This window comes from Manis javanica, chromosome 5 (assembly GCF_040802235.1).
Source record: "Manis javanica isolate MJ-LG chromosome 5, MJ_LKY, whole genome shotgun sequence".
Classification (NCBI taxonomy): domain Eukaryota; kingdom Metazoa; phylum Chordata; class Mammalia; order Pholidota; family Manidae; genus Manis; species Manis javanica.
The window spans coordinates 9,133,444-9,421,801 of record NC_133160.1 but is presented as its reverse complement, the minus strand read 5'-3'; the positions used below and the strand labels follow the sequence as shown (position 1 = coordinate 9,421,801).

The 288,358-nt window shown below is 48.2% G+C and overlaps 1 protein-coding gene and 2 long non-coding RNA genes across 9 annotated transcripts; 2 read left to right on the top strand and 1 right to left on the bottom strand.

Annotated features, from left to right (window-relative positions):
* The first annotated feature begins 37,912 nt into the window (after nucleotides 1-37,912).
* LOC140849747 (uncharacterized) lies at nucleotides 37,913-40,758 on the top strand. The gene is made up of 3 exons (XR_012131926.1): nucleotides 37,913-38,212; nucleotides 38,630-38,757; nucleotides 40,575-40,758. It is a non-coding gene; the product is annotated as an uncharacterized lncRNA (long non-coding RNA).
* A 75,166-nt stretch (nucleotides 40,759-115,924) lies between these two features.
* On the bottom strand, nucleotides 115,925-264,316 carry NFATC2 (nuclear factor of activated T cells 2). 7 transcript variants are annotated; one of them, XM_073236436.1, is made up of 11 exons: nucleotides 248,087-248,441; nucleotides 230,018-231,029; nucleotides 225,585-225,756; nucleotides 190,402-190,604; nucleotides 189,255-189,427; nucleotides 176,447-176,587; nucleotides 159,353-159,408; nucleotides 158,846-158,972; nucleotides 156,878-157,567; nucleotides 127,514-127,601; nucleotides 115,925-120,457 (listed from the first exon to the last, which is right to left on the bottom strand). In XM_073236436.1, exons 1-10 carry the CDS (start codon nucleotides 248,214-248,216, stop codon nucleotides 127,558-127,560), a joined length of 2,748 nt encoding a protein of 915 aa, XP_073092537.1. In that variant the 5' UTR covers nucleotides 248,217-248,441; the 3' UTR covers nucleotides 115,925-120,457; nucleotides 127,514-127,557. The 7 variants fall into 7 exon arrangements, with proteins under 7 accessions (XP_073092537.1, XP_073092538.1, XP_073092540.1 ...); XM_073236437.1 differs by having other exon boundaries at nucleotides 115,925-119,983; XM_073236438.1 differs by lacking the exon at nucleotides 115,925-120,457 and adding an exon at nucleotides 120,466-122,609.
* A 5,347-nt stretch (nucleotides 264,317-269,663) lies between these two features.
* Nucleotides 269,664-273,875, top strand: LOC108399989 (uncharacterized). Its single transcript, XR_001853787.3, has 3 exons — nucleotides 269,664-269,932; nucleotides 271,066-271,244; nucleotides 271,347-273,875. It is a non-coding gene; the product is annotated as an uncharacterized lncRNA (long non-coding RNA).
* The last annotated feature ends 14,483 nt before the right edge of the window (nucleotides 273,876-288,358 follow it).

Sequence of the window (288,358 nt, the reverse complement as noted above, 5' to 3'; positions counted from 1 at the left end):
GTTTTTGAGATTTATGTTTTCTAAGGTAAGACTTAATCCCATCTCGTTAATATACTAATCCCTTTTCCAGATAATCCAGAACAATAGGTGTATTAGTTGTGTTGTACATTCTTGTGTGGTTCTGATTCTTTAAACATCTGCCTTAAATTCCCTTTCCTCTGATAGTCCATCCCTGACTCCCCCAGCAGTGCAGGCCAGGTTGATGACAACGCTGATCATAACTGTCATTTAATAAACCTTTTCCATGCTTTTAAGTATTTGCTTTACAAAGGTTATCATGTTATCACAGCCCTGATCTGAGTTAGGTACTGTCCCTGTTTTAAAGAAAGAAAACTCAAGCTCAGAGAGGTTGGGCAACAGCTACCATCACACAGCCAACTAGTAGCAGAGTTTGATCCAGGACTGTGACCCCAAGGACCGTGCTCATGACCACTCTCCTATAGAGCTGAACAGGCGGACAGTTTTCTTCATCTACTCCCAACTTACTTGCAGTTTCACTTTCCACAGTTTCAGTTACCTGTGGCCAGATGCAGTCTGGGAACAGATGACCCTCCTGACATATCATCAGAAGGTCAGGAGTAGCCCAGCGCTGTGTCACAGTGCCTGCGTCATTCACCTCTCTTCATCTCATGTAGGTGTTTTATCATCTCATATCATCACAAGGAGAGAGACCCCATTCACATCATAACTTCTTTTATAGCCTGTTGTTATAATTGTTTTATCAATAGTTATTGTCAATTTCTCATAGTGCTGTATTTATCAGTTAAGCTTTATTGTAGGTATGTGTGTATGCATAGGAGGAATCATAGTATAGATAGGGTTTGGCACTATCTGTGGTTTAGGGCATTCACCCAGCGTCTTGGAACATATCCCCCATTGGATGATCCCACAGCTGTACGTCCTGATATACTAAGAGCTTCACAGGGTCTACCCCGTTCACCTGCATGTCACCCTTAAAGGGACCATACTTTTTGTGGCTGAGAGCGCAGACCCTGTATACCCTGATTCCCCTATAAACAGCCCCTACTGCACTGTTTTGTGTTTAACTGTTTTACTATCTTTTCCCCATTATCAGCCTGAGTTCTTAGTTGCAGATGATAGAATCCACTCTAGACATTTAAATAGAAAGAAACTTTATTTTAAAAGATAAGGTAGTTCACAGAATCTCAAGGAGGACCAGAGTCAGTGGAGGCTATGAAGCCAGAAATAAAGCTAAAATTTCACTGAATATCACAGCCCCTGCCTGCCCTCGTCTCAAAGCCAGACACCCTGTCCACAATGAGACTCTGGGAATCTGTGTCTTCAGTTACTCACTTATGACTTGACGTATCTCACAATGCTGTCTGATTGGTGGAGGCTGTGCCTCATGCCTATGCGTGGGTGCAAGGGATGCTGGGAGAATAAGTCTCTGGCTTCTGCAAAGGAAAGGCTGAAATTCCCCCAAACATGGGAAGGATATTAAGAGGAGCTGCACAGCCAGAAAGCATGGCAAGTCCTCCTAGACCATGACTTCCTCCAAGTAGGGAAGGTGTCTGATTTATTTCTGTATCCCCACCACTTAGAACAATGGCAGGCATAGCATAATTAGCAAGGAAATATGTGTATGTATATATATATATATATAGTGAATGAATGAACAAGGGGATGGATGATGAAATGGATTTGACCTAAGGAAGACCCCCAGCATAGGGAAGACCTCAAGACATCCTACAGGTGGATGTGTTGAGTCATTTTGAGAAATGGTCTCCTGGCTTCATACTTCAGTCATTCCTTCAAGAGCTGAGGGTGACTCAACCCTAGGGGCATTTCTGGGTCCTTAGGCCCAGGGACATGATGCCCCTTCTCTGAATGAGGCAGCTTCTGGGACTGATCTAGGCATGAATGGGGAAAGCCATGACTATTTATCCAAACAAGGTGTCAGGGTTGGCTGGAAGCAGAGTGTCAGCCATAAGCAGAGAGACAGTCTGCTGTGTGCCTAGCCTGGTGACAGGTGTTAGCAGTGAGCAGAAGATGAGACTAACATTACTGAACACCTGCTATACTTGCACTCTACGTTCTCTAACTTAGGTCTCACATTAACTCTTTAAGGTAACAACTAATATTCCCATTTTATAGATAAGGAAACTGAGTCTCAGAGAGACTAAGTAATTTGCATGAGACCATCTGGCTGCTGTGTTTTAGAATTCTATCTGTGTTGCTGGATTTTTTAATTGAAATCTGGCTTTACCACATACTAACCATGTGCTTCCAGGCAAGTTACTTAGTCTCAGTGTGTAAATCTGAGCATTGGAAATACTAATAATTCTGACTTCACAGTGTTTATACAGATAGAATATGACGATGCATGGAAAATACTTAACATGGTGCCTAACACAGAGTGCTCAGTATGGATGTCCAACTGTTCCAGCAAAATTGTGGAAAAGACTATTCTCTCTGTTGGATTGCCTTTGCATCTGTCAAAAATTGGTTGACTGTATTTGTGTGGTTTTGGTATTAGGGTAGTATCAGCCTCATAAAATGAGTTGGGAAATATTCCTTCTGTTTTCTGGAGGAGATTGTGTAGAATTGGTATTGTATCTTCTTTTTTTATTGAAGTATTGTTGATATACAATCTTACATTGGTTTCAAGTATACAACACAGCGGTGCAACAGTTACCCACATTATTTAATCCTCACCCCCACTAGTGTGGTTACTATCTGTCAACATAGGAAAATGTTACAGAATCATTGGCTATGTCCTCGATACTGTACTACCATCCCTGTGACCAACTTATATTATGATTGAGAAATTTTGTGCCTTTTTGTCTCCCTCACTCTCCTCACCCACCCACCCCAATCCTTCTCCCATGGTTGCCACCAGTCACTTCTCAGTGTCTGTGAGTCTACTGCTATGTTGTTCATTTTATTTTGTTCTGTTTTTAAATTCTACAGCTTTGTTCTTTTATTTCTTCTTTAAATCTTTGGGAGAATTTGCAAGTAAAACCATCTGGGTATGGATTTCTTTTCTTTCTTCCTTTTCTTTTTCTTGGAGGGTTTTTAACTACACATTCAATTTCTTTAATGGATATAGAACAACTTAGGTTATCTATTTCTTTTGGAATGAGTTTTGATAGTTTTTATCTTTCAAAGGAATTGTTTCATTTAATTGAAGCTCTTGAATTTATGGACATGGAGTTGTTCATAATATTCCCTTACTATCTAGTGTTTGTGGCTCTGGTAGTGATATCCTCTCTTTCATTTCATGTCCTTAAAGCTATGAATTTTCCATTTAAACACTGCTTTAGCTGCATGCCACAAATCTTGGTATGTTTTATTTTTATTTTCATTCAGTCCAAATATTTGTAAATTTCCTTTGTGATTTCTTTTTGAGCTTCAATGAGTTATTTAAAAGTGTATTTCCTCCTGGGTCAGTTTTGGAACACTGTGTTTTTCTAGGAATTTGTCCATTTCTTCTAGGTTGTCCAATTTATTGGCATATAATTTTTCATAGAATTCTCTTACAATTCTTTGAATTTCTGGGGTGTCAGCTTTAACTTCTCCTGTTTCATTTCTGATTTTGTGTTCCCTCTTTATTTATTTATTTTTTTGCTAAGTCTGACTTACCAATAAGTTGATTTTTCTCTATTGTTTTTTCTTTTTTTTATTAAGGCATCATTGATATACAATCTTATGAAGGTTTCACATGAGCAACATTGTGGTTATTACATTCACCCATATTATCAAGCCCCCCCCCCACCCATTGCAATCACTGTCCATCAGTGTAGTAAGATGGTATAGAGTCACTCCTTGTCTTCTCTGTGCTGTACTGTCTTCCCCATGGCCCCCCTACATTATGTGTGCCAATCTTAATGCCCCATAATCCCCTTCTCCCTCCCTCCCCCATCCATCCTCCCCACCCCCTTCCCTTTGATAACTGCTAGTGTCTTCTTGGAGTCTGTGACACTGCTGCTGTTTCGTTCCTTCAGTTTTTCTTTGTAGTTACACTCCACAGATGAGTGAAATCATTTGGTACTTGTCTTTTTCTGCCTGGCTTATTTCACTGAGCATAATGCCCTCTAGCTCCATCCATGTTGTTACAAATGGTAGGATTTGTTTTTTTTCTTATGGCTGAATAACATTCCATTGTGAATATGGACCACATTTTCTTTATCCATTCACATACTGATGGGCACTTAGGCTGCTTCCATATCTTGGCTATTGTAAATAGTGTTGTGATAAACTCTACTGTTTCCTTATTCCCTATTTTATTTATTTCTGCTCTGATCTTTATTGTGTCCCTCCTTCTACTAACTCTGAGCTTTGTTCTTCTTTTCCTAGGTCCGTTAGTTGTGAGGTTAGATTGTTTATTTGGATTTGCTCTTGTTTCTTGAGGTAGGCCTGTGTTGCTGTGTACTTCCCACTTAGAACTGCTCTTGCTACATTCCACATATTTTGAACCACTGTGTTTCTGTTTCATTTGTCTCCATGTATTGTTTTCTCTTCAATTTGTTCATTGAGCCATTGACTATTTAGAAGCATGTTGTTTAGCCCCCATGTGTTGTGTTTTTCTAGTTTCTTCATGTAATTAATTTATAGTTTCATACTATTGTGGTCTGAAAAGACACTTGATACAATTTCAATCTTCTTAAATTTATTGAGTCTTTTTTAAATTTCATAATATGTGATCTATTCCGGAGAACATTCCATGTGCACTTGAGAAGAATGAGTATTCTGCTGCTTTTGGGTAGAATGTTCTGTATGTATCTGCTAAGTCCATCTGTTCCAGTGTGTCATTCAATGCCATTGTTTCCTTACTTATTTTCTGTCTGGATAGCCTTGATGTAAGTGGGGTGCTAAAGTCCCCTAGTATTATTGTGCTGCTACTTCTCCCTTTAGGTCTGTTAATGTTTGCTTTAGATATTTAGGTGGTACTGTGTTGGGTGCATAGGTATTTATAATTGTTATGTCCTCCTGTTAGACTGATTCCATTATCATAATGTAATGTCCTTCTTTGTCTCTTGTTTTTTTGTGTGTGTTCTGAAGTCTATTTTATCAGTTATATAAGTATTGTTACTCCTGCTTTTTTCTCTCTTATTTGCATGAAATATCCTTTTCCATTGCTTCACTTTCAGTCTTTGTATGTCTTTAGGTCTGAAATGAGTCTCTTGTAGGCACCATATAGATGGGTCTTTCTTTATCCATTCACTCACACTATATCTTTTTATTCGTGCATTTAGTCCATTTACACTGGAAGTAATTATTGATAGGTATGTACTTATGCCATTTTATTGAGTGTTTTCTGGTTGTTTTTGTAGTTTCTCTCTGTTCTTTTCTTCCTCTCTTATACACTACTTTTATTATTTTGTTTAATTTTCAAATATTTTGGGACTTTTCCAGATCTCTCTCTGTGGTTTCTCATTTTTTTATTATCTAGAAACATGATTTGTATGATTGCTATTCTTTTACATGTGTAAAGCTTGTTTTATGGACCAGGTTACTGTGTATCTTCCTGAATGTTCCAATGCACACTTCAGATGAATGTGCATTCTTGTGTAGTTGGATAGTGTGTTCTGTAAATGTCAATCACATCCATTTGGTCGGTAGTATTGTTTAGGTCTTCTGTGTCCATACTGACTTTCTGCCTACTTGTTCAAGCAATTACTGAGAAAGGAGTGTTGAAGCATCCAGCTACATTTGTGGATTGGTCTGTTTCTCCTTTCAGTTCTATTGCTTTTTGTCTCATACATTTTGTTGCTCTGTTGTTAGGTACATGCACATTTAGGATTGTTATGTGTTCTTGGAGAATGTGCACCTTTGTCATTATGTAATGCCTCTCTTGATCCCTGAATCAGTCTTTGTTCTAAATTCAACTTTGCCTGGAATTCACATAGCTACTCTGGCTTCCTTTTGGTTGGTGTTTGTGTTCCTGGTGCTCCTGACATGCCCCTCGAGGGGTCCAGAAAGGAGCAAGGGGGGAAAAAATCTCCTTTTCTAAACATTAAGTAGTTGTCATATTTGCACAGAACTGTGCTCAGCACAAGACGGGACTCTGTAATGGGAGCCCAGTGAATCCCAGAACTGTGGCTACAACAGGCACCGGCACCAGATCCATGGTCACCTGCAAACTGTATGGTCTGCGGTTAGATTTCTCAGGGAGAAACAGGTGTGGGGGGAGGCCACCATCGCTCAGGAGGCCCCTCTATCTTGCGAGGGGTTTAATCATTCCACATTTCCATCCTCTCTTCACCATCAGGAGCCCTTGGCAATCCCAGGAACTCACCTTTTAAAATGACTCTTTGTTCTGTGCACCGGAAGAACGGTAGAGGGATTATCTGTAGGTGAAATTTATTTTAAAGAGAAGCTCTTTCATAAATTCTACTGCTGTATGGTTGCAAAGGTTACAATGTTGAAGCATTCCAAGGATCAACAGGAAACGCACAAAAGACTAACTCAACAATGGGGACCAAGGTCACCCTTGGAAGTGTAAGGGTAAATGCTGTACTTGGCTTCTGGCCAAATCCTAATTATTAGTATTTTCTTGGAGTTTTAGCCTCAACAAGGGCAAGGGCTTAGCAGAGAGAGAGAGGGGATGTTACTATGGTTCTCATGAATATTCAGTCACTAAGACTAGCCTTCCCATTGTAACTGAATGAGATTGGAGATAGAGTCAGGCTGACTGACTGGAAGGTAGCAGAACCACGGGTTGGGTAGCAGGAGAGGGCAGGGGGTGGGAGGGTGGCGAAAAAGGCCCGGTGTGCTCAGGCTCCTCTCTGCCCTTGACTGTGGTGGCAGTGCGACCAGGGTCAGACAGGCCTGACTTCAAATCCTACCTGCCAGCTGGGCGAATTAGCTGTTCTCTGTCTGTGTCCTTATCTATAAGTAAGGATAATAACACATATTTCGAGCATGGTTGTAAGGATAAAGTAAGACAATCCAGGTGAGTTATTTCTCTTAGGTGCTTGCTTTCCCATGTGTGGTACAAGCCAAGCAGGGCCTCCTCTGGGAGCCTGTAGGACACGCAGGGTCTCGGGCTCCATGTTGCATCTGCATTTTAACACAATTGCAGGTGATTCTAGGGCATGTTGAAGCTTGAAACAAACTGCTTTTATGCCACCTTCCTCCTTCCGCATTGAACCCATTCCATTTTTGAGGACATTGGGTTTTCTGTGGTTCCTATTCTCTAGAAAGTTCCCTCCACGCATGTGAAGCAACACTTGAAACACAGAGCACCTGAGACAGCAGTTTCCTCTGCCACTGGGAAGCCCTGGCTTCTCTCCAGAGTATTAAGGCCAGAATCCATCCTTCCATCTGCCCTGCTTCCTGCCCCCAAACCAGTAAGTCCCCATTACTTTGCGCATCTATTAACATTTATTCACATTTGTGAAGACATAGCCTTTGGGCAACACAGATCCCATTTTTTAAAATGTACCTAAGGGAGCCTGCCATTTAAAGAAACCCTACAGTGAACACTTCTGCAAAAGCAAATAATTGCCAACTCATTCATTCATTTTACAAAGCCTGGTTTTTGAATATCATGATTTCAGAACAAAGCAGGTTGAGCTGTTGGACGCTTTAGTTCTTAATTAGCAATATTCAGGATAAAAAGGGCTTTTTCCCTTCTATTCCTAATCTCAGCAGGGCAATAGAATAACCTGTGGAGCTTTATATTTTTATATTTCTCAAGTACATAAATCTTCGGTGTAGGCTTCATATTTACATATGGATACACATGTGGCTAAGATAGGAAAGAAACACTTTAGCACCCCTGATTAATTTTTCCTGTTTGAACTCATATAGTGGAATTATACAAGAAATATTCTTTCATATCTAGTCAGAAACTTGGTTTTAATCAAGCAAAAAACAGAAAGTTGCACAAAGCTGCATTTCCCCTTGACCAGTGGTTCTCAAATTTTGGCGTCCATCAGATTCCCCTTGTTAAAACACAGGCCTAGTTAAAATATAGCTTGCTGGGTCCCCCTCCCTGCAGGGTTTTTGATTCCGTAGGTCTGGGGTGGGGACCTAATAATTTGCCTTTCTAACAAGTTCCTGGGTGATGCCAAGGCTGGTATTCCAGAGACTGCATTTTGAAAACCTCTGCCCAGAGTAATAGCCAATCCTTGGGCAGAGCTCTCTGCTATGATTTTGAAAGTAGGCAGTAATCCTTTGCCTTGTATCTAAGTTGTGGATAATTTTTCAATATACCTTCCCTCCAAGATGCAACTCATCCTCTCACTGTTGTGCTTGCTTGGGGTAAGATGGGGGCCATTGGGATGAGCATTTCTGAGCAATCCCAGTGTCCCAATTTCTTTGACAGCCTTGGATAAGGGGGTAATTAATGGAGACATCTGTTTTCGGTGTATTTTTAATGAAACAAAACAGCTTCTTTCTGCAGATAGTGGTCCTGAGGCAAAAGAAAAACTACAATTTTTAAGCCTCCAAATGGGTTTTTCTATTAAACTGCCTCCCTAACCGCAGGCTCCCCGCATACCCCAGACCCCCGTGGAGGTCATCTCCAGATTACCCTGACGCCGTGATGAGACCCAAGAAGTTAGGTTGGCTTCTCTGTTGCCGTTTCCGAGTCCAAGAGAAGGGGGCAGCGGGGAGGCCTCAAGCACACCTATCGGCTGTGTCTTGGGGGCACAGAAACCCCGTGAAGAGCACCTGGGATTGTTAAATCCCCTTCAAAGATAAGGGTGAAAAACCAAGTCGGCTGACTTTGAAGAAAGTTTTTCTTTCTAGTTTTCTGAACAAAAATCCTTTCAATGTCTGAAGATTTTTAAGGCTTTTCCTATCTCCTTATTTTTAAACCCTCTGGCTGAAAGCTACTTTTTAATTTTCCACCATGGGTATTTCATCTCATAACTCAGGAGTCCACCTTCCTCCCTGTATCTATTTCCAGAGATACCTCCTCTAAATTAATGGCTTCCCATCACAGCAGACCCACTGATTCCTTTTAGAACATGTTTTGTAATATATCTGTTATCAGGATGAAATGAAATTAATATTAATACAACCTGTCTATGCAATTTCAAGTAAGTGTGTATGTGTGTGTGTGTGTTGCCCTAAATGTGATGTACAAGAGAAATAAAATGAAATTAAGTTCTAGTAAATTATTACATTCGTCTATTAACAAATGCACCTGTGTCACTGCTGGAAGATAACAAGAAGTATTCATGTGCTGACACCTATCCATAGCACTAAAAAAAAAATCAGACAACAGCTGCAAATGAGAATGATCCAGATGTATCTATTGGCCAAATAGCATGATTGGCATTTCTATAGGGGATATGATTTTCCAGAATTGTGAATAACTCTTTTGAAGAGATGAAAACAAAGAGAAGTATAGTCCTCTCTCAATTCATATTTACATGGTAGTTGCATTCTTGCAAAATCCAGGATTTGTTGAAGTCTTGCAGAATAGTTTTTAATATGTAAACAGGAGTCGAATTCTAGAAATCAATTTTCAACAAATTTTTCTCCTATGCAAACATCAGGGGGGACATTCTAAAATTGTGTAGAATTTTGGACACTTCTTTTTATGGGAATGGCCTGCATATTGCAAGTCACCTTGCGTCCCTACCAGTGCCCCCATCACCACCAGAGCTCCCCTTCACTGTGCCAACCAATATCTTCTCAGATTTACAGAGGGCTCATTTGTCTATGGCTGGTGGTGCTGCTGGGCAGCCGGGTCTGGGGAGGTCTCTCCCTGCCCACTAGGTGAAACCTCAGCCTGGAGAGGGGAGGGCTCTGGACTCTGATCAGGAAAGAATTTAAGATCAGGTCAAACAAATGCCTGCAGGAATGGAATTCATTGAGACTAGTAGTGAGCATCAGCGGCCGTGCAGGCAGCAGAGAGCAAGGAAGAACAGAGAGAGAAAAGGGAAATCCAGTGAACTGCTCGGCACACGGCAAATCCTTTCCTAACGCTTCCAGCCAGGGCCCACCTATCTGCATGGCGTGGGAATTAGATCCCTACCACCCCAGAACCTGGAGAAGCTTCAGAGCACTGAATGGAGTGAGATTATATTTTGAGAACTGGTGATTCCCCAGGGGCCTAAAACAAAACAGGGAGAGAGAGAACGGCTTGTGGTTAAGACTTGAAGGTGAAGGAAATAGTGAAGTGACAAAGACACTTACCACTGGAGGTGGAGGTCGGTGAGTTCTTTATCATGAAAAGCAGTTCAGAGACAAAGTGTAACAGGCTTATGCAGCCAGAAAGTCTATTCGATAGGACAGTACACACTCAGCTAGGAGTGCAGAAAACCTCAGAAAGGAGGCATGCTTGGGGATTTTAGGTTTGGGGTTTTATGGGGTCTTTTGGGTAGAGGTTGGTATAAGGCATGATGTATATAGGTTGTTAATAATTCCCTTGAAGTTTTGTCTTAAGAATAAAGTTATTCAGGTGACTGTGTTGATCCAGATCTTGGCATTCTTTATCCGCATAGGTTCATTTCATTTGCACTTCAGAGGTCTGTCTCTCATCCTGATTAACCAATTAAGGGATGGAAGAAGAGGAAGAATAGCATAAAAATTAAGTTAAAGAATAAGTTGCACCTATTTCACAGGCTGAATAGATTTTATAATGGCGTGACCCTTGTCCCATATCCCTGCCCTGCCTCAGTGATGGTGTAGAAGTGAGAAGACCTTGGAGATGGCTGTTGTGGTCAACAAGGTGAGATGTCACGATGGCCTCAACTAGGATGGTGACCGTGGAGACAGAAGTGGATGGCCTGGAACTAGCATCCAGAGGGCTTTGATAAGATGTGGGAGATAAAGGTGAAGGAAGGGAGATGCCAGGGATAACTTTCAGGTTTCTGCTAGAGCAACTGGGTGGTCCCACTTATCGCTATGGAATAGAAAAGAGAATATTGGGGATGGGTGAAAGATCAGCAAATGCATTTGGACATACTAAGTTTGAGAGCTCAAAGTGGACATGGCCAATAGGAACTTGACTTGTGAGTGTGGGTTTAGGAACTAGAGACAGGCATAGAGAGCCAATTTGAAGCCTTAGGAATCGATGAGATCTCCTGGAAAAAGGGTACAAAGGACCAGGAGAAGAAGGCAGGGCCTGGGCCCCAATGAACACTGATATCTTGAGATTTGGTGTTGGGAGAGAATCCCAAGGCCCTTCCTTTGCCATCTGTGTAAGTCAGATCTCCCCTGCTCAGTGCTGGAGTCTTTGGGGGCAGGTCTATGATTAAGACCGCACTGTGCCATCTTCTCCCTGAAGATGACATGGGCCCCTCGTGTGTTGGTTGATTGGCTGTTGACAGGTGCATTTTGACCACAGTTAGCATTTTCATATTGTTCTGAAAACAAGATGAGGCCGATCTGTGTGTGCCATTTGTTTTCCTGACTCCGATGACATTCAGAGACCCGGAGTGAGCTGATTTATGGGGGACAAAGTCGGTGGCTTTCCAACCTGCAGTGCTGCAGGGAACAGCAGCCAGGGGTCCTGGGTGCTGATGGTGAGAAAGGCCTGCAATTAACCTGTTTCACTTCATACCTCACAGAGAGGAAATGCTGTGCATTTAAATTTCATGAGCCTGCAATATTGTGAGGTCTCAAAAAGGAAATCTCTTGCTTAGGGGTCCTGAAGGTCCAGGCCACCAACTCAGTGGGATATTTTGAGATTCTACAACAGCAAATATATCAGTCAACTAATGTCACAACCCTACCATGTAATAAACCATCCTAAAATTGTGTGGCTTCAGCAGAGAAGTCAAGTAATGATTCTATATCATCTTACTATGTTGATGGACAGTGACTGTAATGGGGTATGTGAGGGGGACTTGATAATAGGAGGAGTCTAGTAACCATAATGTTGTTCAAGTAACTGTACATAAACAATATCAAAAAAAAATTCTGTGGCTTCTATGAACGACCATTCCTTCTTGCTCATACGTTTGTGAGTTGCCTGATCAAAGCTGCGGTCTGTGGGCCTTGGGCTCCAAGGCATATTCTTTTTGGACCAGCAGCTACCTGGAGCATGGACTTCTCATGGCAATGGCAAAAGGACAGGAGCAAAAGCCTTCCTGCACAGGCCTGTGCTTGTGTCACATCTGCCAAAGTCCCACTAACTAACAAATGATATGGCTGAGCCCAAGGACACTCCTCCTTTAATGAGGGAAACGGCCAAGTCTCATGAACAGAGGGAGTGTACAAATCGGCAGCCAAAATGCAATCTCTAAGAGAAGGGGTTTCACATTCCCATACCTACAGGGCTGAGCATGGAGTCATAAACTAGTGAAGGTGCTAGGAAATATTACAGGCATATTTTGAGTCAATAAAGATAATAGGCATGTTCATCATATCCAAGAACTTATACGATGGTGTCTCACATTTACTGAAACCATTTGGCCTTGATCCTAACATTTCCCCATTTCTGATAGAGACATGATACAGAGAATAACTTTTCCACTTCAGTATGAAGAACATTGAAAATGGAAGGTGTTAGAGGGGCAATAAGGAACAGTAGTGTCTGTGGCAAAGTGGAGAACGTATGCCTTGTCACTTGATGCAGTGACAAGGGTGCAGATGTCAGTTGATTTCAGCCCATTGTTGCCAGATGAGAACAGGACAGCATGGCGTGGTCTCTGAGATGTTGTGAGAAGCTGAAAATCCAGATTTGTATGTGCAATTTCCAGATTTTAAATGTTCAATAAATGAAATCCCTTGAAAGGCAGAAAATGGACTATAGGCCACAGTCTTGTCACTTCTGTCCTCTCATTGGTAAGAGCTGGGCCTGGGCTTTCTTTTGTTATTTTCCTGTTCCACCTAAAGGGTGTGGTTTCTGGACACATCTGGGCGTATTGCAGGTGTAAGTCATTTGGGGCAGGGAGCCAGGCGCTTCCTGGGCTGGTGCCCCACCATTCCTGGGCGGTGTCTTCATCTGTGTAGACCAGCTTCTCACCGTTACTAGGCAGTTTCCTATTGGGAGTGAGATTAGTGAGCTCAAAGATGCTAACACTCTTTCTTCTAATTCTCCTGTTCCCATAAAAATTTAATTCCATTTAAACTGCAAAACATAGTGAGTCCTAATTACTACATTTATAAAAATTATATATAATTAGAGCAGGATTTCAGGAACCAGGCTGATTTGCCCCCAGAATGTACATTGAAAAGCACACTTAAAAAGGACAAAAGGAGCTTTTGGGCAGAGCTGTAATGTGACATCTCCTGGGGTCATTTTGGCCATTGGTTTTCAGGAGCAAAACACAGGTTCTTCCTGGGCTCTCTGCTCTAGCTTGAGCAAACCGCTCTATGAACACCAGAATTGCTTTTTGAAGATTACATTATAGTGGTTGTATTTTCTGAGCCTTAAGTCAGGGCAGGTGGTTGGCTGAAGATATGCATGCACCTTGCACATTTGAAAGGTAGTGTGAGGTCAGACACCGAAAAAGGTGGATTTGGAAATCAGAGGGAGACAGAAGTGCTACTTGGTGGCAGGATGGCCACACGACCCTGAAGTCCCCGGATCCTCCTCTGATATAGGACAAAGCCCCATTAATGGAGGGGTGAGGTGGTTTGGCATCTGGTCCTTCTCTGGTAACAGAAGCTGGCCCAGGTGAGATTGTGCCAAACATTTTTGACTTCCCGCCTAAACCTCAGGGGTTACTAGTTTTCCATGCAAGACAGAGTCCACGGCACTTTCACCCGGACAGAAAAGCCGCAGCCAGGAAGAACACTTTCCCGTGCAGCTGAGCATGCGCGGGGCTCCGAGAGGCCTGCTCCACCCACCCGGGTCTTACCTCTCCCCACACCAGCCTGGCAGTCCAGCACGCCGGGCCACTTGCTGTTTTCTGAGCTTGCCGTGGCCTCTCATCCTGGTAGGCCTCTGCCTGGTTGTGTTCTCTGCTGGGGCCACCGTCACCTTCTTTGCCCCTTTGTCAAGCCCCAGCACGTGTTCTTACAGGGGACCCTTCCCTGATGCCACCCTCGTAGACCGCAGCACCCTCTCCTCTGAGCCTGCCCCTCACGGGATGCTACAGTGCACGCCGGAGGTCAGTCTGCTGTCTCAGAGGCCCACCCAGGCATGTTCATGTCCAACGCTTGCAGTCACAGTATTGCAGGTACAAGGAGTTTGGGGCCGGTGCGTGCTGCTGGGTGCAGGCAGCCAGGCGCTTCCTGGGCTACTGCCCCACCATTCCTGGGGGGCGTCTTCCTCTCCATAGACCAGCTTCTCACCATTTACTAGGTCGCAGCTCCAGCCAGTGGGAGGGGAAGGAGGGAGGACAGGGCATGCCCCTTCTCTTAAGGGCACAATTGGAAGCCGCGCTCATTCACTCACTTACCATGTGTTTATTGGGTCTTTTTAACATACTAGAAAGTGTTTTAGATACTGGGGATTCAGCAGTGAGCAAGACTGAAATGCCCTGCCACTGTGAGGGTGGGTCCTGTTGGTGGGGGAGAGAGAGAAATAGAATGAAGCATCACATATATGCTGGGTGGTAAGAAAACTTTCAGGAAAGAGGAGATCTGCTTCTTAGGGAGCTTCCAGGACAAGGGGGCGGGGGCAGAATTGGGCTGCAGGGGGGTTTGTTTGCATTTAATAAAAGACGGATGGCTAGTTGTGGATTGGTGATTCCTAGGGGTCGCCATGCCAGAAGCACGGGGCTTCCTCCTGCAGGGGGCGCCCCTGAGCCCGTCACAGGCTACCTGTCTCCCGGAAGGTGCCGCACCTGCTGCCTCCAGGGGACCTGTTCGGGCCCTGAAAGCCCATTCTCTGCTCTCCCTGGAGTCCTCTTGGCGGCCTGGGCCGCCTCTCATATCTTATCCAGGGCCTGGATCATTCTAGGACACGAGGCATTTTAACAACAATGGAAGATCATTTTCTCCAAAGTCCTGTTTCATTCATTTTTCAGGAGCAGAGGCTCATTTCTTGCTTGGATTTAAGCGACCTCTGGTCACTTCTTTTTCATTTCTTCAGTTGAAATAGCAAGCAGCTCCAGCTTTACTTTTCTTTTTGATCTCAGATTTGACAGAGAGTTCTCTGGCTGCATCACAAAGTTCACCTAGATCCCCCTGACTGCGCTCAGCCCTCAGCCCCACAGCCCCCTTGCAAGCTACTCTCAACTAAAAAAATGGCAACAGTGTTGCCTACCACATGACAATGAAATGAACTATTAGCAAGGTTGCCAGATTCAGCAAGTAAAAATGCAGGGCACCTGGGCCTAGTGTGTTGGTACGTACTTTTTTCCAAGTGTATGTCCAAAATACTGCATGGGATATACTTACACTAAAAAGAAATTATGACTCTGAGTATGAAATTCAAATTTGTCTGGGTACCCTGTATTTCCTGCAGCAATTCCGATCCAAGGAGCTGAATGGAGGGCCCGGCAGGTAGTCAGGGTAAGTGGTGATGACCATGCTGGAGGTGATGGTGACTTTGGTGTATTCTGATAGGTGCCTATCCCAGTTTGGATGCGGAGGTGGGTATTCACAAGAAGGATTTCCTAGAGCAATTGAGCTTTTGCATGTGCCAGATCCTGTCCTAGGTGCGCGGGACATGGCTGTGAGCAAAACAGATAACAAGTGACTGTGTCTGTGAGCTTGAAGTGTTAGTTGGGGACACAGTCAGAGAAGGCAAGTAAAATATATTAGCAGGTTGGAGACATGCTAAGGGAAAATATGAGGGTGAAAAAAAGGTGTTGGGAGGAAATGAAGTGCTGAGAGGAGAAGTTGTTTGGAAGGGGTGGGAAGGAAGATCTTGCTGAGAAGTCAACTTCAGTAAAGATGTGATGGAAACGAGGGAATGAGCCCTTCAGAGATGGAGGGGATGGTCACTCTAGGAAAGGGAACAGCAAGTGCATAGGTCCTGAGGTGGCCTGTGTCAGATCCGCCCAGGATGCAGCCAAGGGGCCAGTGCCGGGGGGCAGCAGGAGCGAGGGAGGGAGGCACTGCGGGTCACATCGTGCAGGATCTTAGGGTCCCTTGGCTCTTTCTCTGAGTGAGACGGGCGACCCAAAGGCTTTGAATGACACAATGTAACCTACATGCAATTAGATCCCCCATCGCTTATGGAAGATAAACTGGGGGGCAGAAATGGGAAGACCAGCAAGGAGGCGAAGGGTTTTCCAACAGATCCCTCTGCCCAAACCAATATTACGCGTCACCCAGAAATGACCCACATGGGCTTCAGCCTCTGCTGGTGACGTTTCAGCTCATTTTTTTCAAAGTATCTTCTGAACGTTCATCTCCTCCCCCTGCCTCCCCTGCCTTCCCAAACAGATGCCCCCATCCGGGCTCAGAGGGGGAGGCATTCTGTTCCTGTATTAATCCCCTGGGTGGACATGGTGGCCAAGGGAACAGGCAATCACAGTGTTAGTGATCGAGCTGAGACAGATGCCATGGACAGGACTCTCAATGGTGACACGACCAGCAAGCTGCCCTGCTTTCTGGGGGAAGAGGGGCTCCTCAGAGAAACTTTGCCAGCATCTCGTTTCATGCATGGTAATATGTGTAAATGCCTTTTGGAAAATATCAAGTGATAGCAACACTATTTAAGGGTAATCCTCAGTGCGGGTTCATCTTATTAGTGTCCCATCTATAAGAAAAGTCACTAATTGCTGTATGCATAGGAGACTGCAGTGATGGGGGAATTATTACCTGAGGGCTTCTCCCAACCGCCTTCTTTCTAATGATGTTTATCAGCTTATAGAGCTGTGTTTTTGTAATGGTTGTATGGTATTCTACATTGTGGCAAGAGCATATTTTATCTAATTGGTATTGAGGTACATTTAGCCTTTATAACAGAGAGACAATTAGGGCTGTCAGCTGAAAGCCTCAAATCCGAGCTCCAGCACATGCTAGCTGTGTGATCTTGGACAAGTCACTCAACCTCTCTTGCTTCTGGTCCCCCAGCTGTAGAGTAGGGATAGTCTTCACATCCATGTCACAGGAGATTAGAAGAGGCAATGCATGCAAAGAATATAGAACAGCATCTGAGACGTAGTTCATGCTCAGTGAGTATTAGGTAGACACATATTGGCATTGTGAATTTTTTACTGTTAAATTCATACCGCAGGGATTTAATGATTTGTGCCTGCTTCCTTGTCTTAATGAGTAGCATTTGAAAGCAGGTTTTAAGAAACTAGTTAACTAGTAAAATTAGCTAATATTTGTTAGTAATAGAAATTTTAGAAATAGAAGAGAAAGGTTACTGCTGTAATTAATGTTATTATCTTTGACTATTTCTTTCCTGTTCTTTTTTGTTTGAGTGTTGCTAATATTTTTTGAGGTTAAGTGTTGTCAGCCTTTATTTCTGTGCATTTGTAATGAGGATCACACTAAGCTGAGTTTGTACTGATTTTTTTCTTTACGTCTTTTCCCAGCTTTATTGAGGTATGATTGAAAAGTAGACATTGCATATATTTAAGTTGTACAATGGGCTGTTAGGTATCCATATATACTGTGAAATGATTACCACATCAAGCTAATTACCTCCATTACCTCCCTGGGTTACCATTTGTGTAGGGGTGACTTGCGTGTCACTCTCAGTGAATTTCAAATGTACAACACAGTATATATAACATAGTTATTATGTTCTACATTCAGTTTCCAGAATGTACGCACCTTACAACCGAAAGTTTGTCCCTTTGCCCCGCATCTCTTCTGTTTTATTCCCCCTCTTTTAGGAGGTTAAAGCAGAGGCGAGTGTGAATGAACACACCCAGCATGGAACAGAAATCTCAGTGTTTCAATCCACTGGAAAAGGAATTCCTTGTCTTAAGGTTTAGATCACCCTCATTCTCTTCTAGGTTAGAATGTCTGTAACTCGAGGGGCCCTGCGATGTTGGGGGTTACCATACCACAAATACTGTGTGTGTGTGCTTGTGCATTTTACATTTCAAACACTTGTCCCCCGAGAACTTGGTTCAACAGGCCCCTTCCGAGAGCCCCGCCGGGAAGCTCTGCGTGTTCAGAGGTGGGCTTTGATTTCTGAGAATGCATGAAAGAGCTGTTTTTGATAGAAAAGTGATTCTCAGCTGCTGAATAAGAAACAGTCCTCATCCATAATGCATGGTCCGTTAGAAAAAAGAGAGAAAAGGAAGTCTAAATGTAGCAGAGGCTGGAAAAAGATGAGGAGTGATTGAGAATAGCATTCAGAGCAGGCTGGGTGCTTTTCTCAGCTAATTCATGCTTCCCTCCGACTTAGGAGAAAGCCCCCAAGTGGGGGCTCGCCTGGGGAGGGTATCAGTGTCAGGAAGCCCTGCTGTGAAGGGAAGACCGCAGTGGTAAAGAAGAGGTAACAAGAGACAGAGACCAAGAGCTGATACAGGGTGTTTTCCAACTCAAAGATAACTGTCCTCAAATCTCCAGATCCTTGCGAGGGTCTATTTTGGTATCTTCGTTTTGGCTGTAGCACAACTACAGAAACCGGGGGAGGGGAGCATATGGGTTTGGGGGCCTCAGCTGAATGACATTCCCCCACCCCCCGGCCTAAATATACCACCCAGGCACAGGAAGCTGCCTGTGTAATGAACGTCCCAAGTGACATTTTTAGAGCCTGCAGCCATCCATTCATTGTTGCAATGGTCGGGGACTTCCCCGGACCCTGCGCTGATCGATAAGGTTCATTTTGGAAACTGGGGGAAAATGATTTTACAGTGGATTCGATGATGTCCCCCTCAAGTCCTAACCCCCAGTATCTGTCAGTGTGACCTTAATGGAAACGGTCTTTGCAGACGTCAGCAAGTGAAGGCCCCAGATCGTGTTTTCCTGGATGACGTCCTTCGGGATTGACTCTAAATCCAATGTGCTTACAAGAAGAGAAGGGACGCAGAGGGGAGATGGCCATGTGAAGACAGAAGCAGAGAGTGGGTGATGTGACCACAGGCCAAGGACTTCTAGGACCTCCCAGGAACCGGAGGAGGCAGGAAGGACTCTCTCCTGAAGCCTTCGGAGGGAGCGGGCCATGCCAGCACCTTGATTGCAGAGCCCTGGCCCCCGGAGCTGTGAGGGAGTACATTTCTGTTGCTTTAGGACACCCAGGTTGTGGTGGTAGTTACTGCAGCCACAGGACAGTCATTCCACGTTCCCGGCCTCATGCTGGAATGTTCCAGTCACACTGCCTTTCTCGCAGTTTCCAGTTCTTTCCCATTTCCTCCTCCCCGCCAACAGAGCCTTCCTGCACGAGGTCCCCCTGGTTAATTGCTTCTAATACTGACAGCTCCCCTTTCACCTTTCAGAGTTGAGCTTGCCTCATCAGAAAAGCCTTTCCCAGTGCCATCCTCACCCCGGAGTATGCTGTGTCCCCCAAATTGTATTACAGACTTACCAGTATTGGGAAGGATAATCCTGTGGACCTGCCTCTCCCACCAGGCAATAGGGTTCATTCTTTCAATCAATATTTATTGAACCCCTCCCAACTGCTGGCACTAGTCTAGGTGTGGTTGATAGAGAAATGGACTTTGTATGAGAGATTTTATTATTATAAAAAAATACTGGTGTTCTAATTTATATTAACAGCCTATAACTGATATGGTGACCTTACGAATTAGTTGGAAAACAGGTGCAAAACTTAGAGCAGTGCCTGGTCCTCAGTTGGTACTCAGTAGATTCTAGTTGATGTTACAGTTCCTGTTATTAAGAAGTGACTGCTGGAAAAAATAGCATGTAGCCCAAACGGAACGTGACGCATGTGACGCTGAGCCAAATCCGGCCCGTAGTCCCACTCATTCCGTAAGTCTAGAGAAGGAAAGAAATGTGTCTGTGTGGGAAAATACACGTTGCTCTGGGCCGCTGTGTCTGGATTTCTGGCTGTGGGTCTGTGTGTCACTCTCTATCACACACACACACACACATACACACACACACACACACACACACACACACACACACACACACACACACCCCTACACACATCTCTGCAGCCCCCTGTTGGCCATGTCACCCCACATAACTGGCAGAGGCTGCAGGGAAAGTTCTCAGAGTCCACTTTCTTCCAGGTGGAGCTGGCGGAGCAGCAGGCAGACCACCCGGCGCTTCTGCAACACATCAGCACCGACTCTGTGGCTTAAAACAACACAACACAGGTTCACTGGCTGTGGTCTGGAGGTCAGAAGGCTGACGTGGGTCATCAGACGTGCATTCCTTCTGGAAGCTCCAGGGGAGAATCCACTTCCTTGCCTTTTCCGGCTTCCAGAGGCTGTCTGCATCCCTGGCTCCTGGCCCTGTATCTCTGCAGCCTCTGCTTCTGTTTCCACATCTCCTCCTTGGACTGCCGTCTCTCTCTTACAAGGACCCTTGGGGTGATATTGGGCGGGTCCAGATAATCCAGGATCATCCTCCCATCTAAAAGGTCTTTAATACCACCTACAAAGTCCTTTTTGCCTTGTCAGGGGCATAGTCACAGGTGTGGGGGCTTAGGAGATGGACCTCTGTGGTGGGGGGCATTACTCTGCCCCTGACACCCCACACAGTGGGCAGTGGCAGCCGGCTTTCCCGTGGACCTGGGGCGGCAGGGAGAGTGCTCAGCATCTGCCTCCTCCCTGGTGCAGCTGCCAGGAGCAGCAGGCAGGGCAGGTCTGTCTCTGGCCAGGTGTTCTGCCTGCAGACCTACAGGGTGCTTTTAAATCCCGGCTGGTCTGCTCACTGGACCCGGTTCCTGTTCATCTCTGGCGGATCAACTGCTGGGGAGAAACCGAAGGGCCCCTGTTATCTCCATCTTCCTAATCAGTGTGAGGCAGGAAGGAGGTTCTCTTCGATTCCCTTTCCACTGCTCCCTCCTTTCCCCATGACTTGCAGGCCTTTCTCTTGTAAGGATGCCCGTGATTGCGGTTATGGTCCACGCAGATAATCCAAGACACGCGCCTCTCCTCGAGATCTTTGGTTTAATCACCTTTTGACGTATAATGTCATGTTCACTCTTGTACATACACATGGCAATATTCACAGGTTTTAGGGATTAGGGCACGGGCATATCTTTTGGGGGCCACCATTCAGCCTGCTGAAGGGGCAAAGGGCAAGACTTCTGGGTACGATCGGGCATGGAGTCAAATCCAGGTTCTGATGATTTCAGGTAGTTTCTTTACCCTTTTAAATCTGTCTCCATGTCATTAAAATGGGATTAAGAATTCAGTTCATAAACGATTCAACCAGCTGATGTACGGAAGGCACAGAGCACAGGGCCGGGCACCCCGTAAGCACTGGGCGTGTGCTAACAACACAAACAGTGTGCAGACGTCAACTGCTGCACATTCTCTTACAAGATCTGTGATGCCTCTAAAGTGAAATAAATTGAGGGTGTTGACTGCCTTCTGAGGATGTGTTTGTTTTCTACTTTCTGGGAAAGTGTTGAGAGCAAGCAGGGACATAAACATGTATGTTTCTCCTCCCTGACGTTCTCATGGTTGCTCCTCAGCTGTGCTCCTTGGTTTTATTACTGCTTTGGCTTTTCACAGCTGATCAGCCAGTTTGGCTGCACACATTTTCTGGGCCCAGAGGTGGAGGCGGGGGCAGGTGGCTGGCCCCATCTCACCCAGCCAATTAGTGGGGAAACCAGTAAGAAACTCCCCCACCCCCTCCATCTCTGGGCCCTGAACCCAGTGGGGTGTTTGCACTCAGCATGCAGTGTGAGAAAATTACTTCCATCTTCTCCTGTTGCTTTACAAGCAATTTGGGGAGAGTGAACTGAGTCTAAAACTTTGCCCACCTCCTGACTGTAATGAAACCGGTTGGAGAGAGGCTCATGTTGTTTGGGGTCCCCTGGGCACATTAAACCCTGTTCTTGCTAATAGAAATCAGCACCCCATTGAAACGCCAATGGAACATTTACTCCCCTGACTGCACCTGAGCAATTCTGGAAGGTGGGGGCTGCCCCTGCTGGCACCTGGTCGCTGGCGTCCTAATAAGCCTCAAGGTGCTTTAGGGATGTCATTTCCCTAATTCTCCCAACATGGGGGAGGGAGGAGGGTGTGTTGGCCAAAGAATGCCGGGGAAATCATCATGGGACCTTCTATGTGCTTCTCCCTAAGACCGACATATTTCTGAATAGGGGAAATGAGATTTGACTTATCAAACAAGATCCTTGGACTATAAGCAGCAGAAAGTGACTATGCATAGGGAGGTGCTTGGAGAATGGAAGGGAAGACTGGAAAAGGAGGTTTGGAAAAAAATAGTCCTGCAGGTCCAGGGAGGTCTTCGTACCAAGACTGATCTGATGGTCTAGCCAGCGATCAGGCACTGAAACGAGCTGCTCCTCTCTTCCATGCGCGGCCTTTGGGGATGACACCCTCGGTGTTGCATACTTCCTTACTTTCTGCACAGTAAGCTTTTTCAGGCTCACCTTGGACTTTTCCTTCCTGGGCCCTGGATTCAGCTGTTCAAGGAGCCCTGATTGCTTTTAGTGGGGAATAGTATTTAGAACTAGAGATGGAGTTTAAGGTACACTCATTGCTACCGGATGTCACTGCTTTTTGGCCTCTCAGTGGACAGAGAGCATATGTGCATATCTGGCATGTATGTGTGTGTACATGCATGTCTCGTCTAATCTAATAGGAGTGCATCCTGACACCTTTAAGTCCAGCCTGATACCACAGGGTCCCTCCCGGCCTGTCGGCAGTCCAGATTGGTATCTCCCCTCTCCCACGGGGGAACCTGGGTTTTCAGCACAACCAAAATATTTACTCATTTGTTTAATCCCTCAACACCCACAGAATAATTTCAGAACTGTTTTAGCCAAGCCACTGTGACAACATGTTTGCTGACTGGAGTTCAAGATGCATTTCTGGAACTCTTTTGTCATCAAACTGAGGGCTGATAACCCACATACTTGGTTTGGAAGTTCCTTGGGTCAGCAACCTCCATGTGGTTGTATAATTCACATGAAATAGAGCGAAGTCCCTCTGCTTGTGTTTTTATTCAAGTTCAGGGGTTTTCCCTATTCTTGTCGAGAACATTTTATTTTTTGAAAATGAAATTATTTAATCTTATTAGCGATGAACAAGAATCCATAATATTCAACTATGTGAAACAGTCCCCTTAGTAAAGCTCCATCCCTCCTCTGTCCCCTCGCCTGTCTTCTCCCCCTGCCTGCCCCCCCTGCTATAGGTGACTAGTTTCATTAGTTCCTGGGAATCAGACCTATGCTTCTTCCATCAAAAATAAGAAAATACATATAAAACAATAACAGGGGTCATTTAGGACGAGGGTAGAAACTTCGATTGTTCTATAATTTTAAAGGAGCATGGATTTAATGCAGCAGGTAATTAAATGGTAATTTTTAAAAGAGGGTGGAGAGCAAGTGGGAGTGGGCTTGATGCTCCCCATGTTCCCCCGCCGGCTCTGAGACCTTCCCTGAAGCGGGGCAGGCAGCCCTCGGGTGGTCCAGGCTTTGCGGGCCCTCATCCCACCCCCAGCCCGTGGAAGTCTGGTGAATCCACAGACACCTGCCTGTATTTCTCCGCCTCCTCCCCCTAGTGATCACAGCTCCTCTGACCAGCCCGTTCCTCCAGCTCACCTCCTTTCCACCCCTCAAAATCTTTTTCTGGTCCCCAGGACAGGTGTTGTTAAAAATACCTGCGTGTGTCCTCATTCACAGATCCCAGTTCCCAGGGGCCCTGGGGCCTCTGCTGCGGTGACTCACCAGCTGATCGGGAAGCGGGATGCATTTGGCTTACAGCAGGGTTGATCATTCTGAATGAAAGGCGCTATAAATGGATTCCAGGATGCAGACCTCCTCAAGGCATCCTGGAGATTGTTCTGTAGATGAGGACTTACATCAGGTGACGCCTAGGACATCATAATGGGCCCGGGGAGCTGAGCTGGCCGTTCTGCAACCGTGCTGTGGCCTGACCCATCTCCCCACCTTCACCTGCCCCCTGCCCCCGACGCCTCCTCCCTCACGTGGGCCAGCTGCGCTGTGGCATCTGCCTGGTCCGCCCTCAGGTCTCTGTGCTGTTTTCTGCACCTCAAATAATCTTCCCAGGTATTTCCACAAAACTGGTCATTCTCGTCAACTCCAACGTCTCCTCCTCGGAAAGGGCTTTCCCGCCTGTGTCAGCCTAGACACCATGACAAAGTCCCACAGACTGGATGGCTTACACCACAGAAATTGATTTTCTCACAGATCTGGAGGCTGGAAGTCCAAGTTCGAGGTGTGGGTAGGGTTGGTTTCACCTTGGCCGTCAGCTGGCCATCTTCTCCCCGTGTCTCCATTTGGCCCCTCTGTGTTTCTGTGTCCTGATCTCTTTTCATAAGGACACCACTACTGGAATAGGGCCCACTCTAGTGACCTCATTAACTTTAATTAACTCTTTAACGACACTAAATGCAGTTATATTCTGAGCTACTGTAGGTTAGGACTTCAACACATGAATCTTGGGGGACGCAGTTCAGCCGGGACAGTGACTATGCTATTTAAAGTGCCCTTATCCTGCCACGTCACTCTTTATCCCAAATCCCATTTTATCTTCCTCAGAGAATCTATCACTTTCTGAAATTAACCAATATTTGATTACTTATTTATTATTTATCAGCTACCCCAGATCAGTTCTGCCCCATGGAAATATAATACAAGTGCAAATGTCCCCATATATATAATCTTAAATTTCCTAGTAGTCACCTTGAACAAGAGTAAAAACCAAATGGGTGGAATTCATCTTAATAATATATTTTATTACTTCAGTATACAAAAAATATAATTTCAAAATATAATTGACATAAACATTCTTCATGAGATATGAGGGGTTTTTTTGTACTAAGTCCTCAAATTTTGGTATGTGTTTTACACTTAATAGCACATCTCACTTAGGCTTAGCCACATGGTCAATGCTCAAGAGCCACATATGATTTGTGGTTCCATATTGGGCAATACAGCTTCAGAATATAAATTCCAGGAGAGCAGATTTTTGTTTGTTTGTTTGTTTGGTACTGTCTCTGTCCTCCGTGCCTAACACAGAGTAGGTATTCACTGTTTGCCGAGTGAATGAATGGACAGATAATGTTATGCATGATGCATGATTTGTTTTTCTTCTCAAAACCAAGGGAGACTTTGCTAATCAGAGTGGTCTTCCCTGAGAGCTGGGAGAAAGCTACTGACACTTTGCAATAGATACTCCCCAAAGATTGCAGTTGTCATGCAAGTTGACCCTAGTTGTAGTCTCTGGTCTGATCTATTGCTCGCCCTTGTTTAGCGCTAATTATGTACTAATTTGTTTGTTGTAATTTGATTTGTTGCTTTGTTGCTTGCCTGGGGCATGTGCATTTCTGGCGTGAAATTGAGACCCAGCTCATCATGTCCCAAGAAGCCCCCTGGCCAGGGGGCCGGCACTGCAGTGATTTGCTCCAGGGGAAGGTAGGGAAAGAGGAGCCCCTGGGCCTCCACAGCTCATTCTGTCAGACTGGTAGAAAGCATGACTTTGGGTGACTTTCTTGCTTCCTAAACATAAATCCGTCTGGGGTAAGAAACAATTGCAAATTTATTTATTTACCTTGGAGAGCCCAGCACACTTTGTCTTGCTTGATTTCTTATTCCTCCCATTGTGGCGTCTCTGCATTCTATGTTGTTTGTGAATTATGATTCAGCTCCTCACCATGCTTCTAAAATCCTATTCCCAGCCTAGTACAAGCAGACGCAAACTGACACATTATTTCTAAGCCTCATTTAGCTCATTGGTAGTGAGCGTTTTGTGCTGAAGTCTGCAAGCCAGGATGGCTTTGATCTTGTTTGAAGCTGCTAGCGTGCAGCATTGTTCCTGTGTCTGACTGCCCAGAGAATGAAATGCCCCGTGCTTTAGCAGTCTGTGCAGGTGCTGTCCCAAAGGACCTATCTGTGGATTCCGTGCAGGCCCTTGGGAGGCAGTAGGGCCAGTCCCTGCAGGTCCTGGCAAGGAGCTGGGTTTTACTCTAAGTGTGCTGGGAAGTCATTGAAGGGCTCTGGGTAGAGGAGGCATGTGAGCTGACTCCGGTTCCAGAGGGCCACTCTGGCTGTGAGAAAATGGGAACAGGGGGGCCAGGGAAGGAGGAGGTTCCTGCAATGGTCCCAGCGGGAGCAGGTGGTGGCCTGGCCACAGTGCAAGCCCAGGGGTTTCTCTTTCTTCACCTTCCCCTGGAGCTCATCCCTGCAGGGCTATGATCTTTGGGGGATTGCAGGAGTTGGGGGGACTCTGAATGATCTACCTGCCAAGTGTTTTCTGGAACACGCATAAGAGGGATGAATGAGATGCCTGCTTGGAAGTGGGGAATGTCTTTTGGAAGAAGATTCCTTTCTGCTTTTCTGAAATTTGTGACGAGTATTAAATTATCTGAATCTGAAAAGAAGTCTAAGGATTGTGCCAATCCTCCAAAGGGGTGTGAGGTCAGTTAGCCTGGAGGAGTGGAGGAATATTCCAGAATCCTTTGAGCTCCCAAGTCAGCATCCCCCTGCTGCCTGAAATGTCACCATTAGACCCCTGGGCCAAGCACTGCCCTCACCCTGCCCCTCGGCCTCCCTCCCAGCCCTCCCTGGCTTTTCAGTGCAGACCCTGCCAGGTGTGTGATCACATCTCTATCGTCTTCCCGCCGTAGCGAAGGCACAGAGCAGGGGGATCCCTGAGCGAGAAGGTCAGGGAAGAGGAAAGGATAGTCTGGGGAGTCTTAAAAGTTGCCCTGGGGCGGTGTGTTGGTGGTCATCATGAGGGGGAGGGCTGGGCACTGGTTCTGAGGGAAAGGAATCAGTGGAACCCACCACTGCCCTAACTCCTAACGGCTCTCTTATCTGGGAGCTATTCCCATGAGGCAGGGTCTTAAGTGCCCTCACTGTAAGCGTGGTGCTCAAGCCTGGGTTGCTGTGGAAATGGATTTTTTCCTAAACAGCGCCTCGGAGCCTGCCTGGAAGAACAAGCTGCGTCCACTGTACTGGGGGAGGGGGTGCTGCAGGCAGTGCTCAGCTGAGCCATCTTCCTGTAAAATTCCTGGGCTTGGTCTCCTGTCACCAGAACACCAGGCAGGGAACAGAGGCTGGTCTGGACACTGGTTGGCGTCCAGGAGCGAGGTGGGAATTCCAAATGCGGACTTGGAGATCCTGACTCAGAAGCCCAGCCCAGTTACTTGGGAGGCGTGTGAGCTCCAGCAAGCTAGGAGACCTTGCTGCGGATGACTCTCCGTACCTCGGAGAATTACAAGAGGTAAACAATCCAGGGAACTGATTTAGCAGATAAGGCACAGAGAGGGCAAGTCACTAGCCCAAGGCCACATGCACAGCTGGGGTTTGAACCCAGGCAGTGTGAGCCTAGAAGCCGCACACTGAACACCATCTCTGAAGAGGAGCTGGAGAAGCATGGCTGCGTGTGAGTGGCCTGTGGCGGGAGTCCACTGGATTGGGAATCAGTTCAGAATCCTATACTCACAATGTTATGATCACTAATGGCCTGTGGGGCCCTGAAGTGGTGGAGCTCCCTGGAAGGGCCTCAGCACATTTATCTACAAAACCCTGCTCTCCTGAGGACGTCCTGGGGCACTCAGCCATCCTTGGGCATCCCCCCCAGAGCCGGACAACAGTGCCTGGTCGGTGAATACCAGTTCCCTTTTCACCTGTTACAATCTTTGGAACCGCACAGGACTTACAGAAAGAATCCTTTTGCTGTTGTTGGGAGTCTCTGAGAAACTTGAATTGGCGGCACCCCTCTTCTCCATGTGAAAATAACCTCACTTTTAGGCATGACCACCTACCAAGGTGCTCAGGCCAAAATTCTCTCCCTCATTCTCAGGTCCTATAAATCCTGCTTCTGAAATGTATCTCAAGTTCACCCCTTCTCTCCTCTGCCACGCTCTTGGAAGCTGTTATCTCTGTGTAGACAGTTGCGGTAGCTTCAGAATGTTCTGTCTGTTTCCATTCTTCCCTTGGTCTACCTCGAGTTAGCGTTTTAGAGTATAAGTCTGCTCATGGAACTCTGTTGCTCAAAACCATCCAGAACCTTCTCAGAGCACTTAGAATCCACCCCAAACTGCTTACCATGGCCCACATGACCACACATGATCTGCCTCCACAGCCTCCTGCCATCCTCCTCCTGTCTGCCTCTGGTCTCGCTGCCCCATGTCTGTTCCCACCTCAGGGCCTTTTCCTTGCTGTTCCCTCTGCTTAGAACACTGTTCCCTCATCTCTCCATGTGTCAGGCTCCTCCTCTTCTTTTCAAGTTTTCATTCAAATGCTGTTTTTTCAGAAGCCAAATGGGCCAGAACCTTGATCTCAGATTTCCAGCCTTCAGAACTATAAGAAACGAATTTCTGTTTAAGCTACTCAGGATATGTTTGTTATAGCAGCCAAAACCGACTAAGGCACATACATGTCTTACTTTATACCAAACAGTTTATGTTCACTGTCTCTAACTTTGCCTAATCCTAAACTAGGCCAGAGGGAGCTCATTTCACAGATGAGGCACGTGGACGCTTGGCAGATAAATCCCTTAGCTCATGTCAGAGAGGCTGTTGTCCTGTTGGAGAGGGGTGACAGCTGGTGGCCCGTGAGCTGTGTCCTGCTGGCTTTCTTTTCCCAATTAAAAAATTTAAAAAGTTTCCAACAGTTAAAAATGGAGAGATTTCATGTGAAAATAGAAATGTTGGGCTTCTTTAGAGTTTGCACTCCCCTGGACAAGAGATAAGTGCTGGCCTGGGGACCTTGCTGAAAATGGCAGGAAGTGGACCAGTCAGTCCGTCCCTGCTGTGACCCCTATCTCTCCACCGTACTGAGTGGTGATAGGATTGTTAGGAGAGTGAGTGAGTTAATCAACACAAGTAAGGCTTAGCACAGTGCCTGGCTGCAAGGGCAGCCGCTAGCCTGCCGCTCCCCGCCCCGGCGCTTGGGCCCTGCTGCGGTCTTCGGGTGAGGCCCGACTCTCAGACTCACCCAAGGACCCGCGGGAGGAGAGGGAATCAGGGCTCACACCCAGGATGTTTCCTACCCACGTGGCCTCCCTCTTTGGAAAACAGAGGGCATTGGAGTGGGAGAGGGAGGATCTCTCCAGCTCTGGCAGGCTATTCAGGGCACGGGATTCTGCAGGAAGGCTTTGCTGCCCAGAGCGATCAGCTTTCCCACTGTCCGTCGCCCTTGTGCCATGACAACTCCCTGGAGAGCTGCTGGGTGACAAAAAACTGTCCCCTGGTGACTGAGGGCTCTCGCTGTTCTTGCAGGACAGGAGGTGATGGCGATTCTGTCCCACCTGTCTGGGCACACGTGGAGCTGGGCAGACCCCCACGTGAGTGGTGGCCAGTCAGTGTGGCTCCTGCTGGTGGGCCGCCCACCCCCATAGCCAGAACTGTGGGCAAAGGCCTCTGAGACAGAGCAGCTCACACCTGCAATTACAAATGCAGCAGCCTTTTGCATTTCAATTATCTGCCTCCCTAGAAGTTGTTTTTATCATTTCAGGTCACTTTGAGAGCCCTTAGCAATGACTGCTCCTTTCTGAGGTGGTGTTTTCTCCTGGGAATTACTTTTGCCACCTCTGGGCTCTGTGACCCTGGGTAATGAGAAGAACCCTCACATCTGAGAAGTGTTTTCACAGCTGCCAGTGCCTGCCCCATGTCATCCTGAGGAGAAGCCAGGGTGGCGTGTTTGATTTGCCCATGTTATAGATGATGAAGCTGAGGTTGGGGGAGAAGGTTGCAGAGGACCGTAGCTGGCTGAGTCGTTTGTGCAGGGGTGATGTTCAGTATTTAACAGCCAGCTGCAGAGTTAGGATGGGGCCCAGAGGCCCCAGCTGTCCAGGCATGGGCCATTTAGCTTCAGGATTATGGGAAGGTCCAGGTGCACCAGGGGCAGGTCTGGGGTGGCAGGAGGACATTCACGTCTCAGGACAGAGGCTCCTTACCAACTGGTGCAGGTCATTTACAACTGATACCAGTATGTAGCATCCAGGATTCTTGGGTTGCAAGCAACAGAAACTCCCCCAGGCTGATTTAAGCAGTAATGGACTCTCTTAGCTGGGACTGCTAAAACAATAGCTACAGAGTGTGTGGCTTAGACGACAAACACATTTCTCACGGTTCTGGAGGCTGGAAGTCTGAGATCAGTGCCAGGTGGTGAGGTTCTGGGGAGGGCGGTCTTCCGGGTTGCAGACGGCCGACTTCTCCTTGTGCCCTCCTCACATGGCAGAAGGAGAGGGAGCTCTCAGGCCTCTGCCTCTAAGGGCACCAATCCCATTCGTTATGTTGTTGAATACTGAACATCATCTCTCCACCCTGATGACCTCATCACTTCCCAAAGGCCCTGCCTCTTAAAACCCTCATTTTGGGGGTTAGGGTTTCAACATATGAATTTGGTGGTGGGGGGACACAAACACAGAGACCATTGCAGGGACGTTCCTACAGGGCACGGGGGTGACTCACAGAGTGGATGGGAAGATGAGCAGCCAGGCCCAGGAAAGGGTGAGTGGAGAGCTCCTGCAGGCCCTGTAGCAGAAAGGCTCAGGCAGGCTCTCTGGAGCACTGCTCTGGGGATGAACCAGCTCTGCCACTTGGTCATTGCTTCATCCAGGAGAGAAGCTGGCTGGTCCAGCGTGGATCTGCCTGCTTTGCTTGGCCAAGGGAGGGCAGGGTGCTTTGACGGACAGCTCACCAGGACTGTGTATGTGGGGGACAAATGGTTCTCCAAAGAAATACTGAGGAGCTGTCACCAGAACAAGGGGTAACAGAAGGTGAAAAGATGACAGCAACAGATGTGTGCTGCAAGGGGGCTGAGAGCAGATCAGAGTGTGCCGTGCTGAGCAAGCCCCTCATGGAGCAAATGGGAGGCTGCAGGCCCAGAGGGGTGCAGAGACCTACCTGTGATCACGCAGCTGGGTATTATCACCAGAACTATCTTGTGCCAATCAGTGGGTGATCTTTTCTTCCCCATACATTGACTTTCTAAGGAAACTTCACTCCAATGACAGGCACTGCAGATGTTGGCTAATCTCTTTGTTTTCACCATATACACACTGTGTACCAATCACTATGTGGTTACTTTGGACTCATTTCTTAAATCATCCCCATAGTAGTCCTCTTCAATTAGGTCCTGTTATTACTGTCCCATTTTGCAGATGAGTAAATAGAGGCTCAGAAAGATGATGCAACTTGCCCAGGTACCAGGGCAAGGATTTTTAAAATACACTTTCTATGAAAAAAATAAGAAAAATGTACACGTCTTAACTCTTCAGTTTCATGAATTTACACCCAGTGCCAGTTAACTAGCCCCCATCTCAAGGAACAGAGCATCACCTGTGTCTTTGAAGTCCCCTTTGAAGTCTTATGTCCCCTCCACCTCACTCTCCTGACCTCTAACACCAGGGATTCATTTTGCCTGTTTTGAGCTTTATATGAATGGAGTCATACATGCACACTCTTCTGTGTCTCACTTCTTTTTGCTCAATGTGTTTGAATTTATCCATGTAGTCTGTGTAGTCATGGCTCATACCTTCTCACATGGTACAGTAGGACTTCTCAACCTCAGCACCGCTGACATTTTGGAGGAACCATTCTTTGTTGTGGGGGGCCTGTCCTGTGCATCGGAGGCTGTTTAGCGGCATCCGTCGACCGGCACCCACTAGATGCTAGTAGCACCTTCTGATTGTAACAACCAAAAATGTCTCCAAACATTGCCAAATGTCCCTGGTGGGGCAAATTGCCCCCCCGGTTGAGAACACTGCATTAGAGAACTGCATTGTGTGGGCATGCCACAATTCGTTGCCTGCACTGCTGTCGATGGTGATGGGGTCCTTCCCAGTGTGGAGTCACTATGAACAATGGGGCTCTGACCATCCTTGCCTGTATCTCTTGGGGAGATAACTACACATTTCTACCGTGTAGGCATCTAGGAGTGATTTCCCAAGATACGTGTGTTTGGCTTTATTCGATTCTGCAACATTACTTTTTCAAAGTGGTTATTCCACTTCTCACTCCACAGCTGTGGACAAGGATTTCAGTTTGCTCTACATGCTCATGAGGCTTGAATTGGAACTGTGGGTTTTGAAGGCTGGGGCATGACTCACTCTTTTCGTGTTCCCAGTGCCTGAAATAGTAAAACACACACAGAAGACACCAGCTGCTGAACAAATAAAGGCATGAATTCCGGCCTTGTGCCTTAAGGCCCTATAATCCTGATGTCGTTGTGCTCTGCTCTGGCCACTGGGGGACAGTTGCCCCTCAGAGGCTGGTCCTCCCTGTGCTGGTGCCACGGTCTCCGTCTCTACCAACCGCAGCAGCTCATGAACTCTGGAACGAGACCACGTTTTCACTTCCTTGATGAGTTTCACATCTTGATACAGCTGTCAAAGCCAAATGTCAAAACTGGGATCTCAAAGGTTTATGGCATCGTTTTCAAGCTCTGTCGTTCAAACACAACTCGTCAATCAAACTGAACCTGCTTTTTCTTTCATGCTGTGGTTATACTTTTACTCTTTTTTTTAAAATGACTATGTTGGACTGTTCCAGCTCTTACTGCTTAATATCAAACCTCTTGAAGGCAGACACTATATCCTCCTGTCTTTTAGGCAGACATCCCTATCACGGCATTATCAATATCATCAACACAATGCTTATCTAGGAAGCTTTATATTTTCAGTCTTCTCACACATATTAGATCATTTGATCCCCACAATAAAGCTTGAAGCACAAGCAGAGCAGTGAACATCCCCCTGTAAGTGGTAAGGAGATGGGGGGCGGTGGGAGGTGGACGCCCGGCCGCAGGACAACACTGGTTACTGGCAGTCATGTAGCTCATCTACCAACATTAATGGGGATGCTTCTGTAGAGACTCTGATTTTTCAAACAAATTCAGACATGCAAAAACAGATCCTTTTCTCCTGTAGTTGAACTTGACCTCTCCTTCTGCCCAATGGTGAAAGTTTTAATCAAGTCAAAGGAACCATTTCTGGGGGTTTTCCTCTGGCCATTTCAGCTCTAAACTCAGCTGTTTAGGCTTCCCTCACGCCCACCCCCGGGTGACACCTGTAATTGGAGGGGCTTATGCTGGGTCAAGAGGAGAGGGAAGGAGTTCTTTGCTGCCCTCAGATTCCTTCCAGGCTGGCTCGGCTGGTACCTGAGTTCTCATTGGTTTCTGACGGACCACCACCGACCTTGTCCCACCATGAGCCCTTTTCTGTCCACTAACCCCCTTTTTACTCATCCCTTGCTTTCCTCTAGGGCCTGAGAAACTTCCCCTGAGCCCTCTGGGGCCACAGGAGATGGGGCTCCCAGGTTCTCTCATACCGCCACGCTGATGGGGAGAGAAATCTGCAGGGGCTCGCTGGTCAATTTCAGTCATGTTTATGAACTTATTAAGGGGTGTTGCTCTCTCCCCAGCCAGCAGGTCCTGACTGAGAGAAGGAAGGGCCCCTTTAAGTGACAGACTTGTTCTCTCTGAAGTCCCCCACCCTTGTCCTGTGGAATCAAGTCATTTTAACATACTCAGCTCTATTGCATGTGTCTTAGAAGGTTTCTTTACCTCTATTGCAATCTCCTACCTCTTAAATCATCACTAATTCTTCCTAAAGACTCATTTGTCCTATATTTATATGTTATATTTGGGACATATTGTTTAGGATAAAACAATAAAACATTGCCTTTTGTTCTCTCCCTTGACCTATATCTCAGCTGGAACTCTAAAACCTGCATTTTGAGCCTCCATCTGAGAGTGTCTCCCCTGAACTTTGGATATTATTGCTGGGGCCTCTGCCACTAGAGGCGTAACTACAGTTTCTGCCCCACACGCAGGGAAGGGTCATGTCTCCAGGCAAAAGTGACCTATTGGAAAGGATGAATCAGACATTAGTAGCAATACATCACCTGCCTACAGTAATAATGTTGAATAAAGCTTAACGAGCATTTAACCTACTGTGAAATAAAACATGATTCCAAAGAAGGCTGTCCCTTTAGGTTAATTTCAGGAGAGTTGTATGAGCTTTAAGAAGTCCCCCATTCTGTCTCATGTGGAACATAATAATAGAAGGGTTTTCCCCCTTTAGTGCAATATTACCTCTTAATCATCATTAATTCTTCCTAAAGATTCACTCTTCCAGCAAATGAAATAATCGCCATATTACTATCCCCATGTCTGTGCTAAATGCTTTTATAACCTCATGATCTTGTGAAGATGCATAACTGTCATTACACCTGTTTTGCGGGTGAATTGAAGAGACTTGATCCAGGTCCCACAGAGAGGAAGTAGCTGAGCTGAGATTCAGCCCTAGTGTTGTACCCACCCTGGTCCCTGCTTCCAATTTGGGGCTGTCCTCCTTGCAGTTTAAGATGCATGGAGCCCCGGACCCTTTCCAGTTCTCTCTCTGTCACTAAGGGGTAAGCATTTTTTATTCCCTTTTACAGTAACTGCTTAAAGTGTCACATTTCCAAAATGAAAATGCCATCCAAGGGCGGTATGGTTTTAGCACCGCTTTTTTCTTAATTAATCTCAAAAAGGTAAGGTGAGGTGTGCCAGAGGGCTTACCTCCAGTAGCAGCCTCCCTGTCCTCCCTCCCAGGGGCTGTCTCTGCTGAGGGGTGTGAGGAAGGACTTGGAAAATGGGAGAAAAGGAACCAGCGGTATAGTGTGTATCATGTTTGCAGGACTTCAAGAGGTTCTTGATATCAGTGGGCATCAGTGCCACCCAGAAAGCTGGTGGAAAATGCCTGTTCTGGGGCCTCACCCCACAGCTCTCAGGTCTGTAGCGGGGGGTGAGGAGGTGGCTGAGAACTTAGGTTTTTCACGTGCCCCCCACTGGCATTTCAGGGCAGGAGGTCTGCAGCCTCTGCTTCGTGGAATTCTGCACTGAACCTCCCACCCCTGCCAGGAACAGCTCCCGGGCTGAGTTTGAGGGGGAACTCTGGATTTTGAGGTAGCTTCATAGCAGTTGGTATAGTGGAACTCAGGAGAACTGGGGTCAAGTTCAAGCCTCATCCTGAGCAAGTTCAGGCAGCTTCTCTGAGCCTCAGTTTTACCACTCGGAAAACAGGGACTCCGCCACTCCTCCACACAATTAGCCCCTTGGAGCCCACCTGTGCCAGGTTTTATGTTGGCTCTGGAAATTCAGCCGTGGGTGACACATAGAACCTGCCTCCTCCGCATCCTCCCCACCACTGATGGGGGCAGGAGAAAGGGAACAGATGAGTGGGGAAGGGGGAGCTGCGAGAGCCCCGAGGAAACTGCAAAATCAGGGAAGGGTCCCTGAAGACCTCGAGCTGGAGTTGAAGCCTGAAAGCCCTCCCAGTGAGCCAAGCAGGAGAGCCAGCGTGCTGGGCAGAGGGGCAGCCGATGTGAACCCCAGGCTGAACGAATGCACAAGAGAAGTTGCATCTAGGTCACTGTGGCTGGGACAGAGGGGGGAGAGGTTAGGCTTCAGGTGTCAGCTTCCAGAAGTTTGGACTTTGGCAATGGGGAGCTTGAGGATATTTGGAGCATGGAATTATGGGAGTGGAGACAAGGCAGGTCAAGATGGTTATGCAAGAGAGTAAACAAGAATGAATGGTGGCCTGACCTGAAGTAGCACCACAGTTGGAAAGAAGCAGGCTGGACAGGTGATGCAGAGAGGATGAAGCCAAGGTGTCGGGAACTGATCCCAGTGGGACAGGGCTGTAGGAACAGTCTGGGAACCCCTCTGTGCTTAATATTCAAATCAGTGCCTGGAATGTGGTAGGCACTCAAATGTAATTGATGGATGAGTGAACAACTAAGTGAATTACTTTAGTTCTAGACCTTGTCTAGTTATGAAGAATAGATGAGATATTCATATAAAAGCACTGGAAACTTGTATAAATTCAGAAAGTGGTTCAGCTACTGAAATAAGAGTCCCAAAATAGCAACGGCTACAACATAATAGATTATCTTTCTCTCTAATGCAGCAGTCTTAGGAAGCGTATGGGGCTAGTAGGGAAGCTTCACAATCATCTGAAAGCCAGGCTCCTTCTCTCTTGTTGTTCTTCCATCTTCCAAATGTAGTTTCCATCTCATGGCCCAGAACAGCTGCTCTAGCTCCTACCACCACATCTGCATTCCAACCATCTCCATTTTATCTGAGTGCCAGGCAATGGTAAAGGAAAAAGGGCATGCACTTCCTTTAAGAACACGACCCAAAAGTTGTACACATCACTTTTAGTCATATATTATTGCCGATACTCAGTTATATGCCCATACTCAGCTGCAAGAGAGGCTGGGAACTAGTCTTATTCCAGCAGTCATATTTCCAGCATGAGCATGAGGGTTCTATTTCTAAAGGGAAGAGGAGAACCAATATTGGAAGACAAGTAGTCTGTCACAGGACTCATTACTGGAAGCTCATCTAGCACATTTTAACACCTGTTAAATCTAGCTGGTGTATCCATGGGTGTTGATTTGATTATTCTCTGCACTTACTGTTTGAAACATTTCATAATGATAAAAAGTGCTACATAGAAGTGGGCACTCTCACCACCTATCTCCATTTTCTCTGTCTCTGCCAATTTCTCATTGTAATGCTGAGGATCAGTTTCTTCCCCCGTATCATGGGTTTGTGGTGAGAATTAAATGGGTGCAAACCAGCGCCAGTCCATGTGGGGATTTGTGCACTTGGACTAAAATGGGGATATCAAAATATTGGGGGATGCAAATAACAAAATATCTGGTTAAGAGTAACTTAAGTAAGAAGAGTTTGCTGTGTTATTTAACAAGAAGTCTGAAGACTGGTGCCTCCTTCCTTACACAGCAGCTCATTGGTGTCAGGACACTCACTGACTCTGTGATTCTTTAGACTTTTCCTCGTGGTCCCCAAATCGTTGCCACAGATGTCATCTAGTCATACAGTCGCATCCAGAACAGTTTTTTCAACCTCAAGAATTATGGACATTTGGACATTTCGGTCAGGTCATTCTCTGGGTGGCGTCCTGGGCACCGTAGGGTGTTGAACAGCATCCCTGTCCTCCACCCACCAGATGCCAGTAGCACCTCCTGCCACGCTGTGGCAGCCAGAATGTCTCCAGACGTGGCCAGATGTCACCGGTGCAACACAGCCACCCCGGGTGAGAAGCACTGGTCCAGAGGAGGAGGGAAGGGAAGTCAGGTGTTTTCTTGGTGCAGCTTACTCCCCCTTCAGGGAGGAAAACATTTCCCGGGAGCCCCAGAAGCTCCCCCAGGTTTCTGTTGACCAGGGTGGATACATGCTCACGCTTTACTGCAAGAGACCCTGGGGGGACTCCCTGGGATTTTCTGCTTTTCTAGGAGGTGGCTTTGCCATTGGCGAAGGAGGGGGGAGATGACTGTGCGCACTCCCAACAGTGTCTGCCTGACGGGCCTTCACAGGAGGGTCCAGGTATCTTCCCAGAGGTGTCAGCACATCGTAAGAATCGTCTACGGGACAGCCTGGCTTGTAGGAAGCCACATGCTGACATTTGTTGGGAGTTGGCCGTTTCTCAGACACTGTATCAAGTGCTTTACACACATCAACGTGATGAATTGTCGCCTCACCTCTGCGGAGAGAGACTATTTTTGTCCCTCTTTAGAGATGAAGAAACTGGCTGAGAAAGATTAAACCACTTGCCAGAGCCCTACCGCCCTGAAGCAGGGAGCCAGGTGCTATTTGCATCTGACTCCCAAGCCCGTGCGTGTTGCTCAGAGTCCTTTATACCAGTTGGAGGCACAGAGAGAATTAATATGAAGGATTGTTAACTAAGTATTAAAGAACTGAAGACGTAACAAGAGAACATGAAGCCATCATCACAGATGAGGCTGCTTCTGGGAGCTTCTGCCATTCTGAGGCCGGGGGGATCCAGGCAAGGCGTGAAGGAGGGCCGGCCACCACGGGGCTTGGCTGCAGGCCTCTGAGGCTGCTGCTTGTGACCCGGAGACTGTTCTGGGACTGTCAGAAAAACTACAAAAGGGAACAGACTGCCCTGCTGGGGTGCCACACCGGGCAGATGCTGACAGTGACAGGAAGCCTGGTGCAGGACCCGGAAGCAGACAGGAGAGGGTGTGCTTCCTGCATCCTGGAGCCCCGACCAGCGGGCAGAGAGGGAAAGTGGGTGTCAGTGTCCAAGCCCAGTATCCCTGGGTGGAGCACAGAGGGCAGGGTGGGGGTCAGGGAAGGTCCTTAAAAATCAGCACATGTGTCAGCCTTCTCTCCCTGTCCCTGATGCTGGGAACCAGGAGGGCTTCATGCAGAGGTCAGATGACTGATCATCTGTTAGGTGGAGAGATGGGCCAGACGCTCTCAGGATCCTTCAGTGAAGGCCTCTTGCTTCCAAGATCTTGGCTTCTCCGGTGTGCTCTTGAAGCTAGCAGTTCCTGCAGAAGCTCTGTGACTGCTTTCCTGACCGAGGTAAATGCACTAGCTTCCTTGATGTATTTTTCCTGAGACCCAGTCAGAGACTGTACCTTATGAACTTCAGTGGTTTTTGCAGTTCTGACCACTTTGATGGTGCCTGTAATCTTTACAATATTGAGAAGAGAAAACTGAGGCCCATAGTAGTTCAGCTCAAGGTCACACTACCTAGTCAGTATCAGCGTCAAGACCACAGTATGAAGCCAGGTCTTCTGTCTGTCCCTAACTCTGTCCCTTCCTACCTAACCCCCGGGGAGTGTGACATTTAATTTGGAGTCAGAGTGTGATCTAAAGCCACGTTTGAGTTGCAAATCACAAAATGTGTTCCACTTTTGGGCTGAATTAATCTGAGCCTTGATTTTTGTTTGTTTCAATTGTATGATTAAAAAAATAACATAATGATTCTCCTATCAGGTCAAGTGGCTGTGACTGACAGGGCCCTACACACACTCAGTAGCTGCATGGTGGTTGCAGGCCTGTGCTCCTGGACCCTCATCGCCTGGCCTGGACAAAGTGGTGTAGAGGGATTCATCATTTACCAGGTACTCGTTAAGAGCCAGGGGCTTGGCGCCAGCATCATACACGTGATCTTTGCCATGTCCCTATGCCGTGGGGATGGCCCCACCCTTGTATAGATCAGGAAACTTCATTCAGTAAGGGCACAGTTATCAAGTAGTTGCATGGTGTGGCTGTATTTCTGACCTTCTCAGCCTCCCATTTCCTCCCCCACTGGTAACAGCATCCCTGTTTCCCTCTGCAGGGCCTGTCCCTCCCCCCACCAGGGGTCCGCATGTGACCCAAATGAGGCCAGGGAGACTTGGTTCTTGAATTGTTGGGAAAGAGAAACTGGTTCTGTTGGACTTAAAGCTGGAAGCATGTTGTGCTAGGGTCACCACCAGAGGACAGCCTGTCAGAGGTGCAACCCCCGCCCCAGGTTTCTTAGTCTTTCAAGACGATGAATTCCTCACTTTGCCTGAGTCAATCAGAGCCAGCCTCATGTTACTTGAACTTCACCATTCTCTGACTGCCACACAGATCTTTTTTCCAGGTATGTCCCACGTTCTTTCCACCAAACCAAGCTGAACTTCTCCAGGATTGCCAACCTGGCCTCTTGTGTGATTCAGCCATCCACAGTTCTTTTATTTCTCCAAATGAACTTGAGATTGGCTTCAGATGCCACCTACCAAATTGCCCAGAATCCGGTGTCACTCTCCAGGGGGGTTCTCCCTCTCTCTGCTTCCCTGGATTGTCAGTGAGCCCTGGAATATGGTGGGAAGGCTTCCTGGAAGAGGGGACAGCTGAACTGAGTTTTGAAATTGGCCTATCGAAGTGAGCAGAAGTGATTTCTGAGGGAACCATCAACCTGTGTGAAGGCAGATACACGTGAGAGGGCAGGGTGAATGGCCTGGAGGTTTCTGGTGGAGCGCAGGGAGAGCCGAGAAAGTTTTTGAAGGTTGTTCCACTGAAGTCACATACATAGAGAGAAGTGTGCGTGTAAGCGCACAGCCTGATACACTTCCACCCAGACAACCCATTCATGTCACCTGCATGTGAATTCAGAAGCAGAGTACACTCAGTATCTGTGAAGTGTCCTGTCCTTTCCTGCCCCTATGCCTCCCAGGGGCAAGGTCTATCCTGACCTCTCACATCCACACTGTGGGTTAGTTTTGCCTGCTTTCAACTTTACGAAGATGGCATCGAATTTGTCCTCTCTTGCCACAGCCTTCTTTCACTAGACAGGGCACAGTACGTCCTTAGTATAGTTTGTAGTTATATGTTGCTTCCTCTCAGTGCTGTAGGGCAGAGCTCAGCGAACTTTTCTGTGAGGGCCAGATAGCAAAGATACAAGTCTTCTCAGTCATCTGACCTCTCTCACAACTACTCAACTCTGCTGGCATTGTACGAAAGCAGCCATAGACAGTACTCAAACCAATGGACAGGGCTGTGTGCTAATAAAACTTTATTTACACATCAGGCATCCTGGATTACAAACACATGGCCATAGTTTTCCGACCCCTGCTGTAGAATATTCCATTGTGTGACTATCCCACCATTTATTGTCTATTCTGTTGATGAGCTATTGGGTCGGTTTTAGTTTGAGACTATGAAGAGTGCTGCTATGAACATTCTTGTATGTGTGTTTGGTGAACCTATGTTTGTATCTGTGTTAGGTATGTTCGAACAAGTGGAAGTGCTGGGTCAAAAGTTCCTCATATGTCCAGCTTTAGAGGATCCTGCGATGGTTTTGCAAAGTGATGGTACCAATTCATTCTATCCCACCTACAGCCAGCAGCACCTGGGCATTCCAGCTGCTTCCCTTCCTTGCCAACACTCGTGGAAATTAACATGAAATTGTCAGTTTCCCCTTTCAGGTGGGAGTCTACTGGCATGGCTTTATGATCGCAGCGTGCATTTCCCTGATCGGGAGTGGAGCTCAGCACCTTCTCATGTTTGTGACCACTTCGGATATCTTCTCTGTGAAGCGCCTGCTCCAATAACACTTTACACTGTTTATTTCCCTAAATTGTATTTTGCCTTGACAATAAAGCTGGCAGCCTCCCTTGGAGAGTTTGGCTTCCCTTCTCTAAGCTCACTGGTCTCTAGGGTCCGTGTTATATGCATATGTTACTAACTTATCTTTAATTCCAGAAGCGATTATGAGGTATTTGCCCTCTAGGTGTCTATGTCAGGTTCTGTTCCCTTAAGAAATTTGGATCTTGTGTTTTCTGTGTGTAACTATGTGTTTTGAAATTCAGAAACCTAAAAGGCTGAAATTGTCAGAAACTGGGGCCTAGCAGAATTTAAACAGTGGGAGCCATTCTAAGCCTCCGGCGGTAGGGCTGTGATGGTGTCATGCTGCGGCCCATCACTGAACCCACCCAGGGACCTGAGCCTAGGCTGACGGCTCCCTGGGTCCTCTGTCCACCCCATCTTCTTGCTCAGGACCCTGAAGATCCCCACAAGTAACTGTGAATTGTTTTAGTCCGAGGGGAGATCGTTTAAATGGGGCAAGTAAGAAATAAACTGGCTGAGCAGGGGAGATGAGTGCTAGTAAATATCATGTGGCAGATTCTAAATTAGGCCACCGTGTGTGGGGGGGTGGGGTGGGAGGGGAGAGAGAGAGGGTGGTGGGGAGAGAATCTGACTGATGGCTGTGGTGGAACTATGGCTTCTGTCACTCATATAAAGCCATGTTGCCCTGAAGTCCACCCTGGCAAGCAGTCAATGTGGAAACAAATAGTTTAGCAACCTCAGACTTATAAAGACTAATTTGAATCTTTATTAGAGTCTTTTGAGTAGCAGCATAGTCTTTTGAAGGGACCCACTGATAATACACATCAAAACCCCTATTAAAAGTTCTTTCCAAATTCTTCCTTCTTCCACGTGCAGTAGCTGCCATGAAGTTGTTTTCTCCTCTTTAGCTCCCACACTGAAACAAAAAGCCATCTGCAATGCAATCCTCACGGGCTCTTAGATTTTGATCCCTCTCCCTCTTTCCCACATCTAACCTTCTCTCCACCTAGTAGCTCTCTTCTTCCCACCGGAAGCCCTACTAGCCCCTCATCATCTTATCTCTTACTGATAATTGCGACCCAATTAAGAAACAGCCCAGTAGCCAATCCGCTAAGATCCCTTCCTGGAGGATAGAGGAAGAGAGCAAAGATCAAGTGGATAGAAGTTCCTTTAGGATTTAAGATGAAAGAAGCTATGAATGTTCTCATGACTTCATATCTGTGTTCTTGCCACCCACAGGTTCTGGGTCCATGCAAATAAATATCTTTTTGAACTTTTTAAAAGAGTGAAAACAAGTTACTTATAGAGGAAGGGGTCTGTCTTATTGGATTCTTGCAAGTGAGGACATTGGGCCTATGATCACTATGGGAACTTATATTTCACTTCCTGAGGACCAGCCACGGGGCAGGTACTATGTGTGTCCAGGGTCCCTAAGACCACCCCTGGGCTTGATGACTTGCTAAGAGGACCCAGCAGTTAGCTGTACTCATGGCTGTGCCTCCTCACAGCAAAGGCCACAGAGGAAAAACGCACCTTTGGCAAAGTCCAGAGTGAACCAGGCCCAAGTGTGCAGAGCCCTCGTCCATTTGATGAGGATGGGCCTCGTTTCTCCAGCAGTGAGTCATGACCACACGTGTGAAATGTTACCCGCCAGGAGAGGCTCGTCCAGAGTCACTGCCCAGGGTCTTTGTTGGAGTTGGTCACACAGGCACCCTCTGCCTGGCATGTACCCCATTTCCCAGAAGGGAAGCTAGTGTTCAGCAGAAACCACATTATCTGTGCCACCAGTTTAGGCATAGCAAGCTACTCTTGTCAGGGAACGGGGTGATGCTCCTGTAATCCACTTTCCCAAAGGCCAGCCAAGGGCCGATGTAAGCAAGCCTTTCAAAGGACAGCAGCCAGGCCAGCTATGGTGACTGGTTTTCGCAGAGCAAGGCGTTTAAAATTAATGAACCCTCCCAGCGGCTCTGTGAAGCTATACGATCATTATCCCCCATTGCAGGAGAAGGAACTAAGGCTCAGGCAGGGTGGAGACCTTTTCTGCTAAGAGCTAATAAGCGGTAAAACCTGGACGTGGACCGTGTGCAATTATAGACCATGTTGTTTTCATGATGCTCCACTGCCTCTCAATTACTTATTCTAATATCGTACTACTTAATAAGCAGTATTTGCCGAGTCTTTTCTACAAGCCAGGCACTATGTTAAGTGTTTGTCCTACAACAGCTCATTGAAGACTTTTGAGCTCTTATGTTATTGTTATCCCCATTTTATAGATGAGGAAACTGAGGCACAGAACTATTGAAGATTGAACATCAGGCTGTAATAATCGTGGCTGTCTGTTGGGTGTTTATCAGATCCAGACCCTATAGTAGGCATTTTACATCCTCATTAAACCATCATCATACCTTTGTAAGCTAGATCTGCGGCAGCTCCAGGATTTGGGGTTGGGGGCAGTTAGGGATGGCACTCTGGCGACCTAAGATTGAGGAAACCCAGTGTGGCAGACGAAAGGGGAAGGCGCCTCCAGGGGCAAAGGTACCACTTTTGTTCCCATATCGTGAATGAGGCCCAGGAGCGTTAAGTAACCTGCTTAAAGTGAAACAGCGTTGGTAAGATGTGAGACAAGCTGTGCCTAAGTCCCTGTGCCAGTCCCACAGGCAATCAGCATCGTCATCCATAACCCTTCTCCTTGAAGTGACCTCACAATGCTGTTGTGAATGAACAGGGCAAGCAGCAGATGACGAACCACAGGGAGGAGGGGAGGTGTTTTTCTGTAAAGGGTAAGGTGGAATTGTTCTTCTCAGTAGGTGACATGCCCCAAAGAAGGTGTCCATTGGAACAGTTTTGGTTCAAATGGAACAGAAAAGTGGTTGCACAATAGCTTAAGCAAAATGAGAAAACTTATTGGTTTATATGAAAGAAAAATCCAGTGGTAGATGGATCTTAGGGACACAAATGTGAGCAGAATCAGCTTCTCTCCATCACTCAGATCTACCTTCTTCTGTGTTGGCTTCACCTCTGGCTTTGCCTGGGAGCAAGATGGCGGCAGCAGCTGCCACCAGTACATCCTTGTGGGTTCACAGGAAGTGGGAAGGAGCGGGGTCTCCTCCTACCTCACTGGCCCAAGCGCCTGTCCCAGAACTAGAGGCAGGGGCCGGGGAGTGTAATGCCTTGACCGGGCTTCGGTCACATGCTTCCCTCTTTGCTGGAGCACCTCTGTAGTTCCTGTGACACTAGGGCACTGTGGCCAGAAAAGTCAGGGTGCTGGGGGCAAAAGCGAGAGTTGTCTACTGAACACGGCGAAGGACGGGAAAACTGGAAACAAAGAGATGCATCCATTCTCACAGGACGTGCTGTGGAAGGTCTGCCACTTGTCAGACCCTGTGCTGGGACTTTGGGGACGAATGAGAGCCAGAGCCTGGCTCCGGAGCTCCCAGCCAGAGGAGAGGTAAGACCTTTATTCCTGTGTGGCTTAGGATATGAACGAGGCACAGAGCTGGTACAGGCGCCCTGGCCCCTTACCCCTTATCTTACCCCTCAGTGTCACATCCTCAGGTCCCATCAAGGATGTGGAGGGGACCCAGGGCTTGCCTAGAGAGCTCTGGAGGGACCCAAGGGGACAGAGCCGCTGTTGCCCGGAGTGGGAAACATGGATTCAAGGACAGGGAGGAATTTAGATTAACTAAGGGAAAATAGTTTCTCTGGGTGATGCCTTTTTTAAAGGTACAACTTGCTTCTTATTCCTCTGGGCAGGCCTGGAGCCTGCATGAGGCTTGGCACATAGTAGGCCGGCAGTCAGGGTGAACAAGAAATTTCTTGTCGCTTTTCTTCCATATCCTTATTCTTCTAAGACTTGGCCCCAGGGACTGATCTTGCCTTATGATTTATTGTAAGCACTCTGCAGTGTGCAGCCCAGAGCCTGGCACATAATAGGTGCTCGGCTGTCGGGTTTCCTGGCACCTCCGTGACTGCATCATGCAGTGTCAGGCCTCCAGGAAGGGAGGGTCTCTATCCTTACAGCTTTATTGCTATACAGTCAGGGCTGACCGCTTCTTACATGTGCAGAAAGGGGGAGCAATGGCAATGAGATTGATGATAGTGGTCACTCCCTGGGTGCATACGGTGTGCCAGATTCTATGCTGGACACTTGACAAGTTTTTTCAAATCCTCCACCAGCCCTTCAATGTGGGTATTTTTATCTCCATTTTCTAGAGGAAGCAACTGAGATGTGGAGATGGCAAGTAATTAGCTCATTCCTTTAGAGCAAAGATCGGGAAACTATAGCCCATGGGTCAAAATCTGGCCCACCACCTGCTTCTGTGAATAAAGTTTTATTGGCACACAGCCTCAGCCATTAATTTACTTAATGCCTTCAGCTGCCTTCGCACTACCACGGCAGACTCAAGTAGTTGCAACAGAGACCATATGGCCCCTGAAGCCTAAAATATTTACTATCTGGCCTGTTACTGAAAAAGTTTGCCTAGTTTAGGGGAAACATTTGAATACTTTCTTTTTTTCTGGCTGGAAATCCAATCAGAAAAGGCTTTGTAGCCATGATAAGGAAATGAGACTTGGGCTGGCAAAGGACTCGCCCCTGCAGGAGCTTGAGCAGCACAGGGGCCAGACTGGATTTCTGTTTCAGGACAACCAGTCTGGCTGCTGAGTGGAGAACTGTTAGCAGCAAGCAAGAGTTCAGGCAGAGAAACCTGTCAGGAGTCTGTTGAAATAACCCAGGCAATAGAAGGCTGGGCTGGGAAGCCCCAGCTGCATGAGAGATTTAGGAGGGAGAGGCCACAGGTGTCAGCAACAGATACCCAAGGATCAGGAGGGGGAGCGAGCAATCAGGGAAATACCTGAATCTGCAGGGGCCTGGAGGTGTCATTCACTGAGCTAGGAAACCGGAGGATCGGGTGCAGGAAGCTTAGTCTGGGAGGCGTTGAGTTTGAGGTTTGGATCAGAGGTCTCAGCTGACACGTCCAGGTGGAAGGCTGGCCTTACCGAGGTCAGAAGGGAGGGACGCGTATGCAAAGGAAGGTGGAGATTTAGGAGGTTCTGGCATAGAGATGCCCATGGTGTGAAGAATGAGCAGAACACTAGGGTGAGACTGAGACCCAAGGCTGAGTTCTTGAAAATCCATATTCTTGCAGCTCATGTCTTCCTGAGACCACCCCTCGAATCTCCTTGAAGGTGCAGCAAGGGGAGCCCAGCCCAGCCCCCCAAACACCAGGTGCCACTCCAGGCCTCAGGAGCAGGGAGGGAACTGCCTGTCTACCTAGAGTCAGAGGCCCCAGGAGAGCTAGAGGCTGTCACTCTTCCTGAGAACTTGACACCTGTCATGCTGACAAGGCCTTCTGGTCCCTTGCACCCCCAGCTGTGTCTCTGCTCCAAAGTGTGGGTCTGGGAAGCTGGGCTGCACCCTCAGAGGGTCGTTTTTCCGGAGTTGTTTCCTTCTGTGGCCTCAGGTGAGTATATGTGTGTTGGAGAGAGCTGCAGCAGGCCCCAGCTGGCCCCTGGGCACCCTTTTGAGCATGCACAGCACCCAGGAGGCATGCTTGGCATGGGCCTGAGAATGGATGACAAGCGAGAGCATCCTGCGTGCTAGAAATGCTCTCTGCACCATAAAGAAGGCCAAGGAAATATTTTTCCTCCAAAGATATGACTAGTACCTCAGCTTTATTTTTTCTCTTGGAAGATTTCAAGGCTGCCTGAAACCCCAAGGGGTGAGGAGAAGCAGGGCCCTCAAAGCAGGCTGGTACTGCAGCAGAGAGCAGCTCAGAGGGCCCTCTGTCTTGGAAGGTGCTGGTTTTCCTGGTCAAATCCCTGGTTGGCTTCTTGTCTACTCTGCCCTGGAGTTTTGTCTGCCTTTTCTCCTTTCAAGTGGAGACTGTTGCCCTATACCCGCCATGAAACAGTGTGGGAAAGGAAGGCAGTGGGACTGGCGCAGACTCTGAGCTCGGCAGTTTGCACAGCTGGGGACAGGAGCCCTCCTCTCTCTGACTAGCACTCTCCACTCCTGCTGTGCCCCCCGCTGCCTCTCCACAGGTCTCCACTGCCTATCTACTGGCTCATGCTGGCTCTGTGAGTCAGAACAATTTTAGGAGCAAATGACAAAATCAAGTCCAGCTAACTTAAGCACAAAAGCGAATTTGTTGGCTGGGATCACTGAAAATTTCAGGAGTGGTGTCTGCTTCAGGTAAAGCTGGATGCAGGTGTTCAAATGATATCATCAGAAATCTGTCTCTGTCTCTGGATTCTGCTGCCCTCTGTGCTGGCTTTTCTCTCAGGCTGTATCCATGCTGTGGGAAGATGGCTGTCAGCTTCAGGCTTACATCTTCCTAGCTCGACATTCTCAACAGAAAAACAGTGACTTGGTTAACTAACCTGCAGTAAAAATCTTGGAACCATCAGTGGCCCCAGGCCAATCTCTGTGGCCAGGAAAATGCTGTGTTCTCATTGGCCAGGCCTGGACCACAAGTCCAGTCCTGAAGCTGGGACCGGGGTGGTTTTCATCTGGGCTACAGGAACTGATCATGGGGGAGGGGTGGTTCTCCAAAGGCAACATTGGAGAGGGGACAAATCTCCAAGTTCTTCTGTCCCCCTTTCCCTCCTTTCTTCCTTTCTTTTTACTCCTTCCTTCCCTTCTCAAATATTGAGTGCCCATTCTATGCCAGGTGTGCCATTCAGCACTAGGAACACAGAAATGAACAAGATGGAAAGATTCTCTGCCTGTTAGTGCTTATATTCTCCTGGGACAGAGAGATAATAAACATATAAACAAATCAACAAGATCATTTTTGAGAGTGAGCTAGAAAAGTGCCTGAAGTGTGGGCATACATTTTTACTAGGGTGGTCAGGGAGGGCTGCTTGGAGGAGATGGCATTTGGGCAGAGACCAAAGAATGAGAAGGAGCTGGCCCTGGGAAGATTAGGGCAGGAGACCGAGGGGGAAGAGAGAGAGGGGCATGGAGCCTTCCTGAGGTAGCAAAGAGCCCTGGGCATTCAAGAAACTAGCAGGCACCCATGTGGCCGGAGCCTGGGGAAGGAGCATGTGCTAGAGGCCAAAGCAGGGCTGGCCAGGAGCAGAGGGGGCCGGCCTGGAAATCCCGGCGGGGAGCTTGGGTTCCAGGGCCACTGCGTGGGATTGAACATCGCTGCGTCCTGCTCTCGATGCAGGGCAGCCATGATGACCGGGGCCTCGCCGCAGCTCGGCCCCAAGCTTACGGCAGGAGGAGGGGAAGGAAGTAGGATCAGTACCCGTGTGCACCAGCTCTGTACCAGCTGCCATGTGTCTGCGCCCCGTAGCCCTCGGATAGACTCTGAAAGGTATGGTCCCCATTTCACAGACGAGGAGACCAAGGCTCAGAGAGGCGAGTGGCCAAGGCCTCTCGCTGCAATGTGTGAGCTGTGATTTGAACTCGCGTCTTTTCAGCTCCCAAATTCTTCCCCCAACGAGGACCCGCCTCTCCCCACGCGGCGGGAGGCAGCAGTCCAAAGTGATTCATTGCTTTTCTTTCCTTCCCGCGTCCCGCGTTTCCTTTCTTAATTCCCAGCTTGATTCCGAGCTGAAACGGGCTGGCATTTAAATTTGCCAGGCGCAGAGTAGCAGATGGGGTGGGGGTGGGGCAGCACTGGCCCTTCAGAGCCCAAAGGTTGGGAGGCTGAACCCCACCTGGCTGCAGAGACCGGCAGGATGCTCCCACCCCCAGGCCAGATGCTCCCCGCCCTGAAGGACGGTGGGGGAGGCGCAAGCCAACATCCCCCCTTCCCCAGCTCCTGAAATGGTTTTGGAGGATGAGAGGAGATGTGCTTCTCCTAGCACATAAATGTCACTTTACTTCATACCTTCCTTTTTTATCAGCGCAATTGGAAAGTGGCTGCTCTCTCCAAAGGAACCGTTTCCTCTGCCAAATGCCACCACAGTCGATACCAGCGCAGGGCTTAATAGCAGATTCTTTTTACAGCTTACACTCTCCCCCATCTTTGAATCTTGATACCATCTTAGCCAGACACAGGAGAGAGTGAGTGGAAGATTTCCATCACAGACAACGCATATGTCCTGCATTGTGGGGGCTTGTAGGGCCCCTTCATAGGAATCCCAAGTCCTGTGATTGGATCCAGGGTTCCTGACATGGGCTCAGGCTTGAGAAACTTCCTGCAGAAGAGTTCCTATTTCACCTAGACATTTTGTGGTGGAGGCCTGTTGGTTTTTCCTGCCCAGTCACTTCTGAAAATAGGACCTCAGTCCCCTTGGGGCATAGCCGCTGCCTCTACCCTGGGTTCATGCATTTTGGGTGGGGATGAAAAGCCACCCCTAATCCGCCCCCCTCCACCATTTCTAGGAGTGGTCAAATTACCCAGGCCTGGCCGGTGGACATACTCTCTCCTCCATCCACCTTGATGACTTGGACATGAACAGGAAACCCTAGCCAGGTTGGCAAGATTCAGTTTGGGGACTTACATGGGAATTATTAGAAAAGAGAACTTATCCTACTAGGACCTGGCAGGATGGGTAAGATGGAAACCAGGAGCAGTGGTGGCCGTAATTCTAGGGGAGAGTCTCCTTGAGAATGAGGCCAACGCAGAGAGGGAAGCAGAGCAAAAACTTCCGGGAGAGGGAAGGAAAGAGAGAGTTCTGATGACACCGCCTGAACACCTAGGTCCAGCCATTCCTGAAGCTAATGCATTTTGGACTTGATAGTTATATGAGTTCATAAATTCCATTTGATGGCAAGAGCACTAACTAATACCTACTGGCGTGATCCTGGCTGCATAAAGCAACCTTGTCCTCAAGTTCCTCTGCCTTCAGATGTTGTTGCAAAGGTCCAGCCCATAGCAAAAAGGAAGGGTGGGAGGAAGGCAGAGACTCCACTCCTTCCCGCCCACGCAGACCCCATGGGGGCTGTCTCTTGGAAGCCCAGCTTCTCTGTGGGGATCCCTGAGAAGGATGCTCACAGTACAAAGGGCAGGGCTACCTGCTGGGACAAAGTTGGCAGTTGGTGGGGAAAGGCAGGGTCACAGAGTAAGAGGCTTCCTGTGGCCCTGACATGAACAGAGGGGCCTCCGGGCTTCCAGGCTGCACTGAGCAGGGGGCTCTTACAGGGACTTTCACTGGGCTTTCCACTCCCAGAGCTGCCCTTTGACTCAGCCCTTGCTGAGTGGGGACCACACCGGGCACTGGGCGTTCATGGACCGCTTTCCTCCATCTTTGTCCCTTAGTGACCATGCAGTGTTGAACAGGGTCCCTAACCTCTTAGAGCTTCCAAGTCCTTATCAATTAGGGAGTTTATTGGCACTGTTTATAGTTTTCGGCAACTTTGTAAAATGTGGGATAAGGTTTACAAGTGTCTGTCAGAGCTCCCTTATATGTGTGGAGAATTTTATTTCTGTGTTACGGGTCTTTGTTTTCTGTGCTGATACATAGGGATTAAATGAAATGTAAGCAGATTTTTAAAGTGCAGGGAGGCGCCTCCTTTGCTGGGGTAATACTCAAGGCAGTGTGGTTGAGGTAGTAACTGGCACTTGGCATCCATTTCACTTCCTGCCTTTATTGCCTGGATGCAGAGGCAAGAAGGCCACCAGCTGTATTTCCCAGAGTCCCTTGCAGCTGGCGTTCTAGATGTGATTTAGGTTGTGTCAGCGAGATACCATCTCATTTAATTTAGCCCTGTGGGTACTGGCACCCTGTTTGACAGATGAGTTCACGGGGCCTCAGAAAGACCAAGCAGTTGGCTCAAGGTCACCCAGACCTGTAAGTATCAGAACCAGGACTGGGACCCAAACCTTCTGACTGCAAGCCCCTGCCAGGAGTGCGTTGCCCTGAGTGCAGAGTGTAAGGGCACCAAGAAGCTCAGGAATCAAGATAAATAATATTTAAGGGCAGTATTTCAAAAATCAAAATCAATGTGAAGAATCCATGGCAAATATCCACAAGGCAAAAATACCAAAACTTGAAACAACACCTGGATCAGTCTGACTGCATGTATGTTCCTTTTGCTCACACTCCAGCACAGCGCTGCCGGCTGACCCTGCGCTGGCTGCAGGCTCCCCTTGCTGGTGGCCCAGTGGCCCCAGCGGCCCCAGGCGTGCATTCTCCTCCATGAAATGCCAGCAGAAGCTGTGGGCCAGATTGTTACCAATCAGATGTGCAGGGCTGAGCCTCCTGCTCGCCTCCAGAACTGGGGGTGAACCAGCCGCACCCAAACACATGCAGCTGACAGTTGGGAAGGGATGACACCCCCAAAAGTGTTGGGGTGCTGTTTCAATTCTAAAAGGAGGATTGGGTGTTAAACATGCAGAAAGGACAGATTCTGCTGCAAGAGGGCAGTGTCTGATCCAAGGGACTGTTGTTCCAAAGGTGGGTGATCAGGCTTGGGACAGGGCAGACTTTGGCCAGAGTTCCTTCTCGATGTCCCCAGGTTGGCACAGGGCTTGGACGCCGCTGGCCCTTGGGCCCTCTTCCAGCCCGATTACCCAGAGTTGCATGCTTCTTCCCACAGCTGTTGAATCTGTGGTTATAATTTACTCTTGCCTCCTCCTCCTCCTCCTCCTACAAAGTAATCTTGCCGGATTTGCAGGCTAATTAGTTAAAACTCAAATCTCCTTGATCAAGCCTGTCTATTTTTGCGCTAACAATGAATGGGTTTGTGCCTCACTCTCTCCCCCCAGTAAAGGTTCTGGGGGAGGAAAGCAGCACAATGAACAAATCCCTGTTTCCTGGGGAAGGAGCCTTAGAAAGGTATAATGAGGGCGCAGGGCAGCCAGCCAGCCATGTCGGGAAGGCCTCTGGAAATGCAGCAGGAACAGTGGAGAGTTTCTCTAGAATGTTTAGGAGGGCAGGTCGGTGCTGGGGGGACAAGGCCCGGCCTGCTAGGATGGCAAGAGTCACAGAAGACGCTGCAGGCCTGTTAGTATTGTGCAGGAGCTGAAGAGCAGCTGTCCCAGCCCTGCTGTCCCATTTGCCACAGTCCCCACCACTCCCTATTGTTTTATATCTTGTCCTCTTTCCCTGTTTATATGACCTGTCTTGCTATTGCAGAATTAATGTTTTCATCTTCTCCCCTTCTGAGACTAAGCATTTTGCATCCTAGTTTCAGAGTATCTGAAAACAAGACAGAGGAGAGGATCCATTAGCTCCTCCAGATCAGCCTTTAGATTTTTGTTCAGCAAATGACCACTTTCTTTCTATACCCCAAGCTTCTGTTGAAGGTGTGTGTTCTCTGTCCCACTGATATTGGGCTTGACCTTGCAATTTGCTGTGGTCAATGGAACGTGGGTAAAAGTAAGTGAGCCAGCTCTGAGCCTGGACCTTCAGAAGAACCCCACATTGCCACCTGCCCTCTGGCAGCTCCTGGTTTTACTCATGAAAATAACAAACTCCTGAGTGGCTGCTGCCCTTTTTCTCTGGACCCCAGAATCAACACACGTGGAGAAAAGCCATCTCAGCTTTTCTGCATTCCTTTGAGTGTAAGAATAAATGTTTACTGTATGCTGCTGTGTTCTGGGGTGGTTTGTTAGGCACAAAAGCTGACAGAAACAGAGCTTAGGACTTTTTGAGGTTCAAGAAAATTGTGGTAACAACCAGCATCAGTGGTACTGACTTGAGGCCAGATCAGCATCATTTTGACACCTTGTGAGCTTAGGCATATTCCCTAACCTCTGTGTGTCTGGGTGTCCTCGTGTGATAAATGGATACTGTCATGAGAATTCCCAGAGATTATATCTAAAGCATATGAGATGTAGTAGGTCCTCAACCTTAGTTTCTTTTTCTTTTTCTTTGCAAGTATTGCCAAGCTGTTAAGCTTTGAGAATGGCTTTGTGAATCACTGTGTCACCAGAAGCCACCTGATAATTAGCTTTAGATTTAAAGACAGCAGGCTCTGAAGTGAGGCCGTCTTGCTCCAATTCCAGTGGCACCGTGTACCAGCTGGGTGACACTGGGCATGCATCTTACCCCCCTGCACCTTCCATCCTCAGCAGTAAATGGGGGCAGGGGTGTTTCCTAGCTCAGGGCTGCTGGAGTTGGAAGGTTGCCTGAGACAGGACAGTCCCAGGGAGGCAGGCAAGTGGCACCCCTTAGCAGTGACCTACAGCCATGGCCACTGTTGTTAGCCATGCAGGACTTTAGCATTTCCTGTCCCACCTACCCACCCTCCTTCCAGCCAGTGCTTCTCTAGGTAGGAACCATGGACCACCTGCCACAAAGCTACTTGGATAGGGGAAGGTGGTGTCTTAGAATTCAGACTCCTGGACCCTGTGTCTGACCCAGAGAATCAGGTTCCTAGAAGATGGGCCCTGGAGCCTGCGTTTTAGTGTCTCCTGGGGATTCTTCTGCACACTGGCCTCAGCTGTCCAGTGCCCTCGTCCTAGCCCTGACCCAGGCTTCCTGAGGGGAGATGTTGTGACTCTGGCTGCGAGGCTTAGAATCGATTCAAGACTGAAGTTGGAGGCTTTGTCTTCCAGCCAAACCAGAGTCAATTTCTATTGCACTGTGGTTTATTTTTTGTCAGCAGAAAATACCTAGTTGCCTTTCTCCACATACGTCTGTGGTTCTGGCAGTGTTTCCCAGAGAGTACCTCAGGGCTTAGAGCAGTAGGCAGGTCTCTGGGATGGTCCACCCCAGGACTCAGCCGTCCACAGTCCATGGCCAAATCCCCTGCTGCTTTTGTTTGCCCCAAAAGCCAAAAATGGTTTTTACATTTGTACGTGGTTGGAAAAAAATCAGACATTTGCGGCTGATTTCAGTGATAGGAAACACTACCTCTGAACCCCAATTAAGTGAAACATTATCCTTCCCCATGTTCCATTTTTCTCATTAGGAAACTTATATTACTTTGAAAATGGCATCCAGTTGTGATACTTAGAATTTCATCAACAAATGTGTGGAAATTTTTTAAATATTGTACTACGAATACATAATATCTTCAATTTTGCCTCTTGGCCTATGGAGCCTAAAATATTGAATCTCTGGCCCTTTCTAGGAAAAGCTTAGCAACTGCTGGTCCACCCTCCGGGGAGAGGCATCCCGGATTCCTCGGCTCCCGCCCCTGCTCCAAAGTCTCCTAACTGGCCCAGAGGTCAGGATCGGATTTACCTTCCGGCCCAAGAGCATTCTCTGATTCTGTTTCAGGTTTTTCCTTAATATTGTAGCAATTTTAAACACACCTGTCAATGGAAAAGAGGAATTAAAAGGACTAAACGAGAAGCCCTGTTTCGAAAGTAAGCCATCAAAAACTTGGCATCCTAGGGAGATGGCCCAATCCCGGGACCTGCCCATTGCCTCCTTTCCAAATCTGCCCGCCCTGCAGGAAGCCAGCACTGTGTATCCTCGCTGAGGAAGGCTTGTGTTGTGGGACGGAGCTTTTCTTCTTTCCCACTCGCCTCTACTGCTTCCTGGAATCTGGAGTTTCCCAAGGGAAAAAAAAGTAGCAGGGAGGAGGGTTATTTTTGCTGTAGCTCCTCTAATGCAGAAGGAATGCATTAGAGCACTTCGGCCGTTACAGGCGATCAACCCTCAAACCACAGTGGAGGAAAAGGAGGCAAGCAAGAGGGTACACCGGGTGCCACATGGGCCCCTGGGACACTTGAATCCCAAGCCCCATGCCAGCAGGTGGGGAGGGTGCAGCTCCTAGGTCCCCGCTGCCCTCACGGACTCAGTGGGGTTTGGGGTCTAACATTTAACTCTGACACAGAGAATCAAGGGAGCATTATTGCAAGAGTTTGCGTATTTATTCCTTGGTGTTCAGCAGCCCTGCACCATGCCCACCTGCCTCCAATCAACGGCAGATGCTGGTGGAGGCCAGGGGAGCCACCTGCGCGTCTGGCCATGTGGGTGGCAGTCTGCCATTCTGTGCAGTGATGAACCTGCCTCTGCCTCCCCTGATAAAGGGCAGAGAGTCTGGATAACAGGAGTTGAAGTGACGACTTATAAACATACTGCATATAGTTTAAAAAAAAACCCCGAAAGGAATCATGTCATAACATTGTTCTAAAATTGGCTTTACTCACTTAACTCTTCAGCTCTACCCCCTCCACTTAATGGCTTTGTACTTGACCAGTTTTTTTCTGGTGCCAGACTTTATTTGACCCACACCCCTGTCGATGGGTGGTTTCTGTGTGTGTGAACAGGTGTGTGTACAACATGTACCATTGCACATGACATTACACGAACATTCTCGAACGTAAATCTTACTCCAGCATCGATTCCTCGTACTGAAATTTTGGAATAAAAGGGGCTTGATGTATTTCATCTAAATTGATTGTGTCAACTCACTCTCCAAAAAGGCTGGGCCACTTTGTGCTCCACCAACAGAGTATCTGGGAGGATGTTTCCTAATTCCATAGCAAAGACTGACTAGGATGCACCACTTATATTTTGGTGAATATGTTAGATTTTGGGGGGGGAAATGTGTCAGAATTTGCACTTTTGACTTACGAGGGTGCTTTCCTATCTTTTTACCTGTTTTTGGCTATTTCTTCTATGCATTGCCTATTCATAGCCCTTTGTTCATTTTTATTTTGAGTCAATTGGAATTTTTCTGAATTTGTATTAACTCACTGTATATTAGGGGTACAATCTTTCTGTCATCATAGTTACTCAATTCCCTTAGGCTCTCATTTGTCTTTTAATGTTGTCTATGGAATTTTTTAGAGTACAAATATTTCAAACTTTAGGTTGTCAAGCCTGCAAAGCATGTAAAATATTCCTCCTCTATGTATTGTTTCCTGTTTTATTTAGGAAGGCCTCTCCTATCTGAGATTATAAAATCACCCTCATAGATTTTCTTCTACCACTTTCACCATTTTACACTGTCATTTCAATCATTATTTATCTCTTTCATGTTCATGTATGATCAAACCCAGAAATTTATTCAGCTGAGATAGTATTTTGGGATGAATAAAATTTCTTCTATGTCAGGGATCAACAAACTTTTCTGTAAAAGGACCAGATAGTAAATATCTCAGGCTTTGCAGGCCATATGGCCTCGGCCATAACCCTACGGTTGTAGTGGGGAAGCAGCCCCAGACGATATATAAAGGGACGGGTGTGGCTGTGTTCTGATAAAACTTGATCTACAGGGAGAGGCGGCAGGTAGGACTTGGCCCCTGGCTATAGTTTGCTGACCCCTGCTCTATACCAATTGTGATTTTGGAATATCCCAGTGGGTTTTTATTATGATCATTTTGCTTGCAAGCTGAATGTTTGGGTACCCCACAAAATTCGTAAGTGAAGCCCTAAGTCCCAATGTGCCGGTGTGTAAGGGTGAGGCTTTTGGTAGGGTTAGTGAGGGTTGGTGAGGCCATGAGGGCGGAGCCCCCAGGATGGCAGTGGTGCCCTTGGAGGGCACAGCTGACCAGGCCCCTGGGCGGCAGGTGCTCTCCCGAGTGGAGATGGGACGGCCCACGTCGCCCAAAAGGGGCACGTGTCTTTGGGGTCCCTGGATGCTTGATGCCCCTTCCCACCCAGGCACCCCTGCTCCGGCTCCCACTCTCAGGTGCTGCTCACCCGCCTCGCCCGCCGCATCTCTCCATTTCCCCTCTGACCCTCTCCCTCTCAGGCTCCAGGGAGCCTGTCTTTCCTTAGCCATCAGTCTTCTCCCAAATGCACCGATTATGCCTGAAACACCATCCCTCTCTCCAAAGACGATAGCTATTTGAAACTCAAAAGCCAAGAATTGACTCTTTAATAAGTCAAACATAGAGTTATGCTATGACCCAGCAATCCCACTCCTGGGTATATACTCAAAACAATTGAAAACAAGTGTTCAAACAAAATACCATACATGAATGCACCCAGCATCGTTCTTCATAAGAGCCAGAAGGTAGAAAGAAGGCAAATGCCCATTGGTGGATGAATGGATAGACAAAAGGTGGTACATCCATACAATGGAATATTAGCCATAAAAAAAGAATGAAGTCCTGACATGCTACATGAATGAAACTTAAAAACATTATGCTTAGTGAAATAAGTCACAAAAGATCATTTATTGTATGATTCCATGTATATGAAATGTCTAGAATAGGCAAATCTATCAAGACAGAAAATTGGTAAGTGGTTGCCTAGGGCTGGGAGGCAGGGATTTAGGGAGTGACTATTAATGGGTATGGGGTTCCCTTTTGGGGTGATAAAAATGTTCCTCTGTGTGCCTACACAGGATCCCTGTAATCTGCATACTCATTTTCCAAGTCCCTCATGATAACAAGTCTGTAAAGGGAAGCAGAAGTTACTGTAACACGAACATATTCACAAATGGTCTGAGCATTTGTAAATTCGTTCCTAATTAAACATTCTTCTCTGTGCCCTGCCAGCTGTCTGTCCCTGTCTATTTTAACTCGTTAGTCAAGTTTCTCCTGAATGATGGATGTTGCAAACACTAGACAATACTCTATCAGTTACAAAGTAAAAGTGGAAATATTGCCAAAGATATGGGGGGTCTCATGAAATTGATAAAAAAGTGAAATTGGAAATCTACTCAGTTCCTATCTAAAGCCTTTGACAAGCCAGGATTTCATGGAGTGGGTCCATTTAGAAATCAAAGAAAGGAAAAAAATTGATAAAGATGACAACAGGATTAACTGCTTCAAACAAGAAACTGCCCAGAGTTAAAAATGTCCTTTGGGAAAATTGATCCAGCCTTGAAATGAGCCTATTCACAGCATGATTTAAAAATCACATCTGAAGTAAAGGATGTTGTGTCTGTTGTGCTTCAAAATTTTGTGGAGAAAATTACTCCGAAAGAACATCAGCCGCACTGAATTCATTCATTCTGTTGTTCATTCTAAGAAGTTAGCGCCTAATTTTAATGATAGCTAAAGTTTTAAAAAGGTTTTTTTAAACCATTCTCTTGATTTTGTATTGCATGTTTCAAGATAAAGCCTAACCTTTGCTGTCATTACTGTGGAATTTAGATCCAAGTTTTCAATGTAATCTCCTTAGTTCATTTTTCTTTATCAATTTCTCCCAACACCAAGAACCTCCCATGCTTTCCAGTATATGTATCAGAAACGTGGCATTCACCTGCTGCCACGCTCTGTGCCGCCCGAAGACTCATGACTATTGTCACCTGTTGAAATGTGGGTTTGAATAACGCCAACTGTGGGCCTGGCCCCTGGGACCATGTCATCTGGCTGGTGAGTGAGCCTAGCCCACTGCCCAGGAGCCATGTTTTAATATGACTGCCTTTTAAAAAATAATCAGTGTAATTGAAATATAATGTCATATACAATAAAATGAACACTTGTAGTGTGCAGGTTTGGGAATTTTTACAGATGTAAACGCCCCAGTCAGGACGCAGAACATGTCCATCACTCCCCAAGTCTCCTCATGTCCCTTTGCAATCAACCTCCCATCCCTTTATCGTCTTAGGCAAACATTGATCTGATTTCTGTCACTGTAAGTTCATTTTGCTCATTCTAGAACTTTATGTAAATGCAGTTATAGTAATATGTACTTTTTAAAAATATCTGTATTGGAAGCAGCCAGGAGGGCTGCGGGAGGTTGAAGAAAGAAAGAAGGAAGGAGAGAGAAGAGGCTCCCCTCCCGGAGCTGGAGAGTCAGGCCTCTCAGGAGAGTGCGGCTGCCGTACTGGCCAGGGCGATCCAGGCGAGACGGTCTGGGGGAGCAGCCTGCTGGATGGCCAAGAAACTTGCTGCAGGGAATGAGTGGACCAGACCTGGTCCATGAGGGCTGCTTGGTGAGGGCAGCTGACCCACGCACCTATCTGCTGGCATCTGTGCCGCGGAAACGGCACACCAGAGCAAGGAAGAGAGGTCCTTCCCCGTGGATCGAGTGCCCTCTGCTTCCCTCCACAGTGAGCCTAACACCAAGCCAGCCTGCAAAGGAGAGATGTTTACAGGGCCCAGCTCCAGTGTGACAAAGCAGGACAAAAGGGCCAGATTTAGTGCTGAGAAACAATATGTTGATAACCAGCCCATAGCCCCAAATTCCATGAACCGGTGAATGGATGAAACGCTGTGGTATGTCCATACAGCATAATTCACTTTTATACTTTTGTGCTCATCTGTGCCATTACCCTGGGGTAGTAATAGAATTGCTTGAAATCTTCAGGGATGCAGATGGAGAGAAAATGAGCAGTTCTACCAGAGACAGGCTTGGATGGTGGAGGTGGGGGTGTCAGCTGTGTTGGTGACACAGAACCAGAGGCACAGTGGTTAACCCCCAGGCTCTGGAGTCAGACAGTGTTGGGTTCCAATCCTACCTCTGTATCTATTGGCTGTGTGGCCTTGGGAAAATCACTCAACCTCTCTGAGGCAGTTTTTCTGCTGCTTAAAGTGAGGATAATAATATTACTTGCTCACCTTGTGTTGTAAGGGTTGGAAGCTAAAAAGCAGGGATCAACAAACCACAGCCTACAGACTCTCCTCTCCCTGTTGTTGTTTGTGAGAACCATGAGCTAAGAATGTTGCTTTTTTGCCCTCATTATGTAAGTACTTACATAATAGCCTCAATTTTGCCTATGGCCTGGAAAGCCTAAATTATTTACTATCTCACCCTTTAAGAAAAAGTTTGTCACCCCTTGATAATAAGGCATGTGGGCATGGGAAAGTGCTCAGGAGTCATTAGCCAGCACTGCTTCCATTCCTAAGGAATTCAGGTATCCTCGAAGTCCTTAATACATATTGCCTCAAGGAGGGCAAGCATACTTTAAGACTAGCCATTGATAACATGTTTAGATGGCACTCTCTAGTGCCAGCATTGCTCTAGTGTGGTTTACAGCAAATCATTTAATCCTTAAAACAACCCACGATGTAGGTACTATTATTATCCCCATTTTAAAGGTAAAGAAACAGGAACAGGGAAAGTAGCTATCTTCCTCAGGTGACACAGCTTGTGAGTAATTGAGCTAGTGTTCAAATGCAGGCAGCATCTAGGCCAGGCTCTGTGCTTGGAACCACTTTACACCACTGCCCTTAGCAAAACTGTGCCTACCCCCTCGAGGCTGCTCAGTAAGCATGCCGACTGCACACATGTGTGGCATCTGAGGACAGAAGAGCGACTCAGTGAATGTTAAGCTTATAAGAGAAGACCTTAGGCGTGCATCAGAGCCTGGGTCCCTGCGAGTGACAGATGGCGCCATTTGCACACAGCCACATGGGCTTCTCCTTTTCCTCTGTCCCTGTCTGGATCCCCATAAAAGAGGACCTTTATTGCATTTAAGACGGGCCCACACTACATATGTAATCCTATTGTCTTCTCTGGGAGTCCAGCAAGTAGCTCCAATTCTTAGGTCCATTTACAGATGAGGAAACCAAGGCACAGAGAAGTTAAGTGATTGGTCTGATATCACACAGCTAAGACGTGATTGTCTAGTTCTCACCCCCAGATCCGGGTGACTACCGACCAGACCTCTTAGCCCCAGGGCAGGGCAGGGAGGTGGTAACTGGTAACTCAGTGACTTTGTGGCTGTGAGGGCTAGCATGAGTTCCCACAGAAATGCCAATGAGCAAGTCCTCAACTCACAACACTGCGATGGCGGCAGTGATTCACGCGTCCTCTGCAAACATTTCACTTTTAAAAGCACACCCTTTGACACATTTCAGCATGTGGCTCTGCAAAAGCCGGCTGTTTATATACTTTTCCAGAAAACATCTGCTGGGGAAATCGAGGTTCACACGTGAGATAAGGGGTCGCTGTGGGCAGCCAGCGCATTCATCCGCTTTGTGGATAAGCGTGCAAGGGAGAGATGCGGACGCTAACTGCTTAATCAGTAGAAGGCCTTCCCCGGGGGTAAGTGCTCATGCGACTTACAAAGGCAGAACGAACCAGGGATGCCTCGGGGAGAGGGGGCGCTGCTGTGCGTGCTGGAGGGGGCGGAAGAGACTGGGATGGAGCGGAGAGACCTCCGCCTGCAGCAGCCAGAGGCGGCGGTTTGGTCCGGTTAATGTTCCTGTCCTATTATCTCCGTTGAGAATTTTTTAAATTGCAAAGAACAGAAACCTGGTCAAAGGAGCTCCAGCAAAAAGGGGAATATATTCGTTCATGAGCGGGTATTACACTGGGACCTACTCCGTGGCGTTCGCTGTACCCTCCGCAAACCTAGGTTCTTATCAGGAGGACGCTCAGTAAACCCGGCACCAAATAAATAAGGCAATTGCACAGAGGGCGTGCGCTGTGAAGACTGGAAAAGATCGCTTGTGACTGAGCAGGAGTCGTGGAGAAGGTCCTGGAGGAAGGGGCTTCCGAGGAGGGCACGTTGGAACTGAGGCATGAATGATGAGGGCCAGCGGCTGGAAGCCTGGGTGCAGAACTTCCCAGACCAAGGGAGTAGCGCTCATCCCCCGACCCATCCCACGCACCGCTGCTGTTGGGCGGGACGGTTCCGGTCAGGTTCCAAGGTCAATAGAGTCCAAGGGGTCTTGCCTGTCCCAAGTGGAGGGTCGGACGACAGAAGCCTCCGTTAGGAAATGCAAGTGCGCCCTCTAGTGGCCTTACGGGGGTGAGCCAGCGTCTTCCGGAGGGATGGGAATCGAGGTTGGAGGTGGGCTCAGGACTCGATCCCTCCCTTCCTCCCGGAGTCTGAAAGGGGAAGGTTACCTGCCCTTGATGCTGGTAAGAGCAAGCACTTACTGGGCACCTAACGGTATGCCAGGAGCCCGTCTACACACCTTACAGACACTAACTACATCCTGTTGACAGCTCTGCTAGGCTAGTCCCATTTGTGTTTCCATTTTAATGATGGGGTCATCTACCCAATATCAGAGGGACAGGAAACTGAGCCCGCGTCCGTCTCACATACAGGCTGTGCTTCCAGCCAGTAGATACGGGGACTAACGAATATGCCCCTAAATATTCCATCTGGGGGACAATTACATTGATCATGAATTACACTTCTTTATTGTTTTAACTTGCTTATTTACAAAACTTTGACCAATGCTTCTTTGGGGACTTAAGGGTCCATGGATGGAGTTTGGAAATACCTAGAATTCGATATGAAAATTCTGGAAGCATCTCTGTGAATTTCCCTGGGCAAAGGGCCAGAGCAGCCATCAGACAGGCCACGCATGGGGTTGGGGCCCAAAGACGTCAAAGAGCTTGTGTTTCATATTATTTGATGTCGTGTTTATTCTTGCACAGGCTTTTGGAGTGGAGCAGGGATGGAGCTGATTAGAGGCTGTCTTGCCCTAATTGACTTGCAGTGATCTTAGATTTTGCATAAACCGACTTTTGTTTAGCTCTGGAAACGTCTTGATTTTGACACCTAATCAGAGCCTCTCAGAGGTTGAGGGAGACCAAAGCCATTTCCTATTTAAAATAATGCTTTTTCTAAAGCTGAAAGGAAATATGAAAATTGTGGTGGATTTTTAAGTATTTGTGTTTAATAAAGTAATACTTTTTATATAAGTTCAATGATTATTCATCCAAGTTCATTTCTAGATAATGTCTGAAGTGAAGGGTTCTGTATAAATGGCTGAGGCCCAGCTGCTCCCCTGCCCCTATCCCTACTCTGTAAAGGGCCACCTTCTATCAACCCAGGTGTTGGATTTGAGCAGAGATAGCAAAGCACCCACCCTCTTTCCGGTGCCTGGAGAAGCTGGGAGAAGCAAGACCACCTCCACTTCAGACAAGCAAGTTCCTCAGCTGGGGTGGGGGCATCCTGGGCCATAGGCTTGGGTTGAGGTTGATCCTGAGCATCCAGCCCCCTTTCCAATGATGCGCCCAAGCTCATTTCAGAACAAGAGGAATGATTCTGAATTACGTCTGTTTGGGCAATAATGGAAGAGTGTGAGCTCTGGATTTGGTTTCTGTTTCTGCCACTTTGGGCCTGTGGAGCTTTTGGTTAATTGCTTTGAACTTCCAATTCTACACCTTTTCGGTTTGCCTTTCCCGGGCGGCCTTAGGAGAAAGTGGTGTTCATTCAGCTGGGGCTGACACTAAGCCCTGGCCTGTGAGCACCGGGGATCTGCCTGCCATGTGGGACCTGTGGACCCGAGGGTGCCAGTCCTGACCTCAGGGCCACACTGTGCTGTGGGTGTCGAGGCATGGGGGCTTCTAGAGAGATCGGTGCAGGGGGGCCATAGTGTAGGATGGCTGAACCCACCACCCATTGCCCAGAGGAAGGGTCCTGGGACAGGCAGTGAGGGCAATGATACAACAAGATAATACCTTCCGGTGAGCAGCTGCTGCGCCATTTCATCCCTGCAACAACCCCTGTGATTAGGTGATACATCCCCGTTTCCCAGGGAACCACCAGCTCAGGTCATGTCAGAAGACAGTCAGCGACAGGATCTCATGCCTGACTTCAGGACTCGGTCCAAGCAGGGGAAAGCCTGCCCTGGGGTCCGGCGTGAGCCTGGGGAGGAGTTCAAGCCATTGCACGTGGGTAGCTGGGACTGGCCAGATGGGGACGTGGGGAAATAGTGGGCGATCCTGAAAGTCCTCTCTAGGGAGTGGGGGAAAAGCAATTGTCACAAACGGGGGTGGGGTTTCCTTAGATTTACATAGTTTAAGTCCCCTCTGAACAGAATCTAGAAAGCCTATCTCCAAAGCCCACTCCACAGCTCAGGGAAAAGTCGCTGGCCTGCGCCCACATTTGGATGACTCCCCGAGCCTTACGTTCTGCAGGGCACCTCTGAGCCCAGACTCTTGCTCCCCAGAAATCATTCCATTGAGAGGTTGTCCCACATCCTGCTCAGGCTGCCACTGTTCTGGACGCATCAGTTCACAAGAGGAATGCAGACCTTTTTGTTAGCTTTCGCACAGCATACAAACCCCTTTACAGAGGGTTTGCGGGCAGAGCAGGCTTAGATCAGTGGGGGGACTTACATCTCCTAACCAAGGCCAACTTACAGTTTCATGCTGGACAGCCCTCATCTTAAACAGGCTCTCCACATGTCCCCAGCCCGGCTCCTCTCCAGCTGTACTGCCAGCTCATTTTCCCTCTCTCATCCCTTCCCCTCATTTACAATTTCCTTGTCTTCTCAATTCCCCTTCACTTTAGCACAGAGTCTTTCAGCACTTTCTTGTGCTGGCCTGACTTCCAGGGTCCCCTCATATAGCCATACACACACAAACCAGGTGACACCAATTACATCACTACATCCGGGTTCTGCAAACTAAAGCCCATGGGTCAAATCTGGCCCCCTGCCTGTTTGTGTAAATAAAGTTTTATTGCAACACAGCCACCCCCCTTCAATTACTTACTGAATTGCTACACAATTGCAGAGTTGAATAGTGGTAATGGAGACCATATGGCCTGCAGACCTACAATTTTTCCTCTCTGTACTTCTGCAGTTCAGCATTTTCTCAAGTGCCTAGAATGGGTGAGAGACTGCTTAAGGGTCACTGTGGGTATCCTTTTTGGTAACCTAATGTTAGCAGGTTGATCTAACTCCAAGCTGGAGACCTACAGGCACAGAGATGACCCAAAACATCTGCCTCCTCTTACGAAGCTCAAAATCAAGTAGAGGAGACAACTCTGTAATGTTTAAGAGGCACAGAATGAGGATGAGTTTATCCTGGGGACAGCTGGCCCTGCAGGCTCCCATGGCAGTGGGGTTTGACCAGTGGAGGCCCTGTAGGAGGGAGAGGGAAGCCAGGGAATTTCTCCCCTCCCCTTCTGCCTCAAGCACTCTGCAGCCATCTGGCCCAGAATGGCCAAGCTTCTTGATTTTTCTCAAAAAGCTGAAAGTCCAGATTTTGTGCAAAATCTTCCCATTTGTGAATGTTGGCACTAATTATTCAAATATTATGCAGACATCTTCAGCTGCCTGGGCTGACAGTCTGACTTTCAACAGAAGGTTGGGGACACTCTCTCCAGTTTAAAATTCCTATGACTCTGATACCATCTCAGTAGAGAGCAAAATTGTATACACACAAATCCTATAATACACCAGTCCCATCCCTACACATGTACGCCCTGGAAAAGCCTCTCACTCCAGTGTACAGTGCTCAAAGATATTCGTTACAGCGTCATGTGTAAGTAAACATGTATAATAGAGAAATTTTGGAAACTATCCAAGTGCCCATAACAGACAGATGGAGAAATGCCTTGTGACTTATGTGCAGTGAAAATGAACTTGAGCTACATTTATTAACATGGACAAATCTCAGAACATCATTTTAGAATGAGAAAAGCAGAGTATTTTATTTACAAAGTTTTAAGCATGAAAAGCAGCAACACGTATTGTTTACATATACACGCATATGTTCCATAAATGTACAGGCAAATACGCGAATGACAATCAGCATGTTCAGGATAGAGTGCTGGGATGAAAACAAGGGAGATGGGGTGGGCAGGTTATTCACGGGGCTTTAACTTTATCTGTCATAAAGATATGCTCTATTTCTTAAAACATAAGCCATGGGCTCACAAGGGGTTCTCTGGGGCGCTGGAAATAGATTTCTTAATCTGGATGCTGGCTCACTTTGTGAAAATTCATGCAACTGACCGCATATGTGCATTTTTCTGCACATATGTGATTTTTCAATAAAGCTTTATTAAATAACTTAAGCCAAGAAGCAGATTTGATCTCAGCTGGGTAGGAGATCCATGTCTTTCCAGCATACTATTATTCTCTGTCCTTTTTTGTAGGCTTGAAATATTTAATAATGAAATTCTATGAGCCTATAAATGTGTGGCAGTGACTTGGCTGCAAATTGAGATTGGAAAGGTTTTCTCTTTGTGGCTGGGTGGCTGGAAGACTGCTTTATGAAGGCAGATCGGTAACAAACCTAGACTTTAGAATAAAATCCGTCTGCCCCCCTTGGGCTCCTCACGTTACCTCTCGGAGCCTCACTTTCTTCAACTGTCAAATGGGGAGGATAATGCCGGCCTCCCAATGCTGTCATGAAGCTCCCCAAGGCTGGGCCCTCCTAAGGTAGGGTAGCTCCTGGTCTTTATGCTGCACACAACTGTATATGATGACGGTGGGTGTGGGGTTGGGAGGGGAGTCCGTGGGAAGCCTTCTCGGCTAGGGTCAATGCTACTGGGAATTTGCAGGGTGTGTCCAGGAAGCAGATCCTGGTACCGTCCTACCTTCTGATGGAAGCATCACAGGCTGCACATAGTCACACACACACACACACACACACACACACACACGCACACGCACACGCACACACACCCCATCCCACCAGATCTGATGGGTGCCTAGAGTGTTGATTGGAAGATGATGCTCCATCAGCATGAGATCTGTTCTCTGAGCTCATCAGGAGGAAAAATAACAACGCACATATTAGAAAGACAAGTTAAATGTTGTTAACTCCATTTTCCAGAGGAAATACAATGAAATCTGCCCAGCATTACCCAGATGGAAAGGGGCAGAGGCAGGACTTGAGCTCAGGTCTCTAGTTCTGTAACCAGGTGCTTACCTCTTGCACGGAACTTCCGTTCTAAACTGCTTTAAGTCTCTGTCATCACAAGGGTGGGTCAGTTAGGACATTGAAATCTTTGCTAATTCATCTCATATGGAATGGACTTTAAGGCTTCAGAGTTTTAACTCTGTGCCCTAGCTTTTGTATCTGTGCTGAAAGCTATATTATTTTAGAAAGGTTTCAGAGGAACTGGCTGCGTGTATGTGTGTGTGTTTAAAGAACACTCTGTTTCTCAGAGGGGTGTGGAAATTTTTCTGGTGTTTCCTTGGCTACGTGTTTTTCTGGGGTGCTGATGAAGACTCCAACAGATCACTTTAGCAGGGTATTTTATAAATTTATGCATCTTAAACCTGAAACGCCCTACACTCAGAAATCCATAGAATCGGAAATAATCTTTGTTCAGGGCAAGTCCATTAACAGCTAATTCCTTCCCACAGCCACCAAATCCATCTTCGCTTGGTGCCAGAAATACAAGTCCCAGGGGTTTTGGTGGGCAGAAGGGAGACCTCCCACAGACCCCCTGGGTCTGGCCTCTTCAGGGGGTTGCCCTCACGTCACGTCTCGGACACAGCCGCAGTGATGTCAGCCAACGCTGTGCTGAAACTCCCCTCCGTGGTGTCTGTGGTCAGCCCAGGGCCCGGAAGTGTCTCCCTTCCTGGGCTTCGGCATTCTGATGAAGTCAGATTTCCTGGGCTGTGGATTCAGTTACTGATAATTGCCTTGTGAACTGGGAGATGCAAAATAAACTTTTCTGGAGCCCGAAGGACACCGAGATCTAGAGGCGGCCCACCAGGAGAGCTGGGCGGGAGCCCTGCGGGGAAGCGGCCTGGGCGATGCAGCTGCCGCCTCTACCGCTTTGCGCTTAAGACTAACTTGCTGTGAGGAAACCTGGTGTGGGTGCAGGATGGAGGGGGTGTGCCTGGGTCTACCTGACTTTGAGCTTGTGGGAAGGGACAGATGAGGCGTATGTGGCAAGGGGCAGGCCTGGGGCCCTCGTGGACTGAGGGTTTTCCACACTCACACAGAAATCAGATATGGCAATGGAAGGGTCCCCAGCCAGGGCTAGCCATGAGTAATTTCCACACCACCGTCCCCACCAAGTCAGCTCATTCTCATTGGGGGCTGTGCAGAGGGCACAGCCTGGGATAAGCAGCCCCTGAGCCCAGGTGGAAGGGAGCCTTGTCCTTCCTGCCAGCCCGGTGTGAGCAGAGCGGTGGGAATCTCCAGACCAAAAGCCACGGTTGCATGAAAATAGGCCACCCTGCACAAATTCCCACACTGCCCTACGTAATTCAGGCTCTGCCTAGCACCCACTCTGCTGGACTTCTGGGCTTTTGGTCCTCAGAATCCTCCCTGCTGTTTCTCGGATACCCCAGGCTCCTCCCCATGGTCTAACCTCAGAGTATGTGCACTGGCTGTGCTCGGTGCCTGAAATGTTGGTCTCAGGTCTCAACCCCATTGTCACCTCCTCAAGGAAGCCTTCCATGATAACTCTATCTAAAATACTTTATCTTATCCCTCTTACCTTGTTTCCTGGCCCCCTAACTTGGCATGATGTCGTATATTGGATTATTTGCTGCTCTTCTCTCTCCCCAAATAAATCATGAACTCTGTGAAGGTGGAGGGCTTGTGCCCGTCTTGTTTACTACCAGATCCCCATGCATCAAACAGGGCCTGGCATAGTAGATGCTCCATAAAGGAAGAGCAAATGTGTGAATGAGTGTTGAACATGCAGTACACAATCAGAGAAAAAGTCATGGAGCATGTACTGGATTATGGGGTCCAGGTCAGGAAAGGGTACTAGGGTGCAGGTAGAGCTGTGCCCGTTTGGAGTTGGGGAAATCGGGAAGAACTTTATGAAGAATCTGGCATAATTGTTTTGCCTCCAGGGAAGCTGATATTTTTGAAACGTATCTGCGATGGGAGAGAAGTGTGAAGAGGGAGGGCTTTGGAACCTGGCTGCTTAGGTTTAAATCCCAGCCTTATTCCTTCCCTGCTGTGTGAGCCTGAGCAAGTCAGACAGCCTCTCTGAGTCTGTGTCTGCATCTAAAAACTGAAACTAATAGTAGTACCCACCTCACAAGAGATTTGGGGTGAGTCAAGTGTGATAATACAGCCAAAGCATTTAGCCCCATGCCTGGTGCATGGTATACACACAATAAAATGCTAGCTTCAGAAAGGGTCAGCTGTATGAGGCACTGGTTCTACATTCAGGCTGCTATCATAGATTATAGATTGGGTGGCTTACAAGCAACAAACATTCCATTTCTTGTGGATTTGGAGGCCGGGAAGACTAAGACTGAGGAGCTAGCAGATTTGGTGTCTAGTGAGGGCATGCTTCCTGCTTCACAGAGGCCCGTCTTCTCACTGTGCACTCACATGGCAGAAGGAGCAAGACAGTGTGCTGAAGTCTCTTTAATGAGGGCACTTATCCCACTCCTGAGGCCCCACCTCATGACACCATCACTTTGGGGATTAGATTTTGACATGTGAATTTGGGGGGATACAAACATTCAGTCCATGATACCATGCAACATCTGGACCTCGGGGGAAGAGGGGCCATTCATTACTATCCTCGGCCTTTCAGTCGGAGAGTCCTTAAATGTACAACTGTTTGGGTCCTACTTTTTGTTTTTCTGATAAGTATTTTTATTTGCCTGCCACTCTGTGCTGAAAAATGTAGAACTCTAAAAAGGTAGATACAATTATAAAACCTAACAGCTTTTTGTGTGGTTGGTGCCTGTGTGGTCTGGAGACAAGGGATTAATTATTTCTGCATAACAAATGGCCACAAACAGAGTGGCTTATAACAGGTTTCATCTGACGGCTCAAGAGGGGGTGGATCTCCTTCAAAGCTCACACACAGAGTTGTAGGCAGGACTCAGTTCCTCACTGGCTGTTGGGTGCCCTCTCCCAGTTCCTTGCCATGGTGGCCTCCCTGTAGTACAGCTCACAACAGGAGCTGGCTGTTGGCCACAGAAGTCTCCCCAACCTGGAAATTTGCTTCATCGCAGCCAGCAAGGGAGAAAGTCTGCTAGCAGGATGGAAGTCAGAACCTTTCATAACCTGATCATGGTTGTGACATCCCCCCAACATGGAGGTATTCTGTTCTTTAGACACAAATGACTCAAGGAAAGGGAACTACTCTAGGATATGAAGGTCAGAAAGCGGGGATCACTGGGGCCATCTCAAGAGCTGCCTACAACAGGAAAGAACGTGAGAGGTGTGAGCAAATACTTCTCTGAGTGGGCTCAAGGTTGTCCCCTCATTTGGATTGTTATAAGGTCCCCAAACCTGCCTACACCTCTCCTGAAGCCACCTTACAGTCAACCTTCTTTGTTCAGGAAGGAATTGGTTTCTCTTAGTTCATGTAAACAGGAGACAAGTAGACACCCATTGACGGGGGGTAGTTGTAAAGGAACTTCTGAGACCTGACAATGGCAGGCCTCTTGCCATAAAGATCTAGTTGCTGTGGGTTGGGTTGAGGGGGGCTGGATCACTTTGCATGTGCAGCCAGGATCTCTAGGGAAGGAAAGGACTCAGATATCCAACCACTGATCTAAGATTTGAAGTCAGGAAAACCCTGGACTATGGAGTAGACTATGAAGCTCCCACTCAACACCCATTGGCTGAGAAGGAAGGACAAGAAGCCCACACAGGAAATCATCAGGAGGGTGGGAGCCCCTGGGCAAAGTTCAAGACCCCCACCCCGCACCCCACCAAATGAGAATTGGGGAAGGCTGCTTCTGACCGGGCAGGTGGGTAAGCTGGGATTCCTCAGGCCCCAGCAATCCTAGTACAGTCGGGTCTCGGATGGATGGCTAATCACGATCTAGGAGAACCGTGATGAATGTGCCCCCCTTGTGTTCAACAGTGACCACCCCCCACACCCCCCAGAGGCAATGAGGACTGATGGGTGTAGTGCATGATTCAGACTCACTGGTTCTGTCATTTGGAAGCAGGACTGGCCCTGTTTGGACCAAGTAGCTTCAAGTTCTTGCACAGCAGGAGTGGTGAGGAAGTAAGAGACCCAAGAAGAGGTGTTAGACTTCCTAATGGGGCTTAATTTATTTATTGAAAACAATAGGAAAGTAATTGAATACCTCACAGGTCATAAAGATTATAGAATAAACAAGAGGTCAGCAAACTTATTAAAGAATCTTATAATAAATATTTCAGGCTTGTAGGCCATATGTCTCTGTCCCAACTAGCAAACTCTGCTCATGTAACCTGAAATCAGCCATAGACAATAAGGAAAAGAATGAACACGATGTGTCCCAATAAAACTTTATTACAGAAACAGCCAGTCAACCATGGACCATAGTTTGCTGAGCTCTGGGGTAAATAGTTAAGGTTAGTCTTTCTACCTTGATAAAGTAGGAGGTCATTTATGTTCATGTAAAATGTTCTTTTCTCCCTTGGATACATGGAGTCTCATCCATGCATTTGCTAATTGTCCTTTTCTCCTTCAAGTAAATAGAGGCTCATTCATGGATCTGTGAATTATTTCTTCCTTCTTTGGGTAAATAGAAGCACACCAACAAATTTTTTAAATGCTGCTTATTTCTTTGTATAAAAGGAGAGTTATTTATTAAGTGTTATTTTCTCCTTCAGGCTAATTGAAGCTCAGTCATGGATTTTCTTATTATTCTTTCATCTTTGTGAGTTACACTCATTTCGGTCACTTTAATGCATAGATACACACAAACGTACAAGCTCAGGAATGTATTGTTGGTGCTTGTAAAAGTTTGCTTACTCATCTTCTGCTCCGAGAGTCTGGAAAAGTTTATGAATATCAAATAGTATCTACTGGCATTGTCTAAAAAGACACATCACTTCCGAGTGTGCAGGCGCTTCTCTCCCGTCTAGCCACATGTTTGCAACACAGACGCAAGCTGGCATCGGAATTTTCCACTCGACCGTCCACATTCTTCAGCAGCCAACTGGGAGGTGTTCCTGCCCTCAAGGCAACAGCCAAATCCAGGAACTCAGGGGCAGTTCTGGGGCAAAACCACCAAGTGATTTGGGAGGACAGAAGTCTGGGTCAAAGGCAAGGGGATTCCCTCCCACCCCCAGCCCCTTGCACCTCTCCAGACAGACCTGCTGCTCCTGTTGAGTTTATTTCTTAAAAACTTCCAGCAGAGCTTTTAACCATGACGTACAGCCCATGCTGGCATCCCTTACATGTTCAGAGATACCTGATGTAGGCATCTGAAAAGAGTGGAGCTATAAAAATAGTCTTGGGTTATGTATTTTAAAGTATATAAAATGACAATTCACTTTCAATTATTGTGTAAGTGTTTATTAGGAACAGAATTGACTGGAGAGCTTTATCCTGGGGGTTTGACCTTATGCAAATATGGGAGCTGGTTTAAACCACAGGAGCCCACGTCTTTGAATCTAATGCTGGAGCCTGAAGCCAGTAGGGTGGCTGCTACAAAGGAAGGATGGACCAGAAGTGAGAGAAGGTGAGAACAACCTGGAGCCACAGGGGCAAGTCGGACAGGCTGGAAGCCGTACCCAGGTGATCTGCAGGAGAAGGGGGCGTCCTTCATCACAGAACTAAGCAGGCCCCCGCCCAGGATTCGGAGAAGCCGAAAGACGACCTGCAGGAGCTTATAGCTGCTGGCTGGGGCTGCGCTGCCTGTTGGGTGAGCTCCAGAGAGTATTCCCCTGGGTGAACCCCAACAGTGCCCCCTGCACCCAGCCTCCAAGCAGAAAAACAGTACGTCGGCGCCCCTACTCTGCCTCCAAATCTTATCTCAAATGTCTCTTGTGGCCCATGTAACCAGAAACTACGCAAGAAAAGAAATTTTGGGAATTCCAACTTAGCTGAGTTGCCACAATGCAAACCCACCACAATGATGACATTAGAAAGTAAACGACAGTCAGTGAATTGATTTGGGCTTTTTTAGAAATGTCACTCCTGTCAGTTTAAATGTAGACATTTATAAAGCACCCATAGGAAAAAGTTCTAAGGTAATGAGGAAGGTTAGGAGTCAGAAAACCTAGCTTCAATTTATTAACTGTGTGAGCTAGGACAAATTATTTAACCTCTCTGAAACTGCATTGCTTCACTTGGAAAGTAGGGATTAAAAATATCTACTGCATATAGATAATATATACAAGGTTTAGCAGAGGGACTGCATATAGTAAATGCTCAATAAATGAAACACCCATTCATCAAGGCACATAACAGCAGTGTGTCATATTATATGGATTCAAAATGTGCCGGTTCACCTGAGTCTATCACTAAACTGAATCCATGAAGTCAGGAATTATGATTAAATGACCAACATGAATGAATAAATGAACTATATCCCTGGGTATTAGGCAGAATGGCTGTGGTCACTCCCATTTAAATATAACAAACTAAACTGTAATAGTGTATCAGTTAAGTGGCCAAACCAGGACTAGATGTCCAACCTTCTGATATCTAACCTATTATTACACATCCTCACGTCTCTTGTATATTTTGAAACAGTCTGGAAGTACTATGAAATGACTATGCATTCAGAAGCTGTTGCTTTTTCCTCTATTTCCCCATTATTCCAAAGTTGTAGTTGTGGAACACTAAATCAGCCCTGTGGCAAGGTCCACATAGTGAGGAACTAAGGCCTCCAGCCACCAGCCATGAGAGGGCACCGTCTTGGCAAAAAAGCATCCAGCCCCAGTCAAGCCTTCAGATGAGACTGCACCCCCAGCTGATGTCTCTGTTGCAATCTTATGAGAGACCCTGAGCCAGAACCACCCAAATTCCTGACCCACAAAATTTATAAGCTAATCAATGTTTGTTGTTTTAAGCCATGAAGTTTGGGAGTAATTTGTTATGTAGCAATAAATAACTAATACATGAGGAGAGAGAGAGTGTGTCCAAAGTAAGTGCTATGGAGAATCATAAAGCAGAGAAGGGTGGTGAGGTGGAGGGAATTGGATTTTAAATTAGGTGGTCAGGGAAGGTCTCACTAAGAAGGTAACAGTTGATTAAAGACTGAAAGGAGGTGAGGGAGTGAACTGTGTGGATGAGTCTTTCAGGCAGAGAGATCCACAGGTGCAAAGGCCCTGAGACTGGAGCTTGCATGTGTCAAAGGATCAGCAAAGAGGCCCATGTGGCCGGACAAGGCACAGGGTGGGAAGATGATAGATGATGGATCAGAGAGATGATAAGGGGCCTGACAGTGAGGCATGGACAGTTCCAGGGTGAGATAATGATAGCAGTGGCTTAGGATCCTGAGCTGGTCTCGGGCCCAGGCTTGGCCCTTCCCATGCCTTGCCTCCTTCGACCCTCACCAAATGGGGTAGAAACTGTGACTATCTGCACTTGCCTGATGAGGAAACTAAGACCCACGAGGTTCTAGTACTTGCTTGAGGCCACACATCAGGATGTGGCAGAGCCAGGACTTAATCCCAGGTCCAACATCCTCAAACCTGTGGTCTTAATAGCCAGCTGGAGTTTGGTTGGAGACGGAAGAAGAGAGGGTTCTGTCTGTTTCCCTGGGGAATCATTATACGTCATGATGCTTTTGGTCTGAATTGGGATCTGTTGAACTCGTGGTGTAGGGAGTAAGTATGCGTATTTCAGAGCCTGTGGATAAAGCACAGGCCATAAATGACCCACCAGGGTGGAATTCGGGATAGGTCCAGGGTTCTGAGATCAGTCAAAAAGCTTGGGGGATCTCCAGCCTCAGGGGGAAGCGGGACCAGCGGAGGCCTACTTGGCCACAGAGTGCGCCGACATTGGCCCTGGCGCCCCACAGACATGCATGGATCATCAAGGGGCGGCACCACGCAGTCTGCCCAGGACGCACTGTTCTGTGGGGACCACAGTTCCCACTGTGAGCTGGGGCCAACCAGGCAGAGTCTGTGGAAAAATGCTGCGGTGGGGTACCCTCTGGCACTCTGCTGTGTTCTCTGCTGCCCCAAATTTGCCTGTGGCCTCCTGCCAACCAAGTGGGATTCGGTACATTGATTTAAAAAAAAGCCACTATTGCACTTTTTGAGGAGTCTGAGGCCCAGACGTTAGATTTTGCTGCTTTCTCTCAGGTTATAAAAAACAGCATTAGGTGACACTTATTTCCTGTGGACTGAATGCCAGCTACTGTACAGTGTCACATTTAGCCCTCTTCACAATCTTATGGGAGTGTGCCTTTATTATTTCCTTTTTCCAAATGATGACCCTGAGGCACAGATTAGGTGACGTGACCAGGGTCCAAAGGGAGTTTTTACCCTGTGTGATGTGGACTCGTAGAGACCTCACAGGTTAATTCAAAAGTCACAGTGACAGGCAAGGACGGGCCTGAGGGCATCCACCCCCTCCTTGCTCCATCGCAAGCACTCCATTCTTATAAAGGGGGCTTCTGGTTAATAGTATAAACAAACAAGAGACAACTTGTTCATACAATACACAACTTGCCAAGTATACAAGGCAAAGACTACAAGTTGCCTACTCAATATTTTTCCCTTCTTCACCAACAAAACCCTAGTTTTATTTAGAGTGGCATTGTGTCTAGCTAAAAGACTCCAGTCCCAGCCCTGCTTACAGCTAGAGGCAGCCAGTGTGATACAAGCTGAAGTCACCAGATGGGCTTCAAAAAAAAGGTCCTGAATAAAGAGTTTGCTCACTCCCTGGAAGGTGAGCCCTTTTGGTCCTTCCTCACTCTGCCTCCTTTTTCCTGCTTGGAACTCCAAAGTAATGACTGGAGCTCTGGCAGCCACCTTGGCCCATGCTTCGTCACTGAACATGGAAGCTATGTGCTGAGGATGAGCAGGAACGTGGGATATTAATGGCATCATGGCACTGCCGGGCCAGCCCTGTACTGCTTTCTACATCAGAAGATAATGAGCCCCAACTTTTAGAAGCTATATTTCAGTGTATCTTATATTTAGCTGAAGTTAAACTTATATAGGAGTGTTTATTGAGCCCATACTCTGGACTCTGAGCAAAAACTGTGTGCACGTAGTCTCTTTTAACCCTTTCAATAACTTGATGAGTTAGATGGCCTCTGGACCTATGTAGTGTGGGTTCAAATCCTTGCCTCTTCCAATTTAGGGAAGTGACTCCATCTCTCTGTGCCTCGTTTTCCTTGTTTGTAAAATGGGAATAGCGGCAGTAGTGTCCACCACACCAGGTTGTTCAGAGGACGAATGAGATTATACACGTAAAGTGCTGATAACACTACCTGGCACATGGTAGCTGCTCCACAAATATCAGCTATTATCCCTGTTAACCGATGAGGCAGCTTGGGTGGGTGGGTCCGAGGTTCCACAGCCAGTGTGGGGAGTGGGCAGGAATTCAAATTCAGGCAGAATTCCATTACTAAATAAAATGAGATACTATTAGATGACCTGTAAGGATTATTCTTGCTTTAAATTCTGTGTAGTCTGGTGCTCTATGTATCTATGAAATAATGAATATGGAACAAATAAGTGTCACTGCTTTTCAGCTGGTGAAGAAACATTCGGCTCAAGAAAAACAAACACCAAGCCCAGCTGTGAGCCCAGGCCTGGCAGGGGCTGGGGATACAATGAAGAGTCAGCCGGTAGGACAGTTTCTGTCCTCCATCTGATGAGTTAAAGGTGCTCCTCAGAAGCGCTCACACACAATAATATACTAAGTATGAGCTCAGAGAAGGGGCTCCTAACCAAGAGTCAGGGAAGGCTTCCTGGAGGAGGGAGATCTTGGAGGGTAGGGAGGCCATTCTGAGCATGGGGACCAGCTGAGGCTTAGAAAGCAGAATGATGCTTTAGCAGAACCACAATGATCTAGTTGCAATGTCCACCCCACGAGGGCACAAACTTCACCTCATACCAACCGTCATAACCCCAGGGCCTAGAATGTGAAGTGCAGGCATGCAGTAGGTGCTCAATAAATGTGTATGGGAGGTGTGGTCAAGGGAGGGGAATGGCAGAGGGCAATCTTGGGAGGAGAGCTCAGGGCAGGTAGCCCAGTCCCACCAGACCCCTCCTGGGGCCTGGACTGGCCCTCAGGGCCACGAGGGCCTCGGCTCCATGTTGGCAGGATGAGAGCTGCCCAGTGAGAAGGGCCTGGACAGAGGAGCCAGAGACAGAAAGCACCAGCAGAAGGGGAGGCTGACACCGGCTGGCCGCTCAGACATGGCTGGACCAGGCTGGGAGCTGGGGAGGAGGGGACACAGGAGCAGATCTGGGGCATCCATTGGGAGGAGAACCCACAGGACCTGCCTGCAGGTTAGATGTGGGGGCATCAAGGGACACCCACTGCTGTAGTCGGAGTGACCAGGTAGGTGCTGGTGCAGTTTTGTGTGATAGTAAATACGGGAGGCATGACCTTGGGCAGGTCACTTGTGTCTCCATGTCACAAGTGGATTTACTGATCGGTAAAGCGGGATCAGTAAATCCCACCTAGTAGGCCTGTTTACAGAAATGAAATGAGGTCATGGATAAAGACACCTGGAACAAGAAAGAAATAAGTTTTATACCCATGTGATTTATATGCACAGTTGACCCTTAAACAACACAGGTTTGACCTGTGCAGGTCCGCTTACACATGGATTTTTTCCAATAAATATATTGGAAAATTTTGCGGCAATTAGCAAAAATTAAAAAAGACATTTTCTTTTCTCTAGCCCACTTTATTGTAGGAATACAGTATATAATACATAGAACAAACAAGATACATTTGAATCAACCCTTTATGATACTGAAGTAAGGCTTCCAGTCAACAGCGGGCTAGTCGTGGTTATGATATGGGAGAGAAAAAGTTATATGTGGATTTTCGACTGCATGGGGTGGGGGAAAGCGGCTCAGCACCATTAACCTCTGCATTGTTCAAGGATCAGCTGAGATATATGATTTATGTATTATACATGTGGTTTTTATGTGTACGATTTTTATATTCTATGGTATATTACAGCACTGGAGAAGGAGCAGTCTGGTGTGCTGTAAGGGATTGGAATTATTTTCTCCACTTCTCTCTCTGGGAAGAAACCAGCCACTTGAAGGAAATAAGAACCCACTCGATGAAAACTCACTGCTGAGAGCTGTGGCAAAGGCACATTACATCATTTTTCGCCGCCATCTGTAAATGGAGCCTCTCATACCAGCAGAACCTCTGAAATACGATGCTTCTTGGGATGATTAAGTTGGGGCCCACTTGCATCTTGACATCATTCAGGGTCTAACCGTTCTGTCTCACCACTACAGACGTATAGATTTCAGGGTTTTGAGGGCTAACCCGGAGTCCCAGCATGCTTGTGGGCTCCAGTCACATCTCAGCTTTCAGGCCCCGTTGTGTTCGTGCACACAAAGGACACTTCAGGGTCTTAACAAAGGAACTAATTATCCTCTGTACCAAATAGGCCTGTCACGTGGATGTTCTTAAGTTGCTGAACCTCAGGTGATTCCGCAAGTTATCCACAGGGTCATTCTAACATTCTAGATCAGAGGTTCTCAGCTGGGAATAATTCTCTCCCCTGGAACATTTGGTGATGTCTGCAGACATGCCGGACATCTCAGCTCTGGAGGGTGGAGGGCGCGGGGTGCTGCTGGCATCTAGTGACTGGAGTGGGTGGAGACCCGGGATGCTGCTGAAGGCCTGGGACAGCCCCCACAGCAAAGAATGACCCGGCAGCGAAAGTCAGGAGTGCCAAGGTCGAGAAACTCCACTCTAGAGTTACCAGTTTATTGACCAAATTCCAAGCGCCTACAGTGGCCCAGGTCCTGTTCAGCTGTGGAGGGTAAGCCTGTCAATGAGACCAGGGCAATTCCTCCCTCGTGGAGCTAATATCCGGTGGAGAAGACAGGTAGAAACTGGTATATGATTAAGTGTATATCCAAAGATAATTTCAGGTGGTGAAAAATGCGGTGAGAACAGGGCCTACGTGTATGTCGCACACCATTGTTTCCCTTGTGCCTGGCATGGTGCTTGGCATGGCTTAGGGGCTCCGTGAGTTTTCACTGATATCACAGTGGCTAAGGGTACTTGGCTCTGCTGTTGGCTAACCCTGTGCCCTTGGGCAAGGTCGTCTCTCTGTGCTTCTGTTTCTTCATCTATAAAATGGGGGTTATCATAGGATGCACCTTGTAGAATTGTGGGGATCAAATGAGAGGATGTACATAGAGTGCCTGGAACATGCAGGGCCCACAGTAAGTGCTTAATAAATCTGAGTGACATTCATTCATTCATTCATTCATTCATTCATTCCTCCCCCTGCACCAGGGATCTACAGAAACAGTCTTTGCTCTGACCCCTTGGTGCCATCTCTGCCCTTCACTGTTGCCACCTGTGGTGGGTCACAAGTGCCTAGCACGGTGTGATGGGCCTTCCGATAAGGGTGGTGATCAAGTGACTTGGAGGGGAAGTGGGCATTATTGGGAGTAGTCTGTGCCCACCGGGAAGGGGACGGTGCAGCTCTTCATCCACACATGGCCCTTCATAGTCATCGTGATGTGTGGTCACCACTTCCTGTGCACAAGTGCCTGGTAGCTTTCCCAGGTCCTCAGTTGGCTTCTGACCCCTAATGAGGTTTACTTTGTTTCAGCTGCCAATTTCTTCCTATTTGTGGCCAGTTCCCAGGGGGACTGTCATCTAAGGTCTCAGCAATCCACCTGCGTGAGTCAAGAGCCTTTGGGTCATAAGGTAGAGAAAAGCTCCCCCACAGACCTGCAGACACTCTGCCAACCCCCTCACCTCGTCCCTGGAATGACCCCTTGGCCTTCCCATAGAGCAGAAATTCCACTGGATCCCCTTTCTCCACGTAAAGCTCACTTAACTGTGGAAGCAAGCCCATGAAACTGGCTTAATAATAAAACAGACTCAAGATGAACCTGCCTATAAACCTGACTCCTTCTTTAAGTGAGAGGTTTAGATGTGCCTGCATCTGTCTTGTTGAGTTGTTTTAAAAATTTAAAGCCATTTTATTTGATGTTTTTGCACTTCAGATGTTACCTGCTGTAAAATAGAACAGGGGGTGGAAAAGGCTCTCTGAACTTTCTCCTTGTTCCATTTTTAATGGAAAAATGTAATAATGACATATAAACTAAACATCATGCAATAAAAAACAAGTTTTTTCAGGAGGATTAGCATCAAATAGAAACTGTGGAATAATGATAATAATAATGGCAGTAGGAATGGCAGCCTGTATATGATGAACATCTCCTATGGACCAGGCTTTGTTCTATGCACTTTATCAGTATAAGCTAGATACTAATATTGACCGCATTTTATAGATGAGGACATTGAGGCACAGAGACTGGGATGGGTGATGTGGCTAGTAAGTGGTAGAGCAGGGATTCGAAGTCAGCTCATCTAATTCTAGAGTCCGGGTCCCTTACTGCTGGCCCATAGGCCAGGACAGTCTGGTGCCCAGCCATTACACCTTCAGATGACTTCATTCTTTCTAGGTGGCTGAAGGGAAGTCCATCCCACTTGAACTTCCTTTCAGGTTCATTCAGCCAAGGCTATATTTTATGATTGCTAGATATTTTTGTAGTTATGGCTGGAACCCACAGTGGTAAATGGACTCTCAAAGTTTCTTCCTCTGCCAGAGTTCTCTTAGCCTGCAATCCTCAAAGGCACTTCACATATACAAACTTCAAAGCCAATTACATCCATCCTGACATGACCGGAGGGCACCTCCCAAGGTCCTGGCAGAGATGACAATTGGCGGTGGAGCTGTTTTTAATGATGTTTCATTTTGATCAAACCAGAAAAAATGTGCAAACGCTCCAAAGGCTATTTACGAACTCCAGCTGTGGCCACTGACCCGCATCTAATTCTGCTAATTACATAAACACAGCTTTATCCGCACCCATGGAATCCATTTCAAGCTCATCCCCATCTTCCACCTTTCCCCCATTCCTATCCCAACCCTCCAGCCAAGAGACCACTTTTCTTTCTCACTCACAATTGCTGTCACTCCTATTGTCTGCACAGCAATACCAGGCCTATTCTCTTTCTTGCTACCTGTCCCAAAATGTTCCATGAAAACAGAGAGCTTTGAGTTTTTGTAAAGTCTAAATATCCCAAATGTGTATGGCTACATTTGTAAAAAATTTCAGCGGAAGAGACCCCCTTCAAATTTCCATTTATAACCAATTATATCTGTCAGGATGAGGTTTCACTAAATACAACAGAAAAAACCCCAAATACGTTATGCTTTAAATAAGATCAAAGTTAATTATTCTCTCATAAAAAATGACAGATCCAGATGACTATCTTTCTGTTCTGCCCTCCTCAGCATGTGGCCTCCATCCTTAAGTTCATCTCATGATTTGAAGTGGCGGCTGGTGCTCCAGCCATCACATCAATCTTCAAGACTAGCAGCCAGAAGAAACTGAGGAGCCAAGAGTCCTCACATGCTACTTTTTACAGAGCCATGCTGGCAATATACCCACCAGATTTCCTTTTATATCTTCTGGGTCAAATCATAGTCACATGGTCATATCTACCTACAAGGAATGCTGAGAAATGTAGTCTTTGGACATTGGCTGATAATTAGCGGTCTCTATCACTCTCAGAGATATAGTTGACTAGATCAGCCCAGAAGAAATGGAGTTCTGAGCATCCAGAATAGTGCTGGGGACCAAGGAGTTCCCTGGTGTTTCTTCCCTAATTCATTGATCGTGAATTTTCATTATTTGGGACGAACTCCCTTCTTGCAGCAGGACTATGATCTGGAGATAGAAATGACTTATTGGTTTTAGATAAATTTGGCTCACAAAAACCAAAGGAGCAATCTCCTTGTGTTCGCATGAGGGTACCCCCACGCTCTGCCCCAGAGACAGCCCCCCCGAGTCACTCTGTGGCAGAGAATCTGTCCCCTCGTTCCCGGTCTGCTCACTCCTACCCCCACTCCCCAGTAGAAAATTTCAAAGCTCTGCTTTGAGTTTCTTTGTGTCCGCCGAGGCGTCATTGCCAGCCTGTCATTCTGCCATCGGCTTTGCCTTCCTTCTTTCTTCCTCTTTTTAATCTTCCATCAGCTCTTTCTAGAATCCTAGAGGTTGACTGTAGGGTGGGGAACTCAGAGGAAGTGGGTCCTCCTTCAGCAGGAGCCCAGTGGGTGGGGCTGGGGAGACAGTGTGGGTGACAGGCAGCTCTTTCCTAACTAACAATAGGAAAGAAGGAGTCCCTGGGGCTCACAGCCCAGAGGAGAGGACTGGGGTTGAGACTGGACTCAGGCAGGGGTGATTTGGGTCCCCAGGGCAAATTTGGCATCATTTAGAGACATTTCCTGGTTGGCACAGCTGGGGCAAGGGCATTACTGGCATCAAGTAGATAGGAGCCAGGGATGATGCTGAATATCCAACAGTGGAGAGCAGAGGCCCCACAGCAGAGCAGCACCTGGCCCCAAATGTCAATAATGTTGAGACTGAAATGCTCTGGCTTAAAGGGAACAGAGATGATGTAGCTTAACAGTAATAGTTAAGAGCGTGTGCGTTAAAGTCAAAACACTCGGGTTCGATTTCCAGCTGTGCCACGTGGCAACTTCATTTGGCAGGTCCCTTGGCCTCCGAGATGCTGGTATCTACCTCTGGGCCTTTCTGAGGGCTGTGTGAGGGAGTCCCTGTAAAGTGTTTTGTAGAATACCTGCAGCCAGAGCTCTCCCAAGCTTGCAGGAGGGGGTGGAGTAAGAGAAGTACTTATACACACATTGGTTTTTCTGTACTGAGGTTGATAATAGCATTTACTCCCTGTCCTGCAACTGAACGGAAAGCAAAGCTGGATTTTAAAGTTGAGAAACAAGAAAGAGAAATCTAATGTGATTATTAGAGCCCATGCCCAAACTCCCTGGAACCAGTGAAAGTGACCTTATTCAGAAAAGGGGTCTTTGCTGACGTAAGTTACAGATCTCAAGATGGATCATCCTGGATTTCAGGTGGTCCTAAATCCAGGGATGTCCATGTAAGAAAAGGAGAGGACACACCTACACAGAGGAGAAGGGCTTGTGAAGACAGAGGCAGGCATTGGAGGGATGAGCCTCCCAGTCAAAGGGCACCAGGGGCTGTCGTGTCTGCCAGAAGCGGGGAGGGGGGCATGGAAGGGTTTTCCCTCAAGCCTCCAGAAGGAACCAACTTTGCTAAAACCTTGATATCAGACTTTCAGCCTCCAGACTTGGAGAGAACAAACATCTGTTGTTTTAAGCCACCGTGGTTGTGGTATCTTGTTCCAGCAGCCCCAGGAGCCTCGCACAACCTGGAAGGTGGGGGTGGCACTAGTTGCCATGGCGACTCTAGAGGGAGGTTTGTGTAAAGCAGGTGGAGGATGGAGACCCTGCTAAATCCTGCACAGGGAGGCTGTGAGGGTCAAATGAGGTGATGTACACAAAGTGCCTAGCACACCTGACCCCCCTCACCTGGAACCTTCCACCCCAACTCTTCCCCTGGCCTCAAGGCTCAGGTCTCTGCCCCAGTGCCCCCCCCAGGAGGGCCTTCCTCCCCCACTGTGTTAAACAGCCTTTGCCACTCACTCCCTGCCACTCTGCTCCCTCCCCTTCCGGCCCTTAACACCCTGGGATAATCATATTCTTTATCTGCTTCTGTCATCCTTTTCTGAGGCACTAAGATACACATGTGCCCTAAATTGAAATTTGCACAAGGGTGGGGTGCTCTCTGTTTTGATTTCTTTTTGTCGTTGTTTACTTTTTATGCATTGTTTTCTTCTGTGAACCCCAGAGGTCAGGGCCATGCCTGATAAGTGCTCATGAAAGGCGCTTAGCAGCTGCTTGGGGCCTGGGCTTCCTCCAGTGCGGAAGGCTCGAGCACACAGTCCTGAGACTCTGATTCTCTAGGTCTGGGTTGGAAATCGCATTTTTAATCAGACCCCTCACACGGTTCTGAGGCAAGTGGCCTGGAGAGGAGCACGTGGCTGTGTAGGCTGCTTTGCAAACGGCCCAGAGCACAGGCCGCTGCTGACCCACTGCCCCCTAGGGAGGCGTGGAGTGTGGGGGACCCCCGCGGGTTACAGTTCTTGAGGGTCCAGGGCTTGAACTCGTGTCCAGCTTTAGACCCCCCCTCCAAAGCCCTGTGCTTTGGGGTGGTGTATCAAACGTAGGGTGTTTCTGCCCAAGTCTCTGTCTGACTCACAGGACACTGGATGGAGCCAGGAAAGTCTCTCCACGGGCAGCTCACTTGGGTGCCAACCCTAGGGTGTCACTCCAGATGCTCTGTGACTAACCCGTAGCCCCAAGGGCATCCCTGGGTGGGGAAAGGGATGACGTCTGGCATCTCTGGAGCTTAAAACCAACCAATCTTGAGATGATTTATTCAAGTGCTGAGCACCCTTTGGTTAAATTCAGATAGAGGCCAGGGCTTGAGGGATGGAGGCCAGGAGCAAAGGCCAGGAGGTATTCTTGCAAGCTTGACCAATGAAGGGCATGGCTTCTGGAAGCGTAGGCATTGTTGACCTTCAAAATGGTGCTTGACCTTGGGAAAGCGGTGAGTCTCAAGGCTCTAGTTCCTGAAGGCAGAGCTTCTGGTTCCTGTGAGCCTCAGGGCATTTCTGTCCTGAGAACATTGACTTGGCTGATGTCAGCCACTCCTGCCAAAATGTAACGAGGTGTCTTGTCCTGTGAACCGCCGTCTCTCCAGCCCTGAGCCGATAAAGACCTCGGATCTGTGGGTCTCAGCTGGTCCCAGGTTTGAGGTGATCAGTAGATGCCGGATCCATACATGAGAATAAATCTTGTTGGCATGTGGAGGAAAGGCTACAAAGACGCAAAAACCAGAGAGCCAAGAGGTTGTTGGGGTGTCTCATGTCTATTCCAACTCACTCTGATCAGTAATGGCAGCAAAGATTGATGGAGCGGATGCCAGACTGAGCAGGAGGAAGCTCTGTTCTCTGTTCTCACCACTGCTTGGAACACTTCTGGCACTAGATGTATGCATGGGTTTTCCATACATCAAGTAATTCTGCAGCAGCAGCTCATGTCCTATAGTTCAATCCAATTCTGACACTAACCAGAGTCACCCCAGACCCCACAGAATAAGGGCTTAGTCCCACAGGACTTCCCCTTAACCTACTTCAACACCGATCACAAGGCCAGGTTGTCACCTGTACTTCTGACCGACTGGCATTAAATGGGGGTTCCCATGACCCCCTCCTCAGGTTTGATAATTTGCTGAAACAGCTCACAGAACCCAGAAAACAGTTTACTTACTATTGCCAATTTATGACAAAGGATATTTTAAAGGATGCGAACGGATAGTCAGGTGAAGAGATACATAGGGCAAGGTCCAGAAGGGTCCTGAGGGCAAGGGCTTCTGTCCCCAGGGGGTTGGGTGTGCCACCCTCCCGGCACATGGATATGTTCCCCAACTCTGAAGCTCTCTAATCTCAAACTTTTGGGCTTTTTATGGAAGCTTCATCATGTAGGCATGATTGATCATGAACTCCATCTCCACCCATCTTCCCCCCCTGGAGGATGAAGGTAGATGGGGCTAAAAGTTCTAAATTTCTACTCATAGGTCTTTCTGGTGACCAACCCCCATCAAGGAGCCCACCTAGAGTCACCTCATTAAAACAAAAGCCCAGGGAACCCCAGGGGATTTAGGGACTCTCTGTCAGGAACCAGGGTCAAAGGCCAAATATTTGAACAAAAGATGCTCCTAGTGGCCCTATTTACGAGGGTTTTAGGAGCTTCATGTTAGGAACTGGGAGTAGAGACCAATACATACATTTTCTAAGATTTCACACAGACCCTGTCCTAAGCACTCTGCAAAAGCATCATCTCACCTCTTTTCATAGGTGGAGCGAGAGGGAAACGCAGCAGGTGAAGAATCCGGGACCTGGGATGGAGACCCAGTCACCTCTAAATTGCTGGAGGGCCCTGGGCAACTTACGGCAATGATAACAGTAAGGTGGACAACAGCGCATCCAGTGAACACTGGGCGCCTGCCGGGGGCAGGCTGAGTCCTTTGAGACCCCATCTCATTGCATCCTCACACTGCAAAGGACAGAAACTCTGGAGCTGAACAGAGGTGGGATTCTGCCACGTATAAGCTGATGACCTTGAAAAGGTCACCTAACTTCTGAGGGCTAAAAAACATCCATTAATTATTCATCTTATAAACCTGCAATGTGGGCAGGGCTCGGTGGGAACAGCCCACTTAACATGATGCCAGCTCGGGTGCCTCGCTGGAAAGCTGGCACTGGAATCCCTGAAGGCTCACTCATGCACTGCTAATGCCAAAGCTGCAGCCGATGCTGATGCAGAAGCCGATGCTCATGCCAGAGCTGATGCTAATGCTGGCTGCTGGCTCAAAAAGCTGGGGCTCCTTGGGCAGCTCTCTCTATTGCTCTTCATGCTATGTCCAGTGTGGTGGCTGTGGGGTGGCCAGATTCCTTACACAGCAGCCCAGTTCAGAGGATCCCCAAAGAAACGTGAAGAAGCTGTGTGGCCTCAGAAACCACTCTGTGTCACTTCTGCCACACTGGTTGAGGCAAAAATTCATATGATTTTCAAGTCATGAACCGTCACTCTTCTTTTAATTTTTTTTTTCAACCACTTAAAAATGTGAAAACCATTTTCGGTACACGCGTGGTACAAAAATAGGTGGCAAGCCAGGTTTGGCCCTCGAGCAGGAGTTTGTAGACACCTGAATAAAATAGCCTTGGGGCCCAGACCCTGGTTTGCTATGGAATTGGGGCTGCAAAAAGAGAGGGCCAGCAGGCCGTCTCGAAGGCCACTGCCAAGTGGACAATAGGGAGCTGTCCCCTTCCCCCACCTGACCACTCTTTCCAAGAGAATGGCTCTGCTCCTGGGGGTTCAGGAAGTCAAGAAATGTGATCATCCCTCCAAGGCTTCATAAGTAAGCCACAGCCTTTGGAATGGTGGGGGTTGGGGGGTGCCAGTTGGATTCAGAGGTCACCTTGTTGGAAGGTTCCCGAGCAGGCAAGAGCTGCCCCTTGGAAGCTGTACACTCATTTTGGAGAAGTAGACACCGTCACCCGACCTCTCCAAATCTGTGTCCTCATCTGTAAAGAGGGTCAGGGGAGACTATCTGCCTTGTAAGATACGCTGTCAGGATTAGGAGTTAAAATATATAAAGGGCCTTCCTTTGGGTGCTTAGAAGTGAATGAAATTTCTGGAAAGACAGATCAGAGCCAGGGTTAAATTTCTCTCAATTTCTAGATGGGTTTGGAGCCTGACTCCCTGTGCAACATGGTGCCGTGGAAGCATTGGAAGCTGGGGAGAGATAACCTGGGACAGAAGGCTGCCTGAGGAAGAGCAGCAAAATGTACGTGGGGCAACCAGCCCTTCAGGAGGCTGCTGGAGAAGGTTCTGGATCAGAGGGGTAAGGTGGTGGGGCATTAGAAAGTAGGCTGGCAGATCACTCAGCTCCTCTTAAGTTATACCACATGCTGATAATTACTGTGGCTTAATTTCTAGAAAAACCTCCCAGAGGAGCTGGGAGAAAATATGTGTAAACTCTGGCATCCCAGGCTTGCTGGTGGGATGAGCTCGAGGAAATGGAATTTGGGCAGCACTGGGGAGCCTGCAGACACTGGGGGGGCATTTGGACACACTGTGCAACAGGTCATGGGTCCCACAGGGTGGACACAAGGCCCTAGCAGCACCAGGGACAGACTTCGGACTTTGGTGTGCCATAAATGGACATGCTGAACAAAATATTTATGTGTTTCTCTATCTTCCTCCTTTGTTCATCAAATGGTGTTAATTTATTATTGATAGTAATGACTTTAGGTTTCCTTTAAGATACATTTATGTAAATGAAAAAGTGAGTCAACTTAAATATATGTATATATGTATATAATGAGTAATAATGGAGATGTTACTTAGATGTGGCCCAGATACCAAGGGTGGCCTGGGATGACTTGAATTTGGCAAGCCAGTGTGGGCAGTGTATGCCCCCAGTAAGGGCCTGTGGGTGCTGTGGGGAGTGCCCCCAAATCAGTTAAGTGGATTTATAAGAGGGGGAAACAAAAGTGATGGTTGAAGCAGTCTTTCCAGGGCCATTCATTAGGCAGTCTCTAGCCAGGAAGCGCTAGAAAACGAATTCTTCCGAGGTCTGCGGGCCCTGCCTGACTGCATGAGGAAAGGACACCATCTGATCGTCTCTCTGGGGACCCAGGAGTCCCTCTCCCATCCCAGTGCCTTTGACACATGCCCAGATCCTCCCCTCTGCTGCCTTATTTACGGTGGTCCTCAAGAGAACATCTCTGCTCCATTTTTTTGTTCCTTAGCCATTTGAGCTGGGATATTGCATCTCCCTGGGACAGACACACTCAACATTTTCTCTGCAAGAACAGGCCAAAAAGTTCACAGCACTATCCAGCAGATGCAAGAGGGGTTTTGTGTTTGGGGGATTTTTAACCCTCTAGAGTCATCGCAGAGCCTTGCAGGCCAGCCGGCGATGCCACATGGATTGCCCTTTGCCAGCTTCCGGGTATGACAGCACAGTGCACTAAGCCTCCAATCTGATTCCCTGCTTGGCCACTGGTATGCTGTGGGACCATGAGCAAGCAGATGGGCATCTCTGAGCCTCTGGGTCCTTCCAACCTTCAAGTGTGATGTGAGGCTGCAGTGACCAACACAGGGCCCCTCTGTGAACACCAGTGCTCCTTGTGGCCCATCTCTAGGGCATCTCAACAGGTATCCTCTCACTGGTATAGGAGGATGAGGCCAGACATCAGCCTCCCCTCCCACCCTAGTTGGTGCCATGGGAGAAGAGCTCAGGTCTGTGACTGTGACCACTCATCCAGGTAAGAAAAAGCAGCAGGCTTCCAGAGGTGAATGCACAGAGATGTATATCACAGTGGTATTTGCAATGGCAACAATTTAGAAGCAATCTAGATGCCTTACAAAAGTTACTAAACAATACATTTACCTCTTACAAAATTTACTAGACAAATCACAGCACCGCCATAAAGGGAAGCACACTTTATGTGTATTGTACGTGAGTGTTTACTGCAACTGCTGGCTGACCACTCAGCATTCAGCCCCCTTCCTCCTTCCTCTTGGTGTCCCCACCTTGTTTAGGTATCGACCCCTTTCTGATACAGCCTTGAGACTCAGGAGAAACTGACCCCATCCCCAGACCCAGGATTAAGTTCTAACTAATCTCCCCCAGAGGTTGGCAAACATAGTTTATAAAGGGCCAGATAGTAAATATTTAAGGCTTTGCAAGCCACAGTGTTTATTGTAACTTATCAACTCTGCAATTATAGCAGGCAAGTAGCCACCAGCAGTATATAAACAAATGAGCATGGCTGTGTTCCAATAAAACTTTACTTATAAAACCAAACAGTGGGCCAGACTTGGCCAGCAGGCAGTAGTTGCCTACCTCTAGCCTAAAGCAATCATGATAATCTAACCCCGCCCCCAACAGAGATTGGTTCAGAAACCCAGTCTGAGGTCTGACAGTACCAAGCACAGCCCTTGGTGGGAGATACTGGTCTGACCTTCAATGAAGGATGAATGGGAGACCATTTAAGGTCAGACAGGGCTTCAGAAGAGATGACATTGTACCTGGGACATGAAGGCTGAAGAGGCAGCCACATAGGAGCTATGGACGGGGACTCCAGGCACAGAAAACTATAGGTGCAAAAGGGGGACAGCTCTGTTCTAGAAAGAGGCCCTCACACCTGGGGTGGAGAAGGGCAGGAAGTGGGCCAGCGCTGGGCATGCTTGCCCAGTAGGGGGAGCATGCTGTGGTCTCGGTGGGATGGGAAGACACTGGAGAATTCACTGGGGGGTTTTGATTACTTACTTTGTGACATAGGCCTAAGGAATCATCCAGAAAGTTACTCAGCCAATGTTCATTGTATTTATTGCTAGACAGTAATTGTCATACTCAGATATTGCTTCTTAATTTTTCTACAATATACATATATCGTAAGAAAAAATAAACATATTATCAGCACCCACTTTATTGTTGCACAAGGCCACGTGTCCAAAAAGTCCCCACACTTGGCACTTATGTCATCTTAAAATTCCTAATAATTCTGTGTTTGAACTTGTATTTTGTAAGGGAAGTCTAATAGCACAAGGGAGTGTGTGCGTGAGCAGAGGAGATAAGTAGAGCACGCACGCACGTCCTCTGCTCCACGTGGTGTTCGCTGTTCCCACGGCTTCAGGATGCTGGGACACCCACCCGGCACGGGGCTCACCGAGACTCAGAGAGGTCCAAGGTAGGCGTGTTACATTATGACTGAGGCAGAACGGGGGTGGGGCTGGCAGCCCCCAGATGCTTGGCTTCCTGTCAGGACCAGAACTTGCTTTGAAGGAGGAAAGAACGCAAATGCAGAAAGAAACACAACCAAAGAACCCTGCTTTGCGTGGGTTACTTCCCTGTGTTAGTCGGCCATTTGCACCAAAAATGATGACCTGGAAGGAAAAGGAAAAGGTCACACCACCCAGAATTCCTCTTCCTTGCTGTCCTTTCTACTCAACCGGAGGCAGAAGGAAGAGTGTGGGTAGCATGTGTACCCAGAGGGGAAGCCACAGCAGCTGGGGGCGTTGTGCAGTGGATGCTGGTGGAGGATTTATGTGCGTCTGAGCTGCAAAACACGTGGCACCTGATTTTGGTGACTCCACTTACAGGTTCAACGCTCTGACGTGTGTTTAGAATTGCGATCGTGCAATATAAAGAGAGGCGGCTAAACTTCATACTAATAATTTAAAATGCTAACTCTTCCACACTTAGAACATTAAATAGCAAAGAAAAAACACCCTGACACACAAAGAGAGAGCACAGAGGAAAGGAAAACACTTCATATTTTAGTACCTTCAGGGGCACTTTTTTTCCTGCTTTGGGAACAAGGGCCTGCATTTTCATTTTGCCCTGGGCCCTGGGTTATGCAGCCAGTCCCCAGGACTATGTGGAAGGAAACTCGAGAAGAAACTGAGCAGGGACACGGAGCAAGGCTTGGCTGGGGGCTTGGCTGGGAGCCCAGGCCTCGCCTTCCCCCAGACCTGCAGAGAGGGAGGAGCTGGGAGCTTTTCACCCAGTTCAGTGGATCAAGCACCAGGCAGGCAGCAGCAGTAACAGACTTTATCACAGTATTTTCTTTGGCTCCTGGCTTCACCTTGAAGGTGAAGTTTGGGAAGGGGGGTGGCTGCTCTGAGCTCACTCCCCTGGGTCCTGCTGGAGGCGTGTGAGCACAAAGAAAGCTCATTATTCTGCTTTTAAAAACAATCAGGCCCTTTCCCTTTTGTATTTATTTTTTCATTTTAAGTCCAATTAGAAAGGGCCAGGGCTGTGACTCAGTCCTTCCTCGTCCCCCTGGGGGAGGCCGCGGACAGGAGCGTGGGGCCCAGCTAATCTCTGGGAGTGATACTCGTGACCTGCTGGGAGGTGGGAGGCACACACCAGTGGCTTTCCTGCTGCAGCAGCCCGGGGGGGACCCCGCCACCACGTGGTCCTGGGGTGGCCCAGAGCCCTCTTGTGGGAACAGCCTGGCTCACAGCTTCTCTGAAGGACTCCTCAGCTTCTGAGCTGGCAGGGTGGGGTGGCAGGACAAGAGGTGGCAGGGTGAGCTGGCAGGACAAGAGGTGGCTGGTGGCCTTTGCAGGGCCTGAGTGAGGGGTGGTGCCAACAGAACCTGCAGCCACCTGCCATCATTCCTGCCCAGAGGGCCACAGGGGAGGAAGCATGCTCGGAGGGAAGCCCTGCACTTGGTGGGCCCCCGGTGGTCCAGAAAGGAACTGAGGGGGAACCTGGAGGGCAGGATGATGGCACCCTCCTGGGGGCTGAGGGTGGGGTGTGGAATGTACTGCTTGGGCCATTCAGAAGCTTTCTTTTGCTTGGCCATCCTGCTTGCGGCAGGATGGGGAGGAGCCTGGTTCTGCCACCAATGTGGGGGGTGGGGATCTGAACGCCAGCCAGCCTACAGTCCCTGACACACTTCCACATGTAGCTGGCACAAGGAAGGCACAAAGAAGCTCTCGATACATGTTAACACTACTTAGAAGCAATGTGCACCAGAATTTACACTTCCCTGGTTTTTAAATGTCAGTATGTCACAGATGGCTCTTCGTCCCCCAGATTGATTTTTCTCTTTCTTCGCTGATGGTAGCACCTCTGGATTTTTGCTGCAGTCATGGCCATCCTGACTAAGCTACACCTCCATCAGCTACATGTGGCCAAATGACCAGGTTCAGACCAATGGGCTTGGAGCGGAAGTGATGTGAGCAACTGCCAGGCCTTGCCCTCAAAAGGAAGGGCACGCCCTCCCCGGTCCTGCTGCTGCTCACGGTGTGCAGACTCAGACGACGTGACGCGGCGCCACATGGGCCTTCTGGCAGGTAACACTCGGGAAAGAAGGCAGAGCAACAACAGGGAGGGAACCCGGGTCCCTGGCCTCATGGAGTCTCCATATCCCCCCTGCTTAGACTTGAACTTTTCTGGGAGAGAGATATAAAATGATCTCTTCTACAAGCTGCTACTATGTGAGGTCTCCAGGTCAGCAGCGGGGCCTAGACCCTAATCAATTCTTTTGGCAACTATCTCAAGTTTTAAAACAATTGTGTGGACCAAACACGTCTGTGGGCTGGGTTCAACGTGTGGAACCAATAGTTTCTCATCCCTGCCTTAGATTTGGAAACCTGATCTGGGGGCATAGAACAAGAAATAAATCAGTTTTCCAGAGAGGATCACTGTAGAATAATAATGATCATTAAAAGCTCAGTAATCTGTCATGAGCTATCTGCGCCAAGACTATGTTCAGCCCTTCCCTTGCATTCTCTAGGCAAGCCCTCAAACAATGCTGTAAGGTAGGGCCTTATCAAAATGACGGTATGAGGGTTTATGACAGTAAATATGGACCAAGATATACTTTGCCTGGGACAAATGAGAACTTGCAGGAGGCCACAGGGACCTGTGATATGATGCATTCTAATCACCTACCCCATGCCAGAGATAAGACTAAGGCTGGGACAGAGAGGGAAGGGGGCTGCCCCTGTAGACAACCGGGAGGTGGAAGGGCTGGGCCTCAGGAGAAGTGTCACCGAAGGCAGAAAGAGCAGATATGCCAGGGACCATGGGATCCCGCACTCTGGCCTGGGTGTCAGACGCCCTCCAACTCTTTTGTAAGTGGCCTTGATGGGGGGAATGCCCACAGGGTCCCCAGGGTGCGTTGAAATGGAGTGGGGAGCCTCTCAGATTCAGCTGAGGCACCGCCCCTGTAGCCTCCTGAGTGTGGCTGCTTTTGGGAGTCCCCTCACTCACCCCAGGCCCCCATCAGCGTCCCTGACTCATACTTCTGTCGTCACAGGAGAGCTGTTCTCCCAAACAAAGGGAGGAGGCCTGTGGTGTGCTTAGGGGCAGCCACAAATGAGGGGTCTCTGCGCTACCAATCTGCAGCAGAGCAAAGGCTATTTTTAACCAGAAGAAGCAGAAGAAGGAGGTTTAGAGGATCAGAAAGATATCCTGACAAGTGGGAAAAATAAGGCATTACTTCCCAGGTTGAGTTGCAGGGCAGGGGGTTCACCCCACACTATTCCCTTCCAAACCTTCTAAGTTTTTTTGAAGACAGAGGCAGAAAAGCAACCTGTAGGAATGATGTCCCGACTCTTGTTACTTACGGTATGTGACCTTGGGTCATTTACATGGCGCTTCAGAGCCTCAACCAGGATCCTCTCCACACCTCAAGATCCTCAGTTTAGTCACATCTGCAAAGCCCCTTTTGCTATGTAAGGAAACATATTCACAGGTTCCAGGTATTAGTACATGGACACCTCGGGGCACCGGGGGGGCATTCTGCCCACTACACCTGGTGGTGGTGGTGATTTTTTTTTTAATGGGCCTGAGAAGACATCTTTAAGGTGGCTGTTTGGACTTTCATCTTTTAAAAACTTACACAATAGAAGCCCCAAATCAGTGGCTAAAAAGATTAATCTCTCTCCCTGTCTCTCCATCCCCACTTGTATGATCGGGCAGCGGTGGCAGCTCTGTGCCACAGAGTCACCAGAACTGAGGTGCCCTCATCAGATCAGGTCCTCACTCTCTCTGCCTTGATCTTTACCATCCCCAGGAGCATTCCAGGTAATTCTCCTTCCCACTGTGGACACACCCAAAAACTGCATCTTTCACTTCTGCCACCATCCCATTGGCCAGGATATAGTAAAGTAACAAGAGCCAGGATATCACATGTTGCTTTTCTTTCTCTGTCTTCAGCACACCCGGATGAAGGAAGGTCTGGCAAACATGGTTACGCGGTGGCCATGTGCCCACTAAAAATGGGAGTTCAAGTATGGAAATAAAGGGGGCGTTCAGTATTGGTGGACAAACAGCAATCTCTGCCATAGGGCTGAGAGAGGAGAGAAGAGGGATCTCTGCCACAATACGGGGCTGCTGGGCCGTGGCAGGGGCTTGGGGAGGAGAAGGATGTGAAAACACCACCTCACACACAGTTGGTAACCCACCCAATACCTGTTTTCCTTCTTCCTTCTTAAAAGGAACCTCAGTTTATTCAAGATCATAAAGTACTTGGCTGAAAACTTCTACCTCCCAGTCTCCCTTGAGGCTGTGAATGTGAGCAGACATTGGCTGGGGGTTTCTGGAGGACCTCTCAGTTTCCTGACATACATGCCCTCCCTTCTTGCCTCCCTGGTCGTCCTCCTACCAGAAGCTCAGGAGTGGAGCTTCAGGTGTAGCCGCCATCTGTCTAACCTGAGAGAGAGGTGGGCAGGTAGGAGTTAGCTTGGGTCCTGAGGACACTGCTAAGCCACCTACCAGCTGTGGGCTGCCTATCCTGACTTCCTTGTACCCGAGGAAAATGAACCCCTGGTCTGTTTAATCCTCTTCGCTTTGGCAGTTTGGGGTCTTCCAGGCCTGCCTGTTTGCTCTCTGCCCTTGTGCCTTATTGGGTGCCCTGCCGGTATGTACACAGGCCACCGCCTGCCCACCATTCTAAGGAGATGCCAGAAGATGATGAAGATTTGTCTTCCATGTTCTCAGGGTAAAAGATTCTTAGTCTAGGGTTCTTTACATAGTTAAGCAAATTAAAGATATCGGTAAACATTCTAGAGTTCAAAAATTCACAATCCACAGACTCTGTATGAGAAAACTACCCAAGGATCTATGTCAGTCTCCTCAAAAAGAATCTAAGAGGATGCACACACATATTTTTTAGTGGCAGTTGACAATTATACAGAAAAAGCAAAGAACACTTAAAGTGTTTATAACTCAGGATCACATTTCCTTCTCCATGAACCCATTCATACTAAGTGAATACTTTTTACTTGGCCGTCTGTAAATGCTGTTTGTTAGTTTTCAGTTTTGAGAGTCAGCCTATTGAGAGGTCAAAGATTTAGTTCTAAATCCTAGTACATAATAGCTAACATGTACAGCCAGAGACAATAGCTAACACGTACTGAGACTTACTATATAGCAGGCACTGTTCTGGGCACTCAGCATGAATTAACATATTTAATCTTCCTGACAACTTTATGAAGCAGAAGCTATCATTACCTCCCTGTTTACCAGTGAGGAAACTGGAACACAGAGAGGTCAAGTAACTTGCCCAAAGTCACACAGCAAGACATGGCAGAGGGGTGATTTGAACTGAGACATATTAACCTCACAATCCACAAAGTAAAAATAATCTAACCAACATGCATGGGAGGGAGGGGGAAGAACAGACAGAAGTCAGAGTAACTGCATTAATGTCCTTTTCTTTCAATGGAAGAAATTATTCAGTACCATCTAAAGTTGACAAATCAAGAAGGAGGAAGTAGACATATCATTAAAGGTAAACTTTACCATCAGAAAAACTAGAAAAACCGACCCAGGGATTGACCCCAGTGAGGAGTGGGCTTGCTAGTACTCTGGTAGAGGAAACAGATATTTTGTGTCAGACTTTCCCCCTACCCAAGATTATTACTATCCTGAGATATTTGTCTTCATTTGCAGCTAACACTTTTCTTTATTATTGAAAACCAGAGTTTTACCATGTGCATATATTATTGCTGTCATTTTAGAAACTTACTCAATTTCCCCAAAAATGAATTCTCTAAGTTTGACGCATTCCCTGGCCATCCTGAAGGGGAGTTACCAATTTTGGAAGGACAGTCCTTGTAGGGTCTGGAGCCTGCCTCCAGCCGCCTGCTCAGCCTGACACCTGGTTCTGTCCCGTCAAGCTTCCCTCCCATCCTGGGAAAAGTCTGGCAACATCTTCCAAGTTCACAACCTTGGCTGACACCACATTCCAAATGGAGCCCCAAGATTCCAGGGTGGCGGTGTTTGCCCCGTCCCCAAGGGGGAGGGAGTTGGATTCTCCAGGAGAGGGATTACTGGCATTGTGAGTCCAACCACCTCTGGGGCCATTATGGACATTTGTGAAACCCTCTCCAGGCCTGGCCAACCCTCAGCTCCCTGGAAGACATGGCAGGGTGAGATCGGAGCACTGGGATCTCTGTGTGCTCCGTCCCTGACTGCTCCCCAGGTCCGCCACCCTTCGGCCTCCTGGCTTCCCCCACCCATTCATGCTGGGTTGCCAGAGCCCCTTGGGGCTACAGCCTGGCCGCAGGCCCCCGTGCGGATTCCAGACTCTGCCCCTGTTGGCCACCCCTCTGTCGTTCTCCCATGAGCAGGGCAGGTCGGCCGTCTTCGCCAACCCGAGATCCCCTCTAATTCCCTCCAGCTGCGCCTCTGCGGGGCTGAGGTAATCTGTTCTGGCCGAGAGGAAAGCAGTTTGTTGTGTCTTTGTTTCATTCAGAGGGCTTGGATGATGACTCACTGCGTCTCTTCTTCCTCTCCTTCTAAACCAGGGCACCGTCTGGGAGTCGTTTCTGATTAGAAGCTGACCTCAGAAATATGCTCGCATCATTTTGAAAACATCTTGCAGCACCACAGAAACCGACTTAGAATGAGAAGGGACGCTGAGTGGATGCCGGCCAGGCCTGTGCCCAGGGCTGCCCACAGCACTGTCGGCGGCGCGCTGGCCTGAATCAGAGTCAGGACGCTGGTCCCCGTCATGCCCCCGGGACACACGTATCAGCCCGGGCCAGCTGGGAGCGACGATGATGACAGATAGTCACGGCTGTCGTCACTGCCACCGTGTGCGACACTAGCTGATGTGATGGAGCACCTACTAGAGACCGTGCGGTTTCTAAGGGAATCGCACCGAGCCTCTGCCTTTCGTGCTCACGACCTCCAGTCAGGAAGGTCCCACTGGCGTTTCAGCAGGATGTGCTCATGGGTAGTCAGACACCCCACTAGGGGCATGCACCCCAAGGCAAAGCCTGGTCAGCACTGTTGTGCAAGGTGTGAACCTGATGAGGGTGCAGGAGAAGGAGGTCAGACATGGCAAGCCGGCTGTGATGGGGTCAGAGGTCAGTGTTGACGGGAAAGGGGAACAGGAGGTAGGCACTGGCTGCACGAGGTAGGGACAGGGCTGGGCAGCAGGAAGCTGTGGCTGACCAAGGACGTGACTCTGTTTTCATTATGCGCTCCACCTCTACAGTGTGGCAGATGGCACGCGAGACAGTGAGCCTGACGCAGTCATTTGCCCTGAAGTGCACAGTCTATGTGGAAGGTTAAGGCTAAGACAACCAGAGAGGGAGAAATCCCTTCCAGCCAGGGGAGTAGGGACATTCCTCGTGCAGCGCCTCTGGAGCTGGGCCTGGAGCGCTCAGAGGGCAGAGGGAAGAGGGTACCTGTGTATTCCGATGAGTTATTTATACGTGTGTGCAGGGAGTTGCTCCGTTTGGCAGAGGTGGGAGCTGAGGGAAAGGGAATTCTAGGAAATCCTAAAGGTAGTTTAGAATAGACTGTGAAGGTCTGGTCACAGTAGCATCAGTGACACTAGAAGAAAGTCACGGCATCTGGCATTTCTGACCGGGTGAGTGGCAGGTGGCCCCAAAGGCATGGGTGCCTGAGCTGGCACAGGAGCAGCTCAGTGGATGGCGCCCCCTAGTGCCTGTTCTGGGCTGTTTGAATATTGAATATTGATAACCCCATCTGTGATTGGCCAATGTATTGGTTTCCCAGAGCTGCTGTAACAAATTGCCACAAGCCGAGTGGCCTAAAACTGCATGTTCCACTTGGTAGCTTTGTGAGACCAAAGAAAGAGGCTGACAAGTCCAGTGGAATTCAGAGACTTATTGAGGGGGTGTTACCTATAGAAGCTTGCCCTGGGAGGCCACGGGGTGCACAGATCTGCACACAGCTTTGTGCTTAGGGAGACTTATTTATAGTGTCAAGCAGAAAGGATCCACATGCAGGATGACCACTTGTGTGCACAATCCGAGTATTATGGCTGGAACTCAGAGCAACGAATCCTGCCCCAGGGAACAATGTGAATTGTTCCAAGCTGGATGCTAAGGAGCGCAAGTATGTCAAAAGAAAGGGAGTGGAAAGGTGTTGCATCAGTCACCATTGCAGACTTGACAAGATGGCGTTACTTGTACACAGACACCACAGCAATTTACACTCTTGCAGATCTGGAGGCCAGAAGTCTCAAACGAAGGTGTCGGCAGGGCCGCGCTCCTTGCAGGGGCTCAGTGGGGCCACGCTTCATTGCTTTTCTGGTTTCCGGGACTCGCGGGCCTCCTCAGCTTATGGCAGCAGGACCCCAGCCTCTGGCTTCACATTCCCTCTCCTCTGTGTCTATGTCTCCTCTTCTTATAGGGATGCTTGTCATTGGCTTTAGGGCCCACCACATGATCCAGGATGACCTCATCTTGAGATCATCAACTTAATTAGATCCTCAAAGACCCTCTTCCCAAATAAGCTAATGTTCATAGGTCCCGGGTGGATGTTGGGGGGCACCATTCAACCTGCTAGAGTCAGTAAGTTCTGCTTTCCCCACTGAGTGGGAGCTTCTTGAGAATAGAAACTGTACATGGTCTTTCATTCACTTGTTGATTCATTCATTCCACAAATATGGAGGAAACACCTACCATGGTCCAGACACACTGCCATGCTCTGAGGATATGAAACAAATCCTTCACCCCAATGCCCGCCCTCACGGAGCTGACTTTTCAGTGGGGAAGGCAGACCCACCAAAACCAACCACCACCAGGTAGAGCTGCAAAGGGAACAAGAAGGGGCTGGACCAGTGGGGTCAGGGGCAGGGTAGGGCAGGCCAGCTCTAGCCAGGGAGGTCAGGGAAGGCTTCTTGGAAGATACCACACACCAGCTGGTCCCTGGATGCTGAGAAGGACCAGGTTGGAACCTCCCCCTCACCTCTTAGCTGTGTGATCTTGGGCAAGTTGCTTAATCTCTCTGTGCTCAGTTTCCTCATATGTAAAACAAGGGCTCCATCAACAGCCTCGTGGAGCTGTCCTGAGGACTCCAGAGTGAACCCACGGGTAGCCCTCAGAACTGCAGGGTGCCTAAGACTCGCTCAATAAGCAATATTAAAAAAGAAAGCTTACATGTTAACAACATTATTAGCACATGAGCAGAGCAATGCACCAAAAAATATTGTGTCAATAACTGGGGGCTTATTTATTAAAAAAATACAGAACATGACATCAAAGTAGTCATCATGCAAAACTCTAAAACAGCTTGGACTTCCTTACTCTTATCTTCCAGTGTAATGTCCGGTTTATTTCAATGAGATGAGGGGGCACGGGACACCCTGTTCTCTTCAGGTCTGGGGGCTTTAAGGTCTTCAGGGAGGCCTGGCAGAAGTGCCCATGCCTGTGGGCCACTCTTTTGGGCAGAGCTGAGTCCTTCAGCCCCCGGTCCAGGGACCTGACTCAGCCGCAGGGCCCAGGATTGACTCAGCAGGCGGCTGAGGTCAAGGTAAAGGCTGTGCTGGAGCGGAACCAGAGGCTAGCAGAGAATCTGCCCGAGGAGCTGCCCTTGCTGGGGGCCCAGGAGAGCCCCCGCCCCAGCATCCCTAGCCAGGCCTGGGATCCGTACCTCTAGGGGGCAGTAGGGCTCCACCCAGAGGCCCTCCTCCGTCCCCCAGAGGCAGGAAATGCTCCTTGCCTTCGAATGAGGAGCATAAATAGAAATTTCTGCACAAACTTAGCCTTGCCTGAGCCCAGAGAATATATCTCTTCACAGTCCGATGTTTGGGGGGTGGGAAGCTTATTAGGATGGAAAGTATATAATGTCATGGTAACGTGATTGTTTCTAAAAACGGAAGCCCCACAACTGTACCCACTTAGGGGGACACTGTGGGGTTCTAGGCGACAGGGGAAGCCCATCTCCCACCCCGCCTGGCTGGAGAAGGAAGTAGGATTTCTAAAGCTCATAATACGCTCATGAAGAAGACATGCATTTCCACACTCATGTTTATGGCCAAATTCAGGTTTTTAGACCCTAAAAACAAATCTCCTTGACCAGTTCTTCCCCAACCATCTTAGGAAGCACCTGCTCCCCTTCCTCTCTCTTGATTGGCAAATGAGGATATCCCCTGGGGCGTTTCAGTGTAGCGCCGTACCCCAAAGGTCTGAGATTCATGGGCAGCACCCCAAGGCAAGGGTAGGGGTGGTGAGCCCATCTACCTTGGGCGCGTGCTGACCGGGGCTCAGACCCTAACCTCTCCATTTCACGTGTGTGGTCATCAGCAGGGTTCTCCCTGAGCCTCCCATCTTGCCTGAAACAAGAGGAGACACCTGCCTTGCACGGTGGCTTCAATTCCTGGACACCATTCCTGGGACGGGCTTAACATGGTGCCAAGCTTATCATAAATGGTCATATAACACTGCCAGCCACCCTTCCTGCTCCCCACCTGCTGGACTCCTATCCTGCTACTTTCTTCCATGGCATTTGTTACTGACCTCCATCTCCTTTGTGTTTACTGTTCACAGTCTGTCCCTCCTGGTAGAATGAAGGTCCACTGCTATGTCCCAAACACCCTGTTCTAGGTACACAGTCAGCATCAGTAAATATTGCTGAGTGCATGAATGAATGACGAGGCCTCTCATTATAGTTATCCAGGCCTCAGTTTCCCCAGCTGTGCTATGAAGACAATGGTGTTAGGAGTCTCAAAGGTTGCTTTGGATGGATTATGTGAGCAAACTGTATGAGAGGACCTGGCCTGGGCACTCAACAGGTGCAAATTCCCTTCCTGGTCAGATTTGTCGTCCACAGCTTTTTAATGCAGTCAGGAGAATCGCCGGCTCACCCCCAGCCACTGAGTGCAGCTCAGAGCTACGGGCCACCAGCCATTGACTTAGGGTCAATAAGACCTGACTAGGTTCTCTGCACCAGGTGTGTTCTTGAGTTGGATCCTTCCAGAGGCCAGGCAGAGAAGGCCCAGGTCAGTGAGGACCTGGGGAGGACCTTGGGGCCTCCCTGAGGCTCAGAGAACTGGGGTCACTCACCTTTGTCTGGCTCTGTAGGAACCGGCTGCATTCCTCTGCACGAAACACCTGGAGGCTTTGAGTCTCCAGGGGGAGGGGCGGCCCATGTGGGTGGCAGATGCCCACCTCCATGGCAGCCAGGAGCAGGACCTCCTGAGGCATGCAGGTGGACCTGGGTACTGGCTTGGCTTGCTGTGTGGCCTCTGGCAAGTGAAATCACACCTCTGAGCTGTGAGGCTGGGTGATGATAACCCCTCCATCTAAGAGCTGTTGTGAGCGTGTAACCAGCACAGTAGGTGGAATGTTACTGTGCTGAGTTCAGACTTGAGCAAAGGAGTTAAAGTAAGCAGAGTAATGCCCCCCAAAGAGACCAGAGCCCTAATCCTGTGAGCTTGTCATGTGCCAAGGGAGAGGTAAGGCTGCGTTTTGCATTAAGGTCACTAATCAGGTGGCCTAATGATAGGAAGACTAGCCTGGAGTATCCAGGTGGACCCAGTGTCACCACAAGGGCCCTGGCAGTGGACGGGGGAGGTGGGGAGTCAGTGTCAGACGGTTGCACACGAAGGGCTCCCCACTGCAGGCTTTGAAGATGGGGGAAGGGGCTAAGAGCCAGGGACTGCGGGCGGCCCCCAGAAGCTGGAAAACACAGGAAAATCCTGGAGCCCCAAGAGGGAGCCTGGCCTGCCAACACCCTGATTGTAGCCCAGCTAGACTTCTGACCTCCCAAACTATAAGATGATAACTACTGTTTTAAACTGAAAGCTTGTAGCGATTTGTTACAGCAGCCATGGGGAACTCGCAGGGGAGAGCTGGGCTGCCACAGCCCTCTGCCTGGGCCTCCCTCTCAAGAGCACATTTTGGCAAAATGAGGATCAATATCAGACCTGCTCATGGTTATAGCTCAGAGAACCCTGGCCTTTCATAAATGAGGAGAACTTCAGGGTCACCTAGGTCAGCATTTCAGAGTGACAGGTCTCCAAAATTTGTTCTGAGCAATCTGCACTCCAAATGGTCCCATCTGTTAGTGAGTTAGGAAATGTTCCATACACTGTCCACCTTTCAAACAGTCACAGCATTCTTCAGCCCCTTACAGGCTCTGAGAAGGCCTGCAGCAAAAGCAGAAAAGGATTTCTAACTTTGACTCAGCACTTTCAAAGATGTTTCCCATAAACTTGCTTCCCCTAATTTCCCCCAAAGCCCCTACTAAACAACTCACACAGCATGTTTAGGGGAAGAGCTGATCTAATCAAATCGAGTCATGTGACAAACGGAGAAACTGAAGCCCAGAGAGGTGGAAATGCACCAGAGAAGCAATGTGACTGGTGGGGAGAATGTGGGCATTAGAACCAGGCTGTGTTTGCAGCCTGGCTCTGTAGGAACTGGCTGCATGGCCCTGGGGAAGCCACCTCACCTCTCATTGCCTCCATTCCTAATGGGTAAAACCGAAATACTAGGAGCGCCTGCTTTGCTGAATACCGTGATGGCTGTCTTAGGCCGTTTGGGCTGCTCTAGCAATTTACTGCAGACCAGGTGGCTTATAAACAACAGAAATTTATTTTGCACAGTCTGGCTGGAAGTGTGAGGTCAGGGTGCCAGCACGGTCAGCTTCTGTGAGGGCCTTGTCTGGGTTGTGTCCTCAACACGGCAGGAGGGGAACAAGGGAGCCCTTTTCTGAGGCCCGCGATCCCACCCTGAGGCTCACCTGAGGACCGCAGCACCTGCCAGCGGCCCCACCTCCCCCGCCATCATACTGGGGATCAGGGTTTCGACGTATGAATTTTTCTCCCGTAACAATGACGTCGTGCAGTGACTGGCACCCACCTGGTAGGTTGCTAGGGAAGCATAAGTATCACTTTTTATATTAGTTTCCTATTGTTGTCACCACCAATTACCACCAACTTAATGGCTGGAGACGATACACATGTATTATCTGACATTTCTGGAGGTCAGTAGTCCTACAGTCACGATGCCGGCAGGGCTGGTCCCTGCTGGGGGCTCCACAGGAGAATCTGTCCCTTGCCTTCTCCGGCCTCCGGAAGCTGCCCACGCTCCTTGGTTCCTATTGCTCTGATCTCTGCTTCCCTCCCGCATGTCCTTCTCTGATCCTCCTGCCCACCCCGCCCCAAGGACCTGTGTCATGAGATCGAGCCCACCCAGATGATCCGGGATCCTCCCCCCATCTCCCGGCTCTTGACTTCATCACTGCTGCCAAGTCCCTTTTGCCATGTAAGGTGACACCTCCACAGGTTTGAGGGTCAGGATGTGGGCACACTGTTTGATGCCTCCTTCCCTGGCTCGGTGCTCCTGCTGCTGTGTGTTCTCTGTATTTTTTCCAGCCTGGACACCCAAGGAGTGATTTGGGTCAAATGCAGCGGAAAGTTTATGTCTCCCCAGCACCCCCTCCAGACCATCGCTGGGTTACATTGGAGGGACATCTCAGAAAGCAGGGTGCAACCAAGAATTCCAGAGAAACTGATGGCAAAATGGTCATTTGCCAAGTATTGGAATGCCTACCACAGGCCTGACCCTTCTAGTCACCAGGCGCAGCTGTGGGCTGGACAGACTGGCCTCAGGAGCTGCGCTTCTCGGGGGGAAGAAAGACAGTCTGGGGAGAAACATGTAAGAGGCATAGACCCAAACAGGACAGCAAGGTCTGGAGACGGAGGGTGGCAGAGGGTGACCACTAGCCAGGTGGGCTGGGGAGGGGTCGGGGAACAGAGGCTGAACCCTGGGGTTCTAGGTTTGGCCACAGGGCAGATGGCAATGCCATTCCTGAGAGGGGTTCGCAGGAGGAGAACAGCTGGTTGCAGGCGTGAAGGAGGAGGAGCTCCAATGCGAGTACAACAGCGTGAAGGGCCTCTAGCACATCTACTCGGGTGTCCGTGGGGAAGGGCAGGTCTGAGCTGGGGCAAAGGAATGTGGGCATTAATGGTCCCGGGGTGGATGAGCGGACAAGGGGACCTGAGGCTGAGGCCTGGGCGCCGCCGCTGGAGCAGCAGGGGGAGAGGGGCCGGTGGGCTGCAGGCAGCAGGAGGAACAGGTAGGTGGGTCATCTGAGCCCCAGAACAAGGAGACAGCTCACGTTGGGGAGGGAACTCAACAGTGCCAAGCGCTGCAGAGAGTCGGGGAAAGGGGTCTCCCTGACTCAGCCTGAGGGCCCCCGTGGCCGTGGGTTCAGCCGTGTGGTGGGGGCAGAAGCTCCGTGACAGCAGCTGAGGGCTGAGCAGTCGAGGAAGCAGGGACAAGAAGCATCAACAGCTCTTTCTGGACCCTTGGCTGGGATGGGTGGGGAGAGGCAGGCCACAGGCCCGAGGTGGCAGTGGAGTTGATGTTTTATTCTATTTTTATTTCTGGCTAATTTAGACAGGGGACACCCAGCCCATTTTAATGCTGCTGTTTGGGGGCCAGGAGAGAGGGAGAGTGAAGATAAAAGGGAGAGGCTGACCAAGGTGTCCAAGGGCGGGCAGAAGGAGGGACCTCCAGAATCCCATGATGAGGTGTGGGAGTGGGGCAGCCCCCCCGGAGGAAGGACCCAGGTGCAGAGAAGTTTGGGAGCTGATAACAGGCAGTGAGTCCTGGAGCTGGGCCTTTGTGCAGCAAAATGTGGACACCAGCTCTGGGAGCTGCAGGGATGGGCAGGGCCTGGTCACTGCACCTGGAGGTCCCATGAAAGGGTCGTCACAGGGCTTTAAATGTAAGGACAAGGGGGGCTGCTTTGAGCATTGGTACCAATGTCTGGCAGCTGAGTGTATGGGTGCTGGCATGGAGGCCAATTAAGAGAGAGGTGGGCAGGCTCACCAGCCTGCTAGGAGCAGGGTCAGCCTCATGTTCACCTGCTTGGTGGAGATGATGGTGGAAATGTCCATCATAACACAAGATGCAATACATTCTGCGAGGTGGTGTGTCTCAAGATTGAAAGCGCAAAGTCTAGGGGAGGGACTGAGCTTGGATCTTAACCTCCCTTCCAATAAGCTGTGTGACCTCAGGCTGGCTACTTGACCTCTCTGTGTGTATGTGTGAGTCATTCGTTGCTGTATAACAAACTACCTCAAAATGTAGCAGTTTAAAACACATTTGTTATCTCACAGTTTCTGTGAGTTGGGAATCCAGAGCAGCTTAACTGGGTCCTGTACTCTGGGTTTCTCATGGGGCTGTGATAAGGTGTCGACCTGGGGCCAAAGTCCTCTCAAGGCCCGACTGGGGCAGGGACCACTTCCAGGCAAAACTGGCGGCTGTTGGCAGGATTCAGCTCCTCACAGGCCATTGACTGAGGGCCTCCGTTCCTCACTGTCTGAGGCCAGAAGCCTCCCTGAGTTCCAAGTGGAGTTTGTCAGCCAGGCAGGTGGATCATTGAGTCTGGAAGGCAGGGGAGGGATCCATGCAGGTGACTGAAGTCTGGGAGTCCTGTGTACAAGTACGGTGTTTAAAGATCGGATGGGGTCACCAGGGAAATGAGCGCAGACAGGAAGGAGGTCCGAGCGCTGAGCCTGGGAGTTGGTCCATCACCCGGCAGATGGGGAGAAACCAGCAACAGAGGCCGAGGAGAGGCCAGTGGAGAAACAGAGCCCAGCGTGTGGGGGCCACAGAAGCCCCGTGAGGAAGCATATCAGGAAAGGAAAGCTCAGCTGGCCGGTGCTGCTGACCGGGCCAGGGAGGTGATGAGGGGCAGCTGACCGCTGGACGTCACGACGACTGGGGGCCTTGGTGACCTTGACGAGGTGGTGTTGGGGGGTGTGGAAACTGAAGGGGGCAGTTCAGGAGAGAATGGGAGGGGGAGGGAGAGTAGAAAGTGGATGTCACAGTTTATCAAGATGTTGGCTGTAAAGGAGAACAGAGCAATAAGGCGGTAGCTGATGGGGCTGTAGGATGAACAGTTCTTCATTGCATGTGTGTGTTCTTATTGGAATTATGTAGCACAGAAGGAAACCTGATGGGCAGAAGAGGGAGAGAGCTGGGGCAATGTTGGGAAGGTGAGAGGGAGTGGAGGACAGCCTCGGGGGACCCTTACTGAGGGTGTCAGGAGGCAGCCAGGCCAGCGTGGGGCCCGGGAGCCGGAGGTTAGGCGCTCCCAGCAGGTCTTCCAGCCGCTTCCCTTCCCTCGACTAGGAAGCAAGGCCATGGGAGGGAGGGAGGGTTGGGAGTTGAAGGAGGGAGGCGGCATGAACGTCATTGGGACCCCAAGTTGAGAGCGAACGGAGTGGAAGAGGTGAACTCCATGTCAGGCTGCCATTGGAACCCCAGGGAGGGTCGCTGGGCAGTGTGCTTGGTATTCCCGTGGCCATACCCGCAGGCGCCGGTGTGGGGGTCCTTATAAAAGCTTGGGCCTGAGGACTCTGGTTGGCCATGGGATGTAAGCTGGGAAAGGGGGGAAGGCGACAGTGGGAAGGTTACAGGGACCAAGGATGGCAGGTCGCTGGTGGGATGTAGGGTTATGGGTTTGAGGTGCTGGAGAGAGCGTGGGGCGCTTAGAATCAGACAGACAGGGAGGCCCCAGTCATGCAGATTCCAAGGTCAGGGGCTGTGGTTCCATGTGCTGTCCCAGCACCAGGAGCAGGGCTTCCCCTGGGACCTTAGAGGTGTGGTCCTCTGGCTCCACCCCAGACCCGCTGCAGCAGCATTCCTGAGCACGGGCCATGTTTTAACAGGCTCCCTGGACTTTCTGATATGCACTAAGGTTTGAGAACATCTGCTCTAGGGTATGATGGCTGCAGGAGGAGGACAGAAATCACAGGATGAGAAGGTTTAGGAAACTCGGGAGTCGGATGGGAAAGGGTCGTCCAATGGCATTGCCCATAATGAAGGCAGGAGTAGAGCTGAGGAAAGTGCCCCACCCAGGAGCCGAGGACCGTGGCCTGGGGCGGGGAACCGTCCAGAAGGGGAAGACACCTCCTCCCAGAGACCAGTAATGTGAGGCCGGTGGGAAACATGAAGCTCCCTCCTGAGGGGGCACTGTGCCCCCATGTCCACGTCCTAATATCCGGCACTCGAGGACGTTACGTTACATGGCAGGTTACCTTACACTTTGCAGGTGTGATTACCCAGGATGATCCAGGTGATTCCAGTATAATCACAGGGTCCTTATAAAAGAGGGGTCAGCGAGTCAGAGGAGCTGTGAGGCCGGGAGCAGGGACTGGGGGTGCACCTGCCTGCCTTGAGGGCAGAGCGGCCCCAGGCCAGAAAATGGCTTCTCCTCTGGAGCCCCCAGAAGGGACCCGGGCCCTGCAGACACCTTGAGTTCGGTCCTGCGAGACCTGCTTTGGATTTCTGAGCTCCACAACTGTAAGGTACTGGGTTCCTGTTGCCTCAAGCACTCAGCTTGTGATCATTTGTCACAGAGGTCTGGGAGGGAAGCAGGAGCCTGGGGGGCAGGCAGGGTCGCTGAGGGAAAACACAGGCTGAGGATGTGGGGACTGTGTTCACAGGGGTGTGAGAAGCAGACAGCGAAGGAGAAGCGGCGTTGGGGACTTGTGTGGACACAAAGTGGGGTTCACAGAGACTCACACGTCTGGCGAGTGGGAGACCGGGGGTCGCTGCCAAGTCTGACGTGAACAGGGATAAAAAGGGCAAATGCGACTGGCTCTGAGGAGAGCCTGTGGGCTTTGGGAGGTGGGAAGGAGTGGGGTCTGGGACCCCCACTTCATGACTCCCCGAGGGGCTGGACACCCCTGGGCGGTGTTGGTCCCTGCTGGGGCCAGGAGTGGTGTCCACGGGCCGGCTACGGAAGGAAGGACCTTCTGCAAGTGTGCGTGGGAGACGGACGGCAGCAGGGGCCTAGCGGAGCATCAGGGAGGGCTGCGCTGCTGCAGGTGTATCTGGGGAAGTCCAGACGGGGAGGGGCCTCAGCCCCGAGCGTGTTAGCAGGACACACCCTGGCGAGCAGGAAGCCCTGGCTGCGACTCGCCGCCGCGCTGCACGTGCTCCTTACTTACGTTGTCAAACAGACTCCCTGGAGAAGTCTTCCACATTTGGCTTGTAAACGGCGGCTGGCCGGCCGCCCTGCTCTTACCTGTCCCCAAGGACCTGTTGGGCCACACAGCAAGCCTTTTACAGGCAGGAGGGCCAGGGGTGACTGCAGGATGGCAGAGGGAGGTAACAGCCTGGCAGGCTCTGGGATTCTTGGGAGTAATGACCCTACTGCTTTCTACAGCACGGGAACTGGCTCTCTGGAGAAGGCAGGCTGGGATACACTTCTGGGTAATTAGTAGTGACCTAACTGAGCCATATGGGACCGAGGAAGGTTTCTCTTGACTCAGAAATGTTTGACTTTAAAAAAAAGTGCTAAATACTAGGAAACGATTAATTTTCTGTGCATTCTGGATGAATCCATTGTTCTCTATGTCACTTAAGGATATGAAACTTAGACATGTCTTTTCATCCAGCACCCAGTTCCAGAGAGCCTACTGTGTGCGGGGTCTGGGCATGTGGCATTGAACAAATATTGTCATTGGCCGCATGGGATTTACAGGTGTGAGAGACAAATGGTAAACAAGCAAATGGCTATCCAAATAGGAGATTTTCATGTATGTCATGGTGCATGTGTGTGTGGGGGCGGGATGGGCATAGGCCCTACATTACATCTGAGGATGAGGTTTGATGGGAGAGCCACAGACCTCTGGGGTCAGAGCATTTCAGATCTAAGGAAAACAGAGACAGGCAGGGAAGGGCTTGTTCTGGGCAAGGAACGGAAAAGAGACCAAGGGGAGTGTGGAGGAATGGTAGGCAGGGAAGCTCGCCAAAAGTCTTGCCTGAAATCCAGATCATTCTAAATACAAAGGGAAGGTCTCTGATCTGTGACTGGCAGGCCACTGAGGCTCCTGCACTGTCTCAGATCTGAGTGGTTAAGCTGCCTGATCCAGGTCTGAAATTTTTTTTAAAAAGCGGTATCAGCAGGATGGCAGACTAGGAGTAGTCTGCCATCATTCTCCCACAGAAGGTTGATTTTTTTTCAGCTTTATTAAAACATAGCTAACAAATGAAATTGTAAGATTTTAAAGTATACATCTTGATGACCTGATATAGGTATAAATTGTGAAAGGATTCCCTATCTACCTAATTATACACCTGTTACTTCGCATCTTTCATGTGAGAACATTTAAGTTTGCTGAAGGGTACAATTTCAGTTATACAATAGTGTTAACATCTACAGTCGCCATGTTCTATTAGATCCTCAGAACTTACTCGCAACTGAAAGTTTGTGCCCTTTTACCGACTTCTCCCTCTTTTCCCCACTAGTCAGTTCCTGATAAACACTTCTCTTCTCTCTTTATACAAATTTTATTTTATTTTATTTTTTCTTCTGCCTGTAAGTGAAACCATACAGTATTTTTTTAATGTGTCTGGCTTATTTCACATAGCATGATGCCCTCGAGGTCCATCCACATTGTTGCAAACAGGATATCCTTCTTTCTCACAGCTAAGTAATGTTCTGTGTGTGTCCCACATCTTCTCTCATCCATTCACTCACTGACAGATACTACATTGTTTCCATATCTTGGCTCCTGTGAAAAATGTGGCAGTGAGCATTGAGCATGGGAGTGCTGTCCTCTCTGCAAGATCCTGATTTCATTTCCTTTGGATATATACCCAGAAGTGGGATTACTGGATCATATGGTAGTTCGTTTTTTTAGGAAACTCTCTACTGTTTTCCATACTGGCTGTGACAATTTAAAGTCCCACCAACAGTATATAAAGGTTCCCTTTCCTCTATATCCTTGCCAACACTCATCTCCTGTCTTTTTCATGACAGCCATTGCGACAAGTATGAGGTGATACCTCACTGGGGTTTTGATTTGTGTTTCCCTGGTAGTAGTGGTGTTGAGCACCTTTTCATGTACCTGTTGACTATTTGTATGTCTTTGGGAAAATGTCTATTCAGGTCCTATTTAGGCCCATTAAAAAAAAATCAGATTGTTCTTTTCCTATTGGGTTGTATGGGTTCCTTATACATTTTGGATATTAACCTCTTATCAGATTTGCAATTATTTCCTCCCATCCCAAAGACTGCCTTTACTTCTTTGTTGATGGTTTCCTTTGCTGTGCAAAAACCTTTCAGTAGTCCCACGTGTTGAGTTTTGCTTTTGTTGCCTGTGTGTTTGGTGTCAAACCCCAAAAATCATTGCCAAGAATAATGTCAAAGAGCTTACACCTGCATTTTCTTCTAGGATTTTCATGGTTTCAGGTCTTCGATTCAAGCCTTTAATCCATTTTGAGTTGGTTTTATTGTGTATGGTATACGATATGGGTCCAGTTTTATTCTTTTGCATGTGGATGTGTGGATGTCCAGTTTTCCCAACACTATCTATTGAAAAGAGTGTCCTTTTCCCATTCTTGGCTCCTTTTCTGTCATTAACTGAACATATCTTTATTTCTGGGCTATTTGTTCTGTTGATGTATGTATCTGTTTTTATGTCAGTACCATACTATTTTGATTACTGTAGCTTTTTAATGTAATTTGAAATCAGGAAGTGTTATGTCTCCAGCTTTGTTCTTCTCGCTCAAGATCGCTTTGGCTATCCAGGATGCTTTGCAGTTCCAAACAAATTTTAGGATTTTTTTTTTCTGTGAAAAATACAATTGGGATTTTGATATGGTTTACATTGAATCTCTTGATTGCTTTGGGTGGAGTGAACATGGACTATCTTTCCATTTATTCATGTTGTCTTCACTTTCTTTTATCAGTCTATATACTTATATTTTTCAGTATATAGATCTTTCATCTCCCTGGTTAAATTTATTCTGAGGTATTTTATTCTGTTTGATATATTATAAATGGATTAATTTCTTTTGGATAATTTTAGTGTATAGAAACACAGCTGATTTTTGTATCCTGCAAATCTAAGGAATTTGTTAGTTCTAGCAGTTTTGGGGGGTAATCTATAGGGTTTTCTATAAGTAGCATGTCATCTAAATAGAGGAGACATTGCAACTGATATCACATAAATACAAAAGATCATAAGGAATTACTTTGAACAATTATACATCAACATATTGGAAAACCTATAAGAAATGGGTAAATTCCTAGAAACCTACTAACTAACAAGATTAAATCATGAAAAAAACATCTGAAAAGACTGATTACTAGTAAGGAGATTGAATCAGTAATCAAAAATCTCTTCCAACAAAGAAAATACCAGGACCAGATGGCTTCACTGGCGAATCCTGCCAAACATTTAAAGAAATAATGCCAATGCTTCTCAAGCACGTCCAAAAATTGTAGAACAGAGAATATTTCTGAACTCATTTTACAAGGCCAGCATTATCCTGATTCAGAAGCCAGCCAAGGACACTACAAGAAAACAAAATTACAGGCCAATATCCCTGCTGAAGGTCTTTGCATCTATGTTCAACAAAATACTGGCAAACCAAGTTCAATAGCACATCAAAAGGTTTACAGACCATGATCAAGTGGGATTTATCCCTGGGAAGCAAGGATGTTTCAATATACAGAGATCAATAAATGTGATATACTTCCTTAACAAAATGAAGGATACAGATTACATGATCATCTCAACAGATGCACAAAAAAGATTTGACAAAATTCAACATCGTTTTTCATGATTAAAAAAAAACTCAACAAATGAGATATAGAAAGAATGTACATCTATGTGTTAAAGGTCATAGTGCTAAGCCTACAGCTAACATCATACTCCACAATGAAAAGCTGAAAGCTCCTCTTAAATTGGGAACAAAACAAGAAAGTCACTTTCACTGTTTCTACTCAACACAGTACTGGAATTCCTCACCAGAGCAGTTAGGCAAGGAAAAGAAATAAAAATCATTCAAATAAAAAAGGAAGAAGTAAAATTTTTCTGTTTACAGATAATAGGATGTTATATATAGAAAAAGCTAAATACTCTACCAAAAAAAAAATCTGTTAGAATAAACAAATGCAATAAAGTTTCAGTATACAAAATAAACATCAGTTGCATTTCTATACACTATCAAGGAACTATTCCCAAAATTTAAGAAAATGGCCCCATTTATAATACCATAAAAAATAAAATATTTAGGAATAAATTTAACCAAGGTGGTTAAAGACCTCTCTGTACACTGAAAACCATAAAACACTGATTAAAAACTGAAGACAAATGGAGAAATATTCTGTTCATGGATTGAAAGAATTAATATGGTTTACATCATATGGACATTTGAGCAAATCTATAGAGCCAATGTAAATCCTATCAAAATCTCAGTGGCGTTTTTCACAGAGCTGGAAAAACCAATCCAACAATTTGTATGGTCACAAAAGATCCCAACAGGCAAAGTGGTCCTGAGCAGGAACAGAGGTGGAGGCATCACACTCCCTGATTTCAAATTATATTACAAAGCTATAGTCATCAAAACAGCATGGCACTGATAGAAAAAGAGACACACAGACCAGAGGAATGAAATAGCTCAGAATAAACCCATGCGCATACTGCCAACTAATCTTCAATAAATATGCCAAGAATATATAATGGGACAAGGATAGTCTCTTCAATAGACGGTGTTGCAAAAAAATGAAAATGATCCATCATCTCATACTATACACAAAAATCAACTCAAAATGGATTAAAGACTTGAATGTAAGACCTGAAAACATGGAAATTCTAGAAGAAAACACAGGGGGTGAGCAACTTGATATGAATCTTGGCAATAATTTTTTTGGATTTGACCCCAAAAGCACAGGCAATAAGAGCAAAAATCAACAAGTGGGACTACATCAAACTCAAAAGCTTCTGCACAACAAAGGAAACCATTAACAAAATGAAAAGGCCACCTAGGGAATGGGAGAAAATATTTGGAAACCATATATCTCATAGGATATTAAGATTCAAAATACAAAAGGAATTCATACAACCCAACTGCCAAAAACCAAACAATCTGATTTAAAAATGGGCAAACGATCTGAAAAGCCATTTTTCCAAGAAAATATGCAAGTGACCAACAGGTGATGAAAAAGTACTAAACATCACAGATCAGGAAAATGCAAACCAAAACCACAATGAGATATCACCTCATACCTGTTAGTAGGATGGCTGTTTATAAAAACATCAAAAATAATTAAGTATTGGTGAGGACGTGAAGACAAGGGACTGTTTATATACTATTGGTGAACTGGTGCAGCCACTATGGAAAAAAGTGTGGAGCTTCCTCAAAAAATTAAACTAGAACTACTATATGATCCAGCAATCTCACTTCTGGATATATATCCAAAGGAAATGAAAACAGGATCTTGAAGAGAGATTGGCACTTTGATGTTCTTTGTAGCATTTTTCACAGTAGCCATGATGCAGAAACAACCTAAGTATCCATCAATGGATGAAGGGATGAGGAAAATGTGATATATATATATATATATATATATATATATATATATATATATATATATATATATACATATGTGTACACACAATCAAATATTCAGCCCTAGAAAGGACATCCTGCCATTTGTAACAACATGGATGAAACTGAAGGACATTATGTTAAGTGAAATAAGAGAAAGACAAATGCTGCATGATCCCACTTACATGTGGAACCTAAAAATGTAAAACTTGTAGTAACGAGTAGAATGGTGGTTACCAGGAATGGGGGGAAAATAGACTTTGGTCAAAGGGAGCAAACTTTCAGATATGAGATCAGTAAGTTCTGGAGAGCTAATGTACTTCACAGTGACTACAGGTCTAATAATGTATTATGTATTTGGAACTTGCTAAAAGACTAGATCTTAAGTGACCTCACCACAAAAAGTAACTATGTGAAGTGATGAATGTTTACCAAAAATCAACCTATTTGACATATACAACAAATTTTACGCTTACCAAGATTTCATGTTGTATGCCTTAAATACATACAATTTTTGTTGATTATACCCCAATAAAGTTGGAAAAAATTAAATGCAAAAGGAAGCCATCGGAGGGTTTTAGGCATGGGCGTGCTGTGATCTGAGTTCTCTTTAAGCTCAGTCTGGCTGCTCTGTGGGGTCGGCCAGGGCAGCAGGGAGGCTGCTCTGTCATCCAGGCACAAGATAAAAGTGGTCCAGTGGGCATGAAACAAAGAACTGATTTAAGAGATGAACCTTCCAAGACTTGATGATGTGTGGGGCTGGGGACAGTGGAGGATCCAGGATAAAAATCACTTAGATGGTGTTGCCACAAACTGATGGGGAGGACAGGGTGTGCTGGAGGACCAGGGTGGGGATAGGAGGAGAGGAGATAGGGAATTAGGAAAATCAGGGGATGCTGAGCCAGAAATGCCTCCTGACCATCAAAGTGGAGAAGTCACATAGGCTGTCGCATAGGCATCTGGAGAAGTGTGTATGTGAAGGTGTATGTAGAAGGTGCCAAGACAGTCCTCTGCATGCTTTTCCTCAGGAGCTGTCCTGATGGCATTAACTGCAGAGGGCTCGTGACCAGGTAATAGGCAGCTACCCTCTGAATCTTTTGAGGGCCACTTGAAACCAGCCAAAGTATGTTCTGGGGGAGTTTCCTGAGAAATTTCATCAGTAGCTCATAGAAGCCTGTCTCATCCTCCCCTCTAAAAAGTTAAAAATCAGATCATCATTGTACTTTGTATCTGGAGTTCATGTAAAGTTTCAGAGTTTGAAGTTTCTGGTGAACTAAGAATTCCTGGAAATCCTGGGACAACACAGGGGTTTCCATCTCTTCGGTGATAACTTCACTTGGGCCATTTATCAAGTTCAACTTCTGAATTTTACCAGGAGGGTAAAGGCAGAGGCAGTTTAAGTGGGGGGTCCTCCCTGGAGAAAGTTTGGTCCAACTTCGTTCATCCTTGAACCGTAACACGGCAGGACGCTTGCAGTGAATGTGCCTCCGGCTCCTTCAGCCACCAGGGTCTTCCAGTGGAAGAAACAACTTTGCTTTCATTTCTTAATGGTCCCTGTCATCTATGCCTCCTTCTCAGGATTATTTCATAGTCAACCTGCTCCTGCCAAGAAAAGAGTTTCCTTCCGATTTATGAACCTGAACAGGCTGTATAGGAGTCAGCACTTTTTCTCCTCTAAGTTTTATTACTTCCTAAATTTCCACTTGTTACTAAACCAGCATTCTGTTTCTGCTCCTTAGTAAAGAACCACGCCATGCTGTTGCATGTAGCAAGGGACATTCACAGATTGCAAAGTTTCCCCCAAGGAGGACTAGCCAGTTGCCCCCAGGGTGTGTTTCCCGGTTATTTCAGGATTTTTAAATTGGATTAAGATAAAGCGTGTGGCTTTAATGGTATTGTTAGAAAAATTCAAGACCTATTGTCAGAGCTCTGTTTCCTTCCCAGAATTGGGAAAGTATCCAGCCATGGGGGAATCTTAAACCTGTTTGCTGATTGATGGGCTATTCCATCGATAGCTAACATTTAAGAAGCACTCAATGCCCGAGACATGGGGCTTATTCTTACCATTTTACATCTGGCACAACTAAGGCACTGGGTGAATTTGACTGTGTTTATCAAATGTGACTCACATATAAATACAGAATGCAGACTTATTTTTTAAGTGACTGTTTAGTTTTATCCTTGTTTTCTGCTTAAGATGGTTCTGGGTTTCTATTCAGAAAAAGTGGCTTAAGGTTTTCAGTTTGAGTTAGTTTAAAGAAAAGTGGTTGTACACAGCTATAGTAAAAATCACAAGGGGGCAGAGTTGCCCCTAGAGTGTGTGAACTTGGGCAACATTTTGTGGGGTTCCTGTCTACGTAAGCAATTTGAGACATCCTCAGTGTTTCATTCTGGTGACCCAATCGATGCCACAAAAAATTTGTTTTCAATACTGTGTCTTCTGGAAACTGGCTTAGACGCCATAGGTGTGGGGTCTGCAGCTCTTTGGGGGTGCTTGTTGACCTTGTGCCTGAATGGAAGAAATGGGAACTTAGCTGGTCCCAGCCACCAGAAGGGGCGACTCCAGCCTTTCAAGGCAGGTGCTTCCAGCAGCCAGAACCCACGTAGGACCCTGCATGTGCTAGGCACACCCTGCTGCGAGGTACTGCAGGGTCCTGGCACAGGGAGGGATCCCAAGTGTAGGGTCACAGAGGATCCTGAAGCACAGGGCCTGGGGCAAAGATCCTGCTTCCCTGGGGCTTAAGGGTAGGAGGAAGTTGTTTGAATAATAATAAAACTTACATAGCAATTATTTCAAAACCTCTTAGGTGTGAAGGAAAAAAAGCTGATGTAAGGAGGAAGCCAGCTGGAAAGTTCTAGTATTTATCATATCTAATTCTGTTTGTGGGTTTGTTGGTAAAAAATAGTTATTCTTTTTTTTTCTAACTTTGAGATTTTTGTAAGATGTTCAAGCAAAGGGATACATTTGCCTTCTAAGCAATCAGCTCAGCCCAATTGGCTGCTCTGGGCTCCTCTGTGAGCTGGCCCAAGGTGGGCACCATGAATCTACTTTACCTGGCTGCCACTTCCAAAGAGGTCTAGAGACACAACCACAACAGAGCTGCGAGAGAGAGAGCAGGGAGAGACTCGGACGAATCCACGTTGACCGCATGGCTCTGTCACCTTGGGTAAGTGGTTTCTGAACCCTAGTGTCAGCTGTAAAATGGACAGTGCCTACCTCATAGGGATGAGACAAAGAGTAAACGGAGTATGTGCACACAAAACTGTCCCTTGTTGAATGAACTGGACATGTAAAGGGGATATTTGAACAGTCTCTAGAAAGAAGAAAGATACACCAAAGTTGTCATTGCTTTCAACTGTTTTATTGCTAAACTATCATGATACAAGCTGTATAAAAATACTTTACATATAGCAAAAACAAAGTACATTAAACTGGGGATTAAAAACATTTTGCATAGGAATGTGATGTATTCAAACTTCTTTAACAGTCAAGATTTTCAAAACATAAGCCTTCCAGCACTATCCCGTTGCAGAGACTTCTATTCGTTTGAGAACTAATTAGTTCCTTAGTCTCAATATTTTCTCCCTTCTCAGGGTTGTAGAGGCAAAAGGGTGAGGTTCTTTGACAAGATGAGGATGCTGAGCTTGTCCCAACCACAGCATCCGTCTGCTCGGGCCAATCAGAATGCAGAAAGCACCTGCTGATTTGCATCTAAGTCATCCAAACCCTGACCTCAGCAGGTGTTTAGTCCGCCATCAATTGCATAAAGGCAGACTGTTAAACCTTTCTTCCAGCATCTAATACCCCATCTTATCTCCAGAGGGGCTTGCTTGGGGGCCATCTCTAGCTCAGCATTCACCACAAAAGTTTGTTTTTAAACAATCTGAGTTAGGATGTTGGCTATAACTCAAGGTTGTGAAAGCTGAGAGAAATTGAAGTTTGCAACCACAGTTTTATGTGGTACTTCTTAAGCCTTTAGTTGGAATGCAGGAAGACACTTGTACTGGCTGCTTTCTGTAAGATTTAATGTCCAAATCCCAGGCTTGGGAGACCAGAGGTGAAGGAAGATGTTTTGGGTACCTGCTAAATGGCTGTCCCTCTAATAAAAAAAAAAAATGAGTTCAGGAATGTTTACCCCAGCTTGTCAAGAATGCCACAACCTCCATGCCTCTTGTAAACTGAAGTGAACAAAGTTATTAACAGGACCCCTTGACATTCTTTCAAGTTCTGAACAACAGAAAGCATGTGGACTGTTTTCTGACATGAAAATAAACAAATTAGGCCTCTGTTTAGTTCAGAGTGACAATCAGAACACATCAGCATTCAATCTGTCTAAATATGACAGCTCCCACACGGACCAAGGCTGGCTCCCTGAGATGGATGTCTTGGCTACTGGATGTAAACAAGAAAGGCCACATGAGTGCTTCTCAGTTCTCGAAGGAATCAACTTGATCCATCCCAGGTTGTGCCTATGCTGGAAAACTCAAGATGTCCTTTGGATAATGCATACAGGGGTTACCTACCAGGATTCGGTCAACTCTGTAAACAGTAGCCTGCACTGAGGGTTCTGTGAATATGAACTCTTTTTGAATCCATTACAGCACAGGCAGTTTTGTTTTAAAACCAAATCACCTACTAGGCCACTGATTTGGGGGATCTAAACACTTTACAGTTCTGCTCTTAGTGATAAGATCATGGCTCAGAGCTGAGTAAGTCAACGCCATTGTCAGGCAACTAATGGGTGATTCCCGCCTCCACAAAGCCTTCCCCCCTCTTTTCTCGGAGATGCTTTCTTCTAGGAGACAGGTGACTATCAGGCTCTGAGGTCGGTTCTTGTTTTTTTTTTTTTTTTTTTTTTTCTGGAATGATTAACAAATGTTCAGGAATACATCATTACTCTTAAGGAAGAAAAAATCACCATATATGTAAAAAGGCCATTGAAAAAGATTTCTGACCATTTATAAATAGTTTCTAATTCCAACAGGTATGATAATTTGAAGACAGATAAAAAGCATAAAAATACAGATAAGAAAATAAAATTTAATAACATACTAATTTGGATTGCTATTATATATTATCAAGCAGCAATATTTTTGTACAATACAGGAAGACTTGCAAACCTTGGAAATATACTACATTCAGCAACATGGTAGATTGCTGTTGGGCGTGGTACCTATTTACATTACCTTGGCTGTAGCAAGTGCAAACCTCGACCTGAGATCCTTCTAACACGTGCAACACACACATCTTGACCATTTGGATAGCCTGCCTTACTCGTTCTCTTAGAGGATCTTATTGCCTCTTCCCATACTGAAAATACTTCGTGAGCAATTACTCTTGGCAAAACTGCCTCCTGCATTTGTAACTGACAAAACTTTCTTGACAGCTGTCGCTTCTGAACACGCGTTCTCTTGCCCATTTACGTCTCAAAACTAATGCTTGTGTTTCTTTCCTTTGCTATTTGGTATAGTTGTGTATGGAAGTGCTTCCTCTAATCAACTAAGATTTCTTAGAAAAAGAGTTTGTGTGTGTATACACACACACACACACACACACATATATATGTACAGGAGTTTGAACTACCAGGAGTTTCTTTTCACTAACATGGTTAGAAGATTGATGGAAAACGCATTAGTCCTTTTTCAGCCCATGCACAATGAAGCTGAGCAAATTTGCTACAATAGCAGGAAGGCACTTGGGTCAGACATTCAGATAACTGAGGAAAGGCCAAATTCCCTCATGTGCAAAAAAATGGCTCCTAGCCAGGTCAAGGGTGACCAAATCATTCACCAAACACTTTAGCTCTTCCCCAGTGAAGTCAATATTGCTGGAGAGAAAATGCTTTAGGTAAAAGCTACTTGTATAAGGAATTTTTTAAATTAATTAGGTAGAATTTTTGCATCCCAGAAGGTCTGCAGTAGCGGACAACTTCCTACTGGCACTTGGTTTAAAAGAGAGTTTTGCTAAACTCTGTGCTTGGGGTGGGCAGAGAAGTTCCCTGTTGTTAAGGAAAATAAATGCTAGGTTTTAAGGAAAAGGCTACACAGTGTGGGGTACACAAGTCCCAACCCGGGCATTCTGTCCTTTATCTGGAGCACCAAACACACCAGGCCACGGTCACATGCCCTGTGCCCCTGGCCCGGTGGGCAGGGACATTTAACCTCTGGGTAACCTTGATGGGAAAGCCAATACTTAGAAAACCCACAGTGGATCTTTAACTGCCATGGTTCTCTTCTTAGGCCTATGCCCACCAGATTTGATTGAGAAATCACTAAGTACAGCCTTTTGAAGAGTGCTAGGAATATTTACACTCTGTGTGGATTATTGAGGAAGACATTAAATGGCTGAAAATGAATCTTTGGCTTATCCTAGAGTGTCTGCAATAAATGCAAGCAGATACACATCTGTGTGATTAAAAATTCACCTGCCAAGTTCTCTGAGGGTTTTAGTTGTTTGCCAAAATTGCACCAAAGGAGAAATTCTTGAGGACTCTCAGTGTGCATGGTGGAGAAAGACAACTGGAGGAAAAATCACGAAAATGACTGGTCTGAGCAGCACCCACCAAACTAAGGGATGCGCATGAGTGGATTTGCTTCTGTTTAGACAGGGCAGCGAATGCAGATGGGTCTCTGGGCCTGAGGGGAGCTTTAAAGGGGTGCTGGTAAAAATAACCTGTGAACTCTGGGGCCAAATCCTGAGCTTCAGTGTCCCACTTTGAGTCTGGGCCACAGAGGGAATTCAGCCCTTCTCCTCTCGTGGGGGAACCCACTTAGAGAAACACTTAGGCCTGCCAATTGCCTCATGTCACCACCATTTTACTTAACAAAAATACCTGCACCTTAATTTTTAGTTCTGCTTTAGCCCTTCTACCATTCCTTCTCAAAATTCAACGCACATGCTTAAGACCCTTAATTACTATGGAAAAACACTGCAGCTTAGGAAGAAAGCAAGCAAGAATGTCAAAAAGCCGTCACGTGGGGCTGCAGTGGACGGGGTCCACTCTGCTGCCCGGACTCCTTCTCCAGTCCGTGGGCGTGTCCTGTGGGGGTGGCGAGTGGCTGGCCAAGAGCACGCCGCCTCTAGCCGCCGTTGGCCTGCTTTTTGAAGCAGAGGGGAAAAAAAAGGAACAAACGTGTATATATGTCATAACTTAACATTGAGTTTTAACAGGTGATCTTGTATGGGCCAGACGGCTTTGCTTCCAAAAGTGAAAATTTAAAAATAAAGCTTTTGCAGTGGCCCAACTGTCATGTCGAAGAGGCAGTCTCTAAGGATGACGGTCCGGCTTCTCTTTTTCTCCAGCCTGTAAACCGGACTCTGGGGCCAGGTCCCTTTGGTTGCTCGGTTTGAGAACTCCTTTCCTTCAAAGGGACAGGAGCTACACCAGGAATCTGTGACCTGGAAAAATGAACGCGACGGCTGGGGTTTCATCACGGTGCCCCCATCCTCCACCCCCACCCCAGCCCGCATCCCTGGCCGCGGGCACTCCGTTCTCAGGCGTGTTCCAGCGTGCTGTCTTGTTCAGAATGCGTTTTTGGTCAGCAGGCACTTAGGTTTGGATGGGCCGCCGGCAAGTCAACTGAGATGCTTGTTGGGATTTAAAACAAAAATCAAAAGGCAGAGGGTTCTCCCCGGTGTCTACAGACAGAGGTGGGTGGGTGGGGGTGCTCCTTAATTGAGAATCAGCTTTCTGTTGGAACGCTGTCCCGTGGGTGGACTCCAGGCCAGGAGGTGTACAGTAAAGAAAACGGAAGGTCAGGGGCAGTGGAAGGCTCGGAGGGGTCAGATACGGAAGGTGTCTTGCTAATGGCATCTTCTACGTCTGATTTCTGGTGGGAGGTCCTGAAAACTCCTTCCTGATTATTTCATTAACTACAAAAGAAAAGAGAGAGAGAGAGGCACACCCAGACACAGATCAGATTCACTTTCGGGAACCTAGACAGTCATGATATTATTTTTTTAAAATACGTTTTTGTTCTCTGTGACAATGTCTATAATTTTTAACGCACATTCCTTCCTGTGCTGTGACTTTTTTTTTCTGGGCGATAATATTTTATGCTACAGGTTTGTTAGTGAAAATCATCCAAATTAACTTAAAAATCATGGCCAAAAAGGAATTGGGCCACAGGGCATGTTCTCAGCACATTCTTTCCTATTTTATTCAATTTGGGCTCTCATACCAAACTCCTTTTGTTATGACGACACCCAGAAAATGCCTACTACACGACCAACACACAGCTCCTTGACCCACCAAACATACAGCTCTCAGAAGGAGGGGGGTGCTTAGAAAGAGAGGGTGAGAACAAGGTGGACAAACAGCAGCCATCCATGAAATAAACCTAATCTCTTCCTTTCAGCACCACCAGGAACTCCTGCACCCTACTCTGAAAGACTGTGTCGCAAATCTTCTATAAAATGGAAAGTGACATCAGAGAGCTCTGGAAAATTCGGTCACCCCGGAACCCTAAAGGACTGTGGAATTCCTAGCAAGGAACCACGAACGCAATGCCAGCCACAGGTACCAACAAGGCAGCTGTCCTCTCCCACTGTGGCCTCCTGTCTGGGGCACTAGTTCCCGGAATCAAGGCAGTGAGGGCTTTGAATAACGGATCTGGCAGAGAGGCTTCCTTTCAGCATCCTGGGAAAGAAGAAGTTGCTATTAAGGGTGGCAGCCCAGACTCCAGACAGATATGTGATGTGCCCTGAGGGGTGTGTACACATCCAGTTTGCAGGTGAATTGTGATGACTGGTCCCAGGAGTGGGAAAGGAGAGGAGGCAGATCCCTTTGGGTCCCATCAAAGGTAGATGAATCCCCACTCCTGCTTCTGACACTGACTTATTCCCACAGCCGCCTCAAGCTTTGGTTTTAACATCTTCACCTTATCCTAAAGTGAGAGATGGAAAACCAACAGTGAAGGTTAACTGTTGGGATTTGCTCAGCCTTTCCACATTCAGGCTGAACCCTCTTAGGTCCAGGGTGCTTTTCCCTAGAAGGCCCCCTGCATGGATGGGTCTACCACCCCTGTAAGAAGAAAGCGAATACAGCCTGCTTTAGAGCCGCATAAGCCAAGTCTGGCTCAGCTCCCTCACTAAACTGGCTGTGTGACTTTAACTCTCTGTGCCTCAGTTTTCTCATCTGTGAAGTGGGAATCATAACCGTGTGTACCTTTTATGGTGGTTGAGAGGATGGTAGACATCCAGGTACACCCAAGCTCTTAGCACATACCAGGTAAATGGCAAGGAGAAGCTGTTAGCTACAATGGTTAGCAGTTTCCCCACGCTGTGTGTCAGATGCTGAGCTCAGGGCTTTGCACAAATGGGCGGTTCTGTGCCAGAATCCAGCCCGGCACAGCTTGCCGTCCTTCAGATGCATGCTGAAAGCATACGCAAGGCGAGGATTCAGGTTCTAGAGCCGGATGGCCACGGTCAGAATCCTGCCTCTGCTGCTGCCTTCCTTGCTGAATCCTGCCTTAGCCATTTTACTGCTCAGTGCCTCAGTTTCCCCATCTGTGAATTGTGTATAGAAACGTTATCTTCCCTCTAAGGTGGTTGAGGAGCTTGGATAAAATAATGCAAGTGACAAAATCATCACAGTGACCAGTGTAGAGCAGGTGTTGGTTCGTATGGTAGTATGTATATATGTATATATATATGAGATGGTTATATGTATTAGAATATGAAACATATATGTTAATGTATGAGATTGTATTAGAATAACGAACATTTCCAAAGTATGGAAATGGTTCCCTTACAAAGAACTCAGAAGATGAATTCATACTCAGCTAAGGAGCATTAATTGGGCACTTCCTATTTACTAGGGCCCAGCGCACTCTCAGGGGCTCACGACCTGTAGGAATGGCAGCCAGAGAGCTCCGTGGTCTAGGAGCCCTGCCAGGGCCTGGTAAGCTGAGAGCCCTTTGTGAAGCCGCAGAGAAAGCAGAGTGCCCGGGGGACGAGGGGTCAGGGCGGCTTCATGCGAAACTTTTCAAAGCCCGGATTCTGGAGGGCTTCCTGTTTTCTCAACCTAGGAAACAAGAGAGGTCTATCCTTAATGGAAACTTTCCACAGCCTTGACTTTCTAAAAATACCTGGTAGGCAGAGGTGCTGGCACCACGGCCCTCACAAAAGGGGGGTTTTCCTTCTCAGAAGACGGGGCTGCGGCTGGGGCCGGTCAGGGGATGGACGTCGGGAGATGCGTCACGCGGGCAGAGGCGGCTTTCCCCTCCCGCTTTCTGAAAGCCGTTCTCAGGTAGAAGCTAACGGGCCCGGAGAACTCAGCGCGCACTGGCATTTCGGTCTCCCCGCGGGGGCGGGCAGGGGGGCAGCTGGGCGCTCAGGCCCACTGAGACCGCTCAGGGTAGAGGGGCCTTGTCTTTCTGAGACCTCGGCTCTTGCTCTTCTGGCTGTGCCCGAGGAGAAAGCTGTGGAGCAGAGATGCCAGCGGGGCGGCTACAGTGGGAGTGTAGCCATGCCACCCTGAGAACTTGGGCTCCAAGCTCCAAGAGAGGGTCTGCCTGAGCACTTCCTCCCGACCCCCATCTCCTGCCTCCTCCCAGCCTGGCAGACTCGAGGATTTGGGTGGAAGGGAAAAGGGAAAGGGAGATTGCACTGCGCTTTGAATCAGTTCTGTGCTGCCCACCAGGAAAGCTCTCCCTCTGTTTTTCCCCATCTTTAGTCTTTTAGGGGAGGGAGGGTCTCCCCACTGAGCTTGAGGTCACCCTTATCTAAAAACTCAGCTCTGGACCTGTCCTCCACCTGCTTCCCTAGGGGCCCCTACAGGCCCTGCGATCTGGGCCCTGCTCGGGCTGTGACCTCGCCTCCTGCTGTCCTCCCAACTCTGCAGGCCAGGCACACCCACTTCCGTCTGTGCGGTGGTGCCCAAGGCAGCCTCAGAGCCTCTGCCCTGCTCTCCCTACCTCCCTAGTGCTTTTCTGCCTCATGCTTTATTCAAGGCTCTGCTCACAGCCTCCTCCGGGAGCCTGCCCTGGCGGCCATCTACAGCGGCCACCCCCTGCCCTCTCTATCTAGTGCTTTATATTCTTGTTCCTCCGCTGAATCTCCAGTTTTTAAACAGTGCCTTGGTACACAGGAAATATTCAACATTTACTAACAAACGAGAAAATGGAAGCTTAGAAAAGGGAGGCTACCTTAAGCAGGCAGCCGCAGGTCATACTGTCAGCACTGGGATTTGTCCAACGGTACCTTGTCCTGGAAGCCATCTCATGTTCCTACTATGGGACCCTGCCTCCCTCTAGAACCAAGTACTGAGTCCTCAAAATGCTTTGTGTGTCCTTCCTGTGCCAGGTTGAGTCACTTGGATCCCACTGTACCACGCATACAGCAGGCACCTGATGCACGCCACGCATCTTAGCCCACCATGAGGACCCCATGTCATCAGCCTAGGCCATCTGGTTTAGGGTAGCTGATTTTCCTCTGTCACCCACTTGACAAATGGGATACCAGTCCATTACATGTCTGGAGCCTTTTCTGTACAAAAGACCATAAGCCATTCACATTCATGGAGAGCTAACTATGTGCCAGGCACTGTACCAAGTACTAAGTTATTTCTCACACCAACCCTAATAATCCAATTATCCTTGCTTTATAGATGGGGAAATGGAGACAGGCGGTCACTTGGCATAGCAGCTGAAGGGCAGGGATCAGGATGTGAGCCTGCACCCGTTTTATTAACCCATACACTATATGGCTGCACAACTGGTAAAGAGATTGTACTATTAAGCTCAGCAGTCACTGCCTTTCCTCCAAGGCCACCTCTGCTAAGTTAAGAGCAGCAAGGCCACGTGCTGAGCGGTTAAGGTGGTCACTGAATGTCACTTTCTCAGAACAGAATTGAGGCCAGCGGTACTGAGCCTGCCGTGAGGACCCCTGACCTTTCATTACCCTTAAGGAGTGGCACTGTGATGAAACACTGCTGACAAATGTGTCTGCCACCTCAGGGTGATTTCTAAGCTTGCCATCTAAGGCTGAAGCCGGAAAAGTAAAGATGGATCGATGTAAGTATACAAAAATTACACATTGTTCTCTTTAACACTCTGAAAAATCAATCTATGATATATTTTCAGTATGTATGATGAAAAGTAATTCATACATACATATTACAAATTAACAACAAAAAGGCTTCAGGCATGAAAAAGAAGAGAATATACAAGGGGTCACCAAACTTCTTCTGTAAAGACCAGATAAAAATACTTTCACTTTTGGGAGCTCTGTGGCCCCTCATGCAACTAGTCAGCTCCACAGTTACAGTGTGGAAGCAGCCATACACAAACTGTGAGCAAATGGGCACAGCTGTGTGCCAATAAACTCCACTCACCGAAACAGGCTGGTGCCAGATGTGGCCTGAGACTTAGCTTACTGACCCCCAGTATATGCCAATCACAAAGAAGAAAAGGAAAGGGTATTTTGTTCACCTGCTTCTAGGGGCTGGCTATCTAAGGAAGCCTGTGTCTCTTACTAGTACTATTCATCAAACAGTTCTGGGTTGACTTAGTGTTAAATTTTTAAAAACGGAATTGATTTCCGTTAGCATTCCACTCCGCCCCAGGAATTTTCTGATTCACTTGAAGGCCCAGACACCTGCATGCTGACTTCCTTCTTTGAGCTGAGCTCAGAGGTTCTCAAACTTCAGCTTACAGAAGAATGGCTGCTCATGGCTGCATACAGAAAACCACAAAGATTATACCTTAGGTAGCATTTAAGAGACTTCCAAGGGTAATTTTTGACTCTGTGCCTTTTTCCCTTAACTGCTGTCTTGGGAACTTAATCCCCTGAGAAAGAAGCAACAGGGTGGGGTAGACAGACCCCATCCAGCCTCTCTCCCAAACCTCAAGCATGTTTTCTAAAATGTGGTTAGACCACGTGAGCGCCCACGACAGCCTGAGAGCCTGGGGCCGGCCACAGGACCACAGCCACAAAGGCCCCCCTCAAGCTCTAACAGGACCTGGGGAGCTGCCATCTGCAGGCCAGTCAGCGGGTCCAGGAGCCATCTTGGGTGCAAGGCCCACCCGCCGCCCTTTTCCTCTGCCCTGCGGTGTCTCGCTGGACTCACTCCCAAGACCTGCGCTTGGAGCCAAGCGAGATGGTACTCTGAGGGGCGGGAGGGAAGCCCAGGGCCTGCACTGTCCACGAGCACCAGTCCTGCTTCCCCTCTAGCAATAGAAAGCAGTTAAGGAGGAAAGGTAGCCACCGGCCTGGGGCATTCCACTGTGATTTTGGTATCAAAACTGAAATGATTTGTCCTCTAAGAACACAGCTCTCCAGGCCTCTGCTTTTCCTACGTAAGTGCCCAGCCCTTCGTCCCCTCCCAGCCATCTCTGCGTGCTCTGGGGCGCTGAGGAACACTGGAGAAGAGCTTTCCAGAGCAGCCGGGCCAGACTCCCCGGGCTCTGTGTAAAGGACAAAACACCCTTGATAGGCCTGTGGCCCAAAGCTGTGGGTGGTGTCTGAAGATGAAGTGCCCGTAAGCCCCCTCTGGGGGCCTGCAGATCAGAGCCGACTTGCTCAAGTTCCCAAGCCCCTGCAAGGGCAGGAGCTTCGCCAGCTTCTGACACCAGGGAGGGAGGAGGCAGACTAAAAAGGCCCTTTGACAACTTCTCTGCGCAGCTAGAACCCTCAGCACTAATACTGCAGTTGCATTTTTATAATCCCGACTCCTTGGATGCGAAGCCCTCAGGAGGGAGTGTGGCTCCTGGTGGGTATCCAGCAAAGAGTCTCTGGTCTTGCTGTTGCCTTTGACTGTTGACAGTGTTTCATAATCGCTGTTGGGGAATGTGCCCGAGGCGTCCTCCCGTCAAAGGGCCACGCTGCTGCCGTGAAGCCCTGGTATCGCAGTGGGCCCCACCCTCTGGGAAACGTGCATCTGGGACGTCCTGTGTGTGCTGATAGGCGTGGCCTCGGACGGTTACTGTTACTGCATCTGCAGAGCGACCACGGGTGTGATGCTGCCAAGGACTCCTGGGTCCGGCCTGTGACGTAATGTCACTTTCACTGACAAAGGGACCATTCAGAAGCCGCAGCCCAGCAAGCCAGGGAGATGGCTGTGAACCAGGGAGCTGCAACCCGACAGCAGAGACATGGGCTGATGTCCGGTGTGTGCTCTGCGGTGAGGGCTCACTATGTGCTGGGCACTGTGTGTGCTGATTCTAATGCAGAGGATTTCAAAGGACAGCAGTAGCATTGCTGCTGAGGCACAGAAAGGGAAACAGACTCCCCGCTGTCCACAGGGGCTCTCTGCCCAGGGCCTCCTGACACCTGCACCAGCTTCCAAGCTCTTCTGTGTAATCCCAAGTCCACAGGGGTGGATTTATTACCTAAAGCTAGATGAGGGGCTTTCCTGAGCTCAGTGGGAAAACCACAGCTCTATCCTGGAATGAGCTGCAAGTTTGACTGATGAGCTCAAGACTGGAAATTACCTAAGCACGATTTGCTTCGAGAGTAGCTCCCCAGCTTTTCTGCCCTGCGCGCCCTCTCTGGTTCCAAAGCACCAACTACCCCACCACCAGCAGAGCCTTGCTAACTGGATTCACCAAGCAAAGTGTACAAAACCAAACAGGAGCTGGCCTAGTGCAGGAGAACTTTCAAATGCAGGAACATGCCATTGCTGCATTCTTCCTGGGGGGAGGTGGTGGGGCCCCCAGCAGAGCATGCAAATTCCCGGAGCTTCAGCCCCCCTCACCCCACCCCAACCTCAAGCTCCAGCCTCACAGAGAATCCCAGGGGTGTCCCCTCACGAAGTGGGTGGGGGCCAGCCCTTGAGAGCGGGAAATGGGGTCTGTGAGGAGATGGTTGGGAAGCGAGGAGAGAGGGCCTTCAGATTGTAAAGGGCTTTTTTTTTTTCACTTAAAAAAAATTCAGGTTAAGGAAACACACAGCTGGAAAACAAAAAGAGAGGCAAAAGATATCAATTACCTTTGACTTTGATTTCTCGGATCAAAGATCACAGTCATTCTGTTTCATAATATGTTTTGTATCCAGCTAAGGTGTGTGTCTATCAGCTCTGAAAAAGATTTGCAAAACCAATTTTGAGAAGAAAAAAAAAAATCACCTTCGACCCCTAATATGCTTCCAACTCATGCTTATATCATCTGTTTAATGAGCATCTCTTACAACCTAGGGCCAATCAGAACCCAGGCCAGACCAGAACCTCTGGCTGTAGTTGACGCCCCCATTCTGCATCATCTTAACATTTGTGCCAGAATTAACCCCACACCAGGGTAACAATCACTGAGATGAAGGATTTTGTGCTAAGATCTGAGGTCAAAGTGCATTAGCAAGCTTATGGCCTTTTTTTTTTTTTTCAAGCTAGACAAAAGAGCCCTGCCCTGGTATGTCCTGGAGTTTCAAGTCATGGTCAACTCCAGAGATAAAATTTAAAAAGCTTGATTCTGCTACAGTCAAAGAATATCTGAATTTCATGAGAGAGCTACTAAAATATAGGCTTTTATATATGCTAAATTTGAACCATTTCCTTCTTACTAGTGATGTAACCTTGGTGGGTATGCAAATTCAGACGCTTGCACCTTTTCTTCCTGTTTTTTTTTGGTGGGGGGGGGTTGACAAAAAAAAGAAGTTACTATTTTTATAGCCCTCGCCCAATCAGAGCACTGAAGGCACTTAAAAAGGAGATGTGAGCAGTCTACATTGTAAGCCATTCTATTATAACACATTTCTCTTCAATTTTAAGCAACAAATTCCCCCCTATAGCTATGTAATGCATAGAGCTTTCAAAACTTGTTTTCTTACGGCCGAATTTCAAGGGCAGATCTGTTTTTTGAGTGCCTGATTCAGAAATATTTTCTGGGGTTAATTGCTCCCAGGGAACAATCTGGCCTTTTCTAGCTGCAGCTTTCTGAGCATCGTTAGGAAGGCCAGGATACTCTTGTAAGGAGAGGTACAAACTCCCTGAAATCTCACCTTGAAGGCAGTAGATCTCCATAATGAGACCTTTTCAGCAGTTGCACAGTTACAGGCCTGGCCTCCAAATGTGGGGCTCCACTAGGGTTTGCTCGGTGGGGGCTGGTTGGGGTTTGTCACGGGCCCCTGCCACCCGGAACAAAATAACCACCTCACCTCTCCTCTGTAGTTGCTATAAGCACAACTTGTACCACACATTTCAGGCCATCTCCTGAAGCAAAAAGGCCCACTCTCCACAAGTCCAGGTGCCTGTGGCCCCAAGGCTACTCCCTGACTGTGCCTCCCTTCCCCCCCTCCACATTCCCTTGCTCCAAACCCAGGAGCCACAGGCATTGTCAGCTCCATCACTCAGGACCTTGAACATCACCTCTGCCCCGACAAGGACCACATTAGTGTTTACAGCCCCAAACCAGCCCCTGAACTTCAGACTTAGGTATCTGCTCACTGGGCATCTTGAACCTACCGATATGGCCCAAACGGGCTCCTCATCCTCTCTACCAGCCCCTGCACTGCCTGCTCCCTTCTTCTGGCCCCTGAGGCCAATCTCGGTCATAGCCCACATCCCCTCCATAGGCAGATACTTCTGGATTTACCCTCAAACTAACAGCCTCCACCACCTCCTGTCCGGACGCTGTCCTGGCCCCTCACCTGTCTCCCTGCCCTGTGTGGGGATGCCTGGTCCTGCCCAACAGCGAGAGGTCCTGTTAGAAATGTAGGTAGAGCATCTGGCTGAGTTGTTTTCCCTAGAAAAAAAACAGCTCAAGGTGCTCTAATGGCCAAGACATGTTTATGGCATCCATATACCCATCCAAGGTGTCAGGCGCCATGTACAGGTCCAAGGTCACCATTCTGGAGCAGCCGCTTGAATCTGGGTGGAACGCGGAGACCACGCCCCTGCCCTTAGCCGGCCAGTGCACACGTGCTTCGAGGAGAGACCCAGTGGACTCAGAGAGCCAGCAGAGCCGAGTCCTGCCCTGAATCCGCTCCCGCCCCTTGTCAAGAGAGTTCAGAGAATTTATAAAGCAACAAACTGATCAGTTTATCTACGGCCTTTTGAGGTGCAGCTTCCTGTTTAGTCATGAAGTTTCACTCTTCGATTGTATGTTTCTTGGTGGAAGACCGAGGTAACAAGACTCAGAGGAAGGGCCTGTTTTAATTCAACTTAGACCCCAAATTCAACTCAAGACCCAGCCCCCCACCAACCATCCTTCCCCACAAGAGACTGTTCGGGTGCCTTATTTAATCCCCACAGTCATCTCTGGGAGCTGGTGGTGCTATGCCTGAGGCAGAGAAAGAGAAAAGTAGAGTGACTTGCTGGGAACAGGCCCCAGCGCTGTGGGCACTAGTCCCAGGCCAGGGCTTCCTACATTGGAAGATGGTCGGGCTGCCCCAGGAGCTGGGTTAACATGTGGACTAGCATCAGAAGCCCTTGGAATAAAGGCACAGTCAGTACATCCATGTAAGTCTCATGGCCTCTAACTGAGCCTCAGTTTCCCCACAAAATGGGGAAAAGAACACCTTGGTAAGGTTGCTGTGAGGATTAAATGAGATGATAGAGCTAGCTTACTGGCAGGTGTTTATTAACTCTGCAATATGGTCCCCTCAGGAAGAAAGATGGGACAGTGAGAGAAAAAGATGTGGAAGGAGACAGACCAGCCCAAGCAGCCCACCCCACAACCAATGACATGATTCTGCTTTCCTACACATTGAAAGAGGAATTTAATCCATTGAGCAGTGTGACTATTCTGGTCAGTTGTTAGTGACACAGAGGTAGACATCAAGAGAGAAGGCTGTGTTCAGAGTTACCATGTTACCTAAGTGACATCTGTAAACCCAAAGATAAAAAGAGGGGCCTCTGGTCTGTGGTCCCTTAATGCCTACAGCTGAAGACCTTTACAGTGATGTTGCATTTTTACAACCTTAGGCATAAATCAGTGAATCGGTGCCCTAGTCCTGTGAATTCAGTGATAATTTAGGATATGAGTTGGAAGTGCTTCCCTGATTAATCTACACTGATAGTTAACATGAAAGCACAAGCTGTCAACAGATGAAATACAAAACTACAGTCTTTACAGACAAAAAACGCAGACCCAAGAATCCGTCACCTTGACAAATTATACAACTAGCCACCAGCCTCAGAGCATAGGCACGCGTCTTTAAATGAGAACGAATGAGATGGGGAAAACCCGTACGCATCTGCATCATGAGCTGACCCAAGGTACATTGAGTGTGATGGTCCACAAGGAAGATGCGGATGTCCCTCCAGCCACGGTAGAGCATGCTGCCATCTTGTCCGGCTCTACTTTCCCCATGATTCCACACAGGCTTACAACCTAGGGAGAAAAGGCTTGGGCTTTCTCTAAGGTCGCTGCCCTCTGAGGAAGGACTAACCATCTGCGTAAACTCAGCCCTGAGCCGAGTGTGCCCCTTCAGCCCCACCCTTTTCTCCAGTTCAGCAGAATTTCTTCTGATTTCAGGCCGTCACATTGCACCTCTCCCATCAAGTAACCACACAGCTTCTGAGGTAGAAGCCACAGGCGGGAAAGCATTCTAAGCAAACCACAGCTTGCTTCCTTGTCCTTCTGCCATTTCAGCCTAGACCCCGAAATTCTGCTGAGAGGCATCAGCCACAAAATGAGCACTGAAAGCGAGCTGTTGCCAAAACAGAAGCAGGAGAGCACTTGGTACTGCTCCAGCTGAGATTCGGGAAAGAAGCAGTGGTGCGAACCCACAAAGCAGGCTGTGAGCATGAACGAGATGATAACATGAGTGCCTAATTGTCTGGGAAGCCATCTTTCTCTTTGGGGGTTGGAGGCATTAATCACTCATGGTCAGTCATTGGAGTGTACTTATCCCTGCTTAGGGAGGAGGGGGTGCTGCCAGAAACCCCAGGTGGGTTAGCAGGTGAAGCCGAGAGCGGTAAGAAGCATTTCCCTCCCAAGCCACTTCTCTCAGGCCGGAGAATCACACAACACGTCCTCATGACCTCCCGGAAGAGGGCCGATCCCCGGCCTGGCTCGAAAGCATACCAGCATGGCGCCTGCCACTTGGAAAGGATTCATTGATTATTTATTAAATCTTCGAGCCCAGTTTCCACCCCACCCTCCCATAAATTCACCTTCCAGATCACTATGTGTCCTCCCACATATGTCATGACCAGCTCACAGCCCAACTCCCCAAGAAGTGTGCTTGCACACACACCTAAAACTCAATATGTCCTGAAAGGAAACATCTCGACCACAGCACGTGCCCCTCTATGATACCTGAGAACTTCGCGCCTTGTTGCTATGCATCTGAACCCTGCATCTCTATATGCAGCCTCCAAAGCTGCCTGGATCCCTCCAGCCCCACAGCCCCTTCTGCACCCTCCACTGATCTCACAAATACAGCCTTTCTGGGTCTGGTAAGGCTGTAAGTCTCTTGGTGGGGTGGGGGTGATAGACCACAGGGATGAGGGGCTCCCACCCTGGGGCACAGCTGCAGGCAAACAGCCTACGGGGAGCCAGACTGCTCAAGTCCAAACCCCTCCACATCCAGCCCTGCCACATCCTGCCATGGACTTGAGGCAAGCCAGGCCCTGGCTGCACTTCCCTAGTGAAAGGTGGGCAATAATTGTTCCTAACAATTTTAGAGGAAATCAATGAGTCAGCACATGACAGGTGCTTCAAACCTTGTTTGGCACATAGTCAGCCCTCCATATTCATGGAGCGAACGTGGGCCAAGCATTTCACATCTCGAGCCTCAGCTTCCTCGTCTGTACAATGGGGATAATAATGTGTATCCCAGAAAGATGTGTGATGAATACAATTGGCACAATGTTAAGCTAACAGAAACCATGTCAGCAGCTGTCCCTGTTATCATTGTTAATACATATTTAGCCTACCACACAGAGAATGTTTGGTTAACAAGCTAAAATGATCAGCCAGCCAGGCCACCCTCCTTCACCAAAGCACTTTCACCTTGGGAGCCCTCTCTGCTTTTACAGAGTGGGTGGGTCTGAGGTCAAGTGTGCTCTCAAAGATGCATTCTCACATCCTGCCCAAGGGGCCCCCTCCCAGGCCGTCCTGCTTGCGCACTGGCTGCGCTGGGCCAGCAGCATGCATAGCAGCTCTGTGAGTTACCCCCGCTCTGCAGACCAGAGGCTCCGGAAGCCAGCCCAGGCAACAGGCCCGCGCAGCCCCCAGCCACACAGACAGCTTATCAGCAAGACCTCAGAGCTTAAGAGAAAAATGCTGAGTCCCATCCCAAACAGTCCCCAGCTCTCAGGATGAGTAAACCTGGCAGTTCTGAAGCCCAGGATTTGAGTAAGAAGCTGAGGTGCTAACCGAGAGGAGGGATTGTCACTAGCAGCTGGGGAGGGCAGGTCAGCTTGCAGTCAAGAAGGTGCCAAGCCCCAAGTGGCAAGAGGCAGTCACCTGCCCTGAGCTATTCTCCAGGGAGACACAGTCATCGTACCCTCATGAAGTAACACTAGACAGGGCACATCCCCAAACTCAGCTTCCCAGGATTTACCCCAGGCCTCCACCATTAGCCTTCATGACTTGGAACTCCAAATTCACAGACAACGACTCCATCAAGGGGCTGAGAGAGCAGTGCCAGCATCTGAGGGCTGGCGGGCTGCTCATCCAGGCCTTGACGGGGTTGCCACTTGGAAAGATGGGAGGCCGGCGGCCAAGGTCACCTCCACAGTTCCTAAAGCACAGTGTGTGTACAGGCCAAGGAAGCACCATTTAGCGGGCACCTTCTATGCAGGCCCCATGCTTTCACATATATCATTATGGCCCACAGATGTATTTGCATGTACCAATGTTCATGGAGGCTTAGCATTAGATGCGGAAGGGTGAACCCCACAGATATGCCAGGGTGGACGCAGCCTTTCCATTGCACATGGTTACTGTGGTGATGGATCCCATTATTTCCAGAGGGTAGCATGGCTCAGGCTACAGACACCCTGCATCTAAAAGGCCCATGATGTGATGTCCACACTCCCTGGGCTGGGCTGGCATCGCCCTGAGTGGGCAGGACCTCATCTTTCATTCACTGCTGTATCTCCAGCACCCAGGACAGAGCCAAGCACATAGCAGGCGCCCAGTAAAAAGTTCATGGAGGAATGAGTGAGTGAATGAATGAAACAAACCCTTCACTGATTGGATTTAACCAGAATTTGCCTAAGTAGGTCTGGCTTCGATGTTCCCTGGCAGCTGGTCTGAAACCCTGGTGGAGATGTTGTTGGCCAAGTTGGCAGCAGTTAAACAGGAGCAAACATGGCAGCGTGCGAGCCATGCGTCATCAGCCACAGCAACAGGTGAGGGTCCCCCACATGAGCACCTGCCCCTCACTCATCCTCGGTGAGCCTCCTGGCCAGTCTGGTTCCTGGAACCTATAAACTATAGAGTTAGGAGAAGGGCAGAGTGAATAGGACCAGACTGGGGAGTATGGGGGGAGGGAAGGAGATGTGGGTAGGACGAAGGAAGAGACAGGAGGAGGGGGCAGGGGGATGGGGCAGTGCGGGGCAGGAGAGTGGGGAGGAGACAGGCTTTCTGTGGGGGCATCAGGGTCCCTGTGGCAGCTGCTGTTCCTGCCTCCCCAGTGACCATGGCCCTATCCTTCCCAGGGGAGCACAGGAGGCCGTGTGTGCTTGTGGTTTCCCAAGCCTCCCTGTAGCTCAGGTGGACACAGGATACAGGCTGACTAAAGAGACAAAGATACTGGGGAGAAAGGTGTGAGAGCTTGCCTTCCTGCTTCGGATGCTGGAGTGTGAGGAGGGGACTCAGAGGTCACCAGGGACCCACGGGTGGGGAGGTGCTGTTGTCACTCAAGGAAGGCAGGGGTGGGGGCGAGGGGGGATCCTGGGTTCTGGACACACCAGTGGACAGCTGTACCCACCCAGAGACTTCTCCCCACTCCAAACTCCTGTGATGTTCCAAATAATAAACAGCTTTTGGCAGCTGTTTGTCAGCTGTTCCGTCAATTGTAAGTGAAACCTCCTGATATAGAATAGTATTATTATTTTATTAATTTATATAGCACTTTCTAAAAAGCACTTTGTATATGTTTATTTAATCCTCACAGCAATCCCCTAAAGTAGGTATTGCCTGTCCCCATTTTACAGGCAATAAACTGAGGCGTGGAGAGATTAAGAAACATACCCAGGTTATGCAGCTACAAAGTAGCAGAGCCTGGAGTCAAGCCTACACAGTTCGGCCTAAGCTACCTAAAGATGGGCATTCTTTTGTGATTATCGTCTGGCAGCTGGAACCTGGTCCTCTGATGAACTCTGAACAAAGACTAGCCCTTGGTAGACTGTAACTTTTATCAGGGTTACACAGTGGAAATCACCCTTAATATTGGGGGAAAATGGAGGTGAGCTGACATATCCAATGTTCTCTCAGGTTAGCCTGGAGAGGATGAGTGTGGCCGGGCCCCCCTGGGACCATGATGCCAAGCAGGGGTAGGTATGTAAAAGATGAGGTGGTGCCAGCATATCACAAGACTGATGGTAGAGCCAAGGCCTGAGCTTCAGAGAGAGACGGTGGCTTCCCCAGGCATGACTGGAGGCATCCTAGCTTCCTTCTACTGGCAATATTCTCCAGCAGAAGAGGAAATTAAAGCACACTCCTCACAAAACTGGCAGCCCTAGTTTCTAGACCTAAGGGAACCCAAGCCTCCGCATGGGGTCAGTCCGCTTCCGGCTCTGGGCTCTGATGGCCACCATCGGAGTCCATGGGGCACTCTTCCTCTGAAAAAGGTGTAGCCATCTCAGCCTCCACGGTCAGGGGCCTGGGGAAATCTAGGTTATCCAGACGGTTGATGGGGTGAGTGGCTGCCAGACCACAGCTACCCGCAGCAGGAGCCTGGGTGCCGTAGATACTCACTGGCCTCCTAGTCTGAATTTCATTTTGATGGACTTCCACCCCCTAGCACCAGCCCACTGCTGGGACCATGGATCATATTTGGCCTTGGGAAAGGTGGCCCAGTGAAGATGGAAGATTATGCTCTTTCCTTCCTTACTCTTCTCTAGTCCCCCAGCCTTCCTTTCTGTACTCTAAACAACACCAAGCATGTGTACACCCCAGGGCCTTTGCACTTGCAGTTCCCTCTACCTAGGGTGCTGTTTCCTTAGATACCTATAAGTCACTCTCACTGTGATCTCTGCCCAAATGTCACCTTCTGTGGGATGTTTCTCTTACTGGAATATCAGGCCTCCATGCCACTCACCACTCTCTATTCCCCTCCACCCTGTTATACCTTATTCCTAGTACTTAGCTCTACCTGGTTCTATCATGTTCAGACCATGAGCTCAGTGAGGGCAAGGGACTTTGAACCTTTGTTCATTGCAGCGTCCCCAGCAGTGAACAATAAATAGCTGTTGGATGAATTAATGAGTAAATGAAAGAAAGAACAAGTGAATGGATAAACTATGGCTTCTGAGTACTGGCAACCTGGTGCTGACTTTATTGTGGCAAAATGTGTTTTAATACTTGTCTCTACAGAGAAGATTCCAAGGAAAACTTGGTAGGAAACCATGCTTTGCTATCATAAGGGAAGCTTGGGCCTTTGAGCTTATGGTCACACCGTCAGCCACCTGGCTCCTTCCCTGACTACAGAAACCCTGGGTAGAAAGTTCCGTGAGGCTCACACTCCCCCTAGAGCACCAAGCTCCAAGCATGGTATATAGTAGGCATATTAAATCATGCCGAAAAATGGGGTTAAGATATTTTGTGGAGTCTGGAATCCTAAACCTTTGTTTTCTACTCTGTCCAACTTAAAGGGGGATAAATTGTTTCTCCACTTGTGAACATCTCTAGCCTAAGCCCACTTCATATGCCATCTGGGATGTGGCTAGAAATTGCTCATGGAAAGACCTAAGCAGGAGGCAGGTTTTAAGAGCAGCACAGACTTGGGAAACCAGAGACACTTAGGGATGGGAGTGTCAGCCTTTGCAATGAAAGCCCTCCATCATCCCACCCCTGAGCACACATCAGGTGAGCTTGCCAAGCCTCAGTGGGGGAGGTGGGTTGCGGGGCCCCGGTGAGCTCTTGATGGGCATCCGAGCCCACAGGCAGGGTGGATGGCGGGGAATGACAGCAAGCCCCATTGAGAGATGGCTCTATCTTTACTTCTGTTATGAAAGATAACCCAGGGACAGTTTTAGAAAAACCCCATGAAAACTCAATATTGTCCATTTTTCCCCATCTGAGCTAGACGTTCAGTGACCTAAAGGCGATGTGAAGATTCAGTGCCACTCATTCTATGGAGCCTGACAAGCTGATGCCATTGTGTCTGCAGAAAAGCAAAAAGCCGAGAATAGCCAAGACCCTGCTGGGGAACAACAAGCTAGTGAATGAACCTACAGAAATTAAGAGTATCTACAAAGTGCTATCGTGAGGAATGGTCCCTGGGGACAAACTCATCTATGGAACAAAGCTGAGAGACCAGGCAGAGGCCCATGCTTCTGTGGAAATGATATTTACACCACCACTGCATTACGGGCCTGTGGGGATAGGATGGACTTCTTAACAGATGGTTTGGGACCACTACTTATCCATATGGAAAACAATGAAATTAGGACCTTACCTCATACTGGACACAAAAAACAATTCCAGGTGGATTACAAACTTAAGTGTGAGCAGTAAGACTCTAATGGATTTGGATGACACTATGGGAGCAGCTCTTCATGACATAAGGGTAGAAGAAGCTTTCATAAACCAGGGCTTCAGATTCAAAGAGCATCACCCTCACCTTGGGGGCTTGTAAAAGCTCGGCGTGCAGGGCCCCACCGCTAGTGTTTCTGATTCAGCAGGACTTGGGGTGGGGCCTGAGACCCCAAGCTCTCAAGTGCCACTGATGCTGTCAGTCCAGTGACACATTTTGGCTAGCACTGTCCCAAATTACAAAGAGCTCAAACCCTTCTGAAATAAATAAATCATTTAACTGTATTAAAATTTTCTGTTCATCATCATGTCACACACACGAGCTACACAAAACAATTAAACAATCTTACAGTATCAAATGCTGGGAAGATATAGAGTCATGAAGCTTCTTCTGTGTTGCTGATGGGAATGTGAATGGGTACAGCCTCTTAGGAAGACAATTTGGTGTTGTCTACCAAAGTGGCAGATGTGTCCACCCAGGGATAGAGCAGTTCTACTTGTAGGTATAACCTGACAGAAACTCCTCTGTATGTATGCACCAGGAAACAGAAAGAACATTCCAGGAAGCACTGCCTATAACAGCAGAGGGGAAAAACCTGGCAACAACCAAACGTCCACCACCAGCAGAAAGGATAAATGGGCTCCACCATGGAATAGTACACAGCAGAGAAAAGGAAAGGATTACAGCTACAGAAATGACAGCGTCTGAACCTCAAGAGTGTAATGCCGAAGACAAAACAAGCTGCAGAAAACGACTTAACAGAACGATTCCATTTATGTAAGGTTCACAGGCATCTAAAACTCAATGTGTTGTTTAGAGAAGCAAGCAATAGTAAAAGTATACAGGAAAGGAAGTGACAAACACAAAATTGAGGAGAGTGATTCCTCTGCGGTAGGTGGGAAGAGAATACATGTGGAATTTCATGGTCGATCCAGGCACCGAGCATCGTGGCTGTGAATATCAGAGAGAAGGGACAACCAGAACCCGGGTGGCCCCTGAGGGACACCCCACCACTTGTGAGGTACTCTTACCCAAGACATCAAACTGAATTCGATCCCGCTGCTAGTCTCAGTACCGATTTACGGGAATGCTGAGGACAGAGCAACACGTTAGGGAGCACTGTGGGGCTGCACCCAGCCAGGCTCAGGCCCTGGGCACACCACCTGGCTTCTCCAACGCAAAGGTGGCAGGGCGGAAAGATGAGGGCGGCACGGACAGAGGGAAGAAACGGAGAACACATTTCAAACAACCACAATATGTGGGCCCTGCCTTGGATCAAGTCAAACTGAACCAAAAAATAGGGCATTTCTGAGGCAGTTGAAAATTGAGCCTTGAGTTCGGTATGAAAGAATTAATCACTTTTTGCAATACTGAAATGATCATTTTTAGTGATGATAAAAATCAGAGAAACATTTTTTAAAGAGTCATTTTGTAGAGAAACATAAGCAAAGGGTTTGTAAAGAAACATTTTTTAAAAGACAGCATCAGAGATCAGAGTTATGTTTTGTCTTGTTTTTTAACTCAGGGTAGGTACACAGTATTTACTTGTATTTTTTATATCTTACGTATGTTTAATAAAAACAATCTGGGATTTACAGAAAGGAAGGAGAGAAAGGGGGAAGAAAGGGAGAGAGAAAGGAAGAAAGGAAGAAAGAAGGGAGAAGGGGGGAGGAAGGGAGAAGGGAAGAGAGGGAGGGAGGGTAGGAGGTGGGGAAGGGGACAGGGAGAAGGAAGACGAAACACGACAGCTGACCACTGTGCCAACCACACAAGGACTCACATCAGGAGCAACAGTAGGAGGCTTGCCCTTGAGAGAAGGGGAGGGAGCATTCCAGCACCCTTGGGGCAGGAGAAAATCACCTCCTCTGAGAAGCCTTCCCGGCTGACCCTGTCCAGGTCTTCTCTTGAAGCACTTCTTTCCTTCACAGCATGAAGGAAACACAGTCCTTTGTTGTACTACTTACCCTATTCCCCATTAGACGGTAAGGTCCACTGGGCAGGGACCTCCCCTCATTCACCCAGCACCTGTCAATTCACTTGGCTGGTCACAGGTCTCAAGAAATAATGCTGGCGGCTGGCAGGTGCTGAGCACTTGCTCTGTGCCAGGCCCTGTCCTAAGAAACCTGCTGTTCTTCGTCCCATTTTGCGGTTCAGTAAATCAAGGCTCAGAGAGCCAAAGGGACTTGCACAGATGTACACAGCCAGCAGGTGGCCAGCCAGGACCTAAATGCAGGCAGCAAGTCCAGGGCACAAACCTGAGACCACTCTACCCTGCACTCCTGCCTTGCCAATAAACGCTGGTTTAATGGTAAAGACAGAAGCTTTCTGTTCAGGCCTAAAATGATCAGCTAACCACTGAAGTCCAAGCTCATGCAGCACTTCCACAGTCCTTTGTTGTACTAATTACCCAATTCCCCTTAGACTGTAAGGATGTGACTGGGCCAACTTTTTCTCCTGCCCACACCGGCTCCTGGGCTGTTTCCTGGTGCACACGTGTGCTCACACACCGTAAACTACACGTGGCCATATTATAAACCACAATGGAAGTCCCTGACTCAATGCTTTGACTTGTTTTCTGCCTGACACACAGTAGGCACTCAGCACACATGCTGCGTGGAACTGACTAAAATGCAAGGAATGTGGGCCAGGATGCCAGACTTTCCAAAACAGAAACTAGAGGTGCCAACTTCTGCGTGAAAACATCCCGGCCGGCCCGTTTCTCCCTAAGAGGCCCATTGGTGTGAATGAGCCCCTCATGGAAATTGGAAGCACCCTCAGGAGGGGGCCCTAATCTTATTGGCCACCCCCATTTCAGGAGGAATTACCTTAAATGGATTGCCTTCCTTCCTGTCCTTCTGCCAACGCCAGCCACACAGAAGGGATGAGTTCCCCAGGCCTGCGCTCTGGCATCAAGCAGCTGGGGTCTGGGTTTGGGGGAGGAAGGGTGATGAAGGGACTGCAGCTGCAGAGGAGGAAAGGCCATTCCCAGAACCTCCTCCCTGACCAGAGCAGAACAGGCAGGCAGCCAGCCTGGGAGGAAGGTCACACCTTCTCCGAAAGGCGCTGCGGGTAGACAGGAGAAGGGGTTCTGATTCCTGGGCTGAGGCATGATTTTCTCAGAAGCCTGGCAGCCTGGATAACACAGGGCTGGTTTCTGTTTTCCGCCCCCAGGAACGCCTGGAACCAGGGCTGGAGGGAGGCCCCAGTGGCTGGGCCAGCAGGGAGAGCCCTGGCAAGGCCTGGGGTGCAAACACCACGCTGTTTACAGAGGGAAGCCCTGGCCAGCTCAAGGGCCCGTTCCCAGGCGCCCCAGCCACCTCACACTCCCTACCAGCTGGGCCCATGGAGGCTACCTTCAGGAGGAACCGGGAGCTGCAAAGCATGGGTAGGAATGGGGCAAGGGCCTGCTGGGCCGGCCTCTTGGCATGACAAGGGGGAGCGAGTCTGTGGGTCACCCTTCAAAAGGGGCACTTCTGGGTCCAGAGGGGCACAGGCCAAGCACAACAGAGCAACAGGGAGGATGGGAGGGGAGCATAATGAAGCCGCGGCAGGCACACCGAGCTGACAGGCTGCCCTCTCTCCAGGCAGCCTGCTCCCCGGGTTGCACAATCGTTTCCATGGCACTTGGTTTTGCTATCACAACAGCCTCAGGCTGGCTGGGCGCTGGGCAGTGCTGCGGGCTGTAGGCAAGAAATCGATTTTCTGATGGGCCCAGCGGCCAGCACGGTTTTGAAGGCCTGCCCCAGCCTGGTCCTCGGACTGTGCCTCTGTCAGGACCACTGACTGGACAGTCTGGACAGCATGCCGTTGAGCGGGAGTCCCAGGCCCAGCTAAAGCCTCCCTGCTCTCCGACAGGGCCATGCCTCTCTGGCTGTGACCCCACACAGGCCCTGCAAAACATTCAAGGCCCCAGTACCTTTACCTGGGGAAACTCCGGGCCATACCAGGCCGAACAACTAAAGTGGCCCCATTGTACACAATAAGTATATCCTGCTATAAAGGCTGAAAGCAACCAGCTAATGTCATATGTTTATAGGCATTTCATTTCATTTGTCACTTCAGTTTTGCAGTTCTCTTTTTGCATGAAGAAGTTTATTCCTCTACCCCCACCTGCACACCCCGTATCCCTCAAACTTTTCTCCAGGCCTTTTGAAAAAGCTCACAGCCCTAGGTTCCACAGCTGTCCTGATGAGGCCTGATTCTAGGACCAGGATGCAGGCTGTCTCCCCAGGTTTTACTTGCTATCAAACCAGAACCTTGCCAACAGGGCTTTTTATTTGCATTCCTAAACTCTCAAAAAGAAATCTGTGGAATCTTTCCTCAAAAAAAACCTAGATAAAGAACATCTACAAATTTACTCACTGGCTATGTGACTCTGGGCCGGTTACTCAACCTCTCTGGGCTATAATTTCCTCATTTATAAAATGGGAATAATAATATTTGCCTCAAGGGTCTGTTGTGAGGATTAAATGAGTTAATACAGTATAGTCTCAGAAGAGTGTCTGGTATGCAATGTGCCATCTAAGTATTAGCTGTTATTATTATTAAAAATAAGTATTATTGTTGTTATTTTATACTGAATAGTTTAAAATCATTTAAAACCCAGACAGTATATGATCTCCATTTCATTCTTAGATAATCATTCAATTCCACAAATATTTCGAGAGCATCTTCGCCTGGCTGGGCGAGGATTTGAGCAAAGGGACCATCAGGAAATGTTGTCATGGGCCAGCTATGTGCAAAGTCAGCCCGGAGCACTTGGGGGTACGGACAAGCCAGACATTAGTTCCTACCACCCAGAGACTTAGACTTAGGCAGGGGAAAATATACAGAGAAACACCTGAAAGGTGTATGTGATAAATAGCAACCGCACGGGCCCAGCTGTGTTCCCAGGACTTCGAAGAAAAGAGAAACCGCTTGGCTGCAGAAGAGAGCTGGTTGGATTTCAGAAGGGGCGAGGGGGCGGGATGGCACTCCAGCTGGAGGCTGTGACTGGACAAGGGCTGGACGCAGGGCAGTCTCAGCACTGCCACACGCCATCCTCTACGCAAAGCCAAGAGGGGTGGGCAAGAGGGACAATTTACACCCAAAGGATGGGAGATGCACCCCCTAAGCAGAACAAAAGCTTTCTATTTCTAAATCCCCATTTTTTTCACACTAGCTGCTAGGGTCATTTCTAAGACCTGAAGTGTGTCCCTTCTTTTTCTTTTTTCTGAAGATTTCTTTGAAGTAATACATGCAAAAGTCAAGGAAGAGAAACAATCCAGAAGTATAAAACACAAACAGGAAAAGGTCCCCCTTCTACCCCTGTCCCCAGCTGCCCAGTACCCCCTTGTGTGGCTGGGTTCTTATTAATAGACATTTAGGTTGTTTCTGGTCATCTAGAACAAACAAGACTGCAATCAACATCTCGCAGCCCCCACTCAGCGTGGTGTCTGGCTGGACTGGGCCAGGATGCCTGACAAACAGCCTGTCAGATGGTGTAAACCTGGAACTGGCAAGAAGATATCAAAGAAGGGTTGGCACACCCTAAATGCAGAGACTAAGGCATTTCCATAATCCTGGACAGAGGAAGATGATGAAGCTGACAGTTACTCTCCACAGAGTGACCCTGTTATATGCACTTTCCATATATCATTTAAACCCAAAGCATTGCTATTATCCCCATTTTACAGATGGAGAAATTGAGGTCAGACACTAAGTAACTTGCCTAAGGCCACATCCTCAAATCCTCGGGCAGCCATACAATTGGGGAGACAGGGTAGAGAATGCGTTCACATTAGCACCAGTTGAGTCTGGGATTCCTGTGGGGCACCCACTCAGAGGTTCCAAAGACGTGGTCGGATTGGCAGCCCTGGAGTGAAGCCAATTTTCTGGAGTTTCGTCAGATAGAGGGAGCGAAAAGGCCCAAGATAAATGCTCCATTCTGTTTATGAAGTGAATCGAGGTGACTCTCTCCTGTCTGCCTCCAACAGCTCATCCTCTGGGCTCGAGCTTTGTGTGCTGAGACATATCACTCCCTCTCGCCTTAGCCTGGTTTCACAGCTGTGATCTGGAGATGATAATTAGTCTCTGCCTTCCAAAGGTGCTCATTAAGTGGGAAGGATTGTTGTTATAATTATTTCCTGTATTTGTCAGCCTGGCAAATACACACCCCAAACTACAACCTGCCACCTGCCAGCAGCTCCTTGCTCCCAGAATGAAATCCAAACTTCTCACTGTTGTCTCTGAGGCCCTGTGTGGCCTGGCCTGCTGCCAAGAATCTCCCTTTCACCTGAGCATGAATCTTAGCTACACCAGGCCTCTTTCTATCCTCCACATAAACTAGGTTTCCTCTTAACCCGGGCCCTTTGCATATGCTTTTCCTTCTGCTGGAATTCCCTTCCCCACCTCCTCCTTCAGGAGTCAAATCAAGGTCACCTTCTCAAGCAGTCTGTCCCTGACTGCCCCATCTGAAGTTATTTCTCTCCCCTAGCATCACCTGATTTATTTTATTCAGAGCACTTAGCCCAATCTGAAATTCTCACTTATTGGTTGACATTTGATTAACATTTTCTCCCCTAGAGACTGTGTCAAAGGAGCAGCCTTGTTCATTGGATTCACTGCTGTGTCCCACAAAGCCCAGCACACGCTAGGTGCCCAGTGAATATCTGCTCAGAGAAGGAACAAATGAATGAATAGGCACCAGTTGATCAGAAGCAAACCGAAAGGCAAATGCCCAAACAAGATCCCTCCAGGCAGTTTCCTGAGGCCGCCGGCCCACCAACCCCTTGCTAAAGGACTCTGCACCACAGCACCAGCCCTCCCCAGGATTTGTGGGGCACTTGACAGTCTGTGCATCAATTTTCACACATGCCCCACCCAAGGTCACAAGCAACAAAGAGGCAAAGCAGGGATCCAGGTTGAGCCTCCTTCCACAGCAGCTACTCAGCATCTTCTGACCCCAAAGCCACTGTCGTGGGCACTCACCAGGGAAGCCACTGTGCACAGCCAGAAAGTACTTCCTAGTGGCTTCGCACACCCAGGGAGAGCTAAGCATTCTCCAGTCTACAAATTATAGGCCCTTTTCTAGAGTGGAATTCCCACCCCCTCAAAAAAAAAAAACGTAATAAACCTCACATAATTTGGTCAACACTCAACAGTATAAAGCTGTTGTTTACACCAGGGTCAGGCACTGAATTCTTAAGACCGGTGAATCTGAACTGGTGGCAGTTCTTTCCCCGAGAGGACTTTGGCAATACCTGGAGACATTTTTGACTGTCACAACTGGGGTTGGAGGAGGGGCTGCTGGCATCTTGGGGGGTGGATGCCAGGGGTGCTGCTAAATTTCCTACAGTGCCCAGGACAGCCTCCCCCACTGCCCCCCGCAGCAGAGAATGATCAGGCCCCAAATGCCAAAAGTGTCAAGGGTGAGAAACTTGTTTCAAGCAAAAAGTTAGTAACAAAATGTTTGGGGGATCCCGGACTGACCCTGAATTTGGAGAGAGTCAGCAATACTAGGCAAGGCCTCTTTCCTCATTCTGGTTTAGATTTTCTTGATAGCACTATGACCTTCTGACATTATATGCTTCTTTAGCTGTTCAGTTGGTTCCCCAACTGGGAAGTAAGCTCCATGAAAGCAGGGACTCCATCTGTTTCATGCACTGCCGTGTCCCCAGTACCTAAAAATTGTACTTGGCATGTGGGAGGCAGTCAATAAGTATTTGTGGAACAGATGAAGAAATTCCTAAGAATATTAAAGACTGCAAAATATCCAAACTCCTTTTGGAGTTATTTTCCCACTGTGATCCTGCTTCATGTGCACAGACCCAAAATCCATTCTCCCCATCACCCCCAGTCACAGGTTTTAGCTGGGCACATGATTGGCTAATGTAAATATGAAAACTACACTTCCCAGCCGCCTTTGCAGCTCAGGGTGGTCACATGATAAAGCTCTGGCCAATAAGACATCAGATGAAGGAACAGAGATTTCTCAGTTATGCCCATAAAGGGAAGGAGCACGCCTTTCTTCCTCTGTTCCCACACCCTTTGCAACCATCCAGAAGCATGTTGCACCGTGCATAGCATATAACGGTTCTACCCTAAGAATGCTGCTATGATGAGACAGAAAGAACCTACTCTTGGCACCATGCAGCCAGTATACCAACCCTGGATTGCTTAAGCTTGTGCTGTTACGTGAGAAAGAAACCATCTATCTTGTTTAAGCTACTGTTCCTTTGCGTTTTGGTTCCAGCAGTCCTGTACACTCTAATCAACGCATAACTTTCTTCTGCCTTGCAAATTTGTAACTATTCTGAAATCACACTCAAAAGACTCGTTAGTGCTTTGAGGAGTGTCTCAGCCAGCCAGCACTGAAGAGCTATCTTATTTCCCTTCACACATGTTGGGTATATAACCCTTAGTCTGTACATCAGATCCTGTCCTCCCTGACGCCCCCGAATATCTGAGCTCGTTGCTAAGCCAGAGAGGGAAAGGAGAGGAAGTCATGTGATTTAGATCCACCAAACAATGAGGACAAAAGCAGCTACTCAAAAGAGCCCATTAAAATCTTAAAACATCAATCATGCTTAAATCTATGAGTTCACGATGGTACAAATCCCATGAACAAACCCTAACTGATCGCTATTAAAGGATGTTAATGAACCAGCCCATTATTTTAAAAACTGGCAAATAAAGAGCAAGAATCAAGTGTTCATTCTGTTTCTCCTATATGAATTCTACCATTGTTGATCAAGAGAAGTTTCTCTTTCTAGACGTTTTCCAACAGAAGAGGAAGGGAAGACTGAAGCAGAATAGAATATCACCATTTTGCAGTTAATGCACCATTGAATTAGTGGAGCCAGGCATTGACTACGGACGGCTACTAACATCACCCGAAGCGAGGCAACCTGACATCATGGGCTTCCCGACAGAGGGCTGCACCGCCACCCATCAGTCTTGCCCCAAACAACTGAACCTGACTGATAAGTCGTCAGAATTGACCCAATTAACAGGAAATAGAGGACAGAGCCATGTTGAATTTCACTGCGGGGATATAATTGGCGAAAGCCAGTGAGAAATTTCACAGGCTAAAAAAAACCTGGGTTTTCAACAAATCAATTACTAAACAACAGCAACTGGTTCAAGGAGGTAGATAAAGCCGGCTTCAAGACCAAGGTAGCCACGTGCACTGTACGGGCAGCCTCAGAATCCTGATTCGAACAAACTATAAAGAAATAAAAACCAATGAAAGAAGTAAAAACCTCTCTGACATATGTGAGACAACTGGAAGTTTCAAAACTGGATAGCACATGATATTAAGGAATTTTTGTTAAGTTTCATGCATACTAATGGCATTATGAGTATTTTCAGAATCCTTTTCTTTTAGTGACACATACTGAATATTTACACATGAAATGGTATGGTTGTAATATCTCAGGTTTTTGATGTCTAGGATTTGCTTTAATATATTACTGTGAAATGGAGATAGTAGAGGATGGAGGTGTGGAAGAAACCAGAATGGTCATGAGTTGATAACGGCTGAAGCTGAGTGGTGGGTACACTGTGCTACTCTGTATTTATACGTAATCTAACATTTTGGAAAAAGACTTCTAAACGTCTTATCCTCAGCCACAGGAGGGCGCTAACACCTCCAAAGCCCCACCAGTTATCAGGAGCTGCGTTAGGCAGCCACAGACGTGAGTGGCACATTTAGTAACCCCCCCACCCCAGAAGAGAGGTCACAAGTTCAAATGCCTAACAGGTCCAGATAGAAGCCCTGAGGTCAGCGTAGTATAAGAGGAACAACAGCACAAGTGTGTCGTTAAATAACAACAGACACTCCATCCCCCTCCAGGACACACAGGGAGTGGTGGGGCCATGGACAAGGGCAAGTACGTGCCCCATCTAAAGGACGTGGTTTCTATGCGGCGCCAGCCTTAACTTTGATTCCAGGTAGCCCCCTATGCAGAATGTGGGGCCCAGGAGAGCCGGAGCCTCGGATTTTCCAAGGAAAGCCGGAAATCTGTATTTTTGTGTGCAATCTCCTGGTTTTTAAATGTTGGCATCTAATACAAATATTTTTAAAAAATCCTGTGTGGGCCAAACAAAATATCTGCAGGCTAAATGCAGCCCATGGAACACCAGTTGGCCGCCCCTGTTCCAAGTACTGAAGCAGACCACAACTCAATCCATCTGTAAGAAGTGGAAAGGGTACATTAATCAACTTCGGGTCAACTCTTTTTTAGGCATCCAATAAAGCGGAGAATTCAAAAGACACCATCAACTTCCAGAAATCTATAAGAACCGGCTGCAGAACATTTCAAAGGCGTCCTCCACGTAGTCAGCTTATGCAGCAGAACCTCTCCTGCATCCAGAGTTTTGGAAACTAACAACCAGGGAGGGTCTTTTCAACTTTCCCGGGACGGTGGAACTAACAGGCTTCAGATGAGACCCATTTGCTGATGTGTAGAACGCCTGGGACTTAAGTCCAAACCACTTGCAACAGACAACCCTGTTATAAAATCAAGTTGGCGTGCTCAACGCTCACTGTGAAATGGCCAGGGCCTGCTCCACTTCGGCTACCTGGCCGGAGATCTGATTTCATGGCGGTGAAATGGATGAGGCAGATGTCATCCTGAAACTGGAGAGGGGTAGGATTGGTTGCTGAGGGCCTGACAGGACTCCTTCAAACTCAACCCTGTTTGCCTTTGACTTCACCCAGGGAAACCTCTTGACATCCTGGATGGGCAAAACAGGCCCCAGTCCCACCTTTACAGGCAGAGTCTCAGCTTAACCAGACCCCTGGATCAATAACAAAGTAAAGAGGTGTCAAGAATGCAGTGCAGAAGAGACAGAGAAATGGTTTCATCATTCCCTGAGAACAACGCCCCTCTCTTTTTTTTTTTTTTGAAGAGTGGAAAGTAAAGAAAATTGGTGCTAAAATGAAGTTCTAGGAGAAGAAAAGATCCAAAATTATATTCAAAGGCAACAAAACCCAAATGCACCCAAATTTTAACTCTACAGAACAGAGTAAAACCAAAGCTATTTCCTAAGAGATTGGGTTTTTTCCCCTGGAAAAATTAAGCTTTACTTATTTATCTGAAATGAGTTATGATAGAGGAGAAGGTAAGGGAGTACAGAGTATTAAAATAAGATTGGACTAACTGCCATCTATCTAATTCACAGCTTCAAATAATTAAATTGTTTTTCAAGTTTTACTTTTCGAGAGAGAAACAAATCACAGCTACAGCTGATACTGGGAAGTTATGTATTTTTTAATATAGAAATTCTGGAGCATCTTAGGTTATGGGCTGGGTGAGGGAAGACCCATCACAGCCACAGTCCCGCATGTGATGACGCTCACAGGCCGGCTCGAGTCGCCGCCGGAAATGAGCCAGGTCCGGCGTGCGCACTAAGGAAGGGAGTGAGCCTCAGTCCTCAGCACTAGTGAAAATGAAAGTACAGACGGGCTCTTCAAAAAGGTTTGGGTGCTGACCCACCCATAAATCTTGTGAAACCCATCGCCGTAATCCTCTGTAAGGATAACACTTGTGGCCACAAGAGAACCACCTCATTTGGAGGTGGGAATTCAATGCAGCACACGTGACTCAGGACAGTTAAAGCATGAGTGTTGGTGGGTGACTGTGGGGCCACTGGATGACACCAAATGATGTCTCTCTTGGTCCTCTTTATTGGGCCCCGTCTGCTCTTTGTGGGTCAGATGCTGTTCTGGAATGCAGGCTGGGTGGACAGCAAGTCTGAGAAGAGGCTTTCTTGTGGTTTGCTAGCTTTTGACCTCGAAATGCAAGAGCGCATTCCTCTGGAAACATCTGCCTTGCAGGATTTCAAAAAGACGGCTGGCTGAGCATTTCTGCATCTGGAGTCAGCTAGAAGGTGGCTCCTTACATTGACATAGGCCAGCAATACAAAGCACATAACATTTGGGGTGAAAGCACAGCTAAGTGGAACAGCTAGAAATTAGAGGTTCTGAGAAGGTGGGAATCAAGAGGGGAAAGTAAAGATGCCCCTTGAGACAGATGCCTACAAGCTGTTTACTCTCTGGGAGAGGGGCAGGAGGACCTGCTGCTAACTCAGTTAAGTGACCTTCAAACAGGAGCTCTTGCAACTTTTGTGGGCTCTAGGCAAGCAGTTTTCTGGACTTTGGGATTTTCTAGTGAGGCTCTAAATATCCTTGCTGAATTAGCAAGGAGCAGCCGCATGAGGTAACAAGGGCACAGGCTGAGTCAGCCTCAGGGCTCCTCTGCAAAGCCCAGCTCGGACCCCTACTACTTGCACAACTATCTTAGCCTGTTCGGGCTGCCACAGCAAAAAGGCCACTGGGCAGCTTATGAACAACATTTATTCCTTACAGTCTGAGGGCTGAGAATGCCAAGATCAAGGCACACGCCCGTACAGGCATCTGTCTTTGCACTGTAACCTCACGTGGGAACCAGGGAGCATTGTGGGCACTCTTTTATAAGGGCACTGATCTGCAAAGGAGGTGAAAGTTGTTTGGCGGGGGATGAAAAATCTTACATATCACAATGGCTTGCGGCCCTGCAAAGGCCACTGTGCATGCACAGATATATAGCATATCTATAGGGTTGATATGCTATTTCATGGGGGGAGTGACTAGGAAAATATTTTCTGAAAAGGGGTGTAAGCGGAGAGGGTAGCAATAGTGAAAAAGGGTGAGAAATTCTGCTCTGGAAGGCGAGAGAACACTAGCATCAGAGCAGGACAGAAATGGCAGCAAGGCTTGGTGAGATACCTTTCCACATTGTTTTGTTTGAGCACGTGAACATATTACCTATATAAAATATGAGTCTTTCTAAATGAACTTCAGAAAGAATGCTGACCACAGCACCCTGGCTGCTCAGCAGGGGCCTGGACTCATGGGTGCTCACTAAAGGCAGCTATGTGACTTCAGCTCAGCATTTTCTGGCTGTTGCTGGCACACAGCTTGACCCCCAGATCGGGCTCTCCAGGTGACCACAGCCTCTGGGCTGCTCGGCCAGGCAAGCATGTTGCTTGGTTCTCATCAGAATGCAGAATGCCTGGGCTTCACCCTCTGTTGGCACCACTGTCCCTAAGGAGGCTGCCAGAAGGCCCAGCCCTCCTGGGGCCAACACGCAGCCTGGCACACGGGCCCCTCTTGGCCACAGCCAGGCTGTCCGTGGGCTTTGCACTCCTCTCCACACACGAGCTGCTTTGTCTCAGGCTTGCCGTGGGCACTGAGCAGCCCTAATCAAAGATTCCTGACCTGCTGAACAAAGCCATGCCCATCACAGAGCGCTGTATCAGCCTCAGCTTCTTTCTGCCTTCCTGCCTGTCGGGGTGCGTCTGTCCCTCTGTCCATTTTTCCCTGGCCTGTTTCTCACGCACTGGCACACCCAGCTTCTGGGTAAGAGCCTTTTAAATGGACACCCTTGGCATCTCTGCCAATGGCACAAGTAGTAAACTGGGTCACTGGCTCATGCTCCTCCAGGGGGACAATGCAAGGGACACGCTACCTGGACTCCCCAGCAGTGCCCGGACCTAGGGTGTTATCTCATGCAGGCACACATCCCGAGGTCCCCCGGAGGAAGTTTGAGAGGAAACCTTGAGCCTGTGCCTGTGATCTTGCCCCAAACCTTCAACCACGCAGAGAAGACAGGACCTAAGGATGAGTGGTCCCCATCGCCTAAGACCAGAATAGCCAGCTCTTTATTCTCTTATACAAAGTGAGTTTTAAACATTTGAGCCATACCCTGTAAGAAGCCAATTAAACTCATAAACACATAAAAAACAGCAGCTAAGATCTACCAAGCAGTACTTTGTGCCAGGCACAGCTCCAAGCATGCAACGTGCACTCACTCATCTCATCCCCATGGCATCCCTCGGGGGAGAGCTGGATGGGCTCTGTGCCGCCAATGGGGAACCAGGTGCAGTGAGGCCAGCAGTCTGTCCAGGGTAGCTGCCACTCAAAGCTACTCTCTTTGGTCTCGTGGAGACACAGGGAATAAGTACTGAGAACCGTCACTAAGGCAAGGGGAAGATGAAAGCAAGACCAAATGGGGAAAAGATGCCCGCGGGCAGGGGCTGCACCGGACATGCTTTATGCAGTGGGCCTGACGCTCCAGCTCTGTCCTCCCCGGCAGCCCAGAGCAGCCGCCTCCTTGAAGAATTCCACATGATGTGGTCAGCTCTTCCCCAAGTGCAGAGAGGCTCACCCAGGGGCAGAGAGGAAGCTGTTCACTGCCACCTGACCACAGGCGAGCCCGGCAGTGCCAGGCTCTTTCGCCGGCAGGGAAAGAGTTGGAGGGAGGATGTGACCCTGGATTGCTGTGGCCTTAGGAGGACACCCGGCTTCTCTGCTGCCTGAAAACCAGCCCTCCTGTGAGTCGCAGATCAGTTCCTTTTCTGGGTTTTTTTCCTACTTATTTTTCATGGTGTAGAGTATGCTTGTCAAAGAAAAAGGGCCAAAGCCTTTAAGTGGCCAAAATAAAGTCCAGTCCGGAGAACGCGCCACAAGAAACTTGAAGGGAAGCATGGCTATTATGATCATCATGTTTATTATTAGTGGAGCAAACATTCATTGTTGACTGTCTTTTAGGAGCCCTGTGCCACTGCTGGCAACTCTGAGTTCTGATCTTCACGCATCTCCTGCATTTTGAGTATCTGTGCGGGAAGTCTAGTTTTCATGGATGAGAGAACAGGCCCAGACAGTTTGAGTAGCTGGCCCAAGAAGGGGACAGAGCAGCCGATACCCAGACAGGGTCTGCAGCCTGGACCCTCCATGACTAGGCACATTCACTAGAAACAAAGGCAGGTCCCAAGATCAGAAGATCGAAAATAAACTACACTTAAAACAAATTCATATGACTCCCATACACCACTGTGGGCGTAGAAACTAGTACAACCATTTCAGAAAAATGTCTGTCAAGGGCCCCACGACGGGCTTTATGTGTGGGCACCAAAAGAAGAATTCAAGAATGTTCAGAGGGATTTCATTCACAAAATTGGGAACAACCTGTGTATCCATCAACAGGAACATGGATGCAGAGATTGTAGGATAGCCCCTCAATGGAATTCCAGCCACAAAACAAAACGAGTGAACCTCAGCTACACCCACCAGGATGGCCGCATCTCACAAGCTTGTGGCTGAAGGAAAGCAGTCAGACACCAAAGAGTACCACTCTATGACCTGTCTATACAGAAGGGCGAAACAGATCTCTGGGGCCAGAAGGCAGGAGGTGGGACCTTTGTAGAGGGGATAGAAGGGGACATAAGTCAACTTCTGGGGCGCTAAGAAGATTCTTAGGTGGTAATTAGGTCAGGTGGTAATTACATGAGTGGCCCACCTGGTGACAGAGTACACTACTGATTTCTGAATGCACATATATTTCAGTATTTAAGTATGCAAATATTCTAATTTATTCAATGTATTTCAATAAGTGATTTTTAAGTAGTTCATATGAAGAAAAAGCAGATTCAAAAACAGACTGGTCTGTGCTCTTCCTACATATATAAACACACATACACCCTCTGTCATCCTTACAAGCCACTGGCCGAAGCTCCAGCATCACTGAGACTATGTCCTTTTTCCCCAAGACATTTCCAGAATGGGACCACAGACGTCCTTTGCACCCTAGGCCTCAGCCCTGTCCCTGGGGCCTCTCATCTGTGGCTGCATCTCCAGGCTGCCGGTGTCCCCGGTGCCTGTGGGGAGATGGTCTGAGGACCTGAGAGCCCCCAGCTCTGCAGAGAATGAGTCCCCAGCGGGCTGGCAGGAGTCCCGTTGGAGTCTGTCGCTATTCCCTGGGCCCTACACAGAACAAACACTCCTGACCTGCTTGGTCAAGATGTTCTGGGCAGTAGAAGGGGCGGCCACCCTTCATTCTAGCAACAGAGGCGCTGAGAACTTTGTGAACTGCTCAAATCTTGACAAGTCCAGTTACATTTTCAATACTCACCCTAACGACAATGCATAAGGCAACCTTCTGTAAACCGTGCCACCCTCCATATTGTTTACTCTGTGGGATTCGCATTCTTCATATCTGGCTTTGTCTAAAACAAAGTAAACCCTTTGGTTTCCAGCTCTTTCCCCCCATTGCCCATTTTCCAAATGCAGCCAGAGAGATCTTTTCAAAAGGTAAATCAAATTACACCACACTGCTGCCCCAAACCCGCCAACACTAGTCCTCTCCTCTGACCTCATAGCCTCTGCCACGTGCTGTTCCCTCTCCCTGGAACACCCTTCCCTCAGATGTTCCCGAAGTCCACCTCCTCAAAGCGGTCTTTCTGTGTCCTGGGTCTGAAGGGCCAACACCGCCCCCATCCTGCCACATGCCAGCTCCTAACCTGGTGTGATTTCCCTCATGGCCTTTTACCATTATCTGAAATAAGCTGATTTATTATCTTACATGCTAACATCTATCTCCTTTACCAAAAAATGACCCACAACAGCAAGGGCTTCGATTGACCCATTCACCAGCGTGCACTCAGTCCCAGAACAGTGCCTAGCACAGAGTAGGCAGCCAGTAAACACTTGAGGGTGGGAGAAGGGGAGGCAGGGGAGGGGGGAAGGAAGGTCAGGATGGAGGACAAGAGAGGGAAGGAGGGGAGAATTCATTCGCAAGTTCGTGATACACTAGGAACTACTGTTCTTCGCAGGTACAACCAGGGGCTTTAGAACAAGAAATTAGTTACAGAAGGGGAATCCATTACAGAAAGGGACAAAAAATGAGTGCGTATGTGTCCAAAGCATACATTTTAGAAGAACTGTGAAATGGTGCCTGATCTGGAGTGGATGGAGGAGCATGAGAGCGAGGAGGAGGGACACATTTTGCCCTGGAATATCACTTATTTTGCTAGTTCAGAATGAGACTTTTTTGAAAATGTCTCAAGTACTTAGAGTGGAGAAAACAGAAGCTGCATTTTGGAGTTCCAAGAGAGAACGGGGCCCAGACAGACAGTGTCTGTGTGCAGGAATGCAGTTTGGGACGAGGGGAGATGAAAGACAGGAGCAACATGAAGGGGCCAGGTGGGACGCCCAGACGAGGCCCTCTGGATGGCCAGCCTGGTCAGGAAACCAGACCAAACGCCAGGGCTTCACAGGGTCACAGTCGAGTGGCGTGATCAACTTCAAAGATGATTTATTTGCACTTGAGCCAGAGTCCACTGGTGACCCCTTCCTTGTCCAGCTGCAGAACCTCCCCTTGGCCTTCAAAACACTTAAACTCAGCTCCCACAAAGTTTCCAAGGAAAGTCTACTTTTCCAGAATGAATGGCCTGTGAGAAGTACATACACATTGGAAGCATGTTCTGTGGGATTTGTTGGGGGGGGGGACCCCTTTGAGTAATCAATGAAAGGGACAGAAAAGGATCTTCTAAGCCTAGGATGTCTCCTTTCAGACTAGAGAAATGACCCAGGGATTTCCAGTTCACCTGTCAGAAATCAACGCAAAACAGCCAACTGAGAAGTCCAACGGCGGAATCCAGGGCTGTTCCGCAGGTGTGTAGGCCAGAAGGCCTCTGCTGGAAGGACTGGAAACCCCAGCGTTTAGGAGACAAACCGTACGTGCCTCTTCCCGGTGGCTACGGTGGTGGTGTGAGTTGGGGCTGACTGCTGGCACAACAGGCCACACAGAAAGACCTGGGTTAGGTAGACCCTTAGTATACAATGCCTGTCAAGCTCTGAACATCTAGCCAGCAACCACATTACTACCTTTTGGGGGCCACACAGGTCGGAATCATCCTACTGCTTTGGCCTGGTTTGGCCCCGGGAATGTGAAGCCCAAGAATTGGGAAGCCTGAACATGGCATGCGGGGAGCAAGTTCTCCGTTCTCTGAGACACCCTTAGTGCCAACTCATGTTACTGACCTGCCAAGTGCTCACTTTCACCAAGACTTGGAACCTGCCTGTATTCAGAAAGAAACTTAGGCCCAAAAGGGTCTCCATTCTCAGCTGCTTCTCTGTAACATAGGCTTCTGTGAAAATAGGAAGTGCCCCCGTGGGCCGGGGGCCACACTCAAAGGTTTTTCATGACCATGTGGATATTGATGGGTCACGGAGAACCAGGGCACTGGGGAAAGTTACCTGCCCCTGGTCAGGCATCATTTATTTACAAAGCACCTCATCCCTGATATATCCCCCAAGCATGTGCATAGAGAGGTCTGGTTACAGCCACAATTCATTTACCAGCTTGCACTAGACTGAATTTCGGGCATTAGCTGAATTTTCTACATAACTCCCTTTCAAATAAGCACAAAAATTTCATCTTAACCGTTCTGAGTGTAAATTGTTCAAGGATGGATTGCACATGGGTCTCCCTTTTGTAATGGAGCACAAAGACCTAACTTAACCTGTGTCTGATTATTTAGGAATAGACAGATCAATTATTAACACAGTAATACCTTGAGGCTGGCTCTGCAGGCATGTGGGGTGGTTTGACCCTCTACTAAGTGGCCGTAGAGATGTTTGCTTGATGTGTTTGGGGGAAGTTTTTGATCTATAGTTTTTACAAGAAAGAGGATATGGAAACTACTAGAAGTCACAGGACTCCCAGGTAACTCGGATCGTCAAAACTTGGCATAACGTAAAAGTCAGCAGCCTCTAAATAAGCACCAAAGGATTCCTGCCACTGAAGTGTCTGATATTTAGTACTTGGTCTTTCTGATAACTACTGTAGCCATTTGGAAGTATTTTTTTTACCTTCCTTCCTACTCCTTGGCTGGGATCCCAGAGTACATTTGCCTAAATAATTGAGGTTTCAGGGTATATCAGATGCTACTGCCTATAAAATGTGAGACTGTTGCTGTGGATGGCAGCCAGCGGTATAGGTTTTCCTTCTCCTATTAAGAAACTCAAACCACCTGTTTTCTTTCTCCTGGAGCCGCCAGGGGAAGGCTGCTGCCTGCCCCGCCCTCTCTGCCTTCTGCTGCACCTGGCTGATCCCAGGTGAGTCCGCAACACAATTAGCCCTTCCTCCCTGAGATGGCAGAACAGTGGCACCGACACAGCCACTCCAATAAGGCCACCCCTCCAGCTGCCCACCCCCAAGAAACCCAGGCACCTACAGACTCACAGAAAGCCTCCTGTGCATCTTTTCCTTGGCCCAACCACCCCGTCAGCTGGGCTCACCACAACGGAAGCCCACTGTTCCCCTCGCATCAATGTGCTCCTCTGTTCCCCTGGCACATGGCAGAGATGTGCCCGCAGCCTGCCCGCAAGCCCCCATTCATGTTTCCTGCTCATAGAGCCACTTTTCAATGGAATTTCTCCTTCCCTTTTCTGCACCCACCCCTTCCCCAAATACAAAAGAAGGCTATAAAGTAGGATTTATTTTTCTCTACAGGAATAAAAGGTTAGCTTTCCATCCTTTCTGTTTTCCTATCCTTGGTCTAAATTTGGCAAATGGAGAGAGAGTGGAAGCAGTCAAGCTGACCCAGTTCATGACTCGGGGCACTCAAGTGGCCAGAATCGCCCTCAGTTGCTCTTCCTGTTGCAATGGTTGTAGAGGAGCATCTAAAACTCTTACCCCCCACCCTCAAAGTCCTGCTGGCAAATGATGCATGCACAGAATTGGGTGAGGCCTTAAAGGTTAATGTATTTGGCCCCCTTAAAGACGGGGGCACTAAGGCCCAAAAGGGTGAGGTAAGATACCCAGGCCATACAGTGAACTTGTGGGGGATGCTTCAGGGCACCGTCCTTAGGGGCAACCAGAAAAACAAGCATCTTACCATCATCCAAGTAGGTCTGGTCCAAGTTCTGCTCCTGTTTAATTGTCACTCCTGCAGGTAATACTTCCTTTTGGTCACTGACTGGGGGTCCGTTTTTGGCAGCTCTTGGGCTTGTGGCATTCTGCTGCTGAATGACTGTGGGGTAGGACCCCGGGCTCAGCCTCTGACCTTGACTGACGGGGGGAGGGCCGGACCTGGTGGTGCTGGGGGCGAAATTCTCGCAGTACATGATGTGCTGGAATTCCTGGTGGCCTCCGCAGCGCAGCGGCTGGTTGCTGGGTGAGTAGTGGATCACTGGTGAGGCCTGCTGGTTGGCCGGAGAGGGGTGGAGCAGGGCTGCGCTCTGGCCCTGGGAGCCAGCGTGTACCAGCACGGAGCGGTGGGCGTCCGCAAGGGACAGGGGGGTGGCCATGAGGGCTGGCTGCTGGTAACCCAACAGACTGGGGCTCAGGCTCTTGCTCCGCTGATAGAGAACAGCTGCTGGGTTCTGCTGCTGGTAGCGGGCATCAGGGGACGGGAGCCCCGAGCGGAATTGCTGGCAGGGAGCCATGGTGGCCACGAGGCAGGAGGGGGACTCAGCCACCATCGGGTGCTGTGGGTAGTAAGGCTGGCTCCCCAGGCCCCCATGGGCAGGGCTGCAGATCAAGGTGGGGTCATATTCATCAGTGGGCTCCGTCTTGATGGCTGGGACTGTGAGAAAGAGAAGCACAGAGGGTGCACCATTCTCAGTGAGCCACAGGGTCCACTTACACGTGGGTTTTTTTCAGTAACTACAGTACAGTGCAGTAAATGCATTTTCTCTTATGACTTATTAGTAACATTTTCTTTTCTCTAGCTTACTTTATTGTAGGGATATAGTATATAATAGAGCAAACAAGCTATGCATTAATCAGCTGTTTATGTTATAGTAAAGTTTCCGGTCAGCAGCAGGACACTAGTAGTTAAGTTTTTAGGGAGTCAAAAGTTATATGCAGGTTTTTGACTCCATGGTCCAGAGACCTCCCCAAAGATTTTCTCCCACTGTTTTGGGTCCTGTTAGGCCGTTGCCACTCATGACATGGGATGGCAGTCCTGAGAGGGTGGAATGCCCACAGGGTCACAAACCTGTGCATACATGCCACAGAAGCCAAGCCCCCAAGCCCAGGCTGCCAGGACTGTCCCCTTGGTTTCATGCTTCCTGCAGCCCAGAGGCTCCATGTGAAACCTTCACAAGACAGAAATTATACTCTAGGTGATATTCTTGAATTATCTATTTCCAATCTTGGAAAGGTGGTTGGTAGGCTTGTCTCAGCCTTGGGCAGCTTGTACCCTGTTTCTGCAGACCTTATCATAATCCAACATATCAATAACGTCAACTCTACATACTCTCTGAATCCTGTCAGTCAATAAATACTACCTTTTATCTGAATCCCATCTGCTAGAACATCAGCTCCACGGGGGTAGGGATTTTATATATATTTTTTTCAATACTAGGTCTCTGAGCCAAGAACAGTACCTGGCACTCTTATTTTCTCATTCACACAAAGGAATGAATGAAAAATGGCCATAGGGTGACTACCCACTGTGGGGTCAACCGAGGATTCTGTAGGTTTCAGGGCATATTCACCTTCCACCCCTACTATGATCAAATCTAAGACAGAGACGGGCATCATCAGCTTTGCAACCTTCTACTGAACAAGTCTAAATGGGCCTCTCTCCTATTCTGCCCTCCTAAAGGAAAATATTAATCATGATAATACCTAGTAGTGTTGGTATCAGCTTCCTGTGTACTTTGCAAGCCTTTTACATGCATTTGATTTCTGTAACTCTCATGAAGAAGATGCCACTTGACAGATGAGGAAACTGAGGCTCAGAGAGATTGAGTCACCTGCCCAAAGTCACCCAACTAGGAGCAGACCTCATGTGTCCCCACCCACGTGCCTGTGCTGCCTGTCAATGCCAAAGAGGCCTTCAGAGAGAACTCCTCACCTGGGTGATAGGTAAAGTGCTGAGGCTGACTTCGTTTTCTTTTCCCATTGATCACGTAGAAGTTCACCTTCACTGCCACACGGATGTGCTTATTCCGATACTCAGGGATCTCAACAAAAAGCATGTTCTAGAAGGAAGGAGCTGGCATTAGCTTAACTTTGACAATGTCTAAATTCCTGAGGCCCCAAGTACTTCGAGCCAGCCCACCTAAAAGGCATCATGACACATTCCATATGTTTACAGGTGAAATTCTACTAAAGGGGAACTTGACTTTTCAGCTACAGCAAAGAAAGGATTGCTGTTTACTCTGTCAAAGTCGATTAAGATGTTACAATTACAAATTAAGTGCTCAATAAATATTTGACTCATTTGCCAATTCAGTACCTACTGAGTGTCTGTTAAGTTCAAAGCACTGGGACTGAAGGAAGGAAAAGGGAGAGGATGGGGCGAGGAGGGAGGTGGGAGGGAAACAAGACCGGCATTCAGTCATCTTGTCCGTGTGCTTACAGGCTGGCTTTTGTCTTTGTCCACTGTGGCTTCCATCTCCCAAATTTGCTGCCCATCTGGAAAATGAAAAAATGACAGACTTTGAAGGAACCAGTAGACACCAAAGACTCAAGACCACAACTCACCAATTTTACATATAACTTGGTTTAGGTATTATACCATTTCAATAAAGTATATGTGTGTGTTTGTGTTGTACACATATATTTGTACCTACATGTATTTTTATTTACATATGTATATTTCATTGTCCAAAGGGATTGCATGTTGACAATAGAAAAAAGGGCAGTAGAAAATAAGGAGAGAAATAGAAATGACCTATCATCCCACCACCATTATGTTTTTCCCTCTATATTTGAATGTCTTATAGCTTGCTTTCTTAAAAAACAGTATTGTTATACATTATATTTTATTACACGCTTTGTTCAAGCAAAGACTATTTCTGAAACATCCTGAATATGCCAAGACTGTCCCAGGAGCTCCATTATGGATCACTGGCTGTCCCAGACCTGCCTTCTTGATTGACTAAGAACACAGGTGGCTTATGTAATCTGTCTTTAGAGTCTTAAATGATGTTCTGGCTTATGAGTCATTGGAGACGATGGCAACATCAGAGTCCACTGTCAACTTTTTGGTCAACAGACAGCCTGGATCTCACATGACTCTACAATAATCAGTGAGAGGTTTTCGCTCAATACTCAACTCTCCTTCCCTAGAACAGAGCACTGGTCCCCCAGTTTGGGGCCAACAAGTTGGGCCAAACAAAACTCCGCATTTGCAAAAAAACAGATTTCTTTTTCTGACCACCTACATTGGCCACTGGGCAGTTTTCGGCTGAAGCAAATCATTTCCACAACCGTTTCCAGGGTGTTTTGTGGAACACTGGCTCTGAAGAATATTAACTGGGTTTATGAGAATGGGAAACAAATTCTGCAAAGTTAATAAGCATTTGGAAAATGCTGTGTCAAAGTCAAATAGTTTTTTTTTTTAACTGCAGGACTTCTCAGAGCCTTTAATCTGCTCACATACAGTGCAATGCTCTGCCTTGGAGTGCAACAACATGTCCCAACATTTCGCTAAAGAACCCCTACCCACTTTTTTAAACACAACTATTAACATCTTCTGCAACAGGTTAGATTTGAACCCATTTCTGTTGGCTTTTAAGGTTTACCCAGAGAAATCTGGTTTCCAAGCATTATTTGAACTTCCTAGTCTAAAACACATTTCCCAAAATAATAATAAACAGTTTTGGGATTGCTACCAAAGCTGATGCCATCTAGATATGATCTTGACAGTGAACAAGCAATGGGCTAGCTAGAGCCCTCTGTAACACGTCTGTCTGCAAGTCTTGGCCTTACTGTTCTATTAGTGCGATTCCTGAAATGACTAAGGAAGACAAGGGTTAATGTACAAAGGGAAGAGGAGAAGGGGGCTAATGTGCAGCTCTCACTACGGTGTGAGATCTCTGTGGCAGGGACCAAATTACAGCCATCACCTTCTCCCAACACCCAATATTGTAGATGCCCAATAAACATCTCCTGTTTGAGCATATGGAAGTGTCAGCGGCTGCAGGGGCTGCTGATGGGACTAAGAAAAAGGCAGATGCTACAACAGCTACTGCTCAAAACGAAGTAAGAAAAGGACAGGTGGATGGACATCAAGGAATCTGAAGTTACGAAGACAAGGTACTTTCAGTGTGAAAGGCCATGGACAGAACTAGTCAGAAAATCCTCACTTCTTCATCCAAGACAGGTCAAGGGTCATCGAACAGAGTCCCATGTCCCCCTGTCAGGTGGTAGCTATGATCTAGGTGGGGATCCTTGTCAAAAAGGGCACTCTCATTCACTAATGTGAGCTCTAAGTCAGAAGATCAATGAATTAATCACGGAAATAGACAAAAATGTGTTGACGTCTGACGTGTCACCCTCCCCTTTAGCCTCTCATTGGCTGGACTGAGCTCGAGCTCTGCCGCCAGGAGTACCATGGTCGTTTTGGTTTGGCTCATTATCCTATATGAGCTCGACTCACATTGAAAAGAAAGGACCATTGTCAGAAGTCTCATGATTGGGAGGAAAGGGAGGGAAGTGCCTGGAAAAGTGATGAGGAAGGGTTAGGCTGGGTACCCTCAGCATCTTCCTTGCCAGCAAGCGGGACACAAAGCACAGAGAATATGGAATGGTGGTGATGGGCAGGGCACACCAGGAAGGGAGTTCTCAGCGTCTCTCCTCTTGGTCTAGGGACCCAAGAGAAATGGGAGGGAGCTTTTCTCCCCAAATTTCACTTTTTTCCATCTCTGGTGGGTGTACATCATCGGCAAAATGCCACCCACCAATGGCCACACTATTCGAGCACATGGGTGCATGGGAGTACCCTGAGAAATCAGCTGGCCCAACACCATATGGGGAAACTGAGGCCCAGAGAAGGAAGGGGATTGCCCAAAGGCATGCAATGGACAGTTACTAAGTCACAGTCTATAAGCAACAACTGGCGCAGTTCAATATCAAAGAGATGCTTTTGAGGAAAGAAGCTCAAAGTTACGGAGACGATCAGCTTCCTGGGAGGCTGGAGAAAGGTCCCACAGAGGTTAGGATCCTTCCAAGGTCAGAGCCATCAGAAAGGTTTGTGCACATCCTCTCAAACCCTTCCCTGCTTCCCCTGGGCCTCCAGATACCATCTATGCAAGCACAGTGGCCCTGAAGGTCCTGCACGATCGGGCTCCTGCCCTCTGTCCCAGCCTCTCGGGGCACGGTTCTCACTGCTCCTAGGAGGAGCAAGGCTGTTCCTTATGAGCCCTCATTACATGCAAAGCACCGCTCAAAGCATCTCACAGGTATGGACTCGGCTAATCCGTACAAACGTACGCCACAGGTCTGATTATCACCCCCATTTGACAGGTGAGGACACTCAGGCACAGAGAGGCAAGGGCACTGGCCCAAGGACACACAGCAAGCAAGAAAGGCTGACTGGAGCCCAGGCAGCCTGGCTTTAGAACCAGTACTCTTGATGCCACTGACATGTGGTGCAGCTCCTCTGCCAAGTGAACCAGGAGGGATGAGCAGGCCTTCCAGGTGGCTAGTCCTTAAGACTCAGAGTGAAATAAGCCAGGAGGAGAAAGACAAATAGCAAATGATTTCCCTCATTTGTGGAGTATAATAACAAAGCAAAACTGAAGGAACAAAACAGCAGTAGACTCACAGAACCCAAGAAGGGACTAGCGGTGACCAAAGGGGAGGGGTCAGGGAGGGTGGGTGGGAGGGAAGGAGACGGGGATTGAGGGGCATTATGATTAGCACACATGGCATGGGGGGGTCACTGGGAACACAGTGTAGCACAGAGAAGACAAGTAGTGACTCTGTGGCATCACACTACACTGATGGACAGTGACTGCAATGGGGTGTGGGGGGGACTTGATAATATGGTGAATGTACTAACCACATTGTTTTTCATGTGAAACCTTCATAAGAATGTGTATCAATGATACCTTAATAAAAAAAAAAAGACTCAGTTGCTATCTCCCCAAGGAAGCCAGGTCATATCTCCTGTGTTAGACCACGTTTGTCCCCTTGGGGCTCGCACAGCACCTGGGTAGCCCCCGGGCCTCACTCACAGTGAAAGCATGTGTTCGCCTCCTCCATTTCTGGGACATCCTCAGAGGCCACCTCCTCCTCATCTCACAGCCCAGTGCTCAGCCATTTGTCAACATGACCAGAATTGACATCACTCCACTAAGTTATGTCACAATCCATGTAGTTGCGGGGCAGGAGGGTGCTTCTCCCAGGAAAGCAGAGGCCCAGCAGGCGGAACCAACCCAAGTGTCCATTGAGGAACAAAATGTAATATATGCATACGGTGGAATATTCCTCAGCCTCAAAAGGGAAGCAAGTTCTAATATATACGCTACAACGTGGGCGGACCTTGAAAACATGATGCCACGTGAAACAAGCTAGATACGAAAGGACAAACACTGCATCTCACTTATATGAGGTCCACAGAACAGGCAAATTCACAGAGATAGAAGAATATGGGTCACCAGGGGCTCAGGGGAGGAGGGGTGGGGATTAGTGTTCAATAGGTGCAGAGCTTCTGTCAGAGCATGAAACTTTCTGGCAAGAGTTGGTGGTGATGGTCAGACAACAGTGTCAATGTATTTACTTCCAGTGAATTAACACACTTACAAATGGTTAAAATGATAAATACTATGGTATGTATATTTTACTAGGTTTTTTTTAAAGCCTTTGGCCTCCCCTTAGAGATATGACTTGCTTTGTGGCTTACAGAGTGACTAAGAGTTTTTTTTAATTAGCTGCTGCCAATTCAAAATGAGATTTCCCCTAAAAATACAGGTTTTGCTAAGACAGGCACAGTCGCAGGGGGGCCATCAGGTGAGAAATTGGGGACCAACAGAGGGGAGGCTTAGAACCTCACCCCCTCTGTTTTGAGAGAAATCTGCATCCGTGGATGTTTTGTTGCCCTTGTCTAGCTCAGATTAATACTTAGTCTACAGGCACAGACCTGATCATCTACATTTGCCCTCTTACAACACTAAACTATGTTTTCTACCTTTATCTTGCATCTACCTACCACTTCAGCATTTTATTTAAAAAAAAAGGGAGAAATGTGGGATTCACATATAAATCAAGTATAAAAATCAAACGAATAATCATATTTGACCTGATTGTTTATAGTTCATAATGAGTGATCAAAACCAAAAGTTTTTGTGATGACTGCCCTTGCACTGTTCACCATGTAAGAACTTATTCACTATGTAAGAACTTGTTCACCATGTAAGAACCTGTTCGTTATGCTTCAGAAGATTGGAGACTCTTGAGAATTAGGCTTGGGGTGGATTAATGATTGTGCATTGAGTCCCCTATACAGAATTTTATTGTTGTTAACAACCATATGATCAATAAATATGAGAGATGCCCTCTCACAAAGAAAAAAAAAATACAGGTTTTGCTCTTGAAACAAATTCGGACGATCTGATCATTTTGGGGCACCCACAGGGAAACCTGGCAGCCTCTTCAGACAGTGCCTGCTCCCGCTTCAGTACCCGGCAAGCCCTGGGCCAGCACGCAGCCTGGCCTCCTCTGAGTGCCCCCGGTTTCCATGCACGCCTCCCCATACGGGCTGCTGCCGAAGGACGCCACTACGCAGCCATGCACTTCAAAGTTCCCTTCGTCCCGCCCCGGCCTCTGGGCTGCATTCAGCCAGAGCAAACAGGACCTGCCAGGCAGCCCTTGCTCAGGAACCCTCTGCAGTAAGGCAGCGGCCTCGACCCAAGGCCTGGGCGGCCTCAACACAGCCTTGCTACCAGAGCAGATGTCAGGTCTGAGGGGAAAAGCTCGCAGGGTTTAGGAGGAAATGCCTGTTCACTCCAGTGTTCTCTGTCAGGCCTTCAGCGACACGTTTACTATGACCCCAGGCCTTCTCGGGCATGTTCTATGGCCAGAACCAACTTTCCCCTGTCACCACAGCACTCTCCATTTTATTCCTGCCTACCTCAAACTTCGGAGCAGTCGGCCCTGGCTTGGAATCCCTGTTTTGCCCCCAGGTAGTTGTGTGAACATGAATCAGACACTTCGCCTCTCTTTGCCTTTTATCCAAAGTATGGGGATAATCATACTCCCCATACTCACAGGTTCATTCCAAGAAAATGGACACAGGGCAAAACAAAAATGTCCTACAGACACTGGCGAGCACTGCTACGGTGAGCAGCAACGGATGATTTAAATACCATCTCACCATTTGCGGCATATGTTCCACAGTGTGTTGATATTTGAAAAAAAATGCATTATGTATTTTTAAATCAGAAAATAATACACATGCTCCGATTGTAACCATAAAACCTTTTGCCTGCAGCACAGGCCGGAGGGAATATACAGAGGGACCAAGCTACTAGGGGAGACAGGCAGCATAGTACCTGATTTTCTTTCCTTTCCAAAATGGGTCTTTTCACCATTTTCTCAACCTTTAAAAAAAGAGAAAGCCTCACAGGAAGGAGAAATCAAAACCTAATCCATGAGCCAAAGCCAGGCACCCCTCTCCCTCCTTTGGCACCCTTTGGACAGCTTTAGGAATCCAGCCTGGCTGTGTATCTCATATGGGGTTTGCATTCAGTGCTTAGCAAACAAGCCCCCAAGAGGAAGCGAACGCGGACATCACTGTCCTCGGTTTTATGTACCAGGTGGAAGACACACTCCAGGGGGCTGGTCTCTAAGGGAAATGTGCAGTTTTCAAAATATCGCAAAGCCTTTTTCCTGGGCTCTTCTTCCATTCCCCCACCCCGACCACACATACCCCTGCACACATGTCCTAGGTTTTTGCCAAGAGAACACACCATTCTCTCCTCTGAATTAAGCTCCTAGGAGGCAGCAGAATTCACAACAAATGCTGGCAGAACTATGAGCCTGCCATCACTCTGCCCAGGTTCAAGTCCTGTCATTGCCATTTACTGGCTGTGTGGCCTTTGAGTGGTAGCTTAAGGTCTCTGTGCCCCAGTTTCCTCATAGGCAAAATAGCAAAGTTCATTTACTGACTTCAAGAAGTTATGGCAAGAATTCAAATAAAGATTATACATAAAATGTTTAACAAAATGCCCAGTCCATAGCGAGGGCTGCAATCATTATTATTTTAGACTTGGGTGTCTCACACAGGTCCAACTCCTGGGGGAAAGAACTGGCTGGCCACCTTGACCCCAGTGTTCTGGTGGGTCACAGTTTCTTGTTTCATTTCATTGCATTATGACTCTCATTGCCAATAAATAAAATAGCCATAGAAAATCTTCATTGATTGCAGACTGGTTCAATTAATTATGGGCCATCTGTACTTGGTATGCAATACCATGTGTATTAGATATAGGAACACCATGCAGTCCTTAGAATAAGGAAGACAGTATTTCCTGACCCGGGAACATGTCCCTGTTATATTAAAAAAGCAGAATTTTTACAGCATTGCAGACCAGGATGTACAGCATGACACCACATGGTGACTATCAATACATCTGCTTCAACCAAGCCACTCATATGGTCACAGCCCCACGGCCAGGACTGGATGGATGAGGTGAGACTTTCACATCTTCTATCACACAATTCAAGAAATATGGTAGAAAAATGGGAGACTTTAATTTGTGTGCATTTTTTAGTGTTTTTTTAAATAACATTTTTCTCTTAAGGAAAAACTGTATTGCAGCAGCCTGCTGACTTGCCGGTCCCAGGAGCCCACTGGGGCCACAGTCTTAGGTGGAGACTGAGCAGGACCAGCAGCCCTGATGAACCTCCCACCATGCCGCAGGCCCTAGGAAGGCTGCTGGGGCCACATGTGAGCCACACATTCCGCCTGCCCTCCAGGGACTCCCTGCTCCAGCCAAGGAGGCAGGGCCTGGCATCCCAGCAGAGCTCAAAGGAGACATGGTCTCAAGGTTCCTCATCTGCACGGGGACGGGGACCCTACCTCCTCCCCCAGCTTCCCTCCCCGACTCAGCTGGCGCTGCACGGGGCTTCTCAGTCCCTCCAACAGCCATGCTTGCCCTTCTCCGGACCTCACCAGGACCAGCTCCTCCCCCTCGCTCAGGTCCAGCTCGGGGAGGTCCCCCGTGACCTGTCCCCCATCCTCTGTCATTTCCTACTCCTACTTTCCACTCTCTGACATCATTTTATCTGCCTGCTGTCGTCTCTCTCCCCCAGCGAGGCTGGGAGCGCCCTGAGAGCAGGGCCGCACACCTGCCTTCTTCTCTGCTTTATCTCTAGCCCTACAGTGTCCGGCACATCATAGGTTCTCAGCAAACACTGGCAGAGTCAACAAATCAATCAACCTCAGGATCCCCCAGTGCTTGACCCGCAGCCAGACCAATGGCCTCTCCAGCAAAAAGACTCCACAAAGAGAAAGTGCTGAACACCTACCAAAGATTCCTTTTGGGGAACTGACTTACAAGGAAGGAACCTGGGATACAGGTGTAGAACAAGGAATCAAATGCAACCAGAGTAACTCAGCCTGAGTGTACATAATCCACCTCCCGACCTGGACCCCGGGTCTGGGACCTGCCCGGAACTGAGAGGCCAGGAAGACCAAGCACACGTCTACTGCTCTGGGCTGAGATGAAATAAAGGACTTTGGTCTCCTGAGCAGATGTTCAGGCAAACTTCCCCCGCCCTGAACTGACAGGGACAGGCAGCCAGCATGGAAAGGCCCTTCCAAGTCTTACTCAGAGGGGAAGAGAAAAGAGCCAACTTCTTTGGGCAAAGGAGTTGGGTCTAGAGAAGACTTAGCAAGACTTTGCGAGAAAGAAAATGGGGTGGTAGGTGTGCGTGGCTCCATGACCATCCCTGCCTTCCTTTTAATTTGGCAGCCGGGCCAGAGCAACATGCCTCAATGACCAGTGCGCTTGTGGATGGCGACCCCTGTGCTCCAGCTGGCTTAATGGCCTCTCTTTGCAGGCAGCTCTTGAACCCTACGAGGACGGGACAAAGTGCCAGGAAGCAGTAGGGTTGGCACAGAGGCTGGGCTGGAGTCTAGCAGTCCGTCTTGGGAGCTGTGGGCTCGTGTCAGCCCTCGCCGGGGAAATGAGCATGCTTTCAGGAAGAAAGCGACTCCGTCCTCACTTGGGCCCTGGCATGCTGGTGGGTTCCAGGCAAGTGGGGAGGAAATCAAAGTGTCAGTTTGTGTTAAGAGAAACCATGTGTGATGTTTCCCAGTCCTGGCCCTCCTTTTAAAAATTAGCTAAATGAAGATGGCTGAAGTCATTTCAGTCTGCTCTTTCTGACTGCTACCTAGCAGGGAGAAAATATGTATTCCCTGGATGCACGGACTTACCAAGCTGAGATGGGGGGGACTGGAAGTCCCCTTAGCTTAGGATTTCACCAGCTGAAATAGTACAGCTGCCCAACTGCAGGTACTGAGATCTGGAGAGGAAGCGCCTGCCCTCTTTCCTCCTGCCACCCCCCCAACCACCCTGAGCAACTGTGGTGGCTGCCCACTCACCTCCCAGGTTCCACGTGTTTGCCCACTCCCAAGAGTCCATTCTTCATCCAGATTCATTAAGATTTCCAGAACAGTCTTAAAAGTATAAATTAGATCATTGCCACTCCCCTGTTTTAAAGCCTCCAACAGCTATACTCATTGCTTTTGTAATAAAATCCAAACTCTTCACCATGCCTACAGGACTTGGCATGATCCAAACCCCTCCCCAGGGACCTCAGGCTCCACTGGTGTCATCCCCAACCCCACGTTCTCATGTTGCACCAGCCATCTGGGCCAGCTTTCAGTTCCTTAAACCAAGCTCATCCCCACACTTGGACTGTGGCACTGGCGGTTCCTTCTGCCTAGGACACTCTTCCAACAATCGGAGTAGCTTCCTCTTTCCTGCCTTTAGGGCTCTGCTCAAAGCCACCTCCTCAGGGAAGCCCTCTCTGACCACTCTCTCCACAGTTGCCAGATTTAACAAGTAAAAATAAGGACATCCAATTAAATTTGAATTTCAGAAAACAGTGAATACTTTTTTACTACAAGTATGTCCCAAACCCTGTGTCATTGCATGGGACATACTCATACTAAAGACACTCACTGTCTGTCAGATCACATTTCAGTGAGCACCCTGTATCTCCCCCCTACCTCCAGACCCTCTGCTCTCGCTCCTATGACTTGGTTTCACTGTCTTCATAGCACTTTCCCCATCTCAAAGCAGCCTGCTTGCACACAAGTTTGAGACTGGCCAGCCCCTGAGGGCAGGGACCCCATCTGTCATGCATCCCCAATGCCTGGCACCACTCCGGTACACAGTACCGGTGTTCAATAAATATCTGGGACATGAGTGTGGAAGTCCTGGGGCTTAGTGAGCGGAACAAGGCAAAAAGTGCATCATTTTATACAGAAACTGGACCTCAGCTCATCTTTCATCCCACCCCAGGGGCAACTCTTCTCAGAGATGTTCTGTCACCTGGATATGTGCCATACCAGCTTCAGAGAGCCAGTGGCTCTGAGAACCAGGAAATGGAGTTGCAGACCCAGCCCTCCACTGACAAGCTCTGTCACCTCAAGGAAGTCTATCAACCTCACTATGAGTCGACTTCCCCATCTGTCAGATGACGCAGGAAGTGGGCCATTAGGCAAGCTCTCTCCAGCTCCTTCAGGCTGTGATGGAGTCCGAGGCCGAGGTAGGAGGAGGAGGTAAATGTACGTGTGCCAGGGAGGCCGCTTCTCCCAGAAAAGAAACCAGCATGGCCTGGCCTTCCTGACTCTGTGTCAGGTAAACAGAGCTCCCAGAAGGCGTATAGAAGGTCAGCTGACATTTTCTGAGCACCTACTAGGTACCTGACTCTTAGATCCTTGAGCTCCTTTCATTACTAAAATACCACCAACCCCATTTTAGAGATGGGGAAACTGACTCTCAAAGCATATACTATGGAGCCTGTTTGGGCTTCAAGCCAAGTCTGCAGGATGATCCACAATCCAGCCTGCTTACACCTGAAATACATACAATTTTTTTTAAGTGCATGCACCCAAAAATGTAGAAAAAAATAATACAAAAGGCTATCAGACAATTAATAAAATATATGATTTTCTTGGGGTGGGCATGGGATAGGTGGAGTCCAGCCTGGTAATTTCAAATTACGCAAAGGCCTATCGGCACCAAGAACAATTTCTGATGGTGGAGACACTAGTGCCCAAGCTAATTAGAAAATTTACTTCTCTGTGTCTGCTTTCAAAGGCATCCAAACAGAATGAGCTGCAGGATTCTTTCACTTGAAAGTCTGTTCTTATATGCAAGGGGACCCAAGTTTGGGCTTTCTAAAAAGGAAACCATTTTCTCTATCTCTAGTGGGGCTTCAGAACAGTGATCTGGCCTCTGTCTCTGGAGGAACGCTTTGCATCCCAGCCAGCTATGCATCAATGGTGGGCTCTGGCCCAGGGGGCCGATGACGCTGTGGACATGAATCACCGAGGGCAAAGGTCTGCAGAGCCTTAGTCATGCCCCAGCCCAGCCTGGAGTCTGACCTTTCCCAGAGGGAAGCCCCATCTGCAGAGACTCCTATACCAGGTCTATTGTTTCAGAAAACACCATACTGCCTTCAGCCAAACCCGTGGAGAAAAGCAGGTGGCAGAAGAGGTGCCTTCTCTAAGATGGTTCCAATTTTTCCAGGATACCAATTCATGGAAAAATACTCAATTTAGCAAAAAAAAATTATTTTAAGCATATGCATTTCTATTTATTAAACAAAGCTCAAAATACAATGTTTGGGAACCTCCAAGTAATAAAATGACTCATGTTAGGATATGATGACTCAGTGGGAAAGAGGGAATTCCACCACCCACGCCTCCTTTCTAAAAAATCAATTTGCCCTCTCGACAGGTGATGGGAGCCTCCGCCGTCAAAGTGTTCCAAGAAAACCGTCCAACAAAACAAAACACAAAATTCTCTTCAAACAATTTAAGTTTCAAAGCTGAGTAATCCAACACAGGCAGGTTTCCAACCTACACCCCCGCGGGACACAGAGAGCCAGGGAGCTACTTGGCTGGGGCCAGGGGCCTGAATTAAGAAAGATTTACCAGCTGAAAAATTCCAAAACCCTGTGTCATGTGGAGGGAACCTTCCAAAACATTGGATCCCACCCAGGCGCGGCGAGTCGCTCGAAGCCATGGCAACCCCGTTTCCGCTGCCACATCACTTTTATTTTTGTGTCCCTAGATTTTTTCCTGTTTTGCAATGTTTTGCTGGGACCCCCCAACTCCGCCTGAGGCCCCGGTGGCTGGGGGCCAGGGTTACCAGCTGAAGTTAGGAACAGCCTGGCCTGACCAGTGTGAACTTTGTCTGGAAGGTTACGCATTTTTAAAATTTCGGAGAATATATAAAGGCTTTTCAGCAATTACTGAGAATGGTAAATAGGAAAGATCCTCCTGTTCTGTTTGGTTTCTCTTTGTCCCCTTGGACATGACTACAGAGATTCCTCGGGGTTGATGATAAATGCTGCTTGGGATTCCAGCTGTTACCAGCTGTGGGCTGACCAGGGGCCATGACTTGACCTCAACAAGCCTCAGTTGCCTTATCTGTAAACTGGGACTAATGCTACCTGCCTCTTGGGGTCAAATGTGACAGTTACAGAAGACACATCCATTCAACAATACATATAAGCACCTAGTATGTGCCAGGGACTGCTCTAGGTGCTGTGGATCTAGCAGCAGATGCTAAGTCTCCTCCCAGAAGGAACTAAGAGTCTAGAGGGGGAGACCAGATAACACATGAGTCCACAGAGAGATAAGGTGATTTTCGTAGAGCCAGGTGTGACCGAGAAAACACAGTAGGACAATGACACAGAAGGCGACAGGGCTGCGGGAGAGGCTGAAGGACTTCAAAGCAGATGGTGAGGGAGCGGCTCGCCGAGAAAGTCACCTCTGGGCTGAGACTTGAAGGAACAGAGGACACAGCCTTTTAAAGGTGGTGGAAGAACATTCCAGGAGGAAACAGCAAAAGCAAAAGTCCTGAGACAGAAACAAGCTTAGGATGTTTGAGGACAGAACGAAGACCGGTGTAGCTACAGCTGACCAAGCAAGGGGGCGAGTCGAAAAAGCTGAAATCAGAGAGATGGGCAAGGGCCAGGTCATACAGGCTCTTGGAAGTCATGAAAAGAATTTAAAATAGTAATAAAAATAATATAATAATCATTTTTATTACTGCTGCTATAAATAAGATGCCATTTTCCAAAACACCAAGCTTTCTAACTTAAGAAACACCAGGCTGCCCCTCTCCTACTGCTTTTCCACCGTTCTCCAATTTGTCATCCTGCTGGAGTGGAAACTGCCAATTCCATTTCAGTCCACAGCTATAAAAAGAACATTGGAGCTGGCGGTGCTGATGACCCAACGTGGGGGCTAAGATTAGCCCAGGAGGCTGTCACCTTTCCTTAATGTGAGAACCAGCTGGGGTTCCCCTTCCTTGGAAAACTTCGGCTGTTCCACTCCACCCCACCCCTCGGTGCTTTTGCCAGCCAAGCTGTCCGTGGAGATGGGAACGGGGATGAGTTTTGGAAAAAAGAAGTTGAGCAACAGGGATTCCCCCTGCAGAAGGGAGTCCTGGGCTGGGAGACGAGTTCTGGGGTCAAAAGAGCAGGGTCACCTCCTTGTCTGTCAGAGACGCTGGGAACCAGACCCCCAGCCAGGGCAGCCCACCACTCCTCCGGGGTTCTCGAGTGATTCAGATACCCCTGCCCATCTCTTGGCAGCACCCCAGGAGTCACATTCACCCAGGCTTCGTTCCTTAAGGCAGACGGGAAAATATTCTAAATGGATCCTCTCGGCATCAACGAGCTGCTGCAGAAATCAAGGGTCTGTCTCACTGCAGCATGGTTCCAGTCAAGAGCTCAGAGCAGTTTAAGGGTCTTTGGGCAGATTGACCTGGTTCTAAGTTTTTTCAGAGTAGAACAGCTAATGGTCAGGCTGCAGATGCTGGAGCCCACGTTTGAACTCAGCACTGCAGTTTACCCAGTTGTGAGACCTTCACTACATTACATAAACTCTCTGAGCTGAGTTTCTCATCAGTAAAACTGAGAGAACAGTAACTCTCTTATAGGCCTGTCATGAGGAAATCAGATTAGTCTGAATACACATAAAAGTGCCTAGAACAAGGCCTGGTATGTAGCTTACTATTATTACTTATTATTCTTTTTCAATATCTCTTGGTTCCATGAGATAAAAATATTACTCATTTTTGTCCTTCCACAGCCTATGTCTAATGATAATAATAAAAGCCAACACTGAATGAGCATCTACAATGTGCTAAGCTCTGTGCAAAGAGCTGAATCTGTACCATCTCATTTAATCTTCTCATCTCTCAAGAGAAGCGAATCACCTATCTTTTCCAAAAGAGGAAATGTTGACTCAGAGAGGTAAAATGACTTACCCAGAATGTCAAAGTAACAAAATGCAGATCATGGATTTGAACCCAGACTGCCTGACGTCAGCCTGTGCTTGTAACTACCACAGCACAGGGCCTCTCAAAGCTTGCTCAGCCCAGGCCGGTTCCTGGAGCAGCGTGCCAAGTCAGTGAGGGCTATGGCCTGAGCAATCACAATGCGGGAGCAGCAGTAAAAATACCATCAGACATTCAGTGAGCCCGCTCTATGCACTAAGCACACACCATTCATTTACTCGTTTAACTCTAGGAAGGAAGGACTGCTCTTCTCTCATTTTACAGAAGGGAACCGAAGCCTATGGAGGTCGAGCAGGACAATGCTGGGTATTATCTGTGGGTGAGTCCCCTGCCTTCCCCAAGCTTAGCTGTCTGCCTCCCACGGGTGCCGGGTTAGGTGAGACAGTATGTGCACAGCAGCAGGCAAAGGGCCCGCCCACAGATGGTGGGCAATCAGAGGGGGCTGTTATTATTACTCTTATTAATATGCAACTTTTTTAAGTTGAAACAGATTCTGAGGTTTTCTCTCTTCAAAAGGTAAACTGTAAAATTTCTTTTGAAAGCCAGAGAAGGCAAGCTACAGGGCAAATGCCATTCACTCTTTCGTTTGTTTATTTGTTCATTCAACAAACACTTAATTGATGCCCTTGAGTTGGCATCACAGGTATGTGAGCTCCCCGGACAACTGAAAGGTGGCCGGCTTCCACTCTACCAGGAACATGGCAGGACCTGGCCTCCAGGCCATCCCCACATGTTGGTCGGCTCTCCCTGGAAAATGCCAACCCGGACTTGGATAACAGGATGTCTGTATATTATTAGCATTTCTCCTCTGCTAATAAGGCACTTTGAGACCATACACTTCTTGTGAAAGTCAGCAGAAGGGCAGCAGGATGGTTTCCTGGTCAGGAGACACGTCAAAGCTGCAGAGGCTAAGGTTTACTTGGTCATTTACACTCGTGCCCCTGTCCTGCTCAGGAAGTCACGATGCGGCCCTTACCCACGGGCAGACCATGCCAAGGCTGTGGATCTACCTTGTGCTGGGAGATCTCTGTTCTGGCATCTGCCTGCTCATCAAAACATTTCTGGGTTTTACTCCAGCCACATGACTCTCTGACTCACAAGAGCCTAACAGATTCTTACCGTAGAGAAAATGTTCCACCACCTGAAAAACAAGCCTCCCCAAGATGCTTAAAAACGTGCACACCCCTGTGAATCCAGTGTACCACATACAGGCCTTTGCCTTAGGAAATGACAATAACAGACAGCTTTAGTTAACATATAATGAGTACTATATGCCAAGCATTTTGTAGTGCTTAACATGTATAAATTCCTAATCTCATGACCATCCTATGAGGCAGGACTGTCATCATCCCATTATACAGATGAGGAAACTGCTGCCCAGAGAGGATAAGTAACTTGCCCAAGGTCACACAGCTAGAAAGCAGTGGAGTTGGGTTTTGAACACAAGCAGACTGGCTTAAGAGCATGACAAAGGGAATGTAGAGGCTGTTTGTCACTGAGTTAAAGAGCACAGAGATGGGAGCAGCCCAATGCCCAATACAAGGGGAATGGTTAAACAAAGTGCTAGACAAGCATGTGATAGAACGCAATGCATCCATTTAAATATCTGTGCCCCTCACCCCTCACTGCACCACTGCTGCCCCTCAGACCCGCGGTAACAGGCCTCATGCCTTCTAAACCACTCCCCAACTCCCATACATCCCTCTCCAGCCCCCACTGACATGCCTTACTTAATGTCCTCATCCTTTTTTTTTTTTTTTTTGCAACAGCTTCATCAGACCTCCTTAAAATCAGATCAACTCTGCTCTCTTTCATGCTTTCAGTGGGAGAAAGCAGTTCTCATACCCTGGTCACAGGGCCAGCCCACCCCAGCAGGGGGCTTTGTGTGGACTGGGAAGCAGCCTCCTTCCCCATGACACTCTGTTTCCTCCTGTCAGCAGCTGTCTTAGTGATACAGACTGAGGAGGTATCTAGTTTGAATGGCAGCACCCCAAGGAGGTGCCCTTGTGCAATGCACAACCTCCACAACTAGACGGTCTGTCCATTACATTGTGTCTCATCCTAAAACAGAAAAACATCAATTCCCCTTTGAAATAATATAACCGAAGTCATGTCCATTAGAGAAAATAAGGAGGTCTAGCACCTATAGCAATGAAAGAACCTCATAACCTGATATTTTTCCTGCCTCAGATCATTCTCTTTTTACCATGTCCTCATTGGCAAAAGATATTAACAGGCAGTGCACAGAAGACAGAATACATATGGCCAATAAACAACAACAAAACTCATACCAAAGGAATGCAAAGTAAAAAGAAGTACGAATTCAGCAAAATTTTTCTTAGTTAACGAAAAATGGCACTTCTGGGATGGGATGAAACCATTACAGACAGGGTATTTAAAGTTTCAACTTGTAGATTTCTGGAAGGTAATTTAGTAATATGTATTTAAAGCTCTCAAATGACTACCCAAAATTCCATGCTAGAAACAAACCCTGAATAAAAAAAGATACACATAGAGATTCATGCATAAAAGATGAATTCACCCTAGAAGTATAAGATGATGAACTACAGCACTGTTTATAATAAAAATATAAGTAGCCTTATGTGTGCTGGCTTACAATATACCTGCTACTGTTATAATTGCACAACATATATTAACTCAGTGGCTTTTGTGACAACCCTAAGGGGTAAGAACTCTTGTTATCATTCTGTCTGTAAGGAAGTGGAGGCACAGAAAGGTTAGGTAATTTGCCTAAGATCACAGAGCAAGCAGATAGCAAAGCCAGACTATGACCCCAGGATATCCAGGGCCAGAGCACGTATGCTCACTCGCCATGCTGATCAACCTCCCTTTTTGATAGCAGTGAAAAGTTGAGAAAATTTGCCTCTGTATGTGAAAAAATAATTTCAAAGAAAGAGTGGAGGTTGATGGATAACCTTATCAATGGAACAACCCAGAATCAGCTTCAACACATAATGGTACATTCACGCAGCGGGGACCTGTGTCAACATCAAAATCCCTGGAGACCTGGGAAACCTCTCAAGGTGAGCAAAAAGGGCAGAAGATTCTACATCTACATGATGGCATCACCCCCAAGCCAGTGCTCTTTGGAGGAAAAAGATGGTGGCTTTTCCATGGGGTCAGTGGACACAATAGAGCTCAAAAAGCCCTCTAACCTGTGGTCTTCTCAGTAAACACGACTTTGGACTCGGCTGTGAAGTTCTGTCCGGTGAGAATCATCTGCTGGCCCCCACAGACCAGGCAGCTGTCGATGTCCTGTCTTTCCACCATGGGCAGCTCGTGGGCGGATCGCTGGGCTGAGGACAAGAGGAAAGAAGTCACTGTGATGGTCGGAGACGTCTGCTCAGGGGAGGCTTTCTGATTTCATGGCGACTGGACGCACTCTGCCCACCCATCCCCTGTTGTCCTCGCCAGTGTGGAACCATCAGCCCCGACAGCCAGAGGCTCTGCAAATGTAATGCTCCTGTAAACGTGCCCTAAGCTATTTGGGCTGATTTCCTTCTAAGAACGTGTTTCATTTTCATGACTGCCTGTTCTCCTTATAGAGAGGGCAGGCCATGAGAATTTGATATTCATTTTTTATAGGCAGACAGGCAAATCAACTTTTTTCATAAGAGATTCCTTTGCTAGATGAACTCTTGAACTCCTCTGCATCTGATGTCAGCAAACCCTTGAAGGGATCCTGCATGCTAAACTGCAGGATCTGGTTCCCCAAGGGTTTAGACATATTCTCTTTGGAATTCATTCATAATACTGAACACGGTCTTCAAAACGTCCATGAGCTTGCCCCCCAAAACCCTCCGACCTCATTTCCCAGAACTCCCTCCCTCCCCCGCCCCCCCTCCTCTGCCTCAGCCACACTTACAGAACATTCTCTCTGCCTCTCAGACACTCTCAGCACAGCCCTATCTTGGAGCACATGCACTCTCCACTCCTGTTCTCTGGGAAATTCTTCCCAAGTACCAGGTTTCTACTCAGATGTCACCTCCCCTAGGGTAAGGAATTACCACTAACCTTCCACACTCCCAGGGGCAGTTAAAACAGCAGCACCTACCTCCTGTCTCCCTCCCTCCCTCCCTCTTTTGACCTACTTTAACCCTGCTTTTTCTCCAAAGAGCTCTTCATTTTCACTGATGCTGCATGTAGCTTTTACTGGTTTATCTGATTTTCATCTCGCCCACAGCTAAAAAGCAAGTAAGCTCAAGGCCAGATGCAGTGCCTAGGACTTAGCAGGAGGTGCTCACGATGGATCGAATGATGGAAGGAAGGAAGGAGACAGATATGGAAACATCTCATTATATCTTAACACATGCACACATACATGTACACACTGACATCTCTTATAATCTAGATCTATTTCTGCAATGAATGGAAGATGGAGGGAAAGGACAGGCCTATGCTGAGCATTTAACTACAATGATACACTTGAATGCTCACAGCAACTTTCTGAGGAAGGAAGTATTACAATTACTCACATTTGACTGGGAAAAAAACTAAAGCTAAGAAAAGCCAGGTCACCCCTTGGTCAAAGGTATGTGGTTAGGCTTATGTCTGAACCCTCCAAGGCGGTTTGCCTAGCTCCCGGGGTCCATCCCATAGCCACAGCAGCCAGCCCCCAATTCCTGGGGAAGGCAAGCTGCAGGAAAGAATCAAGACCCTCTGCAGCTATCTTCCCTGGGCAGGATGAGAAACTGGCCCCAGTCACGGTGAGGGATTGGTCTGCTCAGGCCTCGCCTTGGCAGTGTGGGCTGCAGAGGCTGGCCCTCCCCTCTGTGAGTCAGTCTGAACTCCTGGCATCCCTCCCGGAGCCCAAGAACTAGGCGGAGGGCCAGCTCTTTCCGTGCCAGGGGCCTGTGGACCTCCCCATCCGGGAGCCAGGGCAGCAGCCACATGAGGCCCGAGGCCCAAACCTAACCCTTCCCTCCTGGCCAGCCTGGGCCTCCAGGTGGCCGAGCATCCCCTGCATTTGTCCTGAAACCAGCTCCCTCAGAAGCAACCATGCACTCCCCAACATGTAAGGGATCTGCTGTGGGTGAGCCGCATGCTCCCAGACTTTCCACCTCAGAAGTGTAACCCAGCCACTCACAAAAGCCCCCTGCCCATTTCTCCCCATGCCCAGCTTAGCCCAGGCTCTCTGCTCCCAGGGACCAGCCAGCACTGTTCTCAGGGGCTGCCCCGTTTAGAGCATATATTAAAAAGGCCTCTCTGCAGAAGCTGCTAACTTGTCCCACATGTGCTGGGTTACTAATCCTTTCTTTCAATATAGGAGTTTTGTAGGACTTCCTAATTGAGCTGCCACAAATGAGGATTTATTAGCAGTGTAAACAGCAGCCCCATTGCCTAGAAAAGCAGGTCCCAGCTTCTAAGATCTGCCTTTGATGAGGCTGTGGGGCGGCAGGGGGCTTCTGGCCCCGGGGATGGGTGGGGAGACATCAGGAGCCATCCCTCCCATTCTGCAGGTGGAAAGCCTGAGTCATTGCTACTGGGCAAGATGGCCAAGGGCTCGCAGCCAGCCAGGCCGGGGGGCTGGCCATGAGCTCTGGACGCTGGGTGGGAGGCTGGCCGGGCCGCTTGGCTGTGAGTCACCATGTACTGCTGTGAACACAGCTCAGCTCTCTCCCGAAGCAACCTCACTGCTTCCCCCTTCAAAGCCCCACAGTCCCAGGCAACCAGCGGCTTCTCCCTCTGCCACGTTTGCACTTCCCACCCTTTCTCCTCACCTGAAGAAAAGCTATCTTTAGTAGTGAAAATTTAAAGAGACGGAATGAGAAGCTTTTACCAGGACTCCAGTCTTACAGCTCAAAGTGGGGGCCGGGAGCGTCGGCATCACTGGGAGCTTGTTAGAAATGCAGAACCACGGGCCCCACGTCCAACCTAGGGAACCCCAATCTGCAGTGTGACCAGGAATCTGGGTGATTCATGCGTACAGTCAAGTTTGGGAGGCTTCTGAGCATTAGAATGAGCAGGGGAGGTAAAAAAAAAAATACTGATACCCAGGCCCTAATTCCAGAGCAGAGGTTCCCAGCCTAGGCACTATTAACATCCGGCCAGCATCAGCCTCTGCTGTGGGAAACTGTCCCCTGAATTCAGGATGCTGGGCAGCATCCCTGGGCTCCACCTACTAGATGCACAGCTTTCCACCCCCACTGACAACCAAAATTGCCTCTAGATGTAGCTGATGTCCGCTGGGGAGAAGGGGCTGACAGCCATAGTCTAGAGATTCTGATTTCAGCGGTCTGAGGGGGGGACTCCAGCAGGGCAGATTGTTGGTTTTTTTTTAAACAGTCTTTAATGATTCTGAGGGGCCACCTTCGAACCAACACAGCGGGATTACCAGGACCCTGGGGGCCGTGGGAGCATTCCTGGTTTACAGCTGCTTGGGCCCTGGGATCAGAAAGCCATGGTTTCAAGCCCTGCCTCTGCCAGCTCCCAGCTGTGTGGCGCTGGGCAAGTCACTCCATTTCTCTGAGTCACAGATGCCTCCTCTGTAAAATCCTCATAGTACCTGCCCTCATGGGTCTGCTGTAAGCAGTACAAGAGGCACTTCATGTAAACATGTGAACATGGTCAATATATATTTGATAAAATATTTAGTATCAGTAAACCAAATGTCCATCAATGGGTGGATAAACAGGATGCAGTGTATCCATACAGAAATATTATTCAGGAGTAAAAAGGAATGAAGTACTGGTACAAGCTACAGTACGGATGAGCCTTGAAAACATGGCAAGTGAAGGAAACCAGTCAAAAGAGGATAAATACTATATGATCCCATTTATATGAAGTGTTCCCAGGAGGCAAATCATAGAGACAGAAAACAGACTGGTGACTGCGAGGATCTGGGCAGTGACAGCTAATGAGTATGGGGTTTCTTTTTTGGGGTGGCACAAAGTTCTGGAATGAGATGGTGGTGGTGGCTGCACAGTGCTGGGAATGTTCTTAATGCCGCTGACTTGTACACCTTCAGATGGCCCAAATGGTGAGTTTATGTCATGTGTCTTGCGCCACAGTAAAAAAGTACCTAATGTAAAACAAAGCACTTAACCCATGCCTAGAACACAGTGACCGCTCAAGAAATTAGTCTTTAGGACGGTTAACTTTCAAAATGCTGCTCTTCTTTGCTTAGTCATTTTCAAAATGTTTTCTCATTTATCTTTTTAAACCCTTAATTAAAGGCCCCCCATCCCTAGCACTGAGACATTGTTAATGCCATTTAATAGAAAGGCAAATACTCAGGACTTGGCTGCAGTGGGGCAGCCCCTGCCAGGGTGAAGGCTGGTTAGTGAGGGACAGCCCCTCCGTTCCAGCACAGGGTTCCCAAACAGGTGATTCTTGTTTGGAGCTTCTCAGTGCCAAACCTCAATTTCCCCATCTGAAAAACGGGGCTATTGACAGATCCACCTCACAGGTTGTTGTGAGGATTAAAGGGGAGAATTCCCAAAAAGCGTATTTGCCTCAATATTACCCAGGCAGGTGAATGAACAATATTAAAAGCTATAGCTTCTCGAGCAGCGTCCATGTGCTAGGCACCAGCTAATCCCTGCTGTCCTACACTAGACATTTCAACAAACATGTGTTGACACATATGTTTACACACATTACTGCTCTCCTTCTGTTGTCTTTGCTGAGCCCTGAACCATAACCCAGGTTTCTCAACCCTGATTGTCAGCGTTTTTCAAAATGGGGTTCCCAGGCCACGTGCAGCTGCATTACCTGGTTGGGGGAGGCACTTAATTAAAATGCAGATGCCCCAGGCCATGCCCTCTACCCACTACACCGGAATCTCCTAGACAGAGCTGGACATTTGCATCTTAGCAATCTTTCCAGGTCACTTGTTCCACACAGTGGTTTGAGAGCCAACTTCCACACTTAAGAGGCCACCTGAGAACAAGGGGACCTCCTCCAGGGGAGGCCCCAGCATCCTCAGAGAGCCCAGAGGCAAAGCAAACAAATCCAATTAGCCTTCGAAAGAGGAACTGAGCAGTGGCAAACAGCAACCAGAATTACCCTCCGGGGGTCCACTTCCTTCTCTCTCTCTCTCTGACGCAACCTCTGATACCTATGGCTGCTAATTGGGGTGACACTATCCAGGACCTATGGGAGGCTCTCAGGAAGCCCGCTGGGCCTCCCAGGTCTGCATCACCCCCACCAGTACCCACTGTCTCCCATTCAGCTTTCCAACCATCAGAGACTCTAGGCCATCAAACCACACTCCCTGCAGTGTTAGACCAAACCAGGCGCTGCCATTTGGAAGCCACCCTGAGGGCCTGTGTCTCGCCTGTGGGCCAAGTCTAGGCCCTCTGCTCCAGCTTAAGCTTCTAGGTGGCCTCACCACCAGATTTCCCTAGGTTTCCCTCCTCCCCCCAGATTCTGGCACGTCATAAAGTGGCCTGGGGCTCCTGTGTTTTATGAGCTCTGAATCAACAGGGTGCTGTTGGTTTAACCAGTTTGGTGTTTACTTTCACTAGAACAGAGGCTGATGGGGAGCAGGGTGGCAACAGCGAAGGGAAATCACACCAGCGCAGGGTCTGCACATCTGCCCAGGGTGCCCAGAGATTGCCTGACTCCCTGCAATCTGCCCGGCCACAGGGGGGGCAGGGCCAGGAACTACAATCTGCCCAAGAACCTCAGAAGAGAGGCAGGAGAGGCTGGTCAGAGAAACTCTTTTCTGCAGAGTGGGTGGGTTCTGCTAATAATAGTACATAATTACAGCTGCCACAGACACTGCCTGATTCCAGGCACCTCATGTGTACATTTTGCTTATATTATAAAACACATAAGATGAGACGATTTAGGGTCAAGAGCAAAAGTAAGGATGCTTCTGTGTCTCTGCCCAAGTTTAAAGCCCAGCTCAGTGACATCCTAGCTTTGGGACCTTGAGCGAATCACTTAATCCCTCTGTGCCTCTGTTTTCTCCTCTGTAACATGGGAATAATCATAGCACCAGCGTCACAGGGTTGTTTGCAGATTAAATGAGCTTATGCATGGGAAGTGTGTGGCACCTTGTCAGGCTCAGTGACTGTTAGTTATGTTTATTTTTATTGCTGGACTCCATGAGACACCAAGTGGGAATTATTCCTGTTTTGGAATTGAGGGCATTGAGTCTCCCGGAGGAGAAGGGACACGCCTGAAAGCGCACAGCTAAGCATGGCAGACAGGCAGAATCTGAACCCAGGCGGTGGGATTCCACCAGCTCGAGGGGCCCCTCTTTAGTAAACTGAAGAAGGACTCAGCAGGAAAGGCCCCAGCGGCCCCAGCAGGGACGGTCCTCTCTCTGGTCTCGTTCTGGCTTAAGCGCTGAACCCCTGGCTGCCGCGCTCCACATGCTTAAACCCTTCTTGTCTCTACATCAGGCCCCTGTCCTTGGCTGTGAGCCTGGCCCGGCTAAGCCTGGCTTGGCCCAGAATGTGCTGCTGACTCAGGCCTCGCCGGGGAGAGACTGTGAGCAGGGCCAGCAGACTGGCCTCTCGGCCCCCAGCCTGGCCATTCCTGGGTCTTCCTCAGGAAGTGGGAGGGTGGGACAGAAGAATGCAAACCTCCTTGAGTGTGGGCTTCATGTCTGTGAGGGACCTGTGAGCATTCACACCACGGGAGTGGGGTGCCGTGGACACAAATGCATGGGGCCCGCAGCACATGAGACCACCTTCCAGCTCTGGACCCCACGGGACCTCAGCTTTCTCATGTGGAAAATGGCACAGTAACCCACCCCGCAGGGTCGGTGCATCTCCCGTCACGCACTCCACATGGCACTGAGTCCACAGCTGGAGGTGTGACTTCTTTTCTGATCAGATAATTACTATACCATTGCCGTGTACTAGCAGGCAGCCCCTTCCGAACATTCCCGCACATCTCCAAATAACAAGAGCTCCTCAAAGCCCCATGTGACTCACCAGCTCCCTAGCCAATGAGAAAAGGACATGGGCTTTCTGTTCCCCAGGCTCTGCCCCTTCCATTGCCAGCTGTGCAACTGTAGAAAATCATGAAACTCCTCCGAACTTCAACCCGCTAGAATAGACGCTCCAAGATGGCAGCATTTCATGCCTCAAACACTCACCGGCACAAGTCAATACATTTTTCTGAATGAATGAATTGAGCAAATCTTCAAGAGGAGCTCTGTGAGGCCATGACTGAATATGGCAGCAAGCTGAGATCTGTGACCGCTGAGGGGCCCGTGGCAGACCTTCACTAAAGGGCACCTCAGCTTTCCTTGTCCCTGCAAAACTAGCTCAGGAAAGGACCACAGCCACATGGTCAGGGAGCCGTATCAGTCAGCAGAGAAGCCACCCCAATCCTGGGCTCCCCCTGGAACCCAGCTCTCCTGCAGTCACCACCCAGCCAACCTGCTCCGCCGGCCAGATACCATCTGGGCTCCCTTGAGCAGCAGGGCGTGCCGCTGGCTGCCAGCTCACCTGAAACAATTAGTGTTTGTTAAACTCCCACGCCTGCCTGCGGCTGCCTGGGCTGTGGTCTCTTGGCAGTGACAGAGTGGCAGTCAGAGGCATGTACGGTCGCCTTGCAGAGCCACAGGAGGGCTGCTAGCAAGAGGGCATGGCCTGCTCCACAGACAGACACTTAGGTTACCCTGTTGTGATCTCGGCTGGCACTTACTGTGTGATACACACACACATTCACTGCACCTCTACAACAGCAAAGAGACAGAACTATCACCATCCCCACTCCACAGAAGGAAGCTGAGGCACAGCGCTAAGTAACTTCCCTGGGACTCAGTGACTAGCAAGAGGCAGAGGTAAGACTGGAACCCAGGCCCACACTTCTAACCAGGACCCTCCACCGCCTCTCCCCAGGATGAAGGTTTCTCAAGTTTGCAAAACACGGTTTCTTGGTCATTGCTTAAAAGTCTCCCTGGAGAGCAGGGGTTGGCAAAGGCCTGGCCTGCCTGCCCTTTGCCCAGTACCTCAATTTCACCTAAGATCTACTACATAGGATCTCGAGGGAGACGACCTATTCCTGTGTGATGCGAGGGCACCCACAGCCTTCGGAGGGTTGCTGAGCTGGTCTTGGGTTTACATGAGATGAGCCACCCTTTGGGGTTCCAGCCCAAATTAACCTGTCACTCATGACGTAGCTCAACCTTGGTGTCCTGAGGTCAAGCAGGATGTGTTCGTCACAGTGGGCTTAGCCCCATACTGGCTATGTGACCACAGGCAATTTGTTTAACTTCTCTGTGCTCTGGTTTTCCCATCTGTGAAATGGGAACAGACAACAAGGTCGTGGTGTTCTTATAATGATTTGGCAGCAGTAGAAAAAGTACTGGACACACAGTAAGTGACAGGTAATCGTTAATTTTTCTTGACCTCACCCCTTTCCCTCTCATCTCCTTCCTTCCTTCGTTTGGTCTTCAATGTTTATTAGCAACTACTGTGTGCCAGACACTGTGCTAAACGAGTTTTAAAACATAAAACTACTTAGAACTCAAGATTCCCCATCTCACTTACCCCCAGCTGCACCTCAGACGTCATCTCCTACCCCTCTCCCTGCCCCTATTCACTCCACACAGCTTCCTTGGCTGCCTTTCTGTTCACTGAAGACCCCAAGCTTATCCCTGCCCCAGGGCCTTTGTACTTGCTGTACCTGCCGACTGGGCCATGCTCCCCCATCACTCCAGTCCAGGCTGATACACCATCTCTTCTAGAGGCTTCCCCTGATGAGCATGGCTGAGCTGGCTGCTCCCCACCCCAAGGCACCAACACATGGGCCTTGTTATTTTTGTCATGACACTTAGTTGTTTGAAATGATGTCTTTGCTTGCTTGTTTATTGCTGGTTTTCCCCATGAGAATGTGACTCCATGAGGGCCAGGACTTTGTTTTGTTCACTGTTTTATCCCTAGTGCCTAGAACAGCATATGATGCACTCCAAATATATTTTAACTGAAAGAATGAATGTTAAGGAGCCCACAAGAATTATGGGGGACATTTCAGCTTCTGCCAGGAGGTGCCCAAGATGAGCATCTCTGATTCACAAAGCAAAGGAACTAAGGTGCCAATCTAGCCTCACTGATTCTAAGGATTTTCATAAAGCCAAGCTGCACGATCACTGATCCTCAAGGCAGACCTGGGAGAGTGAAGCAGAGAAAAAGGGAAGGTGGTGAAGGAGGGAACAGAGTCTTCAGTTTCCCCAGCTCTTACTTTCAGAAAAAGGCAAATGAAATGACTGAATTTCCATATGGCAAACAATGGACCTTGTCCCTACCTCACACCATACAAAAAATTAATCTGAGATGGAGCACATCCCTAAACCTACAAGCCAGAATCAAACAGCTTCTAGAAGAAAACATAAGAGACTATCTGTGCTACCTTCAGAGAGGCACAGATTTCTGGAGAAACACAAAAAGCACTAATCCCAGAAGAAGAGAAAATGAATTAGTCTTCATCAAAATAAAATATTGCTGCTCATAACAGGACACAATGAAGAAAATAAATAGGCAAGCTATATACGGGGGGAAAATATTTATAATACATTTGACCAAGGACTGACATCCAGAATACACAAAGAACTACTGCCTATTAACAATACAAATACGAGTAACCCAACAGAAAATGGGCAAAAACCCTGAATAGTCACTTCACTCAGGAAGACATGTGGATGGCCAACAGGCACACACACTGGGGCCCAACATCATTAGTCATTAGGGAAATGCAAATTATTAATTATGTGCCATGAGACACCATTTTACACCCATTGAAAGGCTACAATTAAAAAGACTGACAAAACCAAATATTAGTGAGGATGAGGAACAAGTAGAACTCTCCTACACTCTTACATGGAGTGTAAAATGATTGTGTAAAATGATTTAGCAAATACTTAAGTTGGAATATAGGCTTTTCCTATGACCCATCCCCAGGTATTTATCCAAGAGAAATAAAAGCATTTGTCCACAAAAGGCCTTGAACAAGAATGGGCACAGCAGCCTTACCCATAATGCCCAAACCCTGCGTACCACCCGAATGTCTATCAAGGGCAAATAAACAATTGTTATATTCATTCCATTAAATACTGCTCAGCAATAAAAAGGAAAGAACTACCAAATCACGTGATAATAGTGATGGATTTCAAAAGCATTATGCTGAGTGAAAACAGTGGACAAAATAGAACACATATATAATTCCATCACATAGGTTCCAGAACAGGGAAAACTAATTAATGGTGATAGAAATCTGAGCAGTGGTAGCCTGTGTGTGACGGGGAGGAGGCAGGGACTGCGGAGCACTCGGGAGCCATATGAGTGAAAGAAATGCCCTGCATCTTGTTCTGAATAGTGGTTACATGGGCAGAAACCTGTGGGCACCCATCTGTGCAAAGGTGAGATCTGGCCTCTGGCATGCTGGCCTGTCAAGAAATGTAAGGAACCTGCATTTCTAGCACATAAGTCCACTTTCCAAAGAGTGGCCTCCAGTAGTTTGTTCAAGTTTTTTCTACAGGAATTTGAGAACATACCCTTGAACCTTAATTTGTTACATAAAAGGCACCTCCAAAGTAAGCAAGTCAGCCTTGTAAATAAGTACCAGCCCCCCGACTGTTTTTCTTACCAACTTGCCCTCCCCAAGGGGTACACACTAAGTCAATCAGTCAATAAATATTTATGGTACACATGCTGCATCAATACACATTATGGACTAATTGTCAAATATTTATGGGCTATCTCCCTAAGGGTCATACCACAAGTTAATTAGTCAATAAATATTTATGGAACTACCAGGCACCAGTCCAGGTAAATAGAAAAGGAAGGAAATAAAAATGATGGGAGATTCTGAGTGTGACAGGGAGAGGGGCCAGTTGGGAGCTCCGGCTGGTATTACACAAAAGGGTTAAAGAAACCAGCAGAAGAAGGTATTTCAACGAATTAGGAAGTTGGAGACCCTGGCTCTGCTACCTACCAAGTAAAAATGAGTAGATCACTTTACCGACAGCATCTCAGTTTCCTTATCTATCAAAATAGGTAGCTGAATCAGCCAAACGCTTCTTTAAAAGAATAGAAAAAAGACCCTATGGGTTCAAATAACTCTACACAGCGTCCTGAAGACCTTGCTGGAGGCGCATGTGGCTCAGCGTCGCACATCGACATGAGGTGAGCTGGCCTGAGGAACATGGGCCCCTGTACATGGTCCCTCCTGAGGCCCCCTCTTCCCCACCTTACTGCAAACCACAGCCCCATCCTGGAGAGTGAGTCATTTGCCAGAATGACTTATCATCTCAAAATCTCAAAATCCCCCAAATCACTGAGGAAGAGCCCAGGTTTTCTTCCCAAAACATCTTGAGATGTTCAAAACCAAGACCAGGGTGGGGCAGCCACCACGACCAGCACTCGGGGGGCGGGGGTGGGGTCTGCTGGGTAGAGGAGGGGAATTCCAATGTTCTTGAGATGATGTTTTTTAACACTTGTTTTCCTTTGCTGTCTGCCGTTGGGTCTTTCTCTTCACAAACATCAGAGCACAAACCGACCACCTCATCCAGCCTCATCTCCATCGGGCCTCTCAAGGCTGGAAGAAATCACACGGCTCCTGCTTCCTTTTCCAAAGACCAACCAAGACCAAATTCTGGCTTTTCTCCCGAGGACAGTCCACCCTCTCTGCCTGTTGGCTTCTAATCCCAAGAGCCAGTCTTCCTCAACCCTTTCTACATGAAATATTCATGCTTTCCCTTTTCTCATTAGCGTCTGATTAGGACTACCTCTGATTAATCAAAGCCACGTGCAGATTTAATCTGATCCACACAGTATTTTGACTCTGTTGCTGCTTTTTAAAAATCAGATTTTTGGTTTAATCTTAAAAAATCAGAAGAGTTTGCCACACTGAGTCTAGTCCCACATGCAGATACAGGCTGCAATTGGGTACAGCAACCCATTTAGATGGTGACTCTGCCCTCCTGGCCCCCAGCCGCCACCACTCCCTACTGATGCCCACCCTAACCACTTCACTCATTTCCATGACCTCCCTGGCCTCTGTAGGCAACTGAATTTTTGACACCTAATTATGGTAAAATGTCTGGCAAAAAGGAAAACAAATTCTGAAACATAATTGAACACTTTTTCTTCTTCATGCTTTTAAAAATAATTTCTAAACTCTCAAAAACTGAGCAGACAATAAACTTTATCATGTTTAACTGCCAAAAAAAAAGGAACAAAAAACTTGCCTAAAATGCCTAAAAGTGAGTTCAAAGCAGCTTCTTCTTAGAAGCCAGATTAGAACCAAGCCAAGTTCGGGCTCAGAGCCCTTCCACATGATAGACCTTGGCCACCACGTGCAGGATCCTGCAAATCTTCTCCATCTTTGTTTAGGCGTCTTTCTCTCCACCAGACTGTAAGTTGGTTCAGGACAGAGAAAATCTCTTGCTCAGCTGTGGATCCCCAGAACAGCACCAGACACTGAGCAGATTCTCAGTGAACATGCAGGGAAGGGCTTACCCGACCCCTCATCTCTGTCCTTCCCCCTTCTGTAAAATGGGTAACATGACATCAGTTGAGGCTACGGACGGCGGTGGATATTCAATGAGCTATTGCATGCTGAGTGCTTAGCATAGCGCCGGGTGGGGTCAGCTCCCTGAGCAAGAACAACTGTGATAGTATCGTTATTCTTGTTGGAAAAAAAAAAAAAGAGTGTGAAAAAGAAAGAGAGCATACTGTATGCAGTGAGCTCACTCCAAATGCATCTACCCTCCTAAGACTAGGACATTTAGATACTTCAAATCTTCTAAACAAAGTTGTAGGCTACCCATTTAGCTATATTATTTTTTAATTTCCTGTGAGGCCACAAAACCCTCTACAAGTAAATAGAAGCAGAGAGAAACACTTCAATGTGCTCTGTTTCTGGTGCCTTTGGCCATCTTGGGCCCACTGGTGATCCCTGTGGGTCCTACGTATTCGAGATGCCCAGGTGCCTTGCGCGGAGTGGAAGGTCACGTAACAGCACTTTGCAAACATCGGCCCTGCCCAAGGCCTGACTTACAGCACTCAATGGGGTTGGACGCCGTCTGCAAGGACACAATCCTGCTGCTGGACTCCGGGATGTGCACTCGGAAAACGAGCCTCACACGCGTGTTCTTTCTCCCGATGTCTGTCTCGCCTTTCCGCAGCTCAATGTCGGCATTTCTAAGCTTCAGGATTCCCGCACAGTCGATGCTACCAGGAGGATGAGAAGCCCATTTACTACCAATCATCTTAGTGAGCTGGAATGGTCACCCACAAAACCACCTTCGTCAGTGAGCCACATAATTCTACCATCAGCCCAGATGGGGAAATTACAATGCACTGATAAATACTTCAGCCGGGAATTTACACCAAGATGGGGGTGAAACACAAAGCAATTAGAGAAATTCCCCAGTGGAAATCATTCCTCTAGGGAGATTTTTTCACACCAACTTTTCTACTCTCAAAAGTATCTGAAAAACTCAAATACGTGGCAATTGGCAAAAATTGATCTTGGACTATTCAATAGATGAGATAGGGTATGAATATTAAATATCTTGCATTTGATAAATGTACTGTGATCATGTAAGAGAGCATCCTTGTTCTTAGGAAATGCATGCTGTTGCATTTAAAATGAAAAAATCATCATGAAAGCAACTAACAAACGGTTCAGGAAAAAATGGAGAAGGTGAGAAAGGGAGTGATTATGCAAATGTGAGAAATGTTTACATTTGGTAAGTCTGAGTGAACAGTATACAGGAGCTCTGTGTATGATTCTTGCAGTTTGCAAGTTTGAGATTATTTTCTAATAAAACGTTTTTTAAACTCCAATGTATGGGTGCAGTGCTTCCCAAATTTTAGCCATATGCATATTATTTTGTGAGTTTTGACCTATCTGCACCATTCCTTAATAATGTTCTCAAACAAACTTCTTAAATGTAAAAAAATTTAGCTTCATCCCCAAGCAACACAATCCAAAAATGCATAGTATTCTTCCTCCTAATACATACGAAAACTATCTGGGTATTAGAACTTTTAAAACAGAGACCATTGTGGATCCATCACAGACAGGGAATCACCATCTATGGCGGCTTCCATCAGCGCCAGAGTCCTGCCCCCAACTCCCTGCCAGTTGGTCCCATTCACTTCCCCAGAAAGACCCACCACCCTCAGCTCCCAGCCCTTACGTCGCCCTCATGTTGTTTTTTGGCTCCAGAGGGATCTCCAGGACTTTGGTGTTGCCCACAATCTTCTCATAGCTGGTGGTGGTGACAGTTTTTCCCGTGATCCGGTGCACCTGGTAGAAGGCGTGGGGTTTAAGGATCCGCTCATCAGCCGTCCCAATGAAGATCTGAAGCCCCAGGGGCTTGTTTTCCATGTAGCCATGGAGCTGGGGGGAAGAAAACAAAATCAGATTATCACAGGGCCATTAACATGCAGAATGTCTGTTTCATTAACTTGCCACAAAACCCCTAACACCTAGAATAATGCTTGGCACATGCTAGGCATTCTGGTACATATTTGCTGAATGAATTCATAAGCTATCCAAAAGAAAAATGGGCTAGAGACATACACAGGCAATTCACAGATAAACAAATGGCCATTAGCATAGAAAATATGTTCAATTTGACTTATAGATAGGAAAATGCAAATTAAACAACTATAGGATACCATTTTTCGGACATTAGATTGGCACACATGTAGACATTTGATAATATCAAGTGTTTTGGAGGCTGTGGGGACACAGATACTCTCATGCAGCTGACAGAAACATAAACTTGTATTGCCTATTTTAGAGTATTGGAGTAACAACGATTAAAATTAGAAATAATACTCCCTATGACCCAGTAATTCCATTTTTCATTATGTACCCCAGAAGAAATATTGTGTCTGCAGGAGATATGCACAAAAATGTTTACTAATGAACAATTAGTTATATCAATAGGCTTCTGAGTAATACTAAATGTCTAGGTTATGAACTACTGCAGCAGTTAAAAACCAGTAGAGATCTATGCACTGACCCAGAAAGATTGAAGTGGTACTGTTAAAAAAAAAAAGTAATTTGTAGAAAAATACGTGTAGCATAACCCAACTTATTTTTTTTAAATGCTGAATGATTTCAATCGATGCATTCATATACATGTAAATGCCATAGAAAAAGGTATGGAAGGGTGCACTCCAAACTGACTATATCATGATCACTTCCAGGGATAGAGATGGAGATCAAACTTGAGAAGGTGGTGAAAGAAGATTAACTTTATTCACAGGTTATAGAAAAGTTGTGTCATATAACATTGGTTTAAAAGCATATATAATAACAAAAGAAAAAAGAGATTGGTCTGAGAATTTGGAGATGGTTCCTGTACTGCCCCTCCCCAGCTGAGAAACACTGGGCAAACCATTCAATCCTTCTGTGCTTCTGTTCCTTTCTCTGAAAATTGACAAGCAATGATTCACTACGAGCCTACCCTTCTCTGAAGTTCTATAAAACTTCAGTAGGATCTCCAGTCAACTGCCAAAAAACAAAGGCCCCAGGCAGTGGATAGCTAAACATGGTCTAGAATTGTGCTGTCCAGTGCAGTAAATAATACAAAAATTAAATTGAAAATTCAGTCTCTCAGTTGCATTAGGCACATTTCAAGTGCTCAATTGCCACAAATAGCTAGTGGCTACCACAATGGACAGCACAGACACACAACACTTCCACCAAGAAAAGTTCTACTGCACTATGCCAGCCCAGAAAGATGGAGTTCATGTGTATCCTTTTAAAAAGTATACAGAGAGACAGGTGGGAGTGGAGCAGAGCCAGCTGACAACCTTTTTCACAATCTGCCGGGCCAATACCCAGATTTCCATCCGTGTCTGAATACACACCCAAGAGGCACCCTAGGGCAAAGACAGAAATCAAGTGAGAACCTCTTATCTTTCTCCCTCATGTCAATTGAAGAACAGGGTATTTATTGTTTGTTCTCAATGACAAAAATCCCAGACAGAAGGGCAGTGTTGAGAAGAGATTTTGTTTTGCTTTGCATTTGGACCCAAGAGAAATACATGTCCTCACCTGCTCTTTCGGATTTATCAAGAGATGGTATACACCTTATCACACAGAATCAAGAAAAGTAGGTAGGAGAGGGTGTGAGCCCTGATGGTCCGAGGTTCCTTCCTCTACCTCCTGATAGAACAGCAAGTAGACAGATAGACTGCTCGTTGCACTCATGGTTCTTCCTGCCGAACGAGGTGAGGGAGGGAGAGGAAGGGAGATGTAGAGAGAGAAAGAAACTGACCACAGAAATCAGCACGCACAGATAATGCTGCTCCTTGAGAGGGAGACCAACTCCTTTAAGAAGGACCTCTTTGCAATCCAGAGCAGCCCGGCAGTGAGCACAGGGAGCCCAACTCACAGCGGTGCCTGTCCACCCACCTCCCCAACCACCAGGGAACACCAGACAGGCCTGTGGCACCAAAGAAGAAAGGAGAGCCCTCTAGGTCAGACACCTGACTTTCAATCCTGGCTCTGCTTCTCAGTATCTGTGTGGCTTTGACTCAGGGACTCCATTCCTCTGAAGTTTCCATCTGCAGATACAAACAGGGACCTCACCTCCCACTCCCCAAGGCTCTTTCGAAAGTTGAGTAAGACCTTCGTGAGGCCCCCAAAGCACAGCACGCAGTAAGTGCCCATGAAACGAGAACTTTCCTTGTCATCGGAGGATGATGTGAAATCAAAGCACGGAGGTAATATTACAGGAATCAATGGAAAGGCAAAGAATGAATGTGAAAGACTGACAGTGAGAAACAGCTCGTGTGTGGTGGCTCCCGGGACCACTTCCAGGCTTCTCTGTGGGTGACCTGGAGTGGGGGGGAGGAGGGGCCAGGTCAAGAAACCTCGCCATCAGGTGTGAAATGAAAAGAACACCTTCCTCCACCCTCCGGCCTCCCCCACCCCCTAGGAAGTGGTAGAAGGTGTAGAACCCTGACTAGCTCTGAAGGAGCCCTGCCAGCTCTCTGGATATTTGGTAAGAAAAACAAATGGTCATTTACTTGCTTCTCCAGAAAATCAGTTATTTGGGTCTTGCAAATAGAACTTAATGTCCTGGGATAGCATGCTCTGCCCTCAAGGTCCCAAATGCCCTCTTGTTCCCATTTTCTTGTCCCCTTTCTCCAGGCTTCTCCAAGGGTGAGGTGTTCTCAGGGGCTTGGGTAAGCAGGGCCACCTTCCAGCCACAGCAAGCACCTGCCGCGACAGAGAAGCTCCAGGTCAGCTGGGCTCCAAAGAAGGGGCACTTCACTTCATGCAGCCGAGCTGAGAGCAAAAGACTTTTGCATCTTGGAATTTTGCAGGTGGTAGATGAGGTTCGAGGAGGAAAGGGTGCTTCTAGTGCACATCAGGAGGGCTGAAGCAGGAGCAGGGAGAGCCTTCGCTGATTTGGTCCAAGCATTGCTTGGAGGAGAACAGGGTTACCCCTTTTCTGGCTGGGAAAAGCCAGGGCTCAGCAAGGTTAAGTGACTTGCTCATGACCCTAAGGCTCAAAGGCCACTGGATGAAACCTCAGGGATGTGGCCCTATTTGTTTCCTTTGTGTCACAACTGACTTCTGACCCAGAAAGCCAAGTCTCCCCAAGCCTGGATTATGCATTTTCAGACAAGCAGGTCCATCCCACCAGCTACATATAAGAATCCCAGAGGTAAACATGGTTGCCACAGCTCGGAGACCAGAGTGTCACAGAGAGAGCTCACCAGAACCAACCCCCTCACCCCACCCTGCCCAGCTCTGCCACTCTAAGCAGCAATTTATGTGTCCTGGTGTGCAGAGAGAAGGACACTTGCTTTTCCTTTGTCTGGCTATACACGTAGTAGGGTTCATTCATTGTGGGAAAAAGAGACAATATTTAAAAATATAAATTACAAAGAAAATACTCCCTTCAAAATAAGTAAGCATTCTAGTGTTTGTGCTTCCAGACTTTTCTTTTAGGCATGGAGACAAACATATTCAGGATTCTGTTTTATATACCGTTTCCATTTGACAATATAGTGTGACCACTGCCCCTTGTCATTAAATCCTGTTTAATGAGATCATCTCAAATGGCTGCAGAGTATCTCCCAGGTACTTGGAGAGATACAGGTAGTTGCTCGGATTAGCAACTCTGATGAGGTGCTGGGCACCTGAGCACCTGATTTAAGGCACTGGCTCTCAGCATTGTGTGAGTGCAAGGTGGGCATCTGGCTGTGAGTGACGCTGTGAGCTCCCCCACCCCTATGCCTCCCTTGCCTCACCCCCACCTTGGCCCTGGTGATGCCAACCTAGGTAAGGACCACAGTATTGACCCCCGGAGTTGGGCCTGTAGGCGGCTCAAACTTTCCCCCACTATAAACACCGCAATGAGAACTCGTAAGTGACACTTGCTTCAAAACGATTTTTCTATCAACTCTGCTCAGAGCTTTTTAAAATACTCTCAGATGGATATGGCTGCCACCAAATCCAAAATGTGGGACTGATTTTCAAAATGGCAACTGGCCAGAGAAACTGTTTTGAATTTTACTAAATTCAAACTTTAACAATGTTAAGTAGCATTTGTTCTTTGTTGAATTTGGAATATTAGGAAATTGGTATTGTCCTCGGAAGAAGGGAAAAACCCATGCGGTGCTTTATTGCAACTCCCTGCCTTTAGTTTTGGATGCAAACCTTGCAGAATATACCTGCTACCCAACCACACTCCACACACACACACACACACACATACCACACCACACCACACCAGGGAAACTAGTCCACGATTTTACTCTCATTTCAGTCATCCCAACAAGCATTATGTATCTGCCTAATAAGCATGTATTAATAGCTTCATTAAAGATCCTAGCTCTTGATCCCTCGCCCAGCCCCGCTCCCGCACGGGGTCCATCTCAAAGTCCTGCCAATTCAGTTTCCGTTAAATGCACTCAAATCTACCACCCTTTCTCCTCCATCACTTCAACCCTAGTACAAATGACCACCATTTCTCCTCTAAAAAATCTGCCTGCACCCCCTCCAGTCCTCACCCACCAGTTTCTACCCTGCCACCAGAATGACCTATCCTGGTGGCAATCAGTCACTCCCAGCCCCTGCTGGCTCCACGCATGAGTTACCTGGCCCCACCCCCTTACCTTTGTCTCCCCCATGTTCTACTCCTCCCCCCTCCCTTTATTCTAGTTACTTCCTAGTCAAACTGAAGAGTGTGGGGTCAAATATTATTTCCCATGAAAATCTTGCTCCCCAGGTGAGGTGGGCCTCCCGGTGATAGTCATTTCGGTTGTGTTTGTATTGTATTGCCAGATGTAATTAATTGCCCAATTCACTGTTATATGCCTGCCCCATTTCCATCCTCATAAAGTTTCATGAACTATTCAACTGCCTTTTTACAGAAGAGGAAACAGAGGCTCTGAGACATGAGGTCCCCCACCCAGCAAGCAGCAGAGCAGGGATCTGAACCCGTCCGACTGCAGGTGGAAGACGTCCTTCACCTGCTCTGTATGGGACTGAAACAGAGGGCAGAACAATGGTGCAGCCCAGGCAAAAGGTGGCTTGGTGAAATATGTAAACCTAAGAGTAGAATCTGCAGAATAGGGTGTACCCAAATCTGTGGCAGGCAATCGTGCAGCTATCTTTCAGAATCACAAATGTATACTCCCTTTGATGTAGTAATTCTACTTCTAGTGAGTGGCTTATCCTATGGCCATCTTGGCAGATGTGCAGAAAAAAATGACAAGGATATTCAATGCAGCATTCTTTAAAATAGCAAAAGTTTGGAAACAAAACCCCATCTAAGGAGTATTGGTTAAGTCAGTAGTGGTATACTATGCAATATAATGCAGTTGTAAAAATGAACAGCGTATGCATGACACAAAGCATGACAGTTAATATGAATGGCACCCCCTGGAACTGTGCAGTGCACAACCTGGGCAACCACATGGGGCACCTGAAGGAAGCATTTCATATACTGATATAGAATAATCTTCAAAATACACCAGAACAGTAAGAACAAACATATCTATGTGTGTTTCTAAGGTTGAGGTGGGGGAAATGTGTGTATGTGCATATATTTATCCAAAATAAAATAAAATACAAAAGTAGAAAAGAAAGAAGACCCAATTAAAAATGCCCACTGGATTTTGATCATTCCTAGGGAGAGGCTGTATTATCCCAGAAGCCCACAGTTGTAGCACCCCCGAAAACTATTATATTTATTATAGTTCAACAAAAAAATTTGTTTTCTGAATATCTAACATAAACAATAAAGCCAAAACATTCAAAGAAAAGAGACACCCTCCCCCCATCCCCCAGCTTTTCTCTTTGTGAATTTTGACACTTCCTTTAAAGGCCACAAGGAAGAAAATCTAAATTGATGGAGGTATAACAGGCATGTGCAATGTCCCATCCCATCCTGCAAGAAATGGAAACACCCAGGACCCGCCCACAGAAACCTCAAGTGCAAGAGTGCAAGGTGGAGGCCTGCAGCGAAGGAAGAGGCTCCCTTCAGGTTCAGGACATGGGGCCACACGAAGACAGATGCAAACCACACACCACATCCAGTCCAGGAGCAAGCTTCAGCGGCTCAAAGTACAAAATTCATCCTGAGTCTATCTGCTACTCACCAGCCCTGTAACCATCAGTCTGGTCTGAGCTACTATCCCCTCATCTCCTGCCTGGACAGGTGCAGTAGACTCCTCACTGGGCCCATCTCTTGCCTGGATGGGTGCAGTAGACTCCTTGCTGGTCTCCTTGCTTCCATCCCTGCCCACTCCTTCCCCTCCAACTATACAGTCTTCTCTACATAGCAGCTAGAATGATCTTTAAAACTGTAAGTTAGATCTTGTTGCTCCTCTGCTGAAAATCCCCCACAGCAAACATCTTACTCAGATCAAAAAACCAACGCCCTTAACATGACTCAGAAGATCCTATATGATCAGGCCCCCTCCCTCTACTATAGCCACACTGGCCTTGTCCTCAAACAAGCCAGGCATACACCAGGCATGCCCAGGGTTTCCACGCTCACGGCTCCCTCTGTTTGGAAGGCTCTTCCCCCACATCCCCAGGGCTCATTCCCCTCTTCAGTGACACCTCTCCTCAGGGGAGCCCTTAACAGAGAGGCCATCCCCCTCTGTACACCCAAATATGGCACCCCACTCCCTTTCCACTCCCCATCCACCCACCCTGCTTTATGTTGCATCAGCCATTTATCACCACCTGACATTGCATGATGTATCTGTTTTCTGCCTCCCCCAGCTAGAACACCAGCAGCCTATCCGCCTTGTTCACCGAGGCACCTGCAGTGCCCGGGACGCCATGCAGGTGCTCGATGTGTGAGCACCGCTAGGTGGGAGGCCAGTCCAATAAGAGGGGTTTGAACAGCCGCAATCCCTCCAGAACCTTCCCTTCCCCCTGACAAAGAGCTGTCAGGCTGCCCACACTGGCTTCTCTCCAGCTCAGGCAACGATCTTCCTGACCCACAGCGACCACTGTGCCCTGCTCAGCGTGCGCAGGACTCAGCCAGTGCGACAGCTAAGACCTGGGCTGTCCTGTTCCAGACAGAGGTGACCGGTATTTCCAGGGGTCGATGAAAAAGAGGCCCCACATCTGCTTTCTGACCGCACCGGCCGGACATGTCCTCCAGCCTGGCAGGAGACCTCTGTGACCAGCAGTGGCCAGATGGCCCTCGTAGGGCCATGTTTTGAGATCACACGGTGAGCCATGGTGAGAGAATCTGACATTCAGCACAGCCTCGAAAACAAAACAAGTCCGTCTCTCTCGGTATTCTAAATTAAGAACCAAGTCCTTCTATATTTCTCACATCACTAGAAATTGAAAACAGACATATCTACCACATAGCAAGCACGCTGACTGGGGAGAGGCTTGAATGGCCTGAAACATGGTAAATTTGTTTCCAATTACCATGTCCGCATTTGAATCCCCAAGGAAGCCATAGAACACAGTGTAGAGAGATCACAGGTGAGGCACATTCACCTACCAGGATTTAGGACCCAATGCTGCACCCATTCTCCTCTTCCCACAGCCCCCCAGGGGTCTCTGAACAAAGACACTGGATCATTCTGCACCCTGCCCCCCCCACCCCACTTTCCCAGCTCAGGGACGGGAGACACCACCTTCCTTCTGGGCTCCAGTCCCCACCCCTTCCTCTCAACCCCCAGCTTCTGGTCTACTCCACAGGGATGTCAGCCCCGCCGCAGCCCCCCTGCTGCAGCCCCATCCTGACCAACTATCTCTGCAGGCCAAGCAGTCCCTGAGTCACACAGAAGATGAGTCTGAAGTCCTGGATTAAAATATGCAAGCCTTCTCTGAGTCAACCCTTGGAAGGAGTTTTGTTTTTTTGTTTTTTTGTTTTTTTGTTTTTTTAAGAAGCCAAACAAGTACTTCTCCCATTTTCTTTCTGTACTCCTCCTCGGGTAGGGCCAGTGTAACACTGAGGGTTATAAGCCCTGGAGCCAGACTGTCTGGGGGACATCCTGGCACGGGCACTCACTCTGTCGCGGTGGGTAAGTTAGTTCGCCTCTCTGGGCCTCCGTTTCTCCATCTGTAAATGGGATTAATGACGGGACATGCCACCTTGGACTGTTGGGAGGATCCAGTGAGTTACGTATAAAGCATGTGGCAAGAATGGACTAAGTGTTAACATTCATGAACATGCTTCCACCTATGGCTGGGTGACTTGTGGCAAATTCCTCTCTCTAGTCTCAGTTCTTGGAAGAAATAATCTTGAAGACTGCCTCTCAGTTCTAAAATCTAATGACCCTTAGATATGTTTAAAATAAAATCCAAACTCATCACAGTCTATAAAACCCTGAATGCTCAGGCCCTTGCCCATGGCAACAACTTCATTTCCTATACTCTGGTCCAGCCACGGGGGCCTCCTTGCTGCCCTCTAAAAGGGCTGAGTTTGCTCCTGCCTCAGGGCCTTTGCACTTGCTGTTCCCTCAGGCTACAACTCTCTTCCTCCCTATCTTCCCATGGCTGGGTCCTCCTGACTCTTTAGGGCCTTCTCTGAGCAGCCTGGCTAAAATAGAGGCATCCCTCACCCCCTGTTGCTCCATCAGACCTTCCTGTTGATTTCCTTCTGGACAGTGATGTGTTACCTCATGCCTTTCCTTATTGTCTGTCTCCACAACTAGAATGAAAGCCTGTTTGTCACTGTGCCTCAGAACCTTGTATGGTACTTGGCATATAGACGTTCAATAAATATCTCCTCAGTAAATAAACGAGAAGACTGATTCTCAGGTTCCTATGTGGCTTCAACATATTGCCGAGTGATTCATCTTCCAGTGACCTGAGAAAGGAGGCTTATTCATGTCTGGAAGAGAATCTCCACATTTGGAGTCTGCCTGAATTCACTACCATTTGAGCCAGTCTGTAGGAATGTGTCTCACTGTGAAAGAGACATGTCATACTACGCCAATTCCTCTGGAAGTCAAAGAAGAGACAAACTCAGGCTGGAAAAATGAAGTTTACAATCTCTTCTCCAGCCAGCATTTAGGGATCAACACAGGGAGAAACTGAGTCGAAAGTGCAGTGACTTGGCAGCCTCATGGTGATAATGAGGGAAAGGTGAGGCACGGGCAATGTCCCCTGCCACCCATGTGTTCACCCAAAGACCAGATAACAAGGGACAGCATGCTTCAGAAACATTTCTGCTGGAGTCTCTTGCTCCAGGCACTGGCTTTACATTGAAGAATAAGCTGTCTACTGTCTGCAGGGAACCTGGGCTCTGGGAGAAGCAGTAAATGGGGAGTTGACGGGGTCCCCTTGGAGGGGGCAACCAAGGACTGCGGGCAGCTCGTGGACATTCTGTGCACCTATCTCACCCTGAGCAGTGGTACCCCACACACAGCAGCATGTGAATACCCCAAAGATTCTGGCATGGGAATCCCACAGTGGCCACCTCGAGGGCAGCCCCTCAGAAAATGATGATAAAACCTCCCAAAGAAACCTCAGTTCAGCTTCACATAAATGCTCCACCAAAGACAGAGACTTCTGGGCATAAGCTCTGGCCCCTCCTCTTTGACTGCAGCCAAGAGCTGAAAAAGAAGCGGGGGATGGGATGGTAGGGTGGGAAAGGCAGGACTCGTGAAATGGAAGAGAGCGGGCTGGGCCGGCGCAGGCACTAAAAGGGGAGCTATTCCCAATCAAATGACACCCCCGACCCCACCCCAAAGGCCGCGCAGGTCTCTGGATCCAGACCAAGAATTCTTAGTCACTTTTGCCACAAGGCGGGAAAAAAGGAGAAGGCAGACGTGATGTGTACCTTTCTGCACTCTATTTTGGGATTTTAAGATCCAATTTCTTTCATTTCAAAGGGTGGGTTTTGGGGAGCTATGCATGACTCCTGTACCCTGCACACGGCGAGATGGCAGGAGACGGGCCTCTGTCGGTGAGCGGGGAGTGGCACGGCCGTTGGCAAGTCAACAAATGGCATCATCCAGGAACAAGGAGCCCCTTCTCGTGTGCGGCTGCCCAGGGCCTGGCTCTCCCAATGCGACGGCAGCGTGCAGGCCCATCGGATCTGACTCGCCTGTTTATGGAGCGGAACCCCGCGCTCCTTCACTCTTCCTGCCTTCATTCATTCAGCAGAGAGCCTCTGGGGGCGAGAGGGGAAGCCAAGGGCTGGACCCACGGCTCCTTCAGAAGTTACTACACATCCCTTTGGTGAAGAATCGGGCACTTCTCTGGACAGACGGTATCTTGGAATTAGCATTAATTTATGATACTATTATTATTATGCTACCACAACTTATTCAAGATATAGGGTAAAAAAGAAAACTAAAGAATCAGGATTTCACAGTCTCGGCACAGTGACCAGGGCTGATCATTGACTTGGGGGCCACATCATTCTCTGCTGTGGGGCCGCCCTGCATACTGTAGGGTGTTTAGCAGCACCTGTGGTACCTCCATTCATTCGATGCCAGCACCCCGCTCCCCACCAACCCAGTTGTGGGGACCAAAAATGTCTCTGGACATTGTCAAATGTCCCCTGAGGGACAAACCTACCCCAGTAAGAGCCACTCTTTGATTGAATTGACACATATGGGCAGAAGGCTTTTTCTGCAGAAAATCTGTACTGGAATCCTGTCCCTTGTCCATCAGAAACCACTTCTGGTAGAACTTCCAAAGTATACCTCTAAACCTTCCACTTCTACCCTTCTTCTACGCCCCCCACCCCCAGCCCCAGTGCCACCATCTCTTACTGAAACCACTGCACCCACCCTTGATAATCTCCCTCCCTCTCTCTTGCTCTTCCCCAGTCCTAAATAGATTCTCTACAAGCAGCCAGAGGGATCTCTTAAAAGCAAATCAGACCACAGCACTCCCATACTTTAAAACCCACCATTGTCTTCCAGATGCATAAAGAATTAAATTCCAATTCTATGCCCTGCAAAGTCCTCCATCATCCAATTCCTTCTCCTCTCTGCAGCTTTATCTCCAATTGCTCCTCCCCTTGTCCCTGCAGGCAGCCAGCAGGACTCCCTGTCCTTCCTCAAACACCCAGGCTCTCCTGCCTCAGGGCCTTTGCACTTGCTGTTCCTCTGTCTAGAAGGCTCTTTCCCTGATTCTCACCTGCCTGGGTCTTTATTGTCATTCAAATGTCAACTGAAATGAACCCATCCTTGGAGAGGAGTCCTCTGACTAACCCACCATAAAGTAAACCACCTCCCCCCGCATTCTCTCCTATTACCGTGCCTTCCCCTTAAAACACTTCATCACAATCTGAAATTACCCTGTTGATGGTTTAACCTGTTCAATGGAATGAACACCTCATTTTTCTTCTTCACCTGGACTCAGAGCCTAGCAGAGTAGGTGCCTAATAAATAATTAAGAAGGGAACAATCTGCATATTCTAAACATTCTACAGTGAGCATATATTACCTCTGTCATAAAAGAAAAACTATAAAGTAATGATACTCACACCTTGCCCAGCACTTTGAACACTGACTTTTAAAGGCCCCCCTTGCCCATGGCTCCTGGAACATTCTCTATCTATAAAGGCCAGAAAGATGAGGGTGCTCATCTAGATTTTACAGATGGGGAACCAAGGCATGGACTCACTAAGTCTAAGTAAAGGGCCTGTGAGGTGCCAGCACAGTTTAAGGTGCTACAAAGTCAGCACTGAAAAGGCAGGTGGGACCCGGGGGAGGGAAGGCTGGGGTTTTTGATGTTTGGGCACAGGCTCTCAAAAGAGAATCTCAGAGGTTCCCAGGAACCATCCATCAAGGGAGACTGTTCCTGCCTCCCATCTGGTGGCATCCTCCACGGACTGCTCCCAAAGTCCTGTCATGCCTGCAAGTTTAGTATTCACCTGTCTAGACCACAGGGTACAGAAAATCAGATAGCAAGTTAAGGAGCACATCTCTCCAATCTTTAATACTCTATTATAAAAGTGTGGTTGCAATATTTTCTTCAAGTTATCTGTCTGTATGTCACTTGCTTTCTATCCATTATCCATTTTCCCTTCCTTAATAATAGGATTCCAACTATCTCTGGTGGCAATTAGACCAGCTAAGTTCCAGCCTCCTTGCCAATGAATGTGGCCACAATACTAGGTTTGAGTTGGTTAAATGTAAGCAGAAATGTGAGGAGGACTTGCAGAAGGTACTTGAGAGGGAGCTAACCCAGCTGGGGAGTGAGCCCCTTTTGCCCTGTCTTCTTTCTTTCTTCCTTGGAATTCAGATGTGATGGCAGCAACTCTAGCAATCATTTTGGACCATGAGATGACCTTTGGCCAAACTGAAAGAGAGGAGGAGCCTGGACTGATGATGACTTCATGGTACTTTGGATGACCTGTCTCCAGACTTTCCACATAAAGAATAAATTTTTGAGTGTTTCAGCAACTGTTATTCTGGGTTTCTGTAAGATGCAACTAATTCTAAGCCTCATTAAAAACCCATCATCCCTCCACCATAACATCATTTTCCTCTGTGCCTCCATGCTTCAGCTGCATCTCAATGGGAATAAGATGACCATGCTTAGGTCAGTCTCAATTAAAGGAAAAAACAAACATACAAACAAACAACTCAAGGTACAAGCAGGAGAGTATCAGTGCACAATCCTCCTTTACAAAAGGCTTCCTAAAAAATGATTCATCTAAAGAGCCAATAGTGAAAGTGAATCTGAAAGAAACTGCCATATGCAAAAGTCAAATGCTCCAAGTGCTCAGAAATGTATCAGATGACAATACCCAAGTCTGTCTGTGAGGCTTCTCACCCTCTTACACACAATCTGAATGAGTGTCTAGAAAAGGTATTCCCAAGAGGGGAGGTGAGATGGGAAACAGGCGGCTCTCTGACACACACAGGAGTGAGGGTGGTGCTCGCTAGAAATAAAATTGCTGCTTACTTTCTGTCTGGTTTCAGAATTGCTCTTTCCTGGTTGAAAGATGCCAGGCCTGGGAGCTTTCTAAAAATTTAAAATTCAAGTCAAGTCAACAAATATTTGTTGAGCAGTGTGTATTCACCAAAAAGCCATGCTAAAGAAAATAACAGGGGGATGCTACAAATAATCGTAACAGGGACGGTAGCAGCTAATAATGTATTGAGTGCTCGCTGAGTAATGCACGTTGTCTAAGTGCTGCTATCAACTTACTCAATTCTCACGGCAATCTCATGAGATAGGTACTATTATTTTATACAAGAGGGAACTGAGAGGCACAGAGAGGTTAGGTAATTTGTTCAAGGTCACACAGCCAAAAAGAGAGAAGCCAGGGCTCCAACCTGGGCAGATGTAGCTCCATTCTCTCGACCACTGTGTGAAATCCTATTCCTGTTGCCTCAAAAGTGGGGAGAAAGCACACCCACACATGGCCACACAGTGTTCCCCAAACTTCAGTCATTCTCCAGCCAAGTCTCTGAGCTTTTCCTGGACTATTAGTTACAGGATCATTCTCCTTAAAATTTAACTCACATTTTTTACTTTCAGAAATTTATTTTAAAGTAAACTTTATGTCACTACCATAAATAGGAATCCATGATTACCCATCTGAAATCAAAGGTGCACACGAATATACAACTAAGGTGCCATTAAAATAATTATAAGTGTTTTTAAAAAGCTGATTAAATACCATAGAATTTATCTACTAGGGAACCCCAGGGAACCCCAGTTTGCAGAATGCTGACACAAAAAGCATAGCACAGGAGATACTGGGGAAGAGCGCAGCCAGTGGGTAGGGAGCCCACGAATGGGGAGCATGTAGGTCCTCAAGGGACTGGTTAAGCAAACTCCCTGGGTCAGTGCCCAGACACAGGAGAGGCTCCGCAAAGCTTTGCTCAATGAGCCAAGGAGCTCTGCTAAAGCCTGAACTACAAGAAGATAAAGAACCTCTGCCCTGCATGCTTGGAAAAGGGTCCTCAATGCAGAGGAAGGGGTGGAAAAAGAAAATGCATAACAAACAGTTTTGTATATTTTCCCAAGACCCAGAGTGGCATTTGTTCAAGCAGCCAGCTGTTTCTCTCTCTGTCTTCTATGGGGCACAGCTCTCCAAGGGAGGAAGCTTGATTTGTAGAATTTGCCAGTTTCCATAGTATGATAACTCCCATTGTGACTGATTTCAGGCCACCAACGTGCTGTCACAAACACGGAGCTGGGATGAGGTGTGCACTAACGCACCATTCCACGTTACACTCGCCATAGGGATATAACTCGTACAAAGGATGTAAACAACCTCAGGAGCATAGATTACAGCAAAATGTGGAAGAATTCCTGAGAATTTAACAATCAGCTCCCATGAGCTAGTACAAACTGGCTTGAGCACACCCCTGGTTGTACGTGTGTCTCTATGCACATCTGTTTATGTGAATAGATACTCATGCATTCATCTGTCAGTTTCTCACTCTCCTTGCACAGACTGAGGGCATGCATGCACACACACATACACACACTCACACATCCCCAGCACCACGTCCTATAAAAGCATAAGAATCCTGCTCTGGTCTGGCCCCCTTTCCACTTGGCCTACCCTTGTATCACTACTGTTCCTCCTGTCCCCAGCAGGCCACAAACGCCCATGCAATCACCAGCCTGGGCTCCCCTCCTCCGGGGAAAGCCGGATTCCTGGCTCTGATACTCTCGTCTCCTTCTCTCCCCAACAGGAGCTAGCCTGGTCTTTCAATCCAATCACACACATCTTCCTGTCTAGACACGGCAACTGGCTGCCAGGGCCCCGGAGTGAATGAATTCCCAGCCCTCCACTGCCTGGCACTGCGCTCCTGGCAGAGCCCTGGGGCTGACCTTGGGGCTGCAGGACCCTGCACACCTGGCACAGCCCCTGGCTCATCCCAGAGCCATGGAAGAGACTCTGCAAAACTGTCAGGTGTGCGCAAGGCCCTGGTGTGTGGCATGACACCCCCGGAGCACCAGTCAGCAGTGCGGAGAGTCATCCATCATCCTTCTGCTGAAAAGTGGGAAAACAAACAACAGAAACCCGCCAGCCTCGTTTAATACGAACCAAATACAAAAGCCACAGGAGAAAGCCTTTCCTCTTTGTGCTTCCCTTTCCGGCCCAGAAACACCAATGCGCCAAGATAAGGGCCATGTGGGGCCCTCTGGATTGTTTCAAAGGGTTGGCACCCACCCCCAGGCCCAGCCCCGCCCGCCAATGGCCTCCCCTGCTAGAGCCGGTGGGAGTGGAGGCGGCCCAGGCTCCAAGCCAGGGACCTGGAGGAGCTTTAAGGCTCATGCGACAGCAGGGAGGAAGCACGGCCTGTCAAGAGGCATGATAAAGCGTCTGCCTATCGGGAGCTTTCCTTTCAACTGCCTCCAGTGAGCGCCAGGACTGGGCCCTTGCCAAGGCCAAGCGTGCTCCTTTCATGTCGCCCCGTGTCCCCCGGTCATCGGCGTGTGTGTGTGCACACAGAACTATAGCGTCAGTGCTAGAGTTTGCAGCTTGGGGCCCGCATCTCAGAGAGGATGTGATCATGAGCCTCCAAGCCCAGGGCCTCTGGGCAGCCATGTGGCATTTACAAAGTCACCAAAACCATTGGAGACCTAGATTTGCCATCAGGAAACCAGGCGAAGAGATTTCACAGCAGTGGAGACGGGCCCAGGAGCTGGTGGGTCCCACAGCCCTGGCGCACCGTGAGTGCCCCACAGACGGCGTCCACCACTTCGTTGTTCTTATTCTTACTATGTTCTCATGGTAAGAATGGGGCTGTTGAGGACACAGAATGAAGCTTGGTGGCATGATGTCACCTTTGCATAATGTGAAATTGGTGATAATACCGGAGAAATAGTTTTGATCTTACAGGCAATTCTGCTCACCTTCCCATTCAAAGGGTGAATGTTCCAGATGAAAACAGGGAATCTACTGTCCTCCCAGAGTGAGAGGGCCTTTTGTTACTCAGGCACCTTTCCACCCTGAATGTAACTCTCATTAGCCAGGCCCTGGCTACAAGCCCGCTCGACCGTCGGAGGCGGCTCTGAGGTAGCAGCAGCACGGTGGCTGCGCTGTAGGACTGTCTGCGAGGCCACGTGTGCTGAGACAGGATTGAGAACAGCTCGGGGCATGCACACGTCCCTCACCTAAGCCAATGCCAGCCCCAGGTCTCTGAGCAGGATACTCGCCCACTGGGATGGTTGCAAACACCTAGCAAAGAGTTATGGTCCTGGATATTGTGGCTCTGACAATCGGCTTTCTCAGGCCTCAACTGCATCTCAGATCTAAGATTCATGGGGACTACAGGGCACTGACCCCCATCTGTACAAGGGGGATAATAATAGACACCCACTTCATGGGCTATAGTGAGGATCAAATAATATAAAACATGTAAAGAGCCTGGAACAGTGCCTGGGGCACAGAAAGTGCTCAATAAACACCAGCAGTTGCCATCATCACCATCCATTTCAAACCTTTCTCTAAGGCAGCTCCGTGTCATCATTAGCTTATATCCTTAGAATACAGGACAGAGAGTAAGGATGGGACCCCCTGCCACCCACCCCCTCCCAAGTCCTGCACCAGGCACCGTGGTTCCAAATGCAGAGAGACTGAGTGAGCTGCCAAGGTGACCGGCTCAGAAGGGCTGCAGCCTGGAATCCGAAGCCAGTCCAGCAGCTTCCCCAGCCTGTTGCTTCTCTACTACACCTGCTCCTATTTCCTCTTTGTCTAAAAATTTTCCTTTTATTTTCAAGTGAAATGCAGCACACACCAGTGATTCACTCGCACTTCACTCTTGAGAGGTTTGTGGCTCCCCCACCCCCTTATTTAATGCCTAAAGCCCTTTCTCTTTGCTACTTGTTTCAGATCTCTGTTTGCTCAACCCTGTCCTGGGACTCAGGGCCTGTGAGCTCTGAGGGGCTGGACCCTGGCCCCCACAAACGAGGCCCCCGCTGGGTCATGCCACGGAAAGGCAGGAGCTCCCACATCCCGAGCAGGGGTGTGAGGGGCTGAGAGGCCACTGTCTGCCAAGAACTTTGAGGAGGAAAGGGAAATGAAGCTCACTCTAACTCCTCAAGGACTAGTGGGGCCTGGGCAGCTGCCCAGACCCTGCAGTCCTCTGTCCCCTGAGAAAGGTGGCGATCACGATGATGGCACGGACCGCACGGAACGTGGCTGCAAATGGTGTGTTCGCCTCCGAGTCATCCAGGCCAGTGTGGGGCCAAAGTGGGCGCTCACTCACATGATGGGCACAGGTGGTGATGAACCCCAGATGGGCAAAATGAGACACAGCCCAACTCCATAGGGCCAGAATCCCAGCCAGGCCCAAAGCCTCCTTCCGTACAGAGATTTGAGTCTGACCATACTATTCAGCTCAAAGAGAATACAGCTTCTCCATAATCTAAGTGGGGAGAGAAAAGACGAATTCCGTCTTAAATGCCCAAATGAGTCTTGGTGTTGTGTAATGCACACATACTGTGTAAGTATCCTGTTCAGCTTTCCCTCTTATCCAGTTCTGAACTGGTATTTCCTTTGCTGACTGGCGGAAGGCAAATAAATTCTGTGGCTCTCATTTTTATCAAGCATGGAATTTGGAGGGACCAAAGAAAACGGAGTTCCTCCCTCTTACAGATTCATGGAGTTCAATTCCATTACCTTCTAGGTTTTCTGAAACCAACAAGCAACACTCCCACTCCAAACCCCAGGCATGAGAGCTCAAATAAACTGCACTGGCCAGATCTGCACCCTGATGCATCATCCAAGGGGATTTAACTCAGGCCTCACTTATCACTACCCTCCACCCAGCCAGGAAATCTGCGGATCAGAACAGACCCCCTTCTACTTAAAAGAAGGACAGTAATGTGAGGAGAGGCCAACTTTACAGTTCAAAGTCTCTATTTAAAAAAAGGCCTATGTAAGTGCTTGGACATTAAAGTTAGCGATATCTGGGTTCATTTTTCTAAGATCTCCCAAAACAGGTTCCAAATCCCTGTCCCGAGGAGGCAGGTGAAGGACTTGAGTGAACTGTGCCTGGTCTGCCCTGGAGGCCCTGGGGACCCAGCTCTGGCCTAAAAGAGGGCCGCTGCCCAGCTGTGGCCACTAGGGCCATGCAGGATGTGGGCTCAGTGTTGCCACATATTCTGATTGTTAACATCAGATGGAAATCCAACTTTTTAAGAGAGACCTCCTAATTCATAAAGGCTGCTATTGTCAACTGTTCAAAATCCTGAGCTGGCCAAAGTCCACGTGTGGACAGACTCAGGCCACGAGCTCTCAGACACCGTGCTTGCTCGTCTCTGCATGCTCACCAGGCTAAGGCGGCCTGCACTGTGCTTCCTCTCCATCCTTCAACACCCCACTCAAATGTTACCTCCTCCAAGAAGCTGCCCCAGATTACCAAAGGCAGAGTGAGCAGTTCAACCCAGGTCTCCTCCACCCCCTCTAGCATATCCTTCATCTGTGTGAGCCCTTATCTCAGGAAAAAAAATAACTGACATTTATCGGACTCCTTCCGCTGGGCGCTCTGCGTAATGCTTATGGCCATCACCTCTTTCTGAGTACCATCACTTTACAGCCACCGTGAGACTGAGTGACTTGCCCAATGTCATACAATGTCATGCCCCACTAAGGGGCAGAGTCAGAATTTGAATGCAGGTCATCTGGCTCTATCTCCCTGCTATTAAATACTTTGTTAAACTGCCTCTCTGGAGACCTCAGTTGCTCCTGTATCCTGTTCTCCCGGCAGACCAAGCAAGCGCTCCCTGAAGGCAGGGACTGATTTCCTTTCTCCCTTTATCCGGGGTGCACAGGTGACACTCAGTTTGTGTTGGCTGAATGAACACTGCTCCTAGAAGCCCCCAGGAGGTCCAGGATGGGGGAGGAGGGGGTTGCGGTGGGGACGTGCTCTGTTCTCAGCTGCTCAGCTGCTGTTTGGCAGATGAGCCCGGAGGTGATGGAGAACCTCCCGAGAAAGGTCACTTGCATCCTGGCCCTGACAGGGGTAGGGCCTGGCCACACGGCAGGACTCACACCCAGGTCTCCAATGGGTCATAGCTTCCCCAAGTCCACCTCGGTCACATCCTGCCCGAGGAGAGGGCAGCCAGGCACCTGCCCAACTGTGTCTAAAGCCCAGGATCTGAAGTCAAGGAGCCAGTTCTTCTGCTCCCCTGGCAAGAAAAACAACAAATGCTCCAAAATGCTAATGCAAAAAGAAAACCTGAGTGACAGTAGAGGTGCACAGGCGTGTAAGGAAGAGCAAGGGCCCACCCTCAGAGCTCACCCTGCCAGCGGCCACTGTCTGAGAGCAAAATGATCTCATTTCCGGGCAACCCTCTCTGCGCTGTGTCTCTGGCTGGCAGTACTTGGGGGACAGCCCTGCTTGAGCGCTAACCCCCCTTTACCACCTGCACAGGAGCCCACACCCGCTGTTCCTGCACAAAGGACCTTCACTCACTGCTGCATGCCCCTCCTCTCAGGAGCTGCTGGCCATGGGAGGGGGGTGGTAATTCGGAACAGGAAGGGCATGGGATAGCTGCTGGGGGGCAGCCTGTGTGCAGAGAGCCCTTGAACACAATAAACAAGCCTGCTGCCTTGTTCAGAGATGGACCCCAGGACCCCCGATCCAAACACAGCCCTAAAAGCATTAGTTCAAAGTTAAAGTTAGCCACACGCAAAGCTGAAACCCCAAGGGGACCTCAGAGCTGAATAACAATCCTGCCATTGACTGAAAAACCGCAAGGGAACACCCACGGCATACTTATTGATTAAAAAAAGAAAGTGAAAAATAAGGTTTTCTTTTCTTCTTCTTAATCATTATAAAACTAGCCTGTGCCTATTCCATGCAGTCACGACTTCCATGTGCCGCAGGCGAGCCCAGGTCATGGTGGGCAAAGCCACGAAGGGCAGAGGAAGCCTGGGCTGTCCCAGCAGCTGAACTGGCCCTTCCTACTCATTGTCACTTCCTTCCTCGGCTTCCTTTGCCACAGGAAAGTCACTGGGGAGCCACTGGGTCAGCACCTCCACCAGTCAGATGGCCAGGGCATCGTTTGTCCAAGGGGCCCAGCAAACCGGGGCCTGCCACTGCCCCAAAGGAACGGTGACGACACTCACTCAACTGTCATTCATGAAGCAGATTAATGTAACAGGCACTGTGCCTGGGACTGGGGATGGAGCAACAATGGAGGGATGATGGGTGGATAAATAAGAGGGAGGTAGGGAAGAAAGGAGAGAAGGAAGAATATATCAGGCTTTGAAAATAACAATACCACCACCATAATTAGAGGGCCAGAGGATGGCAGTTGAACGGTGCTGGAGAAATCAGGGAATGCTTCTTCGAGGAGTTGACAATGTGAGACCTGATGAAGCAGAGAGGCATGTGGATATCTGGGAGAAGGGGATAGCCACATGCAAAGGCCCTGAGGCAGGAGTTGAGTGGTGAGGCAGGAAAGAGAGGCGGGCAGATGACATAGGGCTTTGTGGTGCCTGGTAAGGACTCTGTGTATATTGAGTGACAGGGGAGACACAGGAAGGTTTAGAACAGAAGAGTGGTGTGGACTGACTGACATTTGGACAGATGCCTCTTGCTGCCATGTGGGGAACAGACTGGACGAGGTGCCCAAGTGGACACAGGGAAACCTACAGTTAGAGGCTGCAGCTGTCACCCCGAAAGGGATGCCCCAGAGAGCAGACGGAAGGTGCTAAGAAATGGTTGAGCCAGTAGCCACCGAGGTACCAGCATCCCCAAACCTGTGACAGATGCGTAGATCTGTGATAGATGCCAACAGGTAAACAGGATGCACGAAAAGTTCGCACAGCGAAGACAAGTTCGTGAGAAGGAGAAAGAGCTCAGAAGTCTGAAATGGTTCCACTACAGCCTGCGCAAGTCCCACATTTCTTTGAGGCTTGGTTTTCTCAATTGTGAAATAACAGGACCAATTCATAGGGTTACAATGGATAAGGCAAACTGGTGCTTAGATAATGTCTGGCATACTGTACATAATAAATAATACATTCCCAACCTCTGCTTTGATTATAAAGCCATCTTTATAGTTCACACCATCTCTCTGAGCCTCAGTCTGGTCATTTGCAAACGGATGACAGTATCCACCTCAAGCACACGGGGGGAGGTTGAATGATACAGTGTTAGTTTAGCAAAAAGCCTGACATACAGCAAGGCCTCAGCAAAACGGTAGCCAAAGCTCCCAGTAAAAGGACACGTGAACAGACACACCAGTCATTCAACTAGATGACTTTGAAGTCTCCTTCTAGCTGAATGATCCCCAAATTCTTTAAAAAAATTTTAAAAAACAGCTTAAAGTCCCAGAATGAGTCAGCTTTGGAGCTAGGAAACCATGCAAGTCGAGGCAGGTCAGGTTGAAGAGAAGCTGGAACTCTCACCTCAAAGGGAGCAAAACTACAGGCAGGCACTTCTACTCAGGTGATACCTATTAATCTGAGTCATAGACTCATGTCAGTTTAGAGGTGGGAGGGAGCTTACCGAGAACTACCCCCTTGTTTTGGAGCTGAGGCTCCCACAGCTCAGAGAGAAATGTGTGGGCTGAGGTTACAGAGCCCCAAGCAGGCAGAGGTGGGAGCCAACAAGGCCCCTGCACTGTGCCAAGCAGTCTGGTTGCTTAGAGGGTGGGAAGCAGAAAACAACCAAAACCCCATATGCAAGAGAGAAAGTAACAAAGTATACACATGTATTAGACTAGCAGAAATGCCTCTCCTGATATCAAGAGTTAAGTTCATATACCTTAAGGGACCATGCAGGAAATATAACTGAGCAGAGCAACCAGTCCAAAGACGGATAAGCGTCCCTACCCCAAAGACATTCACACTCAGACCTTTTTTACTCTCTTTAAGAATTATACCACCAAGGCCACTGCTAAGCTGTCTGGCACTTTAATGCAGATTAGCAAAAGATGTCTCTTCCTCCGCATCCCTAGCAGACATATGTCTTATTAAATATGCAAATGGCAGTGGTGCCTTCATGATATGCAATGGCCTTGTGCAGTGCACAGCCTCTACAACTGCATCCAGTGATGCATAGACGACTGCCCTGGGCTGTGAGATGGGGACCTCTGTTTACATTCCCTGGTCTTATAAAAGGCACTGAAATACTACAGCAAAGGTCATATGAAAACCAAAACCATGTTCACTGTTAACACTTAACTCCTACATCAGACCTGGCTACCCCCCACCTTGGTACTGATGCCCAGGGTGGCCACCAAGAAAGCTTCTGCCTTGGGGCCCTTGTACTGACTGTTCCCTCTCACCCACTTACTCTCGACCTGAGCTCAAAATTCTAGTTAAACGTAACCTCTTCAGGTTGTTCCCTAAGCAGTGTCCTGACCCCCTCACAGTCATCTGCCACCACCTGCTGACTTCTTTTCTTCTGCTTTTTTTTTTTTGTTTAACCACCCGCTAGACTGAACATTTTTTGGTCTGTCGTATGTGGCCCTCCACCAGAACACCAGCAACATGAAAGCAAGGGATCTTATCTGTTTTCTTTGTTACTCTGCCTCCAATTCCAGTTAGCAAACTTTTTCTGTAAAGGACAAGAAAATCAACGTATTAGGCTTCGCTGGCCACACAGGCTCTGTCGCAAGGACTCAGTTCTGCTGTTGTAGCACAAAAGCAGCTGTATACAATATGCAAATAAATGGGTGTGACTGTGTTCCAATGAAACTTTATTTAGAAAAGCAGGTAGAGGGCCAGAGTTTGCCTCAGTGAGCTGCAGTGAAGCCTGAGATACGGCATTTTTAATAGGCTCCCAAGGAATGTCTGTGCTGTTAGCTGTGGACCAAACAGTGGGGAGCGCCTAGCGCAGTAGCTGGTATGAGGCAGAAGCCCAATCAATATTTGTTGAATACGAGAGAAGGAGAAAATCACTCATAATCCTCCTCAACATTTTTTTTTTTACCACTTTCTAAACATAATGTCACACCTTGGCTGACGTCGTCCCTTGTCTTTTACCTTCCAGGTGGCACTTTCTGATGCAGAGAGAAAGCATGCAGGCACAGATGTGCCACAGAGCCCGTGCACACGGACACACTGCCTTATGCACTAAGCCTGGGGTCAGGTAAAGGCTTAACAATTCCCTGACACAGGTTTCAGAAATTATATTCATTAGACTAGTATTTACAGTTTCATATTAAGTGTCAAATTAGCAAGATAGGATTCCCTTAACAGAAACCTAAGGTTCACAGGGAAATATGTCTATTTGGATAAATAAACAACACCAAGATCAACTCAGATTCACTTCCTGTGTGGAGAATTCAAATGTGAGGCTTTTTTAAGTGCTTCAGTTAACAACTGGCTTGACCATTTGTTGGGAATTTAAAACGTGCAGGGTCTTCTGCCAACGCCCTTATAAATCATGCTGCTGCTGCTCCTGGTGGTGGCCCCAGTGAATAAGCCCACAAGGACACAGATCCCCTCTGGGAGGATGTTCAGGAAACCAGTGACACTGCGGCCCCAGGGAGAGGAGGTGGCTGTCCAGGCCTGAGACACGAGCAGGCCATGCCTTGTACACCTCTTGTGCCTTCCACATTCTACCACATGTGAATGCATTTCCTCCCCAAAAGTTAGTTCATAAAGGAAGCTAGAGGAGTCTGTGCTTAGCACTGTACTTACTGTCCTACATACATTCTTATCTCCTACAGAAATCCTGTAAGATAAGCAGCATTCTGTCCAATTTGTCATTGGGGAAACTGAGGCCTCAGGGCATCAGACTGTCATTCGTCACAATCACACCACTGGTATGGTGAGAACAATGCAGGGGGCAGGGTGAGGATGGGCGGGTAGGTACCGTGACCAGCTAACAGGCCTCATCACCAGGGTTTGCACTCGGAAGCTCCCCGCTCCCCCAGTGCTGACATCTCAGAGCCCAAGCGCTGGCTACCCTGGCATGGCAGGCCTGGGTCTCTCCCTCCAGGACATGCTTGGGAGTGTCAACAGAAGCCCACGGTCCATGCCTCCCTGCAAGGCTGCACCACCCACAACCCAGCTATTGTTCTGTACCTGGGAGGGGCTGCTGGCTACTGTGGCCAAATACCGGGAGAGAAGGAAGCCGGGTGGGTGGGGGTGACACTGATGGTCAGCAGGAGCCTGAGCAAGCTACACGGGAACAGTTTGTCTTGATGCTCACCCAGACTGGTCCGATGTCCTGAATTTCTCAAAATACTTAAATAATGATAAGAACCCCTAGAGGCAACCTGGAAAATGATCTCAGGGTCATTAAAGAGGTCTATTTAATCTTTCTGGCCTAAGTAGTTAAAAGTACAGGCTTTGGAACTAGACAGTCTAGGTTCAGTTCAGTTCATGGCTCACCTACTTCCTGTGTGACTTTGGCAAGTGACTTTACCTCTCTGTGTCTCCAAGTTCTGCCTAGAAACAATGGTTGCACGATGTCCGCTTATGGATGGAAAGCACTTAAAACAACTCCCAATCTTACTTGGATCTTACTAGGTGCTATTCCCCCCCTTGTGTCATCAAAATAACCTGATATAGACAGCTATGCAAGGAGGACAGGAGCTGGCCACTACGAGCTACAGTGTTTACGCACAGAAAAAAAGACTGAAAGGAAATATGCCAAAGTAAAAACAGCAGTTCCCTCTAGGTAGCAAAGGGTGCTGCTTGGTTGTTTTTTTTTTTAATATTTTTCTGTAATTTTTAAACAATGAATACATATAGAAAGAAAAAATAAACTGAATAAAAACTATGTATATTTATATATAAAAACGTATCATTTACATATGTATGTCTGTGTGTCTGTGTACACACCCACATAAGCTTTTTCAAACCTGTGTCAGGAGGTTCAGAATGAGCTACCCCTAAGCAGTGGGCCTGCGAACCATAGAGAACAGTGGATATGGTTTTGTCAGTGAGTCCAAGAGATGTGCTTTTAAATTTAGCTCCACTCTATCCAGGCTGTCTGACCCAGAGCAAGTCCTTTGAGCTCGCACAGAGACCTGTGTGCAATAAATGACAGGCACTAATGTCACCTGAATCAGAACTAACTCACATTCTTCCTAGGGTCGTGGCATGAAATCAAACTTCCACATGAGAACAAATGCTCCCTTTTTATCCCAACAAGATGGCGAAGAGGAAAATAAACAACAATAGGAACAACAATAAGCACTCTTCAAGCACTTGGTGCATGCCAGGATCTCTTCTATGCACTTTACTGTATTCAGTCATTAACCCTCTGCAAAGACCCTAGGGGGTGGGCATCAGTATCATCCCCTCTGATAAGCTGTGTGAGCCTCAGTCTCCTCATCTGTAAGTGGGAAGAACAGCACCACAGCCTCCTGCAGTGGTCACTCAGCAAGGGCTCAGGCAGGGACCAGTGACCACTTGTTCCTTGGGGAAGACACTCAATGCCTGTCTGCCTGCTTCCCCCAGTCACGGAGCCGGGACAGCATGCCTGTCTGAGCTACTCCATGTGACATGCTTGTCACATAGTGAGGGCTCAAAAAACAGATATGATTATGGGCAGAGGCAGCCCACAGTCTTCTAAGAGACTCAGAACAAGCAGCTTTAACCTCCACACTGTCCCCAGGATCCAGAGAAAGGCTTTGATGCTCTTGCAGAGGGAACAGGGCCCCTGTGAGAAGCCATCACCTCCCCTCTCTCCTGTGACATGTTGGAGCTAACAGGTGCTTGAAAATCCACCTTCAGCAGATGCCTCCTTTCTCACAGGGCCAGAGAAAGTCTTTGCTCTGCCCAGTGAAGAAAACAGATGCAAGGGGGGGGACCTGGATGCCCAATACTGGGTCTGTTGCTCAAATCACCCTGCCAGCCACACACTAGCGAAGCTCTGCAGATGAGGCTTTCATCAGCCCTGTCGCATCTCACTTGCACATGACCCCCAGCTGGAGTGTTCTACACTAGGGCCTGAAGCACAGCCACCTGGGAGCAGGTGACGGATGGATGAATGTGTGCATGGAAAGACAAGAACCCAGAAGGTAAATACCAAGGTCAGGGGCCAGAACTGACAGATGCCTGACTGTAGGTAAGTGATGCTGGCGTCCCCCATGCCTCCTCTGCAGGAGCACTGGGGGTCAGAATCGCCCCAGTGTCCCGTGTGGCTGCAAGGATGAAGTAAGATCATACACGTAACAAACAATGTGCAAATAAACAACCCTCAGACTGCTCACAATATCCTAGATTAGTCTCAGATTTGATTAATTCAACCAGAAAAGGCCTGAACAGGCACCAGGATCTAATCTTAGGTTAGAAGAGCTCAAAAGATCCCAAGTCTATGTCAATCACTGTATTTCACAACAACAACAAAAAATAAACAGAGCAAATGCCTGCTTTGTGCCAAAGATCACACTTGGCACTTTTGTTTAGAATCCTAATGCTTCTTGACAAAACAATCTGAAAGATGAAGGTCTTCATCACTTCCTAAGGGAAGAAACTGCAGCCCAGCTGGTTACCCAGAGTCCCAAAGCCAGTGAAAGCTAGGACTGCTTTGCCCCAGACAACCTGCTCTTTCCACTTCTAGAGGCAGCAAAGACAGATGATTAAGTGTAGGCTCTGGCTTCAGACAGCCTGTGTCCAAATCAGTGCACCTCTCACCAGCTGGGTGATATTAGGCAAGTTGCTTAACCTCTCTATGTTCCAGTTTCCTTGACTGTAAAATAAAAGCAGTAACTCTACCGCCTACAGTCCATGGCATTGCTGCAAGATTAAGCACGTCACTCTAAGCAAAGTACACAGTAAGTGCTCAGAAAAGTGTAGCTCTCACTGTTATGCCACAGTGCCTAGCCCATAGGAGGGACCCAGAAACTTGTTTGTGGGACCGATGGAGTTCCCTCTCTATGGTCCCACTGGCTGCCAGCCATATTGCAAGCCTCAGACTTAATTTCTCATTTTGGAACAATTGTTTCTCCAAGATTCTGGAAGCTTTCTGTTTCCTGCCTACGTTTGGGGGCGTGGTTTTATTGATGCTCCTTCATGCTGTGAACTTCTAATGTGAACTAAAGGCCCCTTGTGCTTCCCATGGGTGTGTCTTTGGCAGGAAGGCATGTGAGCACGTGGCACCATCCAAACGCACACCCACTCATCACTCCGCACCTTTGCCTGCGCCAGCCCTGCCCCAGACACCTCTCCTCTCTTCTCTACCTGCTCAGCATCAGTCTCCGTTCTTCCACAAGGCCTCTTTGACCCCTCCAGCTTCAGCCAAAGTAACACACGGGGGCAACAGCTGGCCCACTTGGTATGCACTATACTTTTTAGAAGCTTTTAAGTTAATGGCCAGGGTTATGATCAAGAGACCAGTATGGACAAGGAGAGGGTTCGAGGATGACTCCTAAAGTCGGCCTTAGCACTGTAAATGAAAAGTCTGGGTTAAGCCACCCTGGACGTCTTCCTCTGAAAACAGGAGGCATTTCCATGGGGATGGGCAGATTCACTCAACCCTGGGGACAATGGCCTTCCTCAAACTATAATGACACCCATGCCTCTCACCCACAGCCAGTCTCTCAAAGAGTACAGTCAGTCCAACTTCCAAAACACATTCAGAATCCAGCCACGTCCCATGTGCTCCGCCCCCAGCCGCGGTGCAGCCACTGTCCTCTCCCACGGGCACCACTCACTGCAGCAGCTCCTCACCTGTCTCCCTGCTTCTCCCTGACTCCCAGTCTAGTCTCCCCTGCGCAGTGGCAGAGGGATCCCCGCTGGCTCCCAGCTCACCAGGAGTAAGAGCCCTCAAACGGGCTCCGAAGCCCAAATCCACCCTTCCTCTGGGCTCCATTTCCTACCCATCTGTCCCGGCTGCCCCTGCTCTTCCCAGCCGGACTGCCTCTCTGTTCATCGGCCACACCTGCAGTGGCCCTGGATGTCCCCTCGGCTGGGGGCGCTCATCCCCAGATGCCTGTACCTTTGACCCCTTCATCTCCTTTGCCGAAATACCTTCTCAGGAAGGCCTGCCTGGCCACTCCCAATTCCCCTTGCCCCGGGCAGTTTTTCCCACAGTACTTATCACCTTCCAACATACTATTGAATTTTCCTATTTATTAGATTTATTGTTTATCTCTCTGCAGCCAGAACGTCAGCTCCACGGGAGCGGGAATTTTTGTCTGTTTTGTTCACGACCATATTCCTAGCTCCTGGAACAGTGCCTAGCATATTGAAAGTGCTTGGCAAATATTTCAGACAAATGAATGAAAGAGCAAAGGAGCCCCCAGTGGTCTCAGAACACACTCCTGCTCAGAAGTCCGAGCTGCCGATCACCCTTCTCCTCTTTTCCCTTCCCTCCCCAGAGGGTCTGATTGGACCTCCTCTGGGAGCAAACGCAGCAGCCCCTATCAAGACAAATTAGCGTCAGCAAGCCCTGCTTCCTGGTTCATGTCTTAGAAGCTGGGGGGCAGGGGGAGGGGGCTCACCGAGCACAGTTCTATTAGTCCAATAGAAGCCAACATGGCCGGCCAGCCGCCGAAGGACGGCTGTTTACTGTCACAACTGCAGCTCCGCTGGGTAAGGAGAAAGCCCCCATCTGGCTTCTTTCTTCCCTCTCAGATCTAATTTAAAGTGAGTTGCAGATAGTATAAAAGCTGAAATCCAACAAGGGTGAAAATCACTGTCCCGTAATCCATTTTATGAGATGAAAGCTGGGAGGCTTTACCAGCCCCTAGAAATGGGGGGCAGGAGGAGGGGGTTGGGGGAACAGGTACGCAGCTGGGTCCCCCACCCAGCAGCCATTCTTCTCCCTTCCAAGATCATTACTGTTACCAGGGATGAAATAGAGATCAGCTTTCTGCATCTGTAAGGATTTCTCCTCAAGGAACTACCCATGTTTTTTCCATATGTCTGAACATCTGTTTGAAAGAATCAAGAGCATTATCTTTGGAGGTGTGTACTATGGTTAAACACTCTCATATTTTGATTACTTTTTCACTAAAAGAATGGCTTTCTGATCATTCAGTTGAATACATGTCTCAGAGAGTGGTTAAGAATAGCCTTTTTTGAAGGCGCCAGCACACACGTATGTAAGGAATCTAACATAGTGTCCTCTACCAAGAATTTCTCTGCAGGAATATGGTTAAAGGGTCTGGAAGCAGGCAGGGAAGGGTAAGTGACAATGGCATTACACAGGCCATGCTCAACTGGGGTATTATTAGAGCCCATAAACTGAAAAGCTATAGAAATGCTTAAAGCCCAACCGTGCAAAGTTGCCTCTGAATGGAAGTTCTGTCCACCGAAGGGCCACTGCACTCTGTCCTGACATAGAAGGAGGGAATGATGGCCGAGTTCCACCGAAAGGCGTACGCTCCTTTGAGGTGAGTCTCATCTTATCCCTACATGTCAAAGTCAGGCCAAAGAATTAAGATCCCCTGGCTTCTCAGAAAGAACCACAAGCTTGTGCTCTTTCGATGGGATTTTGAGCTTTACTGGAGAAACTGCCTGTGCCTGGCTGCTAACATTACTCCTTCCCTAACCAGACAATTCTTAGAAATCACAGAAATATACCCTCTCTTATCTTCTTTTCTATTTGATATCTGGAAGTACCTCAGTTCTTATTTACCCCAAAGGATACAAAATTGAAGATAACTTGCCTTGAGCCAAATTTAACCCAAAGGTAGATTCATAGCAAAACTTAGTAAGGAGAAATTTCACATAAAAATTCAGATTCCTAGCTTCTCTTGAAAAAAAAAAAGAGAAAACCTGGCAACACTAGACCCACATTCCCAGATGGCACAGCCAGTGGGGACTGAACAGTGGCTGCCTCCTTGAAACGAGGCACACACTCTGCTGGGTCCTACTCCCCACCGCTCCCTCACTTTGGGCCAATTCAATCATTTCCTTTCATTGCCTGGCTGCTTCAAGCTTGTCAGTTTGCAGCCCTATTTCTCCAACTCCTCTTTGGTTCTCCCGTTCGTCCATTGTTTCCGAAGAGATGCACATCGCCACAGAGGGTGTGGAAAGAATCATCGCTAAGCTCTCCAGTGATGGCACATGTGGCCCTTTGCCATTCCACAGGCCAAGAATGCCCCCCGATTCCAGCTCCAGGCCCATATATCCAACTGCCTCCTTGATATCTTTGCTCAGATGCTTCACAAGCTTTTCCTACTTCCCATACCCCAAACTGAACTTGTAATCTCCCCCTAAGGAAACAATTTCTTCCCCAAGTCTTCCCATGTGGCAAATGACACCACCCTCTATGCTTCTCCCAAGTGCCCTCTATCCTTCCCCCAGGTGCCCTCCACCTCCCACGTGGAAGCTCGCACCAAGTCCCTAGGCTCCACCCTCCTCTCTCCCTGAAGAGAAGCCCAAGCAACCCCAAACATACTAAGTCAGAATCACCTCCCCTACTCAAAACCCATCCCTCCTTTCCCCTTGCCCTGGAATAAAACCCTCTCTCCTCACCTGGCCTATGAGCACTGCGTGGCCCGGCCCTGCCAACCCACCATCCTCCCAGCAAAACTCAAGTGCGCTGGCCCTCCTGGGGCTCCGCAGGCACACCAAGTTCTTCCCAGCCCCAGGACCAAGGGGTGTGCAGGGCCCTGCGCACAGAACACTCTCCCATCACTACCAAAAGAGGGAGAGGAGGATGTCATTCCTCACTTTGTCGGCTCCATCACCTGCTGCAGGTCCCAGCTGGTAAGTCACATCCTCAGTGAGACCTTCCCCCTAAAGCAGGTGGACTAAGTGCCCTCTCCGCATGGCTTGTTTGTTGAAGCGGTTACCCCCAGGTTGCAAGTCCAACAGATGGGCTCCGTATCAGCCACGGATAATCCCAGAGCACCCTCGTCGGGCCTCCCTGACCCTCCACACTCAACAAAAGTCCCACCAAACCATCCTGGTCTCCTTTGTGCCCCTGCGCCCCCTGAGTTCCATCCAGGCAGGAACTGTGTCCACCTCACCCATTCTTATCTTATTGGAGCCGAGCACCTGGCACACAGCAGGTCCTCAACCAAATATCCACCAAATGAGTGAGTCATGAGATCTGAAAAGAATTTAAGGTTTGGAACAAACTCTCTCCCAAGACCAAGTGACATTCAAGAGAAAAAAAAAATAGAAACAAAACAGCTGAAAATGGCATATGCTTAAGATTTAAAATTTTATATTTAAAGAAAGACCAATTTAAAATGGTCTTGTGCTCATTTTATTTTCATATTAAGAAGAGCACAAAACCACTAGGCATGCAAAAAAAAATAGAAGTATTATAGTGTGGCAAATAAAAAAGAGAAGGGTGGGGACCATGAGGCAGGGGGGAAAGAGCCAGGGTAGAGCTCAGAAATAGAAACAGATGTAGAGATAAAGAGAGAGCCAGAGATCAAGGGAGAAACCAGCAGAAGCATCGAGGCAGGGTACGCAACAGGGTGTCATTGTTCTTCTGGGAATGAAAGGGCAACCCTTCAGATTTTGAAAGGGGTTTTCACACCTACTTAGAGGTTGAGAGCAATTGTCTTCTGAAAGTCCCCTTTTTTCTTCATTTTTCAGAGAAGTTTTAAAAAGGACAAATTGACTTCCTATGCAAAAACCAGGGGTTAGCCCATTTCGTTTTGAAGAGAACATCATCTATTCAGATGATTTAAGAAAAAAAAAAAACACTTTGTGTCTTTTGAGAATATGGGTACAAATTTTAAATCATACAATGGGTTACAAATTTACAAGCAAGAAGGGGGTTGGGTGCTTGGGGGCTGCTGAAAGGAGCAGCACGGACTTCAAGGGCAGTATAGTGGCTGTCCTCTGAACGGCACATCCAGCCCATTCCTTTCTCTAGGACTTTCCATGGCTCCAGCCCCCAGTGAATTGGTGAGCAGAGCCTAGCACCACACATGGCTTGACCTCTCTGGCCAAGCTAACTGGATCAGTAGGTGGCGCCTTTCCCACCAAGGGTCAATTAGAATCTCCCCGGGGAATCAGGATTTGGGCCCCCATGAACTGGTGAGGGGCTAGGATTGGGATAACATATAAAGTGGATAGGCAGGAGATGTGGGCATTTTTCCATCAGGTTTCTCTGTCAGGGGAAACAGAGGAGTCAGGGAAAGCTAGACTGCAGAGAGATGTAGAAAATCAGGAAAGTGGTGCAGCAGGTAGCGCCAGACTCCTGGTCTGAATCTCGGGTCCGCCACTCAATAGCTATGACCTTGAACAAGTTCCTTGGCATCTCCTTGACCTAACTGGGACCTGCTCATAGCGGTCTTCTGAGGATTAAATAAATGAACACATACAGCACAACAGGGTCTGACTCAGGTCTGACACAGCAAATGTTTGCTAGATGTTAACCATTATTATCATCATCTTGCTAAGCTGTAAGCTTCTGAGGGTGAGGATTTCTGGCTGTTTTGTTCATACCATATCCCAGGATCTAGAACCTCTCCTGGTACATAGTAGTGCTGATGAGAGAGTGAAGACACCACAGAGCCCTGAAAGGACAGAAGGCCTGGACAGGGCCTCCTAGCACTTGCCCTTAGCTCCTACCCCGAACTGAGCGATCGGAGTGGGGTCTTATCAAAGCCTAAACCAGATCAGGTTTCTCTCCGGCTTTTCATGTCTCGGGATACAAATCAAATTCTCTCCAATAACTATCCAGGGCCTACATGCTCTGGCCCCTTCCGACTTCTCTTCCCTCCCCCTCTGGCCCTTCCCACTGCAGTCACATTGGCCTCCTTGAGCTTCTCTGACAGCTCCTTCTGCCTCTGGGTATTTGCACATGCTGTTCCCCCAATGCATCCTCAGCCTCAGTCTCTTCCTCAGGGAAATCTTAGCAGATGCTCTTCCCCATCTACACTCTCCTCCATGCACTGTTCCTTCGTGCCACTTGCCACCATTTGTAATTTTATTGTTTGCATGATTATTTAGTCAATGACTCTTTTCCCTAGGCCAGGAGCTCTGTGAAGAAAGAGATCATAACTTCTTTTTTATTCTTCATTGTATTTCAGTATCAAGCATAGTATATGGCAAAAAGTAAGTGTTCAACAAACAAATGTAGAATGAGTACATCTGTTGAATGGGTTGAATGAGCAAAGAAATGAATCTTGGACAGTGACTTCCTGAGCCTAGGTCCTTGAGTTAAATTGCCTAGCCTGGTTTTATGCAATCCCCCAAGAGCCTCCCCACACCAGCAACTTTTCCTAATCTTCTTTGTATGAGCATCTCTGTTACTCCTGAAGGCTTGGATTCCACCACACAGACTAACACCATCCTGAGCCAGGAGATTCCCATCCCAGAATGGACAACTCCACACATGCAGAGAGTAGAGTCCAACAGAGTATACTGGTCCTTCTGAGCTAAGAAGGCAGAGTTCAGAGTTCTAGCCTGCAGAAGCAGCTGGAATCTGAGGCATCAGAGGAGAGGAAAGTGTGGGAGAGCCCTCCAAGTCCTTGGCCAAGGACTAGGCTGTCTAAGGAGAGAGAAAGAGAACATGTAGAGTTGGCCAGAGAGAGGCTGTCGGCTAGAGGTTGCACTGGGCTGGCATACTGGAATTCCAGTCTACCAGAGTGGAGTGATCTCTCCATCAAACATCCAAAAAGGCCACATGTCAGGAGTAATGGCACGCCTTAGAGTAGAGACTGCTCTAGACCTGCCCAAACAGGATCCAAATACGGAGCCTTAACTAGATCCACAAAGGAATGGGGTTTTGATGGCGAAGTGCAATCAAGTTGAAGGGCATGGGAAATACCTCGGGCTTTTTACAGGTCTACCCTAACAAAGTCTAAAATCAAATCTACACAAGTTCAGAGTGATCAGCCAGCAACTGAACTGCCACTAGAGGAAGATAACAAAATCCAGAGTCTCTACAATGTCCAGTAGATATTATCACCACAATGTCAAAATATAGTTAACGATTACTGCGCAGATGAAGAAAGGAGAAAATGTGACTCATGTTCAAGGGAAAAAAGCAATGACTAGAAACAGATCCCAAGATGGCTATACTGTCAGAAAAAGCAACTGTCATGATTTCTAAGTTTCTAATATTATCATAAAAGTCCTTAACCAGGTATGCACACCCAAAGCACCTGTGGAGATTTTTGGGTATGGGGCTTTGGTTTATTTATTTGTCTGAGCTCTGTTCACGTCAGGTAGCTTCTGATTAAGTACTTTCAGGTTAAGCTCAAAAATCTGCATTTTTAACAACTCCTTTAGAGAGTTCCATTGCACACTGATTCATTCTTATCATAGAATTCCTGCAGAATACTTCCTCTTTAAGGCAAATACCAAAAAAAGGTTAAACTAATGTAAATGTAGTGAAGGTTCCTGTTAATTGAATTGATTGGTGGGTACCAGTTCCTGACCGGCCAGACTATACAATCAAGCAGAATATTTTAATTCTAATCATTTTGGAGAAAAAAAAAGCACAGTTCTCTACTTATTTTGAAAAAAAAAAAATCTGAAGTTGAATCAAAAGCCACAGACATAAAAGAAAATGATTAAGAAAAAACAGGAGGAAATGCTCATGGTATGGTGTAAAGTAAAAAAAAAAAACAGAGTACTAACTACTATAACATCAAGTATATAAATGTACATTAATAGACACTGTCATTTTTGTGATTAGAAAAAAGGCAACAAGAACTATATCAAAGAGCTAATAGTTATTTTATGGGTACTTTTAAGTTTTTCTGACTTTTCTGTATTTTGCAAGAGTATATTGATTTTCCTCAATGGACTCTTATCTGAAATTTAAACACAAAATGATGGCTTTGGAAAATTTCTGTTAATACACAAACCTCTGCAAAACACTAGTAGTTTCTTGATAGAAAGAGAATGGAAGAAGTAGCTTGAGCATGAATATCATTTCTATCCATATCCAGCTCAGGAAGACTCTCTTCTCTGGCTTCTGAGTAGCTGAATTAGCTTCTGATACTAATTCAATCTCAAACTTTTCATCCCTCAAAGGAGTAAGAGGCTGAGACACATACCTGCACCTACCAAGCAACCATCAGTGACTTAGCAGAAGTAGATCATGGAGTGGCAAACAAGGGATAGAAAAGGAAGAGAATTCAAGTCCATACCTGAACAACAGGATGGCCACCGGTTGGAGCTTTGACAGCCCCTCGGCTGCCTTCTGTCTCATAATGGGCCCGGTGATGTGGCTTGGGCTGCACCTCAATTCGAAGCTCATAGGAGCCTGACTGGTGGGAGAGTGGCCACTCAAGTGGAGGAAGGGATGCAGTCACTGGGATGCTGAAGGAGGAAACAGAATCAGTTGTGTGTATGAAAAATCAAAACCAGTTAACCTGTACAATAAATGTAAATGGCCCCTTTTCTGAAAATCATGTCCAGCGGGCATGTGGATAAAATGCTGGCTTTTGGGAGATACATGTTTTTCACAGATGATAGGTAGGTCTCTTCATAAGGTACAGATCATTTTCTCTTTCATTTTCATGAAGGCTGTGTGACTGACATCTCAATTTATGAAACTAATTTCCTTTTATGTTAGTTACAGCATGTTTCTAACCGCTATAACTTCTTTTGCTCTGGGAATTTTAAAGAGTACCACCTCCTGCCTCTAAAAACACCTCTATGCCAGATCTTTCTTTTCCTTTTCCAGAGAAGGAAGTGGGAAAAGGAAACTTCAAGTGGAAATGAGGGGCCCCATGTGCGTCACCAATTTGCCATGTAAATTTAGGCAAATAATTTCACCTCTCTTATCTTCAGTCTCCTACAACTACATATCAAGTGGACTAGGTATCTTCTGAGAGTTGTTTCAGCTCTTATTTCTACATCTTACTCTCAGTTAAAAGTATATTTTAGGGAGAGGCCATTTCTAGTTATAGCCACTTCAGGTCAAATGTCGTACATCTAACCACAAAGAGATGTCTGGTTTTGGTATGGATGAACCAAACCATTCATACCCCTTAAAATTAAATAAAGAGCAAAGGTCAAGAACATGACTAGAGTTACACACCCAGTTCAAACCCCATTTCCACTTCTAACGACCTGTATGACTTTGAGCAAGTGCCTCTACTTCTCTAGGCCTCTGTTTCCTCAACTATGAAATAGGGATACTGAATTCATTTAAAGAATTTAGCACAGTAAGGGCTCAATACATATTAACTATAATTATTTTTCCTGCATATATTATATATTTCAAACAGTTATTTCCTGTAGATGATCTGACTTAATTATGATATTAGTTATACTTGCCTTTACATCTGAAACTGTAAGATCTTAGAGGGCATGCATTAAGTTTCATTTTCTTACAGTCTCTCAACCATATGTAGGTACTTGATACATAGTTAGAATTATGTCATTTAAGAGTTGACTGAGGTCTTGATAATCGATCTACACCATTCCTTCAGAGCTTCAGAAAACAAAGACATTTTCCTCCAATCACAGAGCAAGACACGGCCAAAGCTTTGCTTTATGTCTCTTGATTCTCAGTCTAGTGCTTCATCCACATCTCTATACCACCTTTGAACTCATTAATTTATTTAAAATAGGTCCAAGTAAATATCCCATTTATGGAATGAATCTAGAACAATGTTTGACATTTGATAGGTTTTCAGTGAATATTCAGTGGGTGGGTGAGTGGCTGGCTGGATAAATGAATGAGTGGATGAACAGTTTTATTTCAAAAAGACCTGTATATTCAAAGTAGCTTTGAAGTTTCAAGTACATGGATTTATGTCACTATGTTCTTATTTTTCCCATATGGCAGAAATTATCAACCCAATCAGGTTATTCTTTTCCACTAAGCCCAGAGCTGCTAGAAGCTAACATCATTAACTTGACTTGGTTAAACATTTGCAATGAAACCGATTCCATCTCTTCTCCATCACATCAGTACCAACAGGAGAGTGGAGGGGGGAGCAGCCCCATAAACTCCATCAGTGCTGGAGTCCAACTCAATGCACAATCCAACTTAAAATTATATCCTCACTATGCAAGCAAATATACATGTTTTCTTTCCAACCAGACTGCCTCCAGAAGTCCCTGTTACCCTGGAGTCTTAGGGTGTCCAAAGTGCCTCTATTTCTATCTTAGTTACATTATCAAAGTGCCTTCAAGCTTCGTCCTGCAGCCGAAGTGCCATATGTGTTAAATACTCTTCCTTTCACTATGTATGCAAGTTAAATTTTTTAAGTTTGCAAAACAAATATATTTAAAAATCACTTCACCCGTTTTAATATCTTTTGAAGTATCAAAAAATGTAGCAAGAAGGAGATTCAGTGGGCTATCCCTAACTACCAACTTCAAATTTTGTTTGGTTCCAGAGTAAATCTTCCATGACTAAAATATAATCTTAATTAGACCATTGGAGCTATTCTGAAATACTGCATTTGAATTCTAGCCCTTTGCTCCACACACCATGAGATAAATAACATAAGACTTCTCCAAATGCCCTCTCACCTCAATCTTACAGAAAATTCTTGCAAATATTTCATTGGCTGGCATGAATTGGTACTTGCTCAGGACTAAAATACTCTAACCCATTCAGAACCTTTCAGATCAAGTCACAGAATGGAGAGGGAAGGATTGTAAGAACAATAAACTCTTAGATAAGTGTATCACAATCATATTTTATATACATGTTCCTCCCCAATCATTAAATAAATCACATTCTGGAAATTGATCTGCAGCAGAAAGAACCAGAAGTTAAGAATCTTCTATTCCAGTTTCCAACTCAGTCAATACATAGCTGTGTGATCATGGTCATGTCACTTCACTTCTCTGAGCCCAGATTTCTCAACCTGTACCAGGGATTGGTCTTGGCCAGCATTTCCTATGGCTCTGTGAAACTTCAGTCATAGAACTCATAACTCTGTGGTCAAACGGCCTTTGAAATCACTGCACATTATGTCTACAGTTGACAGTGCCTCCTGGACAAAGGCATCTATTTAACTCTGTTAAACCCAGAAATTCCTTTTTTAAGAAACACTGACTGGCCTACAATGACACCAGTGTTCCCAGAACCTGCTTGGAGGGAAATGCCAGGCTGGAAGCACCCTGTGGCCCGTTTTGGTCTGGTGAGGGAGTGAGTAAGGCCTGGCGGACAGGCCACCCTTGGCCGCTCTCATCCCCACATCAGTCAAAATGTCTCTACCCTTATCTATTTTGATATTTTATTTGAAAATGAGAGGAGTCCATTTGCTAAAAGCAAACAACACTTTGAGAACCTTGGGAAAATATGGGTAATAGCGTAAGGCTTCAGATTCTTCACCTAATAAAACAGTATATCATCCACTTCTAACCTCTGTAAGTCTCATTTTTCTTGCCATTGAAATGAAGATTAAAAATACCAATCATGTTATATACCTGAAACCAATATAATATTGTTTATCAATAATACTTCAATAAGAGATACTACCAACTAGATTAATTTGAGAATTAAATGAAATAATACACAGAAACGCAGCAAGCATCCTTAAATTGGTGATTATTATTGTCACCATTGCTGCTCTAATGACTATTGGGAGCTCAATCTTCTAGCACAAGGCTTATCAATGAGGAAACACTTTCTAAGTGCTTCTCCTATTAGAAAAAGGTCCCCCTATAATAACAGCTGCCCCCTTTTTTGCATTCTTACTTTGAACAAGGTCTATGCCAAGAATCTGATATATACTATCTCACCTAGTCTTTGAAAAACACCATAAGGTAGGTACTTTTATTATCCTCATCTTACAGGGAATGAACCAAGGCCCAGTGCAGCACTCGATGAGGTTCCTGATAGATTAGTAATGTCTGCCCTGGGCAGGGCATCAGAAAGGTGCTCAGTTAGGAGGAGGGTCCTATATGATTAGTGACATCTGTCATGGGCACAGCAGGATGGCAGCACCAGAGACGCCCATGATCACACAGCTAGTAAGTGGCAGGACTGGGCCTAAATCCAGTCCTGAGAGACTCTCAGGCCTACATGCTGCTGTCTTCCAGTACCACTTCAGCTTACAGGTATTTTAAGCTCCTTGAGGATTATGGTTCACACTTTCCTTTTTTAGAGCCTCCATATCACTGATTGCAATCCTGAGGCACACAGCAGGTGCCAACAAACATCAATACTATGATAAGGTAGTTAATTCCACATATTAAGGCTCGCTTTGTGTTCACTAGAATGTTAACTACATGAGGGCAGAAATTCTTGCTCATTTTTGTTCACCACTGTCTCCCCAGCACCTATAACAGTGCCTGGCACATAGTAGGCATTTGATAAATACTTGTTAAATAAGTGAACAAATCAGCCAGGTGCCTTACAAGCAATCACATGCACCCTCTGACTGCATTCTCAAAACCAGCATTTGGTGAGTTGGGTACGCTTGAACCTACTTTAAAGGTGGGAAAATTGAAGCTCAGAGAATTTAACTTCCGTCTCAAGGTTTCACAGCCCATTAAGTAGAGGGCCAAGATTTAAATCCAGCCCACCCAACTCTAAATCCCATGCTCATGACCAAAAAACCTTCTTTTCAAACCAAACCATGGAATAAGTCGTTTCCAAAGCCCGACTCACCTGCAGATGGGGATGGCAGGCACCAGCTGCTTGGGCCACGATGGCGGCACCAACAAGATGGACTCAGGGGCCGAGTTCCTCCTCTCCTCTTGCTCGCAGGGCCCCAGGAACTCCACGGCCGGGTAGATGTGGCGGGGCAGGCTGGCCTTGGGCGGGGCGGCAGACACCGGCGAGGGGTCGGGGCTGGTCTTCCACATCTTGGGGGGGATCCCGCAAGGCGAGTCTGCGGCGAGGCTGTTCAGGGCATCCATGAGGACGGCAGAGCCAGCCGTGGGGGGGTACACAGCGGGGGTGCCGTCGTCCCGGGGCTGCGGCGAGGGGCTCCGGGAGCGCTGGGGTGAGGCTCCGGGCAGCGGGGCAACCAAGGGCCCTGCGCACGAATGCCTCCGCTTGGCACCAGGCGACGAGGAGCGCGAGGCCGGACGGGGCACGGGCGAGTGGCGGCCCAGGCAGCTGTCCTCAGCGAGGCTGGTTCGAGGTGACATTATTGGCGAGGTTCTGGGGGAATAATGAGCAGGGATGTTTTGAAACTGGGGACACAGGTCGTCGGGCCCGCCGTTATTGGGCGAGACGCAGGGCGAGGTGCAGGGGGAGAAGGTGTCGGAAATGAAGCTGGCAGAGGAGCCGCTGCTAGCGGGGCTCAAGCAAAGTGGCTCGCGGTAGCCCTCGAAGCCGGGCACGGGCAGGGTGAACCTCGGGCTGGCAGCCACCCCCGGCAGGGGCGGCCGCTCCCCCAGGAGGCCGGTGTCTCTCATGCGGAGGGGCCCCCCTGCCTGCATCAGTTCGTGGGATGGAGTGATCTCGATCCGAGGGCTCAGGCCCGAGGCCCCCGCTGGCTTGGCCGGGCTCAGAAAGTTCTGGGGCCCTACCCTATCCGGCTCTCCAAACCGGCCGGGGGGTTCGCCAGAGAGACTGGGGAGGGGGCTGTATGGCTTGAGGCCATAGTCCAGGACATCATCGGGGTATGCAAGTCCGGAGGGTGGGCTGGCGACCTTATGTGCATTCGGTTCTTCTGGAAAGAGAAGGGGGGAGGGAGGGGTCTTTTTAAGCCTGTAAAACAGAACTCCCCATGCCAAGCAGTCACAGGTTGGGCTGTCTCCTACTGTCTACTTTTTAAATCCCCACCAGCCAAACCCCAAGCTGCAACCTTCTTCCCTCACCAGGAGGAAAGTGAGGCCACTTCATCCCAGATTCCTTGGAGACAGAGAGATCAGAGCAGAAAGATTTCAGTGCAGGTGCTCAGAGCACAGCTCGCCCAGGGCATGCAGCATGAGCCAGAGGCCCGGCCGTGAGCTGGGCTTACGACTTCCAAACCTGGGTTTCGAAGGTACCCTTATGAGAATATTTGCTTGCAACTGAAACAAAAGCTTCACTAAACAATTCTTGCCCTGCCACATCTGAGGCACTCTTATCCTTCCTCCTCTCTGGGATTATTTTGTTTAAATGCTGGTCACAACTCACTGAACAGATGTCCTATCCCACCGGTGGGTGGTGACCCACAGTTTGAACACTGATCTGCCCATCTCCTCATTCTCCGTGACGACACAGCTACAGGGTGCAGAGGGAGGCTGCAGCAGCCTCGGGCCGTGGCGCTCTGGGCTCCACTCCCAGATGTCCGTGCCCAAGAATGAAAAGTGGCTTGATTTAGAACCAGGACTTCTGAGTCATGTCTCATCTTGTGCCATTTTACAGATGAGGAAACTGAGACCAAAGGAAGGGAAGAGATTTACTGCAAGAATTCACAGAAAATTAGCAGATTTGAAACCTTGCAGCAAAGCCACTTGGCCCCCAAAAGGCAGAGCAATGCCTACATAGAGACCCCCCAAACTATTAAAAACAGTGGGTATAAAGTGACCTAATTTTTCTGTAACGGTGCTCATCTAGCTCAGGCTTCTGCTGCCACCCCAAAGGGCCAACAGTTGGAGAGTGATGTTTGTGGGGGAACTAGCTATTCCTTCCGCCCTCTTTACTCCTCCCCTACGCTCCCAGTTCAGCAGAGGCCCCTCCACCCTGTCATTGCTCGGGTTAGCTTGACTCCCTTGCTCACACTCCAGTCCATCAGCAAATCCCCACCACTCTACTATCAAACTATAAAGCAAATTCACGCATCTCCGCTCCCCACTCCGACCCGCCGGTCCGATCCGCCATCCTCTCCCGGCTGGTGCAGCTGCCTGCAGCCAGGTCTCCTCCTGTGGGCTGTTCGCCACACAGAAGTCTTTTCACATGTCCATTTGTGAAACTCACTGTAAAGATGTCCCCAAATGGATCTAAAGTCCTTAACACAGTTGTCCTCTAGCCCCAGGCTGTCTCCCACTCCCACCTCTCTCCACCTTTTCCCAAAGGGAATCAGCAGCAGCCGGGCTGACACCTCTGCTGTTCTTCAGGCAGCTGCTGCCTCGGAGGTCTGGAGTGCTGTTTGCTCTGCCTGGACTCTTCCCCCGGCCCCCTGCCCTCCCCCAGATCACACAGCTGCTTCCCTTAATTTCATCAGGTGTCTGCTCGGTCAACACCAACTTTGGTTGGCCTATCAAAAAGATCATCACCGTCCCCATCCCAGGGTCCTCCCTCCCACCTTCTCCCCGCCATCTTTTCTCCATTGACACCTGTTACCAGCTCGCATCACATCAGATATTATCTGTTTAGGGAATCTTGTCCTGATAGATGACGGGCAAACTATAGCCCATGGACCAAATCTGGCCCACAGGTTATATTTGTAAATAAAGTTTTATTGGAACACAGCCACTCCTGTTTGTTTACATATTGTCTAGGGCTTGCTTTTACACTACAGCAGCAGAGTTGGTAGTTGTGACAGAGGCTATAAGGCCCCCAAAGCCTGAAATATTTATTATCTGGCCCTTCATAAAGAATTTTGCAGTCCATGCACTAGACTCTAAACTCCGACCAGGGTTGGAACGATATCTATCACAGTTCAGCATTATTTGCCAAGCTCCTAGCACAGCCTGCCTATCAACATTTGCTGAGTGACTGAGCAAATAAGTAAATGGGAGAATTATGTCCCAGGGCCTGCCAGCCAGAAATGGGACCTCTTCCTAAAGTTGTGTTCTGGACCTGCCTCGGGGATTTGAGATGGCTATGCAGGCGACCCTCACCCTTCTTGGTGCCCTTCCTGGGCCATCCTGGAGTAAGTAATGTCTGGTTAGCCGAGCTGATATCCAACAGTCCAGATGGTGCTCATACCTGATGTGAGAGCCCAGAAATGGCTTCCCACAGTTTTTAGGGTAAAGATAGACGATCTGAACTAGGCCAGCCTGGCCTCGCCTTGCCTGCCTCTCCAGCCTGGCTTCTATTTTCTTACCTTTCTCCAGGGACTCCAGCCAAACTTTCTTCCTGTTCTTAGAAAGCACCAAGCTCCTTTCTGCCTCAGGACCTTTGCCCTTGTTCCTACTACCTCAACAGCTCCTCCCCAACCCAAACCAGGCCCCTTCTCTACTTACCTAAAGCCATTCATTTCTTCCAGCTAAAGCATCATGTGTTTGGAAAGGCCCCCTGACCACCTCAACTAGATCAGACCCCATTCACACTTTCCTGGTCTGTCCCATGTGCTTCTCAAAATTCCAGTAAGCAATTCTGCAGATATTGATTCCCTCCCTCTCTCCTACCCCACCAATCAGTACATTCCGTGAGGACTCTCTCCCTCCCCACTGTATTCCTGGCACCTGCTACAAAGCAGACCCTCAAAAAGAATATTTGTTGATGGGCTTAATGAATAAATAAAGTGAGTTCAGAAAAGTCTATGCGAAATATTTAAACTATTACTCAAAGATACTAACATCCAAACCGAAAGGTAGAAAGATATGACATCAAGAGGGGACAATTTGGTAATAACTATCAACATTCCAACACAGAGATCCTTGGAACTGAACGATATTGCTTTTATTTATTTATTTATTTCAAACAATATTGCTTTTAAAAATTTACCCTGCAGATATATTCTCACATGTGCAAAATGAAGTAAGCATAAGATTAATTAAACTGCCCTGTTTGTAACCCCCAAAGACTGGAAGCAACGTAATGTCCATCCATTGGGAGTAGGTTAAATTCTGATTCATTCACACAATGGGATACCCTACTTCTATAAAAAGGGTTGAGAAAGTTATTTCTGCGTTGATCTGAATGACCACAAGATACAGTGTTAAAGAAGAAGAGCCAGCTGCATGTAACATACACAATATTAAAACAGGGGGAAAGAATGTGTGTGTACAATGTGTGTGTACAGATACACATACACACACAGCAGCCACTGCATGCATAGCTTTCTCGGGAAGTTACAGGTAACAGAGACTTCCTCCAGGGAGGGGAGCTAAGTAATTGGGGGGCAGTGGGAGGACAGAAAGGCGACTCTAATTTCTGTATTATGTTGCGAAAAGAAGCATCATTCCCCAAGGAAACATCTTTTCAATTTAAAGGTGGTGATGGGGGTGACATGATATACAGTAATGCTACCATGGTTTAGGAAGCAGGAAATTGAGATCTAGTCCTACTCTGCCCCTAATTAGTTGTGTGGAGTTCGAAGAGCCTCCTACCCACTCTAGGTCCCAACCTTCTCATATGTAACAGGGCTATATTAAACCGCATCAGTCTCCTTGGCTGCTTCTGGCTGCGAAATCTTGATTTTTCCAGCTAGCGTCTGTAGGGTCTAGAGTTCTGCGAAGCTGCAGTTCAACTAAACCTCGTTTGTGCCTGAGAACACACACACACATGCACAAGCCTTCCTGGCTAGTAACAGAGGGTAGATTTTTAATCTAGGAAGAGATCAACGTCAAATCCGTATCTGACATTCTGATAATCCACTGCCCTGTGAACCTGCTAAACAAACTACAAAAAGTCTCTTAGCAAAAATTCCAGCCTTATCAGAGAAACTGTGTTACATCTTATCAGAAACATCCCCTCAGGACTGATGTGAACAGTCACAGAAACTGGGCCATGAAAACACACACCCCTCACACTCTGGGAGCATTTTAAAAACAGAGAGGCCGTTTTTGCGGAGCAAAAACATTTAAAGCATCTGCATTGGTTTTAATTAATCCAAGCAGCCAGTTTTTCTTTTTCTTTCCTTTTACCTCCCCAAAGATTCTCAACAAGATTTAACAGCAAGCGGGAAACATGAATATAATTTATAATCATTTAATTCTCAGTCCTCCAGGTATTTGACAGTAAATTTCACAAATAGCTCATCATTAAAACACTTCTGTGAGTAGCTGGGATTCCTCCCTATTTTTCCTTACACAACTGCCACCCTGCACAGAGCTCTCAGAGTCACGGTCATGCGTGCACAGCGCTGGGGGAGGTCAGGGTCACCTCAGAACCACCAAATTTTCTCATAAGGGTTTCCAAAAATCTTGCTTTCCTTACTATTTGCATGATCTGTCCTCTGTGCATGTACCACCAGTAAGTATTTACTTAATATTTCTACTTAAATTCATTCGCATATTACTCTTTTTTTTTTTGAAAGGGAAACTTCACACCACTACTACAAATGGAAAATCAGTGTCACCTCCATAAATAGAAGGTAGGGTAAAAGTACAATAAAAATAAAACTTACTAAATTCAAGTGAGACGCCGTGGCTGGCCAAAGGCGCTAGCTTGAGGCCCACTCCATGCTCTTTTTTATGGAGGTACAACTTAGATGTACAGATTTTCAGCATAGAGTTTGATGAGTTTTGCCAAATGTTCTGAACCCTTGTAACCACAACCACAATCAAGATGTAGAAACATTTCCAGGGCCCCAGAAAGTCTCCCTTTCTTAAGGCTGGAGGTGGGGAAGGGAATGGCAAGTGTTAGAAAGGCGTTAAAGACACAGTAGCACCTAACTGAGACTCCACTCCTTCTGACTAGTTCACTGCGAAGCAGCACTGAGGGGATGGCTCCCATCATATGCAACATACGGGTAAACCACATAAAGTGTCTCACCTGCCATGGGAGGTAGAGGTACCTGGCCCACACTCAAGGCATCAGTACTCAGGGACAGGAAGGACGTGTAAGCAGTAATGGGACATTGAGCAGCTGCTGCTCTAGGTCCTCTGTGGCTCCGTGCCTTTGCACATGCTGTTCCCCTTGCCCAGAACTCCCTTCTATACTTCCTGTCCTCACTTCTCCTAGCAAGCCACTATTTGTCCAAGATTTCCTCCAAAAAGCCCTCTTTGGTTCCCTAAGCTGGGTCAGACAGCTCTTCTGTGTTCCTAAATTACAGATTTCCTTGTCTGTCTCCTTACTAGATTGTGAGCTTTTCGAAGGCAGATAGGGATCATAAGCTAATAATAATAATAATAATACAGTAAAAATAGCTAACATTCATTCAGAACTTACATGCCAGGCACTGTTGTAAGCATATTACATGTAGTAAATTATTTAATCCTTTAACAGCCTATAAGGTGGGCACACAACCTATGAGGTGGGTGCTGTTTATTCCCCTTCTACAGGTGAGGAAACTGAGACATAAAGAGGTGAATTAATTTGCCCAAGTTCCCACAGTTTGAACCGAGGCAGACCTGACAGTGTCATCAACCTCTAGGCCAGGGATTCTCATCCTCAGAACCACTGACACTCGAGACTAGACAGCTCTTTGTTCTGGGGCCTGTGGGATGCCTGGCAGCATCTCTGATCTCTACCCTCTAGAGGCCAGTAGCACTCCCACCTCACTCCGGGTTGTAACAACAAAACATCTACAGGCATTGCCACACTTCTCCTGTAGAATTACCCCGGCTGAGAACCACTGCTCTAGGCTTTACAGCGCCAGGGCCTCAAACAGGGCCTGCACACAGTAGAAGCCCAAAGGACTGTGGAAGCACTAACTGGAGCCATGCCCTCAGACCTGAAATGATTCAGAAAGAGACACCATCAGCCCAGCAGCCACAGCACTTCCGCAGCAGACATCTGAGGCCTCTAATTACCATTACTCTTCCTTCGGCCAAGTTCCAGGGGCTCACCCCAACATCTAGGCCCCATGAATATCTGGGGAGATCTCTGGCCACTCTGAGAAACAGAGGACAGGATTCCTGGGGAGGCCATTCCAGCCCCACCTCCGCAAGGTTTCTGCACCACTGAGATCCAGGTCTCAGTCAACACAGTGTTGGGGGACGCCCAGCTCCACTGGCCTGCCCCCTCACTGAGTGACCTGGGGGACCTCCACATCCCCATGTGTAACACGGGGATGGTGATGAGGTGGGGGACGATGCCAACCCGAGAGTTCTCCTGATCAACCTACAGCCCAAACACACCCAGTGACCAATAAATGGGGCTTAGTGGTACAGTATTATGGGAAGCATGATCTTTTAAGTGAAAATTCTACCCTCTCTCTGTTCTCATTGCTTTGCTTTACAATGACACGAAAGTGTGACACACACTAGACCCCAAATGCCTGCAAAAGCTTTTAAAAAAGAAAAAGAGAAAAAATGTGTATAAAAGTAAAATGGATTGGTCAATACCTTGGGAATTCTCTTTTCTTCCTAGCCTTCAGAAAATATGTGGAGTAGGTAAAGAATGCCTCCAGCAACCTCTCCATTCCATGCCATGTATTCTTTCCACTGGGCTACCAGGGAGCTGATCAACTAAATCTTACTAAAGTGTTAATGACTCACTGAGCTACTTACAATAATAAAACAATACTAGCTAAGACATCTATATCATTTACTTTATACCAACCACCACTGTGTACATGTTTAACATATATTGTTTGTCTCACCAGAACCCTATGAAGTAGGTGATATAGTTTCCTCATTTTACAAATGGGGGAAATGAAGCTCAGAGAGGGTAACTAATTTGCCCAAAGTCATACAGCTTCTAAGTGGTCGAGCTGGGATTCAGTTTCAGGCAGTCCGACTCTTCTACCCCATAATAATCATTGCTCTACCCCATTTCTCATGAAAGGGGCTATTTCCTCTACGGGGAGACCTTAACCCCAACAAAGGGAACTGAGGTGCCTCCAGAACAGGAACTGCTCTGGAGTCCCATCAAGGGGGGTCGGTTGCCCAACACGGCCTTTCTTCTGGAATATTCACAGTCCGTCTATTTGGCCCAGGAATGAGTCAACAGTTGTTTTAAAAATCACACTCAGGCCACAGGGTGGTCTCTGCCAGTGCCTCTCCTGCAGGCCTCTTGTGGGCCTGTTGCTCACCCTCAGGGACACAGGGCCAAGTCTGCGGTGGCTGTTCAGTGCCAGTCCACCAGCCAACAGATCGCCTTTGAAAAAAGGAACAGCAAGAGAACATCTTCTCTGCCTAGAATGACAGCGGGTGGAATTTTCAGGAAGCAGAACAGAATGACCGAAATAGAAACCCAGCTAGGGAACCTGCAGGAAGCGTCTGTCCTTCGGGGGCCGGCGGGAGGGGGGGGGCGGGGGGACATGAGAACTGGCACTTTCAGGCCTGAATGACTTGGAGGAGAGGAGCCAGGGCCCAGCCCAGAAGCCAGACCCCCTCAGACTGGCAGCAGGGCGCCAGTGCCGTGGGCCATCCCTGTCTGAGGTGAGGGACCCACTGCTGATGAGCTCACACCCCAGAGGTAGTGTGAGTCCCAGGCCCTGGGTTTGAGACATCACAGTCTGTTGCCATGGCAGCGCTTAGGATGCCACAACTTCGCACCACAAATGTACAGAGGAAAGAGGAGAAGATGGTAGGGACGAGTCCTGCCTTCCTCTGTCCCACTACTCTCGGGACCTCCATTGGGGGTTGCAGGAATCGCCAAAAGGAGCAGGAAGGTAGATGGGTTTTTCATCTGGCTGCTTGCGCTACCTATAGGAAAGACCATCTCTGAAAAGCCACAGACTGTCGCCAAGTGATAAATGCAACACTCAGCACCTTTCCAAAGAGCCCCTACTGCTCGCACGTGTACCCATGTAGAACAGTAACTGGGTTCCCAGTCAATGACTCCTGTGTATTAATAATGGGGAATCAGCCTGTCACACCCATCATTCAGAGATGACACATACAGACACAGGGCATGAAAGGCGAGAAATTCCATCCAGATAAGTCAAGTCCAGAAATGCCAGAAAGGGAAGGGAGGCAGTTTACCATCCCGTCTCGTCAATGTGGAACCACTGGAAAAAGCCACCTTGAAGACTATGCTCTTTGCTGACCTTGTCCCAGCAAAGACAGCTGTCTGCCTTCACCAGACAGGGCAGAAAGGAGAGTCCCGTCCTGCTTCCCAGGCAGCCTGCCATGAGGCCAGGTGCCCAGGACACAGGACAATTTGCAAGCAATGAGCCCGACAGCCTGGCTGCCGGCATGGCTGTCTGCAAACACACATGCACCTCCAGGCTGACACACTTCCCTGTAGGAGGGGGTAGGGAAATGTATGGAATCTGACCTACATGCCTCAAGGTCAGCTTTTGGATGGGGGCAGCAGGGCCCAGGCATCTGGCAGATAGGTGGCCTGTCTCCATCGTCAAATTGGGGTGGGAAGAACTACCTCCTACTTATTTAAAGTCATTCCATGGGGCTCGTCTGCTTTCAAGAAGTTCAGAGACCTTCCTATTCTTATTCATCCGAATAGCTGACATTCACTGTGCCAAAAGCTTGCGTGTATACTATCTCTTTCTCTGCAGCTTATAACCACCCTGGGAAGCAGGTACTACCAATTCCTTCATGTTAAAGATGGAGAAACTGAGGGTCAGGGGTGCAGGGATTCACACAAAGTCACAAGAGCAATCATGGGCAGAGCTGGGATTCAACTGAACCCACTTTAATGCAGCAAAACACATAAATATGAAATGTTCATCTCATACCTTTTTACATATGTATGCACCTATGTGTTCACCAGTCAAGACACAGAACATGTCCATCCCATCAGAGGGTTCCCCTGTGGCCCCACCCAGCCAGTAACCCTCCCCCAGGGGGACCCACCAGCCTAACTTCTCTCACCGTAGACTGAGCTTGCCTGCTCTTGAACATCACATGAGTAAATCATACAGGATATACATGCCACACCTTTTGCTCAGCATCATGTCTGAGATTCATCTGTGCTGGATGCGGCTTCTTTAGCACCATGTAGCCGTCCACGGTATGATTTCAGCATAATTTATCCAGTTACTAAACTGTACTGCCCCCATTTTTGAAGATGACCACTTGAGATCAAAGCCATTTGAAATTCAGCTTGTGACTCAGAAAGGTCTACTTCTAACAGAAAACAGTCCCTCCACATGTGCAGTACATGACAGAGAGCCGGATTCAAGTGGCCTCTTCACCAAAAGGAGAAGGAAAGGTCTGGTTGGAAGAACTAACCAGAAATAGACTTCAGATTATTCTCCGTCAGAAGGAGGGCTTGCCATGACTGACTAACCTCATCTCTCTGTCAGAGGCTTGAACAAAGGGACACGGGCAGGTGGACAGCCACCTGCTCTTCTTTATACCCTACAACCAACTCAACAAAGATTTCTCAGCTTCACACCAGCACTTCAAAGCGTGTCACCCCTTGTTGAGTCCTATAGCCCCTAGCTGAAAAGCTGATTTCCCCCTTTCTTTCAGTCAACTTGAAATCCAAGTGGAAACTTCACCTTGAAGACCATGGAGCCCCTGAGTCCTGGGCCAGGGGCAGAGATTTACCATCCATACCTTATTGACTGACAGGTTCTTTATTTACACTTTTCCCTCTGAGCTTTCATTTCAGTACTGTGTTTGCAGGGCCGGGCACACTTCATCGGTGGCCCTTGCCAACTCCGTCATTAATGACATTCCTCCTTGCTCCATGGCAACAGGGGTGGTGTCACCCATTGTGGATTTCAGACGTGCAGCCCACCTGTTCAGGATCACATAGGTAAACAGCCCCTTTCTGCAGAATTTATAATAACTTCTGTAGGCACTGCAGATTTCAAGTTTTTTTCCCCTTATAAAAAAAAAAAAGACCCTGCTTGGGCATGCCTGCAAAAGACCTTTATAAATCATGAGCTTTGCAGGCAACTTTTTTCCCTTCAGAAAGCTCACCCAAGCATGGCCCAATTAAAATTCACATGGGAAGGACTGGCTTTTAGAAATGCATCTTATTAACTAAAACAGGCCCAGCTGAGAAAATGCTCTTCCTGCCCCCCAAAACTCAGGTTAGGAGTCAGGGAGGGTCTCAAATTCCAATTCAGAAGAGTAATCTCTCAGCTCTGCTTGCAGCTGACAGTCTGCTTTTGATATATGTTGCAGAGGAAAACAGGCATTAAAAGTCCAAGGCATGGGGCTTTACATCTAAATGCCAGTTTAGAAAATGCAACGGCAGAAGAACATGGTGAAAGACACCACAGGGATGCCACTGGCAAAATCCAGAAAGTGAGAAACTGCATAGGAAAAACAACCTTGTTTCTCCCACAAAACAAAATGGCAAGAAAACAGACTGATGGGGACTTTTATAGAATAAAAGAGGTGAAATAGCCATGTCAACCAAATACAGTGGAGGACCTTGCTTGGACCTTGGTTCAAACAAATTAACTAGAGAAAGATACTTGTGAGACCACAAATGTGAGCACTGAACATTTGAAATTAAGTAATTATTATTCTTTTTTAGGTTAGATAACGGTATTTGATTTTTCTCAAGAGTCTTATCTTTGAGAGTCATATATTAATCTAGTTAATAAAATAGTATGCCATCTGCATTCTAAGATAAAGTAACCTGGGGTGAAGATGGGGAGAATCTGTCGGAGGATAGAGGAAATAAGATTGCCTAGTGTTGATAACTGTTGGAGCTGGTGATGCAAACATGGTAGTTAATCGCATTGTTATCTCTACTTTTTTACATTTTGGAAAAAGTTTATAATAAAAAGTTCAGGAAAAAGTCAAAACCAGTTCCTCCTTGCTTTGGGGGAACCCATGTTGGGCTCTGCTCCAGGGAGGGAAGCAGAGAGCCCTGGCCCCTCCCAGTGCCAAGTCGTGCCTTCTTCCCTGAGCTCCGTTTGGGAACAATCAGGGAAAGCGAACCTGGCACCAGCCTGGGGAAGCCGAGACTGGCCTGACCCCCAGCAAGCCTGTGGCCATTTCCTGCGCTGGGGAAGGAGGAAGGGGTAGTCCTTCGCTGGTGGGGGAGCCCCAGGGCCCCCATCCTGCTGCACTTTCCAGAGCTGCCCTTTCCTGGCTCCGGCTCCAGGGTCCCACGGGAGCCACCTTGGGAAACACAGCCTCCCCAAGAGAGGCAGCCACAGGGGAACCTCCCAGGCCTGGAGTCTGGTCAACCAAGAAAGCTTTTACAGCCAAGCCGGCCAAGTTCTGGGGCTGAGGCAGGGGCTGGAGGAGTGTTTTTAAAGTCAGAACTGCATGTGCACAAGTTAAATAACTTGTTCGAGCACCGACTCCAACCCGGTGGCCAGTGGCACCTCTCCAACGACCAGACTCTTCATTCCCGGCCCACCTTCTCTTAGGCTCAGGGTTTATCAAAGGTCAAGGCAAGGCTCTCTCCTCCTCAGAGCCAGTGTCCTCAAGGAGTCAGGGGAGCTAGATTTCCCAGAGCCCATCGCCACCGCCACCCACCCACCACGCAGCCCGCTGTTTGCGCTCTGTCACACTGCCTTGGGACACCTCACATCGGCCCCAGCAGGGGAGCAGTGCCATCACCACCCCATTTCACAGAAGAGAAAACACAAGCCCAGAGAAACAAACTCATGTGCCCGTAGGCAAGCCACTAATAAGGGCTTATTATGCAACTTTTCATCCATTTATTTGGCAATTCTTCGTTTATGCTTGCTAATGTCAGATACTTCTGCTCGGCCCAGTCATGCAGGCAGGAGGCAACGAAGTCAGGATTTCAAGCCAGGATTTTCTGATTTCAGACCTGGTGCTTTGACTTATTGAGCCAATGGCCTCTGAAACTGGGGGAACATGTGCCCCAAGAGGCATGCATGACAATCCACTGGGTTATAGAAAGAAATATAAAGATAACAGAACTCCCATTTATATTCTATCATTTCCCAATTTTTTGCTGCATGTTTTCAAATGAGTATAATCCCATTAGGACAGCAGTAAACATATAATTGATAATTAGATAAATATCAAGTATGAGGGGTAGATGTGCCCTATGCCACCATACATGAGACTGACTGACGCTGAGTCGGTGACATACCCGCTGAGTTGTGGTGCTGAAGGCAGGGACTCAGGACTCCATCTGCCTGGGTTCAAGGTCTGCCCTGCCACTTACCACTGTGTGACACTCAGCAAAGTTAACTGACCTCCAAATAGACTGATTTCACTGGTTTTAGGGCCAGCTGGAAGATTCTAATATGAAACCAAGATTGAGAGCCATTGGCCACAAATGCTGCATTTTTCAAATTCACTCACGCTCATCATCTTATAGGACTAGAAAGTCTTAGGAACCAACCCAAATAACAGTGCTGTCGGGTTTCAAGAGCCTCCACTCCTGACCAAAATCTAAGGCCACCTCAAGAACAGAGAGCCTTTACTTTAAACGCTGGGATGATATTTGTTCAGTAATGAAGAATAATTAAGGCAACTTTCTCCCCATTTCCTTTCCCTCCCTGACCAGGCCACTGCTCAACCCTAGCCCTCAATTCACCTTTCCAGCTGCACCTGGAGACACTGTTTGCACAAAGCAGACTTATTAAGGCCTGTCCTTAACTTGACACAGACGGCAATGTCTCTGAATGTCACATGTGTTCAGCGAACCTGCTTGCTTAGGGTAGAACTATTTTTAGTAAGCACCAAAAAACCCTGAGATACTATATCCCAGCACCTCGTGTGTCCCTATTTGTTTACCAGGCTGTGTTCCACATTGGCCTGGGGGCCAGGCAAGGGCAGGACCACTTCTCATTCGTCTCTATACCCCCACAGGGCCCGGCACAAAACCAGCTTTCACTGAGTGTTTGCTGAAAGAATGGTGTTTTAATTTTCTCCTGTGAATGGGGTGAGAGCAGGTGTTCCTGACTTGAAGTGCAGGCGACATTAGGGAACGGGTTACAGTAGGGTCTGTGAATCTACTTGAAAATGGTATAAAAGCATGTGGGAGCAAAGCAGACTCATGTCGGAGGTGGTGTTGTGCTGAACTCTCCCTTCCACCTGCATTCCCACCCCATTACCCATTCCCAATAACCATCTGTCTTTCCCAGTGTAAGGGAAGAATTCATTGAATTCATGAGCACATACAGGGAATTAAACTGTGATCTGTCTGACAGACAGCACACCTCTCCCCAACCAGGTTGGGTCAGAAGCCATAGTCAGGACTCCCACAGCCCTGCTTCCTTCCTTCCTGTTACTATGCATTTAGCTGTCTTTCTCAGTTGAAAGAGATAAGAGTCTACTTTGCATGCTTCTAGGCAAATAAACTTGAAAACCTAGATGGATGAAATGGATAATTTCTCAGAAAGATGCAGCTTGCCAAAAATGACTCCAGTAGAAATAGAAAGAATAAACAGGCCAATTCCCATAGAGAGAATAGAGAAAGCTATCACAGAACAACCCCATAAAAAGGCACCAGGTCCTGCTGGCTTCACAGAGGAATTCTATGACAACTTTAGAAACCAGATGGTCCCAACAACACATCCATTATTCCTGAGCATAGAAAAGGAAAGAAACCTAAATAAAATAGCACACCAAAAAGGATATTACAAATACCACTCATAAATACTGCTGAAAGAAATCTTAAATGTTATCAAACAGCTGCCAGCTGCTCCACCATGAGAAAATAATACACAATGACCAAGTGGGGTTTATACCAGAAATGTTTCGATATTTAGAAATATTAATAGATCTAGGAAGAATAAAAGCATATTTTTCCAAACATGCTAAAAAGTCATGATGTAATTTAACTCCCCTTTCCTAATCAAAACCCTCCAGAAAATAGGAATGGATGGATACTTCCTTAACATAATAAAAAATACATATACCTCAGTCCTAAAGCTGGCCCTAGAGGTATGCCTGTTTGGGATAGAAACAAAGCAAAGATGGCTACCATTCATACTACCAGAAGTATTAGTCAATGCAATCAGACAAGAGAAAATAATTAGAAGCACAAGTAGAGGCTCCAGTTCAGTGAGGGCAGGGGCTGGGTCATAGTCCGTACTGTATCCCCAGGATCTAACACAATAGGTGCTCAATAGTTAGTCGGAGGAGTAAATGAATAATGGCTCACACTACCTGAGCACTTCCATTAACAAAACCAAGAGTTTAATAAAATGCTAGTAATAAATCACACTCCGTGTAAACCCACTCAAGGCAAACAGCCCTATGAGGTAAGCACTATTATTTCAGCCACCTGACAGATGAGCAAACAGAGGTCCGGAGAGGTTAAATGACTGACCCAATTTATTGGTAAGTATTTTAAACCCCAGCTTTGCCATGGTGCCTTGCCCCTTACAACTGCCTTCCCATGTCTCTCATTAAATGAGGGAATGAAGTACCCTCACACAGTAGTTCACAGCCCAAGCTCAGGAGCAGGACAGGTAGGTTCATATGTCAGCCCTGCCATTCGCCAGCTCCGCTTTCTTGGGGAAATTCCCTCACCTCTGTGCCCTCTCTGTAAAATGAGGGGGATGATATGCCTCCCTGCTAGGACTGGAGGGGTATTACATAAGCTAATGAGCATCTGCTATATGCCAAAGTTCCATGAAATGAGCATCCGACTTCCCCCAAATTCCTAAGTGCATTCACCAGTTCCACCAGTGTCTGTCCATTAGCAGTCCTTTTCATTCCTTGGTTTTTGCCGGGCTCATGCAAAGAGTTAAGGGTAACAGCTCACATGCATCACCAGCGCACTATCACCTGGGACACAGCCCAATAGCAAGACAAGGGCTAGCATTGGTCCTTGGGGAGTTCCACCACGTGGAAGCAGAGAGAGGTGACCCCTACTAACATCTGGGTGAGCCAGACCCACATCTGGAACAGCTTGCTTCAGCCTCTCAAGGCTCATGATGTCCCCTTTCTTCCTGAGCCACAATGTTTCTGTGCTGACTTCTTCCCAGCAAGGAGTCATTATTTTACAGATTCCAGAACAGAACTCCCCACTCCATCACCGGGACTGCACGTAGTAACTTCTTTCCAAAGAGCACAGTGTTGAAAAGGCGTGACTTTACGGTGAAGAAACCTGACAAACGCTACCACAGCCATGTGATAAAGCTCACCGTCACAGTGATAGATCATACTGATAGCAGGGAGCCCTGATAAGACATAATGAAAATGGTCACTTTACCTCTGTGAGTTTTTTCTCCAAAACCAGAGCCCCAGTCTATCCATGAAAAAAAAAAAAATGCCAGAGAGACCCTTCCTGAGGGACATTCTACAGTATCACTAGCCAATGCTCCTCAAAACTGTCAAGTTCATAAAAAAAAAAAACACAAGGACAATCTGAATCTAAACTAAGTATGAACTTTAGTTCCCAATAATGTATCCACATTGGTTTATTAATTATATATTAATTATAACAAATGCACCACACTAATGTAAGATGTTAATAATATAGGCAACTGGATGCTGGATCTCCGAGAATTCTCAATACTATCTTTACAACTTTTCTGTAAATCTAAAACTGTTCCCCAAAAAAACATTTAAAAAAAGGATTGCATAGCTTTGCCTATGATCATTTAAACACCTATCTAGTGGCCACCATGCACTGCTTGCCAAGAAAAACTATAAAAATGCACCTCCCATCAGATTTGGCTTGGAAACAATTTCCCCGGAAATCTCCCCTGTGCCAAAAAAAAAAAAAAAAGTTAACTGATTGTGAATCTGGGAGGGATATAAATATTAGTTCCCTGAAAACATGACTTTTTAAGCTTAACAAATAGAAAGACCACTGACGCTAGAGGGATCATTTGCAGATTCTCAGTTCTATCTTTTCAAAGCAAAGGATGGCCTCCAGATTGCAACCCGGGAAGACGGGTCTCTTGCTAATTATTTCCATCTCCAGCCAAAATACAGAATCATTACTGATTACCGTCTTCACTTGGTATCCAAGCAAAAGGGATCCCTGAAAGCAAAGCAAGCCCCTCACCTAAGGTGGCCCGTGAAGATTCTGTTGGAAGGAAAGTTAAAACTTCTCCTTCACCTTGCCCAACGCAGCAACTCTGGGCAGCTGCAAGCCTGGGAGTATCCGTGAACAGGCCTCCTACACAAACCAGCCTGTACCCCCGCTGCCTGCACTCCGGATGCAGCCAAGCCCGAGAGCATCTGGAAGTTACCAGCAAGCCTGCCCCTGAGGCTTCCACAAGCACTGGCTGGGCTGGGCTGTCAAATTCAGGAAGCTGGGTTAGGTTTTTGGTTTTTTCTAAGACAACCTGCCAACTAGAAAAATACAGTGAGGTTGGGTGTGCGACCTCCTGCGCCATCTGACAAGCACTCCCATTAAACGGTGAGGGGGCAGTCCAGCCTGGGGAAGTCCCCAGCCCGCCAGGGCACTTGAAGGCACAGACTGACAGGTCTCTGGGCAGGGATAGCCTGCGTTTTCCTGAATCCACAGGCCAGCTCCCCCAACCCTCACAACCATATGACTGGGGTTGGGGATCCCTTAATAGAGCTCAGGCTGACCCATTTGGGGTGATTCCGAACAGCCGCAGCAGAACCCAGGGAGGAAATGGGCTGGCCTCCTGACAGTGAAGTCAAACCACCCTCCAGCATCCGACACAAGCAACCTCTTCCTTAGTTTCAACACAAAGTCCACAACAAATGCGACACATGCCCGACGGAGGAGGACCAACCTCATGTGCCCATGTGCCCTGATTCTCAGGCTCAGTGGCAAGCTCTTTGCACCAGAGCCCTCCCCACTAACTCCATTCTTGGGCTTTCTCACCTCCTCTCTCCAAAGGCAAATCAAACACTTCCGTTGCCCTCTGACGACCCAACAGCCGGCAAGAGGCGCCGAGTCCCCTGCCACCTTTTGCTTTGCTAGCAGTGACCCTCAGGGAGAAGTCCCCAACAAAACGGACCCCCTTCGGGGGCAAGAGCGAGCCTACCGCCCCCTAAGGGTGGCAGCAGTCCCTAACTCCTCGTGCCCTCCCTCTCACCTGGGGAGAGGCGCCCCCCGCTCCAGGTCCCCCAGGAAGTGTGACATCTGGAGCAAAGCGAGGCCCTGGGCCCACTCCCCAGGCCCAAGCCCCAGCCCGGGCCCCAGGGCCAGGCCGGGGGGACCCCCACCGACCTTCGATAGGATTCAAATAGTCATAGTCGAAGAGGATGGAGAAGTCGAACTCGTCTTGGGGGCTGCCCCCGGGCTCGTGGCCCGGGGCATCCCCGCCGTCGGGGTCGGGCTGCGGCTCGGGGGCGTCCATGGCGCGGAGAGCGGCGCGGGGGCTGCGGGGACGAGGGCCGGCGCGGCTTTCGCGGGGGCCCCTGGCCGGAGGGGGCGACGGTGGCAGGAAGCGGGACAGAGGGGCGGGCAGGTCGAGCGGCCGGGTCACCGCCCTCGCGGGGACGCACGCGGGGTCCGGGGACGGCGCGCCTGGCGCAGCGGGTCCTGGACGTGCCGGGGGAGCCGGGCGGCGGCGGCGGCGGCGGCGGCGCGAGCTTCCTGCTCCGGGAGCACCTGTTGCGGGCGGGGGGGGGGGCGGGGCGGGGACAGGGCGGCCGGGCCGGCGGGGGCGGGGCCGCCGCGCGGGGACCCGGGGGCGGGAGCGAGGGGGCGGGGGCGGGAGGCGGGCGGCCGGGAGGAAGGAGGCCTCGCTGCGGGGCCACTGCCGCGCTGGGGCCGCCAGCTCCAGGACAAGAAAGCTGCCGCTTGTAGTTTTGCCTGGAGTGACCAGCTGATCACACCTTTTCCCTCTTTTCTTCTCTAAGGGGGGGGCTGAGGGATGCACCCACTCCCTTCTGTGGCAGACTTGTGTCTCCACGTGCCTCTTTGTGCCCACAGCTGTAGCATGATTTTAACGTACAGCTTAGTTGCCTGCTTGCGCCTGAACTCAATTTCCCAGGACTGGAAAGACTCACAGATGCTCTGCTGGCATGAGTCTCACACATCTGTACCTCTTGGCCACCTGTCACGTGCCGGGTGCCAGGGACCCAGCATGAACCTGACACTGTTACCCTTAGAACGTCAGTTTCTGGTCGGGGAGAGGCATGAAGGAGATAAACAAGGGGACACAGATAATCCCCCATAGGGTGTCAGAAGAGAATTCACCTAGGGCTACAGGGTAAAGGCTGGGAGCTGGGGAAACGTTAGTCACTTCTTTGGTCAGGTGGGGCTTCTCTGGGAAGGTGACATTTGGGCACACCTGGAGGGGGGAGAGTGCCAGCAGGGGTCCCGAAGCAGAGACCAGAAGGGACTCAGGATGTTGGAGGTGGAGGGCGAGCAAAGAGGGCAGTGCAGTTGGTGAGGTTAGCAGGTAACACATACACCAGGATGCTTGTTAAAAACACAGATTCCCAGGCCCCTCCCTGAAGCTTCTGATGCCAAAGCTGGAGTAGACGCTCAGGAATGTATGTTTTTAAAAAAACACCCAAGATGAATGTTATGAACAGGTACATTTGGGGAACACTACATAAGAACCCAGTACCACCCCCCAAATAAGACACTTCCAGGGGTCTCTGACTTCTTAGTTGAAGTCAGAAAACAGACTCACAGAGGCAGAAATGAAGATTAGGACCATGGTCTTCAACCCTTAGAGAGTGTGAGAATCACCTGGGACAGTTTTTAAAATGCCTATGCTCGGGCTTTAATCCTGCACCACAGAACCATAACGTCCAAAGGTATTCTTTTTAATGACTTCCAGTGAATGTCGAGTGCAGCCAGTGTTGAGAATCACTGGATCGGGAGATTAGGTGGGAGAGGTTCTAGGATTCCTGGAGAACCACAGCCTGACCTCAAGTGGGGACTAACTCAAATCCTTTGCTGTGTGCCAGGAACAATGGAAAATGTGCAGTCTTCAGGAAGAACCATTTCTTCCCAGCTATCAATCGTCATTCATAGCATGAAGATTTACTGAGCACCTGCTGGGCACCTGGCGCCGCTATACATCTTGGAGACGCAGCCGTCTGCTGGATATCACCTCCCCCCTCACTCCTGGATGCAGGCAGGCACCGCATTGAAGAGGGCTCTCCAAATTGCACTTCAACCCGTGGTTTTAACCCAGCTACCTATCAGACTCGTTTGGAGAGCTGTTTAAAAAGTCAATGGCTGGGCCCCACCAGAGACTAGTTACAATCAGAATGTCGGAGGGGAGGCCTGAGTATTTCGTAAAACTCTCCAGATGCTTCCAATGTGTTGGTCAGAGGTGAGAAGCACTAATTTAGACTCCAACTCCATCTCTGGGGCCTGGGCCTGGCTCAGGACTCACTGACTTTCAGAGTCTCAGGAAGAACTTTCTGATTGTCAGAGCATAAAGAAATTCTCTTCTCTGTGTCCAGACCGCAAGCACAGCTATAGTGGATGTATCAACCTTAGGGGCACTCACACCTTAGCAGTAGCTGATAAATTTAGGTGGAGGAAGGGAGGGGAGGACCCAGATTAGGACACTTACAGCCAGGTATCCAGGAGATGGATTCTCTCTGGTCCTTATGACAGGACCCTGAGTCCAGATCCTGCAATTTGATCATGGATAAACAAAGGAATAAGTCCGCTCCAGAAAAGGAGAAAGGCTTATGCTACAGTCACATGTTCTTGCTCACCCCCGTGATGAGTAAATGCCTCTAATCCAGTGGACATCTGTTGGTTTGCCTTCCCAGAGTCACTCCACCCTTCTTCTGACAACAGCATCCCAACACATTCCTTTAGGAAACTGCTCTAGACACAATCTTGGTAGAACTATCAACCCCGTTGTCCCACCCTCCCCTGGCAAAGAAGTGGACCAATGACCCAGGTTTGGCCAATCTAGGAATTCTGTCTCCACTAGCTTATGAGATCCCCTAAGGCAGGGGTCGTGACTGCCTCGTTCACACACAGCTTTATGTCCAGTGGATGTGGGGTTGGATGGATGCATAGATAGAAAAAGAGAATGGAATTCCTATGCATCTAAGACTCTTAAATTACATATTTACTGGACCCCCTCTCTGAGGTTTGCTCTGGCCACCCAATTAGAGCAAGAACCCAAATATTTACTCCCAACCAACATCTTTTTGAGATACCCAGTAAGAGGCGATAATAGAGGGAACTAATCAAGTGCTCTAAACTTCAGCCTTAGGAAAGATGGTTCAGGACTTTCTAAATAAGAGTCTAACTGCCTTAGTTGTGCCTCTGAACAGTGGATATATTTTAAGAAATTCAAGGATTTGGAATCTGCACCAAAACAATCAGAGCTCTTTAAAGGGAAGCAGTTCAGACTAGGCCCTGATACTTAACAGAGTTTCCACTGGCCTAGTGGGAAGCGAGAAGGTTTTCCTCTCTAAGGGCCACTTTGAAGGGTGGGTGTTCAGGCTGGGGAAAGACATATTTTCAATTACAAAATAAATAATTTGTGCTCTTAGGAGCAAGGGCAAGGAGCAGAATGCATGACCTTTATGCATTCAGAGGCCATCACGGGGGGTGTGGAGGGGAGATGGAGGTCCTGACAGGGCAGTTCCATCAACCTTCTCTCTGACCCATGGCTGACCTCCTTGCGGAGGCCCTGGACTTTCAGTGCTTCTCCAGCTTCTCCAGCAAAAGTGCAAGTGGAAGATCGTGAAGCCCCTGAGAGTTAGAAAGTTCTAGAATACATTGATACTGTTTCACCCTAGCCCAGGAGTTCAGCTTAATTCAACAAGCATTTGCTGTAACATATAATTACAAATTGAGGTAAGTGCCAGGAAAGGAAAGAAGGTGCTACAGAATTTGTATCAAGGAAACATAATGCAGACAGCAAGTTCAGGGAAGGCTTCCCTGGGGAGGTGACGTTTAAGCTGAGACCAGAAGTTGTAGGGAAGTTAGCCAGGGAATAGTGAGGGAAAGAACTACCAGTTGATTCTTGGGGAAAGTGTGTGCAAAGGCCCTGAGGCAGGAGAAATTAGGAAGTGTTGGAGGAACCAAAAGAAGACTAGAGGGGCAGGTGCTCAGAAACAAACAAGAAGAAGGTGTAAGGTAAGGCTGGGAGGCAAGTTGGGCCCCAGGGACCATGTGCAGAATTTTGGACCTAAGAGCAATGGGGAACAACTGAAGCGTATCAGGAAATGCATGGCACGGTCATACTTGAGTATTTAAACAATTGCTCTGGGTTCTGTGTGGAGAAGAAACTATAAAGTGCAAGGGTTGAAACAGGAAGACCAATTTAGAAAGTGCTTGTAGCCATCCAGGCCATAGATAATGGGAGGTTGGACTGGAGTGATGGCCACGGAGCTAGGAAAGAGTGGAAGCATACCAAAGACACAGAGGCATATGGTCACCCTTTGGTCTGCCCTTGAGTTCCTTCTTTTCCTCTTCCTCCTAAAATGCAGCATAAATTGATTTCCACCTGAATACAAATATCCAAAGAATGCTGGTCCCTGGAGATCCCCACTACCCTGAGTGGCTCTGAGCCCCCAGACCCCTTCAAGTTGGCCCTGGAGGGACCTCTGCCCTCTGTCTCACCTTCTGGTATAAAGCTCATTTTTATCTGCAGCCCAGACCTCTCCCCTGAAATCTGGCTTCATATATCCAACTGTCAGGCACCATCTCCATTTGTGTATCCACTAGACATCTCAAAGCGAACGTGTCCAAACCAAACCCTGTTATACTCTGAAAACACTTGTCTCCCCCTGTTCTGAACTCCAATATTGCCCTTGTGTCCACACAGCTCACCAGCCAAAACCCAAGCAGCAGTCCTTGATTTCTCTCCTTTCTCACACCCACATGCAAGCCCGCGGAAGATCTAGGCATCTCTATCCTCAAAAAGTAACCCAGATCCAACCATTTCTCACCAACCAACTTCACTGTTCTGCCTCCCACCCCCCAAATTCTAGCTCCACCATCTCTCACCAGGACGCCTGCAGTAGCCTCCCCCTGGTCTTGCTATTCACACTCCGCCTTTACACAGAACAGTCAAAGGGATCCTTTCAAAATATAGATCTGATAAACCTTCCAGTGGCTTCCCATTAAGTTTGGAATGAAATACAAACACCTTGGTCCACAGGCCCTAGATAAGCTGCCCCCTTTCCTAGCTCTGGGTGTCATCTCCTGCCATTCTCCCTTCCCTTCATCTCCCTTCCCTGTCACCCTGATCATCCATCTGTTCCTTGTTAATGCCAAGCACAACCTCACCTCAGGGCCTTTGCACCTACTGTTTCCTCACTTTGTTCATTCCTCAGCTTAAATGTCACCTCCTCAGAGAGACCTCTTATTACCATCCCAATAAAAATAGCATCTCCTGGCATTCTCTCTCCCCACATCCTGCTCTATGTTCCTCATAGCCCTTATGTCCAGGTATTTTTACTCATCAGTATATTTGTTCATCCGTTTATTGCCTGGTCCTCTCACTTGAATGTAAGCTTCACAAGGGCTTGTTCTCTGCTATATCTAGGGTTGTCAGATTTAGCAAATAAAACTATAGGATACCCAGTTATATTTGCATTTTAGACTAATAATGCGTTTTTAGTGTAAGTATGTCTTGAATGTTGTATGGGACATATTTAAACTGAAAAATGATTCATTGTTTGGAATTCAAAGTTACCTAGGCATCCTGTATTTTCATCTACCAATTCTGGCTGTATCCCCAGATTCCAGAGTAGTCCCCAGCATGTGGTAGGTGCTGCCTAAAAAGTACTGAAGGAATGAATGGAAGCATAGTGGCCAAGAGAGCTTCCCCCTGAGAGATCAATGGGCACAGGAGGTCACACCAGAAGGAGACCCCAGTCTCTGCTTTCCTCTGCAAATGGGACTCATCAAGGACGTACGTCCTGAATGAAGTCTGGTGTCTTGCACAATCGGTGGCCCAGCCTCCAGAATAGTTATAATACCTGTAATCATTTTTATATAAAAAACATTTTATGTGATTCAGTGACTTCAGGGAAATTCTGCCTGTACATGTTTGTTTCTAAGGAAAAGAAAGAAAAAAGACTGTTTTAGACAACATGTTCTTGGGGTCATTATAAACAAGACTGGTAGATTTGAATCCAGTCACCACCCTCTTCTAAGCTGACCTCTGGGCAGGCTGATGGTGCCCAGAGGCATGAACCCATAAATGTTTGGTCAAGCTTGGGATGACTTTGTATTCAATAAGGAACATCTCAGAATTAGGAGGGCCAGGATCCAATCCAGGTTCTCCCTCTAACTCATTCTGTGAACTTCAGTCAAGTCACCAGGCCTTTCTGTGCCTCTGCAGACAGAGTGGAAGGGATAATGCCTGCCTCCCCATTTCCAGCTCTACTGTCTGAGGGTTCTTTGATGCTACCCTGAGGGTGGCAACCAGAGTCATCTTTATGGGTGTACAATTATGCAGTTCCACAGGGTCCTGAGCTCAGAAGGCCCCCCTCCTTGGTTTAGGGCTCTGCCATTGCTGTCTTAAAATTCTTAATAATTTTTTTAAAAAGGCTGCCCATTTTCAGCATGCCCTGGGCCTTGCTGATCACGTGCCCGGTCGCAATGGCAGTATATAACAAGTAAGTCCCATACCCTCCTCACAAAGTCCACATCTTGACCACCCACCTTGTAATAAAAGCCTGACCATAAAATATAGGCGCTGAAAGATCTTTAGTCTAATCCAAAAAGTAGGAACATTCTTTACCAGGTTCCAGAAACAATCTCCCCTCCTTTTAAACCCATTATCACTCTAGATGCTAATATTATCACTTGTGGATGTATGCATTTGACTCTTACAGGGCTAGAACTTGGGTCAGGCAAGCGAGGAAAAATTCTAGAGGGTTCTCAAGCATTCAGCAATCAGATAAATTGTATTTTCAGGAAATGCTTTAAAAATCAAAATGGATGCAAAAAAATTTTTTTAAACTGCATGGTGAGCAACCTATTACAATCCTAAGAGGGAATCCCAGCAGTGCCCTGCGGAGCCTGAGGCAAAAGGAAAAGTGAGTTACACTGATCCTGCCTTTATTCAAAATTTTTCTTTTTGTTTTGGGTTCATTATGGATTTTTAGCATTCATTTTATTTTTAAAACAGTACATTAAAATATTATTATTCATCTTGACTACTGGGTTCTTTGGCCCCTTACACTTTGCCTCCCCGCAAAGCCATTTTTGGTGTGAGCTCCTTAGGAATTGGGGAAACAAGATGGTTTTAAACCTCGCTTTGGCTTCAATCTACCGTCACCGCCATCTTTACAAGCCGGAGCAGGACCGATCTGCTGTGAGAAAACTATTCTCCAGAACAGGATGGTCCCCGAAGGCAGTGTGCTGAGATCAGCAGCCCCCTGGGAGGCGCTGGCAGCGAATGGTCTGGGAGAGCGGGCTTATGGGGGAGGTCAGGGTGTGCAATGTAGGGAGATGCCCCGCTGAGCGCAGCGGAAGTCACAGGTTGGCAGTAGCTTGGCCAAATCCATCCTGCAGGCAGATTAGATTTGGCCTGCCTAGCAATTTTTTTAAAATTGGAACTAACATGTTAAAATTAGGATATTTCATATAAAAATCCAAATTTCCAATATCCTTTTAAAAATAGGAAGACCTGGGCACACCAGGGCGAAGTCCCAGATGGACCGGTCTGCTGGAGGGGGGCAGAGGCTGCCCCCTTCAGGGGACTCTGTTTGCTCTCAGGCCCCATGTGGCTGACCCCCAGATGTCCCCGCGAGCTTGAGACCCCAGTGTCCTGGCCCTTGGCTCCTTCTGCCTGGTCCCCGCTCACCTACTGGGTCCTGCTTCTGTTTCTCCTCTTCATTCCTCGCTTCACAGCACACTCTCCTCTGCATGTGGAACTGATGGTTAGCAGGGGAGCATGGTCAGCAAATTCCCCTTCCCCTCAAATGACTGTCCTTGCCTGTAATTAAGCAGGAGATGCCACCATCCCTCTGCCAGGGGAGCTTCATCTCCTGCTGAATCAGAGCCTTAGGGATGGGCAGACGGGGAGGTGCTGGTTAGGGGACGGAGCGTGAGTTGGCCTATGCCCACCCCACCCTATCCACCTCTTACCCTCGCCACACTGTCACCTTCCTGTCACCCAGCCTGCCTTCCTGGGTGACCACACCCACCATGTTTCTCCTCTCCAGTCTCTCTCCTGCCACAGTCTGCAGACTCCAATGGCTGCGTTGCTCTCACAGCCTTTGAAGTCAAGGAGCGATGAAGACGGAAAGCTGCCCCCCAAGGCCACACCCTGGGGCATATCCCACCCTTGCCCTGCAAAAAAAAGCACGGGGCATCTGCTTTCATTCCCCTGCCAGGCAGTCACCAGACTTCACCTAAATGTTTACTTCCTTAGCATGTAAATGGCTTCACATTATGATTGTGTCTCCCTTGCTTTACAAAAATAAATAAATGAATGAATGAATGAATGAATGAATGAATAAAAAGTATCTGACTTTCAAACACAAAGGAGCATGCCTTATACAACTTGGATTTTCTCCATATCACCTAGCTTGGGCCTGCTTGCAAAAATGGCTCCTCTGCAAACACTTGGGACTCATTGGCTGAATGATTGAAGTAGTTCGTTGAAAACCCACAAAAAAGATCAAGATTTGGTAGACAATGGATTTATCCCCTTAAGGAGGACCCTTGAAGGTTCTTAGCTGAAGGAAAGTGATAACTTTAATTTAAAGCAATCACACAATAGTGAAAATGGCAGCTAGCATGAACTGACTGCTCAACACACACCCAGAGTGTCTCAGACATGATCTTTAGACCTCCAGGCACCCCATGTGGGTAAGGATGACGCTGACCCCCACTTTTCAGCTAAAGAAACCAAGGCTAGGTTGTGATGTTACTTTTAAAGTCACACATGCCACCATGGACATGGTTGTGTCCCACACAAGTCTGATACTCATTACTGAGTCACACTGTTCCTGGGTTATTAGCTAGGGGTGGATTTGCTAGGGGACATTTTTAGACTAAGATGAAATGGCCAAAAAAGTTTTATGATTCCTGGTGATAGCGGAGGGTAGGAGCAGAGCTGACGTGCGGAATTTAGGCTGGGCCGAGAGGAAGACATGTCTGAAGTGGTTCATGTTATTCACAAAATTAATGGCATCTACCTTTGGGTGCCAAAGACAGGGTGCAGAACCCCAGAGCTCATGGGAACAGTTTGAGAAACACAAAGAACATTCTGTGGACCGGCAAGCACCACCTCACCCCATTTCCTCTGCCCCACATTGGTCCCAGCCTCCCCAACAGCCTCCCACCTGTGTTCCGAGCATCCACTCTTACCTGGCACTTAATGATCAGTATGATCCTTTAAAAAGATTAAAGAGACCACACGCTCTGCTGCTTAAAACTCCCCTAATGCCTCCCCACTACCCTGAGAGTGAACTTCAAACTGCTCCCAAGACACTGTGGATCCTGAACTGCTTTGCTTCCATGGTCTCTCTCCTATCACCCTTTCTCCACCCTTTCCGCTCCAGCCACATGGGTCTTCTTGCTGGTAATTGAACATCCCAGGCACACATGTCTTCTCAGGGCCTTTGCACCCACTGTTCCTTCTCCCTGGTATGGTCCTCCCCCAGATATTTTACAGGCAGATACCCTGCCATTCAGAGGTCAACAAAAAAGATATCTCTTTAGAGAAGAAGAGGGCCATCTAGTCTGAATTAGCAATCCCTACCATTGTGGCTGAATTTTGCCCCTCCCCCCAAAAATGTTCAAGTCTAAACTCCAGGTACCTGGGAATGTGATCTTACTTGGAAATAGAGTCTTTGCAGATGCAATCAAGTTAAGATAAGGTCACTAAAGTTAAGGGTTCTAATCCAGTGACTGGTGTCCTTCTAAGAGAAGGAGAGAACGCACATAGGAAGAAGGAAGAAGGCCCTGTGAGGACTGAGGCAGAGAGTGAGGGATGCATCTATAAGCGGAGGGGTGCCAAAGATTGCCAGGAGCCCCAGGAGACAAGGAAGGAGCCTCCCCCAGAGGCTTCAGAGAGAGCAGGGCCCTGCTGACAGCCTGATGACAGATTTTTAGTCTCAGAAACTGAGGAAATAGGTTTTTGTTGTTTTGTGCCACCCAGGTTTGTGGTAATTTGTGATGGCAGACACAGGAAACAAGTAACACCCACCACTCACACACACACACACACACACACACACACACACACACACTCGCAACCCTGTTTTCCTATTTTAGTCTCTAGCATTTAACAGCATTTGAAATTCCCTTGGATAGCCCCAGGTTGCAGGCTCGCGCTTGCTCCTGAGCCCGGGCTCTCCGGCTCGCCACTCCAGCCCCAGCGTCTTGTATGGTAACTGGTGCATGGTAAATGCTCTGAAAATGTTGATGGAAATGAATGAAATGGTCAGGTGGGCTTCTAGCAGGAGATGGGAATGAGCTGGGCCTTGAAGAAAGATGTGAAACCAGGGAGAGGGAACACCAGGCGGAAGGGCCTGCCCGGGCGAAGGCAGCTGGAAGGACAGACGAGTGCGTGTGCAGCGGCAGAGAGCAGGCGGAACTGGCTCTGAAAGCAGAGAAGGTGCTGGACAGGGAGGCGCGGGCATCAGGCCCAAGAAGCACCTGGCGGGGCTCTGGCCACTGAGAGAGGCTTTGCGGAAATGGGTCCCTGGGCAGGTCCACTGTGCTGGGAAGAACCAGAAGGGGACAAAAGGGGCCACCAGAAGTTACTGAGTGGCCTGGAAAGTCAAGGTGGGAAGGAAGGAGACTGTCTCCAACTCCACACTTGAGGCGGGCTGAGTCTTTTAGGAGCTGGGACCTCCTCTCCTGCTCACTGTCTCACTGCGAGGTCCTGCTGCAGGAAGCAAGAGAGACAGGACCGTGGGGCCCTCAACACTGAGCTCTGGCACCACCAGGGGCTGGTTCTGCTCTTGAAATGCCTGACCACTCCCTGTCTTGGTTTCCCCATCTCTATATGGGGCATCATACTAAATACCAACAACTCTGTGGTTTGTTGTGAGAATCCATCAAGACAATGTCCATACAGTGCTTGGCCAGGAAGTGTCTGATAGGGAGCACAGATCACCTTATTGACTGATGTGATTATTCAGCCTAAATGAGGACAACAGAGAAGGTTTGACTCTGACCCCTGAGACTTTGTGACCCTGGGGGAGTGACTAGGCCTTCCTACGAAGATTGGGTATTAACTGTCAGGCTGGTGTGCGGATTAACAGGGTGGCAATGGACAGACTCTAGGGTGGTGCCCGGCACAGAGCTGGCACTCAATAGGTGCTGGCAGCTGTCACGGTCATTATTGTTGTTCGTTGTTGGGCTGATTCCTCCAGACAACATGAACACGTGTGCCTGTTGGAGGACCAGGAGGAACCCTGTGTAGGTCACAAACCCTCAGTGGGAAATGTGGACATCAAAGGCCCCGTCATCTTCAAAAAGAGGCAGCAGAGAGCAAGCCAGAAAGATGGCACTGAGCTTCAGAGTTTAAGTCTTAATTTTATGTCCTTGGCAGGTGGCATCACGCCTACTGCATCATTCACTCATTTGTCCATCCAGTTAACAAAGAAATTATTGGGCACCTACTAAGTGCCAGGCACTTTTCTAGACATTGGGGCCCCAGGGGTGCACAAGACTGCTGTGGATTCTGGTTCCAGAGCTCAAGCTGGAGGAGGACACAGACAAAGCGGGGATGATTACCATCAGTGTGATCAGGACAAGCTGGGGCAGCACAGAGCAGAGGCCCAGGGAGCCCCAAGGAGGCCTCCAATCCAGGCTGGACAGTCAGTCTCAAATTCCTCTGTTAGCAAAGGAACACAAATAGGAACCTGCTTGGCTTCTTCTATGTACGATGTGAAATACTCAATCACTCATTTATGTAGCAAGTGACAGCTATCTGATGAGAAAATGCACAAGAAAGCACTTGGTAATTGGTTTTTCAGGTTGGATTTTTTTGGGGGTGTGTGTGTAAATATTGAATTAACGAATTGTACAGTAATAGTGAAAGCAATTATTTATTAAGTGGGTACTTTGAGGGTTGCACTGTTTATTAAAAGATTGCAACTCTCCATAAGTTGGTAAATAATGGCTTTGTCTCCTCCAGGGTCTCTGCTGCCTTGGGACCCTCCCTGCAGTTCAGCAAACAAAGGGTTAAAGCCTACTCCAGCAGGGAGTCCCTTAGAATCCTGCTCCTACTGATCTGATTGGTTGATATTTGGCTGTTAACTATATGAACTATTACTCTGGATAATATTACTATTGTTCTTTGATATGTGGGGAAACTGAGGCACAGGAAAATGAAGTTGCCTGCACAGGGTCATGGAGTGGACAAGGGGCAGAGCCAGGACTGGAACCTTTCACTCAAATCTCAAGCTGTTGAGTTCTGGGGTATGTGACCTGGGACCCGCAGGAGACACAGAAATAGGAGACCCGGCCCTGCCTTCAGGGGCCTTACAATCCAGCTAAGGAAAGTTTTTAATATAGTTGGAGGAGCATCTGGGGAAATGAGTGGCTCTCTCTGAAGTTCTGGGGGGAGAAGGAGAGACTGGAAGGGCTCAGCCAGAGGGGTGGCCTTGGAGGGATCTGGCTTTAGAGCCTCCTGGCTGCCTGGAGAGACCGTGCTCCTTTTCCCTGAGGAAAGCCAAGGATCCCTTCCTAACTCACTCTACCAGCAGCTAGGGACCGATCAGCTGCTGCCTCAGTTTCCCCGTGTCTAACGATGATGCTTGTACCCACCACATCCTCCCACATTTCTCTTGTTCTCTTCCAGGATGTGTCAAGGAATAACATGGTGTTGGGAAAAAAAGCCAGGACCAGGATCTGGTCCACCTCAGTTTCCTTATCTGTCAAATGGTATTATGAGAATTATAATATCAGTGGGTTCCAGAGATAGCAGAGCATATCGTCCAGATCCTGGTTCAAATTATGGCTCCACCACTTCCCTGCTGGGTAACACATGGCCAGTTACTGCACCTCTCTGTGCTGCTCCCAGTTGATGCTAACCATGTGTCTGCTCTCACCAGGGTGGACAGCAATGGAGCACTCGCTGTGTGCCAGGCATTGTGCCACTCACTTGCTGGTGACCACGGGCAAAGCTGGTTCTCATTGTCCTCAACTGTCAGGTAATAATAACATCTAGTGTGTGTTAACTGCATGCTAAGCACAGAGGCAAGTGTTTTATGTGTATGATTTCATGATGCTCATGACAGCCCTGTGAGGTCAGCACGTTCATTGCTTCCTTTTGCAGATGAGGAAATCGAGGCTTCCCAAGCCATGATCTTAGCCCAGCCTGTGCCATTGTGAAGCTCCAGTAAGCTAAGAAGTACCTTGCGAGGTTTAAAGTCCTGCACCTCTTCAAAGAATTTTTGCAGTGAAATCCAGTTTCTATATCAACACAACTTACTGTTTCACATCTTTAATAAAACAGGAATTGCAGCTAATGGTAACCAACTGTTGATGGTGAGCAGGACACTATTTCACATGTTTTTGTGTGTTACCTCACTGACTCTCACAACCAGTAAGGTAGACACTGTTATTGGCCCCATTTTACAGATGTGGGAATTGAGGCACAGAGAGAGGTTAATTCACTTACCCAAGATCACACACACTACTGTGATGTGGCCAAGCAGAAATTCTAATCCAGGCCGAGGGCAGGGAGTTTGGGTCTCGGTGTGAACAGAGCTCACCCTGGGTTTGTTTATTCCTGAAATACTTTCCATCATCCCACTTCAGATAAACCCGAACACACCTCTCTTTCAGATCTTCAGTTTGTCCCAGGGCCTCGACCCAAAGCTATACAGCAAGTTCAGTATTTTCTTACTGTGCAAATATTTCTTTTCACTATTAATGACCCCGCCCATCTGCGTGGACACTTCAGGTCTGTCCCTATGATCCTGCTGGTAGTTGAGTTTAAAGGGGCATTGGGTTTTCCCTAGGGAGCCCCCTGTGCAGAACACAGTTGAGAAGTCTCTCATGCCAGCTGTCTTTCAAGCCTGGAATTGCATTCTGCATGCCTAGTTGCCTTGGCGTGCCAAGTGTGGTTCGCCACGAACAACGTGGTGCCCTGTCTCCCACATGGGTACACACACTGGCACACACATTCTCACAATCTGTGCATACACGAGCAGGGGCTGGGGAGGGTAGGTGATGCATGTGCACACGCAAATACACATACTTGAAAACCTTGAGAGACAAGCAAATTCATAAACCTGAAGCAAAGGTGTAGCAGCCCCAATAAAATGTGAGCTTGTGCTAGCTCACACAGTAAAACAGAAGCTCAATTTCTCTCCCAAGCTCTCTCTTTCCAAATAGACCTAAATTTGGCATTAGTCGGTCCCCCCACCTTCATAACATCAAACACTCTGTTTCAGTCTCTATGACAGTAAAAACCAATTCGTGTCCTTAACATATCTGTTGCCTGTCTGAAAGCATCGCTTTTACAGATGATGTGATATTAGTAATGTTTTTTGGTCATTATGTCATATGCTTGACCACTAGCAGAGGACAGGATAAACTGGTACCAGTTAAAACGTTCAAAGTGTGGGCAGGGTCTTGCTTCCAAAAGCGCAACTCAGCTAAAAATATCTAGCATCAAGATCCTCTGGGGCACAGCATACCGTTCACCTAACCCAAGGCACCTTGGTTTCTTCTCCTTTTCCAAAAAAGCCCTTCAGGTTTATTTACCGAAATTGTCTTTTTTTTTTTTTCTCCAGCAGAACTTGAATCAGCCACGCAGAGCACAAAACCTACATTCAACTGATTTTCTGACACAAGGCTAACTCCTCCTACGCGTATTCATTTCACTTAACTCCTGCAGCCCTGCCCTCGCGGCAGTGGCCCTCCCCGCTCCCACCACCCCACGCAGGGCTGGCCTCCCCAAAACACATCCCACTGTCTGGTTTCCACTTTTAAAGCCCGATTCATTAGTGGACAGACGAAACCCTTCCACAATCCCAACCAGATGGATATTTTCATATCATATTCTTACAAATGTGAAGCCCCTCCCATAAGATCTAGTAGTATGATTCCAGGGCTAACTCCAAGAGGGGAAAAGAGACAGACACACGCAAAGTGGAGGGTAATCGGATCGCGAAACAAACTGATGGTACATTGCACTTTAAAGGGGGAGCCGGGGACCGCATCCGCAAGGCACATCAAAAAAGAGAAAACTGTTTAAATGTCCGAGAGCATCTGTCGTTATAACTGTTAAAAAGCAAAGTCTTCATTACTATATTTACTATGTAGTAAAAATGACAAGCCTTTTCTCCTAAAAGAAAAAAAAAAGCTAAGTAATGGTGATGATGAGAATAAGATAATGATGATAGTAATAATAATAGTGCAGCTGAATGGCATCTGCTGTCAAAAGCCGAGCGCTGAAACGGTTAAGCAGCCAGTGGTTAATAGCGAGAATCCCTCCCGGTGTCCCACGGAGGGGACAATCCTTGTGACAGCCTCGCCTAGGGAATCCCGCCTCGGGACCCCTCGGCGGCCCCGCGCACAGGGGTCCCCAGCCTCCCCTCCAGGGCCTGGGCGCGGGCGTCTCTCCTCCGGGCCGCTCTACCTGCGCGCCTCGGGAAGCGGGAGCCCCCGGGCCCGCCCGCGACCCCGGCCCGGAGCGGAGAGCGCCGCCCGGGAAGCAGCAGGAGGGGCAGCGCTGGGCAGCGGGAGGAGGAACGGCCGGGCTGCAGGGCGAGTCGGTTACCTTGGTCCACAGACCCCATGATGCGGAGGGGATGGCAGTGCCCCAGTCGGAACGCAGCCTCTCTCTGCATCGGGAGCGGACCGGGGCTCGGCGCGCGGCGGCGGAGGGTGGGCGTCCGGAGACCGAGGCCGCGGGGGCGCCGTCCTCCCTAAAGCATGCTCGCGGGGCTGCCCCGGCCGAGGGGCCTCCGAGCGGCCCGGGAGCTGCGCGCCTCCGCCTCCCGGCTCCGGGCTCCCGGCGCGGCTGGCCGCTCGGGCTTACTCGAGAGGGAACGCGACTTCCTTCCCCGCGCTCCGTGTTTATAGGCTTTCAATGCAGTAAAATAACGGGATTCCCTCACTGTTTCCTCCTGTTTATCCAGCGCCATGGAAACCACTGGATCCCGTCCATCTCCAAAACTAAGGGCTTTCCTGCAAACTTCACACTCAGGAATCCATGACGTCGCCTCCTCCGCGGCCAGCCAGCTCCGTGGCTCCCTCGGCCGCCAGCACAAGTCCCTGATTGTTCGGGAGACAAGTCCGGGAGAGGGAGCGAGGCGGGCGGCGGCGGGAAGTGGGTGGCGGCGCGCGAGCGTCCAAGCGTCGGCCTTGCAGGAGCTCCAGGCGGCTGTGTGCAAGGACGGCCCCAGCCACCGCCGTCCTAGCGGCTGCAGCTTTTAAGAAATCATGGCCAAGACCCCTAAGCCCCCCATTTTCCAAGCGGGCGCCTCCCAGAGAAGGCTGCCCAAGTCTCAAACCAACAGCCCAGGTGGTCAAGGTCCCTGAACGCTGACCCGGGGGCCCTTCCCAGTCCCTGGGGGGCCTCTAGCTGCCCAGATTTTTGTATTCAGGGGTGGTGGGGAGGAAGAAGAAGGAAGGAGGGGGAGGGGGAGGAGGGGCCGGAGGAGGAGGAGGGGCAGGAGGGAAAAGAAATAAATAACCGTGCCTTGTGTCAACTCTCCTCCAAGATTTTTTTTTCAAAGAGTTTATTTTTAGATTCATTTAGAAAACCCAAGGTTTCCAGTGATGCTCAGAGGCTCCAGCAATAATGAAATGGCCAAAGGGACGCCGAAACCAGGCAACCCATGTGTTTACACATACTCCAAATAAACAGGAAAATAAGGGAAGGGATGTCATGAACTCTGCACACACTCCAGAAGAAGGTCCGTGGGATGCCACGCGTGGCTCCCATCAACAGGCCGCAGACCCCGGAAGGCCAGCGGGGCAGGCTGAGGTGCAGCTGTCAGATGCCCTCTCGAAGCCTGCCTGGATTTGCCCCTTCACCTGCAGGCAGGGTGGGAGATTCTGGTTCACCGGCTAGAGCCAGCTTTGGAAATGGCCATTTCAGGTACTACTGATAAATTCAGGGGAGCACCAAGGCTGGTGACTCATCAGCACCCCCAACACAGCCACAGAGACTTGAGCTTTTTCTAAGAGACGTTGAGAGGAGCTGGCTCCATCCACGGGACCACTCTGTTGTCCACACCACAGCCCACAACAGCCTCACTGGGCTCTAGACCACTTACTTCTGCTGGAGGTGAAGCCCCACACTGAGCAACAGAGCAAAGTTCCCACCCTCTCCCAAGTCTCACCCATCCTCTGCCTGGACTCAGGTACCCCCAGCAGAAGTGCTGCAGTAATATTCCCCTAAAGGGCAATCACATCTGCCCACCCGCTGTGCTCTGAGCCTCGCACTACCCTACTTTGAGTTCCTTGCAGCCACCCTGCAAGCAGAGGACCCTTCTTCCCACTTTACAAAAGGGAGACTGAGGCACATAGAGGGAAAAGGTGTGCCTGTTGCTCTCCTTGGCAAATACTGGCATGCAGCCTGTGAGGCCAGGGAGACTTGTCAGTGAGCCCACTGAAGAAGCCCCATTCCCTGGGGACCCTGCATGCTACCAACTGAGGCGAGGACCGGGTAACCGCCCATCCTGATTGAGCAGGTTCCCAGGATACAGGACTTCCAGGCAAGCTGTGGCAAGTTGGCCACTCTGGGCTTGAATGAAACTTGGCACACAGCGTCCTTGAGCCTGGGAGTCATTGTCTTCTGCTGATGGCCACTCTACTTAATAACAGTATGAACAGCAACCCCTAACTCAGCACTCACTCTGTGCCAGGCCCTGAGCTTGGGCCATCTATAAATTCTGCTCTCAAGCCCCGCAAAATGATACACTGACACTTGGGGAACGGGGGTTAGCCCTGTGCCATCCAAGAGTAGCCACATGTGGCTATTAACATTTAAAATAATTAACAATTAAATAAAATGTCAAAGTCAGTTCTCCAGTGTGCAAGCCACATTTCAAGTGCTCAAAAGCCAGGCGTGGCTAGTGGCTACCCAGTTGAACAGTGCAGAATAGAACATTCCCATCACTGTAGAAAGTTCTGTTGGGCTGTACCAGGTTAGACAACTTGAGAGGCAGGATAAAGTGCAGGCTCTAGAACTAGTCTTGGCTCTGCCACAGAGCCACTTACTGTATAAAATGGGGACATTATTAGTGCCTTCCTCAGCACTGACATAAGGATGCAATGCAATGCTAGGAACAGTAAGGCCTATAATAAGTGCTTAATAAACACATATTTTTAAACCTTTCCAAGGTCAAGTTGTGAGTAGCAATGAAGTTAGGATTAAGACTGTTTCACCCTGTGGTCCATGCCCTTCACCTCTAAGCCTCCCTTTGCTATACAACTGCCAGATCCAGGGCATGAAGCAAGCTTTTTGCAAATCTTGCTTCTGTCACTTGATGCCATCAGCCCCATTTACAGATGAGCAAACTGAGACTCCATGAGTTGCTGTTCCCACAGCCAGCCTGGACTTGAACCCAACTGTTTGGCAACAAAGCCCACGTTCTTGGCACTTCAGCCCCTGCCTTCCAGAGACCTCCCTGGGAGCCCAGGTCTTAGAGGCCACCAGTAAGGCAGGAAGCATGCATGCTGGGCCCTCCTCTGCCAGGCTCATTATCAGGCATAATTTTAGACTCAGTCCCACCCAGGCTCAGCCTCTGAGATCAGTCGCAATCTCCACAGGTGTCCTGCGCTGCCGAGAGGGGGATGCCTCTTGGAACATGATGGAAGCAGCATTAGCCACATTTTATAGAGCCCACTCTTTGTCACAGTTAAGCCTTTTCCCCTTTGAAAGCACATTAATACTACAAGGATTGGAGCTGGGGGAGTTGCAGCTGAGTCACCTAATTTGCCCTTATGGGCTGCAGTTTTCGGCTTCTTACTTACTTTAGCTGTTCTTCGTTCCTCAGACAATTTCTTTCCTCTCCCAGTGCCAGGGCAAGAAATATTTTGTCCTTTTGAACTGAACCACCCACTGGTTTGTGCTTCTCTCGAGCACTCTCTCTTTTTTTAAGGGATGCTCCGAGGGGGGTGGGTGGGGAGCTTCCGCCCACTAAATTATCCACGAAAACTCCCAAAAATAGAGGCTCTCAGCTGGGGTGGGGACACGCCAGCATATGAGGAAAAAGCGAAAGAGGAGCTAAATCAAAGCAAATAGAAAGCGTCCAGGTGGCCATGGGGAGGAAGGCCCAGCGAGGCTGTAAGACATCTGGGCTGAAGGAGACCTTGAATCACCAGGGAAGCCTTTTATTAGAATCTCTTCCCTCTGATAGCCTCATAAATAAGAAACACAGGTATTTCTGCTGAGACGCCACACACTGTGCTGCCCAAACAACCCGACTCAACACCAGAAGTATCTGGAAGGACAGGGGCACCCTTGGGGCCCCGAGCTGGCCCTCTAGCTGTGTTTACAGCCCAAGGACTGTCTCCATCTCTCCCTCACCTTGACCATCATCCCTTTCCTGTCTCTGAAAGGTGGACAGCAGTTGAGAACTGGTCTGGACGTCCACATGTCTCAAACCCAGAAAGTGGGATAGACGCAGGTGTATGAAAACCAGAGCTGTGAGGGTTCTTGATCCATCCAGCCCAGGGAACGTTTACTGAGCTCGTGCTGTGTGGCAGGCATGAACTCACTGAACCTTCGCAGCAGCCCTGCACTTACCATTTTATGGAAGAGGCAACTGCAGCACAGAGAGGTTGTGCAGCTTGTTCCAGATTACACAGCTAGCAAGTGGCAAAGGTGGGATTTCAACCCCAGCCACCTGGCTCTAGAGCACACCTTCTTAGCCACTAGGCTACACTGCCTCTCATGTGCCATCCCAATTGCTCTGAGCTCTCCATCAAATAGCTATTCGTTTCCTGCCTTATTCCATGCACATGGCTCTTGCTGAGTAGTGGGGATGGGATGGGGACCCAAAACATGGACCTCACATTCTACCTGGTTGACAAAGCCACCTCAATGCCTTGGGAAGCAGAGGGGAGCTATAGGGGCAGCAGGAACTGTCTGCGGAGACCATCCATGGTGGAGACCTCCTGGAGGGTGGTCAGCGCGGAAGTCTCAGCTGCCTCATCTATAAAATGCAGCTACCCCTCCCTCTTAGGGAGACATGAGGATCTGATGTCACTCACTGTGTCTAATGAAGCACTAAATGCAGTGCCTGGTATACAGTAAGCGCTCGATAATGGTACTAAAATTACTATTATTATGTTGCCACAATATATAGCAGTTATGTAAGTACCCAGATCAACCAAAGATAACATTTCAGAGGCTTCCCATCCCTTGTAGAATAAAATCCAAATATCGCACTATGGCCTGCACAGTCAGCCTCCAAGGAGGTCCCAGTGGTGCCTGCCTGGGTGTTCCTGCTCCTGTATAGTTCCCTCGCTTTCTGTGTAACTCTAGGGTACTGCCAGCAGTGATGGATGTACACCAAAATGGTGGTGTCTGACTTCTGAGGCCAAGGCCTAAAAGACAGGTGGTTTCCACCTTTCTTTCTGGGATCACTTACTTTGGGGACAGTCAGCTGCTATGTTGTGAGGACAGTCAAGCAGCCCTTGGGAGATGTCTGCATGGTGAGGAACAGAGGCCTCCTGCCAATAGCCACGTCTTCAGATTTTGCAGCCACATCACCCAACTAAGCTGCTCACAGTCCACAGAAACTGTGAGATAAAACACACTTGTTCCTTTAGGCCATTAAGTCTGGAAGGAACAGCAGATAACTAACACAATGGTCTCCAAGACCCAACCCTTCCCACCGTGTGAGTTCATCTCCCTCCCTCTCCCATTCATCCCTTGTGCAGCCTCGCTGCCCTTCCCCAGCCTGGTCCCACCTGGTAGCTTCTGGGCTACTTACTCCTTTGTCTGGAGCCCTTTGTCCCATGGTTTCTCATGGCTGGTTGCTTTCATCCTCTTGGTCTCGGTTCAAATGTCATCCTACGAACAATTCTTCCACGACTCTCATCACTAAGGTAGGTTTCTGCCCTGAAGAAGCACCCGGCCCCACAAATCTCACAGCACCCTGTTGTTTTTCCATAAAACATTTACCAGTTACTACAAATTATATATTCATTCACGTATTATATGTCTCCCCTGTCCCCCAAGTTAAATATAAACTCTAGAAAGGCAGGGACTTTGTTTTATTCACTGCTGTCCCCTCAGCACCTAGAATGATGCCTGGCATATGGCTGGACCTAAAAAAGGCTTGTTGAGTGAATAACAGAATACGAACTTGTCTTCTCTGTTTGTTTACTTAGCTATGATTCATCTCCCCTACAAGACTAGGAAAACAGGGACATGCCTGTCTCACTGCAGGCTTGGAATGATGTCCAGAACCAGTGGGTACTCAGTAAATAATCCTATCTCATGTCAATAGAGTGGTGTCTCTATGATAGGCTGTCTCCCAAGCCTAAATCATTCGGTCCTCACAAACACTCTATGGGATGAAGACCATATTATCCCCATTTGCAGGTGAGGAAACTGAGGAACAGAGACCCCAGGCCATCAGCTAGCAAGCAGCAGAGGATGAACTTGGACAGTGGCAGCCAGGCTCCGGAGCCATACTCCTAGGTCTTTCAACATTTGTTGATGACTGGCAGGGAGGTATGACTGCCACCTTCTCAGCTGGCCAATGAGGCCCCTCACCCCATCACATGGCTGAGGAGGTGGAGGAGATGTTCAGCCGGGGTTGGCAGGGGCAGGAACGGGGCGGTGGCTGGGCAGTCGCAGAGGCCTTCCCCGTTTACAAGGATGGAAAGGTTCACTTCATCCGGAAAGAACTCCCAGTTCTGTGGTTGTGGCAGAGAGCAAGGTGTCTCCCCAGCCTGGTTCATTTCAAAATACATTGTCTTGCTTTTAATAGCCTCCCGGATCCACTCTTGGAGGTTCTCATGACTGACTGTTCCCAAAATAATACCCAGAGCAGCTTTTTCCAACTCTGAAGTGCTGAATCTTGCTGCCTCCCAATCAGCCGCTGGCTGCCACTGAGCCCTGGTAATCCCAGGGTCCCCCAAGCCGAAGGTGACCCAACAGGGAGGTTTCCAAGGCATTTGGAGAGATCCCCAGACGATCCCTGCCAGCTCACAGAACTGCTGACAGCAAGTTTCCAGGTAAAGCCGGCCCCTCCATGGGGCTCCCTCCTCTGGTCCAAGACTGCTGAACTGGGATGGGACAAGAGGCCAACAGCAGCCCTCGGAATGCCCCGGGCCCTCAGAGAAGGGGGAGGTTTTCCTAGAAGCTGGAGAGCTGATGTGGAACAAGAGGGAACTGGTTCGGCTTGCCTTTTTCCTTGGGTGGGTAGAAAAAAAGAAAGCGGGGAGAAGGGAAGATTGATCTCGTGTGCACTCCTCTGAGAGCTAAGCCTGCAATATTGTTTTGTTAAAAGATGCACTGAGATGCATGTAACTCGGATTTTTCTCCTCATATTTTAAAAATAGGCTATCTTGTTGCTTTATTTATTCATCATGTACCTGCAATATTCTGGGCAATGGGGATGCAGCTGTGAACAAAACAGGTGCAGATGCTGCCTTTATTGAGCTTACAGTCTGGGGGTGGATCATGAGTGAACACATGAATACAGACACCCCCACTGAGTGGTGATGTGTGCCCCACAAATACATAAAGCGGAGTGAGAAGACAGAAAGGGATGGGGAAAGGAGCTGGTGTTAACCAGGGGGGTCAGAGGCTTCACTGAAGAGGTGACACTGAGCAGAACTGAATGAATATGAGAACCAGCTCTGCAGATAGCTGGGGAAGTGCCCTGAAAACAGAGGGACAGCATGTGCAAAGGCTCTGAGGACGTGTCCTCTATGGTAGTGAGCCTGCTGTCACTGCTCATTCCTTTAGGCATTTGACAAGTTTTCTGTGGCCCTGAATTTGCTGCTGGAGATACAATGGGAAAACAAGACAGTGCATGTCTTCAGAGAGTGCTCCATTCAGTGCAAGCAAGAGAGGTCAACATATATGACAAAGCATGATTCTAGTCCTACAATGGGAGAAACTTAGGGAGTCACAAAACACATGGAAGGGGCAAAATAACCTAGTCATGGGGGTAGGGGTGGGGCCTCCACGAACAGTCATCTGAACGACAATAATAGTCACTAAAATTTATTGACTGTTTATACTGTGCCCTATTCCAAGTGTTTGACATGTATTAACTCATCTAATCCTCATAATCTTTGAAATAAGTTTAAATAATTTCCCTTTTCAAAGATGGGAAAAGAGGTTAAATACCTTGCCCTAGGTCACATGGTGGAAGAGCCCAGAATCGAACCCTTAAAGAGACAGGACGTCTTCTCCACTTCTGCTTCCTGCACAAATGGGGACTTGATGCTACGAGCTCAAACAGCCATTCTGGACCATTTTAGAAACTCCGTTAAAGAAGACAGAGCTGCTAGACAGAAGGTCGCTAAGGATTCCTTGGTAAGAAAAAATAAATATCTAACTTATTTAAGCTACTGCAATTTGGGAATCAGCACAAGAGCTAAACTTGTGTCCTAACCAATATGGATTTTATTTTAATAGTACGAAGACATCAAGTACAGAAACATTGAGTGACATGATCAGAAGTGCACTTCAGAAAGATGGCCACAGGTGGAATAAAGAGTCGGGCTCCAGAGCCAGCTGGCCTGGGTACAAATCCCAGCTCTGTCTCTCCCTAACTTTGTCACCATAGGCAAATTACTTAGCCTCTCTCTACTTCAGTTTCCTCATCTGCAAAATGGGGGTAATACTACCCAACTGGAGAGCTGTTGTGAGGAGTTAGCACATCTAAGGGTGTTTAAAATAGCATCTGGTACATATTAGGGAGCCTTAGGTTCCAGGAGTGCAGCTGTAGGAGGACTCCTCTTACCTGGGGCCTTTGATCTTGATGAAAAGGACACTGGAACCTCCCTCTCCCAGTAGGCACTGGCAGGTACCTGGGAGACTAGAAGGTGTCCAGAGGCAGCACCAAGCCTTCACTTGCAGTCAAAGGAAATGGGCCACGAGAGAGCAGACCTGGATGAGGCACTAACCACAAATCGCACCACGAGGCCCTGGGCACTGTATCTAGAGTGGGGTGCGGCCCAGGCCACAGGGCAGAGAGCCCCCTTGGCACAGTCCAGCCCAGAAGCCATGCCGGGGAGCCTCACGAGGAAATGGGCAGGGGCCCTGCTGGGAGAAGCATGCCCCCCTGCCCCCCGCAGCTGGTTCCCCAGGAGATAAGAAGCCCAAACTTCCTGAGGATATGCTCTGGACCTTCCCGCCGGCTCCTCCGGGCTTGTCAAAATATTTCTGTGTAGAGCCATCCCTGTTTTTCCATTAATAAAAGTATTTTTGGGCTCCCGGCAACAATGAGTGAGTGTTACAAAAGAGGCTGGGCCTTCCAAGGTAAACACAGCTCGCCCAGGCCTGGGCTGGTGGCTCTGGGCTGCCGAGCAGGGGAGCGCCTGTTCTCATTAGGGGGCTGCCTGCATGATCCGGTGGGCTCTCAGCCACGATCTGGGCCAGGGAGAGCTGGCTCTGCAGCTTTGCACCTCTCTGGGGAAAACAGAGTCTCACAGTAGAGCAGAGGAATGGCGCCACTGCTGTTCAGGATCCCTTGGGCTTTTCTGGTGCCAGGCATGCTGCATCCATCCATCCTTCCCTCCAGTTGGTCAGTCAGTCAGTCAACACACATATATTGAGGTCCTGCTCTGGGCCCAGCACCAGTCTCTGGCCTAGAAGAGTGAAGCTTTGTGGGTCAACAGATGTGGAAGCAGGTGGATCCACAGGGGCCGTGGCAGGTATGGCCCCAGGGTGGTCATGGTAGATATCTGTCCCCAGGAGAGGACAGACGGGAGAGGACAGATGGGAGAGACTGTGGGCTCTGGGTTCTAATTCTGCTCCACCACTTTCTGACCATGGACCTTGGGCAAGTGACTCAACCTTCCAGGGAGTCAGTTTTCTCATCTGCAAAGTGGAGACAGTAGGAAGTCAATATAAGGAATATGATTAGAAGAGAACAGTGCACATTGCACAAGTGTTTGCTATAAAATAATTGTTAAAGCAGTCAATATTTGTGAAATGAAAAAATAAATGGATGGAGGGAGTCACTGTGTCAGGGACTGTATTAGCAATCTATTGTTCAGTCACCCCAGAACTTAGTGTCTTAAGACAACAATACACATTTATAATCTCACACAGCTTCAGTGAGTGAGAAACCGAAAAGTAGCTTGGCAGGATGGGGGGTTGGCGTCAGGGTCTTTAACTGCACTGAAGTCAGCTTGCTGGGCAGGGCTGCACCATCTGAAGGCTTGACTGGGGCTGGGGGCATCCATTCCAAGGTGGCATCCTCCCATGGCCGGCATGTGGGTGCTGCGTGTCAGGGGGAGGTCTTGGTTCCTTCCCGTGGGCCTCTCCTCAAGGCTGCTTGAGTGTCCTCATGACATGGCAGCTGGCTTCCATCAATGAATGAATGAAGAGAAAGAGAACCAGGCAGAACCACAGGCCATGACCAATCACAAAAGCCACTTCTGGTACTTCCACCACATCCTGTTCCTTGATGTGACTTGCTAAGTCTAGCCCACATTCACATGGAATTAGGCCCAGCCTGGCTTTCTGAAAGGCAGTGTGTCAGAGAGCTCACAGATAATGTTTAAAGTCATGACAGTGACCAAATAGATTCTCTAAAGAGACCAGAAGGCCCCCAGATACTATCTCCCCCAGACCAAAAGAGACCATTGCAGGAGTCCATTTATTTGAATGCTGGAACATTCCAAACTAATCTCATCCAAGTAATGAGACCAACAGGTGGCTGGGTAGCAGAGGAGGGGTCAACTGCAAAACGCAGTGATGTTCTATATTGACTGGGGTGATGGTCAAAATCAATTGAATTATATACTTAAAATGTGCATTTCATAAAGTGTAAATTTAATTTAACAAAGTTGACTTTTAAAAATACCAGCTTCCTGACTCACGACACTAACCGTTCCTACAATTTCTTTGGTCTAGGTCTAGTGGTGGACACACTAGCACCATACTGGCCCAATGTCTGTTTTTATAAATAAAGTTTTATTGGAACACAGCCATGAACATTTGTTTATGGACTGGCTAGGGCTGTTTTTGTGGCAACAGAGACCATAGGGCCTGCAAAGATGCAAACATCTACCATCTGGCCCTTTACAAAGTTTGTTGATCCAGTTCTAGAGGAAAACTAGGAGCCTAATAGTACTTTACATGCATCAGTTTTCAGGGCCAAATGTGCCCAAGTTTTCAATCTTTTTACCCAAAGGCTGCTGCAGCCCCCAGCTCACGTGTGTGCATGGCACCTTCTCTCAGCAGCACCAGGTGTGGGAAAATCCCTTGATTTGCCCCATTAGGGATCCCTTTGACATTTCTTTACAAGTGCCTCGCACAGCACAGCCCGTAGGGTCTGAGCTGCTGAATCAAGAAGGAAGGGGAATGGAAGCCAGCCCCGTGGAGCTGGAGATGGTGGCAGCCCTCCTTGGGGAGTATTTACATTCCATAAATTACATTTATCTTATCTACATTCTTCCTTCCTTCCTCCCTCCCTCCCTCCCTTCTTCCTTTTTCCCTCTTCCTTTCTGCAAAGATGCTCTGGTCCACAGGATTGGCTGTGTAGGCTGAATTCTCTCAAAGTGATTCTTTTCACAGCGCTGACTCAATTTGTAGTCAGGCAGGCAGTATACGGTTACACTGTAATCAGCTTTAAGAGCAAAACTAATTAAACACCGAATGGGAGCTCTGAATGAAAGGCTGCAGGGAGGGCCCTGCCTACCACAGGCCTCTCTCCCCAAACCTGGGAAGTCAGAGCCTGTAATGCAAGAGAAAGACAATCCCAAGGTCCCAATCCTGCAGACCCTAAACCCTGACTGGAGGGGCCTGCGGGCAAGAGGGCCCTTATGGCCCAGCCTGCTGGGGGCCCTCCTGCAGAAGGCTTCCTCTGATCGTCACCGGCTCTGCCCCACCCTTGACATCCCCACCCTCCTCTTCTGGAAATAGTGCCCCAGTTCGTATTTGAGATCAAACCTTTCTCTCAGCTCATGCAGGGGCTGACTGCATCCCCAGCTCTTAGGGTAGGCCTGTGGCCAAGGTCCTCAGCTCAGCAGCATGCAGAGTGATTGACGCAGGCCAGTGAGAATCAGCTCCAGGACTTCCTGGTTAGGGAAGAGAACCTCACTCACACATACAGTGTCTCCTTCCTCCTGAGATACAAGGATGTAAGCCTGGAATTGCTATCAGCCATCTTGACGTATCGCACTCAATAAATATAGCAAGGTGTCAGAGAATGCGAGCAACAGAGGGGAAGGCCAAGGCACAGAAAGAGATTAAGTGCTGCTAATGACATTTGAGCCCCTGAATCCAGCCACACCTGAAGCCATGGGGAGCGAGGGAGGGCAGGAAGGAAGAGAGGAAAAAAGAGGTGTCATGTGACCAGGGCCTAAGCCAATAAGCGCTCAGAATTCCCCTGAGCACCCTGATTGGTTCAGGGATGAGCACATCACCTGTCAGGGCCAGTGTTATAGGAGGAACCGTCAGCTGGGCTCCAGACAGACACATTGTTTTCTGCTGGAAATGAAGATAGAAGGGTGTGGCAAGCTGGAGTAGCCTGCGCAGGATGGCAGTGCGGGAGAAACCCAATCCTCGTCACAGTGTTTGAGCCCCTGAACCCAATTAAGCCTGAAGTCTGGCCCTGGACTTCTCAATAATAGACTCCCTTCTACTACTTGGATCAGTGCGTAAGGTTGCGCAGGGCATGGGTTAAATTGGAACTTCAGCTAAACAACAAATAAATTTTTTAGCGTAGCATGTCCTATGCAATATTTGAGAATTACCCATACAAAAAAAATTATTCGTTGTTTATCTGAAATTCAAACTTAACTGAGTATCCTGTGTTTTATCTGGCAACCCTACCAGTGTGGGCCAGGTTTCAGATTCCTTGAACTCAAGAGTGTCTTAACTGATGCCCAGCCCCATCCCCTTCCATGAGGGCACAGAGGCACCCACTGGCACTGCCTCCCTTTGCCGAGCAGCCCCAGGGCCCACAGCTGGAGTTTGCACTGTCATGCCATCGCCCTCTGTTGGGTTATTTGTCCTCGGAGCAAGGACACTTCCCATGGCCACCCTCCTACAGGAAGTGCCTACTATCAGTCAAAGGCTATCCAGGCATCTCCCTGCTTCCTCCCCTTGGTGTTATTCCAGGAGGTAAGCAACCTACAGTCCTGATCATATAAGTGAGTAAACTGAGGCTCAGAGGTCCAGTGACTCACAAACAGTCACACAGCTAATAAATGGTGGTGTTGTGTTTCATACCAAGTCCAGGTTTTAGGAATTACACTTCCAAGCAGGAGAAACTAGGGAAGTAGCTGCTCCCGATGGTCCTTTAGAGGAAGCCTTGTGGCTGCCCTCGGGATGGAAGCAGGAGCCCGGGGAGGTCTGAGTCATGGGGCTGGAACAGCAGGAAACCCAGCAGGCTCCTGCCCTGAGGGATTTCAGGGCCTGCGCAGAGGGAAAGGGGAAGGACTTTGAACAAGCTGTCCTGCGACAGCCAGCGACGTGGAGGGAGCTAGGAGATGGGGAAGGGGACCCCCTCACCTCCGGCCTCCTCGGCCTCTCCCAGGCCCCTCTCAAGGGCTCCGCACTTCGAATTTTGCTTCTTTCTTTCTTTGTTGTTACCACTTAAAAATAAATAAATAAATAAAGTAAACCAACAAAGCAAACATCTGGAAAGCTTTGTGGAAAATGGCATCTTGCTCTGAGGACCCACCCTCCCTGGAGTCAGAGCGCTAATGCCCAGGGGACTTGCAACTGGCCCCCAAATGCTCCTCGAGGAGACACAGGCCCCTCTGTTCTCCTACCAAAGCCCTGTCTTCGCCCAGGGTCATGTCCACTCCCCCCAGGGGCTGGCTCCTAACTCGCAGGCCTGACCAAGTGTCCCCCAGGCTCTTGGGCCTCCCTGCCTCAGGCCTAGCCTTTCCCCAACCCTGTCTCATCAATCGCCCTCCCACTTGGGTCTCTTCTCCACTGCCTTGTCTCAGACCCTCACCTCGTTTCTCCTGACGCATCACCAAAGGCCCTCGGCCCATCAATGTCATCTCTGCTTCCCCTCCAACCAACCCCTCTCTCACCACCACTGCCAATGACATCTTCCCAAAGAACAGTTTGATGAGAACATCACCCCCCTGCTCAACAACCTTCCGGGACCCGCCATGGGCTCCTGAAACAACTAGCAGCTCCTTCACGGCAGGGTAGAGCCTCCCTGTGATGGGGTCCACTGTTTGGTTTTCCAGCATTCCTGTTCTCGTCTTTGGCAACCCCACTCTCGGCTTTCTTGGGGGAAGGGAGAAGTGGCACCCTCCCCCCTCTGAATCCACGTGGTCTGGGGGCTGCCCTCAAGTCCCAGGTCCAGCTGATGAGTGAGCTACATTCCCCTGGATGCAGGAGGTGGTTCAGGATTGGCCACAGGACAAGGTCAGGCCCACCACAGCCAACCCCAGGCCCGGGGCTGGAACTTCTGAGGGGCGCCTCCCTCCTTTTCTCTTTCTCTTTTTCCCTCTTTCTCTGCTTCAGAGTTGCCAGGCCTAAAAAATGCAGGCCCAGAGCCACTGAGGACCATCTTGCCACCACAAGGGGAAAGGCAACTCAAGGGAAAACAGAACTGGGAGACCAAGAAAGAAGTGGTTTTTACAATATCTTCAAGTCCCTGGATACAGCTGTGCCTGAAGCCACTACATCCCTCTTTTTTTCAGGTCTGAACTAGTTTGACGTAAGTTTCTATCACTGGTAACTCAGTGATATGGTTCCCATTTCCTTTCCCACTCTTTCCCTACATGTCTCTAGGATTCTGAGAAAACAGCCTCTTGGACAGAGAACAGCACACAGCCCACCCTCCAGGCTCTTAGTCCTGCTGCTTCCTTGACATGACCTGCCCTTGTCATACCACTGCTTACCCAGGCTCTCATCCTCCTCTAAGCCATTTCCCGAGCAGGTCCTCCTTTCTTGAGCATCTCTGAGCGGTCATTGCTTTGCTTTCAGTCCCTACACAAACATTCTCAAATGACTTTCCCCCATCCTTGCCTTCTGGTCACCTCCTACCCCGTTCCAGAGACAGGGGCTTAGATGACAAGGCGACATCCTTGTTCCGCTCTCTCCCAGCTCAATGTGTGATGCAGAACAGCAGCTCAGTAAAGCGTCTTCGCACGCATCGCCCCCTGGGGGAGCGTCCCAAGACTCACTCACCTGAGGCCTTGACTGGGACACCCTGCCTGCCAGGCAGCCATTACCCCATCTTTTCATACCAGCACCCCAATTTTCCTTTGGGGAACTACTCCATCTCCACTCTCATCTGTGGCTTAGGCAGAGCTCACCCCTCCTTGCTGACCCCAGTAGTGGCATGTGACCCCCGAGCTGGCCCCCAGCCACAATAATCGTCTCAGGACGGAACACATGACCCACCAATGAGATTCAACCCCAGCGCTTTTGCTGGAGCTGCTGAGAAGGGGACACTGTTGGCTGGGTCTGGAAAACGAGTGGAATGTGATCCTGGGCTGCTGGGGCCACCAGGTAGAGAGGCTCTGCCTTAGAAAAAAGCTAACATAAAGCAAAACAGAACCAGGAGACAGAGGCAGATGCCTGATGTCATTTTCATCCAAGATCCAGCAATGCCTGAAGTCAGCCCTATGCTATGATTTTTAGGAACATAAGACAGTAAATTCCCAACCCATCAGGCTTTTCTCACTTGCAACCATGAGCCTCAGCTAATACAACTTCTGAGTCTTTCTCTCCATCATCAGGCCTGACCCAGAGCACAAGTGGTCCATAAATAGTTGGTGATTAACCTGGGGCAGGGCGTGCTCTCTGCCCTGTCGTGATCCCCTCTCACTCCATTTCACATTCCCAAGTCCTAATCGAGCTGAAGTACCCCACCCTTCAGGTTTCAGCTTAACTATGACTCCCAGAAAGACTAAATACTCCCAGAAAAAAGGGAGGTCTCCCCTCGGCCTCCTAACACCCCAGGCTTCTTCCCAGTGCTTCTCACAGTGGCCAGTTGCCTGCTTGTTGGTGAAAGTCATTATTCTACGTCTGTCTCCCCTCCAAGCTGCAAACAACCCCAGGTCAGACATTGTCCCATTTGCCACTGCACTCAGGGCCCAGCACAGAGCCTGGCGCACAGCAGGGGCTCAGCAAGCGGCCACTGCATCAGTAATGCGCGGACACCTCTCGGAAATCAGTTCAAAGAATATGTCTCCCATGTTTCTCAACTTGAATAAAGATAGTGGGACCACATCTCCTATTAGAACCTGGTCTCTTGAAGAGGGTTCTAGGGAGAACCAGGCTTGGGAAGGCTTGAAGAGAAATGGCCTCTCTGTGTAAGTCCACAAGGATATGAGCATATTGAAGTTGATCAGAAAGCCCAACACAATTTGTGATTCATTACTGGAGACCCTAGCCACACCCTGAAGCAAATGTCAAATTTCACACATTTAATGAACTCCATACTTGAAATATGTGGCCTGTAAAATCTGATTTACACTGCCGTAAAAAATCCTTGGTGCCTAAAAAGCAATGTGAAAAGTATATATTTGTGCTTAGAAAAGGGTCTTTTTTTTTTTTTAGACATTCATTCACTCCAAGGCATATAAATGTTCCCTAAAGCATTATTTCAATTGCAATATTTCTTTCAGCACCTCAAATTTATTCACCAACTTTTGAGAAGAGTGGCTGTGTTAGGTCACACTTGAGTCAAAAGGTGCCCTCATGTAAAGGCCAGCTCTTGGGAAGGTAAGCGGGGTTGACAGCTGTGCTGGGGACAGCCCCACCCCCCCACCCCCGGGCGGAGCAGGGCTTACCTGGCCCTGTAGTTAAAACCTGCCTTAAGTCAACACTGGTGCAGCCATCGTGCTTGGTAAGATGTTGTGTTTTTTTTTTTCTCAATTCAGCCATAACCCTTACTTATTGGACACTATCACCTGGTGTCTCTTTCCTCTCCAGGTCAGCTGCTGCCTTGGACACATTTTAGGAAGGGTCAGAACCTGGGGCAGCTGAGTTACCTGGCATGTGACAGATGGCCTCCCTCTGACGTGCTCCAGTGGTGGCACCACTGACCTTCATGCACACCGTCCAGCCTGAAAAGGATGCCGTGACCCCCATCTTCAAGCTTTCCTGGCTCGAGAATTCTGTCCCACAGGACCTGTGTGTGACCCTTGAGCGAGAGCATAGCCGACCTCTCTGGGTGGGGTCAGCCATCTGCCACCCCTCTCCCTGCTTCAGGGAGAGCAGGGGTCACTTCTGATTGGCCTGTGTCAGCTCCCCTCCTGCTGGTGATTAGTTTAGGGGTGGGTGTGGATCCCAGCACTGGCCAATGAGATGTAAGAGGGAACTCCGAGAAGTTTTCAAAAGCTGACCAAAAGCGAAGGCCTAGAATAGCAGGTCCTCCTTTTTCTAAAATGCCAGCAGAGATTCTTTGAGTCTTCCTGGTATATATAATTCAGCGCTTCACTTGACAAAACAAGGACTGCAGCCTGGAGAGGTGACATCCTGAGCAGGGCGTTCAGTGGCAAAGCCAACATCATCACTGCAGCAGGAACGAGTTACTCTGACCTCTAAGCTCTTTCTTGGGGACACAAGAACAATCATTTGGAAGAATCGCCTCTTTCCCGTGGCAGACATTCTGGACAACTGTCTGTCAAAACGTCCTGCTGTGTGACCCAACCTGGGTCCCTGAGATTCTCCCATGGAGACTTTCCCTTTTGAGTGGCGCAAGGGGCTTTAGGGGAGTGGGGGGCACAATGCAGCTGGAGGTGACAAAACAAGCTGCTGTGACCTGACGGAGGTGGACAACCTCCTGCTACCTGCATCGCCAGCATGTCCTGGTTCTTGACAGTCCCAGGCCGAGTCCCATTCTGCACGCCACTCCCCATCCTGGCAATAAATCTCCCTCCCTCTTTCTTGGCTTAACTTTGCCAGCGCTGATTTCAGTTGTGCATAGCCACAAAGCTGTAACCGATACAGAATGGCTTCATATGCTCATGTCCCATGCCAGACTCTTCCCATGCGTCACCACATTTATTTCCTCCATGTAGTATCAATTAGGGACTGGGCATACATACACACACAGACCCATGCCCATTTCACAGATAAGAAATCTCAGGCTCAGAGGGCAATATTTGCCCAACATTACATGGTGAGTAAGTTGCCAGGTCTGGTATTTCTCTCCTTGTTAGATGAGTTTAACTCCCCTAGCCCCACACGGTTACAGATAGCACAAGCGGAAGTGACTAAGACATCGCGTACACATCCCCATTTGGAAGCCACATGGCTCTCAGAAGCCTCCTTTTTGAGAGGTATTTCCTGGGCCCAGGGGGATTCTTTCAAGAATTAAAAGAGCTTTCTCAAGGACTGAACCAGCTACCAAAAGCCACAGTCCTGGACTTGGAGAAAGAAATCAGTCATCCTTGGGGCAATGTGGTCTGGGGCATGAGCCACATCCTTGACATCTCTGGTGATGGGAATCCATGACTCTCAGATCTGGGGTCTCTTAGTGTGATACACAGTGGGTCCATGCTCTAAACTGAGCCTGAAAGGTCAGACAGCAGTGAGCTCTGGCATGACAGAGACAGGCCCATGGGGGTAAACAAGGTACCTTCCTACTAGACAAGAAGTCACTTCCCACCACGCATCAGAACTGGCCACCATTGCTCCTTCTGTTCCTCAAAACACTGAAATCTTTTTTGCCACAGGGCATTTGCACATGCTATCTCCTCTGCCTGGAACACATTCTCCTCACATCTATGAATGCTGGTTCCCCTCATCTTTCAGATTTAAGCTCAAAATCCGCCTATTCAAGGTCACCCACCTTGAATGCGCCTGAAACAGCCACGCCACACGCACCCCCCCATCCCCCTGCGCCACCCCACTCTGCTCGGTCTCCCTAATGGCATGCTGGACTGACTTCATTGTATTTATTGTCATTATTATATTTATCACTGTGAAGTTACATTCTTAGCTTACTTCATTTACTTAGTCCATTGAACCACCACTACGTGCCACCTTTCTCCAGGTATTCAGCATAGCAGTAAGTCAAACGCCTGCCTTCACAGGGCATGTGTGTTAGTAGACAAGACTGAATACAATGCTTCATGGCATTAAGCGCCTGAGGACAATGACAGCAGGGTAAGGGGTTAGGAGTGGCAGGGCTGTAACATCAGATGGTGTGGTCAGGGAAGGCCTCCCTGAGAAGTGATTTTTGAGCAAAGGTCTAAAGAGGCTTGTTTATTTCTCCCCCGTCTAAGACAGGAGCTCTGTCAGAGACCCGGAGCCATGAATGTTACATCCACAGTACCTTGAAGCCACTTGGTCTCCAGCAGGCGCTCAGTAAATAAATACATGGACGCAGAATGCTGCCTCCAGACAGCCCAGGGGCTCTCTCCCCCAGGAGACAGCATCACTGTGATGACTCACGGCTCAGGGCCTCTACCCCGGCCTGAGGCTGATTCTGCTCATACTCAGAAGGTGGGAACAGCCACAATGACAGCAGCTAGAGAATGTGGCAATTCCCTGGAAACTGCTACGTCAGGGATGGAGGTGAAGGGGGTCATAGGAAATGATGGGAGTCAGATAAATGGAGCTTTCATGCATCATCTTCTGTTGGCATTTCTCAACCATTCGTGACATGCCATAAAGGAATGCAGCTTGCTGGAGAGAGAAGGGAAGCTGTTGCTTTTACCAGGAGCCTTGAAATTGAGGGTTGATGCAGATTATAGCTCACAAGGGGCAGCTCCTTCTAAGACAACAGACCTGGGTTCCAATCGTGGCCCCACCTCTTAGGTAGGAGCCATGTGACCCTGACCCTCTTAAAGCCTTGCCTGCATAAGAGATAACAATAGTCCTCCCCTCTTCAAAAGATTCTGTGTGTAAAACACTTTGCATATAGCCAGAGCTGCTATTCATCCAAGACCCCACAAACCAGACCAAGAAATGATTTGATGCAAATTAAAACCACAATGAGGTACCAAAATGCACCCACCAGAGTGACTAGAATTAGAAATATTGAGAATAAAGAGAGTGAAATGACAAGCTATAGGTGGGGGAAACATTTTGCACATCACATATTAAACAATATACCTGTATCTAGAACATATAAAGAGCTCTCAGAACTCAACAATCAAACAATCTAATCAGAACTCATAAAACCTAGTTTTTAAAAAATGGTCAAAGGTCATGAACACCTCGCCAGAGAAGACATGTGGCTGGCAACCAAGTGCATGAAAGCATGTTTAATATTATCAGTCACCAGGAACATACAAGGAAAACCATAAGAGATACCACCGCACGTGTACTAGAATGGCTCAATCAAGAGTACTGACAATGCCACGTGCTGGTGTGGATGTGGAGCAACTGGAACACTCACGCATTACTGATGGGGGAGGCAAAGATGATCCAGCCGCTGTAACAGTGTTAATTGAGATATAAGTGACATATTATGAAATTCACCCATTCACACACAAGCAAATGGCTTTTATTATATCGATAGCCGTGCAATTATCATCACACTCCAATTTTAGAACAATGTCATCACCCCAAAAAGAAATCCTGTACCCATCAGCTGTCACCCTCATTCCCTCCAACCATTGCAGCCCTAGGCAATCATTAATTTAATCTCTGTATTTATGGTTCTGCTTATTCTGGACATTTCCTATAAATGGAATCATACAACCTATAAATGGAAACATACAGCCTATAGTGCCTGGCTTATTCCACTCAGCATAATGTTTCTGAGGTTCATCCATGTGGGGCCTATTATCAGTACCCCATCCCTTTTTACAGGCTGAATAATATTCCATTACGTGGATAGGCCACATTGTGTTTATCCTTCATCTGCTGGACATTTGGGTTGTTTCTACTTTCTGGCTTCTGGGCATGGTGCTGCTCTGAACCGTGTGAGCCTGATTCAGTCTCAGCCTCTCTAGGTAATGCTTTTCTCACCTGCAATCTGGGGATAAGAACACTCAACTCACAGGATTATGAGGTGTAGGTGGGAAAGTCATGATAAGGCAAGGCCACTTTTTTTCGGTCAGGTTCCTGAATCTTCTAGAATCCATTCTTAAAACTCCATGACTTAATGCCACTGAACCACATATATAAAAATAGTTAAAATGGTAAATTTTATGTTATGCACATTTTACCACACACACACAAACAATCAAGAAAACTCAATGTCACAAAGGTTGAGTGAGCTCTAACATGGGCTGGCTAAGGATAAGACCATAAGTTAGTCCCTCCCAAGCTGTCCCCCCAGACCCCTTGAGAGCAGAGCCAGAGAGGGAGACCCACTTGCATGGGCCCCAGTCACTCCTCCCCACCACTGCTTTCAAGCCTCCTAGTTTATTTTTTAGAACTGGAGCACATTTTGCCTTCATGTAATTAATGCATTTGCTTTCATGTGAAAAAAAAAGTGTTAAATGATTTAGCAATTCAAAGACTTACTCTCCATTCTTCCTCCCAAGGCACTGAGTCAATGGAATTTTGGGAAGCCCTCTTTCTCCTTGGGCTACTTCTGCCCCAGGCCTGAAGGTGGTGAGCTCCCTGAGGGATGCCAGGCCAGGTTGGCATTATGGTAGCAGGCATTTCCCCTGCAGAGCACAGGCTGGGAGGATGAGGCCCCCGATGGGTATTCAGAGGCTGAGCGCCTGCAAAGTTGGTGAAAGGTTGGGGGAAAAACCCAAAGTGGGATACTGCTTATGTGCCCAAACTTCCAAACCTCGTAAGAATGCTACCCAAACAGGTGACCTCAGCGTTGGTAGAAAACACACGCATGAACTCATTTTTGAGTTTGGGAGAGACAATGCCTACCCCCATCTGCAGCCTGCCTTCCACTCAGAGGTCTTGAGGGGTGGCCACAGATGCCATTTCTCTCTTGCACCATCGCCAACAGCATGAACCTCCCCGCTGACCTGCGCAAGTGGGGTTCTCACTCCCAGTACCAGGTGAGGAAATGAGGCTCAGGCAATTGAAGGACTCAGCCCCCTATCTCCCAGTTAGTAAGTGTGGGAATTGGTATTCAAATCAAGTCTGGCTCAGTTTCCGCTGGGTCCACAGAACATTGCTGTGTGCTGCACCTCCAGCCTCAAATTCCAGCACATCCCCTAAAATGACATTATGTTCCTTTCTCCTCCCATCCCCTTGAGGGCCCAGAAGGAAGGTACTGCTTTGCTGGGTATGCTCCTCAAGCATGAAGCCACTTAAGAGCAAAAGTCTCCACGTCTGCATAAGTCAGCCTGGCTAGTGGATTTTCTTCTGGCCTGATTTTCTCTAATTCTGGTGGTGATCAGCTGCCTAATAAAATTATGCTGAGTTATGTGCATCGAGAGTAGCATCTTACACTCTAATTATTGGCCAGGTCTCTGAAGAATTCCTGTGTAATTTCCAGAGTAATCAACTCACCTCTTTCTTTGGGTCTGATTAGTCGTTTGGGCCAATTTAGGCCCCCACCCCCAGCCGCGCTCGAATCAACAGGGCTCTGGACGTCGTTAGCTACTCCAATTGCCTTTTAAAAAATCTGTTTCATATAAGAGGACAAATGAGAATGAGTATTTGCCCATCTTTAAGACACTAACTACATTCCTTTCCGCAGCCTGTTCTCGTTATTCTTTCTTTGGGAGGAATTTGAGCACAGCCTGGGCCCCTGCACGCAGCTCATGACTGCCAGAGGCTTCCTTTCCACAAACCCAAGCGGGCACATTCTGGAAATGTGGCAGCTTCGAAGAACATGACCCGGCTCATTTCGCTCCACCTGTTCTCCCTCCAGGCTCACCTCCCAGCTCTTAGGTGGCCCGCTGTCCCAGGCTGGTGAATAAACAGCCGTCTCCGCCAGGACACACGGGGCTGGGCTGAATGAAAGCCTGGGCCGTTATTTGCTAGAAAAGCAAGAAGAAACTTCATCCAAGGACCAGCTTCTCCCCTTTATTCAATCGTTAGGCATCATTTATGCCAATAACATCACACAGAAATGCTGGGCATAGGAGTGGGTTGATTCCGGGGGGGAAGTCCCGCCTGAGCCCCCTGAGGTGGCAGTGAGAACAGGCAGGGGTGGGTCAGACCAGCGAAGCAGAGTGGAAGGGGCGGGGAGTGCAACGGGGCTCCTTGAGAGCAATGAGCTAACTTTAGTAATGCCTGCTCAGTTCTCATACAGGACTCAGATTGAACGCCATGCTCTGAGTGCCCTAGCTGCCCTCTGCCCTCATGTCCTCCATGCTCCCCCTTGTTCTTAACACTCCAGCCATGGGTCCCTCTTTCTGCCCAAGTGCAGCCTTTCCTACCCCAGGACTTTTGCACATTCCACTGCCTGAACACCACTTCCCCCAGAGCCTTCCACTGCTCCCTCTTCCTCACCCTTCAGGCTTCTGCTCATCCCCAAAAGGCCCTTTTGACCCCCATCACTTTCTCTCCTCTTACTCTTACCCAATTGTCACCTTCTGCCTGCTCCTTAGCCTGTTGTCTTGGGAGGATATTAGAGTCCGTATCTGTTCTGTGTTGTCTCCCTCACACACATACAAGAACAGAATAACTATGAAGGCAGGGACAGTCTATCTTGTTCTCCATGTGCCTCTGGTCCAGAGAACAGCCTCCAGAACATAGTAGGTACTCAGGACATATTTGATGAATGAGAATGTCAGCATATTCTACATGACCCCTTTCTTTTTCTGGATTTTACAATATTTCTCGAAGGAAATAAAAATATGTTCCTACACTTCTCTGGACCCAATAAAAATATATTTTTTTCTCTTAAATCTCTTGAACATGAACAGCAGAGGCTTGGAACACCAAGTTCTTACTGTAAGCAAACAGAACCTGCAGGCTGAGTTGTAAGAAGCAAGACCTGGCTGTGGGTGATCAAGCACAGGTTGTGGGGCTAATGACTTTACACATGATTTGGTCACCCCAAATTTGAGGGGGAATCCCTTTCAAAATCAAAACCTCAATATGGAAAGCTGAGGGTGGCTTTGTTTTTCGGCTTTCCTACAAGAAGGCAGACTTTCTGCATAGAAGCTGTCATAGATAACTCATCCACAAAAGGGGGAGCAGGACAGAAAGGGAGAAACCCCAGGATCGGGAGTGTTTGCCTGCTATGGCTTCAGAGGAAAACCGATCCTGGAATGCGTGATACTCCAAAAATCCGCCAGCACTCAAAGTGCTTAAGTTACCCCTCCGACCACAGCCACATGGAGAATGAAATTAAATCCCACGGAAAGATTTGACTTTTGTAACATTATGCAACGTTTGGGTGAAGGGGAAGATATCAGGAAAAAAACCTCATTTTTTTTCCCAGAGTTTAGCAAAGCTATTTCTAGCTTTTAATGATACATTTCACCATCACTTCATGGGTAGTTTTGAGAGGCGCGAAGGCGGGACTGTTCTGTTATGTAACCCATTTAAAGTAGGAAATTAGCAAGTCCTGAATGAATTCCGTTACTGTGCTTGCTCCGACTTCTGGAAAGTTTGGAGCGACTACAGTTCTATTTTGAGGTGAGCAAATCCATCATTTATAGATCTCCTCACAAATACCGCAGGGCTTCATGTCATCCTGAAAAGTTTCATAACAAAAACAGTTAAAGTACTTGGGTGTTTGGAACATTTCGTCTCAAAACCTTATGAGCCTGAATAGTGAGTAGGGTAAGCCTTCCCAGTTGCCAATTATTCAAAAATACAAATATCCAAGACCAAATAAATATTCATCACCCCCACCCCCCAACATTTTTTCTTTTTTCAAGACTAAGTCCAGCAACATAGTCTGGTCAACAACATAAAAAGAAATGTCTGTTTTTAACAGCGCTATTGGCCATGAAATAAATTCTGAAGCTATGAAAGCAGCAGTTGGGGATGCTGAGCCTGCCTGGTAGTTAAAAACAGGAAATAGAAAGATGCTTCGATCCTCAAGTTCCCCCTAGCGGCTAGAATGGAGAGTGTCTGTGCATGAATGGAATTTCACGGCAGGTAAAGGCAGAGCTGAGACCACACTGGCAGCACATGTTTAAAGGAAAAGTACTGCCGCTCTTAATCCAGGTCCCGGGAGCTGAGGGCAGACATCCCCGACTTGATGCAGGAAAGCCACTGCTGACTGAGACACGGCTACTTGACTATCCTCCTTCTGATAGACTGAGAATGGCCCTTTCAATTGAGAGCCAGCAGGTGGGAAGGAGCAGCCCATACTGCAATAGCTATGAGGTAGGACTTTTGGTGAAGTGGGTGGCATGTAACTGGTCTCCTGAGATGTGCCAGTTTATACTACTGGGCCCCTCTGGGAATGCAGACTCCCCCAAGTGGCAAAACTAATGTGCAGATTATATTAGGGTTTCTTAACCTCAGCCCTTTTGATGCTTTGGGTTGGATGGTTCTTTGGAGGGGGCTGTCCTGTGTGTCGGGGTCCTATAGCATACCTGGGCTTTCTCCCTAGATGACTGAGCATGCCTCCGTGGCTGTAACAACCAAAAATGACTTTGGACCTTGCCACATGTCCCCTGGGGGACAAAAACACCCCTGGTTGAGAATCATTGGGT

Bases quoted from the DNA above. Each gene is read 5' to 3' on its own strand.
- NFATC2 (XM_037006303.2), bottom strand. From the start codon at position 248,216: ATGGACGCCCCCGAGCCGCAGCCCGACCCCGACGGCGGGGATGCCCCG. The intron at 157,568-158,845 runs GTGAGGAGTTCT...TCTTTCTCACAG, and splicing joins GCACTTTACCTATCACCCAG to TCCCAGCCATCAAGACGGAG. The intron at 120,458-156,877 runs GTAAGATGCTTG...TTTCTTTTGTAG, and splicing joins CCAGACCTACTTGGATGATG to TTAATGAAATAATCAGGAAG.